Genomic DNA, 246,161 nt, shown 5'->3' with positions numbered 1-246,161 from the left:
GAACTGATTTATACAGTAGTTAGCAATATCACTATCAGCATTTAGGTTCCAGTGCTCTGTAATTAGTGACAGTTTTAATAAGCTGGACACTAATACATTTGGATATAAAGGTGGTTATAAAACTTTGGGCTTCTCTGAACCTGAAAAACCATTTGGCAGCTGATATAGAAGATTATTACATATAAATAATCGTGAACAGATTTCTCTGTTCACAGAGGAGACTCTTAGGTGTAGATGGATTATGGATATTTTGTTTTGTTTGCTATGGTAGTTTTTTTGCAGGTTGATAAAAGATGTAGAATACAGAAATCCTTATGAGAAGAGTGTATCCCAAAAATTGCTCTTAAAAAACATATTCCACCATCATGTATTAAACTGTGTAAGAAGTGTCCTATAATATATATATGTAATTTCATCCTCAGCCTGGGATCAAGCAAAAATTGAACTATGATGGCGCACATTCTTAACAAGTGTCCACTCTTTTACAAAGTGACAGAGCTTTGATCGGTAAAATTACATACCAGTCACAACACATCGGTTTATAACAATAAAAATTAAGACTTTATTTTATATTTACATGATTAATGAGTACACAACCTTCATAAATACTTTGACACAAAGTCATTATTACTTGGTCTTATAAAAAGATATTAATTGCAGACTAGAAAGTATGTGTCTGCTGTTACAATTTGTTTGCTTTCTTATGGTACACATCACTGTATAGAGTCAAGCGTAGTGAGGTCTATGAATAAAGATTAAATGTTTGTCAGATAAATGCAAAATACAGACTGGCTTAACAGTATAAGTGTAATAATACTTACATTTTATTTTTTATACTTTTGGTGTCCTCAATTAAAACCAACTGATACATCTTTGTTCCAGATTTTTTCATTTTATTAAATTAACTCAAACATTCTGTTCTATGAAGCTCACAGATTAAACATTGAATGCACGTTTAGTGTCTCCATAGCTATATATTCAAAAATGGAGTCCATTTCAGAGCCCTACCATATCAGTAACTAACAAAAGGAAAATAAGCAGCTGTCATTTAAATAAATGACTATGTTTTGAAAATATTCAAATATAGACTTCAATATACTGTAGAGACTGAGTTGATGTCTACTTTAGAGAAGGAAACTGTAAAAGCTGATAGAATGCCCATAGGTGTAGATTTTGCACATTTAAAGTCAGAAAAATACAATTAAAATTAATTATTTTTGCTGTTGTGTCTCAGCCTTAATTTTACATTCAAGTATAATAGTGATATAAATCTTAATGAAACTACTAGGCCACAACTCGCAGCTTTGGGTAACTTTTTTCACTCAGATACTTCACACAAAGGTACTGCTTAGTCCAGTCTAGTATAGAAGCACAGATCATCCTGGTCTCAGTAAACTCAGAAGTGCTCCTGAGAGGGACAGAAGTACCCACTCATAAAAACTGAGACCTGGGAATTTTCAGACTTCTCTCTTCTGCTGAGCTATTAATAGATCAACGTATTTAAATAGGCTTAACGTCAACAATGAAGAGTCTCTGGAAGCTGTCCTAGGCTTGTCTGGACATATTGAGATTGTATGTTTAGCAACAATCTTTTTTTAACTTCCCTCTAGCAATGTGATTGTACGCCTGCAGCTGATAAAGAGACAGCAGGAAGATGATTGTCACATGGACCATTAGTAACTGACTACCCACAATCAAAAACAGAAGTTGTTTAAAATACATTGATACTTTAAAATAAGCATCCTTGAGCCCACCACTATTGGCCAGTTTTCATTGTACTCTTGATGCACCTGCAAGATGTGTACTATCATCTGAGAGTCTGAGTCAGGCCCTGTATGATGTGTAGGGCCTGACACAGATGGTTAAGATACAAAATCCTGCTGTTTTGTATGAATCTTCTCAGTTTTCTATTAGGGGATATTTGTGTAGGATTTATATTTAGATCATGAAGCTTTTTGTAATACGACACAAAAAAGAAACTATTAGGAAGAGGAGTCCAGGACAATTACATTATTCAGCAACAAAATTAGTTAAATGTTGTATTAAGCTCCAGATGAATCTCTAATGCAAATTTAAATTTTGCAGCTGAGCATTTCAGTTGAGACTGAAATAGATTTCTAAGAATAATCACCTCACTGTATATAACTGCTTTAATCATTTAGTCTGGGACACATTTTTTGCTTATTGGGGTCCTGTTGAAAAAGGAAAAATACATAACATATCGTTTTGAGCCTTTTTAAGATCACATTATATCAAACCTTTGTTTTAACAAGTTTTAGTCACTTACAATAATATCAGGATATACCTTTTACATCTGTGCTTCCAACAGTGAATGACATCAATGCCACAGCGGTTTGTAAATATGCACACAAACACCTATCAGAAACTCTTATTTCTGGTGAAGGTCACAGGTATTTGTGACCCAAACAAATACTGTAGGGTGCAAGGCAAAACGCCATCCCCAGGCGGGACTTGAGTGATCACATAGTACACACACATTAACAAATTGGAGACAGCAATTCATCACACCAGTATCCCCCTGGAAGCTGGGTGGGACCCAGAACAGTTGAAGAAAATCATCCAGATACAGTGGAATATGCAAACTCCAAACTTTTGTAGTTTTGTCGCATTTATGTCTACTTGGATTCTTTAAAGAGCCAGTAAAAAGTAAACAGGTGTTTTTAGATTATCATTTTGGGCTGTCAGTAGTACATAACTACAACCTAAAGATGAACCTTTCTTCTGTCTCGCAGGAATGTAATTTATAAAAAAGATGAACAAATTCCATTTACCCAGTGTAAAAGAACACAATCAAATGCCACAAATAAAATCATGATACAGTAAGATGAAATTGTGTTTGCCACTTGTTTAGCAGGCAGTTAAAGGGTTAAGCTACAATTATGACTTAAAAATAACGTGCTTTACATAATTCATTGACAGATAACTCTTTCCTGGCACTGTGGCAGAGAGCTCTGTCCAAATTGTCTAAGGAAGAAGGTCTTACAGTACAAAAGGAAAAAGAATCTCCTTTGAAAGAGAACAGACCCCCTGGCATTGCTGTGATTTTCAATTTAAAGCCGGTTTCTTGTTTCATTTTATTTTATTAGTTCAGTTTTGTAGCAAATTCAGTAATGATATGGTATAAAGAGACTGAATGGGTTCATTTGCCGCTGCTCGGACTGTCACAGCGAAGTCTATTACAATGATTTAAAGGTGGTGTATGCCAAAAACATTTTATTACCTGCACTCAGCAAGCTGAAAACCCTTTGTAACTGATTTCTAAACTGTAAATATTTAAAATACAACAGAATGATTTCTTTGTTCATTAACTCTTAACTAATAAATATTAACTGTTTATTGACTGATAAGTGTGTAATGAAGTAGAGGGATCAGAATATTTAAATATAAATCTTTGCTTCTTAAATGTGCTCATTTCCCGAAATGTGTGCCTGCTGTCAGGTTTAATTTTTTTATGAGATGGTATTTGGTATTGTTTTTTTAATAATACTTTATTTTTATTACATGCAGTACACTACCTACTGTATATGTCTAAACAGTAGATACACTGTACAGTATATTTACACATAAATACACATTTATGTATCTATTTATATAAATTTATATACAGTATGTCTTGAAACCTGCATTTGGCAAGCTCTAGTCATTCATTTTGTCTTTTTGAATTTAGTTTGTTGCTTCTGCAGGGCATTCTAACCAGCTTATTTTTGTAAAACTGAAAAACTTCACTAATTATTGTAGTATTAGTGAAGTATTATTGTATCAAAATCCATGTTATCTATATAAATAGGAAGAACAGCAGGCCTAATACCAATCACTTTGGTTGCCCCAATTCCACCCCAATTTCTGTATTCAACACCTTTCTGTACTCATTTTATTTTCTAGCCAGTTGTCAGTCCACATACTGTACTTGCATGACCTTGGATTACCCCTTTCAGTTTGGGAAATAATCTTTTTGTGGAACAGTCATACAGTAAGTGATGGTTTTACTAACAGTTCAGAAATAACATCTCTCATTTTCTTTGGTGGCATTGGTAGCATACCATCTTGCTCTGGTGATTTAAATACATTGTGTACCTGTAACACTTATGCACCTTCACTGCTAATATTATTTAATATAGAACTTCATCTTTCCTCCACTAGCCCCACATTGTTGGCATTTTCCTTGGTGAACATTTTTCTTGGATGGACATTTACAGTTTTCCAGTGAATGTATATTACCCATTTCTATTGAGAACTTTATTTCGTAAACACCTGAGTGAACCTTAATTTAAGAAATTAATCATTTCCCCTTCACCTTCTGTAAGTTTTCCATTCTGAGACAATTTATGATTTTGTTATCCTTCAAAACCTTTTGCTTCAGTAGTTACATTGTCTTTAATTGTGATATACAGTATTTTTATCTCTGCCTTTCTAGGGCCTGATTTGACCTGTGCTTGCAATTCCTTGCCCATTAATAATGGGAAATAAGTCTTCTCTTTCATACATCTGCTTTAGGAATGGATGACATGGATGTCTCCTGTCTAGCATCCTAAATAAATTCCCAAATGGATAATTATATCTGCAGAACAAGATTGTGGGAGTTGATTGAAAACATGAACTTCATACACATGCTCCAAATTCAGGCAAAACCCGAACATCCTGTTCCATCACCCTAGATTCCATTGCACATACCCACATTAAAAAAAATACTGGCACCCTGATGGAGCCTCCTCTCACCTAGTCAGGAAAACACTTAAGCAGATAATGTAAACCCCATCTGCTGAATGAGGCCTTACTCACGACTTCTCACCATCTGAAGTCTTGGGAGGTCAAGTGCAAGGTCTTAACTGGAAAAACTGAAGAATGAAAAGGTACCATCCTGAGTATTTGCCTTATTCTGACCCTCTGCTCCACAACTGGCTCAGAAACTTCATGTCCCACTATTTAGCTATAGCAAAAAAAAACCCACCTTTGGAAGAGAACCAATATTGCAGAAAATAATAATAACATCACTTTATTAACCCTTTACAATTTTCTTGCATTAGGAATTATCTTTTTGCATACCCCAGCTTGCTCTCCATGAGACACACAGACAGGGAGAGAGTCTGGGGTCAGAGCACAGGGTCCACCATTGTACGGCACCCCTGGAGCAGTTGGGGTTAAGGGCCTTGCTCAGGGGCCCAACAGAGTAGGATTCCTCTGCCGGCTGCGGGATTTGAACCAGCAACCTTCCAACCACAGGCGCAGATCCTTAGCCACAGAGCCACCGCTCCACCATTTTTTTTTTTATATTTAAATCATAAATCTCAAAAACCTAATAACAGATCCCAAGAGCTTCTGCTACCACCCCTTAGTCTGTTTCAAACTGTCCCATCACCTCATACTGAACAGAATTGAGCCACTCCTGGAGCAACTCCCTTATGAACAAGCAGGTCAAAAGCAACACTGCAGCAAGCACAAGTTGCCACTGACTACTGGCCACATTGAGGCAGGTTTTGAAGCCATTCATAAGTGTGGTGCACTCTTTATTGACCTGGCCACAGCCAGTGATAAAGTCTGAAAGCTACACAACACTCTCTGCAGTATGGCTGATCACCATTTGTGATAATGATGAGCTGTGTGCATCTAGTGGAGACAAGTCCAGTAATGTTAACACGGTGTGTACAGTATGTATGGTGTGTATTGCTGTTGTCCATCGGAACATGTTCTCCACAGTTTCATGTGTATGTGTATTAATTTTCATTGCTCTGTACTGTGCAGTTTCTAGGAAACAGTTGTTTAAACAACAAGCTAACTTTGCAAGCATCCCCTGCTTCCTCTGTAATATCATGGTGGTGAAGTTGTTTTCTTGTTTTTAATCACTTTGAATGAAACGAAGCAAACAGTCTGGGAACGCTCATAAATGCTCACTTTGCACAGCCTAATTATAACTGACCACATGTTGTAGGTAACATATTTAACACACTGTGCTAAAGTGTGCTCCAAACAGAAATATGAGAACTGTAAGAAGACTTACTTGGCATTGAAACACGTCCAAAACATTAGAGAAGCACTTTCGGTCCAGTCAAAGACAATATGACAAAAATGCTTTGGCACTGGACTGTTTTCCTTTTTTTGTTTTGCATTTTACCCAATTTCTATGATTGTAGTCTAAGTAACTAAACCTTTTTTTCTGAAGTCATAGTCCCTCTCAATGTGCATATAGTGTACATTTTTGCTCATAGGATGATGTGTTATAACTTCCTAAAATGATTTAAAACTACCAATAACTGTTTTTTTGGACTTTTTAATCTGAAAGTACAAATTAAGGATAAAATAATACTCCCCTAAAAAGCAGCCTTTAAATAGTTTCAGCATCGTCAAAACCAGTTTTTACACTGTGAATTTCAGATAAATGACTGGTATGTACACATGTATGGATATGGAGCATTTATAAATTTAGCTCTCAACCAAGGGTTCAGGGAGGTGGGTCCTCTTTTTTTTTTTACTTTCCTTTCCTGTCTCTCCTCAATGCTTTCCTTCTTTCTCCAGTGAAATGACGGAATCCCCCAGTCTGTTTCCTGGTGTTTGAGGTTGTTGCCTGGACACGCTGGCATGCTTCCAGCTCTGAGGGAGTTTTCTAAAGGAAGAAATTCCCAAAGGCCACATTGCACCGGCCGCCGCACATTCTCTCTGCCGCGCAGGCCCAGATGTTGTTATTTAGGCCAATAGCTTCTGACACGCCAATTAGCTCTTTTTTCAATTTTTCTTTCTTTTTCCTCACCGATGACACTGCACCTTCTGGAGAATTTGCTTCACAGTTCAGTGTGGACATATATCAAAGACATTGAAAGATATGAGTACAGGTACAATGAAGTATCACAAGAAATAAAGTAAAATGCTAACAACTTCACTTTAGGAACTGCCACATTTTTGCAGGGAAACTGTTCTGTCTGTCTGTTTTTCCGAAGAAAACAGCACCAACATTTTGTCAGTGATGAGGTCTTGAGGTTTCGAATCTGTGCAGGTCCACAGACACAATCTCTAGGCTGCTGCCTCTGGGTTTTTCACACACCACTGCTTACGCTGGGTCCTAGGAGAACACTCACCGCAGCTGCCTTTCCCTAGGCCTGAGCTACTGCTGCTGCTCCAGTGATGCAAATGCTTGTTTGTTTCTTTTCTACACAGACCTCCAGATGCTGACCTTTCTCCCCCTTTCACAAGTGTCATTCTCTTCCCTCCAGGCAAATCTCCCTTTCCAGGACAGCGATAACACCAGGTTTTTGATTTTACCTATCTTCCAGATTCCATCTTCCAAATCCCTTTTTGAAGTGAAAGAACATGAACTCAGTTTTTCTTTTCCACTATTCACAATAGTCTTTTTCCAGATTTGCACCTTTTAAATCTGTCAGATAATGGAATCTTTTACTCTAGAGCCTAAAGTATTGAAAATCTATGAGATTTTTCCTTTTGTAAGCCATACGGAAATGTGTGTTATGTTCAGTGTCCATGTCTTTTACTATTTCACGGTCGATGCTCAATCACTTTCTTGTAAAGGAAATACAGTTAGTGTATTGTTTTAAGTCTCATTATATTTACTTTTAGGTGTTTAACTTGTATGCTACTGTACTTCTATTCTCTTTCCTTGAATATCCTGAATGTGAATTTCTTGAATGCAAGGGTCTTGAAGGGAATTGTATATCTATAGCAGGTGCAGGCCTTCACTTGAAAAGCTTTGCAGCAGTTTCCTGGAATGTCTGAATTGTCACTTGCAAGGAAAAGAGCCATGGCAGAGTCAAATAAGCAACCTTCAAAGATTCAGCATGTCTCAGCAGGGAGCAGGCTCAAACACCTCAGTATCTTTTATCTTGGCTTTTTGCAACAGTTACTCAGGCTGAAGGATGATGTTTGTTCCTCAGGTGCAGAAATGATGAGGGACTACTCAACAGTTCCATTGTGGCTGATGGTTTACAGTATGTATCAAATTCCGATGAAATAAAAGGCTGTGTAATGATTCACCTTACTTTTTTACGATATTCTGTAAAAAAATGAGCATCAGCTCCACTGTACAATCTGTCATCTCTATGGCGAGCAACCAGTTAATAGAATTTGTCTTGATGACCAATGCCTTTGACTTGAAAAATAATATGAAATACAACATTTTTGAGAATTGCTGTCTCGTGATATCTTAATATATCATTACCTCATCCTGGTGGACAATTTGAAAGAGCCCATTTAGAGACTGAAATGTTTAGTAAGAATGCTTGCAAACCACTCACTACTTTCCTAATTTTGTCTTTTTTTCAAATCTAAGTAATTCAAATGTGCCAAATTATTGAGGCGAGGATGCGGCTGAACTCAAACATTCTCGGGCTGGTTTTACATGTGAGCTGAAGTCACAGCGGCAAAATGGGATAGCCTGGCTCAAACCATCTAACCTTCCTAGACTTCCTAGAACAAACCACAGTGCAAATGTAGTGAAACTATGACTAACTGTAATTTTCAGCCTTTTTTTCAGTCTATATTCTGTACTGTAGGTGAGTAAGTTGTAACTGGAAAACTACTGTGGATATCCAGCAGTTTCCTCATAAAAAAGTATTATAGATTTATTATTAAGAGGATTCCTTCCTAACCTGTTCAAACTTCAAAACCAAGGATGGTTTGATTTTACCTTAACATTTTACTCTCTCTTTTGGTTGGCAAAGTCATTTAAAGGCAAGTGCAAGAGCCATTGAATGTCCCTTTTGGCATATCTCACACTGGATGGCCGAATGGCAAAAGAAATCTGTTTCAAGGGGTTCTCATGTTACTGTTCCTGCATCTAGAAAGGAAGTAAATCCGACCACCAATTTCTGGACCCTCTATCCTTTTTATTTGACCATTTTTCATTTCTGATGAAACATGGTGAAATGAAAAGCGTAGACATCCCTTAAAGATGCCACAGTGGCTACATTTTTCAGACTCCACCTGAAATGTGGCAATTGGTTAAACCCCTACAATTGTGGTGAAAGAAAGGGAACAAATAAGCACTTGTGTATAACATTTGGCAAAATTCAAAATGAAACCTGCACTTGCTTTTTAATTCACTAGACAAGCAGCTTGGCAGATTTCTTAGCTCATAGAGGTATTATCATCAGAAGCTGAAAGATATCGTCTGAATATAGCCTGAAACATAAGAAAAACACAATTAAATTCTCTTTCAATGCTGCCAAAATCTAGACTATAATTGCTGGTAATTCCATCGGGCTGTTTCACTTTAATTTAAGAAGGGTGCACTCAAATTCAACAGCAAACCTAATCAGGGAGAATAGCACTACACCAGCACTTTACTTCTCATTGAAACAAAATAGCATAATAACATAATTGTCCTCTCTTCTCCAACTAAGTTAAATACTTCAACAAAACAGGAAGAAGACGGTTATCTGAATAAGACATGAACCAGTTTTGTCTTCTGTAAAGGAAAGAATGGGATCAGTATACACTGTACTTTCTTGAAGTTCTTCTGCAGCTGCAGCTGTTACAAAAGTCCCAAAGTGTGTTCACCGAAAATAAGTTTTTATATACACTTTATTAAGTCAATTGTAAAGAGCTAATAACAAATAGTCTTTTGCAATATCCACACATTGTTCTTAAATTAGAATATTGATCTGTACATTTAATAACAGCTATTTCATTAAATGTACAGTACATGAAATAAATGTTATTTTTGAATAACATATATGAATAAGACAAGTGACACAAATTTGTCCTTAGTCATGTTAGAATATATTGGACATGAATTAGACATCTCAGTAATCTTCATACTGTATAATAAGTTCTGTAATATTATTTATGGTAGCAAGTACACAATCTTACAAAGCACAAGAATCATATGGAACTGACCAGATTTCTAAGGAAATGCACACAATGACAAAAAGATTCTTTCTGCCTAAACTGCTAGTGTAAAAAAAGGATTGAACAGTGAAGGTTAAACAGAAACACAGCATAATCAATTACTGAAATGTACAATGGATAAACAAAAGGCAATTTGTTTGAGAGAGAAAAATAATTGTTTGAGAGGAAAGTGCTAGACTAATGGTGAGGAAAAGTACAGAATGTTTGGTAGAATCCGGAACATCACTTAATGAAAGAGCAGCACTATGATTTTCAAAGAAGTAGAAAATCCATGGATGTACAGTTGACTAGCTGAGACCATCTGTCAATCTGAAGGTTATGAAGGTTTTCTAGCAATGTTTCTCCTCAGTTCTTTTGGACCAATAAATAAAAAAACAAAGGCATATGTACTTGTTTATGCATTGTATTTGTTATGATTTTAAGAAGATACTTTTTTTTTGCAAGTTTTATCTTTCATTCCATTGAAGACCACATCCACCTCCTCGTAAGACTGACTTGTCAGAGTAACAGTTTCACATGAGTTTAGATGCTTTGTTAACAGATTGTTCACTGTTCACTGTTAACTGAAGCAGTTCACTAATTAAACGTGTATAATGTCTTCACGAACAGATTTATAGCCCATTATGAATATCTGTTACAGTGACTTTTCTGTTGCATGACATGACTTCATGCAAGACTTCATGGTTGAATGCTGCACTAATCTAGAACAATCTAATGTAAGGCACTGCAAGCTTTTTGACTCTGCAAGCTTAGATCTTCTTTTGAACCCCACCAGAATTTAAGTACTCAGATTTCAACCCCAAATATATCCATTGCATCTGCAATCAGAAAATTACCATGACTCACATCGATATTCTTCCTGCCCTTATTCTTCCATATTACACGAATTCCAACCACAGGCATGGATGATCCTGAGTGGTGGTAGCAGTCAAGATCCAGAGCTCAACAGGGATATTTGGCAGCTACTTGATCTTTGGATACAGTATGCATGTATCACTGCCCTGTAGAACAAAGCAAAAGAGCAATACCACTTCCTTATCAGATTGCTAAGGATGCAGCACTAATCTAGATACCAGCAGGGACTTTCCACTGGCTAGTGTTTACTCAAAGATAGCAATCGGAATTGTTCTGCTCACCTGCTCTACTGTACTATTGGCATGGCTAATGTCAGACTAACATTGCATACACAAATAATTCTGCATGTGCAGAATGTTCTTTTGTACCTTAGGGATTAGTAGTTGCCTTTGCTCAGCCGATCACTGGTTAGGCAATCTTGACATCGATATAATAGGAGCTGCTCATAGGGAAGACCAAAATGTAAGCTAATTCACATTAATTGTGTAATGGAAAGAATGGAGTGTAGTATTAGTTGCATTATCTAATCCAATGTTACCACCTTGTAACCTGATCTTGTCAGATCTCAGAAGTCAAGCCAGAATTGAAGACCAAGGAGGCCAGGGTACTGTATATCAGGTTGCTGCTGTGTCCCTCTTCCCTTTGGACCAGAATTTCCAGTCCAAAGTCCCAGTATGGTGACCAGGGATGCTGTCTTTCAGATGAGATGTTATACCAAAGTCCTGACCACTTATGGGATGCTATGGTACTGTTTATAAAAGTAGGGGTGTTGACATTGGTGTCCTGGCTACATTTCACCCTGGGTTTGTGTAATCTGCTTTTTCTAAATTTCTTACCTAATTGGTGAAGTAATTTTTATCTCCTTCACCCAATCCAAATTAATACAGTAGGTCTGCCTATTTTCTTTTGCAGAATTCTTGCAGAATGAAATTGATATTCCACTGTTCCATTATTTGACAAAGCTTTGGTTTTAGAAGTAGTCCTTGAGAAAAACAGAGCACCACTTGTCAGTCAGAGACAATTTCATATCAAAGTTTCCTCTTAAAGGATACTGTATGTTTGAAATTAAGTTCTAAGGACTAGTAAGCTTAAAGAAGAAGTGCTGTAATGTGGGGTTAAGGGAATCTTGAAATGCACAGACCACCCTGGAAAAATTCCTAAAATGTCTTATTGCTATGATTATTTAGCAAATTCTCCAATTCAAAGCATAAAATAGTAAAATCTGAAACAGAAACGTGAATGTTGCTTATTACAATGAAACTGTGAGACACGGAGATGTGTTTCTCTGAAAATGAAAAATCCTGGATGTAAATTAGAGACAATACTTCAGAATGCATCCTTGTTTGTTTGTTGATGATTCTGAAGTATAATTTTAGACCCAAGAAAGAAAACTGAGAACAAAACCAGTAAATAAAACTCTAAAAAAAGCCACAAAAAACTGGTAGAAAATAGATGTGAGTTTGCCACCTCTGTACTAGGTCTGAGCTGTGCTACAGGAGGTGCCTTTAAGTTACTTTAATTTTAATTTATTACAAATTAATAATTCTGATAGCTCGGCTTTTATTTATGGTTTCAATGTACTTTAGGAATCGTACAGATTAAACGTAAGTAGAACTGCAGATATGCAAAAGCCACAGAGCTTTTAAAGGTCGCAGGAGTTCAAGACCCGTTTCAGCAAAAGTAAACAGGATATGCTGTCTTTCCCTACAACGTCAAACAGCTTACAGACAGGTTTAACACAACTTGAATTTGTTGTGTTTGAGAATGAATAGGTCGGTCAGAGATGGGTGGATTTATTTAATGGACTAGAGAGAGCTGTATATTTAACTGAAGGAACTCTATATTTAGGCAAACAAAAAAGGAACCTCAGTGTTTGATGGTATTGAAAAGGATCTATGGTTGAAGCAGCTATATTTTTCATACTTTAAAACTCCTACAAACCAAAGAGGAACTCTAAAAAAAGAATTAACTCACAGAGCAGTAGTGAATATAATTGTCTTTCTGTGTAAGAGAAAACATAAAGTGAGGCACATGTACTGTACCTCCAACAGCTGGCAGAGCAGAGGCATTTCTGTAGTGTAGAAACTCCTGAGAATTCTGGTTCAAATCTGGCTTGAAGAATGATTTTTTGGGAGAGTGGAATAAGCTACAAAGCCGTGTTGCCGAAGAGGATACCCAGGTTTCTTTCAAGAAACTGCTGGATGAGATCCTTGGATCAATTAACTACTAACTTGGACTAGATGGGCTGAATGGCCTCCTTTCATTTAACCTAACCTAACCTTCCTTACAGTATGTTCTTACAAGCTTTATATCTCACCAGACTCTCCTGCTGCAAAATACATCTTCTAGTTTCCAGATGGGCTCTTTTCTAGGACCAGAGATTCAAGTGTTTGTATTGGCAATATATACAAAGAGTCTGTGTTTGCATTGTGTAAAAAATATTTTTTTTTTGTGTTAGCATTCATTCATTCAAAAGTCTTAATGTTACAGATCTTTACTCTCAACATGGAATCTATGCAGACATAACACACAATTCTGCCTCTGATTCTTGACTTCTTGTGAGGTATAAAACCATATGTTTTTGAAAGAAAGGGTATGTTTGAAAAAGTGGAATGCCCACTATACTGACCCATTTTATTGCTAGAATTTGAGGAGTCGGACCTGGTGGAGACAAGGGGAGGAAAGGAAAAAAACAGAATCCACAAATAATGGAAGTATGTTCAAAACTGTGAAAAATGCCAAGCGTGGTTTAAAATGTCATTTCTTGCCCTATTCCACCTTAAATAATTTCTGAAAAATTACAGTATGTTCTTTTTCCCCGGGGTCTGGCACTGCATGCCTCTTACTCAGACATGGGATGTGTCATGAATGTGGTCTGTAAACTATTGAGCTTCTGGGAAACGTTCTGACCTCTGACCCCTCCTCATCAGCCTACTGCGCAAGCAGCACGGTGGGTCTGTCTGCCCACCTGGCAGCAGCCTGCAGGGAACCCTCTGCACTCCCCTCTGACTGTCTAGTGCAGTCCGCAGTCTGCCTGTGATCTGCCACAGCTGGCCCGCCGCCACCTCTCGTGATTGGACAGGACCAGACTCCCAATCAGGGAAACTGGAGAACGGGCTCCCTCACATGGTTTTACTTAAGGAGAGCTCGAAAAAGTAAACCGCAAGCAGCCTTCCCCCCAACTCCTCCCCCCTCCACATCAGCTGGGCTTACGTCCTGTCAGAAGGAATCGTCTGAGCGGGGCTGAAGATAGACACTCCGCCATGTGTCGCGTTTAGTGTGGTTTGGGCGGATGAGTCGACCCGTGCATGAAAAGTGGTGATTCAGGTTCCACAGTTCCAGGAAATAAATGTGATTTTCTCAAGTGAAGAGGCACTGAAGAAATATGTGTTTTTCATATATATGTAGCTAAAGATAGAAGTTTTTTACTTTACACGATAAAGCTGAACAAAGAATATACATTGCAATGAAATAAAAAATGTCAGATTTAAGGTTCAACTTTCATATTCATACAACTTTCATATTCATACATCCATATAACAAATCAATTGTGATACTTTCTATATGATCCTTTGATAAGACATCGAGTTTAGGGGCTGATGTAAATATATGTACAGTATACACCATTTATACCATGTGATGCATGAAGAGAATATTAATTAATTGTCAATTGCCTGGGTTTGAGTTAGCCTTACTAATGATTTGGGGCAGGGGCAATAACATGGTTAAGGCTCTGGCCTTTGGAATGGAGAGCTGTGGGCCCCAGAGCCTTTGTGGGATGCTACAGTACCATTATAGCCATGAGCAAAGCACTTCACTCAGTCACTCCAGAGAAAAAGCTGTTGTATGGTATAAATTATAGGGGTACAATCTGGCTCATCATTGCAAGCGAGAATCTGTCCAGAATTCTCTTCTGTTTAAAAAGTGAAGTTGACCATTTCATACTTTTTAATACTTTAAGTGGCATGTTAGTGACAGTGGAGCAAAGAGGAAATGTCAGAATCTGAGATGGGTGTCAGAATCAGATTAGGAGGGAGATCTGTGAGAAAACCAGAGAGATGAAGGAAATAGTGAAGAATGAGAAGGCTCAGTGTAGGAGGTGGTGGGTGAAGGTGAAGATGAAGTGTTGAAACTCTTGCAGATTTTGGAGATTTTAGATGACATGATACAATCAAGGCCTTATTTTTCCATCAGAACTATGCTTTTAGGGTGGCACAGTGGTGAGCATTGCTGCCTGGCAGTGCTGTGTCTCTGGGTTCTGGTCCTTGGGTGCTATCTCTGTGGAGTTTGTATGTTCTTCATGTGGGTTTTTCTCTGTGTACTGTGTGTTTCCTTTCACATTTCAAAGGCATAATGGTAAATTAATGGACATCTGGGAAAACTGGCTGTTGTCTGCCCTATGATGGACTGGTGTCCTCCAGGGTGTATATATCTTTGTACAGGCTCCAGCTCCAATGCGACCGTCTATTGGATAAAGCACTTAGAAAATGGATGGATGGAACTGTGCTTTTGTAAGCAACCTAAACAGGTAAATAAGAGGAAAGTGATGTGTTCTCCATAGTTTTAATGAAGTTCCAAAACTTCTTAAGATTTCATTGTTATAATATCTCACCTTGGAGTTGCTTAGAATTTTGTTGCTTGTATGAAAATACTTTTAACTTGTCTGAAGGACAGCCAATCATTGTGATCCTTAGAGGCCCTTGCCTTTTACCAAACAAGAATCTGTTGGCATGCAGTATAAACGGGTACATGTTTGTTAACAATATTGCAAAACTAACACAAGATCTATGCAACTTCCACTCATGAAATTAGAGTAAATGTTGCTCCAATTTATTCATGTTAAATTATATTAATCATGTGAGATCATGATTATTAAAATATCTTCTAGATAGAAGATGAAGCTTCTCTTATGAACCCGTCTAATACATACTAGTAAACAAGTACCACAAAGAGCTCCACAGAAGACTGGGGACTTGTATTTAACAAGTGTGTTTGCAACCCTCATAAGAACAGCAGTGTGGAGCAGTGGCTACTGTTCTGGATTTGTAACTGAAGAATGATGGGTTCAAGCCCTGTGTAGGGACACTTCATTTGTTTCAAGCAACCACACTCCTGTTACGTTAGCAAAATGCCTAGCCGTATTAATGAGCACAGCTGTAAGATGATCTGAATAAAAGCATAAGCCAAATAAAATAGCAATACTAATGTCAAGAAAGCTGACTTATTAGGTGGCACAGAATAGTTGCAGCAGGTTTGATTATAGTTTGAAAATGAGTCCGATTGTCCTTAAATTATGTTATGAGGATAAATTCTCTCATTAAAATAAACCCAGTACTTATATAATGAGAAAGAATTTCACTAAATGATGCTGCTCACTGCAGAACAAAAGATGTCTATAGCTTACAGCAACCACCACATATATTTAATAATAACTGGCTTCAAATTCCAAATAAATCAAGTTATAGATTAGTTTAAAAGAACAAGTCAACACTGTAAATGATGTATAACATAAATTAACTCCACTTTTCCTTTAGATGAACAATCCAAACAGAACACAGATTTTTATCCATTTAAAGAAACAGATTTTCAATCAAATCACCAAAATTTTAGGTAAAAAAAATCAAGCCTTAAATGGATCAATGCTATAAAGCAAATTGCATATATTAAGGTGAATAAATCTGACTTTTCTGAGATTACAAAAATTGTGAAATACATCAATGTACAGTATTAGTAGTAACTGCAAATAAAAGGCTCCGCTTAGGAAGAATATTAACAAGATAAACTTCAGGAAAAAAAATATACTGAAGGTGTCAGTGCATTTCTTTGTATTATTATCCATTTTTAACATCTGAAGGCATTATAATGATCACCCAAAAATGTGTAAGTGAAAAAAAAACTTGTAAGAATGGTAAAATAATTCTAACTGAACAAAAAGTAACTAGTATGCCATAAAATGAAGTAGGAGTCAGCAGCCAGAGAAACTTGGAATGAGTCAGCAACAGCTTTGGAAGCATTGCAAGTCTAACATGGTGAGATTATAACTGAATCAAGATCAAGACCAAAATTAAAAAATATATATTTTAACAAAAATAATCAAAAAAGAGAAATGTGTTGCTGCAACTTGAAAGATAATAGTTAAATCCTGGCTTCAAAGATGCATACTTAATTCCAGATTTCATTTGCTTCTTAAAACAGGTTGCTAAAGTGAATTTACATCTTCAACATTCCCTTTGTCCAATTGTGACCTTGCATCTCAGATTTCATTATCTCAGCATTGTCATGCTTTACTGTAGCTCCTGCCTCACTTAATAATCTTTTCACTGTAGCTCCTGCCTCACTTAAATAATCTCTTCACTGCATCTCCTGCTTCACTTAAATAATCTCTTCACAGTAGCTCCTGCCTCACCTAAATAATCTCTTCACTGTAGCTCCTGCCTCACTTAAATAGTCTCTTCACTGTAGCTCCTGACTCACCTCAATAATCTCTTCACTGTAGCTCCTGCCTCATTTAAATAGTCTCTTCACTGTAGCTCCTGACTCACTTAATAATCTCTTCACTGTAGCTCCTGCCTCATTTAAATAATCTCTTCACTGTAGCTCCTGCCTCACCTCAATAATCTCTTCACTGTAGCTCCTGCATCACCTCAATAATCTCTCCACTGTAGCTCCTGCCTCACTTAGTCTCTTCACTGTAGCTCCTGCCTCACTTAAATAATCTCTTCACTGCAGCTCCTGCCTCACCTCAATAATCTCTCCACTGTAGCTCCTGCCTCGCTTAGTCTCTTCACTGTAGCTCCTGCCTCACTTAAATAATCTCTTCACTGCAGCTCCTGCCTCACCTCAATAATCTCTCCACTGTAGCTCCTGCCTCACTTAATAATCTCTTCGCTGTAGCTCCTGCCTCACTTAAATAGTCTCTTCACTGTAGCTCCTGCCTCACCTCAATAATCTCTTCTCCACAGCTCCTGCCTCACCTCAATAATCTCTTTTCTGCAACTCCTGCTTTACCTCAATAATCTCTTCACTATAGCTTCTTCCTCACAAATAAATCTCATGAAAAATATTTTTTCTGTTTTGACCTTCCCTGTCTCTGAACCAAAGCAAAATCCATAGTCTGGAGCTAGACCAAGCCCTAAAATATAGGTCAGAGGATTTAACACAGAGTAACGAAGATAAACTACTGACACATTGATTTGGTATGGAACTAATTTAATATTTTGGGATTACATCCAAAACCAAATTAAAATCTATGGTTTTATTAAAAGAAATGCAAAAGGGTTGTCCTTTCTCTACATATTATGGGTAACACCAGATTTGAAATACTGCATGTGTTTATATGTAGACAAAGAATATGCTCAGGAAGATTCAAATCAGTGATTAAATATGGGCTATCCTGAAAATATTAAGTCAAATGTAAATAAGTAATGAACCTATTGTACATCATACTCTTTGTGTGCTAAAGGCAAATACAGTTTTTGAGGTCTGTAAAAGCACAAACAGGAAAAACAGGCACAGCTATTGAAACAGGATGTTGGTGCTGCATGGGCAGCTAGTGCAGAACTCTGGGAAAGCAGATTTGCCAGTCAAAATTCTACCGATTTACTAAGCAAACAACAAACTGGGCAGGAAAAGGGCAAGGAGAAGGAACATTGTATAAACTTTACTTTTAACATTCTTTAAGAACCTGGGTCAATGATATAATAAGAAAATCTAGGTGCTTGTCAAGTCGTTGTGTAAAAGCAACCCAAAAAGTTATCTGCTGCACAGCAGCTTAATTTATTAAATGTTTAAAGCTACACAAGGACTCCACCAACTGTTTTGTATATTCAAAAATGTCTCTTACACACTTTGAAATTGTAATTTCCCACATGAGTTATGAAGATCTGTATGACAGTATTAGCAACACTTGTAGTTCCTTCCTTTCTAACTTGCCACATTTTTTGTGAAACCAAGTAAGCAACACTGAAAACTAAAGCAATCTTGAACTTAGATATACAACAAGAACATTTCAGAGGTTTTTTGAATATTAAACCTTTTTCCTTTCATAAAACACAAAGGCATGAAAATGAACTGTATTCTCAATCACAAAAAATTCTATTAAGATTGTACAATCACTTCTGAGAAACACTGTATTCTATTTTAATCGACAGAAACCATGAAACACAAATAGAACATGCTACATGGATTCTGTTCTGGTAGCAATTATGTATGCCACTGACAGTAAAATATACTGAAGTATTCTTTTGAATGCAAAAAAAAAAGAATATACAATGTGTGAATTCAAGGAACACATTGCTGCTGGATCTTAATCAATAACAAGTCATTTTATCTATTCAGCTCTGATGAAGGTGATGTCAGCAAAGGTCATGTCTGAGCTGCATTGCGATGGCTACAGTGAAGTACACAGATTGTTGGAGATTTGTACATTTTTGTAAGTGAACTGCTATAAATTTCACTGGCAATCTGTGGTTACTCAGGAAATATACTGCTAATATAAGACTGTTAAGAAAATTATCCAGTTTTAATAACAGTGTTTTGATAATGGATCAGTAATCTGTGCTCAGTACTGCTAACCTCAACATTTTAGATTTGAGGTTAGTTTACAGTCTGGTATGGCAATTGCTCAGCTCATGAACATAAAAAAATACAGAAGGTGGTGGAGACAGCTGAGACCATCACTGGTACAGAACTCCCTTCCATCCAGACCGTCTTCACCACACGCTGCCTCAGAATGGAGGATGATATAATCAAAGACCAAAACCACCCTGGGAATAGCCTTTTCTCTCTTCTTCTTTCTGGCAGAAGATATAGGAGTATAAAAGCCCAGACCTCTAGATTCAAAGAAAGCTTCTACCCCACAGTCATAAGACTCCTAAACTCCACCTCTTAAATCCTCCTACCCTCCACTCCTACCCCTCTTACACCCCTCTGCTTTGCACTGAACTCAAAATCCTGTCACTGCTTGTATTTTCCACTGAACCGAAAACACTACCACTGCTGAATTTTGCACACAGTTGCTAAATGCTGGTTTAATTATTGCCGCTACCCCGTTCCTGTCTCCAACAATTTTGATGTCATTTGCTATGTTATTTTCTGTCATCTTTTATGTCATCTGTTATTTCATTTGTCATGTGAGGCAAACACACAAGTTAATATTTCATTATACTCCAGTACATACTGTACAGTATGAAAATAAACTTGAACTTGAACTAAATTATCTTTGAGGCTGGTCATGCTGAAACTTTATTTGGGACAAAGGACTAAATGCATTGCAGTTCTAATCAAATTTAAGTCATGTTTTATAAAAAAGGGGTGTACGATGTGCATCATTTACTATTCCTTTTGTATCCTCAACATTAGACCATCACAAATGCATTGGAGTTTGTGTGCTCAGCATGAGGCAGCACCCATGGCACAGGAAGGAATCTGGCAGGAGTATTTTCTGGAAAGTGTGTTACCCTGAGATGGATAGAATAGGGCGATAAATGTCAGCTCAATAAACACACACCGATCTATACATTAGTACAGTGCCTTGCAAAAACATTCATCGCCCTGCAAAGTTTCCACATTTTGCTGCTGAGTGAGCTTGGTATTTTCAAAAGGGTCAATATTTAGAATCTACATATCCCATGCCAAACTTATATACCTGACAGTATGCAAATAAATTTGATTTTTTAAAAACATTAGAAGATTCTCAACTGCGTAAGTACATGTTCCGTGTATCATGGCTGATTTTCAGAAACAGAAAAAAAAAAACATTCTACCAAGCTATTACTGTGGTTGAAATGGAAAAGCCTGCGATAGAGGCAAAGTGGTTTTTCAGAACAGCAAAAGTAAAGGAACGTTGTGTGCTTAAAAGTGCAATAGAACATTACAAAATAATAGAGGATTGATAATACAGTACACAATCATAAAGATAAGAAAAGATACATCCATAAACTAAGATCACATCATCCACCAGCTCTCAATGGTAGAGTAATTTCTGCTTTCTTTACAGGCTTCAACTTCTCACAGCTCTCCAGATTTCCATGTTTTTGGAGGGTCTTTCTCACTCATCACACCTAGTGTATACTCACTTTGTTCTTTCGTTCATCCTGAGCCACCCCTTTTCTTCAAATTCCTGTTCACTCTTTCTCCTTCACACCTAAAGAAGACTCCAGACTGAAGAAGACTCCAGATGAAGCTCTGCATTTTTACTTCTATTTTTCAGAGAGGAATGTACCTAAACTGAAGGAATACTTAGAAAACAATGGAGGTTTAAGAGAGAGCCAACATAGATTAAGAAAAGGAAGGTGTTGTTAAATGAACTTGCTAGATTTCTTCAGACAAGCAACAAGGACAATCAGTAGCATGAGAGCATATTCATGAAGCTGATTCTCAAATTAAAATCCATAGGAATCCAAGGTAAAGCCTGCATATGGGTCAAAACCTACTGTAGTGAAGCAGAACGCTATACAACATCATTGCCTTTAACTGGGCCGATGTTTAGGCCTGTTCTATGTAAATGATTTTATATTCTGATACTGTATAGGTAAACTAATTACACTTTACATGATACAAAATAGTGGAAGAGAGAAACACAGAAACATCCGCAAGGGACTTTCCAAAAATAATTAAACAAAATCATGGTTTCAGCTGACACATGAGAGATGATATTCCACACTGATTAGGGGAAACCGTCCACATCCACATAGGCAGCAGAAAAACACACGAGACACACTGCTAGGGTGACTCTGAATTGCAAGAAGCCATGCATGAAATGGATCTGGGAATTAATATAGTTTCTACTATGACCTCATCAAGGCAATATGGGGAAGCAATGGGAATGCTTGTCTACAGTATACAGCAAAAGTTGTGGATTTTAAATAGAAAGTTATTCTCAAGCTTTTAAAAAATACTAATAAAACCTCATTTACAATAGTGTGTTCAGTTTTGGTCACCGCAACACAAAAAGGGTGTTATCCCCTTAAAAATAGCTAAAAAAAAGAGCAAAAGAAAAAAATATCCTGTTCTCGGGGGCTTGCAATGTATGAATATATTAAGTGATTCAAAATCCTTAAGGAGATCAAGAGGAGATTTGATTCACATATGCAAAACTCCTAAGGGTACAGATAGGGTCAACAAATGGGTTCATTTCTCACTCACAGAAGTGAAACAAGGACACAGAGTGACATTTGGAAACTAAAATTGAAAACAATTCCAGGTGGAGAATAGGAAATTGGTTCTTTACACGAAGCATTGTGGGTGTCTGGAAGAGGCTTATCTGTTAGGTGGCACAGGCCAAGTCTCTGGATTCTTTTAACAACTGGCCGGATGAAATTTTAACTCTTAATCTACCAAATGAGCAAGACTGCCCAAATGGACCTTTCATACGTTCTTGCCTGATTCTAGCTTTAATAACAAGGTTTGAGGTGACAGCAAGGTTTGCTGAGGTACAAAGAAGAGCATGACACTCACCACAGCACTGCTTAAAATGGAACATCTCATTTGCAGACAGCCCACTCAACTACCCATCACGGGAGAATGTCAGTGGTGCCACAGTGAGTCAGTACTTCACACACTGACAGCTGCTCGTCTATTGGCACCTACCATTCACGGTAGCACCAGGCTGCTGGCCAGGAAAAAAATGACTTCCCCATTATAAAGTCCTTATAAATAAATGATTAATAATAACCTTAAACTGCTCATTTGGTCTTATGAGATGGCAATTGCTTTACAGTTTTACAGTTCTATTTCTTCAGTTTACTGAGCTACAGTATCTGATAAATTCGCATTGACATGAGGTTAACAGCAAAAGGAGGTGCTGGCTTAAAGTTCTTGGTTCCCAAGTTCAGCCGATGCTTTTTTCTGTGGTTCTGTGTTGCAGGCCTGGTACTCTCAAGTAGTTTTTTGTCTGATAAAAAAACAACAGCTTAGTATTGAATAGGAGACACAGGCACAGTGTGTGTTAGTTATGTATGAATGATAAACCTAGCACTTAACAAGTGAAGAAATCAACACATAGTTCGAGGTATCTATTACCTTATGTTAGTAATAACAAATACATACCATTCCCTTTATGTATCACTTACAAGGTACGCACTAGGCATTTTTCCACCTTTTATCAGTAATACAGTAGTACTAACACTATTCTGAAATGGTTTCAAAAACTTAAACTGCAGGAGGAGGAGATAGGATGATGATGTTCTAATTCATGATGGGCCCCAACATCATTTGTGGCACCAATACTAAGTGGCCCAGTATATCTGAGTCTACTGAAGGATTTGGCATTGGACCCTAAAACTAGCCTGGGTGTTATTCAGAACTGAACCTGAGCGCTTTCTGTAGTCAGAGTCCCTGAGCCAGCAATGACTGTACAGTATGTGTCATCAGCAGCACAAACCTGGCCTCTCACCACCGGAGCTGGGTGGGGTAGAGTCAGCCAACGTTTCCTCTGCTGATTAATTGCCAGAGCTTCCTGTGACTGGCTGGGCAGTTACAGTTGTGTCCCTTCTCCAGTGGGCACCCTTCTGTTGAATGTTTCCAATTTTATTTTTGTTGCAGTTATGTGGACAGTATGCATTTGGGAAGATGCCCTCATGTGCATTTTGATTGTCTCTTGGCCATAACAGGCATGCAGTGACAGGCCAAGCCAAATGTGAAATGGTGCTTCATAGCAGAGTTACCAAATGCATATGAGTGTGTGTGTGTGTGTGTTTTGGAGGGGGGGGTAGTTGATTATATATTAATAATAACTGCTCAATCTTAATCCTCTGTTTTAAACACAAGATGTAAGCCCAGGAACTCCAATGCTGAAGCAACTTACCATTTTAACCACATCATAGACAATGTTTCTCAGGTAACATTCAACACAGCTTATCGCTGAAGATTTTCTTAAAGCTTCATAGCCCTAGGAAAATACAGTGAGCATCAGAAGGAACATATCACATTATGCTCCTACAGTATGTTTTGGGTTAATAAAGTATATGATTTGGTATTTTTATTACATTTTTATTGACAGGCAATGATATGCTCGAGGGACATTAACTATTACTTAGGCCCTAGATCACCTCTTTAGTGCTAGACTGGGATGAGACAGTAAAACCAGTTGGATGTCTTGTACACGTAAAAAGTAAGAAAAACATCAAATGAAACCCATATGACTTGCTTATCAAGAGAGCATCACCCTCATGCCATTTGTACTGTATGTTGGAGGCTGAAAAGCATTGTTGTTTCAAAGGCCTCTTTAGTGGCTTCAAACCTTGGCTGTTACTAAAGTCATTTTAAGGACTGACCTGCCACAACTGTGATCTGGCAGATCATGAGTCACAACTCATCACTAAAATTGACACATCGTTATGCATCGTTTTCCAATGCATCAGAAGCACCAATCCGTAACAACTTGTGCATCACATCAGCAGTTCAGCTAGACAGTCACCGTTTGCAGGCCAGCCAGCAACACAGGAGCCAGTGCTCATCGATGTTAATCAAAACAACCACATGAGGTGGAGTGAGCTACAGTTCAGGTGGACTCGCCAGCATTGGAGCCAAATCTTATTTAGCAATAAATCAAACTTTTCTGTAGACCACACTGTCAGATGCTAACAAATGTAGGGCAGACAGGCGCAATGATACTTGCTGAACGATAATTGCTGTGTTCAACAGACCAATCTCTTTGGAGGCCCACGAGTGTTGAGTTGCTACAGACCTCCACTTGTAGTGACTGATGACAACTTGCGGATGCTGTGGATCCTCTACTCAGCAGAGCTGAGACTCATTGCTCACTCATTGAACTACAGTATGATGGTGTGTTACATCTTGGGTTCAGTGGCCAGTGAACAGGTATTTGCCCAAACATAATGAATGGAATGAGACAATCCAAGACAGGTGGTGCAACCTACAGTAGTGCAAAGCATGAGCATTGCTTCTAGTGATAGCTTTCACTGTAGCCTCCTAACATGTCTCATTTTCCTTATGATAACATTGCAATTTGTTACATTTTAAAGTAACAACCTTTTTTTCTTAGTATATTGGAAAACGGCATACCCTGTACAAATAGCTCATGTGAGAATAACCTAACCTAGTCCTTTTCTTCACTGTGATACTGTATGATAAAGAACGAGGGCTGAGATAATTGATCTTACAAGACGCAACCTTACTGTAACATTAAAGGCATGTCAGGTCTCACACCCTCTATGATAATAAGGTATAGGCTGGCAACTATGAAAATAAAGGAGGCAATTTTAGGATAAAAAAGCGACATTGCTACCCAAATCTTATGCAGAGCAGAGCTGAATGCTGTTTGGTGACTTGCCCTTGAACAGCAATGCATATTCTAGCTAGTATCAGTGATGGAGGTAGACTAGATCTCCATTTAGGGAGCAAGTAAATGACGATCATATGAAAAAAATGAAATTTTCAAGTCTTAATACGATTATGAAAAGGCATAACGTACTGTAGATTTGCCTTTAAGATTGACATTGCACATTCATGATTCATGCTCACACAAGCAGGTGCTGATTTCTCACGTTAAGAAGTGCGATTTTCAGATTTACATGTGGGGTAGATCAAGGCAAGAGACTGAAAATTGAATGCTTCTCAGTTCAATGTTATAAACCCCAAAACAAAACCTAGATCAAATACAGCACTTACACAGTCTACATTAATTAAGGTTTTGTCTTGAATTATCCTTGACTGTAGACCTAGGCTCACTTGGCTTTACATTAAAAAAAGTAACAATTCTGAATTTCCAGTGCTCATTTAAAACAAAAATGGCAGGAAATATTATGAACCTGGATGCATGTACAGTATGTGCAAATCATACAACCAGAAATAATGTATTCTTTTTGCCTTTGAGAACTGCGAAGCCTTATGAAGGTAGGCTACCAAAGGTTTCTAATAAATCTTATGCTTGAATAAAATCTTGCAGTGAACTGAATCATAAAATATTTCTGCAAAGGACAAGGACTTTTGGGGTCTTCAGCTGTTATTTAGAATTAGCTGCTTCTAGCTGCTTGCCCACCTTCTTGACCTGTGTAGCTCCCTTTGTAATACTGAGCATTGTGTGTGCTCATGTGTGTGTCTGTTTTTAAGAAAGCTGATGAAGGTGTATATCATGGCATTTTCATGCTTTATGTGATATTATGTGGTTTTCATGCACCTTCACTGTGATCCGCAATCCTGGATCATGGGCATACTGTCAAATAATGTTTCCAGGGAGCACTAACGATCATGTGCCATGACTCCTTCACAGTCATAGCGAAGCACAGAGAAGGGGAGTGAAAACTAAAATAAACACCATAAAGGTTCCCCTTTAGCAGCTTGACAACTGTCCCCCAGAGAGTTTTTGGTGGGCATGGTGCCAATGTTTTATGATTTTTGCAACAGACATTTTTCTACCTGCCTAGTTCTTTTTAAGTCAATGAGAAAAAGCAGGATTCCCATAGACCTCTGATTTGGGGTTATAAAGTGGGTGGGGTTAAAATCTGCTTCTTATTTCAAACACCCAGGGGGCAGTTGACAATAGGACTGCACAATGTAGAAGATTTACAGAAATGTATTTTAGCATAAAATACAAACAATTCAGTTCATGTTTTAGGCAGCAATTCATTCACCTGCACCTACAATATCTACAATTTATTGTCCACCTGCATTTTAGGTTCTGTTCAAAGAACGGTGAGATGGATGCGTTGCCATTTCATGCTTTACAAAAGTTACCATCACTCACATGGAGAAATAATTCTACTTTTTCCATACAGCTGGGATTCATAGCATGCGAGCAGACTGTGAAGCTAGTATTTCCACAGCACTGGTATATCTTGGATAGACAGTTAATTAGTTCTGTTTTCCTTGCTTTCTTTTGTTCCTGAATAGTTAGAAAAATCTAAAAAAAAAAAGAAAATGAAATGAAACTATCCAGACCAGAACTCCTAAAGACCAGCCTTGACATTTGACTGCCTTAACCTTTTTTGGAAATGTAAGTCTGTGGTGCCACCTGCTGGCCAAATAAAGCATCGTTTGAGAGAAAAAAGATTTTTGTCATTGGGAAAGCATTTATAATCTAGCAATGCAACACCATAATGTGTGGTCATTAAGAATTTAAAAGCAGAAAAAGTCTATGGCACAATAGTGGCAGAGACTCCAAAAAACATCTCAATAAACATTATACCAAATGGGCACAAAGATATTACTACCCTGGGTTTAAAATGATGTTTGAGATGGTATATTGCTCACAACAGTGTTTTTCATCTCAAATGATCCTTTATACAGCGTAGAACCAATTTACACTTCTAAACCAATTCAATTCAAATTTAAATCAAAATTAACATTCAATTAAAAAAAAGTAAAATTCATTAAAATAAGAGCAAGTACCACCAACCACCCAATCTAGGGAGCCTTTTTGTCATCCATAGCCCACAGCACCATCTGTTGTAACAGAACTTTATCATCACCTGCAAAGAAATATTCACATACATGGCCCTTTCAAGATCACCAGAGAGCATCGGGTTCATCCAGCAATTCTTAACAATAATAACATTTATGGCATCTCTTACAGAAAGTGCTTTTTCCATTGGGAAACCAGGAAGGAGACTGGCCAACCACTTCAGGGAACACATCGGAGTGGTGAGAATCAGAGACCTCTCTCCTGTCCGATTGCTCCCCCATCACACGGACATCGTTACACAGACCATCTCTGACTGCGTCCTTTTACAGGGTTTCCAGGACTCTTATTCCAAAAAGACATGATAATCTTAAAACTCGCATCCCACTTGCACCAGCTTTCAGTGACTAATTCCTTTCTAAAACCTCTCAGTTTTTAAATTTCAGCTTTTCACATTCCTACCATAGTTTGTCTCCCAAATTTCCATTAGTTTGCTATTCCCATTCTCACATTTGTTCTCCGTTGCTTTAGATCTTCCTATTTCTCTAACCCTCACGCATGAACAAAGCTTAACAGCAGAAACGCTACTTTTTGGTGTTTAATTTACCTGTTTGTTCCTTTGCAGTCAATGCACGCTGACACAGCTCCCCACCCAAACTTCTTAACCTAGAACTTAGTGTGAGCACTTGTAAACAAAATTAGCTATCAAAACAGACCCAGCATTACTAAACTGAGACATACTTTAGTATTCATTCTGGCTTTCGTAATGTCTAAGAACAGTTACAAAAGAGGCTGTTTGGCAAACTCAGAGCCAAACAGTTATAGACATCTTTCTTTTTTTCTTTCTGTAAAAGACTACATAATGAAACCTGGGCAATACTAATATACTTTTATAGATCAAAATAAAACAGCTTTTCAAGCAAACTGTGGAAGAATATGTAGTTTTGAAAGTGATTTTAACTCAAACTGGAAATAACAAATACAAATGGTGTATTAACAAAGAATACAAAAGGAGATAGTTCCCAATCCTACTCACTACTGCACAGGTAACTTCACAAAGTATTTTAGAGAATATGTTCCATGAGATTCTATAAAGTGTATTAATTTTACACATGGGGATGTTCGTTCCTCAACAAACTGTAACATTTGCCAATACCCAGGAGGAATAAATTACAAAGTAATGAGTGTTTAACAAAACCAATGCCCAGTGGTCTAACAGCTTCAGTGGTGTTTAATCTTCTCTTCTGGTTGCTCGAGTTTTCTCCCACAGTCCAAAAACACGCCGATAGGTTAACTGACTTCTTGGAAAATTGACCTTTATGATCCTGAACTGGAAGAAAGCATTATTAAATGGAAGGATGAATAATTTGATTCAGGTGTTAAATTATGAGAATTATACCATTTGGAAAGTGTGTTAATGTATGTTTCAGTGTCTGTGCTCAACATCAGGGAGACTACAGATATTAGCCTTATACTGCAAACTGGGTAAGCCTTTCATGATTATACTGAATTACCCATAACAATTATTTAATCTTTATCTAATAAGCAAGCTTTTTTCTAAAAAAATAAACATTATGCATATGAGCACTGAGCTCGCGCTTTATGCAAGATTAAGAACATGTTTGGAGATAGTATATTTTTTATATTGCAGACCCAGCATGTCAAAACTCTAGAGATGTCTAAGGAGCTGCAGCCTTCATTTCTAGCATCATGTATTTTTAAACAGTTGATGAAGTAAAAGATATCTGAAGAGAGAAGAAAGAAAACACAACGTAGAAGGCTCCATGGCCAAAACGTTGTGTTTTCTTTCTTCTCTTGTGCTTACAACATGGAATAAACCTATTACTTATTCCTTTGCAGCCTATGCATGCTGACGCAGCTACCCACCTAAAAGATATCAATACTTCAGAAGATGCTCAATGCTCAATTTGCTCAACAAGTCTTTAATTTTGTATTAAAATGTTTGCAATTCAATAATTTGCTAACCTTTTTCAAATACAAGTATGCAGACTGTACATTAAGGGTTTCTCTCATGAGTGATGCCCGAGTAAAAAAAACACTGAAAGTTGTTAGAGGAAAAAAATATGAACAATGTGAAACTTCACCACCTTGTGGGGAAAAATTGGAATTGAATTCATTCATTGCATTCAAGAAAATGCAGCAGATACACGGACCTACTGTAACTGGCAGCACAGGAATAACAAAACACTTGTGTCAGAGTTTTGTAAAAAAATCAATTTATTGCTCAATATTCAATTTATTACCAAGAATAACTGTTAGAAATCTGGAGCCAACTACATGGAAAGCATATTGAATTACAGTGTACCAAACCAAAATATAGTAGCTATAATGCAACACAAAGGTTTAAACATCTTTGTACATTAACTGGAGTGTTCAGAGGTACTGTTGGAGGAAGGATTTACTACTGTCTAGTTTACTGTATGAAGTAGACAAGAGATAAATGGCATTGAATGGAACTGTAGCCAGTTAATCCATTCCAAATGATGGTTTATTTCAGAAGTCACATGAAAAACTCATTTGCAGACCTTAAAAGATGACAAGTATTACAGAGCACATCCTTGTGCCTTAAAATGTTGGTTACATTGATGAAATGGTTTGATGAAACAGTTTTGAATGAACTTCCGAATGTGAATATACTGAACGAGGTTCCCGCTCTGTATGCTAAAAATTGAAAGCAGTTTTAGGCTGAATAATTCACCTGAGCAAAATTAAGATGGAATTTCAAGGCATTTTAATTATATACTGTATATTTGTTTTATATATTATATTTTTATTCACACAGGTTTTCACACAGAAACGTTGGTAAACTAAAACTTAGGGCTGACAACTTTTCATTTTCATGCCTTTCATCGCTATCTGCGATGAAGATAGGATTTGCACTCGCAAACACCAGACAACACTGGAATGAGCGCGGATATTTCTCTGCCAAAACATTCCTTAAAAAAGGCTGGGTGTTTTGCTCTTAGTACTAATTAAAGGGGTAGTCACTATTCTACCCACTATACACTTGCCAAAGGAACAACACACTTCTTGTTAAATTTAGATGACAATAACAATGCAGTATTAACAAAACCAGCTGGTGGGGGTGAGCAATTGCAACATATTTTGCATTATTCCTGCTTCAACCGCAGTCAGAAGAAGCAAGAGAACTAACGTGACTAAGTGAAAAGAGTGAAGTTGGTCTTCTTAGGGGATTTGTGTTGCTGGTGCATACAGTAGTTAAAGACAAGCTGTTTTGATAGGAATAAATGGAAAGATGGCAGCTCTGCAAATGTTACAGAGACTGTGGGTAAGATCATGAAAGCCAAGGTATTCTCAATCTTCTTGTCTTACTGTACATACACTAGTTTTCATGATCAAATAACGCCAAACCAGCCTCTTTAAAATACACTTAAACGAATGGGGAAAGCATTTGAGTACAATGGCAGCCTGAGATAATGAGAGCAATACAATTTGGGAGGGTAGATGTTTCATATGATAAATCAAATTCCAGCGAATGCAAATCTGCTTTGTTAGTGTGTCTGAAAAAACATGTACTTTTTTTAATCCTTTCAATGAACAGTCTTTGCCATGAACGTGGCACTACCACAAATGTGCTGAATGGGTGATCAGTGCAGAACTGCCATAAAAACAGTTTTGCTGTTGCTTTGCCTGGGAAAAATTGTGCAAACTGAAAACACTGAATTCACTCAATTCGCGCACTGTGATAAAAGGAAAAGCATTTTTGGCATCATACAGTATTTGAGGTACTGCTGCAATTATGTAGATTGAAATCTATGTAAAGCAAATGATAAGATGTTTTATCTCTTCAATGAAATATTTGCTAGCTCCACAAGATGATTTATCTGAAAACACATAGCCTCCCAAAAAAGGCAAAAAGACTCATATGGATGTTTATCAGACTTCTCATTAGCTTTCATTTCTACGAATATATTCTATTTTCTACACCCCATTTAGAATTTGCTTGGCTCACTGCTCACAAACTCACAAGCTCACAGTCTTAATACCAGCATATGAGGGATTTGAGATACAAATGGCATGTCATCCAAAGAGACACTGCTTGTGAAACCTTGCCTGTGAAAACAGGTCAGCCATTTGCTGTGCACAGTAAGGCCCAAACAGCAAGACTTGACTCAACTCTTGTTTGAAGACAAGATCAGCACGGTCTTGCCCAACCACAGGGATCATTGTGGCATGGATCGACCTGGACAACTTTCTGTCTCTGGTGGCCAGTTGTGTACTGCCCTGTGAGAGCTCACTGTCAAAATGGGCGACTTTTACAGCCCAGTGATCTCTGCTCTGTACAGGGCTGGGAATGCACTTTGAGTGAAGCCTTTACCAGCTTTGCCATACCAAAGAGCAGACTTTTCTCTGTGCAGACCAGCTGCTGCTTTTGGCTTCCAGTATCTCACAGTGGTACGGAGAAACCTCATACTGAACCAAATCAATGAAAAAAGAGCAGATTCATGACTGGATTCATATGGAGAATCGCGAACGACTGGTATACGATTTTCACTGCTTGAGTGTCTGATAGGAATTTACAAACAAATAATAATCCTTACAAAACATGATTATTTTTTTTCTAAGCGGCACATCTTGCTTTGACAGCAGGGTTTCAGGCATTGATCTGCTCCATATGAAACAAAATTCTCCAGGCCTGGTACAAATCTCTGCTGGTTTAACTTGGGAAGGCAGAAATACATACACACCACCTGTTACAAGTAATATTACATACAGTGCTCTAATGTTTTCCTGGAACACTGCTAACCACTGTATTCACAAGAGAGCAACTGCATATAAATCTACACATAACTAAATTCCGACATGAAGAAAAACTTCTATGATTTAGAAGTAAATTGATTGTAATAAAGAAAATGCATGTGATTTGGCTTCATTTGATGTTTATAATAGTACTGAAAAAAAGTTAATTGGGAAAAGCAATCTAGGTAATTGTTCCCGGAACAAATACTGTGCTACAAAAGCGGCTGCACTTAATTCTATTAGTGCTTCATTATTAATACTCGCTGTATTACAAATAGAACCATGTCAGCAGCAGGAACTGTACAGGGGATGCAGTCTGAGGACATTAAAAAGCTGCACATATCAGCTCTTATTTACAGTGGGAGTTCCCAGATGAGAACAGGAACAAAACCACAACCTGGAAACTCCTGAAAGAAACTCAGAGGTAATTCTAATGCAGATTTAGGACAAAACAATTAGATGGTCTTTAATGAAAGCAGTAGAGAAAGGTAAAAAAAAAACATCTTTAAAAAGAAACAAACCACAAGAAAAGTAGTAAACAAGAGGAATGACAGAGAAGCTGAGAAAAAACTAGAACTGTGGCGTTAAGTGAGACATCTGAAAACATAAGTCTGTATAGCCTTCATGTCCCTGAACACAGAAGGGACGGTATGCCTTTCTCACAGCCTCTCTCCACACTTCCAGTCCCGCTCACTTCTGTCTCCTTAATCCACTTTAAAAGCTCCAGCCGTTCTAACGTCCTGATCCACCGACCACCACCTCTCCTGCAGTGTCCAAGTGAGGGGAGGGGGCACGATTCCACCACCGCGGTAGAAGGAGGGAACGAAAATCCAAGACAAAGCTCATGAGGTAAGCTTGGAGTAACTGGGAGGGGAGAACTTGCGTTTCAAGTATTTGATAATGTACAGTGGAAGACAGCTCACAACAGTTATGGCTAACACTTTCCATAGGAAGGCCAGGGTTGTAATAAAGGCAAGGTCTGAGGAGAGATATAAAGAGAACAAAACACAGAAACAAGTGTGAGTTAAGGCACAGTCCAATCATCACAGAAGCATAATCACCAAATTTGTCTTTTCACCTTTTCCCGTTGCTACATATAAAGAAGGTATATCGAGCAATTAATGAAATCAGCAGACACAGCTTCACAATCTGAGGAATACTGAGAACGTAAGACTATCAAGAAATAGCTCCTTAAGTTGTGCCATATATTTCCAGGTTTACTAAGACAGCCTAACATTGAACACACGTCTTAAGTGTACATTCATTGTGTAATGAATTACTACTTGAAACAGTTAAGTTCTAATACATATTCTACTAATACACATTAAATTACACACTCTTTCTGCAATCAGCTACTGTATTAAATTCACTGATTTTTTAAACGAGCACCACTAGGGGTCTGGACTGATATTCTTCTCTCATCTAAAACCAGTCTCCTCCACAGTTACTTACACATTATGGGTGTAACACAAAACTGATGGTTCCAGATGAAGATTGCTCCTGACCTTATCGGTCACAGAGGCACTCAAGGTGTACCTAATACATGCTTACATGTTTTACAGGTGGTTTGTAATGGGGTTTCTTTTGAGTGTATGAACCTTCATGGGGAACTGGTGGGACTGTGCTGATGAGCCCATGATTGCTCCATCTGAATGATGTCTCTCAGGTTCCTATTAATCTTAAGGCATTTTACTGGAATAGTCTAACTGCAGACAAAAAATCTTGGGAGGTTGGATTATTGCACTTGGTTGCACTAATTTGCAGAAATTGCTTTGATACAGAAATAAGTCAATGTAGAACTATGACAGCACAGTTGCATGCCTTTTCTTTTCATCAGAATGTCTTCAATTAGCCCCCTGTGCTTGTGAGCTCCTTTCTCTTCATGTTTTTCACATCAAATTTTGTTTTCATCAACTAGGTTTAAAAAAATAATTTGTCAGAAAATAAACTTAGCTGAGATATCCCTAACAACAAAGTATAGCTTCAGAAGTGATATTTATTATGCTATTATGCTAAACAAAGTACTGAATACCATTGTTGGGGATAGAGGGTATGTATCTGACTGTATTTGAGTTGTAAAAATCCTTTGAGGAAGAAGAAGAGAGAAGTACTCTCATTTACAGTACATAAGCACCTACCTAGGAAAGCTCCAAATGACACTCTGCCTATACCTGTTCAATGGAAAAATGGCAGGGACAGCATGGAAGAGAAAGGCAGAGTTTAAAAGTCACCACAGAAGGCAATACAGCACAAAGTCATAAAAGCAGCACCCGACACAGAACACTGAATCTAGGAGAACAGTGACCTCTCATTTGTTATGTTTAAAAAGGAAGAAATTCATGCAGTCCTAAAAGCGACCATGGATTACAACACCACATTTCCGACTGCATGACTGTTTGGTCTCATTACGCACAAGGAGGCAGTCTTGTAAGCAAACATTTATAGCAACTTGCCTGGAGGAACATTTATCAAGTCATTTTCTCCATTGCCAAAGTAAAAATATACAAAGTAGATTTAATCAAACCGTAACACTCTATGACCCACAGACTTTTTTTTTATTATTGCCATGACTAATCAAAGATTATAATATTTCACTGGTGCACTAATGACTGGCTTTATACAGTTGAAACTGAACCACACAGTTTCAAAAAGTAATGTACTAATGGAATGAAAAGGGGTTCATTTTCATCAAATACATTTACTTGAATGAGACTACAAACTCTGTCATAACCGCTTCATGAACACTTCATGAACAAAATGCATAAAAACCATACAGCAAAATTCACATAAATGTACAGTAACAGGGGCTCTGTTGCTAAGCTGCATTTAAAGATAGTCCTTGTCAGCTCTCAAGTCTTTCTTGATGTCTTTATTTTCAGCTGACACTTCTCTATCTGGAGTTCTACTTCTAACTTCTGTCTGAAAATGCGTCTCATTCTAAACAGTTATGAATAATCATGTGCCATCAAAAGTCATTTTCACAAGGACATTAAAAGTACATAAAAACCAAACTAATAATAATAGATAAAGTATATTTCACATTCTTATAATGTTTTGTAGTGTTAATGAAAGAGTTATGACTACATTTTTCAGCCTCATTTAAGGCAAACACCTACTGTATGACCTAAGACAAACAGAAGATAAAAAACCAGAAAACTACTGTTCAGATTCTAAGCCTGCATGATCTGCACCACAACGCGTCACAACAATGTTACAAGCCACTGTAACAGTGCTTGTCTGAAAATGCTACAGCTTGTTAAGGTCCTTCAAATGCTTTGCTTTTTGTTTTGTTCTGCCATTGCTTGTTGTCTGGCATGACAGTTTTTGGTTTCGGAAGCTGCCCATTTGTCATTGAGTGCTCAGAGGTCCTATGCAAATAGAAAACATGAATTGTTTAATGTAGCTGGTAGTGGGATTTGGAAACATACAGATCTGCACATGAACAATGAGTCTGCTATATTAAAATTTATTTTCATTGTTCACATCTTTGCAATTTATTTGAACATCCTGCATTTGTGACACACAGGGGTGTCCTGTTGGTCTGACATCACTTAAAGATGCTAAAGTAAAGCCCTTCCCTTAGCCTTGATGAAATGGAACTGCATGTAGTTTTATTTTTAAAATAAAACAATCTGTGACAACAGGCAACAGAACACAACCCCAGCAGCAATCTATAACGTTAGGGCTCTAAAATTAAATATACAGGTATATATGGACATGCTACTTAAACAGTTACAGTAATGTGGTGATGTACAACACTATATCTGGAAGTCTTCTGATTGCTCTTCAATTTTTACTTCATTATCTGAAGTACACTTAGTTAACATTCTGGATACTGCTATTAAAAGAAAACTGATGTATTCTTTGAGCAAGCACAGTCAAGGCAATGTGACATATCACACAAAGCCCAGTCACCCTCTCTTGAGTGGTAAGAAAAAGGACAAAGATTAAAAGCTCTAGTCCACAGAACTGTAAGCAGTGTCTCAAAGGGGATTATTACTGTTACTAGTGTTTTATCTATTTTGAAAGTGGATTAAAGCAGAATCTCATCATAACCTGACAATGGCCTTTTTTACAAAGTCAACTGCAGAATTATTTTTTCAGCACATCTTTCACCAATTAATTCTTTCATGTTCATCTCACAGCTATTGCAACACTTCTTTCGTCTTCTTTAGGACTTCACCATAACTAAATCAAGTGGGGACCTCTAGTGGAGAAATCTCAACACCACACACAAATATAAAGCAAGAAAGCAAGAAAAGAGAAGACAGAACAGCAGGTATTAAATACAGAAAATCAGAAAAATGATTGGCCGTGCCTACTTTTAAATTAATTATTTATATCAGATGAGATTGTGTTCCTTAGATTTTTATCAGCTGCACTTATTTGATACAATCCCTTTTTGTATGATGTGGAAGTACACATTTCATAAAGGTATCAGGTAAAAGGTCAAGTAATGAAGACGCCGCTCAGAAAGTAGCCACACTTACCAAAATACTCATTAAGAAAGGCAAGGGAGGCCACATAGCAGCCAAGACTGAGGAATTCGCCCACAATCATCAACCAGTGCCACGTCCTGATTGTGAGAGCGACCATCAGAAGCTCTGTCAAGATGAGTGCTGTGAAGGAGATGGCCACCACATGCACAAACTCTGACTCAAACAGCACCAGGGCTCCATACATTAGAATACCTCCTGGAAGACAAAGAGACATTCCCAACAGCTCCTTTAAAAAAAGAAATAATTCTTGCTCCTTTTAAATCATGGCTGTTTCCATTGTTGATTCCGAAGATGTCCATAGGGATAGTCAATACTGGGACCTGATCCAATAATGTCATCAAAGGCATTGACAAAGTCAATTCAGATGACTTCTACTAAATCAACATGGAAACACATATAGCAAAATAGGAAAAAACAAACAATTGCAGAATTTATGCTATTTGTACAAATGCCACATGAGCTAAATTACTTTCAGAATCAAGAAAACAGAATGAGGCTTACTTTGGTCTTGGGACCAAGTTAGTGACTACCTTAGCTTCTGTACTGTGTATTTTCTCCCTATTTTACTGTAACAGGACAAGCATTACTGGCTTTATTAAGTTCTAACTCCTTGGTCCTGTTCAATCTATTGTGACATTGATGATTACAGCTGGGTTTTATACAAGTTTAAGAGCTGCTGTCTCCTTGCCTCCTTGTTTAGCTTCATTTGGAGTGTCAGTACTTCAGGTCAGATTCCTATCCAGAGAATGCCCCACTTAGTTTATATACAAAACATTTGTTTATTTCTCAATAACAAAAGCTTTGGTTAGATATTTTTTTCTAATAAAAATAAATATATTTATAAACAGCGATAATTCTAAACATATTATAACAGAAGACACTTGGAAGGGATGATGATTTTTAGGACTGAGCATTTGAAATTTGTACGAAATTGAATGCAGAGGATTGGCCAACTCTGAGAATATTAATCAGCACTTGACAGCTGTCAAAAAGGAATGTGCATATTTCAGTACATTGCATGCACAATATACAGTACAAACCCTTTTTGAAGTAACGAAAAGCTCACTTAAACTAACTAGTGACTAAGATTTCTTCCGTTGATGTCAGAAGGCATTGCTGTTCTAAACAGTCTTCATAGTGTTAATCAACCAGTGACCATAACTAATTTTCGGGTACATTATTACAAACATATCTTCCGATAGAGAACACAAAATGTCTAAAAACATGGGACTTCAGTTGCTTAAAACTGCAGGCACACAGATTCTTAAACAGTATGCATCTGAGTGTTTGTATTGAGTAATAATATATTTTTATTCAGAGAGGCATGGTCCAATGTTTTGACAAGTCTTGTAAAGGGTGGTACTGGTGATCAAAGTAATGTGTTATCAATACAAAAATTATATTTTATCATGGAAAACAATTAATTTGGCTTTTTGCAGAGAGGGTATAAGAAACACTGGGCTTTAGCTGTGTAGAGAGGAAATCTGGGATTTGGAGGAGGATGTGACTTGATTGAAAAGTAATAGTATTCTGATCGCGCAACTAACACTTCCTGCTGTGACTCACTCCACTGTCTGCTTACAGAAAACTGGTAATTCTATATTTGTAAGTACCGAGAGATACCTGGGATACTTGCTAATTCTAACTGTAATAGGCCTACAGTATTTTATTGTACCATGACAAAAGCATTTCCGTAATCATATGCTTCCTAAATGTCAACATTACAAAGTTTTGTCAAACCCTTATGGTATGATTTCTGAATCACAGGGCTCCAAGGAGCTGAGATCGTAAACAGGTTTAAAACCTCCCAGCAGACTGCAGCCTTTTATCTCCAAGCTCATTCCTTCACAGTAGGATCTACTGTGTATACAGTATGCATGTGGTGGTAACAGCTCTAATATACTTGCTTACATTGGCTGCCTTCAGAGCTGGGTAACAGACACGGGAAACTGGGGAAATGTGATACTGGCAATTAAGTGTTTTAAAGAAAAAATTGCATCGCCTAGAGCTTTTTCACTGAACGGATCTGTATGATGTTTACTGTATTTTGATCGTCTTTCATTTATTTATAACATTGCATAAATTGTGCTTAATAGCCTCTAACCGATCACATAATTGCGTTTCCTTACATTGTGCACATTCCACAGAGGCAAACTCTGTGTAATGAAATGTGATAGATGAGCAGTCAAAATTTTTGCTTTTTTTTTAGTATTAGCCTTTAATTAAAAACAGAACTGTTGAGATGTCATGCATCAATAAAAATACCAATCCTTATAGCACAGAGCACAGCTTGGCTGGCGCTTACTGAAATATCGATTTACCAGATAGACCAAAGGCAGCATGTAACTGCTGATGACATTCGGAAACCTAAGCTACTGGGAAACACACTGTAGAAAAGAAATAAAACTCTACAGGGAATTAACCATCAAATAATCATCAAAACATTGAAATTATTTTACCTTGATACACGCTTATCAAAACCCAAATGAGAAAAGTCTTAAAGGACAGCGAACGACCCTAGAAGAAAAACAAATGTGTTAAAAATGAATATGCAATTGTAGCAATGAAGTATGCTCTTAATGGGTTTAAATACTGTATGGGGGGCAAAACTGTGATAGACCACTGCCCCCTCCCAGACCCACTGCACATTCAGGAGAAGTCCTGTGCTCTCTGTTTCTTCACTCTTCAGGAAACAGTATGAACGCCTATCTTATGAGGCACTTGGATATATTATTGCCTTTAGCCATGTAGATTCAGAACCAATCAGAGAAATTCAACACCTGTAGAAGTCCTTTGCTGAACAATGCAAATTTTCTTCTTCAGAGGTGTGAGTTACAGGCTCACTGGGTATTTCATAATTTATTGCCAGTGCACTTGTGCAACCACAAAATACTAAAATGTTTAACAACATGACAGGCTTTTATGACAAACTCTGTTACACCTAAGATAAAGTAGTACAGTGGCAGGGTCTACAAGTCCAACTTCTGTGTAAATGTTAATGAAAAAATTAAATATTAATTATTATAAATAAATGCATCAGAAAACACTGACATTTTTTCAATATTTTTTCAATTATAACAAATACAAGCAGACACAGGATGATCCCAGCCAGCTCACACTGAGGTTTCCATTTTCAGCTGGGAATCTCCTGATCATTGCAAAGCTGGAGTTCGTTACCTTTGTGAGGTCCTTGTAAAGTTCTGGGTACAGGAGTGCAGTCTCTGGTTTCACATCCTGGTCTAAAACCAAGGAGAAGACTGGAAACATTGTGTATATCGTTGCATACCTAGGTAAGCCGAAACAACGACAAGTCAGTGGCACAGTTCACTTCAGGGGTAAAGTTAATCTAGCCCTAAAATTAGGTGATCTGCTCAATTAAATGTATGGCGACAACTGCCATCTGTTGTTGCTGGAACCTGGACCACACATATGGGAATAACTTTACAGCAATACACAATGGAGGGCACTGCATTGGTTCAATGTGAACATCAATTATGCCAATTACAATAAGAATAATTACAATGTGTGGAAGGACATGGGGCACTGCACTGGTTGGGGTAATCAGCTGGTTGAAGCTGATTATCATGGTTCGATGTGGATGCTCGCAGGTTAAATATCTGCTACAAGCAAGAAAAAAAATAAAGTGGGATGAGTTTTAATGAGATTCAGAAATATTTGTAGCTCAGTCTCATCCCATTCCTCTATCAGAATGACTTTCAGCTGACAACGTGCTAAGAGTGAAAGTGTATGGTAAGAAACTAAAGTACAAGTTCCTTGATTCCATTGGCTTTCAGCAGGATTGAGATCTGATAATTGTTCTGGCCAAAGATCATTCTCATCAAGCCAAGTATTTTCAGTGACTTTGTCTGTCACTGAAAGCATATTAATTTGAATATGAACTCCTAATATTTCAGAACTCCTAATGCTCCCCAATGTACAGTTTTCCTAATACAGCTGCCTGAATAGGCCAGATAACTTTCTAAACACCCTGTACATCAATGAGCTGAATCTGGGTGTCACACTTACAAAAATGTTTGTTTAAGGAATACACAACTACACAAAATATAATCCACTTAGATAAATTGTTTTATCTGTTTATTCATCCAAAGTGCCCATACTAATTGAAATAATTAAACTGACAAGTCACAATCAAAGACACCCAGTAGAATCCTGAAGAAAAATCATACATACTCATGCGCAAACTATTTGGCTCTGAGTGGAGGGCTTTATTGGCTGAGGCACTTAGGAGTCTTTGTAAAACCTTTATGAAGTATGAACTGGCCTGGGAGACAGTAAAATGACTCCCTTATTACAGCAGGTTAGAGAGGCACATACCCAACCATGAGGAATCCTTGGTACAAGGGGACTGAGGCAAAATAGAAAACAGAAGAAAACACTGCCTGGAATGAAACACACGTTAAAAACAACAGTTTAAAAGTGGAGCAGCGATCCTGAGTTGTGTCAATTGTTGACTGGGTCTGCCAGTGTCTGGCAGGAGTGGTGTGGAATTAACTGAGCACACTGCTAAACCTCTGGTAGGGGGCTGTGTTGTGTAAAAAGATGAATGGCTGGAAGGTGGGAAGATCGGAGGAGTCTGTCTACCCCTCCTCTTTCTTCCTCATGTGCAACTGAGGAGTTTGGAGTTACAAGTCGAGAAGTGAACAACACAGTAAGCAGTTTCAAATTGGGCGGGTATAACAAAAAATAATTCAAATTATTAAAAGCATAAAGAAGTAGAGTGTTTACTTTCTAGAACCCAACGCAAAACAACACTAGGACCTTAAACCCAGCATAAAGAAACAAAGGGTGACACTTTACTGCACATTTCATATAGCTGTCTTACATCAGTGCTTTACATTCACAATTTAATTTCTAGGCATTTGGGACCCTGCTAAACAGACTGAGACATTATTAGTCTTTTTTGACAACATAGTTAAACAATACCATAGTGTGTAGAAAAATGAACCAACTGGTATAAAAAACATCTACCTTTCTTGTCATTTTCCTTTAAGTTACACATTTTGAGAAGTAGTACAAACTTTCTAATTACAAAAGATTTGACTGGGCAATCTGACGACTGCTGTCTTCAATTCCCCTAAATTCTCTGACAGACAGTGGTAGAATTACCTGCATTGTGGAAATAATAAGGCCCCTGTGCATAACAAACTGCCCGAGAGCAGCTGAGCGCTTGTAGCTGTTGCGTCCGTGAACCATCAGCAACCTGCCAATGTGCTTGAACTGTGTGATGGAGAAATCAGCAGCCAGAGAAGCTTGCTTCCCTTCCTATGCAAAAATAAAGTCCCACAACACAAACTTCACTCTTGCAATTCATAAAAATGCTGTTAAGTAAAGGTGGCTAAAAGCAGAAAAGTTAGTTTAATTTATTTTTAAAAAGAACAAAACAAAACAGTATTTAATAAGCACAGCTGAAAATAGGTTAAGGAGGGGAAGAATGGCTGTTCTAGGGAAGCCAGTGTTTTTTTGTTCTTAGTCACAGACTTCAATAAAAATGTTTTCAACTCTTCCAAGAGTCATGGTATGTAATGATTACTTCTTTAGACACAAAAAGCTGTTCTACACCCTGGCAGGTGACGTTTAACCTAAAGGGATACGATTGCAGAATAAAATGTGAAAACCGAAGGAATCAGAAAATGAACACAGATAATTTGAGATTATGTCAATAAAACTCTGCTGTCATAATAATCAAAGTACATCTTTGTCTGAGTGATTATTCTAACAGTGCTCAGACTGGGTTTCCTGTAGCAGTGCTAACAGATAATAAGCAACTGCTTCCATCAAACCCACAGTGTCACTGGCAGGTGGAACCATGACTAATAAAGGCAAGGACTCCAGAAGGCAGTTATTTTAGGGGCCCAAATTAAAGCATTTTGAACATGTTTCAGTTTTCCCTGTGTCTTTACCTTTCCTTCGATACCAATCCCACAGTCGGCTGCCTGGATCATACTGACGTCATTTCCTCCATCACCTGTAAGGCATGAAGACATCTTTGTCACATGTAGTACAGGTGGCAGGCTTGGGAAAAAAAGAGTGAAATGGAAGCTGCTGTGCTTTAGGAAGCTGTTACTAAAAGGATGAAAGTAAGCAAACTGCTATGTTCTTAGGATAATACAAATAAGACCGGAGGCTCCTTTTTGCTGTATACGACTTTATTAGAGTACGTACTCCCAAAAAGGAAAACTGCAGTGACAAACTCATTTGAAATCCATTCAGCTCAAGACAGAAGACTTCTACAGTTCTGCACAGGATGGAAGACCAACTTCTAAGCCACAATAAGGAGAAATGACAACTAGCAACACCTCATGGAAAATGGGCCTGGTAATTTTAGAAAACGACTGTTTGCCTATAACGTGCATTTATCGGATCTCAGTGAGATATTGTACTAGTCAAGCTCTTAAAGAAATAATGACAAAACACATTGACAACCGACACAGCATAGGATCTGGATACTCCAGATAGAACAGAGAGTATTTAGGAGAAGAGGAAGCTTTTTTCAGATGATTCAATACTGTCTTTAGCTGCCTCAGTCTTCATTATTTGTCTATGAATAAAACTAAACTAACCTTGAGAGTGATATTTTGTTCCTTTTTAGTCACAATGAACTCCATACTGTTCCAATTTAGTCAGGTTTATGTATTCAGACACAAACAGTGTAATTCAATTACAAATCCTACAGTGGCAGTGCACTGTGAGGACTAACCTGCAGACTTCAACAATGTAATTACATGCTTAATTTTGGCCAACTGTATACTTTTTATTTCTATTTATCAGTATTTTTTTAATTTAATATTCAATTTAATTTACTTAATTTTATTTTATTTAAGGCTCAGGTCCTGTGTAGTAAGATGCTTCATATGATCTATCAGTCAGTTTTAGAGAGTGCCATTTTCTATGCAGTGGTGTGCTGGGGCTCTGGGATTAGAGCAGGGATTGCTGGCTGAACAAGCTCACCAGAAGAGCAAGTTCTGTCATTGGGTCTGATCTGGACCCCTTAGAGGTAATGGCTGAGAGGAGAATGGTGTCCAAATTGATGGCCATCATGGACAACGTCTCCCATCCCCTCTATGACTTGCTTGTGAGAATGAAGAGCACGTTCAGCAATAGGCTGATCCAACCACAGTGCAACGGGGAGCACTGCAGGGGGTCATTCTTGCCTTCTGCCATAAGTCTTTACAACTCATCCACTGTGTGTCTGGTCAGGGACAACATTGACCTGTTTTTGGACTAAACATGAATTCTCTGTTCACAGCTGGTTTTTCTGTTTACAACTGATGTGCAATATATGCTGGGGATCTGTGCAATATATTTATAATGTGCGATACATCTTCTTGTGTACTGTACATTCTGGTTTGTTTTGTATCTTCTGTACTGTGTGCAATTCTCTATACTCCATTTTTTACTGCACTTCTCACTGACTGCACTTACTGTATTGTATTGTTGTATTATTGTATCATTTCTTTACACTGTGCTATGTTGACTGTGCCAGGCTGCTGTTGCACTGCAATTTCCTTTATGGGATTAATAAAGTATCTATCTTAAATTCCTTAAAAATGAAGTTTAAGAAAAAAAAGATTTGTAAAAATCTTTATGTTTTCTGTGGTTTTCTGGGATTTGTACATGCCAGCATTGGAGAATAGGAATATCATGATAAAGCCAACTACAGTGGACAGCTACGTCAGTTTGCATTTGTTGTGAAGGTACAAGCAGAGGTTAATTCCTCCTGCAGAAGTAAAAACCCCTTCTTCAAATGGCATACCTGAAGAAAAGATCAGCAGACAAAATGTGTTTTTTTACTTGTCAGTCTGGACTTAACCTCTACGTGTCTCTGAAGAGTGTTCACTATTATACATTATATCATGATATTCCTATGGAACAACACAATGAGGGCATGTTGAGATTATATCAAACCACAAAACGACTAAATGCATACAACTGTAAAAACTGGTACATTTGTGGTAAAGTACAAAACAGGAGCCTCTTGAGGGTCTCAACCAGTAAAGATGCTCACCCAAGTGCAGGTTGAGCTTGGTGATCTTGGGTTCAAGCTTGGGCCTTGGCACTAGCCAAGGTGGCCACAAATTGCCAAGAGGTGGTGGCCAATTGGCTGAACACCCATGAAGGTAGGGTGGAACTGGTCAGCCAAAGGTCACTCTTAGTGACCCAGTGACCCCCGCAACCTCAAGGACACTGGGCCCCTCTTCCAATCGGTGCTGAACTTCCAGTTTGGGTTGGGATATTCAGACACTGCCTGTGAAGTGTTGGAAGGGGGGCAGCTTGAAGGTGGGCGGGCTGTACTTTCTGTTCTTCCCGTGTGCGGTTGCCGGGTTTGACAGCTGCAAGCTGCGAGACACAGAGAACACCAAACTGGCACCTCCAAATTGGGCGTGGCGAACAAACGATAAAAAGGGGCCCAAACGACGCAACAGTCGGAACAGACAAGAAGGCTAGGTTTAACCAGGGCTGTTGCGGAGGTCCATCTCTCTGCTCACCTATGGCACAGGTGCGTTTGCCGGTGTGCTGTTGCAGCAGCTTCACGATCTGCGCTTTCTGTGTTGGGGAGCAGCGGCAGCACACGACCGCAGGGCACTGGCACGCCAACTCCACAAACTCATGATCGTAGTACTTCAGGCAAACCTAGGAGCACATGTGACAAAGCCCATTAAGATACCAGAGGCAGCAAAGAACCAGATCTGGATTGGCTGGCTGGTCATTTCCAGACAACACAGGTTAAAAGGAACATTTCTGTTTGGATACAATGTCCAACAACACTTAAGGCATGTGATATTATGTCTCTTCAAAGATACCCCTTTTCCTAAGAAAGAAAGGAAATATGACTTACATGCCTTTTTTAGTTTTTAATTTCAAACAGGTAAATACACAATTTTTTTGGTCCCTCTGTTATTGTTTGCCTTGCTATTAGAAAAAAAATAATTTCTCTGGATATGCACTGATGAGTTCTATGCATTGATGGGTAAATCAAAGAAACAAAAACTCTGCAAAATGCAGCTAAATGATGAACACTGATATCAGAAACAAAAATCCATAATTTGCATCATTCCTCTCCAAAAATCAATACTGCATATCCAGAGATTTTGACATTTCAATTCTCTTAAAGCGTGAATGTAGTGATTAATGTCAGACTGAACTGCATTGAAGATAAAGAGATTTTTAGAGCCAGTTTTAGAGTACAATCCATGTAACACAACAGAAGTAATATAGAGGTGAACAAAAGTATTTCATCCAATGTTTGCTTTCATGACTGAAGAAAACCACAATCAGGTTTTACCTCAAGAGAGTCCCCTGAAATGACAAGTGCACAATCATGTTTCCTCCTGAAAGCATTCAGTTCCAAATGGGCCTCACCTCTGTTATTTACCTGCAGCACGGCAAAACAGCAACGTTATCCATAGATCCACATAATGCTTCAACTGAGCACATTTTTAAATGTTTTAGAATTTAGTAATACAGCCACTTATACATTCTATAGAGTTTTAAAGGACTTATATATATACGACTATAGAATTTACACATTTGAGATGGAGAAAATGTAATACATACAGTAGGGATTAAAACACAAAAACTGAAATAAGTGCCACAGATTTGCACAGAATTCTGTGACAATTATATTGAGCATACTATAAAAACCTTCTTAAAATATCCATGCACGTTTGAAGAAATTATGGGTATTTTTCATTTCATGCAACATAATGTATACAGTGAGAACAAACTGTTCCACTTGATGGCTGTTGTCAAACTTTCTAAAAGCGGTTGGTAATTAAATTCCGTAACCATTTCAATATTTTACTTGAAGTAACTTTTTGTACTAAACTTAATGAAAAAATGCTTTACGGCAGAAAACTGCTCATTGTAATTTTTGTAATGTAATTTGCCTCCTTATTGGATGATGCAGAAATCTGAAAATATATGAGAAAAATTGGCAGGCACTAAGAAATTAGTTTTGTTCTCATGTTCCAAACAGACTGTGTCAAGATTAGCATTCACTGCAGTAAATTGGTCACATCATTGTTAAGAAGCCTCATACCGTGAAAAAAGCTACATGAAAGCATGTATTGTATTATTATTCAGAGACTAATGATCAGTCAACAATAATCAAAATTCTGCTTTATATTGAGTACAAAAATCTCTACTATTAATGCACATTGGAAGACATTATGATTAATTTTCATTTCATGCAACATAAAAATTTTAAAAAGACAAATTAATTTGCTACATTGATAACATTTGTCAGGGCTTTTATATTATATAAATTCAGATGATACATTTTATTTTACAGCCTTTCAATGCCCAGAAAGGTGACATATATTAATTTACTGATAAAAAGTTAGAACTTCCAGAGATAAAGAGCAAGAAAAGACTATTCAGATATTTTGAAATCAAAATAAACTGTGCACTGATCACGCAAAAGATAAATGAATGCACCACATTTTTTCTTTTGTTTTTAGACATATTATTTTAGAAATTTAAATGTTACAAGGCAACACCACTCGAAAATCTCTGTTGCGTCTTTCAAATCAGATCCTCAGTCTTTCTTCTCAGAAGTGGTGCTGGAAAGTGCAAAGTGAGGAGCTCTAAATAATAGACTTGAATAGTGAACAATAAATTAGCATCACTTTGCTCTCCTTGTCAAATCCCTTCATACAAAAGGGTCTGTTTCATTTCTAGTCACACTAAATACTCACAGCCTAATTATAATATCACTCACATGATGGATCAGTAGAAAAGTTATGACAGAGAATAACATTAAACAAGCTATTACAATGAAATATCACCTAACGTAATTATGAAAGAATTTATTGTAGCTCGTACCGCCTGACCTTGCAGTTGTTTTTTTCCACTAGATGGCAATGTTATAATTATTTTAATGATGAGTGCCAGCATTGTTTCATATAAATTGTGGGTATAAACAGGATTCGATATGACAAGTTATTTTGTGTTGACACCAAACATCAAAAAGAACAGGATTTTTCCATTTTTGCTTCTTAAATTATGCAAGACAAGGACCACAAACATATTCGACAGCAGAGTTTTGGCACTTCCTTGTTCAAAAAAGTCATTCAAAAAACTAATTATCAGTTTTATACCAACTTGTATCTACATTATCAAAACTAATAAGCATGGATATAGTCAGAAGTCTACAAACAACTGATTTAGGTCATTAGTGACAGTCTACTTATTAGTAATAAATTAAAGGCTATTAATTAATTAGAGCAAAATGCATTTTTTTTACAAACCTAAGAAAATGAAGATTCACCGATTCACTTATACTGCTTCCTTGTAGGAGAATGATTTAATAAGGTGACTTGTTCAAATCAAGTCACTTTGAAAGATTGTATTTTTCTCTTTAATTCAGGAAAGAATTTTGGACATTTTTGGTAATGTTAGCAGTAAAGTTTAAAAATGTAAAGACATTATACCTAATAATATTGGGACAGGTCACAAACATAAGAGTAATTATTTATTTTTCTTCTGTACCTTCATATTCAGGATTCCTCCTTTATAAACCAAATGAAAATAACATAAAAACTATTTTCAATAAAAAACAATAGGTCAAAAAAAGATTTCAGATGTATTTTTTTCATTTATTTTAATCTATTTTCAATAATTAATGCATGAAAGGGCTTATTTTTAATTTCTCATTCCTGAAGCCCAAAAGGTCATGATGAAATTCAATGCCACCAAACACTTTAACGTTCTAATAGTAAATTGCAGTCTGGAGGGTGTCATTTAGTATTCTGGTTTATTTTATATATTTATTTTATTTATTTATTTTACGAAAAACCACATTTATATGTAAATTATATCTAAATAATTACGTCTGCAAATTAATTAGGTTTGTATAATACATGCCGAGTTAAGGCTGGTTTTAACACTTGCTGCCTCCACATCCTGAGGAATTTGTAAAGGCAAAATGTCAAGTTTGTTTAGAACTTGATAACAATTTTCATTTGTGGAATAGTTTACTGGAACACTGGAAGTCATTTAACATATATATAATAAAGTAACTTCCTACCGGTCTGAAGATATGAATATCCTGGCTTCTGGCTACCAAATGGGAACTTTTTGCAATGCAAGTGGCCGTTTCTAGTTTATCTCCTGTCAGCATCCATATCTGAAACACAAAACAACTGTTACATATGTGAAGTCATGCAGCAAAATAACTGAAAGCATTGGAATAGTACACTTGCTGGAGTGCTTGCATCTGTTGGTCCCATGTCTACATTGTGCATTTTTCACAGAGTGACAGATTTAAAAAACAGGACAGACAGGAGTTCAAGGACAGAAATAACACTTTTAACTAGATAACTGGCATAATGGGAGATGTACATTAAAATCTAAAATTCCTCAAAAGGAATCCACAAATATGGTGGAATCTCAAGCCATCAATGGCAGAGCTAAGAGAGAAAGACAATGAGATTCTACTGGAAAGAGACTGAGAATATGGCGAGTGGGAATTCACAATGACATAAACCAGACCCCACATAACATCCTGACTTAACAGTACTGCACTTACTGTGAATGCTTTATGAAGAGCGTTTTATCTCCTTTACCTCGTAATTTAAGATCTCTGGAGAAAAGCTTTGCGAAAAGCTGACTAACCAAAATCAAGCTCACTGACATATGAGGTAAACAGGACACAGGATATGTGTTAGAAAATCCTGCATATCAGGTCAAATCCATGACCTGTAACTACTTAAAGACATGAGGTAGAAAGTACCACGTAGGAGTTTTGTTTCTGTGCGATCTCTAGAGATGAGTAGCTTGGTTTCTGCTTAGAGTTAGAGTTTAACATCTGTTTGACAGACAGTGGTAGACGTGTTCTTTTTCAATGTAATAAAGAAGAGCAGAAAACAAATACAACTAATGTACTAATCCAGTAGTTAGAAGTAAAAATGTGACTAAATTTGGACAAGCAAAAAAGAAGGGAAAAATATAATGGTTTAGGGCTGTAGCTCCTCGTATAGGCTCAGATTAGGGGCAATGACACTGCCCCCCCCCCCCATTCACACACACTTTCAAAGTAATTCTGTGGTGCTCTGATGTCCACTGGAATGACAGTCCGCCTCTTTGAACATGGCTATGACAGTGGTTCAGTAAAAATGCTTTTTGGCTTCCCAAAACCCAATGTCCAACTGAGGTCATGCAGTGACATCTTAGAAATAACCAAAGTGTTGTGAACAAGCTTGATGTTTCTCTGTAAAGCATTTATTATCATACTGGTTTAGCCTGAACCATTTTACTAGCAGTGGACTCTAAAACCTGATCAATGTATGTAGTAATGTCATTATGCTCCTTCTTTCTTCTATAAAATTTGTACAGTATATGTGGTGATGAGTATTTGACTTTGATTGGAAGTGCTCAAAAAGACCTTTCAGACAAAGACATTGGAATAGGCATAAAACAAAGTTGCTTGTAGAAGTGAAACATATATTAGTTATCTCAATAACTATCTTCACCACCAAATATGAAAACAAAAAAGATGCTCTAATGAATTCATTGAAAGTGATGGTAACTTCTGTCATATAATAGTGTAAATCATTATTAAAATATTGTGCAAATGTAAGATAATGTCGAATGATGCCTTATCAATCTTCAATAAACGAATACATGACAAAAGAAATAAGAAATCCTGAAAGAAAAAAAACATTGTTATATTTCTACACAACAGTGGAAATAGAAATATAATTTGTGAAAGAGGAAGCTCACTTGAAGATTGAAGAGACTCCATATTAAAGATAATTCAAATAAACTGGGTTAACAAATATTCCTCTACTGTTTATCTTCGCTTATTGATAACAGCAGTCATTCTAGATAAACACTACTTGAAAAGTAATAATGCTTCATTTAATGTACATTAAACCTACAAATGCATACTAATTTATTGTTGGTTTATGGTATGCAAAAGAAAGCTTTAATGCAATGCTAACAAGGCATTTTTTGGACCTTTATTCCAGCGTTTCTCAGCATCTCCAATGTAGGCCTGACGTCTGCCTGCAGCTGGTCTTCCACTCCAGTGACGCACAAAAGCTCCATCTCTCTCTCCAGGCTCTCCACCACAGCAGCTACCTTCAAACTGCGGTCGTGTATACTCAGCTTGGCCTGGTTGTATCGATTCTGCAGCAGATGAAATAAGACAAAAAACACAACTTACTGCTGTTAGTTTAAAGAAACTATTCATATCAAAGATTTGGGTATTTATGGTGACCCCTTAGAGCCCTCCTCCGGATGATAAGGGGAAACAATAAATAAAAATGCATCTGTTTAACTGATGTTATTTTTTTAAAATTGTACAATGTATCTGCAAGACCAGATTTTTAATACTACATACATACAGAAAAAAAAAAACGTCCTACAGTGATGGGTACAATAAAATGTCTAAATATTTTTAGTGCTGCTTTGAGAAAACACTGAAGGCAAGTATTCGAATCCTGAAAGGTACTGCTGCAGTTGAACCAATGGATGTCTCCAACACTGCATGGACAGCAGAAAGCTCAAATTTAAGATGGAGAGTATTTCTGCACACATTGGCCACTGGAGTCTGAAATTATGCAGCTATGTTATTAGTATTACAATAACAGTGGAGTTATTTTTTTCAATACACTACTGAGTTTAACATTGCATATTTACTGTTATTTTAAATACAGGATGATATTAAATTTATAAAAGTAAATCCTATCTTACATAATTACAGAAGGTGTTACAATATAATGCAATTAAATTAAGCTGAGCACACTGATTATACGCATACGTATACGTTGTTTTCTTGCAAATTTAGTCTTCTAATTGCTTTTTAAAAAATACAACTTATTATTATTAGTATTAAATAATAATATTATTTAATACTAAGTTCTGACAGGCCTTCAAATTAGGCAACAGTTTCTTACATATTTGTTTCCTCTACTGGACTCGATCCAGGATGACAATGTATGATGACAATGGGACGAATTCTACCTTGTATTTTTTGAGAGCAACAGAAATGCAAAAGAGAGAACTGAGCCCTCAATTGTACGAGATGAAGACATGTATAGTACAATCCGTAAATTACAAACTGAAGACATCTAGGAACCATGTCTGAGTTCGAACTGGTAACCTCACATGGCTGTAAAGCCTGTCTATCATTTGGTGATGAGACTTTACTGAATAAATGACTTGGAAGCCCATTTGTCAACATCTTACAAACAGCTCTCCCTTTTTTGCAGCTAATATGTACATGAAATTAGTCCATCTACAAAACATAAAGGGTGATTGTGCTTACCTCAAAGTCTTGGTACTGCTCTTCTGATAAAGACTTTTTTGCCACCACAAGAGTTCTCAGGCCTTCTCTCGCCATGTTCCCACACTTGAAAAGACATGATAAAAAATGACACACAAGAATAACCCAACAACATAGTTATCTGAGATTCCATCTCATAATCATTAAGACAGTCAAGGTATTCAACTGAAAAGCTCCAACAGTTGAACACCTCTTTTATACTTTGTGTTATACCTGTGTCCTACAGTAGCTTCAGGTTTTAGTGATTCACTGTACTTAGTGGGACAGAGAATAAAGGAAATTCACATTTCTGTAACAAATTATGGGCAACGGGAGATCAGACTTTAAAATCAACGATTAAAACTCTCTCAACACGTCACATATCAGCTGTTACCTCTGCAAACGTGACTCTCTGTTTAGGATTAAAATAGTACAGTATGTCTGCATAAAGCATCCAAAACAGAACTGAGGACCAAAATGTTGTCCAGAATACTCCCAGAACCCATATTAACAGCTGCCTCAGATATTTAAATAGTACAATACTGTAAAACAATCAATGACTAAAATATAGCTGTAGGGTAATTTTAAAGGACACAATAAAAGGTGATCTGCAGTTTATGTTTTATATAAAAATCAGATCCACAGAAACTGCTGTACCAAGTCTACTGTATATTGACATGTCCTTATATCCCTGTTGAATTGAAATGGGATTATTACAGTTAATCGTACATCATTAACACCATAGCTATGCTTATGACATTTTATGTCGCCTCATGGGAGAGAAGTTTATTCAGGTCACTAATTAAATAAAATTGCCTTCCAGCAGATATTGACTTGGAAATATTGCCAATACAATCATGAACATATGCACATGAATCTTTCGATAATCCTTGGCTTCCATAGTCAGTGTGTAGATGATTGCCTTTGCTTATTAAGTGTTCATTATGTATAAAAGGCATGGGCAGTAATAAACCATTGAAAAAATCATTGCACAATACAAGCAGATACAAAATGGGCCATACACCACATTGTGAAGCATGCACTCATACAGTGCGATGGGATCTACTCTGGAATATGATTTTTTGTTGCCCTCTGTTAGAATCATCATTATAAATGTTGGTCCCTGACATGGAAAAGAAATGTGTTCATTCGTATGTAAAGTACGTAATTTTATCAAAGACTGTTTCTGTACCAATTGCAGTAATGTTGAGACAATTAATTTCAACTACATAATAGCTATGCACCCATATAATTATGTGATACTTGCATCATATTACTGGTCTTATTATTGATGTTTTTTTTCCCAGGCAACACACAATTAGCTGAGTGGATAAATTGAAAGCTTTACAATTTCCTTACCTCTTCCTCAAGCCAGTCGTTGTACTGTACAATGCTTGACATGGCAACATCAGCCCCCTTCATGTAAAATGTTATATCTCCCGTAGCTTCCTCCTGAAGAGCAAGTCAAGACCAAAAGAAAGTTGACTTTTACAAAACAAAACTCTTAAAAACCATATACTCTAAAAACAAAAAAGGCGTCATCAAAGCACGGCACTGGTTTGTACATATCCTGTCAGGTATGTCTTCATTTTGGCTTCCCTCAAGGATCAGTAGGAATGAAACAAAAAACAAAATCACACTAAGGATGTTCCTAGGTATAGCTCTTTGATTGGTTTCATGTTATAGAGATAATCTTTGATTAGTTATGTACACTTTTTTTAAGTAAGACTATAACAATAACATTAACAAACATTTCAGGAAAACTGATTTTTTAAAAGAACAAATTAAAAATATAAAGACAACAACATTTATCATTTGTTTTCCAGTACAGTCTTTCTGAATTGCACCATTGGGCTTAAACAATCACATTAAATTTAACCCAAAAAACAGAAAAGCATAAACATCTTACTTTCTTACCACTTAAGTACTGTAACTGCCTGCAATGTATCTTGCACTGTGTATTTCACTGAATTATAATATCACAGAAACCACAGGATTTTTTAGCAATTATGTATGACTTTATAATGTAATTGTTTAATTAAACTGTAGTATTGTATTTATTAAATTGTATTATTAAAATGTGACATGGGTAAAGAAATTACCAAATAAATTAAAAATAATACAACAGCAAGAACTGCAGTTTTCTGTCCAGAGGTCATTTAACATAAATTGCAGGAAAAACACACATAAACCTACTGAATTATGTACTGCCTACAAACTGACAATGGCTTTTTTATTGAGAGATGAATAACATAAATAAAACAGGAAGAGATTTGCTAGATTTCTGAAAAGATTATAAAACCCCTTACCCTAACAATGATCCCCATTCTTTTGCTCTCTGATGTAAATGGGAAAATCTGCAGGATGTAAAATGTGAGGATTTGTCCACCAGGGGTCTTCAGCTGCATGGAGGTCAGATCTCTGTTGACCAGTATGAGGCCTACGCTCTCTGTCCACTGCACCAGAGCCACCTGAAGAACATCAGATTTCACAGGGTCAGGGGTCAAGCACACACCCTTCAAAAACAGCCAGCCGGCCACGCAGTTCAAGGGGGCCAAAGGGGCACCTGGTTTCTCAAAAGCTTGGCCCATCACACACAGCCATGCGAAGCATCTCCAGATTTCATTCACCAGCAATGCAAAAGCACCGAGTCAAAAGGGGCTCCCCATGCAGTGACTCCCTTCAGCCAGGACAACGAAGGACCTGGCGCCTATTTAGTTAAGAATGAGAAGGTTTCAGTTTTATTCATTTTTGTGGAAAAACAAAACACTTAAAAGTCTTTGCATTCACAAGTATTAATATTAAAAGCAGTATAGTCTGGATATTTTTCTGTGAAACATTAGTCTGAAAGCCTTACGTATATGTCTGCTTTCTGATACAGTGCAAATGATACTAAATACTCATCACAGTTGTACAATAATATTAATCTGTTCATTTTCTAACTGTTTGGTCAAAAACAGGGTCGTGGGAGAGTGAGAGGCTATCCCAGCTAGCAATGGGTGCAAAACAGGATACACCCTGAATGGGATGCCAGTCAATCGCAAGGCACACACAGATACAAAAGTGCACAGACACATACCAGAGCTAATTTTCCCAGAAGCCAATTAACCTAACAGTTTGTCTTTGGAAGGAAATTGGAGCACCCGGAGGAAACCCACATGAACAAAAACTCCACACAGACAGCACGCCAGGAACTGAACCCAGGGCCCCAGCACTGCAAAGCAGCAATGCTAACCACTGTGCCTCCCTACTACGATATATATAAGTTCACTACAAAGTCTCCTTTAATTCCTTTAATGGGGGGTCTATGATAATTTATCTGTAACCCAGCCATCTGATGCTCTGTCTGACTCCAATATAACCAGCAACTAAAAAAGAATAAAATAGCTTGAAAATTAATCATTATTTTAATAAGTACAATTATCATGAATTAACTACTACTATGAGGGGGCTTAAAAAAGGATAAAGACTTTGATGAGATTTATGAGACTACAGAAAGCTAACATGTACACAGTCCTGGACAATGATACAAAATACCCATGCTATCGACAAACACAGGTCTGAAGGGTAAGATTGGGGTCAAATGACAAGCTGCAATTTATGTCATGTCTGCATTAATATCCTTAAAATGCAAGATTAGTTAAATATGTACCTTTAGATAATGTGTTTGCCTCATAATCTATTTAAACGCTCAGTGTTGCACTCAGGTTTCTAATGTACTAAAACGTATTTATGGTCAATAATTAAAACGGAAAAGCATGCATTAAACTGCTCTCTACTTAACAGATCTTAACTAATGAGATTAGCATAATGAATGGGGCACTTTATGAGTCTCCCCTCATAAAGTAGCATTTTTGCTGACAGCAGCTAAATATGACAAGGTTAGAATTATAAGCCTTTCTTGCTGAGAATTTAATCATTCATTAATCCCCGGTAGGTCCAAGCTAACATTTCTAGACCTCTATCTATCAAGGAAAAAGGTAAATATTTTATTTTGTGCACATAATAAGTCTATGAACTAATGGTCTTTTGGCTGTGGCTACATTTAACTAAAACAACCATTTTAGAATTTTAAAAATATTTGAAAACACTTCAAGTCAATGGCCACATTATTTATGCTATGAAAACCGTCATGGCTTATGTTGCTTATCGTATAATAAACCACTGTACTGTAAACTCACACGGTAGGGAACTAAAAACAATAACTAAGACTCAGAATCTTCCACTCTCTCTCAAGTTTAATTTTACTATTAGATTTTTTTTTAGTTGTCAAATTAATTTTGAAGTTTGCATACAATAGACACACAGAGCAATAAATATTACCCAAGTTCATCATTAGAGATGATCTTTTTTCCCCCATTTTCTGCTCAAGAGAAATTTCCGCCCAGTATGCAGTATCAGCTGCAAATGATTCAATACTCCAAAGGTTAATTTTCAATTTGCACAGTGAAAGGTTACTATTACATTTTGACCTGCAAATTGTATCTTCCTGCTAATACCCTATCATTTCATTTTGTGTCCCTTTGTAGTTTGGACTTAAGCATGCTATATTTGGTGACTCACATCTGTTTATTATTTAGCTCATGCTTGGTTACACAGCCTGTCTGAATTAGAGGCTTGCAGCCTTGAATTTTCAAGCTACAATACCTGGCCCCAGAATCTTTTTATCAGTCTCTCTGGACCTATTAAAGTCATGTTAACTTTAATAATAACTGCACACGAAGAAGAACTAAAAAAGAAGTTCTAATGGTGACCATTTTAATAGTAAACAATCCACTAACTTAAGTGATCAAACGTGAAAAAAAGTACTTTCTTGTTCACAAGAGACCAGTATCTGCACAGAATGGCTATCTTTCACATTTTTTTGGTTCTTAAAATTTGATTTTTTATGAACTGTATGTTGAAATCTTGAACATTTACCTCAGAAGGGTATAGAGAAAAAACAAAAGCATACTGTAGCCTTCCTACAGCTCAAAATCAAATTGAAGCAACATACTATATTAATATTTGAGTACAGTTCTGAAGCATGGAATTTCTCTTTTGGACTGTAAATGCAACAGACTTTATCAATGCACCTGCAAAACAACACGATGGTTGATGGTGCAATCTTCTGTACCACCCTAGTGCTCAGTTTTAAAATTGCTTCAGATCCTAGCCCTAGCCCTAACTCCAGAGCTCCTTAGCAACAAGGAAGCAGACAATTTCACAGACTGGAAGGAGACTTTGTTAAAGTATTGTTGCTTTATGATCTTTTTTCATATCACTAGTCTAAAAACTGTTTCTTGGCATTTTCTTTTATGAAAATGTAGTTTGAAAAAAAAGCATATTTATACAGTTTGAAACCAAGGAAATAAATGTGTAGAAAGTAAACCGGATAATACAAGGATTCGAGTTTTTGAATGAACGTTCTGGTTTAAATGCCAGTGAACAGATTTTGGTGTTCACTTTATGGTCCACTGAAATTCACGGTACTCTTTAACCTCACAAGTAATTTGTAAACCACCAGTCTGAGCAAGACACAGACTCAACAATAAACGGAGTAAGCATTACATATAATGTTTATCAGTGCTAAGACTTCCAGAAAAGAGCCCAATGGACCAATTTTCTAAAATAATCTTGCGAGAAAATGTTGATCTCAGTTTGCTCTTTTTCTATTAACTGAAATTGCATGATTTTTTATTCTCACATATTAAAACTCTGGATACAGTCTTCTACCTCACATTGAATCGTATGAATTAGGATAAATATAGCACCGTTTTTCTCTCGCTGACATATTCTACACAATTTAAGCTTTTGTTAGAGATGGGATTTCTTCAGGTAAAAAAAAGTCTAGATGAATGCACTCATTAGGCCAAACGTATTGACAGCATTATTAAAGGATGCCATCTAATTATCACTTAGTCACCCTGACTACCCACATATATATATATAACATCTATAATGAAACAGAGCATAAATTGGAAAACCATGAAATGGAATTTCTGTATATATGCACATAATTTACTTAATGAAAAATCATGCTGTGAAGGTGACATATTAAGATTTAAGATTTCATTTTGGGAAAATGTTCCAATTTAAAACAAAATCCATTGTGATGACAACATCTCCTGACAAGAAACTGTTCAGCGCGTGACACACAGGCTTGCCCATTTCTGTGATGTGTGATCTACAGTAAATTCAGCATTACAGGGGTAATGCTCCTCAAAGAACTGTCGCGCGTGAACTTGGGAGTCAGCCAAAGTGCACTGCAGAAGCATTTCCAAGACACAGCAGAGAGGATTACAGCTTTCGAGGACAAGGTGGCCCATTCCATTGAGAAGTATGCAATCTATATAGTGATACAAAACCATTGAGGCACTGTGGAGTTATCACTAGACATTCAAGCTGAAAAGGTTAAAGGAGCCAGGGCTCTGTGACAGAGAGCTGCTTGTTGGTGTCTCTGGCTTGTATTGTCCCTGGAGTTGGGGTCCTGAGAAGACTATTCCATAAAACATTTCTGGAACTGGCAAATATACTAATTAAGGACAGAACATTATGCAATAATGTATCCTATTACTAGGTGAAACCCTTGGTCATCTATGTTACTGCTTACAATGGGACAAGGTGTGTTCCCAGGCTTTTAGTTGGAGAGAAATCATCAGTTCTCTTTACTTTGTATAAGAAGGCATTTTACCACTAAAGAAAATTCAGCTTCTTAAACAAATTTCATTCCCTTTTAAATATGATGCAGCTCTAACTGGTTACAATGCAAGCTCACATGTACAAACTCTGAGGATATTCTGGCCACTGGTGGCACTAGCCGTCACAACACATTAACAATACCACCCAGAATCAAACACATGGTAGGACTCAGTGATCTGAATGAGTGCCTTGCTGGTTGGGACTGACTTAAGAGCCTTTGCACTTTCACCTGTTGCACTTAGTATGTATACACAAACAAGAAAACAATATTGTGCTTTATGAAAGTAACATTATGTCTAAGGATACCAAATTGTCCCATTACACTGCAGAGAGGCTGATAGAACCCTGTTTTAAGGTTGTTTCAAAATGAAAAAAATGTCAAATATAAATAAGAAACAATTGCATAAACAGTCTTGCTCTTCTGATATTCCTGTTTTGAAACAAAATACATTGTATAAATACAATGCCAATAATAAATATTGCAAAATGTTAAACCTTCATATCTTTGAGCACACTTTTTTCCCCAATATTAAATAATAGTCATTACGTTTTTGTAGGCATATCTTAAACATGGTATTTACTGTATTAATAATCTGCTGTCTTGTTTACACCACAGATAAAGTAACACTTTTATTAACAAAGACGAGTTATATTGTGATGCTGGTAATTCAGAGATAATATCAATTCAGGAAATTAATAAATTACTCTCAGTTTAGTCAGTTGACATGATAAAATAAGAATAATCCTCTAGCTGCTTGTCCTTTTTTAGCAACACTATTATACTCGTCGAACGTTCATATTAGGAATACATAAAGTCATACATTTTTATTTTGGCAAAAACAGAAACAAGTGGATGAAGTGTTATTTACAACAGCCACACTCAACAGTTGTTTTTATTTATACCTATGCAAGACAAAATCCATCACAAGAAACACAATTATTAAGGAACCAGTCAATTCTTAGACATCTTCAATTAATTACTAATAAAAATATGTAGCGTATGAACTTTTAGCCTTTTGAAAATCCCCTTAAACAAAATCCTTGATTGTATGGAAAAAGCACTTGTCAATTTTAAGGAAAATCTATGGGTTATTCATTCTCCTTAGGTCTCCCGAGGTCGTGGCTGTGATGGTTTATGTCATTGACAATGATTCCCCCTTCTCAAATACATTGACAAAAGCCCATGATTAGTTGTGCCTGACTAAGCAGTTGCTTCTGCATTTGTCAACCATCCAAGCCCACCTTGAGCACCTTAGGCTTGAATCGTTGTGTTTCTTTGGCAGGATGTGTGTGTGATGTACACCTGAAAGGCTATATTAATCAGAAAGTGCAGTAGCAGTCTGTCTAAAAAACGACTATCTTGTCAGAATTACTGTATGAACCACTTGCTCTGTTGTCTTCTTTTTTTTAAGTCTCCCACAATTATTCAGATAATCTCAAACTGTAAAGAGCCATTACATCCTTGAGATAATAAATAGCTAGTTCGCAAGACTACGCAGTCATTAAAGGGCATGACCGATCATTCCCCCTTGACCATACAGGGCCAAAGGTCCTCTAAGGGCCCTGTTCACAGCATGCCTCCAGATCACCAGGTCCTGCGACCTTTGCACTTGAGTGCCCTGCCCACTTAATCTCCTTTTATGATCCTTCATTATATTAGGTCAGCATTGTCTTTCCGCAGTTGAAAAATTGATGATTTTTTTACTCAATGCTCATACACTTATGACAATTGAGCGCTGACACAGTTATGATTCTGTCGATGAGCCCAGCTGTCCCAGAGGCCATGTGCCTGCAAGGTCGCACAGCTGCCGCTGAAAGGTCTACTCCTGCTGGATGCTCCCAGAGACAGAAAGACAAAAAATATCCTACAAAGAAAGAAACCCCCTAAAACAAAAAAAAGAGAATGGAGGACCCTTAAAATTATCAATAGGTTAATGAAGGTTTCTTTTCGTACTCGTCTTTTTCAGTTTTTTTTGTGAATGGCACAAGAGTTAGGTGTTTCTGGGATTTGCTTTCAAAACACTAGCAGAAAATTTCAGAACAGATGAAGAGAGAAAAAGCTTGTCGTTTCTCACATTGTGTATTTTTATTCTTTAAAAAGTTAAATACAATGTGTAAATGTGGATAAGCTACACATCTTGCTTTTCTATCAAATTTGAATGCATTTAAATTGTTTAACACAATATCCAGCTTCAAGAACCTTCTCTGCATGTGGTTATGGGTGCTCATCACTGTGTAGCAAGAAACAATTTACAGTGTAAGAACAAAAGAAAAGGGTAAACAAGAGGAAGCTATCTGACCATTCTGGCTCGTTTAGCAGTTTGTAACTAGGCAAATCAAAAATGTTGTCCAGCTGTTTCTTAGAAGTCCAAAGTTTGAGCCTCAGGGACCTGGCTGTGAAGGCTGTTCCTGCTACCCACAACTCTTAGTGAAAAGTAGCATTTTATATTTTCTGTCTCAAATCAATTCCCTTTAAGATCCCAACTATGACACTATGTTTGTTTCACTAAGTGTGAACCAACTCTCTGTATTCATCCTATGTAAACCTTTCAGGATTTTAAACACTTGGATTAAGTCTCTTATCAATCTCCTTTGTTGAGAGATTTAGTTCTGTTAATTTGTCTGTGTATGGAAATTCTGCTGAGACCAGAAATCATACCTGCTGCTTTTTTTAAACTCCTTAGGTTACAATGTCCTTTTTGTGGCATACTAAATGGAGTTTTTGATATTGCATTGCAAAACATGGCAAAATATGACTTCCCTTGAGTTATCCACACAACCTACTGTATACCCAAATATTTATTATTTTTGATGGGGATATAGAAAAAAAAAGATGTAAACACTCAGATTCCTTTAATGTACAGTATAGCTTAGCTACCTGCAGTATGCAATATGCATGTTACTACTTCTTGGGTGAACCACATTTAATATTATCACCGCAGTGCAGGACTGCTTGCATCTGCCCAATTTGAGGTAACACCACTTAAGGTGACGTGCTGCTCCCTATTCATTTTTGGAAACAATGGTATGTGCATACAGTAGCGTAGATTCCTAAAGGCTTTAATGAGAGATTGAACCTTTTACAAGTGACGCTATCAGGAGCTTTCTGGAAATCCAAAAAACACGAAGAATTTTTGTTCAACAAGGTCTTCGCTTTCTATACTCATGATGGTTATCTAGACATATCTAGGCTATGATTTTGTATATTTCATCTACGAGCGTCCTTCTGGTTTAGCTTTCGCTATAATTTCCATGACTTTACCACTAACAGAAGCAAAACTGATAGGTCTATATTTTCCTCGTTCAGTTTTGTACCATTTTTAACACTTTTAAAACACCATTTTTTCTAAAGAACTGGTTCTTCCACATCTCTGAACTTTATTGTCATCACATCTTTAAAACTCTTTGGTTTGCCTAAAACATTAGGACTGGTAATCTCCCTGTCTAAGTGAAGTGTACTCTATACATTTGAACAGTCTTGTGCATTTTCCAATTGTGTCTACAGGGGAGGTCCTTGATTACAGAAGCTTAATATTAAGTGCATCTTGAACATTATCAACAACATGCCAGTTACGATAAAGTTTACAGGTTGTTTAGTTAAGTTTAATAAATGTATGTGCATCAACATTAGATAGATAGATACTAGATAGATTATAAAAGCAATTTGGTATTCTGAAACATCTGTATATTACTGAACCGTAAAGTGTCTTATTTATGTGAGCAGAACTCTCTTTTTAAACCTCAGACACATCATTATTTATTATGCAACACATTTTTATTTAGTATATGCTAGCCTATTAGGAACTGGTTTGTTGGTCTGTATTGTGAAGTCTGTGCAGCAGAACTTCTCAGTGAAGAAGTAGAGAAAAAAATGAAAAACATTTACAAAAACATAATAAACATGCCAAAATGACAAGAAAACCAAGAATATCACGGCACTCAAGTTATGTTGAATAAAAGATAATGCTGCTTATTAACCAAACCGTGTTATATCACTGATAAAGGTTAACTGAAAAAAAATATAATTTGAACGATCTTCCTAAATAAAGCCCCAGGGTACAATTTTCAGAGCACTTTGTTCAATAAAAAATGCTTTCAAAACAGTGCTCTGGTGATTGGGAAAGCTGGCCACATCTGTCAATGTAAATGCAGCAAATTTCATTGAGGTAAATAATGAGCCATTTGCATTATTTTCCTTAGGCATCAGTGATCCACAAATATCTACTGAAAATAGCTCTTTAAACAAATTATGACAGGGACCTTCAATGGTGCTGACCTTTCTTGACCCCTATATCTTTGATATTTATAGCACTCTTTCTAAGACTTTACCTGATAGCAAAATTGGCTGTAAATTGTGGGATGTAGAATCACAGTCCTGGTCATAAAAGCCACAAGTATGGGATTAAACATAAAGTTAAACAGGCATCAAGTTTTCTTTTTTACCTCCCCATGATCCATGGTGATGTTATCTCACCACTTAAGAAAGGAAAAAATAAGATTATACTATAAGTTATCCTCAATTAGAGCTATAAATCTAGTAAAAAAGAAATGATATAATAAACAAGTTTGACCTTTTTTCTGAAAAATACTTTTAGGCTATAACAAAAGAATGTCTTTGATACATGATTCACTAGCAGCATGCACTGTTTAAAATATGGAAGAATAAACTTAATATTAACTTCATATCATAAGTAAATGGCTCAGCTACAGTGTTTTCTATAGGTATACATAAAATGATCGAACTTTGAAATAATTCCAAACATAATCAGAATAACACAATTGAGAAATTGATAATCACACCGTACCTTCTTCACACAAAATATTGAAGAATTATTTAGGTCAGAATGTCGTGACCAACTCTGTTTAGTTATACAGTATGTCATGGCCGGAACACACATAAAAACAGCTCAATCTTCTGAGTGTGTAACAGGTTCCCCAATGACACTTTCAACAGGCTACAGTATATTTAAATATTGGATTTTATAACACACGTTTTTCAAAAACAATTGTTTTAACAAAGACCGGAAAGTACACTGACTTTATGACACATCCGTATATGAATCAGAAAATGCAATAAAGAACAGTAAGCTTTTCAAGCAATGTAAAAAACAAAATCTTTGTAAACGTTGTAAAGTTGAACATTTACTTAAAATGTGCCTTAAAGAATTTACATTTGTGTGACACTATTCAGGCCTTAAGAGAACTGTTCAAGCGTTCTTAACCAGAGGCTGCAATCTGATTCATCCAAAAATTCACAAACAGCTCACTTGTCTAAATCTCATAAAGCTAGTTTACAATCCTGGTGTCAAAATCTCATTGATTCGGCGCCAACTGCTGAAGACTTGTGTTCTATGTCATCAGTTTAAATCCATAAACTGTCAACTTGGGCAGAATTTGAATGGAAGAAAGAAGAAGAAGAATTATTTAAAGGGAAATTATAACTAAAGGAAAATTAAACAGATCAGGGTCATAATGAAGGCTAACAAATTAAGACACATTATGAAAAAACTAAACAGAACACGGAAAAAGGAAGGTTTAGGCAGGTAAAACGATTTCACTGAACCTTTACAATAAACCCTGGTAAGCTACTCTGCCATAAAGGAAAATAAACTCTTCCTCATCTTCACATGATATATGATTCCTCTTGGGTGCTATTTCATTTTTTTCTCATTGGATATGAGTAGATAAAAGATACTTTTATTTACAGTATGTGTTTCATTAGGTGCTTTTAAAGTGTTTGCAGCATTGACGCACAGACCTGAGCAATTTCTGGACAATATTCCACCACTCTTCCTGAGAAACTGTAGTTGCCTGGTAAAGCCTCACCAGTTATGGTTGTCCCCTGTTAATAACACTGGTGACTTTCAAGGACCTTGGACCATTAGGTTGCCTTCAATTTGTACCAAACACAATTTTGTGTTAAAGGTGATTTCTCCCCATATTATCTTTTGCCCCTCACTTCCACCGCCCCATCAGTTAACGTGAACAAACTAGCACCATAATGTTCACCAAAGACATCTCCACATTGTCTCCCACCAGGCCTATCAACAGCAAAAAAAACATTCACAGGTGATTAAAACACTCCACCAATGTCTAGTGCCAACTTAGACATTCTTTGACCCAAAGAATATGGTAATTTAGGTTTTCAGCTGTCAACATTACTTCCGAGCAGCCTCTGAGGAATGATATCATTTTCATGCAGATGATACTGCCATTATACTTAATTTCTTGCTGGAATTACTTGTTCTATTGTCATTGCAGTTTGAAAGTGGTCATACAGATGGATCAGAGAGATGTGAAGGTTCTGGGTGAGTGTGGAGACTCTCTGCCTTAAAAGGTCTGGTCTGGTAACTACAGAGCTAGTTTCCTTTCGACAAGTCCTATACATGCTGGAGTAAAACATTTCAGTCTCCAAGCAATGTATCTCACAGACAGGCTACCTTCAATCATGCAGATAGCAGCTACTGTAGGCAATCTTTAATATGGACATGGTGTAAAGTAATTTTAAATAATCAACTAATAAACTAATTTTGTCTATTTTAACTCAACACACATACAAAATACTAAGTATTTTATAATTCGTTTATGAAATCACATGACTTGAACTCAGTATTGTGGTATCACTAAGAACATTATTATTGCATCTTCCTTCAATCTTATTCTGCCAGTACACAGTCACATTCTGCAACATACTGAAGTTCAGGTGAAACTGAATAAATCTGTTGTTCAATTACTACCATTTTTACTACTGTTTCCTGAAGGCTTTCATATTGCCATGAATTCTAGCAGCACAGCCATGAAAACAAGGCATTCAGTCCAGTGTGCTTGTAGGCTTGTTGCTGCTAGGCAATCCTAGGATCTCACTCAGATTTCAGTGTGCAGACATAAGAGATTCAGCTCCCCTAACCCATCTATTTTTTTTAGTTAATTAGGATGTTTTTCTTTAAAGTGTTTTCAGGGGAATGATTTCCTTCTTTTTATACCATGTTAATCAATATTATATGCTATCCTAAATGAAATACTTCATGATTTTATTAAATTATTTGATTTAGGCTGTTATCCCTTCTGTACAATTTATCAGCTACTGACCTCGTCTGGGCTGGAGGCCTGGTAGGTGCGGTTCTCGTCGCTGAAGTCCTGGTCTGCTTCGGCATACTCCGGCTCGCCGCTGACTCCTGTTCGAGACTCATACACCGGGGTAACATTGTGGCAAAGGGCAATGGCCTTCACTGCCTCGTGAATCCGGCTGCTCACGCTCTTCCGTACTTTCGGTGCTGACTGCTGGACTTTACGGGATGGCGTGGAAGTGTTACTGCTTCCATTGGACTGACCGCTTACCTAAAACACAAGAAGCAGAAGCCAATAATAACCATCATCATTATCGGCATCGTCATCATCGTCAGCCAAAGCATCTCAAAGATCTTTACGCATAGAAAGGGACTCTGACTACCAAGAAATTATAACCCCCACCTGGGTGACACATGGCAGCCATGTTTCAACCAGCAAGCCCACTACACAGCAGATTAGATGCAAGAGTGTGAAAAGACTTTACCAATTCAATTAAGGGAGGCTACTTTGAGGAAGCTTGAAGTGGAGTGTAGCCCAGGCAAAAAAAAAAAACATCCCTACTGCTTTGAAAAGTCCCTTGGGACTGTTTAACATCCATTTAACTGGGTGGCACCCCCTGCTGCCTCAGTCACCTCGATAGCCATACTGAGGCAGTGGTTTTGTAATTCTGGTCCAGAGGGAAAAGTGTCACCTACTGGTCCACCAGCACCCTTGGCATAAGCTACTGTATATAGGCTCCTTCCATTCTCAGTGCCCAGGCTCAGACTTGCATAGCTTCTGAGATCTCGTTAACTCATGTTACCAGGTGGTAATGGTAATGGGTATGAATGGGTAATGGTAATGGGTAAGAATGATATAACACTGGGAATCTATTTTTACACTACTGTTTAAATGAAATCACGGTTTCAAGAATTTTGTTCTTTTAGTGCCTTGATTAAAAACAATCCTTTTATGCCACTTCATGAAGATTTACAAACAAAATCTTGAGTTACATCTTGGCATCAAACTGACCTCTTATTTAACTGCCTGAAATTAAATTTAACAAGCAAAAATCCTCCAATAACAATTATATACCCTGCCACCAGTCAAAACCCTGACATAATTGTTTTTTTTTATTTTATGTTCCATTTGGATTATGCTCTAATTCCTAAAGTCATGGCACACATTCAGAAAAGAAAGCACAGCTGACAGCTCTTTCTTTGAGGTGGAGAGCTTCTATGCCATTGTAGACCTAAGTGAATTTTATTTGCATGCGATTCATAACAAAATGGTATACTAGAAGAAAAAAGACGACACCTAGTCTTTTCATGTCATACAGTTGTTTGAGGCCTTTTTTTTCTCTTTTCCTCCCGCAACAACCATCAATTTAGCCCTGTGGTGTCTGGTAGGCACCATACTGACCCAGCTGTATTTGACAGAGTTTATCTGCTCTACTGAAGCAAATCATTTTTGATGATTAACCTCCTACTCGAGGAGAAGTCCTGTAAGGTTAAGATGTGAAATGACAACCTTTCCTGATCCCACCAGAGCTATCAGACACTTTACTGTTGGCTCCAGACTACCGCAATCCTCCTTTTGAAAGCTTGGCTTTCTCATTCAGCCCCCCCCCCCCTTCTTTTGCCTGTCTGGGTGTGCGGCCCTCTGAACCGTGAACATTCTGCCCATCAAATTACAGTGTTGTCTAATAAAAGGTTTAACTTTTCTACTCATCTGCTTCAGCCTTTCAGCTACTGCTTTAAGCCTTCTGCATTTGCATTCTACAAACACCGATGCCATTACGCCGTCAAATAAATTAAGCCGATTTACTCTTCTGAATTATGTTATGTTTATTGATGCTTGTATAATTTAATTTCACACAAATTCCATTAAAGATTATGCCCTCTGTCACAAAATGCTTCCAGTGGGGAAATATAATCAGGTTATAATAGATTTGTGTGTTGCATTACAGTGGACCTACTAGACTATTGTCATCTTAATAATAAAAGAGCACACAAACAAGGGGATAAAAATCAATGGTACCAAAGCACTACCGTCACACTGTACTAAGTGACTGGCAGTTTTCATTACCAGAGATTAAAGACAAGACACCAGCAGATGTGTTTTAGTTTCGAACAACTGCTGGATGTTTGCTGAGTCTGTACAATACCCATTTCTTAATCTCGGTCTCCTTTTAACAAAACTACATAGCCAAGGTTTAGCTATCATAATTGGACCCAAGCACACAAAAAAGAAAGCAAATTATCTACAGAGTTCTAACCCAAAGCTCCTTGTGGTTACAAAATCTGATTAAGAAAAAATAAGTCTGATTCTTGTTTTTTCTTTTTAATACGCACTCTAATACAAAAATACTGCAAATGGAGTTTAAAATGATTGTATCAACAAGTGAATGTATAAAATTCATTCAGAAATACTGTACCTCAGATGACTTTCTTTGGAAAAAAAAATGTAATTTCTCCCCCTACATACTTTCACTACCTATTGTGGACCCCTATATTCTGTATGTTAACTTTTTAATGTTTTTTTTTACTTTGCCGTTCAATCTTGGTAAAAAAATAAATAAATTATTTTAAAAAAACATCTCAAATTCTATATAATCAATGTGCTGTACAGTGAACTTATTATGATGAGTTTTATTTTCAGCAGTATTATTTTCATGTGCAATGATCCGCTATTAAAGAACTGAGTACAGTAATACTGTATATATATTCTTTAAAATAAGCCATTTCAAATTTTGTCCATCTTTTTTAGTACTTCTATCAGGATTGAACAAAACAACACATTTAATCTGTCCAGAAGTTTGAATGTTTTTCTTTTAAAGCTTTCTGGTAATGCAATTCTGAATGAGAATGAAGATACAGTAGGTGCAAATGAGTTGCAGAACTCCAGCTGAGCCTTACTGCGACAGTGTTCGACTCTCAAGAACTGCTACATGCAGTCAATAGCATCTTTTATCACAACGGCATATTAGAGCATCTATACAGCACGTAAACTATTTCTTAGGTATTTATTTTCTTCTGGAGTCTGTCACAATGCACAGAAGGAGACACTGTAGCTGGCAAGAGTGTGTTACCTGGGCGTATGACTGTATGACATGACTCTGAATTTCATCCATTGTGTCTGTTCCATAGGATACTGTGCCCAGGTGGAGACGCTTGAATATCATCTCATTCTGTGTCAATGTCCCTGCAATTCACAAAAGAATAAGTTAGTAGGCAAGTTAGGTCAGATCCAATGTCTCTTTGAAGATACTTTGTTGTTACCTGTACTTTACTAACTGTGCCACAACATAGTTCAATGTAAGGTATACTGTATTTGAAAATTATGTTCTCTCCATAAACAAAAGGAAAAAAAACTGAATAATTGAGCACTGTGCAGTTTTGGAAAAGGGAAATTCGTTTTAAGAAAAAAAAGCCTAAAAGTCTATTCCCTGAGTGATAGCAGCTGTTACTAACAGCAGACCTCCAAAATTGTGAGCAGAGGATGTCTGGGGTTTTGTGGGGCAGAGTGAAAGGCAGCACACTTGTTATAGAAGACTAGGATGTCTTTCTTCTTTATACTGAACAACTCCACTCTAGCAAGCAAGAAAATCCCACACCCTTAGGATAACATGTAATCACATCTTTTAGTGCTGTTCAAAACATCTGTTAAAAAAGGTTAAGGGAGATCCCTTTCTGTTAAACCATTAAACCAAAAAATATTCAACTACAGAAATTCTACATTTAACACATTTAAAAATAATGTTTATATAAAAGTAAAATAAAAAAAACAGTCTATCATCATAAGAAGCTGCATGCAAAGGTCTTTGATTTCAATACATTTTCTGTAGTCAATTATATGTAAAGAAGGTGTCCATGAAAAATGACTTTTTTAGAAGCTACAAAGCAAATCCTTCAAAACTTAAGACAAAAGGTTAAATAATACAGTTTGTGAAAAACTTTTAGCCTTTTCAAAAATTTGACAACTTTGCAATTTAAATAACATTGAACAAATTCAGTATTGAGTACATGAAACTACAGTACAGTATGTTCTTAAAACACAGGCATTGTGGTTCTTGTTATGTTAGTCTCTTTCTGAGCTTTCATTCTGCCCTTGTGTAGTTTGAGATCAGTGGGAAAATACACTATATAAATTGTGTTATAAAACAGAATATGACGACTGACACAAATCAAAGCAAACTACTGTAGCTTATTAAACTAAATGGACAAGATTTTCATGATCAGCAAAGGGACAAGCTTTTCAAATTTTTCCAATATTATTTTCCAGCTGTTTACTTCTATACTCATTCTATTTGGAAATGCCAGCCCCATTAACAAACACCAAGAGAATTTGTAGCTGAGATTTCTCACTGACATCAGTATAATCTCTCAGTCAGCAGCAGGTTGCAGGAAGCAAAGCTATGCCAAAAATTGAGGGGACCCTGATGTACTAAAGCCCACCCAATCCCAGTGCTGTAATACTTAATAAAACTGGGTGGAATGGTTGTCCGAATACATATTCAGTGTCACACCGAAGGAAATTCTCAATGGTGCAAAAGACCTGGCTTTTGACTAAAGTCTTTGCAAAGCACAGTTCCAATGAAGGCACTACAACACCAACAACACCACCAAAAACAAAACTTAACATTCTTCTTTTGTTAGAAGAAAACACCAAGCCTAGAAAAACATAAATGAATATCACAAGAAAAGAACATTTAATTACTGTGTGGGTTTCATGAGGGTGGGTTAACACTTGACAATTATAACTAGTAACAGCTATTCCTATTACTAGTAGTACTGGATTCATTGGCCAAAATATATTTTACAAAATAATAAAAAATAAAATATAAAATCTTCGTCCAGAATGCGAGAACAGATTGTACAGGACACAGGATGTATTCCATAAATTTTAAAAATGTCTGCGCCCCAGTCTCTTCCCACTCTTCTGGTGGGATTACTTTCAGCTGAAGTTGTACTGAGAGTAATGGCGCATGAGGAGTAAAATATGTGTTGCAATGGCTCCACCAGTTGTCAAGAGGAGTTCTCTGGGAATATTTTTGGACAGGAGTAGTCATGAAATGCCATGAATGCCATTAAGTTGTGAGAGCAATATTACTATCAAGGAACAAATCGAAAACCCACAATACGAAAACTGGCACAGTAACTGGCAACACGTTCTGATTACATATCTTGCCAAATGTAAAACCACTTTTGGAATTTATTAGCAATTTTTTTTAAAATAAAACTACAGCAAAAGGGCTTTAAGTGATTATTATTTGATATGCTCATTAAAAAGGAAATACTGCCAGCCTTTGAAGTCCAGAACAAGATTTGTAAGATAATGGAAGACTTTTCAAGGCACATTTCACTGTATCAAATTCAAGTGTAATATTATATCCATGCTTGGCAGGACTTGCTGGGATCATTTATTAAACTACACAGAAAAAAATAGTCAGGGAAATGCATTGAATTAGGGGACACTGATTTTCCCTTAGACACATTCCAACTTTATTGTCTTGCAAATGTAGTTGCTTGGCACAATGACAGCTTTATTGAGACTAAGTCAGTCCCCTCCGCTCTGAAGGAGCCATTCATTACCTTCTATATAGTGTTGAACAAGTTTCTTAAATGAGCTGCATACCTTTGTATTATGTTTTGACTTTGTCTTTATTTACCTGTTGTGTCTGTTTATTACACGAGATTAATAGGCCATTTTAATATCTTAAAGGGTATACAATTTTCGTTACAGTGCCTTTCACCCTAAATTGGTTTTTAAAGGGAGTTTTTTTCTTAATTGTAGCACTTAGGTTTATTGCACATTTTCCAACTATTCCATCTAAAGGAAGTACCCGTCCGCATGAAGTCCAATTGTTTTAAAACAAATTTTAATTATCCCATTACAATTATCTCTGTGGATTTCCTGAAGCATTTTTCAAGTAATATTAGTAAAAGTACTTCTTCCCCCTGTAAGAAAAGCGTCTCATCACGTCTCTAGACTTCCTGTTTCCCTATGTACCCCTGTGTCTACAGCAATAACACAATGATACATATTTACAGATATCTGAACATTGTCTTCAAATGATTTTTCCTCCTTAACAGTGGAATATTTCCATCTGCCTACAATTTTAATTATAGTGTATGTTTTAATTTTTAACAGCGCTGTGAAGAGTTGTTACAGTCCAGTATTACAATGTGACTTATTGGAATGATATTGGATATTCAGTATTGTATATTGAGCAAATAGATCTCAAGTGAATTGAAGTGTGGTCTAACATATTCCAATCCGTAAAGCTTGCACCCTTCTTACAGATGCATCGATCAGACCTGCTGTTTTGAGCTATGAGGAGACAGTACACCTGACTGAACATGTAAAAGTCATAGGCACTGAACAAAATGTGTCTACTTAGTTTAACTTCTCTTTTACCATGTTCACTTGATATTGAGGAAAAATGTCCCTTTCATCATTAAAGAACACAGGACATTTTAATGTTAACTCTGAAATTGAAATTACTTCTGAAATTAATTATAACAGCAGTAAAACATTCCACTTGCTTTACTATAAATCAGAGAAACCTCATGTTTTAAGTAAATAACACCTTGGCACAAAACTTACTAGAGAACTGTTAACAGTTCAAACTAAAAAAATATGTTAAAGGTATAATCTGTGCTTTAAGTCTGCAAATTACCTCTGTTCAGTGATAGTTCTGAAATACAGGTCTGCTCATGAAATCTGAATGCTACACTTGACAAAGACACAATTATGGTCTAGCAGGAACCAAATATGAAGTTCTCTTTGGAAAACATTTGTGTTTCCCGACTGGAGTGCTAGTTCATATGATGAAAAGAACACAAAAATACTAAAAATTCTGAGTTTCATATTAGGACAAAATTCAAAAGAAATTTTATATCTGATTTTGATTTCCACATCATAACTAAGAAATCCACATTAAGATTTAAACAAGCTCTTGTTACAGTAATTGCTAATGTTCTCAAAGCTCACTCAGAGAGTACACAAGCTAATAAAAACAATAATATTGTCAAGAACAGCTTTTACAATAAGATGGATCTGAGTTGAAAAACAGAAATATAATCCAAATAGGAGGTCATGTGAATGAAATGAAAACAATAAATCATTATATACTTGTTTTATGTTGCAGTTTTTTACAATATTGAAATACTCCTCGGTCTTTCTTTTCATTATCACATAGCTTATTTAATATGTAAGCACATGGACATTCAAGCTGTATTTAGTACGCATGAAAAACTTAAAGATTTGACAAAACAAGTAAACAAGTAAATGAGTACATGGAAAGAAAATAATAGCACAAATTGTGACTCAAACGTACCATAAACACATTAAGATACCCACTCTAACTTTGAAGCTTAGAAATTTAAGGACCACACACATGCAAACAGCACCTGGTGGGAAATAGAATCTTCCCCCACTCATGGAAAATCAAGTTTTGAAATGGCCAAAGTAATTCAAAGTGGGGTCAAACAGCCCTATTCACGCAATGCATCTGTCATCTTCAGCTGTTGCAATTTTTTTCCCCCAAAGAGTTTAATTGGCATGCTTTGTACACAGCAAAGTGTGCTCAACTTCATTTTCACAGCATCTTTCAACCTATCTACTGGCTAATCAAAAAAAGAGATCATAGGTATTATTTATCTACAATGACACTAAATCATTATGACTGTTATTAAACAGACAAAAATGCTAAGCCTCTGTTCCCTTTCAGTGGGGACATCACGGTTCCTAGATTTCACAGAGATGTTTTCAACAGGCAAATATTACCCTTGTTTCTAGCTCTTCTGGCTCACTGGAGTTCCTCATTCTGTCTCTACTCTGAACTGCGGCATCTAACACTCTTTTAGTATTACAGAAACATCTCTGTGAACTATTAAAGTAGCTGATCTATTGAATTTAATCATACCAGCTTAAACACTGAACCTTCTGGCAGTTTCTGCCGAGAATACTTATTATGAGCAGACAGTGACATAAATATGGATGTGCTCTATTTTAAACAAAATAATTAAGTTAAAGAATGTTACTGAAGGTGGGTAGCAGTGTGGGGTGGTGTAATACATTATTCTGTGCCCTTTCTATACACACCAGGTAGCTAACACCTCCTTAAAAAATCTGTTTCTCTCCAAGACAAAAGTATCTATCTTAAACATTTAAAACATTTATCTGAAACACTCAACAAGTTCCATTCTCATTAAGATTCTTTCTCTCTCTTTTCCTTAGGATGCAGAGAAAACCAGGGGATCCAATGTCTTTCTAAAGACATCAGATGTAGAAAGATATCTGAAAGCCTCCACTTCCTGGTTTTTAAAAGTCACAAACCAATTGTTTTCTCTCAACTGGTCAGGGTACTGAGGTTGGCAGGTCATTCCCCATAGCTTAATGTGGAATATACAGTAATTCAGACAAGAGCTGCTCTTTTCTGAACCTGGCTTCCATCATTTGGAAGAGACATTATTGTGAAGTTAGTATCACCTGCCAATATTTCTTACACTTAACAAACTGGTGAATTACGCTGTTGGAGGTGGAGTGGGCTAATATTTATGTCTCTGACTGCACTGAGTCACTAGGAATGCACTTTCTTAGTTCCCGAGAAAGTTCCAATGCCATCCAATGCAGTGCCATGCACTTTCCATAACCACTTAATTTCTAATATGAATACGAATACTTGTACGCAATGTGATGTACCTGACACCAAATGAGCAGTATAAAATTGTGGGCCACATTACATGTGTATCCCTTTTTACCCTCTTATGGTCTAAAGTTACTGGCAGTCACAATTATGTGGACGCCTGGGCAATTTTATATAAAATTATATAAAAGCATGCATTCTTACAGCATATTACCTACTTGAATAAATACTATAAGCTTATATAAAAAAAGCCTGGAAGGGAGGCACCCATGGGGCCATGGTCCCCCACAGATTTATTCTCTCCCTTTGGCAGCTTTTGTTTTCCTCTTCACCATGCCCTGTACTCTACTACGCTTGTATGTGAACCTTGTTGCAAAGAGTACTATAAAAAATAAAAACCAATCGATCGACAGGGAGAATGAAGACATTGCATCCCTTCCTCTGATAAGTGCACTAGTTAGTGCCATTCACCATTCACCACTCAGATTTGTGCAATGTATGAAGGAGATTTTGTGACTTACCGACAGGATTTGCTGTTGCACAGCATGCCAAGTATAACTTGGCAGGCTCAAGTTTACCCAGCAATGGTTGGTAAGTTGCTTGGCAGCAACTGAAAGCCTGGTTACGGTCAACTAATGACAAAGCTCAGACCTGAATAGTGCGTGGACTAAAGGGTCTGACCTATATCCCTATCAAACAGATAATTTTCCTGTAATTGTGCAGCAATTTTGTCACATAAAAATATATATTAATAGCAAATTCTACTTTGGTCATTGTCTGTAAAGAAAAATAGCGGCACGTCTGGGTTCTCTACCTAATCATGAGAAACAGAAAAAAAACAGCTCAAAATAGCCTCTAGAAATAAAAAAAGAGGATCCTGAGTTGTTGCTGTTGCATGGCCTTACATGGGAGGTATAGAAAGATTGCAGGCAGATACGCTTCACTGTAGTGATACTGTTTACTGATCTGATTCTTGTATGTTGAAGGACACACTGGTGATCACTGTTCACTTGCATAGTGGGAAAACACTGTTACTTTCCAAGTAAAGATTAGAAAAGGAACACATTTCATTTACTTCAAAATTATTCACTTAAGCTATTGTATCACCAAAATCCTGAATTCTTCCACATCCTATGAATTTTGTATTTAGTGACATCTTAACTATGCAAAATCCACTGTTTTGAAAATGCTGTTTTGGTTAATATTTGCCTTGTAATTAGATACAGCTAGATTCTGTGAACTCACTATTAGATTAGTAACCTACCCCCATTCCTCATCTCAAGGCCTATCTTGGCGTAAGACATGCTTCAGACACCGTTTTGTGCAAACTGAAAAAAGGACCTTGTCCCAAGCACGATGCATGTCAAGAATCATGGCTTCTCCGACACCTCTGATGGACAGATTTTTAAAGCATTGTCTGAAATAAAGATTCTCTGCTAACAGTGTGACATTCCAAACCGATAAAAGCATCCAAGCTCAAAATAAATCTCTGCCTTAAAAGGATGAACCCAGGGCTAAACCTTGAATTTTGTGTGTTCTCAGTGGAATTCCTCCCTTTAACAATGGCATTTTCAGACGCAACCAGTGAGAAGATTAAAATCCTCCCTGCAGATTAAGTACAAATTATCTGTCTCTCTGTTTCAGCACCATTTGTTCATTTATCACAGAACGTCTAGTATTTCTGGTCAGTGTCAATATGCTCCGCATCCTTGCAGTTAACAGATGTCTTCTCTTGTCGAATGAATTACTTTATGTTTCATGCACCGGTGGCCACAGATGTGTCACTATAGCAACATCATTAATTTCAGATCTTACCGGAAACATGCTCTCCAATCAAACCTAATTATACCATATTGCTTTCTTGTCCAACAATAAGGAAACTATAATGTAATTATTGGGACACTTCATTTTCTATTCTGCCGTGGCAAATGCAAGAGCCACAGTGATGGACGCTTCTTGTCAAAATGCGTATTGATGAAGCGCAAACCCAATTTGCAGTCATAAGGCAACTACCTTCCAATTATGTTAGTGACACGGCATTCCTCAGACCCAACAACTCCAATTCTTTTTCACTTTCTGTGTGGTTAACCTACTACACTTGACAAACAGGTAATAACAGACTTGTCTCTGTGTCCTTTCCAATTGTTCCCCACATGAAACCACTACTGCAGGCTCTTTTCAGAAAGGCACTTACTATAATCATTTTTTGGCATATATTTGATCATATATAAGGTCATACATGTGCATCAGGAACTCATTGGATCTTGGTTGCTGCCCTCTTTGCTGTGCCAGAGGGCTTACAAGCTTGTGAAACTCTGAAGCCTGTGTATGCAGCCTTCCTATCCTTTTCATTGTGTAGCTATGAGAATGCATACTAGCATCCAGGAGACCTGATTTCTAGTTCCAATCAAGACATCTGAACAGACTGCACCCTGCTTGTTGACAGAGGATCTGCAGCAAGTTGCTAAATGCTCTGCCTGTACCCACTCTCCAGCAGGAGTGGGCTGTGTGGGTGCTGTGTCTCAAAAGTAAAGAACACAGCCCCCTTTAAATTGGCATGCTCTTTCATCTCAACGTGTTCTATGAGTGTACTTGAAGCCAGGAGACACAGGGCTATCAGCAGCTGTACATCTGCAAATACACAAGGGTAGGCTTTGTGTAAAGCAGTTTCTTGTTTTTTACTAAAATATCTAACTTTTATGATAAAGCAAACCTTAAAAAGTAAATAAAAAAACGGATATACAACTAAACAATTAATTTAAGATAATCACTCTCTCTCATTGTATTTTTACATTCATACAGGGGTACAGTGAAATTAGAAATGGACATTTGTTTTTTTCTTGAGATAGGAATAAACTGCATTAAATGGATTCCTAACCTGATTTCTCAATAATTCTGATAAGTCAATTTTTTAACACTGCATTCGGATTTTCCATCCAAAAAAAAACTAACATTTCTTCTGAAACAAAACAATCATCAGTAAAACCAACGACAGGTATGGGTGTTGACCCACATTCACGCTTCCCACCTGTTTTGTCGGTCAACATATACACCAATCGTCCCAGCTCTTCGGGAATGGTGCTTGTTCGCACCACGGTGCCTGGAATATTTTCATCCTTCATGATCATCCAGCCGTATGCTGCTTTCCCCATGTCCAGGTTAACTCGCAGGCTGTAAGGAGTGACAGACACAAAGGACCGAAAGAAAGATTTAGTTTCAAAAAGGCTATTTGTTCAAATGTAAAAAAATAAAGTTAAAATATTAACTCAAATATTAATGTGAATGAAACCTGATATGTCTAGAAATGACCATTGATATGAGTGGTTGGAGTAGGCAATAACTATGGCCGTATATATTTTGTGGGGATGAAGATTATACAGTAGGATGCAAGACAGACTTTCACAATAATAAGAAGAAGAGTGCAATTTTGTTCCACAACACCTGGGTTTTATCAGCTCGGTGTCAGAGCAGATCATAGACATATGAAACTTTGAAAAATTGCGGGATCTTTGTCTTTAGCAATAACAGCAATGTAACATGTCTTTAAATGGAGTCTTTTTGAACGGCAGTATATATCATTTCAAGCAGAAGGGGATCTAACTGTGGCCAAAAGGTCAGATAAAACTCAGGAAGGATATCATCAATGACAAGGGATTTATCTTCTGTCATGTACTGCTGCCCTTTAACTCAGACAGGGGTGCATCTCCAGTACTGCTACCTCTTCAAGAGAAAGACTAGGTAGAAACGTCATGTACCTTCTGATCATACTGAGTGCTCAAACTACTGTACATAATTTAGAATAAAAAAGGTGGGGTTTATCTGAATTAGATCTAACATCAATACCATGTGCTGATCTGGCAAAAGAAGTTGCCAAAAATTGTTTTTTTAGGCCAATTACAATTAAATGAATAATTCTGATAAGATATACATAAAGATAATTTGGTACACCTTGGATATTTAATTATTTCCCAAAAGGCTGAGTTCCAATGCAGTGAGTTGTTGATCATATTCCAGAAACGCCAACTTGGTTTCCAATTGACACATTTTATTAAGATGAGATTTATTTGGTTGTGAGGCCAACACTGCAATTATTTTTAGTAAAGATTTTAACCGCATCTTGGGACAATGATCATGTGACAATTAAAATCCAGACCTGTCTCATTTTGTAACAGTATTGTATTAAAATGCTAGCAAGCAGCCAGTGAAGATTTTTGTGTTCATATAAACCTGATAGCTACATGGGTTAAATCTCATCATTATATATCGCGTTAAGAAAGCTTCAGAAGCACAATAACAGTCAAGTTCTTGAGTAATTTTTATGTTGAGTAAAAAAAAGTAAGTTCTTTGATGATTGGGTACATGTCTTATACCTACTACACCTACTGTACTGTAGTTAAGACATACAATGCCTTAATGCTTTAATGCCAAAGAGTGCGTGTTCATCTCCTTAAATTCTGACCTGTCAAGAATATGATTCATGACACACGCCAGAATCACATTAGCCTCACTGAGCTCATGCAGGGACTTTGTCAAGTGATTAAAAGAATCTGGTTTATACACCATTAGAGAAATATGCTGAAAAAATGAAAAACAAATACCTGAAATATTTAGCACCAAATGTTTTCATTTTCATTACTTTATCATGCCCTGACCAATACAGACATTTGAAAAGTTGTTCACAATATAATTAACATACCTTTTGTTTATTTCTCTGGATGACTGTTTTCCAGTCTGCCAGCTAGTAATACTTATTAGAAAACAGTACAGCCAGGCCTTGACCATGTTCCTGTTGCTATTCTTTTAGACTATTTGCTAGCCATTAAGTTGCAATTTAAATTGTGCATACACATATTTATCTGTGCTGCTGCAGTACGCTTTTCTTTCTCAAAGTCACTTGCATGTCCACAATACAAACCCTATACCCGGGGGATGATTGCATATATACTTTTTGAAAAAGAGAGACATGCTGTACCCAACCTTACTTATTTACAAAGAGAAAAGGAAGATCAATATCCTTGTACAGAATACAAAATATCAACATTTTACCATTTCTCTTCATTTCATACATATATGGGCATACACAGTGGTTACCAAAAGTATTCACCCCCTCTTGAACTTTGCAACATTTTATTGTGTTACACTATGGAAATATATTCTACCGATCATTCTAAATTTACTAAAAATATAAATTTATAATTATGTGTGCAATTAAGTTGTTTCATGTGAGTTTAGGTTAAATACTCCTATCTCTAGGAGGTCCCAAAGTTGATAAGTACAGCTCCCAGCAAAAAAAATAATGAAAGGAAGATGAAAAGCAAATCCATGATAGGGTTATTGAAAAGCACCAATGACCGAAAGGGTATAAGAGAATTTCAAAGGCACTGAATATCCCGCAAAGCACAGCAAAGTCCATTATAAAGAAATTGAGAAAATATGGCACAACTCTGATACAGGGCATCCTCAAAAACAGTTTTTGTATGAGAAGAACACTAGTCAAGGAGGTTACAAAGGGCTTAGAAACTAAAAATTACAGTCTTCCATGGATTAGATGTGAGAAACTGTGCATAAGACAACAACTGCCTGGGTGCTTCACAAATCTGGGATTCATGGGAGAGTGGCAAAAAGAAAGCCATTGTTGAAAAAAATCTCAACAACACTTTGTCAGAAGGCATGTGGGAGAGTGAAAGAATATTTTATTGTTGGATGACTCCAAATTTACCTTTTTGGCCTCAATGCTAAGCACCATACGGTCCCCATCCAACTTGAGTTAACTTAAGCAATTTTGCAAAGAATAATGGTTAAAAATTGCAGTGTTCAGATAATATTAATGTACAAGCAGGTAGAGACTTATCTTAAAGGACTCATGGCTAGACTAAAAGGTGCCTCTACCAAATGGATTTGACTTAAGGGGGGTGAACACTTAGGCAATCAGTTATTTTTTTGTTTTATACTTATAATTTATTTTTTATATTTATAATTACCTTAGGAGAATCTGTAGAAATTGTTTTCACTTTGAAATTATAAAGTGTTTTGTGTTAATCAATGGCAAAAAAAAATACCAAATAAATACAATATGATTCTATATTGTAACACAGTCCTGTTCTTTATATTTTCTCATCGTTCTCACTCATGTTCTTGGGTTTGCGTTTCAGTGCTCATCCTGGACCCACAATCCACTGGGTTGTCATTATCAGTGGATTTTGAGTACCTGAATGTGACAAGCACCTGACCTGATGAACAATGAAAAACCAACAGTACTGTGTGATCCAAGGTAATGTGGGTCTGGAAGTGCTGGTGGCTTCAACCTCACATTACCTTGGATCACACAGTACTGTTGGTTTTTCATGCCATGCATGCGAGTGAATAGCGTGTGCATGTAATTGATACCTGAGGATATGTGATGTACACCAATTTTAGTTGGTAAACACAAACTTTTTTGCTGTTAAAGAAGCTTCAAAGCCATAAAATGGCCAGACGGTTAGATATGGGATTGTGCCAAGTCCAACAAAAGTGATTAATGACAGATACAGTAAGTTCTTCAAAAATCAATTAAAACTTGCTATCTCCAAATTTTTTTCAAGAAAGAAACTTGCATACAGTTACAGCAATCTTTAGAAACATAACCTGTGTTTAATAACCCTGTCACCTTTGATCAGGTCTATTACTTTGGTTGAATCTCATTTCTAACACTGGAGGTTTGTATATTGGTAACTTTCTTTTTGGTTTGAATAGAATGATTATATTTATGATTGAGGGTGACAGCGCATAGCTGCTGGAATTCTGTCTGGAACTGGGAACTCCAGCTCTTACACATAAACAGCCCTGAATCATACAGGCATACCCTGGTCATAGACGTATAGATTAATTGTATTAGTGCCACTAGTAGTCACATAGCACCAGTGTGGTTCATATTCATCCAAGAAGTTTGAAACCAGTCACATTCCTGAGTTCAGGTTATCTTTTTACATAGTTAAGTGGCCATGCTTTGTGACTATGTTGCCTCCTTGGAGAAAAAAAATTAGGAGAATGGCAAAAAGAGAGAATAAAGGAGCAAAAAAAATAATGAAAGGAAGTTACAACCTTTCCATAAATCTTTCAATTTACCAGATGTACTTAAGGTTTTATTTACCATTCCCTTTGCAAATGCTTTTGTCCCTAAAACATTAAACTACCTGGCAGTATTTGGACCAAACAGGTCTCTAACTTGAGGGCTAAAGTCACTGCAGGGCCTTTAGACTTGTTTAGGTAAGTATGGAGTTGTTATGTTCTCTAAACTATACCACAGGCCACCTCTGGAGCTGCATTACCTTTCCACCTGTGCATTAATGTTATAAGCACATATATTGACTTAACTGGCTGCTCCTGTATGGATATGTTGGTAATTATATTTCTGTATGTATAGATGTAATAATAGAGCTGTACACCTGTGTGTAGACTGATGCCAGTACCTGATAGGGATGATATAGGAGAAGAGCAGGATGAAGCGGAACAGGTTCCGGTACCAGGGCCCAACAAAGCCTTGCAGAGCCACCATGACCACGGACAGGACCACCTGTGCCACAAACAGGGCCTTGGTCAGGCTGTTCAGTTCCAGGTCTAACAGGCCCACCTGGAAGAATTACAAAACAAAATATCAGGAGAAGAACAGACTTCAGTTCTCACCGCACCTGGTTAAAAATAAGGGTGTCTGGTCTTCTAGTATTTTTTGCACTAATACCTCTCCACTAGCCCCTTCACTACCAGTAATGGAGCAGCTCCCTGGTTTTGGGCTTTCTGATGGTCTTCCCTTGGCCAGGTGGGAAAAGTCAAAGTTCTGAAAATACTGACCAACTCAAACTGTTGTGTTTCATGTTCACTTCAAAGATTCTCCCTGTGCTGGCATGGGCTTTCTCTGGGTGTTCCAGTTCCTTCCCAAAGAGTGTGTGATGGATTTGCATTCTATACAGGGTACAATCCCACCTTGCATCCTCTTTTTAACAGGACAGTCTCTAGGTAGCCATGAACCTTAACTTGGTTCTCTTTGTCTGATAATGGATGGAAGAATGTATGAATATTAGCACTCCCAAGACAAAAGTATAGGCAACTTCATCATAAAGAAAAGATCCTCATATGACTGAAGCTGTTCTGAATTTTGGTATTAGTTAATCTTTTTTTTTTAAGAAAGTCATTTTTTCCCACATGAAGTGACAGAGTTGCTTGCCAGTGGCTATTTTTTTCACCTGAAAGAGTGGATGGCAAATTCAGTTGAAGTACAGAAGCGGAGGATTATCTCTACAGTGTATACACATATTGTAGCATATTTTGTTGCTTTTAAGTTGAGCAGGAATCCTTTTAATATTAATGGACATCTGTTACTGTAGTGATTGGATTTCAACTTCCACCATCCTTCTTATGTACTGTATCTATTGAAGATGAGTAGAACAATAGCAATCAAAATGCTTTACATTGGATAAAACTGTGGATGATATAGTATTTTTATTTTAGTTTGTTTGGGGTATCAAAACAGCGGATGAGACCTCCATACAAACTGGACAAAGCTCCTTTATTTTATAAGTATAATCATACTAGTGTGGGAGGTTGAAATCCAAATTATTGCACTAGAGTGCTCTTTTTTAACGCTACCAGATTTATATTTCATGAGCAAGACATAACCAGCTATAAAAGGCTGTAACTGCTGCGGTACTCTCACTTTCCTATGTAATTAATTTCACAAGATTTACTTTTCTTGAAAAATCCCTTTCAGTGTTTCATTTAACAATAATCTAAAGCAAAATAAAAAATCAAAGATGTTATTTTGTAGGTATACTAATACACTAAGCTAGTGTGGAAAATTCTTTCAATATTCAGATTGTTTGTGGTACTAGCCCATAACCATAAAATGCATTATTGTAGAAATCTCTGAATGTAAAGGCACACTGAAAAGTTCCCATATCCAAATGCTTTCTTTCTCTGGTCTAACTTTTCTTTTATTTTTCAAGTGTGTGTCTCAGCCAATGAAACATGTGGGAAAATTGTCAAAAAGGATTTCTTTTTCCCTGCCAAAGCAACCAGCAAACCTCCATCACAGTGGGCCTTTTATCTCCGGACTGCGTTCGCAAAAACAGTAAAACATAACATTTCCCTAAATAAAGAAACAGTCTGAAAAGAAGACTATATTTAAATAGTTCAGAAAAAAATCAACATTCCTGAGCATGGTCTGCTCCTTCCCTTGAGAACTGAGGGACACAGCAACGAGATTTGCTGATTTATCAGCTGTGTTTAAAAAGTAGCACAGCGAAGACAAATATCTTCCAATTTCTGTCGCCTCAACTACTACACAGTTTATGCTTGAATTATTGAGAAAAATAGGTTTGGGGGGATTAAAATGAAGAAAAATTAAGCTAAAAGACATAGAACATGTTTGAAAGCCCAGATCTCTTTGCGTTGACAAAGGCAGCCTAACTTTTCAGGCCTCACTGAGGATCAGATGAAGTCATTATTCATTCAGTCAGGAGGGAAAAAAAAGACTCAATTACCTCAACCTAAAGATGCTATCAATGAATGCAAAGTGCATATTTTACTCTATTCATCCAAATCCCATTAAAAGTGAAAGGAATGATTTAATCTGGCTTTCTAGAGTTGGTCTTTTTTGTAATAAAATAAAGAATGGCTGTCTTGCAATATGCATAACCACTAACTCAAACTGCTCCTCTGTATCGTACCATAGAAAAGCTGTGAAATTTTAGACAAAATATTCAGGAACGGCAGACATGGATTTGCCTGACGATGTCAATAGCTCAAGGGTAAAAATAATTTGTCACAAGGGTGAAATCACTCTTAACGTATACAATTTATTATTGTTCCTTTTACGGACTGAAAAGCTGCTATGAATGTAGCAATCCCCTGCATTTTCAAATATTTTAGCTGAGACGAAAGTGAAAATCAGAAACAGAATGGACCATGATATGAACAACTTTTGCTTTACCTAAGAAACGATGGCAAATTGAGTCCTTGTGTTTGTTTCTAAATTAGCAATATTGTTTGTTTCTAAATTAGCAATATATGTATATGTTTAACATTTGACCTTAAATGGATTTAAATCACATTCTATTTTAACATTTTAATTTTTGTAGCACTTTTTCCCACAGAATCATTGTGAGAAATACAACAGTTGTGAAAGACAGCTAATTCATGTGGAATTCCAACTCAGTAACTGGCCTTTTGGGGAATGTATGTACTGTATGTGCTGTATATATAAACATGCTATATTACCACATGGATTGAGCCAGCAAACAAAATAGCAAAGAAAGGCTGCTAAGAATGTACCAAATAAGATTCATTTGGATCTTAATGACAGCTGCAATACAAGCAGTGCAAATTGTCACCTTTTTGAGAGCTGGAGTAGACATACTCACGAGACAAGTGTGAAGTTAGCAGTGATTAATTGTGGGACTTCTGACAAAGCTCTTGCTACTTATGTGCAAGTGCACTGGTATGTCAAAGTCCACTGCTATAACATTAAACAGGATACTGCAAGGCCAGATGGTGGAGTTCCACATTAAGGTTTGTGAACCATCTTCAGAAAAGTTTGCTCCTAAAAGGTCAGGCTAGATCACATTGGGATACACTAGGATGGAGGCTAAAAAATGTTGCAGTGTCTGTGGGCACCCACTTTAGAGGAGTTAACCAAGAGAAAGAGAAATACATCAAACCCATTTTAGTGTGCTTTATACACATTACAAAAAATTGTGCATGATATTGACCTTTGTGTTACAACACAGTTTGCTTTATAGTCCTGGATTAATATTTAGGCTAATTAGTGCACACTAATTACCGTGGTAATAGGATAACAGTGCCAGTTGAGGAAGGTGCAAAACAGTAAGCTCCAGCTGATTTTCCTGACTCTTGGATCCAGATTGCTGTGAGACTGTTGCCTCTCAAAATCGTTTTGCTTCCAGTAGGAAAATGCACTACAAATTATTATGACATCAAATATATTGACATCAATACAAACCATATCTTGCTAAGATAGGAATGGTACTATGTTCTTACAAATTGATAACAGCATCAAAATTTTACAGTTTCAGATAAAAATATTTTTTTTTTTACTTAATCCAATTGAATTTTAAGTGCTTATTGATTGTTATTGAAGATTTACTACTGCCCATATCTTTTCTTCTACAAATGCGTTTGCCTTTGAGAAGGATTAAGTGCAATTTCAAAATTAAAAAAACAAACACCTTTGTGCTCTGTGGTTGCTGCATCTTACATGTCAGATTTTTTTCATAATTATAAGAACAATATAAGACTTTCAGTTACTTAATGAATTCTGATATATGCATTATGGTAAATGTGACTGACCTGTCATTTGTAAGCTGTGGCAGGTACATTTTTTTTTATCCTCAACACAAAGTCTGAGTTTATGGTGCATTTAATGCCTTTTCCTACAGCTCTATTAAGGAAATAACATAGCATCTTAACCTACAGATTTAATGTGGGAAAAAATGAAAACATTACCCCATGAGAGCAATTTGACAATTGGATGAGGATATCAGTCCGAATCACGCATATTTATGTAACACTGTCAAAACCAGATAAGAAGACTCAACTGAACATGACTTTACAGACATTTTTATTGTTCCCACCATTATAGAAATCTTTTCCTGCCCAAGAGCAATGTACTCCAGATCTGAACTCCCACAGCTGAACGGCTCTATTAAAGTCAAGCAGAAGCATGTAAACCTTGGTACTGAAAAGGTTAATTGTCCCTTAAACGTCAGACATCCCCGCTATGAATATTTCTTTCAGCATAGGAAGCTATCAATTGTAAACACTATTTTTTATTCACCAGACCACCCAGGTATTCAGAATAATTACTTCAATAACTTGAGCTATCCGATGACAGAAGGAACATCAACATGCTGAGACATTCAAACAGTAAAATCTTTAAAGAACAGCTCCAATATTAAGGTTTAAGTTTCAAGTGGTAAGCCCCCCCCCCCCACCATTGTAATTTTATAACTGCGTGCCTGTACACTCAGAATTACAATAAGTTGGTTTCCATCAGTAATCCACTAACTAAAGGCAACACTGTTTTCACCTTCATTGAAGCTGAGAACAGTGCTAATCCTTTATAAAGTCATTTCATTTCTGATACACTTTTCTAAGCGTAGAGCAAGAGCTGAATTGCTGAATCCAAAATACACATTTGCCTTAACTTTCATTTGCAATTTTTATGGCAGTTATAATGACATAATAATCTATTAAGCATTTTGTTAAGGACTCCACAATGTACTGCACTGTGCTACAAACTAATATACATTTTTGCATTTATTGACAATTATATGAAAAAAGTTGCAATGCTTTGGAATAAAAGAAAAGAACAGTGACTATCTTACTTAACTGTGCAATAATAATAACTAGGTCTAGCAATTTAGATTTATTCTTACATTTAAGTATTGTTTTCACTGGGCGTTATCATTATTCTTAATTACATACACTATATAAACACACAATGCTGTGATTTTACTAAGCAATATGCTGTTGTTACCATATAGTAAATACAATAAATTAACTACATATAAAATTAAATAAATTCACTCACCATGCTTTGATACGAAAAATGTTTTCTAATTTAGTTGCAAAAACAAAACTGAGGGAGAACAGCAATGTTCACATTTTTTACAAAGGTTTGGAATTTACTGAGCTTTGCACAGAGAGGAATATGCATTTGCTAAGACAAATTATACTTGCGCAAGGCTTATTCAAAACAAAGACGTGTATCTGCTCGGGTATAATAGCAAGGCTGACTAAAACACTGAACATCAAATTCCACCTATTTTGTGAAAGAACTCAACAGTAAACTTCTAGAGTGTGTAAGGGAATTGACTGTTTTGTTTCTTGGTGCTTTCTATTCTAAACTAAGGGCATTTATAAGATAAGTTCACTTTATTAGCCATTTACAGTTTCTTGCATTAGGAATTCATCAATGGTGTGTAAACTTCATCAAAAAGATTACAAAAATAGCCTGTATTGTCTATTTTCCAGTACTTAAAGTTACAGAGATTTGATTTTGTATGCACACCAAAGCAAAGTCAACAGAAGTCATGGGTGTTGTAAAAACGTGCATGGCACCATTTCACAATGAAATACAATTTTCTAAATAGCTTACACATTAGCAATCACTAGATATAACACAGCATGTAGAAATGCTCTTTAAAATCCCCTCTACTTCACAACCAGCAAACATAAGAAATGAGAAATCTCTTCATAAGAAATCCCTTTTAGCACTCTGAATATTGTCTAGCAGTATGACAAAGACCAGATAAAACTATCTAAGAGGCAGTACTATCACGGTTTTCAATTATTTATAAATTAAAAGAAAAAAAACATTTTTCACCAGTTATTTCAAATAGGCACTTTAAATTTATAGCATTTATAGGCATTTTAAATGACCCCTTGTCGTGATTTGGAAGCTCCTGTATCAGTATTCAAGAAAGGGAATTTCTATCCAAGAGAAAAATGAAGTCTTTCCTCCTCTGTCACTGCTATACATGTATAAAGGCTACAAGCATAGGGTGGGCATTCAACTCATTTTTCTCATTTGGTTGTTAGTAGATAATTAATCTCATAGCAATTTCTTGGAGGAAGAAAGGGTATCGGCTTCAACAACAAGGTTTGGTAGTTTGTTCCATACTCCCACAAACCTTTGTGTAAAATGTGCTTCCATTTCTTAGTTTTAAAAGCATTTCCCCACTTGGCTTCACTAATTCAATGGGTTGAATACTTGAATCAGTTCCTCTCACAGCCTTTGATAAAGACTAAAAAGGCTCTGACTTTTCAAGATATTATTTTAAGCACAGGAATGTATTTGGTAACTTTTCTAAGGATAGATTACAGCACACTGTATTTTTTGTACTATGATGACATTACAAAAATGTCATACAGAATATTCTAAATGAGGTCTTACTAGTGCATTATTCAATATTAACATAGAACTGGGACTAGATTTTAAGATCTATCTGATGCATAATGGATTGTAAAAAATCCAAAGAGTTAGGGGGTGTGGGAAAAGGTACTCAGATCGACAGATAAACTACAAAGAACAGAGAAAAGAAACAGAATGATGGGGATGTCTGCTGTAATCTCCAGATAAAGAAAAGCAGCGCATGGAATTTCACAATGATTAGACTCTAAAGTACCAATTACAACGCATCAGAAACTAGAGCAAGTTGACACTCTACAATAAAGCAAATAATTTCCAGTTGGAGGGACAGAAAATGTTAATATGAGGCGTTCAAGACTACAACAATCTCTGTAAAAGGAAGTAGCTAATAAGGTTTAATGATGCATGTCAGGAAGCCACAGTATGTAGGGAAACACAGCTGGCTTCATTTTGTAAACTATTTGATATACACATCTTTCCAGTTCACAACCGTCAGCTGCGCTGGTGCCACTGGGGACAGTTTAGCCCTTAGATCAGGATATTTCTCTTATTCTCGAAATTACAAGCAAAATACATTAATATAATACTCCTGGTGCAGGCTTGTGAAGTAGTGCAAGTGCTGCAAGTTGGTTAGAGGAAGCTGTGAGGTTTTATGGATCAGAATGCTCTGCTCAAGACAAGAGCTGTTAAGTACCAACCTTAACTATAACAAGTTGTGGACAAAAAAAGACAAGACTATTATATCACTGAGCTCTAATCTGCAAATCAGCAGCAGCCCCATACACTTTACTTTTCATTTCAACCGAAACATTTCATTTCCAACTCGATGATTTACCTATGCCTTAGGTTTACCTCATAATCAACACCCAGTCACAGCATACATATTTCTGAAAGTCAAACACAAACTGCACAAAAGGGATGTGTGATTTATATACTAACTTAATAAAAAGGAAACATGTAGTTAACCTGCAAAGAAAATAAGCAGGGAAGGATACAAAATTAAAATATTTCCGATGTGTACTGACACCAAATTGGCTTGAGATTATGTTTAAATGAATAATTTTCCTATTGTTTCCCTACTTCACAGCATCCTAATAAAACTTATTAAAATTAACCTTCAAACTCTAAATCTGAGGCACAGTAAGACAGATACAATATTCCAAGGAATTCACTGGAGTGCAGATCATACGCATTTCTGTAAAGAGAGGCTAATGCTAACCAAATAACATGAAAGAACACCTGCATGCCAGGAAAGAACTGGCGATACAAGTTGTTTTTTTTGCTTTCCCAGGGCACAGTGATAAGCACACTTGGACATGACATTAATGAGACTAGAAATTCTGGTACATAAATCTGGGAACAGATTTGTTGGTCAGAGCTTGGTTTGATGAATCGCAGAGGTCTGGTGAGGTCAGCCCACACGTGAACAATGGAAAGCATTTCTTGTATATGGCCAGGCTACAATGCTGTAGGGAAAGATTTTGGCCACTGGACACCTTTAGCTGGTACTATTGAAAAGGAATACTAACTTCTGCCCAGAACATAATTGTATTTTAGAAGTAAGTCATAGATGCCCATATCAATACCCATATTTTCATATAGTCCAAGCGGTTACAATAGGGTGCTATGCTTCCATGAACCAACACAAAGATGTAAACAGAACCATAGCATTACACTTCTATGGTTTGGTACTCACCCTTCACAGGTGTACTAAATGCAAAATATGAATGAAAGTTGTGGCTACAAGGTACATATGATTCCAGAAAACATCCAGATCTGTAGATGTTAAAGGTAACATGAATCCAAGTTTTTTTTCTGAAAGGTATTTTTACTTTACTATAAAATAATAGAATTTAACTCTAATACTGCAATAAAAAGTGAAATACTGTATTAAAACTGACATGTTAAAAATCTCACAAAAGAACTCAGCTCAATGTATTTCAATAACTTGCAAAGAATGGGTAATTTAAGGACTTTAAAGACACTTGTTTCTGTCCTGTGGTGGACATAAGATTTTAAAAATAATTCATCAAGTAATTAAGAGATTTTCTTCTTAAAATTTTCATCAATAGCAATTTGTTAAGGCCTTTTTTGTTCCTAAATAATTTGCCTGTTTAAAAATAAAGACTGTAACATATGACATAAAATATTCAATATGATTTGCGTGCAAGACTAACATTTTGATTCTGCTAGGTCTGTTTTATTTACTCAATGTTTACTTAGAAAACCAAGCTAAAACTGAGAAATTGTTTCTAGAGAGGCCCTGGATTCATAAACTCATGAATGAATGTTTATTTTCCTTGGTTTAAATAGACAAATGTCCTTAAAATTGTGTCTATGAAATTGAAGGCCCTGGATTCCAAAGGAAAATTCAGGACACAGAACTGCCACAATACTGTAATTTACACCCCTGCTCTTGTCAAAAAGTACCATGTGTTCTTTTAATGTCCTCGGTATGGAGAGAAACTAACATTAACGTCTCATCTGAGAGGCAGCTCAGCACAGTTGGGATTCCATGTGGAATTTGTGGTCTACAGCAAAGAGTCACCAACATCTTTTCAGACAGTAACCTGATTTTCCTTCCTTATATCTGTGTTCATTCTTTACATCTGAGATCTGATGAGATCAGACATCACAGCTACTGTTACAGCCACTGACTTACAGATTTCTTTCAAAATAGCTTTGAGAAATCTTTCAAAAGCTTGTTTAATGAAACATAATGTTTTTTTCACTAGATAAATGGGATTCAGAGAAAAGAGGGCAACAGAGGATTACAAAAATCAACGAGAATTTATATAAAGTGTAAAGTACAGTTTAACACTGCCTCAGTAATTGACCCTACCAAAAACATTTAAAACAGAAAACATGAATAAATGCATATTTTATAAAAATAAATCAACTCTCTTTCAAGAGTCTCATAGTCGCCTCCAACAAAAAAACCCATAAAGCTTTCAGATAATCCGTGGTAACCTCACAGATCAGGATGCTCTCTTTATGCTTCAAAAAAACAGGTTACCAAGTGGAAACAGAACAGCAGGAACTGCTGGTACTTTTGTTTACTTCAGCAAGTCTTTCTAACTAAATATGTTCAAACCGGATGGGGTAGTAAAGAAACGGTATGAAACTTCAATACCCTCAGACAGTATGTAGGCACATCTATGGTTTCATCGGTCCATTGTAAAATGTTGGCAACCACATAGTGTAAACTGCATAATGACTGTGAAGCAATTCTTAATAAGCTGTCAACAAGTAAAAGCACAAGCTCTGAGCGTATTATGTCACAATAAATCACATAACGCAAACCCCACTCATGACTTCAGCTGTGCAGTATTGACTTTCTCCCATACTCCATTTCAATATTGGCACTTCTGCCACCATCTCCTTGAAATATTGAACTCCTCTCAGCTGCAAAGCTAATACAAAACAGTGGTACCCCGGTCAACAGTGTCAGTCCTCTAATTAATGGAATTCCTGTCCAAAAATGAAAACAAAATGTGAAAGAGCTTATGGAGGAAACAAGCCCTGGTTACAATAAAGGTTGTGACCCACCCATGCACAAGATGACATGTGAGGGAATACAGAGTTCTGATACTGTCACAATTACATTATTGAACATGACAGTCATTTGTCAGCAGTAGCAAGGAGACAGAACTAAAATGTATATATAACATGATGGAGAAACTGAATTAAAACATACTTTCAATATAAAGCTGATATGTAGCAGTTAAGACCATGCACTGCACCTCTTTACTCAGGTCTTTCTCTGTTGTAATAGCCACAAAAATAAAAACGATGAAGGTCTTCTTGGCAAACAATAGAAAATATAGTTATCAACAACAATGCTTTCTAATCACAAGGAATGCCTATATAATTCAGCCCTGATTTCAATAGTTTTTAAAAAGTAAGGGGAAGAGCTTGTAGGTCTTGATAAATAACTGGAGGAAGTATTCAGAGATGAAATTGTGCCCCTGATAAAGTAAATCTCAACTGTGTTGTTAGAAGATATCCCAACTGGCTGTGTCCTGTCACGATCAGGTAGGCTTATGCTTGTGTGAGCTAGAGGTGTGGTCAGTGAGAGCTACTGTACATCCACTACAGTTCTCGCTAACTCTACTGTAGGCACCTCACTCTTAAAAAAATGACAGATGGGTCTGAGAAGCTCACATTTCAGGAGAATGTGCACATATTCCTTGTTCCTCCCACACTGGTTACAAGGTGACTGCAGCTGTATAGTCAAGTCAAAGAAAAACTTGACTTGATGGGGTTGAAGAAAAGTGGCAAAGGCAGCTTCCCTGACAGTCCATGAGATACTGCAAGCAACAAAAGCTCAATAGGGCTTTAGGTTATTGAGAAAACACTTTTGGATGGTGATATTAAACCAGCACTACATTCAAGCAGATATACATATTTCCTGGGTGCAAGCAGGAAATTCATCAGAGCAGGAGTAGCCAACTACGAATACTCATTTCCCTATTTATGTGGCAGTTTCAGTCTGGACACTTCTGATACTGCAACCAACACTGATCAAATAAGTAATACTAAATAGATTTCTTGACTTCAATCAGGAAGAAAAAATTAAAATTTTCAACTCTAATAATACTGGAGTAATTCAAATGGTGTCTGTCAAATTCAAAATAATAATTAGGACAACCGTAATGCAAAGCACATTGAATATTTGTACAAAACACAGCTGATTTTCTCCACACCCACTATGTCCGTGGTTCATTGAAGATCAAAGTACCCTGTAGTGGTGGTAATCCGGGGAATCTCATATTCCGAAGGGAAGCTTATTGGATACTTAAATCACCAACACTGAAACCACGTGGACTTAAGGACACTTAAATCTTTGTCTTTTAATATATATGGTATGGGGACATTTACATTGTTAAAAGACACTGCTTTGTTTTAATGCATATTTATTATTTGATCCCTTGGTCATTCACTTCGCGTTACTGTTAAAATATGTTCAATAAATGACTGCTGCTATCTGTATTAGTGATCATGTGATGATCTGAAATGTGTTCTAATGATCACCTGTAAGCAATAGTAGTTCAGGTGGGGAGCTGCGTCAGCATGCGTAGGCTGCAAAGGAACAAGTAATAGGTTTATTCCATGCTGAAAAAAAGAAGAAAGAGAACACAACGTTTCGGCCGTGGAGCCTTCTTCAGGCTTCTTCCACACCTGAAGAAGGCTCCACGGCCGAAACGTTGTGTTCTCTTTCTTCTTTTTTTCAGCATGGAATAAACCTATTACTTGTACCTGTAAGCAATAATTTCCTCCTTAACTATGTGTTCTTTTTCCTCTATTGCTCTTTACTCCTGCTGTGAAGAACACCTACTAGTTAAAAACAACAGTGGTCTTTGCCCTGATATTAATCATGACAATTAAGTTTATTAGCTTTATGATCAGGTGTCTGAAAATATGGACTTGACCTGAACAGAACTTGTGCTCTTCTTCCACCACATTGGAAGAAACTTTTTGCATCCAGGTTTCACTAGATTTCAGGACATTTTCTTGAGGTGCCTCTGAATCCCTGTACTTGCAATGCTGGAGAAACTTTCGAAACAGAGTTTAGGTGAATCACACTGGATACATTCCACACTTGCAATGAAGTGCAGTTGTGGGCCTGAGGTTGGTATTTGCTTATCAGGTAGAGGGAACTGACTGTGAGGCAACCACTCAACTGGTAGGCAGTCAGTATTAGCACATTCTTGGATGAATACTTAGACACTCTCTGTCTCACTAATCAAACTTGCCTTACTGTCTTACTTGCCTCACACAAGTGACTGTCACATTGTTTAATGTCAAATACATTCATGAACATAGCTTTAGATTGAAGTAGTTCAGGTGGGTAGCTGTGTCAGCATGCGTAGTCTGCAAAGAAACAAGTTATAGGTTTATTCCATGCTGAAAAGAGAAGAGAGAAAATGCAATGTTTCAGCCGAAATGTTGCATTTTCTCTCTTCTCTTTTCAGCATGGAATAAACCTATTGCTTGTTCCTTTGAATAGCTATAGATTTCCACCCCACTCAACACATACCGTATATCATACTCCTCGGCTCTGTGGTTCCCTGTGTGCATGTAAGGCATTGTTTCTGTAGCACATGTTAAAAAAAACAGAATTCTCTAAAATGAAAGACTCAGAGGGATACAGAGGCTGATAAATGTGTGGAAAAAAGACGTTTTACTCCTTCTAAAAAAAACAACAACTTTGAAGTGTTTTTAAGATTCACAGGAGAACTACCCAGCTGAAGCGATGTGTGTAAGAAAGTACTCATGAGATCTTCATCCATGATGGATTTTCTTCCAGATATTCTTCTGTAGCAATAAAGTAGACTGGGGAAGGAGAATTAGGTAAAAAAACACAGTTATATTAAATTAACTTTAAACACTGGTTTATAATAGCATTTAAAGCAGTGTTAAACATAGTATATTTTAAACAATATTTAAGCTCTGAAGCTTTCAGATGCAAAAAAAATATTGCATTGATGAATCAAAACTGATGGTTTTGATGTTAACATTTGGTTTACATTTTAATTATAAAGCATAACAAGACGCATACATCTATATTGTTAGATTAGACTATTAAATAAATTAAATAATACTGTGATGTACAAAGGTAACATTACATATCTGGTGTGTACCTGCTGATGTGAAAAAAGACCAGACCATCAAGATGAGATTGCCTGAACCTCAAGGATCACAGTGGGAACTCTACACCTTCTATGGACAACGATAAGCTTGTCTGAGAGGCCTGTATGAAGAGTTAGATAGTGGGTATTTATACAAAGCGGGTAGTTCATTGCAGTGATTGAAGATTGTCCACTCTCCCAAAAAATGTCTAATTTCCATTTGGTTTTATTTCTTCCATTTTAATATGATCTGCATATGAGAGTTTAAGAAAACAGAAATGCATAACAAACAGAAAACTCAGGGAATGCTTACCTGCATAGTTATTTGTTATTGAACACCTCTCTTCTTGATAGGAAAAGTTGAGGGTTTTAAGGCCACGAAAGGACTATACTGAAAATAAAGCTTACAGTAAACTTCCTTGCTGTTTGTGACCACATTTGTTAATTGTGCACTTATTCAAAACACGTGTATAAATGCACACTGCTAATGTGCCAAATAAGCACCATCCGTGCAATATCCTTAAGCTTCAGGCACACTTTTACTGAGCCTCAAAACATACTGACGCAAACTGATGTGGACTGACCCGGGCATACATACACTATAAAATCCCTGTGCAAACAACAACACAACCCACCAGTGCTGTGCTAGAAGCTGCAGGTAAGAAAATTGAAGAAAGAATAAAACTCCTTTCATTTCTAAAAATCGACTTAAAGTTGCCATGTGAAAAGTTTGTTTGAGACTCAGCTTTTTATGCGTAAAATCAGTATAAAAAATATAGTACATACTGATCATTTTGAAAGGAAAAATCGTCACAGCAGATCACGCTGTGTATGTTGTACTGTATATATAAAATGTATACAACACTTACCTATTTATTGAGATTTCACTAATTAGTATTTAGCTATTTAAGGAAATCTATTTACTGTATTCACATTTTATTTACATGACACTCATGAAATATAGGGACTCATCTATTAAAATTTATTTCTTAGGTAATCTAAATTGAAGCTGAAGAAAACAGACTTTAGCTCCACGATCCAGCTATGGCTGTCTGCATCCCCAGCAACTAAAATAAATAAAATGTGACCATGACAGCAGCAGTACGTCAGCAACACATGAACTAATACAGAATTAGTTAGAATAACAGTTAGTTGGATAATTGAGGACATTTTTATTCTTTAAATTACTGCCCATGCAACAGCTAGTCCTCGCATTACTGAATAATTGTTTCACTAAATTAACATTAATGCATTATGTTTGTTATATTTAATTTAATTTGGTTATAACTAAATGCATGGTTTGTATTCTTCTAGCCTACAAGATAATATTCACCCTGTTGTACTATAGTCTTTTATTGCTATAAACACAGTTTCACACATAAACATAATTAATTAATAATACAAGTTTGAGCAAGGAGTTACTACATCAGTGTGCTTTTGGCTGCAAAGCAAACATTCTATAAATATTTGGGAATATACACAATGCTGATCTGTTTTGGAAGACACATGTTAACTTTATTTCTAATAAAGTACAACAGCAAAATTACTTTCTTTTTTTGGAGGCAGTAGTCAGAATTTGTCCATGTTATTCAGCTTAGTGTTACAGAATGTCATGTAGTATGGTATAACCGAATGGTGTAATAGCCTTTCTGTGCAACAAAAGGCCAAGATGTCCAGACTCTTAAGGATGTGCTCTAAGATAGCGGCATAGGCACTTGAGGAGAGCTTTCAAACTGCTTACATTAAAAGTGTGTTGAAACTAGCTGTTAGTCCGCCCTCCGATCCCTCACATGTTCTGCATGAATTTAAAGTTTCAATTCAATTTCAATTCAAGTCCGACTGGGGAAATTCAATTTACAGTACACTCCCGACATAACACCACGAGAACACCAAGTGACACCAGGAACATGACAACACAAGAACACCAAGTGATGGCTTCAAACAGATGTTTTAGAGTTCTTCAATGAGGATGTAACAAAATGAAGAATTTCTTTATCCCACATTCAATCAAACTACTCAATAATAGTTCACAATAAAGTAGTACTGGTTTATGGGCAAGTGCAATTAGTGGTTATATGCAAAAATGAAGGGGTATTGTGCAATTATAGGAGCTTAGGGTGATTGCGGGGAAGTAAACTTACAGGTTATGTGGATTCCTGTAGGAGTGGTGTGTAATGACTATGTATAGGTCGATGCATTTGTGTAATTTTATATTTTTTTAATGTAATGTTACATATTTTTTGTAAGACTCTCTGTATAAAACAAAATCCTGAGAAATCAGACAATAAAGTATTATCGTATCACATTGTAGCTTTGGTTCCCTTCATATTTTCTCATGATGGGAAACTACCATAGCTCCCTCATGCAATGCTTCGGTGAGTTGACTCCAGGTCTCTCTTCCAGTTAATCTCTGAGCTGATAATTAATCTGTCTGTGCTGCTCTGAAGACCATCTTGTCTTCATAAGTCACAGTTGTTGTAACTGGATTGCAGTTGTTGTTTTCTGCCAACACATGAACTAAGCAGGTAGACATCCTGCAGGCAGCACAGCTCCAGAGGCATGACGACATTAAGTGTTGAGTTGGACAATGAAATACCGCCTCTTATATCCTATCTACAGGAGAAAAATCACCTGTATACACTCAGTCAAAGAGCACTGAGGAAGACGATCCTCATTCTATTAATTTTTTCAAAGCTTTGTACTAAAATGGACATAAAGTATGATGGTTCTGTCTCTCAAAGAGACAGACCTCATACAATTGCCTTTAAACTTTTTTACTATTTTTTACTTTTTTACTAACTTAAGATACACCACCCCAGTATGACAAAGACTCAAGCCTTTGTTCCACTGTCGCACTACAAGGCAGAGAATAGTTTGCAGTAATGAATGTCCTTCTCCGGCTTGTAGTGTGGGATGTCCTGCCTTACCTATCCAAGCTGAAGAAGCTAAAGATCATCCATGACAGCCAATTTAAACCAGTCTGTTGACTTGGTGTACGAAGCAGAAACATTATCCTGGAGCTGCTTATTGTTAAACGATTGATTTTTGTTGATTTTTCTTTTGGTTTGTCTGTTATTTCTCTCTTAAACAATTAATGTGTTGTAGTTTACTGATGGTGGGAAAGTGGGGAGGTACTTCTTTTTGTACTGAATTGTGTTTATTTCTGGGGTTTTCCCCATATTATGCATTATAACTTCATATTGTTTAGGGTCAGCCCACTTGAAATGCATTACATTAAACTTGTGTTTGTGTGTTTACATTTTGATTCAAATTAAAAGAAGATGATGTTCTGTTGTTCTGTCTGTCACTGAGGGCACTCACAGAGTTGTGTTTGTTCATGTTTCTCAGACTGAACTTGGTGTTTAAGCATTTGGGATCTCACCATTCATATACTGGGAAATTTATATACTTTCTGTCTGTCACAAAGACGATAGATTGCTCAAGGCTGAATTTTAGACTGAAAAAATATTTTAAAAATGGGCACTGGGCTGGTGAAGTAAGGGCAAGTCAGGAGCTACCCAGGAATCATGTCCCCTCATAGTCTTTTCTGTTTAAGACTAAAATGATTCAGATTTTAGCTTGTCAGTGTAGGATATTCCTTTCAGCCCAGGAAAGCACCTGTTTGGGCTTATCTGGACTGATTCAAGACAAGCAATATATTTTCGCATCATGGCAACCAAAAACTGAACACAATTCTCTAAAGAGTTCTTACTAATATGTTGAATCAACTTTGCATAGCTGCAGAGAAATTGAAAAAAGAAATAAAACATGACCGAAAACATTATATACCAAATAAAGAAACCTTTAAAGCCAATGCAAAATAAGCCCCCAAGTTATTTTTCTGACATTCTTGATGGAATAACTGTTGAGCCAGTGACATAAACTTCTTGAACCGCCCAAGTCAACATCATTTGGTGAAAAGGGGATTCAAAAGTATAGCCTGCTGAGATGTTCCTTTTGATTTCAGTCCCTGGGACGTGCTGTGTGAGCAGTCTAATTACTAATCTCAGTGACTGCATCACCCTTCCATTACATCCAGCTACTGCATCTTTTCTTTCCAAACGGCAGGAATGTCTAAACAAGCACATGCATATCTTGCTTTAGTAATACCAAAGTGTTTATCACTGAACGCAATGTGCAGGTGACAGTAATTAGCAACAGATGACAGAAGCCCTCACAATGTGTACCAGATGGTGGCTAAGGGTCACTGCAAACTACCAAACCCTCCACAAGGGAAGGGTTGTGCTCTATAACATCTATCTAGCTCACTTGCACTCCAAACAAATTACTTACTCAACCAAAGGAAGAACAGAGTGCAGCCAAAACATTACATATCTATACCAATGGAAAACCACTAATTGCAGACCTTCAGCTGATTTTCAGTAAATGAAAAGTCATAAAGAGGAAAAAAACAAGAAATGCACCATATCTTGGCATAAATCGGAGCCAGACAGTTATTAAAGTCAGCAAAAGAAATTGGCAGTTTCCTTCATTAGTACACCCATCAGCACTGTGCATCACGCCCATAACATTCATCTACAAGCTGCGCAGGTACGTAACCTCAAATCTAGAATAACTACCGGACATATCTGTATAATGCTCAGACAAAAAAAATGTGTTCATAATGGTTTGTGACAAGCTTTGCTGAACTGCATAATTCCACTTATTTTCACCTTTTTTTTAGGTATTAACATTTGCTGATTCCATTCATTTTTCTCATGTAACAAAATCACAGTAGTAAAGCAAAAGAAGATGTGATGCAGTTAATCACTGTCAGCTTCCTTCTCACAAAACAAAACGAAGCTAAAAATACAATTTCGATAATATTATCATTTGACATGCATGAATAAAGATGTAGTTATGTTTTATCCAGTTCTGACACTATTCCAAGGACAAAAAGGATATCACATTGCCCCTTGACTAATCAGTGTATGGAATTTAATACTTTTAAGAGCCAAAATAGTCCAAATCTATCTTTTTTCACATGCTAACTACCACCATGAACAGAAAATGTAAGCAACAGGCACTGCCTTGTCAAAGCAGTGTGCCCTATTGCTCAAATAACTGGAGAAAACGTTAGGGAAAAGAAGAGGAAACTTGAAAGTAGTCAGTAAATATGATTCATATCCTTTTTCAGAAATCATATTCCGTCTCATCCCCAACCCCATTTAGTTGTCCCGAACTAAACTCCTTTTCTAAAAGAAAGTATTCAAAGGAGCACATGCTGCCTGGTATGAAAAGGGATGTACAGCTCTGACAGCAAAGCCTTGGAAGTGTCCTTTTTCAAATGCATTGCTCTCCTGTAAATATCAAAACTGCTGAACAAAAGACAACATTCATCCCCAGAGGTCTGTTTTTTTCTACACTTCACATTACAACACAACAATATAATTATGGAGGCTACATACTGCCGACCAGTAAAGCAGCATGAGGCAGTGGCGATGTGTCTGAATGACATTCCCCACAGGGGTCTCCTTCTCAGTGTGAAGGGTGATTTATTTAGAGATGTATACAGGCAGAGAGGCTGCACATCTAGGCTTTGGATTCAGATAATCAGAATTAGGAGAGGGCAGCATGGTAAGAAAAACAATGAGCTTAAAAACATCACTCCAGAAGGACTTTCAGGGAAAGCAACTATCCTGTATGTCCAGATTTCACAAATACTGAATGTCTCAAAATAGTGAGCTCAGCTCAACACTAGATAGGTCATTTAAGTTATGGTTTTACAATATACTGTTTTGCACAAGAAGCCTTAATTGCTACCTATATGTAGCCGAATATTAATTAAGTTTTGCCAAAGATTACAGTGAAGTAGTGTACAGGGATTTCATGAGTAGTTCGGCTTTAAATAGACCTCATTACTGATCAAAGAGGTTTGCAAGATTTTGAGTGAAAAGGGTTACAGTGGAATTAAGTTCTACATTTTTTTGTTTCAGTATTCTCTCTGCAAAAATCCAGATCACTAAGTTTTTTTCTGCATTGTTTTTTAAATTGCATTTATGTTTTTAATCAATACAAAAAAAGCAGATTGACAGAATATCAAGATTATCAGATGCAGATAACAGTTAAAAGTCTAAGTTATACAATTACCAACACACAGGCATACAATTTTGTTCACAATTTTGTAGTACAAAATCTATCTTTCATTGTGTTTTTGTAAGATAGATACTTTATTGACCCCATGAGAGAACCTGCAGTGCAACAGCAGCTTAACACAAGATAACTAAGTTATTATTTGCAGTACATTTTTAATTATTATCATGTACATAAAATAATGCACTTTTCATTACATGACTTTCAGATGGAATTGCCTGGTAATGTTTGTACTTCCCCTGGCTAGAATCTCTTCTATTCTTCTCTGATCCCAAAAGCTGAGTCATAGTTTCAGACATTTTCCAAAGCATCTCTGTTTTTCACAGCTGACTACAGAAGTTCTGGATTACTTTCTCCGCCTCTTCTCTGATCAAACTGGCAGATCCTACATTTGACAACGTCATATTTCTGGACCATAATACTGGATTAAAGTGCTTCAATGTCCATTTTTTTGCAATCTTATTTGGAGATCTCTCTGTAAATCATTTTTTTGGCAACGATTCCCCCAGCTTTACCCGTGACAAGTGGTCTTCAGCAGTAGATCATTCACATTCCCTTTTCCTGCATCTGCAGCTGACCTAAGCTTGTTGGACTGCAGCTTGTCCTGCAAACTCACTACCATTTAGTGCTGGCCTTGTTCTGAGCCATTCCATGCCTTTATGGTCACTGAATGGTGCAGTTTCTTTGAAACATAATATTATAATTCTTATTGTATTACAAGAAATCCTCATCCCCCCTGTTATTTTTACAGTTTTGCAACTGTCTTCTATAAATGAATTTGCTTTTATTGTTTTGGCACCATTTTTATTGTGGCTTGTTGTTTTATATTGATTATCTTCAAGCATCACCATTTTAAATCATTTTTAGGACATGTTTAATAGTTAAGAATTTTCAAATTGGGCAAGACAGGGCATGTACCACAAATGTTAAAATTGCAGGTTATGACTATATTGATACTTTTTCTTTCCTTTGTATCTGAGTAATATTAACCTCATCAGCATCCATTCACAATTAAGGAATCAATAATTTAATAATTAAAACTCTTTTCTTTTTCTTCTGAATATTCCACTGTAAAATTAATATTCAGTATTGTTCCCAATTGATACATTATTTTTTAAAATAATAACCTCTGATGATTTCACAACAGATTTTTGGGAGGCAGCATTTAGGGTTCTAAATATAAGATCTATTAATCTTGTTCTTTCTGAGGAAACAGCACACTCGGTCTTCTGCAGGATTAACTTTCTGCACAAAATGTCACACTTAAACTCTTCGTTGGTTAATTTCCCTCTTGGTTAATTAACATCGAGGAGTGACCTTTAGCATTGACAGGTCCAACTTTATCTTGAAAGTCAAGGTTAAAAAACTATCTATTCAACAGGATTGATTACTGATTAAAAAGACTACAATGGGCACAAAGCAGGCACTGGTATTTTTAAGTCGAAGAGGTTCACAGAAAATGATTGAGTCTTTTTCTGACTGACAATACGATGGCTACAGTATGCAGTTTTTAAAAGGCAAAAACAATCTCAAAGTTGGGGTACAAAACTAAGAACTTCCTAACACGAAAACACCCTAGTACTCTTTAGTGTTCTGCCACTTCCTCCAAACACAACACACACTGCTCATTACGCAAATGGGTTCAACCGCCCTGGTCTATGGGAAAGTCCTGGGAATTAGGTTAACTGGGATGATATTGAATGGAATACAGCTCAGGAGGAGTCAGTGATGCTCTAATTTTCATCTTTTTATCTTAGCAAAAACCCAACCTTCTAGAGAAACACTTTGCTTAGACTCATGACTGACCACTCTAGATACAGTGACCCTCCATAAAAAGTTGATGGCACTCCTGATATAGGGAAATACAGAGACTCTGTGTAGCCCTTTTCAGAAGCTTGAGGTGACGAACCAGCTCAAAAGATACTACAAATCAAAGGGCACCAGAACTCTGCCATAGACTAACCAAACTATTGACATTCACACCATAGAACTTATCCTACTTCTCTGCTGTTCAGACTATTAAGAAAGGAAGGCCTTTTTCCCATTGAAGCATAAATTGAATACAACTGGCTTTACTCCGGAACGCAGCAATCCCAAACCTGTTTAATACAGGTTAAAAATCAATGTGGGGCACTGGTACATTGCTTTGCTGCTGTGCACATAAGCATTAAGACAGCATACATGTTTTTCGACCAATTTATTTCAAACATTGGGCTCGAAGTGTCATTTTGATACTGCACCAGATGTCCAAATCAAGCTTGTTTTTCCAGCATTTAACTTATTCCCTTCTTAAAGCAGCAGAAATTCTACGTTTATTTACGTTGGAGTTTCAGGCTATGGAGTACTATTTTTAATTGTTAGCAGCTGTAATATCAAAGCGTGCTCATTAAGGGAGCAATAGCATTGTGTACACATCCATAATCCTGAAGAATAAATTGTGGCAGGTCCATGTGCTACTGAATTACTAGATTGTTAGACTGGCCTCATTTTTATTCTTTGTTTATGAAAGCCTAAACTGCTCTGCATGATTAGCGCTCATAAAAAAGCTGATTTTTAATGCCCCCCTTCATGGGAGCGGAAGGGGAGGTTTTCAGCCCTCAAGGCAGGAGATCTTGTCCTTTCAGAAGAGATGCTCAAGCTGATATTTTGACAGACTCTCTGCACTGACAGCAGAGGTATTTCCCATATGCTTTTACATGAGTCATCTCCAGGAAACTGCCTTTATATGTCTTTATAGCAACTGAATCAATGACTTTATTATTGTGGTGTAGCTATGTTTGTTTAGTGACATCTTACTCAGACTGACAGCAAAGCCTTTTGTGTTGTGGAAAAATTCAGGTTTGCCTGACTTTAAGGTATCATAGCACCTGAAAGGGACAGCATTTATTCTTTTTCCATAGTCTTTGCGTTTGGTCACATCTATATATAAATAATGGCAATGTGGTAAATATTCCTAGTAAATAGTTTCAGCCCATTAAAAAAAAAACAGGACTAGAAACTTTCAAACTAGTGGCATCACAGACTTAAAAACACTGAATATTTGTTTTTGTAAATGGTCATTAACCTTTTTTTTCTAAAGCTGGTCACATGGAAACATTATTTTAAAATGTGAGAGATTAAAGCAGAATTACATGATATAAAAGGGTCCAATGTCTGAACTACATTTTTTGCAAATTATAAGTTTTATAAAGATGAGAGTTAGTGTTAACAGCTGCCAGAAAAAGCTCCTAATTAAAACAACACTAATGTTTTTCACTTAGAAGAGTTTTGATAACTGTACGTGCAGCCCATTAAAATTTTATAACCAAAGTTTAATATGAACAAAATATAAGGAAGAGAAAGATTAGTATGTAAGAATAAGTGTGAGAAGTCTGTTCTCCTTACCTCTATTTAAAAAGCAGTTATACAAACTCTAATAAAAAGAACATAATGATTCACATATAGATGGAGATCACCTTTCTCTTTGTCATGGAGACGTTTGAAAGCATCTTTTTATTAGAAACACAAATCAATATGCCCAAGGGCTTACAATAACTGCTGTGGGCAATTTGTATTATCGCTTCTATCACTAAGATCCCACTCTCTGAATAACATATGACAATGAGTGGCAGGAAAATGGCAACCTGTCACGCTTGATTTCTGTAGTTCTTCAGTTTCCCCTTCATCCCCCCGGCCTTTGTAATCACGCACATGACTATACAGCAGCAGTACTTGGTCTAGAGAACTGCAGGTATAATTTCTCATCAAAGGAATATTTAAACTGTCCTTTGGAAATAATAGACTACTGTACTTTCTCTACTTTTTTTCTTTCACTTTGAGCAGAGATGTTTGGTTGTAATGAAAAAAATGTTCTGTATTAATTCTTGAACAGGACTGTTTTTTTCCCCAAAACTATCCTCAATATACTGATGAGCAAGATTACTGCTATTTTGAACACAACAGCTTTGCATGTTTGTAAATTTTTCTTTGATACAGCCTTGTCTCCTCACTTGTCTCCAATAAGTAATGGCATGAAGTCTAGCCCCTACAAATAGTGCAGGTCCTCCATTCTGAAGCATCACAAGCAACTGCAAACCTTGATTTTTCTACAGTGTTTCTTCTAATTAAGGACAAACTGATAAATCTCTGTGAGGTAAGCTTATTCATTGTGCTGGATCTCGTTTTGTACAATGCACTTCCTACACTGTATGTTTCCCACATAATGCAACACGTCAGCTGCAGTTCATGTTACTATAAAAAAGACCAATATGAAAAAGACTTTCAGGGTATTTAGCCTTTGCATGATTAAAATAGCAGTTATTTGTTGTGTCAAAATATATGAAATACACAACAATTTGTCCATTGTCCTCCATATGTAGGGGTATGGCTATAAAAAAAATCACAAAAAGCTGAATCCACCACTTTTTACTCTAGTGTTAATTAATAAGACACTTAAGGCTATGGGTATTGTGGCTTTATAGTGGCCCCTGCAAGGAAGAGAATGCCAGTGTATCTTTCCACCAATGGCTGTGAGACACATGGTTTGTCAGGCACCTGTAAATCCAAGGGCAACAGCTGGCATCTTCAGGATACAGTGTCAAAAACTACTATTCGTAGCACCATGCATGAATATGGCCTTCATGGCTGTGTTGCCTTTTTCTAGACACCTCTCTTTTGATGAATCCTCTTTTGTCATCTGAATGACAATTGCAACCATCAGGGTACACTGGTGATGATTAAATAATTGATAAAAGCTTTAAAGGTCACATTCTCACATGGGAAGGGAAGAATGGCATGTTTTGTAAATAAAGGGCCTCACAGTGTTACTCGGTGGTGGGTACTCCCTACAAAAAAATACATAGTAAAAAGTGTCCAAGTAGGAATAACTATCCTTAAAAAATAATCATTTATTAAACATAGTAATTTTACATTTTAGGAATTGTTGTTATGTGTTATTTTTGGTTATATTATTTGGAAGCACTGAAAATATTTTCTAAGCTTTCCCACCCAACATCACAAATCTGGAACTGGTATGAACATACACTTTGGATCCTGCAGAGCTACTTAAGATTTAGTATATATAAAGAATCTTTCCCATGACCAATTATCCTGGGTACTTTAATAACTATTTGTACTCCTCCTTCTGTAATTAACAGGCATTTGAAACAATAGCTACAGAAATCTGAAGATGATCTGACTCTTTGATATGAGTCCTTCCATAGACAAAAAACAACACAGTAGATGGAGCAGAAACCCCTTGAAAAGGAATTAATACAGGATGATTAAAACTCTTGTAAACAAAGAGTTTTGAAAACCAAAGAAAAAGAAACCTCACTTATGCTGCACCAAACATCTCAGAATTTAGTCCTTCTATAGATTAAAATGGTCAAATTCCAGTCTGGACCTCTGTTATAATAATCTATTAACATGCTACTAATGGTGTAATGGTTATTAAAAATCACGTTACGGTTAGGATTGATTGTTACTGACAACAATAATTCTGTGTTTCAAAAATAAAATGTCTGTGTTTCTGGTATTTACCTTATTCTTGGCATGGGATGTGTTCAGCACACTTCTAGTCTCCTTTCCAGTGTAAATCACCACTCCTATCACAGTTCCTGTCAAAACAGCACACAGCAATGGAGAGGTTTAGGAACTGAAGATCACAACTGTTGAAAGACAGCATTAAATTTCACTTGTGCATACATTTGCATTATACACTGTATGGAAACCCTAACTGAGGTTTAGCACACCAAACCACACAAGTTGGGTCTTCAGTGGTACAATCTTGATCAATGTTTTGTCTTTTTGTTTCATTTTATTAGTTTTAAATGATTTGCTATGATTTCTGTTCTATTAGGGATTCACTATGTACTGTATTCCACTGCAGTATTTTATGTGAATCAGAAAATTATGACACCATTATTTGTGCAGGGTTTGCCACGTTTAATCCAAAAGCTGATATTTTAATATCTGCTACATTTCCCATTGAACATTACTAGCATATAAGCTTCCTATACACATTTACGATATTCTAAAAGCTTTGTAATGCTCTCTGAAGCTCGGTTTTGCATAATTTACAAATATGAAATATTCAAGGGCATTCAAGCAAATAAGGTTACAAGAGCTATCCCTTTATTTGCACACAGCTACAAGCAAAACCAATAATAAGGTCATCAGACTCATTATTTCTCCACATGTCTCTAGGGTTGGAGATTTGTGTCTTATGTGTCCCACCACAAGAAATCCATGGCAAGCTCTTGAATCCAAGGCTTAACTATCTGTATCATTTCCCCATTGGCTGAAAATTAACTGCTTCTTTAAGGGAAATCACTGAGAGCCAGGTCAAGACAGTGAGGTAAAGGAAAAATTATTATGGCAATGAATTTTCAGCCGATATTCTGCCCTTTCCATAACACTGTGCACCATAATGCCCGACTATGTGTGCACAAGTCCCAACCATCTTTAAGGTGATAGCTGGTGTCAACAAGAACTAGTGGTACACTCCCACAAGCTCATGATGAAGCAGATGGTGGCATAACAGAACCTAGTCAACCCTGCCAGCGTAACTCATTTTTAACTGCAAGGAACCTTGTTACTTGATTATAGAAACACTCACGTATGAGAATCTCTTCAGGACTATCTGCAAAATAACTTGCAGTGTGAGTCGGAAAATGCCACCAACTCCAGTCCTCTAAGCCCACCAAATGACTTAAAGAACCGGGGGCTTTTGTGTCAGAAATGCAAATCACTTGCAAGAGCCAAGAGCTGGAGAAGAGAAATTTGAGTCAAACTTACTGTTTATTTTGTTTTTCATTAGGAGGTTGCGTGTTACAAGGTGTAAATAAAGGTAAAATAAATTCTGATTTAATGTATCTTGACTTCAGGCTGTTAGGTCACAAAATATGTTACTTTAGATAGGGTGTTTAGACTTTCTAAATGCTCTGTACATCCAATAAAATAATGTTTTTCCCTTCTCCTAGTGCAGGAATATATTACAATCATAACTGCTTACTAAAAACACGTGTCATTCCCTAAAATTAGTTCTACACTTTAAAAAATGGATACCAGCAGCATCCACTCCAGAACTCACAGTGATCAGCAGAAATGAAAGAACAGACCACACACAGTGCTGCCAAAACTTTGTGCAACTGTGATATTAAAACTACAAAATGACCAAACAAAGCTTGTGGTCCTCACTTTTCAGTTTTTTCAGCCAATTTGTCGTAACCGTTTGTTGCTTTTATATGGAGAAGTGAGTGATTGCCGTTTAACATACAGGAACATGTTGAATTTATGGCTGATAAATTCTGGATAATGCATATCCATGTACCACTTGTATCCAGATTGGGAGTATCAATTTAGGTCATCTATGTATTTTTGTACATGCGGCATTTATTGTGAAGCTTTTGAGCCAAGTAAGAGAAACTGCACGCTATACAGATGCTTAAATGGAGTGCCGCACAATTTCTAATTGAGTCAAACAAAGAAGAAAAGTAGTCTATCGGAATGAGGATACTTATGGCTGAAACCTTGCATTACACTTAATAAGAAAAAAGCAAATGTGGTTTTCATTATAGTACACCTCATTCCTATTACTGACATGCAGGCTTGGCCTCTGCTGACTTTCTGCATGCACACATCTTTATTTTGCACAATTAGCAGCAAACCACCTGACTATAAAGAGCTTCTTTGCCTTTCACTCAGAATAGCTAACAATTGTCATTTGTACAATCCCTAATATTTATTTTAAGTACTAAAACCCATTAACAGCTTGCACGTTTTATTCTGAATCTTAAAAAGCAAGAGTACTGGGGTTAAACATTTTTATCATGAAACACTTGCAGACACGTAGACGTGCACACACAGAGAAAACTGAAGACACTGAGCTCTCAGAGTCTCCACCATCCTCATAGAACAATATAAATTCTGATCAATATTCCCATCTTAATTTGCCAATTCATTATCACGCCCTCGTTCTGAAGACGAATGTGCTATTAATATTAAATGAACATGATGGGAAAGCAAGGCCACTTATAAACTTAAATACATCCTAAACACTTCTAGAGTCATCAGGACCCAGAGAAAAAAAATTAGAAGCAATGAATCATGTCTGGCAAGCTGTCTTGGAGGCGACGAAAAAAAAATTAGTGTGCAACTTATTATCAGTGCTAAATTACAGTAGATACAGATCGGCATTACAATGAACATCGTTAATAGCAGGCATGTCAAACCCCTAACATGATCCATAACCTTCAGATGCCCTTTTAGAGTCCTGCACCTGGGTGAGGCTTTTGATGGAAAGGTTCTACAGAGACTCTAATGCACAGCAAAGAGATTTCAGGGGATAGGTGGCAAGACAATAGGCTGAAGTAAAGAACCATGAGCTGTGGCAACAAATTGTGAAGCTGTGCACCTGTGGAGGCCTGGGATCACCTACTGAAAGCTAAAAGAGCCAGCCAATGTCCCAGCTTCCTGTATCCCCTAATACAGAGACACAGAAAGCTGGACAGTTCTGCAGTCAGAAGCAATATTAAAGAAAAGTATTACTGTTGTTCAGATTTCTGGCGACACCTTCCTCAGTAATAAAAGTATTACCACACTGAATGTTTCAGTCATTCAACTCTAAATTGATTCAACTCAATTTTTTCAAAAGGAATGAGGAAAATATTCCAAGAAATTAACTTAAACCTTGTTTCGGTGACAAAAGTTATTTTACTTACAATATCAAAGCTTGGGATAAGAAGAGAGTAAATCCTGTCATCCTACAGAACCAGGGCCTCATTTTAAGGAAATCAATCGCAATTAATGATATCGATACTGTACACTGTAAACTCTAATCAATTTACTGCCATAACAACATAGCTTCAGTCATTACAAGCTCAGTGTATAGCAAGGTTCTGGGATGGCCTCGGAATAATAAGAAAAGAAAAGATAAATAAAGATCAATCGACAATCTCAATCTAAAGCTCGTGGAAGAGCGATCTCCTTCATAAGCATTGTAAGCTTGGTCCTCTCCAAATTTTTTAAACTTCACTTTAAAAGCTATGGCTTTAACAGACAACTTTGTAGAGCATCACCCTTTCTTTGACTCATCTTTTGTTTCATTATTAATATTGAGAAATTCTTTATGCCCATATAAAAATGTGTCAAATGTGTAATCTGCTTCTACATTGTTGTTATTTTTATTACCATGTGTAATGTGCAAAAATATAGCATGTGTATGTTTTTGTCTTAACACCACACCGAAAACGTATTCATCCTCCAATGGATATATGTAGTGTCATGTTCAATTTTCTTAAATCTCTTTCATACTGATATTGTCAGTACTGGCACTTACATCTCTCCAGAGAGGATTTAAGTCACTGTAGTGCGGAAGATAACCTTTCTATCCAAAGGGCTGCACATGAAGAGGCCTTATGCTTATCATAAATAAGCCTCCTCATCCCTACTTATCTGCCATACATGTGTAGAAGTAGCTCAAAGTTCTTTTATCAAACATTAATATTTGCCATTTATATGCTGGTTTGCATTTTTAGTGGATATCTATTATGTTCTTCATGTATTAATTTTAAATAATAAAATAATGGATTAAATGTGTTTAATGTTAATTTAAACAATTCAAAATAATTCTAAAATATAAAGGGGTGTGTCTCCGAGATAAGATATGTATATGTATTATTAAGTATGTATGCTGGCTCCAGTGCCATTTCTGTTCATCAAGATGATTACATCCTTTTCCCAAGGCCACAACTGCTCCAGTTGCCCCAGCACTTTTACACCATGTTTGTATGGGGCATAAGGCTTGACCCCAGCACACTGGACAACAACTAGGCTGAACAGCAAAACATGATGTGGAGAGAGGGAAATGTGATGGGGAAATTGATGTCACTACAGATTAGTCATGACCATGGCCTCTTCAAAATCCCATCATAAAGTGTTTATAGGTCAAAGGGATACAGTGAATAAAGATGTTCCCTATGGCACAATGTTTCTTTCAAACCTTACTGCACAGCTGGTGATCTATCAACTCCTGGTTCCCCATCATTAGTTCCTACAGAGTCTGGTTTTCTGTTACTGTCTCCTACCTTCCCTGGTGCCTACCACCTACACCTCAGTCCCTCACCCAGGGAGGTCAAGCTTTGCTGTGCTATGGCTGCAAGCAGACCATTATGCGTCTAGACCCATGGGGAAAACTTTAATGTTATAGGCCGGGGAAGATATGGGTACGAACTTTCTCAGGCTGACAAAAGCTGCCACGATGTAAGGATCTGATGAACAGAACACACCTCTTGCTAAAGTGTGCCGAGTGCCCTGTCAAGGAATGAGGTTCCTCTGCGGGTCAAGGTCAGGCCGAGGGAGCAATGATCGGGGAACACCTCAGAACCCTCTGGCTCCAATTGCCACTGCACTGGCAATTCCAGAGAAGACAGACCACAGATCGATGGGCTGGAAGATCACTAACAGCACACTGAAGCAAGTGTATGAGGGACAAGGTGCACATCGGAAAAATAAATGACATCAACCCAGACAGCTTAGAATCTCATTAGCATTTTTTCTTCTTTTTTCTGTGACGTTTCTAAGAGGTATATTTGTACAGGACTTTTCAGGACTGGGTCTATATTCTGTAGAAGATATGAAAGGTCATAAGAATGTTCTACTTGTGTTACAGATGAAAGTATACATACATACATAACTAAATGCATAAATGCAATTATTGAAAGAGCCATATCTGCTTTAATATAAACTGCACTACCCTAAAGATGCATTTGTCTAATACACAAAATAATTTGTAAAAAATCATTTTTTAAGAAATCTGTAGTTTTACTGAAAAAAGTCCTCTTGTAAACAGTATTCTTATACAAATACACTCTGTAGGTGGAGTGGCAGCAAGGCCTAACTAAACTGTACTTGTTTTTTTAGCGCACTAGAAAAAAACACATTTTTTTAAGAAATCAGCACATTCAAGAAGAAAAACATCTCTTCGTAAATGAACTTTATCAAATTTTTTATAACCTCAAGACAGTGAAGTGGCTGAATGAAATCGTTACATCCCAGGCCAAATTCCAGATATTGACAATGTTTCAGTTAAAATAAGCGCCTTCTCACTTCATGCATTATTCACACATGCAGTGGCACACAGCTGCCATAGAAGGGCCAGACAGGAGGCAGACTACAGGGAAATGAAAACGAAGAGGGTGGGAGTGAGTTGCTTTACTTTCAAACGGATTGTAAAAACAACACGTTGTCGCGATAAATACCATAACTAACTGAAAACAAAGGCGGGCGATTCTCACCGGATGCCACGACTGTACTGGCCCACAGTGTGTTCTCGATGCTCAGGCTTTCGTGGATGGGAGGATCGCTGTCTTCCTGCAATGAAAACAACAGTAGCATCACTTCTGCACCGCAGAGGGAGTCTTCCGACAGGGCTGCTTTCCCACAATATGCCACACTAAGAGGATGAACAAGCACATCCATTCAAATTTACAAAGGTGTGTTTTAGCAGGATAACCATGAATAGCCGACTTCCACTTAAAGTATGGCTGTCACATTTGTCATTTATTCTTAAAACAGCTTTCTCAGGTTAGGTGACCATGTTTCTCCAGTATTCTGACTCAAATCTAATCTCTCCGGCAAGCTGTACTTTACCAAGAGTAGTGAGAAAATATCATTTACTAGAGAAAAGCATTTCTATAAACAGAGTTGGCGGTTAACACACGTTACAGAGGTTTTGCAACGCAGCGACCTTGCAATCCCAGAAAATAGGACAATTCTTCAGCCAATCAGGTGAAGGGTACGAGACAGCAGATTTTGAAAAAAGTGAGATTTATTTTAGATACACATTCAAAAAATTGAAAACTGTGTCTGGTTTTCTTCATTACACCAAATGTTAAACAATGATTTGTAAAGGAGAGGCTTTTTTTTTGCTTATTTCAGTGCATTTGTAGAAATAATCAAGCTTGTTATTAACTCACTACTTGTCGCGATTCACTACAAATGTTAGCTGCCTGAACCTGCAGAGTAATTGCCTTTGAATTGACTGGAAAGATAAAGTATTTCCAAAGTTTGGTGATGTAATTTTTTGCAATTACTAATAATTAGAACCTAAAGCACCAAGCAGTCAAGAAAAAAAATGAATGCTTGAATTTGTTCTAGGCACTCGCCGACAATCAATAGACTTTTACTATAAATTCCCGTTGAAATGAAAGGGATATTGAAGGAGTGCTTGATTTGCATTACTCCATTGTAATTAAAAAGAAATGCCAATAAGGTTCAAAAACTAAAATTGATTCTCGTTAATGCAAATCCCTAATTTACAATGGAAATATTAATTTAAGTAGACGTACATCATAAATTATAGTCACACAAAGAAAAAAACAATCCCATCTCATTTGCAGTGTAAACAGAATCCCACAGGAATGATTTAGCAGCTAGGACTGGAGTGTGCTGAGTGTTGAGCAGGGTTTTTACTGTACAAGAAATCGAGTTGTGTTTTTTTTCATGCAACTTTCCAGACAGCATGCTGTGGTTAGTTTGTTACAGATGATGCCTAAACACAAATTTCAGAGGAAAAATAATTACAAACAAGGCCCACACACAGAGAGTCTGCTGCAAAGTAGGGGATCCAAATATAGAACATTAGCATTGAAAACAGATATGGTTTGCACATGCTATTGTATGAATTTATTCACAATAATGGGAGCTCATTGTGTCATTCAAATAGTCTGCTTTTTCCGAAAACATACTGTACAAAATGCTTAGGGGTTAATCTGAATTAAGGTTAAATCATGAAAATATATTTCTGTTGTATAAAGCCAACGAGAAATTAAGTTTGTTTTTTACGCATTAAATTTAAGTCATTGACAGTTAAGTTGACTATTTTATCCCTTATAAGAAACGTGGCTTTATACTTTCACGGCTAAAATGTACGGGATAAAACAATCACTGCACCTTAATACTGTAGTTTAATCAGCTACTACAACATGTGTATCCATTTCTCTTGAATCTGATTTATGCTCAGAGGCCACACAATCAGTATTCTGCCCCCCCCCCCCTTCTTAATATGATGCAAATGGACAAGGTTTAACTTTCATTATAGCAACTGGTTATTACTTTAAACTCTGCTAAGATCAAACTACAACATTAAGTGAAAGGATTCTTTATGTCAGTTATCTGACTAAATTTGGCCACTTGAACCCCTCTAGAAGGAGATTGAGGATGACATCAGATGAGATTTCAACTACGCTGAGTCTGTTCTAATGACTTGCTGTTTTACAGTTTATGATATACACTCCAACTCCCACCCCACTCCCCTGGCACCTCCCTCCCCACCCCAGGCCATTCTCTTAATTAAAGATGTCTGCTTAAAATGGGTAAAGTCAGGAGGGGAAACGGGGATTGTGTTCCTTCTCAAATTGCCTGCCTGATATGATGAATATGATAACTTTGTGCTTACTCAAGTAAGCAAGAGGTACAGTAACATTATTCTAAAAAATAGTTCAACCTAACTTCACTGCTTCAACAGTGAAGTTAAAAGTTCATCAGGACAGTTTAAACAAATTGCTGTTTCTATTGCTAGCTATAGTGTTGCTCACAGTGTATTACGAAAGGTGAAAGCTCAGAATTTACGCAATAAAGGCCCTTTTAACTATGGGGCTAGTTACAGAGGTCTGTGAGAAAAAGGCTTCTAATAAAAAAAAGTGAATCGAAAAGCTAGAGGACAAGTTACGCAAAGACAGAAGAGAATGAATCAGAACAGGAAATGCTCTCTTGCTTAGCCTTGTGTGTGGCCAAGAATGAAAGCAATAAACAAAGATGCTCTTTGTGGCCGTATGCACAGCGTAGGCCCCTTTTTCAGGCAGTTAAAGCTAATCTGCTATTAATAAAATCACTGCAGAAACTGTGACCTGAAAGGAGAAAAACCTGCATCTAAAGTCGAAGTCACTGGATGCACACTGCTTAAGGTTGCTTGCATTTAGTGTGGCAAAGTGCTTTCTCATTTATCTGGGTCACTGCACTGGAGATTCAAAGTGTACATCATTTAAAAACTAATAAGACCCAAGAACTGCAATGCTGAATGATTTATACGACCTGCACCCATGCAATAGGATTATAGTGTATCCCAATGAAATAAGATGCAGTGTTTCTCAATTTACACAACACGCCATAAAATGAACAACATGTTTACAAGAGTTGTTCAGTGTCTGAAAAAAAGCATTTCATAGTATCCAATAAACATCTGTGCTGTGATAGCCACTTCAGCATCTCTGAATCTTATGTTTTCTAATTCACTAATCTTTTTTTCTAATTTTCTAATCTTATTGCAAAATTATTCAAAATTAAGAATAATTTAATGTACCATGTCCTATCCTTAATAAACCTATCTTGTTTCTGATACTAGGTGATAATGCTTAATGTAGATACAGTCCTGGCCAAAAATATTGGCACCCTGGCACTTTTTGCAAATAACTCACAATTTCCACTAAAATAAGTTGAAATTGACCAAAGTATTTGGTCTCCACAATTCTTTATTTCAGTTAATATTACAGAACCTTTGTTTTAGATTCAGAACTTAATATATCCTTTTAAATCAGAAAATAAAAAGAGATGGCACTGACAAAATTACTGACAATTAATGACATTGCGCTCCAAAATGCCTTGGTATTCTCCTGATTTCATGAAGCCATGCACACGTCCAAGGCACCCAGTGCCAGTGGCAGTAAGGCAACCCCAAAACATCACTGAACCTCCACCGTGTTTCACTGTAGGGAAGGTGTTCTTTTCTTTGAAGGCTTCATTTTGTTTTCTGTAAACACAGAGATGGTGTGCTTTACCAAAAAGCTCTAATTTGGTCTCATCTGTCAACAGGACATTCGCCCAGAAGGATTCTTGCATGTTCAGGTGTGTTCTGGCAAATTGTAGTGGGGCTTTCTTATGTCTCTCTCTCAGCAGTGGGGTCCTATTGGGTCTCCTACCATATAACCCAGTTTCAGTGAGTTGGCAATGGATGGTGTGAGTTGAAACTGTCGTACCTTGTGTCTGAAGGCCAGCTTGAATCTGTGTGGCAGTTGGTGTTTTCTTCACCATTCGAACAATCCTTCACTGCAATCTTTGATCAAGTTTTCTCTTTCGGCCACATCCAGGGAGGTTGGCTACAGTGCCATGGGCCTTAAACTTCTTCATAACATTATGTACGGTGGAAACAGGAACATCAAGGTCTCAAGGTCTCTAGAGATGGACTTGTAGTCTGAGATTGTCTATGCTTAGCTACAATCTCTGTGTCTGTGTCTTGTGTCTGACAATTCTTTGGTTTTCTTTCTTTTCTCCATGCTCATTATGGTACACACAGTGACACAAAACAGGAGAATGAGTCCTTTTCCCTATTCAAACTGGTTGAATGAGTGATTTTTATATTGCAGGCACCTGGAATTCACCACAGGTGAGTTCAATTCCAAAGTAAAGGAGAATCACCTGCTTGAAATCTAATTATTTCTAACTACTTGTAGAAGGTGCCAATAATATTGTCCGGGCTATATTAGGATTTCCTGTGGAATAAACTAAGATTTAGTAAATTATTCAGCTTTTTTTGTTTTGTTTCACTGCAAACCCAAGAAAAACATATGTGGATACCCAACGATTTTTAATTTCAACAGTTTTCTGGTAGAAATGTTGCATTATTTGAAACATGTGCACGGGTGCCAATATTTTTGGCCATGACTGTTTATAACACAATATAGCATTTTTAATTTTAAAGGTTCATGGAAGGAATCCAAACTTTAGCCATGTATGGCAAAACTTAAGGGCATTCTTCAATGAATCAAGACGTTGAGATTCTGATAGTTCATGACAAGCATATAACATCACATGGATGTCTGTACTTTTGACTGCAAATCAATATGGTGGTCTTTAACCCTCCCTCTCTTCAAAGTGTAGGCTATTTTTCTTATAAAACATGTTAGCCATAAAGGAACTCAAAGAGGATTAACTGAACAAAAATTTTCAAAGTCCTCTTTGAATCCATGTTCGCTTTTTGTTGGTAACTTACCCGCGTGAAGGTGCCTTCAAAGCTGTGAATATCTAGTTGTGGCTTTTGAGCATAAACATAGGCATTGATTGAGAACAGATCCTGTGTGCATACAAAACAAACAAAGACAAAAGAGCAAATATTAAAAACTGATTCCAAACCGCAAGCAAACATCAAAAATAGTCCAAACGGTTTGATCAGAAAGCAGATGTTCAGGAAGCAAATTGACCTTTTGTCTGCTAGGTTTTCATATGAATCTGATGAGAATCATACCACTGAACAGCAGGCTACTTTCCGAATACATGCACCGAATTCTGAACTGACACACTGGAAAAAAAACATTTGCAGCTTTATGAAATCCTGTATCTGACACTAGATTAAGCATTATTTTTTATCATCATTTAGTGGAAAAGTCATCAAAAGCTGCATGAGGAAATGTTGATTTTCCATTTAAAATTCACAGCATACAAAATGCATCTAGTACAGTAGTTAACTACAATCTGTTTGTTATCCACAAAAACAGCAGTCGTTTTCCTTATGAATTCTAGAATCGGTATAAATTCTGATGCAGGAACATACAGTATAGTAGTAGCCATTATTTTCTGGTCCAAGAGAAATAAGTTTACAATGGAAAAAAAAATGTGAGAATTTTCTGTTAAGAGAGTACTTGCACCAGAACACTAAAGTCCCAACAACACACTAATCACATGTATTCTGAGGATTGTACACATAATAATTGTAAAGGAACAAGTAATCGGTTTATTCCACGCTGAAAAGAGAAGAAAGAAAACACAATGTTTTGGCCATGGAGCCTTCTTCAGGTGTGAGCATAATAATTGTAAGAACATAAGGACAGTTACAAACAAGAGGAAGACTTAAGGAACATTTAGTTTGGTTGTAGTCACTGTTTCTTGAAGGAAGCAAGGGTTTCAGCTTCCACAGCTTGGCTGAGTAGCTTGTTTAACACTCCCACAATCCTGTGGGTAAAGAAGTGCCTGCTGTTTTCAGTTTTAAATGCATTTTTGTAGTACATTTATGTAGCTTCCACTTGTGTCCACATTCAGTTAAATACTCGAGGAAAACCGGTTTCAGCCCGCTAAGGACATAAAACTACGGTGAAAATCCTTTCAGTAGAACAATGGTCCAAAGATCAAAGCTAAAGCTACACTGGAGTTTTTCGTTTAAAGAATTAGGAAGTGAATGACCTTGAGTGGCCCAGTCACAGTCCTGAACTGAATATTTTTTCAGAATCTGTAGAGAGACCGGTGTCCATTAGCGATCCCCAAACCACTTGAGAGAACCTGAGCAAATCTGCATAGAAGAAAGGGCAAATACTGCAGCAAGCCAGTGTGCAAAGTTGGCTGAGATTTACCCAAAAAGACTTGTGGCTGTAATTGCTGGCAAAGGTGCTTCCACAAAATATTGAGGTCATGGGTCTGACTACATATACTGCATAATAAATCAGTTTTTCAGTTGTGAATTTCAGTTTTTCCTCTTTAGGTTTTGCTGAGATTAGCTATAACGTATGTTACCCTTTGTAGATTGAGCTTTCAGGTTTTGATTATTAATGTGAAAAATGCATGGCTTTGTAATTTCACTAAATCGGATACTATTGGGTCTGAATATTTTTGTAAGGCACTTCATTCGATGTCCCTCATTTAATCAGGTGTTTCCATTTTTTGGCCTCTACCTGTATCTAGTTGATCTTCTCTTGGAAGTAGTTCCAGAGCAGCAATATGTTTTCTATAATGTGGTGACCAAAATTGCACATAGTTTTTTAATAGGGGCCTTGCTAAGGGATTGTACAATTTTAGCATAGCATTCTCTGATTTAAATTCTATGCATGTAACTATATACCCTACTATTTTCTTTGCCTTTTCTATTGTTTCCCTATGTCTATGGTAAATTCAGTAATTGTACAAGTACCAAGCATAGTCATACATGGGTGAGCGGCAGGAAATTAGACGGTATCGGAAGCACTCATATGACCTTGGGAACAACACCTGGGCAGCTTGTTTTCTCATTATTGTTGACACAGTTAATGGAAACTTTATATTTGGGGGTGAAGAATACCTGCTAGTAGTACTGAATGCATAAATCAATTTTTCTTAAGTTTAACAGTAAACTGATGAAAAGTTACTAGTTTCTAATTCAGTACAATAACAGCACATACATTTTGCAGCAAATGTGCAGCAAATTTGTTTATATCTCTCAAGTGACCATTATCTAATGCCTTACAGTAAATAATAATACAGGGCACTGTTATTTTATAGTTAAATACAAAGGCATCTTATATGTATTAAAATAATTTATGAAATCCCTTTAATTTTTAAATATTATCATGTGTATAATACCTAGGTTTCCATCATACTGTATTATACAAAAAACATACTTCAGCCAACATATTTTAGTTATCTGAAACATATTCTTCAGTATATGCTCTTTGTTGCTACAAATGTCAGGGACATATATAAGGTCTTAACCAATTTCATGACTTACCACACATATAAGTAAACATTTACAACAAACATGAACATGTAGTCAATAAGAATGTTATATGAATACTTGCGTTCATAATTAATGTAATACTGAAATAAATTTCAAATGTGATTTCTGAGCATGCTATCCATACATCAGTGGAGGTTTTATGATAAAAACAAGTTTACTTGACTTCAACTTTCCACTCAGGTGGGTCACAGGGGGGCGGGCAGGCAGAAAGAAACTTTGATGTGGCCACTTGAGCAACACTTCATATGCAGTCAGTACAAACCAAAGTGCATCTTTCGTGTAACACAATTTCGCTCCATAATATCAATAAATACCTAAAGGGAAGGAATGTGCAGGTTCTCACAAAAAGCTTTCAAACCAATACTGTAAGCTAAATGCCAAAACATGTTAGTTTTCCAGTACCTAACCTTTATTTGTAACATTTGCAAAAACAGCAGTAAATGCACAAATTCATCAACATCTAAAACTACAAAAGATATCATAAACTGACAACATTCCATTACACTTATCATACATTACAAAAACACTTTAAAAAATAACTGTATTGAAAACCATACAGTAACTAAGAAGCACAGAACACGGTCAATATTATACAGCAAATGTCAAATCTATAGCCAACAGCATACCAAGACCTAAAATTTAATTCTTTCCTCCTTATTGACTTTCTAAAAACACCTTTAAGTCTAAACGTAAGCAGTTCTTTTTTGTCCTTCTACGCTCCTCCACATTTTACTTGATACAGTTACCATTAAGAGGAATTAAGAATTCACATCTTTAGAAGAAAAAGAGAAAGTAAAAAAAGTGATAAAAAAGTAAATCAAGTGATTTTCAATCTTAGAAAAGCAGCGAGAGCTCGTATCCATTTCCCTCTCCAGCTCCCTGCCAACTATTGTAAATCATTCACACGCTGGCCACTCACAGCTCCTGTTCATCCCCTTCCAACACTCAACGGGTTTACAAGAAATAATTCATATGATCCCGGAACACAAGTAGTGTCCTATATCTTCATCATTCACTCTTCTCCCCATCTGTTATCACCCACAATTGAGATAATCTAGGCTATTATATAAAGGTTATTGTACAGAGGAATATAACAGTCTCTCAGAGCTGGATCCCTGCTATGGAAAACCAACACCACACACAGACTCTAAGAAAAAAAGGAGACAGTTATTGAAGTACGTCAGGTAAAACACCTCTCTTTTTTTAATCAAATCAGTAGACTGTAACATGCTTTCGAATTTTTGCAGTGAATTGAGTCTTAGTGTCTGTGAGACGGGCTACATACAAGCATTGGAAAGAGAAAGCAGACAACAGCTGCTGCCTCTGTTTTAAGGACCAGAGCAGGTTATGTTGCTACTTTGCCGGCTCTTTTTCTTGAGAAGGAAAAGGAGAGCTTCTATTGACTGTCTCCTCTGTGAAAGAGCTAAGCTTTAAATTAACAAGTCCCTATTAAAAAGGATGTTGAAGGAGATACAGAACCATGTGCTGTCTCCCTCACTAGTAGGAGGCTCAATCCCTTCCTAAACTCAGGGGATCATCATCACAAACCAGTCAGCATATATTTCGTTGAAGCTCCTCTTTAGGGCGAGCAGAGTCTCAGATCACTTTCCAGTCATGCAACACCACGTAAAAGCCATGTAAAGAAACTTGGGAAAATGTGAGAAGCAAGCGAGCTTCTTAAGAAAAGGAAACCTTTGCTATACAAGACTAAAAAGTGTTTTTAATTGTTTACAAATTTTGTAACGATATGAAAATCTAGAAAAGATGGTGAGGTGGGATTTTTAATATGGTTACAATTTAAAAAAAGTTTCAGTCTCACTAAGTCAGGGCTAAAGCTGTAGTAGCGCTTTCATTGAAGAAACGTTTTACTATTCAACTATTACAGACTTTTTAACAAAAAAAAGATGTCTCACCCAGACATCTCCCAAATCCTTGAAATGAGTATTCTTCTTAGTTGTTTTTCTGGAAAGTAGGTCATTTCAAGAGAAAAAATACAAAAAGATAGCATCCAGTTGTGTTATGTGTGGTGTGTGTTGTAACTGGGACCTTCCTGGTCAAGGCACTACGAAACACATTTCCTCCTGAGTACTCTGTTAACTTAGTGTTTCATGGAATAAGTTTAAGAAATACAAAATTTCTAAAACTATGTAATCTGAATTTAACATTTAAAAAACACAACTCACACAAACATGTCTTCATGAACTAAAATGAAAAAAGTGTGCATGCATAAAAATGAAAAAAGAACTAAAACCTCAAGAAGTGAGATATTAAATTAACTAGACAAGACACAATGTTTACACCTGAAGATGATATGGAAGGATTTGTTTACACACTTCACAAAGAAACCAAATACCCCTTCTTTACAAAAGCACAGAGAAAACATAAAAAAGACCACTGTTTCAAACAACTATAATTCAAAATACTGCATTTGCAAGGACAGCAGTTAGGTGCAGGGTGTGGGAGGAGCCCTGTTCTTTTACACACACACTCTTGTGTCAAATTTCACTTTAGTTTAGTGGGAGCACATTCTTTCTAAAAGTTAGACAACTGTTTAGTACAAATTACACATCATTTATTATTTTTGTACATTAATGTTTTATTCTGGAAATGTGCTCAAAGGCATTGGGTAAATTTCAGCTTCTTCTCCTTTTCCTAGTTAGCTTTAGATGTGGCTGTACAGTATATTGGTTACTGTTAAGTGTAATTTGAACAGAACTTAACTTTCTGTTTTACTAATAGGTTCACCCCAAACTAACTTCATTTTTTGTTTCCAATTTACAGTTTTCTGATATTCAATGAGAAAATGAGAAATGTTTAAGAAATGTATTTTTTTGTTGCATTGCAAGGTTTTCTCCACTGCCTTGCTTTCCAAATAATGTTATAAATCTGCATCTATCCAATAAAAAATCTCCATTATACCCATCTTACTTTGCAAATAAGCCAAGTGACCAAGCCCCATGTGACAACTTCTAGACTGTTATATGTATGTTCCATAGCAGCTCAGATTCAGTACTGATTCAGTAAATCATGGAAGGTGACAGACAAGGGACAGAATCTCTGTGTCACAGCTGTGTCAGACAATTCAAAGTCAAGACAATTCTAACTTGGCTAAAGCATCAGCCTTTGCACAACCAAAATGTCTGGAAGAAAACTACACAATCACGAATGATCAGTGTTTGACACACACACATTGCCGAAGAAATACCCAAAATATTTTAATGAAAATGGGAAGACAAATACTACTGTATATGAAGTGAAAAGAGTGTATGAGCTGCGAATGAACAGAGATTAATTTTATGCTGCCGACTGAAAAGGTAAGGTGAAACAACAAAAAAACTGTTTGTGGTGTGTTATTCAGGTGTGTTCATATGCAAATGATTATCTGTATTATGTGAAAGAATATAAACCCGGCTCAAACGTGAGCCAAGACTCCAGTTTGAAGACCACAGGATCGCACTTGGAAAACAAACTACACATAACAGTAAATGCAAATGAGAAAGTTTTAAAGCAAACCTTTGCTTTTGGTTTATTTGACTTTATGCAAATGTCAGACTGAAATGAAAAGTGAAAGCGTCAAGTGAAAACAACCAATCAGCCCCCCTCATCTGTGGAACGCGTGGCAGTAAGGAGCCGGATCATGTTCTGCTGTGACCCGTCAACATTCCTGTGGTCTGACTGGGACCCCAGCTGAGGGGGTTAAAATTGATTGTAAATGCTGAATAATTCAGCCAGGATACCGTTGTAAAGATGCGTTTCTTCAGTTACGTTCAGGAGCGCTTTCAAAGCAAAAACGTCTGAAGGTTGTCTTCTCAAGGCCCATTTAGAAATCCAGGTCTGCCCAATCATGGACCACATCTTTTTTTCCCCAGTGTAGCACAGTGACATCACCATTGCTTGTACCATGTCTGAACAAACATTTAAATATTCAGCTAAATTCATTCAACTTAAAACATTGTCCCAAAATGACTGAACAAGCTGTAATAACTTTCCTTTTTACAGATAAAAAGGTTTCTGTAAATACTCACAACTTTTCTGCCAATAATATACAGTATAGTAAAAAGGAACTAAAGAGGTGGGCACATTTTACAATTCTCATTACTCAGAAGCAAATGAAAAACATCTTCTAAGAAGAGTGATATCACATCCAGAACAAGCCAGCTATTCCTAAAACGTAAGATGCTAAAACTGCTAAATAATGCCATTATAATGGCTCTCTCTTCCGTTTCTTCCACAAAAAGAATTTTCAAGTATTCTCTCTTGCCATTTATAATGGAAGGGGAAAAAATGCCCTCTACCAGGTCAAGGGCAACATTTGTTAACCTCACTTAAAGATCATTAAAATATGTCCTTAATCATAACACGAGGTTCATTACAAATAAAACAGCCGACAGCTCAATAAAACTAATTAAATGTAAATGGTACAGTTTACTACTTTATGGATCTTTTAATATAAATCAGCAAGCCTCCAATTATTGAAAATCACAGTGACCTCATAGCCTGTAATAAATTCACCTGATCACATAAAGTAGAAGAGAATGTCCTAGGAACTGGAGTGAGTCCAGTAAAAAAAAAAACAAAAGGAAAAAAAAAACCTGCCTTAGATATTACTGCAATACCGCAGGAAACCTGACCTGGGTGTTACAGATCTTGCTGCACAGCTATCATTAAATGACTTGTTGAAATTTTAATTCTCTGATCACATTAAGTGGTTTAGGAAGACAACAAAATCTGAACTGATCATCTTCGGCGGTGTCATCTCTTCTTAAAGAAAAGGCTGGAAACCCTGCAGGCTTATTTATTCTCAGTGTCACAGTGGATAAGGTTACAATGCTGAGCAGATGATGGGACTGACAGCTCGTGTCAACACAAGACACCCACAGTCCATTACACCAGATAGATGTGGAAATCAAACAGATGACTGACAGGTATGAGCAGCATTATGCTGGTGCATGTATGATTGAATTACTGCGTCAGCTTCCATAATCAAATTGCTGAACTCTGTGTCAAACAGAGAGGTACAGTACAGTGCAAAAAGCGGTTAAACATAAAATTCTAGACTCTGTGCATTTCCCTATGTTTGCAGGAACATTGAGGAAAATAAAACTAACGTGAAAAATATACATTAATACATTTGCACATCCCCAAAATGCAGAATAATAGAAGCATCTGAATAGAAACACAAAAACATGTGCATCTTGAAAAATAACTTTGGTACTTCGGAAGGGCTACCATATGCAAATTAGCCAAGAAGCTAAAAAAAACTACAAGGCAGAAATGTGTTCTCTGTTTTCATATTTTCCTGTTTCTGAAGAGCTGCACCTGTGCAGCATCCCTGCTAACCACAGCTGTTGTAATACAGGCCCAGTAGGTGGCATTCATGAATAGCACTAAGCTTGATAATACATCTATTGAAACAGATTCCTCCACACAAACCAAAGTCGTCTGTAATCTTGTCACTGAAGTGCCTCACTAAAATAACCTAATGAATAATGATCTCCATATGAAAGTCAGAGAAAGAGTGGGCATTGCTGTTCAAATATCACGGCTTTACAGACACAGATTTTTACTAAAAGTCAAAAAGACATTTATCTTTAAAAAATAGAAGACGATGTTTACAAATATGCTCTATTGTATATAGTGAGGGACAAAAAAAGAATTAACCGAAACCAATCGTACCTCCTGCTCAATGATCATGTATTCTACTGACCCAGAATCTGACGAAAAGCATACTTCAAAAAGTCTTAATTTCTTAATTTTTATCGTCATTGTCAACTGACATAAGTTCAGGATAAATGTTGTATAAGACAATTAAGACTGGCATTCTTTTACAATAACTGAATAGCCTCTTACCACATCAGCTGTATTAACATTGTATACAATCATTAAAAAAAACTAAATTACTGCACTGTGTAATAATGTTTACTACTGTATGTTTTTTATTTTATTATATATAATTCTGTACAATGTTTTTACCTTTTTAAAAGGCATGAAAACACCATAGTCTAAAAGGCAGAATTCAGTCAATTTAAAAATTAACAGTCACTTCATTAGGTATATATTGGGGATAGTTGTATTGTATGAGTTTTGCCCAATTTTTCACTCATTTTAATACTAAAACATGTCAGAATTACTTACACCTCTAAAACTCAGGAGAACAAATATCACAAAATATTCACACAATTCACAAAATTCTCTTGCTGATCAAGTAATTTATTGAAAAAATACATTCCTGAAAAAATAATAAAATGTATTGAAAAAATAATAAGAAATAAAAATAAGACAAAAAAACATCTACTCACCCCTAATGCAGGCAGTCGCTGGGTGCAGGCAACAGCCACTTTCAGCTTCCAGTCAGTTTCACCATCTAGTTGATCCGTACGGATAAAACATGCACCTGAGAACAATTTAAAAAATGTGACTCTCAGTATCACACATTTCTCCCATCATGGATCATTTTAAACATTTCTTGTGCCACTGCACTGACAGTATCACACAGAGCAAAGAAACTTGTTCATTTTCAGAAATTTTCCTAAATATTGTGACTTATTAATAATGGGTGAGAAACAGACACCTAGGCAGTGCTGTTTCGGTCTTGGAAATAAAATGCATTGAAAACACTGACAGGACACAATCTTTGAATAATTTTAATGGAAAAAAGAATATAACTTAAATATAACTACAGCTTAAAATCACTAGCATTCTAGCTCGTCTTCAAATACCAGGGGCTTAAAGGGGCCAGATGGTTACATTTAAATTTCATTTTATGGCATAAGTGAAAATGAACAAAGAACCATTTTCTGAGACCAAAAACATCTCCAACAAAATTAAATTCCAGCAAAATCCAAAGTGATAACAGCCCAACAAGCTCAACTAAGTGCATGTACGGTACTAACTTTTATTTAAAAAGTCAGCGATATTCAGTTTTTGGGAGAAGTTGCCAAACAAAACAAAGAAAAAAAAACATTAACAATCTCTGGGAAGGCAATGACAGAGAAATGACTAAAGGCTTTGGTTTGATTGTATCATCTGCTGAAATATTTTTAATGCCTAATTGATCCTTGTTTAAACTTCAGTGTTAAAGGTTGCCTTTTTTTAGGGAGCTAATATAAATAACACACAACATTTTCAGTCTGCATAAAAGAAGTACAATACAGTGCAGTATGTAGTACAGTTCTGGAGGGTCTGTGGTCTGGACGAAGCCCACACATGAAGGGGATAATTTTTTTAAGGTCACGATCAAGATACGCTTTCAGGAATAAACAAGGATAACTGTTTTTAACTTTTCTGGCTGGGTATGTGCCTGTCACCAGCTTCACTGATCAGGATTTTCCACAATTCCTAAGAGTGAAGTGAAGACACCACTGCTATTCTGTTAAGTAACATGACTAAAGCTGTGCAACACTTGCAGGAGAGTTAGGTAAAAAGAATGAATAAAAGCCATAAGACACATGTAGTTGTCTTAAATCATTAATACACCATAAATCATTATTTCTGGATTTTACACGCTGCTAGATGCCTCCACACACACGCCAAATAAAAGGTCTGTCTGTGTCACATCCTGCAAATGTAACTGTTAGCGATTAGTCTTGATCATAAAAACCACATTTAGACAGCAAGAGCACGGAGGTTTACTTTTAGAAAAAAAATGTTCTCACCTAAAGGCTAAGGGAGGTTTACAATAAATCATTTTGAGGTGTCTTTTATAATATAAGCGATTTCATCTTGTCATTTTATTACAATAAGACCTATTCATTAATAAAGTAAGTGTCAAAAAGTCCCAGGAATCTTTATAAATCATTAGGAAACCCTACTGATTACATATGAACTTCTGAACGAGTGTGGAGCTGATTTGTTACAGTACTCTGGAGTACTATAATACAACATGTTTCCAGGCCCAAAAGTCAGACTGGTGCAAGACAACTCAGACTGGATGAGGAGGAATTGCTGGTTTCAGCAGTTGTCTCCATTGCTGTTGTTCATGATCCCTTCTGTTTTTGTCTTTCTTTCTTTTCTTCCTGGACATCTTTGTATTTTCTATGTCAACGTCAAATAATGCATTTCTCGTGACATCTTATTTGCAATAATAGGACCTTTGCTACTCCAAAAGGAAAATAATGGGGCGGAGCATAGGCTCTGTGGCTAAGGATCTGCGCCTGTGGCTGGAAGGTTGCCGGTTCAAATCCTGCAGCCGGCAGAGGAATCCTACTCTGCTGGGCTCCTGAACAAGGCCCTTAACCCCAACTGCTCCAGGGGCGCCGTACAATGGCAGACCCTGCGCTCTGACCCCAGGCTCTCTCCCTATCTGTGTGTCTGTGTGTCTCATGGAAAGCAAGCTGGGGTATGCGAAAAGATAATTCCTAATGCAAGAAATTGTAAAGGGTTAATAAAGTGATGTTATAATCCTGCAAAATCATAATTTTTGTTTCTCAACTTCAAGTGGACAATTTCTTAAAGCGACAATCGAGCATATGTGCATCTCAATACCATTGTTATGCCTGTGAGTATGCACTGTATAAAAAAGGGTATGGATCTCTTTTTATTTATTAATTTTCAGATATCTGAGAGTCAATCACTCCATTCTTCAGTTCAGAACCAAAGATGGATTTAATTTATTACAGTGCGCTGGCAGCATATTTACAGCTTTATGTTTTTTTTTTTAATATTTACCATGCTACTAGCACATACAGTATGGTGCTGACCCTTCAGGAAATAACCTTAATATTGACTAGGTCAGCCATAACACTGGGTTCAACAAAGCTGCAAATGTCTCTACAAACTGCAGTTTATTATATTCAATACTGGCATACTAATAAACAGAAAAACTTTAAAAAAAAGAATCAAAGGAACATGAATTGTCCACAGCCTCTCTCTCACCAGGGAAGGCTTGCAGATTACCGCTTTACTGACACTCATCTTCCTTTGACAGGCCTCATTCTCAACAAGGTCAAATGCAATTTCCCTGGGTCGCTTGAGAGAAAACAAGAAAAACAACAAACAAATAATAAAAAAGGCTTTACGAAAAGGCTTCTACCAGCTTTCTTGCATTTATGTTGCGTATGGATTCCAAAATGCTATTAGTGTCTTGGTGACACAATGTTATTTAATTTCCAGTCAAAACATTTTCACAGCTTCCTCGCCTGGGCTTTGCATGTGTGTTAGAACAGCTATTCTGTCTCTTTCATTTTCACAGTCCTTCAGCGCTACCACTCATTCCGCACCATTTCAGCTAGGTAACAGGTATGAATTAGGGATATCATACAATATACAGTACAACTGCTGATCTGATGTGCCAAGGAAGTTTTAAGGGTCTTGAAGAAAACAGGGAGATGGAATAGACCTTCTAGTGCAAAGGTGGTCAAGCCTTTTACTAAGGGTTCAGCATCAAGGAACCAAACAAGTTCATCTGAGTTTATACAGCTTAGTTAAATGATGCGTGCAAGAGGGCCTCATGGAAAGAGTTACTGACTCTGCCATTATTCACTGATGGCCACTTGACTCATGGCTATACCAGGGTCAGTGCACAGGCTGGAAAAGCAAAAGGTGTGCTGTAGTTTCAACCACTGTATTACACAGAATTCTCTGCATTATTTTTCTTATTGTCTTCCAACCCTAAGATTCTATCTAAAAATTCACTTTGTTAAATTACATACAGTATGGTGTACAGCTACTTCAAAGCCCTGTAATGGCTACTCATTAAGCCTGTAAATGTTTCCTCATTTTTCTCAAACAAAACTCTTTGCAAACATGTCACTATACAATTCTCTTCAAAACCCATGTGTTTCTTGAAAAGCTTTTCAAAATCTCTCCATTTTCTGCGAAATTGTCGCAAAAAGTAAATTGATAAACAAAATATTTTAGTTATTTTAAGACATGGGTTGTGGCAAATAAAGAAAAGCTTTGCTTTTGTGGTATACGAATAACAACCGAAAATTAGGGCATATAATAAAGTCTGTGAAAATATATGTATATATCATATTTTTAAATATTTAAAATATACATTTTTTTCTATAAAGATATTAATCAAGTTCTACAAATTGCCTTTATTCTTCGATTCATAGTGATTTCCCCTGTCCTTTCATAGGATGCCTGAGGAAGAGAAGATAAGGTTCATGAACCCGCCCACACCCTGAGTCCTTCATGAGATTTAGGCTCTGCAGTAGGATTAGCACCAGATAGGGGAGTCCACTGATGTCAACGCAAGCTTGCTGGATTCCAGGAGGTCACAGGGATCACTGTTTCGTTGGGACCCGAGACAGCTCTGGCCAACGAATCACAGCTCGCCTCCCTGTACTGCTGAAGCCAGGGCATGCCAGTGCTCCGAGAATCCTGATCCGAGTCAGGAAGAGACATGACCATGTCTTGAGCCAGCGACATCACGTTCTTTAACTTATACGATTATCCAACATAAGAAAACAATGGATACGACAAAATTAGAATACAAGTATTGTTAGATATTGCAACATTTCAATCAGAGAGTCTTGACAGATTTCAAGTAACAAAAACAACTGGGTTTGCTAGCAAACTGGCACATGTCCAAAAGGTGTACATGAAAAACAGAAAGTATATAGAAACAAATCATAATCCTGGAGTCGTTTAATGTAAAGTTTATCTTTACTGCTTATTGTTCAATAATAACATATATCTGTGTGATATTGGCCACTGCACCCAAAAACTGGCATAACACAGAGGGTGTCTGACTTCAGCTGGCTTTAATGTAGGTCCATAGACCATGAGTGTTACTGTTACTCTCAATAAACATGACCATTTCAAACTTAAATCTTGTGCAAACTGTATAATGCAAATATTACATTCAGAGCAACTTTAAACTTCATATAGTTTCATTGCAGCTGGCCTTGGCAGAAAATGAACTTCAGAGAAGTATGTTCTCTTTCCATTTACTGCTCATGTCCAAACAAATGCTGAAAAAAATACTGTTTTGTTTATTTAAACAAAAATAGCATGAAGAACTTTAACAAAAACATTTTACTTTGTGAACCCCATGCAGTGCTTTTAGTGCAGATTAGTGCCTACGTTTTTGTTTGTAAAGGGTGGCAAAACACTGAAGCTGAAACCTGCAGCATACCTGCAGTTTCACCCCGTTATCAGATCATGTCATCCTTTATTAAAATATACGACACCCTCAGTGCGTAAGTGTTGCCCACTGACAAGTCATTTACACTGGAGACCGATACAATCCATTCTTTCATCAAATAAAAAACACTCTTAATTGTAACACAAAACACAATATGATAAGTGGAGATGAGCAGATGTTAGAAAATTTTGTATTATGATTGGAGTACAATGTTTACTCAGTATATTTCTGGCAGGTGTACCAGTCTTAAAACATGTAATCAGTTTAAAAATGTAATCACAGTTGTTAAGCTCTCTCTTAATTAAAGCATAGAAGTCTGTTAATTGCGAAGGATTTCTGCTTAGCATCTTTTTTTTCTTTGGCTCTTGTCCTGGTCCTGAAGCAGTTATTTCATGTAATGACGTAACTGTTTAGAAAGACTTTCTCTGGCCTTGTCCTTGCTCTTTATATGTATATATGGCTTTTCTTAACTATGTGTTTACATGATTTGGGAAAAAAATCTCAGCCATAAAAAAGCACTGCAGACGCACTGCAGAATGTTTAAAATAGGATTAGGGGAAACTGATGAATATGTTAAAGTATCAAGTGATCATGCACATTCGCCATCTTGGACACCATTTACTTCAGCATGATTGATAGCTAGTTCGAGAAATGTTTAAAAAAAACATAACATAGAACATAATATTATTCATGTATGCTCAATGTTCCATATACTTAAAGGTATTACTTGGGTAAAAATAATGTCCTTTTTCCACAACCCATTTCCAAATTAAAATACCTCTTATTAGGCATGACAATTTTTTTACATCTAAAAGTGAAGTGGTAAAGCAGGAAAAACACAGTAGCATTTAGTGTAAAAGTGTCCGATTAATAAAAGTGGAAACAGATTAATGTTGAAAACCATATCACATCTAAAATCAAACATATTATGAACTCATAATGTTCAGTATTTAAGCACAAACTGCACTGCGATGTACAGTAAAAGAAAGATGATAGAGAAATATCACTGAGACTCAGCTTGCTTGGCTACTGTTTTAACAATGCAAATCAGACCTTTTCTTTGCCCTAATTACCAAAGCCTTCATGATCTGGTATAACATGTTGCCATTTTTTTCAACAAAGGTTAACAGAAATATTTAAAACAAAAAGGACCTCATAATAAGCCATTTTAACCACCCAGGTATACAGAAGTTACTTAAACCTAAAGCAGAATGTTAAACACATAAAATGTTTTACTGAAGAAAACACTCCCAAAAGCATGAGCTAATTATGTATTCCGAGACTGAATGTTTGATTTCAGATTTTTTAAGGAGATTCGTTTTGAATACTGGAAATTGGTTTAGAACACTTTCCATTTGTAAAACTGAAACTTTCAGCCTGACAATCTGCAGTTAGATTATGTAAATACCACTGACAAACAAGAGTGTGAAAGGTTGGATAATCATGTCATGCACAAAGAGAGAGGCCGGACCACTTTAGCACCCAACACACATACATTCCCTCATTATACAGCTTCTCTAGAAAAAAAGGCAATGATGAGCAGTCATAATGCTTTATGAGATAACCTTCTGATGAGTATCATTAGAATATATTTATAGAGGAGATGGTCATCTACGCACAGAATGAACTCCCCTAGAGTTCTCCCACAGACAGTGTAGTGTGTTTCCTTCTTTTAAAGTTTCACCTGGTTTTAAAACTCTACTCTCTAAAACTATTTTACAACCAGGAAATCCAAAACTCAAGCCAGTAGCAGCAAGGTCTGAAAGGACATGATTTAAGAGAGCCGTGCTGTACACATGGTACTGCACATTATATAGAGAAGTGTAACACTGCTTTAATAAAGTTTTCTTGCATTTTACTTTTTCATCAGCAGGAACACCTCAAGCATTTAGAGGTTTCAGAATTACTTAGTAAGCAAAGTATTTAATCTTTCTTTTTGTGTGATAAAGCACAATTAAAATTTATTTAAGGTGAGTGAATGGAACCTTAAAAAGCAAGCATTTGCGATTGTGTTTACAAAGTACAAATTCCGATCAATGTTTGAAATTTCATGCTTGAAAGCCTAACTGCGATGCAAACAGAGAACTAATTGCAAGAGATGAATTCTTGACAGAACCTCATCAGGAACGCAGTGCACTTTTTTCCCCCCAAAGTCAAGAGTTTATACCAGATAGGAAAAGAGACAGTCAACAGAAGATTGTAGAATAGAATAACAATGTCCAGGGAGAAGCACCTTTTATCCCTAAACAGCAGGTTTCTTTTCCTGGTTATCTTTATCTCACCCAAAAAAAGTTTAGACTGTGATTTTGGACTCCTGGGGCAAAGTGAAAGAACAATAGTAGTAATAATAATAATATAGAGATGATCCCAAGTTAACAATGACAAATAGTAAAAAATTATTCAGTCATCAAATACATTGCTAAACCTGAAAGATCACCATTTTAAAAATTTAAAGATTAAAAGATTTAGTTTTTAACCAAATGCATATTTAAAAAATCCTTCAAAGTCTACAGAATAAATGCTTTAGAAAAGTACAAGTAACAAAATAGAAACTCTAAACTGTATCTAAATATCACTGCTTTATAGCTATCTGTAGTTAGCTGAGGAGTTGTGGATTTCTGAAATAAAGATACAGTATCTTTGACTACCTTTGAAAGAAAACCGTAAATATACTGTGGTTATGGAACTACCAGAGAGAATATTCTTATTTTTAAATATATAAATCTTTGTTCCAAATACAACAGTTTGTGTGTGTCTTTTGCATCTATTCTTATTCAATCAAGTGGGGTCAGAGTATGAGTGCAGTAAGAGTTTAGCACAGCACATTAATTTCAAATTCCCTACAATGCAATTTGAGTAAAATTAAGTTTCTTACCAGTCAAAAAGAAACTATTTTAAAGGATTTCATACAATGTTTACAAAATGACATCATTATCCACTTCATTCCACTGTTTATTATTACTATTAACATTATTTCTGAAATTCATCACTGTAAAGACCACAGACAGTGACTTCAACCGAGCACCCAGACATCTCCCCTGTAATTCAGACAAATCAAGGACTGTTGCCTTCTCATTCTTATTCATGCTAATGTCTGCACAGGATAAATCTTAGCCAGTAATTAAGAACCATTTATTTAAGCTTGCTTGTTAAATTAAGAGCCTGTCGTTAAAGCTTTAAGAACCAATTTGATTAAAGCCATCCCCCAATATTACTGTTGGAAATCTGAACCAAACCAAAAACCCATAGTTTATGTTCAGATAATAAAAACTGTCTAAAATAATCCACAAGATTAGTTTTAATATTCAAAAAAAGGGTGGCATTTTTTAATACTTAATAAAATAATTAGAATTAAATCACAAGGAACACTAAAAAATATTCTAAAAAGTATTTAGTATTAAGTATTAAATGTAATTTAATAGCAGAACTTATTTTAAACAATGCCATAGATTAAGCCATTTAAAATTCTTCAATTTAGAGAACTGTTTATCTCAATACACCAATATCACTGGTCTACATGCAGTAAACTGTGTGAGACATTTTAATGTTATTGTTTTATTTGGCTTACTACATCTGAAGTTGATGCTTGATACTCCAATATCATGTAAACTAAATCAAAATCAAATATAAAAGAAAATGCAACACACACACAACTGTTGAAATAAAAAATTATACAAATACAATTCATTACGCATCTGCATCTCAGTCTTCAGGTACTATTTTTAGAGACTGCATATCTTTTAATTTTCATAAAACAAATAACTGCATGTTACATCTTTTTTAAACCACTGAGAAAAGGTGAGTACAAAATGATTCTTCTTAGTGTGTTCATAATCCAAGTTGAAGTTTAAGCTCAGATTGTTAATTGTCACTTTGATTACCTACTGACAACTGTGCGTTATTAGACATCTAAATGTTGATTACAAAGATGGTAGGTGAGGAAACAAATCAAAGTTGCACAACGCTCTGAAGACAATAGGGAAAATGTGATCTACAAAGTTAGCACTACTGCACTTCTCTGCCTCTTTTCCTGATCTTATGCACTGGTTTTAAAATTCGATTTGCACGACAAGAGAAAGTAAAGGAAAAAAATCATCAAGATTGCTCACAAAAGAGAAGAAAATGTAAAACAAAAAATAAGCAGATCACCCCTTTGACATAACAGAAATTATAATTGAGAAGATTGTAAAATAAAATGAAAAAAAAATGCAGCAAGCACTAAACAAGAAGAAAATACTTCTCTACTGCAGAGACTTTGAGAAGGAGGAGAAAATTAAGAAGAGGATTGGATGTCAAGAGGAAGGCTGACAAGCTGCCAGCAAGTACATTTTGTTTGGGTGCCCAAGTCTGGATGAATTTGGTGTCACAATCAAAGTACCTGGACCCTGGTGTAAGTAAAGTCTAGCAGAACCCCATATTTTATTCATTAATGCCTGTATATTTAGCAGCTTGCAGAGCTAACAACCTGAAAGGACATGGTTGAGAGAGAAGCACCTGAAACCATATCTGACCTGAAGGCAGCATTTTCACACTGTGCTCCTTGCAGCGAGCCCGTGCCTGCACCCACTCCCTTGCCCAGTAATTGTGTTTCCATCGAGTGCATTCTAAATTAATGACGCTTTCATCTGCAGTGTTTCGAAATCACATGTCACTGCCATAAGAGAAGAGTTCCCATTAAAGCAAATTTGACCCCCACCATTATACAGACTTGCTATTGGATATCCTGGCCACAGAGCCCAAAATGTGTTTGTGTTAAGATTGTGTGTAGATTTTGTTGAACCCACAGTTATGCCACACCACCAACTTGGCATCATTCTTTTTTCCTGGAAATAACAGTACTTGCTTTTCATTCAAAAACCATCCAAAACAAGGACAAATCCTTAAAGAAAACACCTTTAGCATTTTCAGTAACATGCACTGCAATCCTTTTGGATAATATAATTACATGTATTCTAATATTAGCAAAAGAATACATTTAAAAATACAGTTTTTACATTAAATGAATCTCATCATATATAACTGTCACAAGCCTTTTCTTGTGTAAAAAGGTGGAATCTCTTTTTTTTGTCATTTACAAAACATATTACTCTACTTTTAAGCTTTCTTATGTGTGCATTCCTCCAGACATCACTGGAATGAATTAACTATTAGAATCATATGCAGAGAATGTTAAAACTGTTGTATTGAAGATTTATTCAATACCATATTTTTTTTGTTACTAGATAAAAATATGTAATACTTTATTATTGAAGCCTGCTTAAAATCTATGAGCATGAATTAGAATCTGAATGTCCTGGTGTAAAAAAACACAGGTTAAGAAAAAATGAGTGTCACATGCTGAATAGGTAGGACACAGACACAGGTCTTCTCTGTGACAGAAAGCGGAGAGAGAAATACATAAATCTTCTTTAACAATCTATTTTCCATCATACTTATTCACTGGGGGCACCTCAAAGTGGTCTTTACCCTTTCTGTCAATGGGTGCCCTCATCCATCAATTTCATAGAGAATTATACCAGGGATCAATGTAGTTCAAGACCAGAAAGCATTCAGAGGGCTCTTGTAAACGCTTCACTAGGTTCTCCTATCATTCACTTCATACAGAGCTCACATCAGGAGAGGCGTTTGTTAGACGCCTGTCCTCGTAATACAGCCGTCTGCTCACACACACACCTCCCTCAGTTCAAAAAGCATTTACCATTTACCACAATGTTTTATTATTCTTTAACATGGAAAATTCTGAGTGGTTTACTGAATCCGAAATTCCAATAGCGCATTTTAAGGCACTGCGGCAACGTAATGCTTAACGAGAGCAACTTGTAATTAATTTACGCAGAGTAATGAAATCCTGTGCACGAATGGAATACAAAGAAAGTCGTGTCCACAGGTTCTGGCTTCAGCTTGTTTGTCAGAACTTAGCAAATAAAGTGTCTCTCTGTTCTGAGCGAACGGGCACAACCAGCAACATTCACATACCGACAATTAGACTATTTTATAGAAAAAAATGTAAATACATTATATTTAGGGAGTGCTGAAAAAAACTGTTCAACAGTTAAGATCACAACATCTTTCACATATAACAGCAAATTACATCACAAGTTGCCAAAAGCATTACTTTACCACCAAAGAAAAAAAATATTTTTAAGCAGAGACAAAAACATTTAAAAAAACATAAAAACATACACTATTCAAATAAACAGCAACATTGGTTCCAGATTGCATAAACCGAAGTCAATGAGGTCTCACTGTAGGAATTAAGAATACAAAAGGAAATATTTCTTATTAATCATTTTTAAAATTCCTGTTTTTATTTTTAATATTTCCAGTTTCTACAAAACAACAGCCAAAGCCCACACCATCCCAAAGAAACCAATTCTGAATGCAAAACTAATGACCAAAGTAAGAAAAGGTACATATCTTTGTTTCTGAAGCCAGTTTCCTTTTCAAAATAGATCTTGGGTGATTTAAAAAAAACAATCGAACATCCCACTTCACAGGCTTTTTGCAGACTTTTTGAGCTGTGGGAAAAATGCTTGTGTGCTTTCCGCCAATTGGTGAAGAAATACTCAAATACACTGTGGTAGCCCAAGTCTCAAGAAAGCATTTATTCCAAAAACTGCAATAATATAATGGCCAAATACACACGTGTGTTTGTAAAAATATGTAAATTGAGATAGTGTGGTCAGAGTTTAAATTCAAGCATCATGTATGCTTAAAGGCCATAATACAAGCTACATTGATATAAATACTACACACAGAAAACAAACTCAGGATTTAGTCACTTCTGAAATTGTACAGCAAACAGAGTATCAACTTATAAATATCTCATTGGAATAATTGTGCAGACAATTGTGCTGATGTGAACATACAGGTATTTCCCTTAAACAACTGTATGCATGTGAAGACTATAAGTCCAACAGTTAAGCTTTTGCCTGGAGGTTTCAAGTTCAAGTCCTGTTTCTGCCACACACCCGTTATGTTAAGGGATAAGCAAGTTACTTTAAGCTCGTTAAGCTTCATCCCACAAAAATACATTAACAGAAAACCTAAGGAATAAAACTATAATTTCTGCATACAGTAAATACAATGTTAACATACAATACATTAACCTAAAAACTGGTGCTAAAAATTAAGCAAAGATTCAAATACAAAACAGAAACTATACTTTACGTAAGCCACTGGTTTCATACTAATATTTCTGTTCCAGCTTAAAATGTAACAGAGGATGTATTTAACCTCCATTTCATTTCAGTAACATCCAAGAAACACTGTCTCTATGCACAGCACTTAGAATCTAACATAAACACTATGAGAGAGTACATAAAAAAATTGAGCGCAACAAGCTACAGTCAATCAGCAGCTGGTTTCTTTCAAACGAGGAGCAGAGTAGTGCATAGTATGTGGGTTACAATGGCTTCAAGAGAGGGATGTAAAAATCATGTCAACTATTCATCCATAATTACATTTCACATGGAAGAACACTGCAGAAAAGGTTACCATTCTACACAGAGACTGTGATTAGCAGATACTGATATAACAGTAGCTCATCAGCTTTAGGATGCCATGGTAGAAGGACAACAACCAAAAGGAGTGCAGTGATAAGAGGTCCGAAGATGACTTCTCTTAACCAGCTTACATCATTCCAGATCACATTAAAGTATCAGGTACAGCACAGTCAAAACTGTTATTTTTGTTTTATATTCAATCAATTTGTATTTGATATCAAAGATTAATATGAAAGAAAAAGTACAATATGTTGTTTTTGGATAATTCCATGCATGCTTTTGATCATATTGGAACAAAAACATACTTTGTGTTAAACCCAGTGAATTCAAGTGACTACCACATTAACTTACTAAATACAGTGTAACACAGTATCACAGTCACAGTGTAAAAGTCAGTATCTGGTAGCATACCCTAATGAAGCAATTATTGCATGAAGTCTGCTACCCATGAAGCTCATCTAACTGTTTGAGTTTTGAGATGCTTTGCTGCAGCCACTGAGTTCTTGCCTATTCTTTGGAAGTTCTGATTTTATTTTTTTCGTCATCATGCAAAATGCTTACAGAATTGGATTTAAATCGGACTTGGCCAGTCTAAGATTATCCACTCTTTCTTCCTGATGAACTCCATTTTCCACTGCCTAAACAGGATATTTCCAGATGCTCCAGAAAATGGTTCCTACTTCAGAAACATACAATATAGCAATTGCTGGCAATTTATAATTCATAAAACTGAGTGAGTTGGTTCTAAAGGGTGTCATGCATGTCCAGGTCATGGCATTACCACTCCATGCCTCAGAAGTTACTCGATAAAAAATGAGTCAGGATCGTTTTCATTTTTCAATATTCAATTTGATATAATATCAATATTATATAAATATTATGTTATATCACTCAAGTATTGTTCAAAGTTACATTTTTACATTGTTTTTAAGTAGGTTCATTTTCAATTAATTTATTATTAGGTCTTCTGTACTTAAATATAATTTTAGAAAGACAATGCATCTGGACAAATCAAGAGTTTATCAGCCTAATCACAACCACTACTTTAGTCCATGCATGTAATCAATCTTTCCAACATAGAAAATACCTTCTATCAAAAACCGTCTTTCATGGAATGGGTTGTGCACATTACAGGGCACATACCCTTAAGAACACAAGAATAATTCGAGACATCCATTAACTTAGCCAGCATGTCTTGGAAAGGTGGAAGGAAACTAAAGTACCTGGATAAAACCTACAAGCACACAGGGAGAACAGACAAACTCAACACAGAAAGTACTCCACTCTGGAATCAAACACTTGCACATGGAGCTCCTGTGAGGAAGCAACTCTAACTGAAAGGTCACTGTAATATCCCTAAAACACCACGTTGAATTTTTAAATTTAAAATTTAAAATGTGAATTATTTAAAAAAACATTTTTGTTACATCAATTCATTTTTATTTCAAGGGGATTCTGTTCTGTTTTCTTTTTTACATTTAAGCTTTTAAGCTATTTTTTATAGCTCAGTTCATGGAGCAGCGTCAAAACTTCATACATAATGTACACGCACACAAACAAATAAGTCTGCAAAATAATCATAAAAATAAAATAATTTAATTACAACTATTAAGGGTCCAGTAATACAACATTACTGATTTCAAAAACTTAAAGTATGATTAATGTAAAGGTTACACTATCTTAGCTTCAATACATGGTCAGATGCATTCCTTAAAGTCAGCATTTAATTTGCAGCTGCCTAATGTAAATTAAGTACGCATAATTATGCCCATCTTCTCGCTCAAGCATTGTTTCCAATGAATTTTTTACTAAGGCGACCATTAGCTACAACTAATGCCAGTTAAGCCTCAGCAAAACTGAATTATTAAATCTGTCTGCCTATATCCTGTTACAGCCTACTTATGAATACTTGATTTTATTTTGTATAATTGACAAGGGGTGTCAGGAGCGGATCGCTTTGATGGCAATAGACTTTAAGATCAGCTGACATATTTGTCACAAAAGACAAGCCATGCCAAGTGAATTAATTGAAGGGTCATTGTCAGAAGGTTCACGTGAACCTATCATAAACTGTTAATAAAGTACTGTGTAATATTAGTAGCCAGCATGCTAGGTATAACAACACTGAAATATTAGTATACACATCAACAAAAGACAGAATACATTGACTTTGGAGACATAATACCAGATCATTTACCAGCATCTTAATTTTTTAAGCCTTTATATAAGAGCCGAAATGACAGTGATGTGTGCAGTTTTCATGGTGAGCGCAAGATAAAATGGTTGTAGTGTGAAAGGCTACATCTGCATCACAGCCAGGTTTAGGCTCTGCACCAGGACAACTTCTTAAACAAACAAATAATACAATGCAAACATTTCGGGCATAAAGACATCAACCAGAATCCTGCTAGAAGGCATATTGGCATTTATAAGAGATTGATGAAAATTACTTCCAAAGCATTTATTTCTCCTAATACCACTGAAAGAAGAGTGTGCACTCAAGAGATATTTGATCTGAATTAGGAAACTGATGAAGCAATTGATTAATTGGAATTTAAGCCATCAGTCACCAGAGCCATCAGCAGCATCATTTACATTCTAAACAATCAGCTGATGGGCCAATAGGACACCAAGTATTAATACACAGTCAATATGATACCACTGAACTCATCACAATTCCTTATTGACAAGCACAATGACGCTTTTAATCCAGGCTTGATCAAATTGCATATATTTCGGGATTTCCACACTGATTCAATACGTCTTATGAATTTTTAATCTTGGGGAATGCATTACAGATTTCTCCCTTTATTTCTTTTTAACAAGGCGTAACAAAGGCCAGACCATTTCAGCTTGTACGATATGAACAATGCTGGTCATGCAAAACAACTGCCTTTGCTTTCAACTAGTTTTCTTGGATATATAATGTTTTTCCAGTTCTATGCATCTCAAATACCGAAGTATGTTTTTTTTATTCTATACATATTATTTTTATTATTTCCAAACACACTCAGATGCTTCAAAGTGCAGACAGTAGTTAGCCTTATTAGAAAACTGACTTTGGGACTAAGGACCCAAATCCCTACTTGCTGTGGGTCAGGCAGGCTTTGCTGCATCGGGTTAAACTAGGACATTTAACCCTTTCAGAACAAAGCCTTACACATGATCCAAGAAAAAAGGCAAATGTAAGCAGGGAAGCAGTATAAAGTAATCAAACTGTGAATTATCCACAGGTCTGGAGACCTGATCTGTGATATATCAATTTTTCATGTTTTATAGCCTCAGATTCGCTCCATGTAGCGTATCTTACAAGTTGACAATATGCCAATAGTGCACTCTCTCAGCTGACATGACGAGAAGTCAGTCTCCATTTCTATGCTGTAAATGCTGCATAAGGTGATTAATCTCATATTACCTTCATCTCCTCAGGCTTTGGCAATATGGCACCCACACACAGACCGCCTGGGAGGAAGGGGTACCCAAAAGAGCCACAGAAGTGACAAGCTGAAGATAATGACCATCCAAAGCCGTAAGTAGTAAAAAGTAAATATATATAAAGGATATTAACAAACATTGACACAGATCATGATGGTAATAGTGCCATATAAGCACTATATGTCTGCACTCCATGTCAATTCCAAAATCTGGAATTAAAATGACAACAGACTGTGAATCTTTTTATGAAACCTCAGATAACGGCACCTTCCAGGTAATGATAATACAACTGTGCTTAATTATGATTCATAATAGCTAGTCACTATTTTTCTAAGATTCTCATTGCATAATCCCTTATGTCTCAGCACACTCTCACCAACACAAGATTTGCTTGATGAGGAGCCCAGTCATTGAAAGAATTCCACCTCTTTATAATTGCATGACAAAGTGTAATGTAGTTTGTCTGCTTTAACATATAGGAGGAAAAACTTTTAGGAATGAAAAACTTTTAGGAAAAACATATAGGAATGAAACTTTTGACTACAGTTACAAGACAGACGTTATTACTGCATCAAGCAGATCACATTATCCGTGGCATTTCATAACCTCCTTATTATGTACCCTAAAGTTAATAATTCATTACCTTTGTCAAATCAAACAGATGGATAATTTTCAATACAGTGGTGCCCTTCTCCCCAATTCTCCTTTGTAAAGTTTAAATTAGACATTGTGATATTTCCTGAAGTACTCTGTTAATTCAATATCTATCGTGCGGTTTTCAGTTCACAGCAACATCCGTAATATACCGAAGCAATACAATTCTGTGGCTTGAGATGGGTGTCAAAACATTTCTAGCCCGAGTTAAATCAAACTCTGAAACCAGAATAGAAAACTGGTTTGGGGAAAAAAAGATTAAGGCAGTTTGAACACATTGTTGGCAGTCATACAAACCCTAAAGATAAACTTTATCCGGTTGTACGTGCAAAACGTCACTCAAGCCATTTGTTATTCTCTTAAGTATTACATTTTCAAAGTGTCTTAGTTTCCAGACAGGTAGGTTTGAGAGTAAGATTTTCCTTGTGTAGATAATGGCTGTGGGAAAGAGGAAAGTTGAATGCGGTTTTAAAGTTTTGTGAAAGACGGGACTGCTGGTAAATCTTTTTTTATAAGCAGTTTTGTTGTGGTACAAGGCAGTTAAGAGAGTACTTATGGAAAATTCTAATATATCTAATAGGTTTTAGAAACATTGATCTTGGGGTCTTTCTCCAACCAAGGGGAAAAAGAAAGAATGCAAGTGATAGAATGGTGTTTTCATGATTATCTTTAAGCTTGCACTTTTCTCACACTGATAAAAAAGTGTTTCTTCTGTTAGAAACAGCTGCTGCCAAAACACACAGGATTCCTGTGCATAGGCTTCTTATTTATTGTGACCTGAGAGTTACATCACTGCTAACAGTGGCATTCTCTGGAACCAGCTTGTAATAAAGTATTTTTTTTCCTATGGATTCATAATTGGGATCATCACATTTATACAAGCAAAAAACGTTGCATCCACATATGTTGTACATCAGGTAGGGCTGAGAGTAAAGGAACATTTGTAGGGGTTTAGTTTTAAATCATAAGGATAACTAATCCTCCTGAAGCTGGTCTTGTGGACTATACTGTAAGTGAACATAACCCTCCCAGAAAAAGTAGAGACACTTCTCAGTGTGTACTTTTTACAAATTTTAGATTGAACATAAAACTGGGAGACTGAAACTTCCTGATTTCTAAGTGAAAAGGAAAACATCAGGAACAAACTTTGGCACTGTGTGTCTGGAGAATGACTCCCACTGGCTTAGACACAGCTCTATATATTCAGAGAAACACATCCCAGCTTCCATACAATTACACTAATTAATTGTCATTAACATGGTGGACTATTTACAAGTTAATGCGTTTTGGACTCCAAACCTGTTTGTGATTTTCTTTAACGGGAAAACAAAATACAGCAGAGGTATTTAAAGTATCCGGGTCCAGGGGTTGGAGAGAAAACACTGAGCAGTAATGGCTGAGAAACCCAATGAATTTCAGTAGTATAACAAGAGGTTAGAAATAAAAAAACATTTATGAGAAATGCTTAAACTGCCGTGCATGTTTTAGCAATTTCTTGTTAATTCTGTTACTGAGAGTGTAACTGACGTTGCCCACCACTGGTCTGTAATGAGGTGTCTTCATAGACGACAAGTAAGTGCACTGGGCCTTACCATTTCTCTCTGATGTCCTCAGGAAAATCATGTCAGCTGGAATCCTCTGGTTCTGAAATGAAATGAGAGTTTTGAAAAATTGTAACACAAATTTACGAAACAGCTGCCACCACAACATCTGAATGTTCAGTTGACGCACACAAAAGCCCAAATCTGTGACTTCTGGTAACAGACTACTTTAGAGGAGCTATCAGAAACTAGATAACTACCACTATGCAAGTGGATCATCGGCTTTAAACAACTAAGTCTGGTATAAATCCATTACACTGGAGTCTCAGGTTACTTGTATCATGCCAACAAACTTGCTTTAGTACAACATCACCAAGTGACAGAAACCAGAAGGAAGAAAAAAAGAACTTGCTTCAAATGAAAGACAAAATCATTCGATCAAAATAAAAATGTTTATTAATATATGGTTGTAGTCTTTACATCCAGTCTAAGAGTGAGATTATCACTTTCATCGTGCTATATGTTCTGTATGTTCTACATTATGAAAAACTTTATCTAGACTATTACTTTATATAGATGATTACTTTCAGTTTTAACTGGGCACTTCAAGGACAAAGCAATTAATTCACCACAATACTTGAAAGTCTGCTTCAGATTGGCACTCCATATGACACAAATTACACATTTTGACTTACAGTTTTTATTGGATTACACTGCAATAACATCACAAATCAGAAGCTTAATTAAAAAACAATTTATATTTTTCTATTTTTATTTAATTTAGAATTTCAGTGTAGGCAGGAGGCATATTACTTATAACAAGCCTCTTGATATTTAAGCACCATTAAGAGAAACCTGAGATAATGAAGTGGCTGTTCTGGGAGGGACAGATAATCGGCAGTTTTCGGGTGAGAACTATCATAATGGTTGGGATCGTGAGCCTAAGACATTGTCTATATATAGAAGAGATCACAGAAGCTACCTATGGGAAGGTCCCAAACATAATCAAAATGTTTAAATCTCCGAGTCATTCAGGTAAAATGTGGGACAATGCAGGGAAGGAAAACATCACAACAGGTGGAAAAGTGAAACAAATAATTAAAAATATACTATCTAAAGCAATCAAAATCATTGTGAATGCAACTGACAATAAGACAAGCAACTGCATTTAAAACCAAGAACAGGAGGCACTTCTTTACCCAAAAGATGAGATACTCAGATCAAAAAGGTACTAACTACCAAACAGTCTGGATGGGGGCAGGAGGCAACTTCACATTTGTTACCTGTCTTACATTCTTATGTGAGTAGAAAATCAACACCAGTGTTGTGCTGGGCCTAAGATTTTCAAAACAAGAACTCATTATTCTTCTTATTATTAATAAGAATAAGAATTTTATAATACCTCAAAAAATATCTTTGAGCGCCCACACTTTTACTTATCCTGGTCAGTTTCATGGAGTTCACACAGTTCAGCAACAACCTTTGTTTCCTACAATTATCTTCCCTTATTTTTCTTATTGGGATCTTTGAAGCCTAAATTATTTAAGCTATTCCAAAAGATAATGAAGACTCATGTAAAGAACAACAACATACAAGGCACATTGGAGTAAACCAGATATGAAGCCGACATGTTATTCGATTTACTCAAAAACTACGACAAAAGACTGAAAACTTGCTTATAGCTCTTAACTCTGATGATTTCTGTCAGAATTGACAGATGATTCCAACTGGTCACCATCGTCTTGTGGCGACTGCAGTGACTGTTTGCAATTGCTGACTGATCCCCTCTAGAATGGCAGGTATGTTTTTAACTGACCCAGTCAACATAACTGGCTTGATGGCAAATAACAAGCACCACCTTTACAATAATTAAGCCCAAACAAGAGAGAGAAAAAACGTAATTACCTTTTCAACGATTATGAGGTCTCCGACTTGTATGTCAGAGCTCTTCACTTGAACTTTACCTAGAAGACATCAATACTGACACCAGTGACATTTTCAATGACAAATGATAAAAGAATCTCACAGTTTTAAATATTGCACCTGTAGTTTAAAATTCCATGCAAAGAAAATTCATCAAAAGCATAAATATCTTCGTTTTTGAGTTTCATCGTTCAAAAAAGTGAAAACAAAATGTTTGATTATGGTCTTTAGTTTGTGAAAATGACCCTAAAGCCCACACAACAGTCCTATGCTTTTTCTTTCACCTCATCTTTCTCTCAGAGATTGATTGCATTCTCCCATGCAAATGTAATACTCCTCCATTATGATCCCTGGTCTGGGACCCAGAACAAATCAGAGACACACCAGGTCACTGTCAATTATATCCATTTAATACCCACTTATGTGTGCTACAAATCAGTTCCCAGTGAAGATTAAATCTTGCTTTTGGGGTCAGAGATATCACACTGGAGACCCAGAGAATGCTTTCCTCAGTAATCTCAGGAATATAGGTTGGAAAAATGTGAAGTTCAATCCTACTAACACACATTGTAGGCTGCATTTCTTTCCAGGTTTTCGGATGTCTCTCTCTAAAGCTGGCCAGTTAAAGTTTATTTTAACAAATAACAAACAGTTCAGATTTTTTTTTACGATGGAGAACATTAAGTTTATACTGTGGTCATTGCTCTGTGAATCAATGTTGTTCAGTTGCACAAAGAAAAGAAAGACCAGCCTGCAGGGGGAAAAATACTCTCACATGAGTGTTTTTTTTTGACGTTGCACATACACTGTAAGGCCAATGTGCAGCACGCCTTCAGTTTACGTCATGTTCACCCTTTTTAAAATGAAATGCAGATGCTGTCAAATTTAAGACAACTAGTCTAGCAGTACAGTATTTGTAAGTTCCCTGCCCAACAGAATGTGCTGATGAACAGAAGTAGCAACATACTACTACTTCTACTATTAACTCTGGCTTACAGGTGGACCAAAGGAAATGTTTATCCTCATCGAAGTAAAACAAGTGAAATGTTTTGGTCACTGTCACACTGCAAACATGGTCTTCTTACCAAATCGACTGACAGTATTTACGTTAAAAGGGAAAAGATAATAAAAAGCCTCCTGACTTGTTTTAATGTAACACTGATGGATTGTGCACTCCACTGTAACACAACTGTTGAACATGATTTCTTTATTTCTTATTCCAACAAGTGTACTGAGTGCATGTGTGTTCATTTAAATCCCTAAGAGACCTTTCTAAACTATTTTAAAAATTATTTATTTTTTATTTTTTGTGGGGTTTTGACACAAGGACATAGAATATACAGCAGGGATATATACTGATGCTTCAGAAAATTCCACAAACATCCTTTAACATGAAGCTGAATATCACGTCGTGTTTTTAACTGCTGTAGATCTGAGATTATCCTTATGAGTGTATACCTTTGCTGCGAAAGTGACACTCTACCAGTTATCTACTTTATAATCACAAGGCAAACAAGAGGATATGGGAGAAAGAGTCCTGTTACTAAACAAGGTGGTGCTGAGATTTTCCGTTTTATACTTTATTCTATGACAAATTAAAAAATGCTAATCAACGTTTATAAATGTATGCAATCAAACAGAATAACTCAGAGACACATATACACATATATAAAAAAATAGAAAGACAATGTTTACCACAATTTTCTTTCTATACAGATGAAGATGGACTTTGATATGAAACACCCTGCAACACCATTTAAACATTGTGCACATCACAAAATCCGTTGCATCTTTTTCCATCTTACAGGTACATTGGCAATACTAAGGTAAGAACTGCATTTTATGCTGTTCCTGTTTAATCATATAGAACATTATCTAAGAAATATTAAGTGGTCTTCATTTTAGAAAAAATTATTATGCAGAAGGATCCCAACAAATATCAGCTTTTATTTTTTACCTTTCAATTATTTTTTTTACAATTATTTTACTTTTCTCACAAGTTTGTCTTCAGTCCTGCTCTTTGTCTTTGCCCTAGAATTTTGGTTTGTGGGCTTAACATATTTAATCACAGTGTAACAAAATCTAGTTTTTAAAATCTCTTGTGCATAAGGCACTTTTGTGCTATACAGATCAAATATATTTGAGGTCAATATAGTTCTGACATTTAAGGTGCTTGCTGATTTAGGAAAATAATAAAATGTAATTTATAATTTTCCAAAACCTATTATTTTTATTACATCCACATACAAATATAGCCAAGTGATTTAAAATTATTTAGGCTCATCAGTTTTATTCTTATTACAGATGAAAAGCAATAAAAACTTCATTGAAAAACTTCAAAAACTTCTCTGCAGCCTTGTAAAACTATGTTAACAAAGTTGTGACAAGTACAGGCAATATGACTGAGAGTAATTTCTACTAGTTGTATTGAATTGCACGTCTCTGAAACATTAAACCATTTTGTAACAGGGTACTGCCACTTAAGATAGCCAGATAGACATGCTGATAGACAGTTTAATATATATATTGCTGAGATATCCAGGCCACTCACCGGAAAATAAAGAAAAACTCAATCTCATTGATGTAAGAGCTTCCCTGGTGTATTTTTAAATGTGCACAAACTCATTCAGACAAAACATGACTTTGAGTGTCATTATTTTTTTGTTTTCTATTTTTAGACCCGATCAGATAGCACCAGATAAAAGTGTAAGCATTACGTTTTCCAACCTCGTACTGTGAGCTTGCTGTACAACTGGGAGTTCATCTCCTTGTCCCTCCGACAGCGGCGTACCTCGTCCACAGCCTCACGCACCATAGTGACTGCCAGGACGAAGCCCTGCAGGACAGAGCACCACAAGGATGCACAGCAAAGTGTATTAAAAAGTTATAAACATTGTAATTTTTTGTGTTTCAGATTTGCTATACAAGAACCTGTTAAAGTCAGCACGTTGTTTTAAATTCTGGATGACATCATATAAGACCATGCCTGAGGAGGCCAAATGTTTTATAGATATCTTTAAAAAATGCATACACAATTGGGTAGCAAAGGTTGACCATAATTAACCTGTTTTAGCAAGAAAGTAATTGCTAGAGGCAATTCTTAATAAGTCCTAAAACCCATATTAATTCATTGTTGACTGATGTCTCTTCACTTCATCTACAATAACTCTTGTTAGCAGGTATCGCAGGTGCTTTAAAAAAACGTATATTACAGAACTCTCTCGCATCTGGCTTACCAACGGCCCAGCTGTGGTTAAAGTCTTTTTAGGGATGTTGAACGTTTGGAAGAAACCACATTCAAATGCAACAGAGCTTGCACAGAGATAATCCAGTGGTATCAACAGCACAGGCGCTTTCTGTGGCCATAAAAATACATTCCTGTTGCATCTTTGTGAGAGATGTGTCATTATAAATAGTTCTGAAGAATAAAACATGCCTTTTCCAAAACTGTAAATTAAAGCAAGATGTAAGGCTACTGCTGTGCTCAGGGAATGACTATTTTATTGCTTTTGCTTCATTTTAAAGGTTTAAAATGGGTAGTCTGCAAATGCATAGTTTTCTTAATAGAGAATCTTATACTCCAGAAACTAGCACACAAATTACACATACAGCCATTAAAAAAGGAAGGAAAACAATATAACTACTTTCTTAAAAGGCTTCCAATCATGTGTTTCTTGGCTGGTGTCAAGGGACATGCTCATGTAATGTTGTTTTTACTGATGCAGGAGCAGAAAAAACACCTCTTTTCTTGTTTCTTTATATTTCTGCGTCACTTTGATCTGTGAGCAAAGTTCGAAGAGTGGTACTTTCAGAACTTCACAGCTCAAAATGACATTAAACACACATGCTAGTAAGATAAATATTTGCAAGCCATGAGAACAAAATTTTAGATGTACTTAATAGAATCTCAAAAAGCCTTACTGCACAACAGAAACTAAACTCAAAAAATAAATATCGATTACTTCATTCCAAACACAACTAAAGGCTGAGGAAATGAGCCATAAAAATATTTAAACTGTCAAAGTTGGAAGTATTTGTTCATCAAGAAAAGTGTTTGTTTTTTTAAGAAAATATTTCACCATAAGCCTTCTTCCTCTGTTATGGCAGTAGTGCATATGGCAGCAGGACAAAATATGGGTTGTTACATTTACACATCTAATTAAACAAGGGCCCAACAATTTTTAAATCAAAAAGATGAAATGTAATTGAAAACTTCAACATAATTAATACTTGTAAGCCAAGGCCTTGGAAAATTACACATCTGAAAACTCTTCCCAGCAGGGTACATGAGATTTATAAATCCTACTGTTTTAATAACGGTAATTATATTTAAAGAATTTTTACATGGACCTGAAAAGGTTTATGAATGTTTTATGTACACTGACAACCTTATTTTCTATGGTGTTACCCTTTTTTTGTAAACGGATCTGAAACTTTTTTGCAACAGTATGAAATTTCTACATAAACAAATCAATACGGATACAAAAAAATATCACAGGCACAATTAAGGAATAATTAAATACAATAGTAATGACAGACTATAAAATACCCATCTATAGTCAAATGTAAAATATCAACCGCCTTTTCTACATACCAATTATTACACAAGGTCAGCAACAGCTAGGCAAAGTTAATAGTGTTTGTCAGTGGACTGAGGTGTGCTGTCTAATCCCAAATGAAAAAGGTCAGTGAAATATGTATTCCCAATGATTTATTTATGACACTGAAATGTGATCACTTTCTTAACAAAAAAGCCTGACTGATTAGCCATTTTCATCTCTGAAAAACTAAAATATATATTTTTTAATTTGGTTAACTTCAAAGTCAGCAGTGTTCAAAATTAACAACTTAGTACAGATTCTATCAAAAATAAAGATTTTATCTTGCGTCAAATGGACTGACACAAGACAACTGTTATGTAATTGATACCCCAGCTGTCATGGGAATTATGGATTTTCTTGGGTGATGTCTAAGATAAAAACACAGTTGACATTCAGGAAAGGGGGATGTCGAGCAACCGAAACAGAAAGATTAAAAGGGATGCAAAACACGAATGAATGAATGCTCCGAGTACACGGAGTGATTCACACAGCCGCCTCTATGAACAGGACTGGTATCCAATGTGTCTGTCTAGAGAAAGAGCAAATTGCCAACGCACACAAACATAGCATATCTAAAGCAATCTGATGTGCATTTACCAAAGGTGCCCAATAAGTGTAAAGGTATCCGATTTTCAGCGATGGCACAAACTGTGAACAGGACACCACCAGGAAATACAGATTCAGGAATAGCTTGAACTGCTGGTACAATACCTAAATGAAAAAAAGACATAGAAAAACAATTAATTGATACAGTGAACATGTACACAGATACAGCATCCTTCTAGAGTAACATGAACAGTTCCAAACCAGACAGCTGACATATATCTAGTTGTGATTAAGCAGAAGCATGTTACACATTAAAGTGGAAAAAGATCCATTAGTGTTTGTTACTTCCTGCGTGAGCAGCAGGTAATGCATTAACCTGATTAGGACAGAACCAGTTTTTAAATTACAGCCTCATCCAACCTCTCATTGAGAGTGGGCTGTAGAAGTGAGAATTACAGGTGCTGATCATGGAGTTTAATCCTTTATTTAACCAGATATGTCAATTGAGAACAATTTCTCATTTACAATTAATTTGGGAACTTGATGAACTTTAATTTGCAATTACATTCCCACAGATGTTCCACAGAGTGTGTGTGCAAATGCTACAAGACCCCCAAGAAAAGAATAAATATATGCAATACCGTTATATTTTTAAAGTCTGGAACTGGAAGCTAAACACTGAAGATAAAAGAAGATAAGATAAAGAAGAAAAGATAAGAAGATAAGAAAAGAAGATAAGTTAAAACTGGAAGATAAACCTTGATATCACGTAGGCTTCTCAAAAATGTGGATTATTCCCTAATTCTGAGCAGATTATTCAGTGTTGTTCAGCATTCATTTCTTGCTCTTTATTTAGAGAAAAACGAAAATCTGAATGCTTCTGGAACAGCAAGTCACAATTGTGCTGGACCTTTTTCTTACTCTTTAAAAAAACACTGCTTTTCCTTTACAGAGTATCTTTTTCTGCTAAAGTACGAAATGATTCAGTTTGAAATAAATCCAAAAGTTTGCACTAGCCCCTATGAAGCAGACAATGCAGACTATTTGATTGCTTATGACTTCATCATTAGTCACTATGGAAGTGCTGACAAGTGCTGCTATCTGCCTGGATTTTTCTGCATTTAAGTCACTTTGTGCGTGTCACTTGCAATCTGCATTCTGAAACACAGAGTCTTTAGTGCTTTAATGTTAAGTGATTGATCAGCCTTTGCTCATCTTTCCTTCTTCTCTTCTGAAACATCTCACTATATTGAAGTGTCTGTGTTGTTGGTATCCATAATGTTGTTTCTTTTCAAACGTCCATAGTGATCAGTTTCCCCGTTGAAGATAGCTCAACCTTCTATCAGGTGATCGATTGTAGACACCAGTTTGATACACACAATGTCAGCGTGGGAGGAAACTGAAAGCTCACCGAGGTCACTTTTCCACATCTTGCATTTAACAAAGTACCAGGCACAACTGCATTTTTTCTGTTTCATTTCTTAGCAACAAATTCAATTCACATTAGACCTTTTCATAATGTTAGATATTTTAACACTTTTCTTTCAGTCAATCTAATTTGATTAAAAAAAAAGATCTGCTGGATTAGTAAGTGAATAAACCATACATCCAGCCTACATATTCATTGCAAAAACCCCTTTGATAACTTTACTAGAACAATAGAGCTCAGTTAAGGATCACTGACACTGTGACCTTTCACTTTGATGTGTGGCAGTCTAACAGCAGCTCACCAAAGGTTAAAGATTTTCCCTGGCTGGAGATAATAGTGTTCAACAGAAATAAAATAAAACAGCATAATGCAAAGAAAATGTGACTTCTATTAAAAAAGTAAAGTCCTCAACCAGCGACACAGCAAAGGAGTGGTAACTGACCAAGCAGGAATTCTGTAAAATATCTTACACCTTTCTTGGAAGGAGAAAGCACAGGATAATGAATACCTGTTGCGTCCTTATATTTTTGCAGTGCTTTTCTAACACATTATGAACAGATCCTAAACCAATATTTACAAAACAGGAAAAAACTGTGTTGTTTTAATTTTGTTTCATTGTTACATTCAGACCTATGACTTCACAAAAGGCAAGGACTATGGTATAAAATGAAGCCTTGCTGGTATGTATTGTATTACAGCTGCAGCTTGCTAGTATGTATACTGTATAAATAAACTACAAACTTTCAACTTGTAAGACTTGCTAGAATGAGTAAATAATAAAAAAAAAGAGGGGAAGCCTATCAAATACGTACATTTAAAACAATTCGTAACATTTAACAAATTAGGTATTGAATGTGTTTTTTGGTAACATGGTACATCTTTTTTGTGACAGTGTGCCCTACAGCAGTGATATCTGTTGGAAAATAGTAGATGTTTTCTCCCCTGAGGCTAGTTTAAGTATCAGGAAGAAGTATATATTACTCCTTATATATATATCAGAAATATATATATTATATATATTCCTAACACAAGAAATCGTATATGGGTAATAAAGTGATAATATAACAAATAAGTAAGAGGTACAAAGCATACATTAAAGGCCTTTTCACACAATAAGAAAAATCACAATGTCTGTGTGACTACAAACAAATGATATTGATAACAATATAAATAAAATATTCTGAAAAGAACACTGGCATTTTTTAACAATATAGCCACAATAACACAATATCAAAGCAGTAGGAACACGCAATACAATTCAATGTATTAATGTCCAATGGCAAAAGAAACACAACTGAACAGTAAGAAAAGTATGTTGTATTGGAACAAACACATCAGGATGTCTATGAAGTACTGGGATGCACTAAAGTTACGTTATACAACCACAAAAGCAATAAGCAACAGGCTTTCTTTCATGACAGGTCTAGATTGAGTACTGCAGTTATATCAATTATAATCTGAGTAGAAAGCCTATACCACAGCAGTGATGTTAAGGGGCTGCAATCAATGACACTGTATAGTTAATGAACTTTGTGACCTTTAGGAAAATGTACACTACTTAACCAATCTCTGTGTGTTTAATAATTTAAACTAAGGGAGAAAACACAGGCTTGGTTCAATAAAGATGAGAATATTTATCTGTCTGAATGACAGTTGACATTTTATTGCACTGACAAAAGATCAGTCTCTTAATTATGCAGCCATTAGTTTTTGTGCGTTTTAATAAAGAGGCATAATAGATCTCAAGCATTTGCCCGGTATTAGACTAATGGGGAAAATCAATGCCCAATATGAAGTCAGCATGATTCGTTAAATTAAAACCTGAAGGGAAGAGTGCCAACAGCACGGCATAATTCTGCAGTTATGATGAGCTATTTGGCTACAAAAGAACAGAGTAGAGTGTAAAAACAGCTTGGTGATGATAATACAGAATGAAAAAGAAATACTCAATCAGATCATAAATACATATTTCACCCAGATAAACACATCAGGCATTACAAAACATGTCAATTTCTTATCTAGTTTGGAAATAACCTCCACTGATCAAGTACTGTTGCTAGAGGTATTGTGCAGACACAAATAGTTGTGAGCAAAATTATAGGCTCAGCTCACCACTTCATCCATGTCTTAATTTCAGTACAGAAAGCACATCCAGATTCATCATTAACTGTGTTTTACATAGTTAATTGCAGCATTACATGAAATAAAACAGTTTAAAAGGTGTCTTAGAGAAAAACCAATCTATATTTTTTAAAATTTTCAAGAATAACTTATCAAGTCCGTGGTGTTGTATCTTTATAAACAGATACTTGTGTAAAAATAGTAACGCCCGTCCATTACAGTATATTTTTAAACACAATGTGGAATTATAACAAAGCAGAACATTGTTTTTTGATATTTTGATATTACCCTATACTATACAAGAATGATTTATCAAAAATATCACTGCATTATTTCCTGCAAAACGACAATTTTAAAGCCAATATAATTGTAAAACAGAATGGAAAATAATGAGAGGGCCTTTTGTACACTATGGTAAACTTATCAGCAGCCTAAAGTATTCACAACTATTAACACTTCACATTTTACAGAGTAAACAAAGCAGCAAAAGTCACAGTCACAATGTTACTCTAAATGTACAGAGAAAAAATTCTATAAATTTACAGAATAGCAATAACACAGCATAATACATTTTTACCTCTACAAACAACCATTGTGGGGAATCAGTGACACAAAGCAGTATCTCGGAGATGAACCTGTGGGAGCTGTGGGACATGCTGCCCAGCCATGCTGTCGAAGCCAATACCATCACCTGCTTCGAGAAACAGGCCCCCTTTATTTTGCGCACTTTGTGTTTTGAAGTTATCTTTAAAAAAACATGCCTATGAAATGACTATTAAATGAAGTGTGCAATTTTTTCTTAATATTCTTTTAGTTGAGATCTAGATGCATTGCATCTGCTGGAAAGCTTCCAAGGTGTTGAAAACACTTTGGACTAAAAGCACGGTGTCCTATAATGGCATCTGGTGTGCAATAAAAATACAAATGTCAAAATCAAGCAGGCCCAGCTGTGACCATTTAAATTTGAGCACCACGTTCTAATATTGTCAGATAAGTGGTCAGCTACTGTACTGGTCTATATGAATTCCACAGCACGGAGTATTTCTTAGCGAGACAAAAATAAACCCACAGTACAGCTCTCAGCTTTTATCTCAAGAAGCAATACCTCTATTTCTGTCTAGTTTGTTTTGTATTTATCCATCTAAATAATTGTATTTAGAGCTGATGTCCAAGCTGTGAAGATATAATTATTATTTATTTCAAAAGGCAAGACTGACAAGGGTGACACAAACATCAAGATGTAAACTTGCTGTACACAAAGGAAGCCAAATACATATAACCACAGCAAAAACCTCCAGTGCACTAAGACAAATTACTGAGTACCAAAGTACAGGAACAAATTTAACTATACCTACATCTGTTTGATTAAGTAAAAATCTGTTAAAGCAGGAAAATTAATTCTTCAGAACTGGAAAAACTTGAATCTTAGAAGTCGGGGACTCTCAGAACAGTCTGGAAAAATGTACAGCAGAAGATTGCCTCTTGTTCTAGTGTCTTTTTAGAATTTACATTTTATAGTTTAAATGATTTTGGTTATTTCCATTCCAAAATAATAAATTAATTTTCCTTTCAAATGGGTACAAATAATGGTGATATGTTACACTTAACATACTCTATTATACCTTGTATCAGTCCATAATACTCCTATTTCCTAACTGATTAAAAATAATAGGGAGCACGATGGACAAAACCCACAGCTGAGCTGAAGAAAACACAAATGTTATCTTCTTCTGGCTGGTGCAGACGCCTGCTGGACTGTCGGTCTCAGTCCTCAGTGCTACACAGGAAGGCTTAGTTAACCACCTATCATTTAATACACGTCAGCTGTTATCTCAGGTGACAGTCTGTGGTTTTCACCACAGTATGAAAGGGTGACAGGACAGGTTTGCTAATATAATTGTCTGCCTGTCGAGTAATAAAAATACATATTGAGAACCTCCGGGGAACAGGATTAACTGAAAAGTCTATAACCAATGATTTTCAGTCATTAGTAGATGAAATTATTACAGGCCCCATACATTACTAAATAACACAAACCCAATGAAAGAAGACACTTTATTATTTTTCCATTATAAAACACTCTTTAATAGCATGTGAAGTCCTTTGTATTTAAAAGGAAAGAAAAAAAGCAAGTCCCAGGCTTCTAAAACTACACTTTCATCAAAAAAAGAGTAAAAACTAAAGGACTTCTTTGTACTTCAGAAAAGAAATTGAAATTTTATATTCCTTTTTTAAAAACATTACAGAAAAAAAAAACAGAGGGTGGCATTTTGTTCAACTTACCCCAGGAACAAATGTAAAGACATTGTACTTCTGATTCTTGATGGCATTCCTTGGATATTTTTCTTCGCATTTCTCAGGACAGCCCAGCCACACCGTTCGTGCTTTGAACTCTTTCTTCCGTCGGCATGTGTGCACAAGCCAGTCACAGCAGCTGTCCAGAAAAAAAAAGACAAATTTGCAACAAAATCCAGATGTGCACGTACCCTACAGCCAGAATTAACTCAAATCTTAAACCCACTTTCTGTCACAACCCCATACTTGGTACAAGCTTCCCACAGGGTTTCAATAAAGACCATGAGGGAAAAAACTGACTTCAAATACTGGGCTTGTGCTATGGATTCCCAATCCACCCAAATCACGGCTAGGTCTAATCTGGTGTAATTGATAACTAATCAAATCTTAACTAGACAACTGTGGACTTCCTTGTAATTTTATAGTTTGCACCCACCTGAACTACTTTATAGTTTGTTTCGTTTCAATAGATACATGCAAGTTATAAACCCAGTTTTCCTTCCCAATATGAAGGAACCTCCTAGTCTTAGTTTTAAATTGAAAGGTAAAGATTCAGTGACACCTTAAACTGCAGAAAATCTATAAGGTTCTGCCATCAGAGTCGGGCCTTTTCACAAGCATCTCCACAGACATAAAAATATACAACATATGCATATTGGGGCAGAGCGGTAGCTCTGTGGCTAAGGATCTGCGCCTGTGGCTGGAAGGTTGCCGGTTCAAATCCCGCAGCCGGCAGAGGAATCCTACTCCGTTGGGCCCCTGAGCAAGGCCCTTAACCCCAACTGCTCCAGGGGCGCCGTACAATGGCTGACCCTGCGCTCTGACCCCAAGCTTCTCTCCCTGTCTGTGTGTCTGTGTCTCATGGAGAAAAGCTGGGGTATGCGAAAAGATGAATTCCTAATGCGAGAAATTGTATAGGGCTAATAAAGAAACATTATCATTATCATATAAACTATGTATATACGTGTATATATACAGTATATACATGTAATTTAGGATATAAACATTTTGAACTAGAAGAAGCAGCATGTAACACTGCTTTATATGAAGGTTGCAAACTATGTGCACATAAGCCCTATAAAATATATTTAATATTGTTTTTTACATAGCATTTGTCATCCCAAAGGATCCTAAGGCTACACAAATAGGAGGGGACACACATCCAAATAAGACTGCAAAAAGGTCACATTCTCATTAAATAAAATTTAAATGTAGTAATATTATGTTCAAAACTTTGAAGTAGGCACGCAAGATTGTGCACAATAGCCCTTAACATTTCAAACAGATATTGTTGTCTCAGCCTTTAGAATTACAAGGCAAAAACAACTGATTACAAAAATCTAACATGCAGAGTATTATACAGATACCTTAAACAACAGGTGCTGTGTATAATTATTAAAGGCAATAATCCATTGCTAAATAATTAAAAAGAATTATGTGTTTTTATCCAGATGGTCCCTTTCAAGATTTATTAAAAATAATTAGAAAAGCACAAACACTGGGAGAATAACTTATAAAAAGCCTTTGAGCTATAAGCCTGTTACTGTTAAAGTTCGTTTGTGTAAGGATCCGCATTACAGGAGCTATTTACACATTCTTCATCTCTCAGAAAAGGCAATAAACCTATGCACCTTCAGTTTGTCAGCTGAGTCCCTGTGGCTCTATGTAATGTTTAGCTAACACGCCTTAGCATTGTACCGTGCTAACAATATGCTGAGGATGTTTGTAAAAACTAAAATTAATATATTTGAAAGAAGAAGAAATGCCACAGAACGCTGGTCTTTTAATGTTCTTTAAATGCTTGTTTTTAACTCCTTATATGTTTCTTTTGTCACCTAGATTGCATTCATTCTACTAATTAAATGCAGAAACAAATTAGACTGAAAATCTTTCATCAAGACAATTCTATAAAAATGGCATTAAATGACCCACTAGGGGTTAATGGGAGAGCAGAGTAGTACAGAGCCTAGCCTTTTGTGCACTGAAGTGTAGAACTCTGAAGAGTCTGAAATACACATACTTTCATTGTGTAAAATATACTGTAATAATTGTGCTCTACAGGTATCCTAAGTAATGAGGCCAAGCACAGCTCTCTAGTCCCGTCAACCCTCAAAGATCAGCATTTTCCCATGCTTCGGCACAGACAATGGGCTACAGATTAATTGAAAGTGTTTTAGACCATCTTGCAGAGCAGATTAATCCCAGCATTTGATATGCCCTGCACTTCACATGGAAATGCCATTCAGTCACACAATTTTCATACTGATAAACTGTTTCTGAAAGAACCAGGGATGAAAATCTCATGAGAAAAAAAATCAATTCAGCCCAAAAAGACCTTGGAGTATTGATCTGCCTGCATTATGTATCACTAATTTTCCCAAGCTTAACACATTTATTTTGGGGGTGGAGGGTGGCATGTAAATACAAACTCTTATAGAATAAGGTATGCAGCCCTGTGCATTAACAATGCAAAACAAGCACTGCACCACTTGACATAGGTCACAATTATATTCTTGTATTAAATGTTGATCGTGATGAAAAACCTAAAACGAAAACTACATGTTGAGCAACATCATTGCCGACAGACATTGACTGCACAGAATCAACAGTGCCTACCCAGGAAGTTAATCAAAAATGATGTCTTAACTCGGCATAAAATTTTACATAGATCCAGATCTTCTGAATACATTGCACTTTGCAAAAATCAACATGGGTTATGAAAGAAGTGTAAATTGAAGCTCAGCCAGGTTAATTCCTATAACAAATCTATATACACAGTACATTTGAAGATTGTATGAAGACTTTCACTGACTCGTGCACAAGAATAACAGAAAGTAAAACTATATAGGCTTAACCAAAAACATTCAGATGAAAGTCAATTTTTTTTTTAATACTGTGCATTTTTTTAATCTGAAGTCCATACCAAGTAACCATGATGATTTGTAATATACAGTATAGTGATAAAACTACTTTTGTGGATTTACTTTAAGAATCAGACTTTTTTATTGGTTTAATCGTCACAATCAACACTACAGTGCAGTGAATTTCAAATAAAAGTGTGGTAAAAATCTTGGTCTTTTTAATGTTTTTTTAGATGTTATAAGTATAGTCCTTCTTCACTGCTGTGCTATCACTTGATGTAATGATCTGAATGTCTTAGTAAATGACTTCAATGTTAATTTTAGGTAAATGGTGGGACTCTGTATAGTGTTTTATATTGTATATTATAGTGTATATTACATGTGCTTGCACACCATTTTTTTTACATCTAACACAAGTTCCACGTTCAAAGTGTAACATAAATGAAATCCACAAAATCAAAAGTATGGAACCAGTATTTCAACAGGAAACTTTTAAGAGTTTATGTTAGATATTAATACATTTTCTTATCTTGGTTTTCACCATAACCAATGCAAACAGACTGTGGTGCATAATAGAAATGGGACCAAACCAGCCAGCAGTTTGTTATACAAATAACTACTTGCACAAAACGATACATACAGTACACAACATACCTAGAAGCAGGAGGAAGAAGTTACGTTTTTTTGAGTAATGTCATCTGACATGTTGATTAATTTAACTTTTCCAACTTTTAAACACATTATAAAACTGAAAGAATGATGTTTGTATTGGCCTTCCTGCTGCTGCTCTCCATGTGCCAAAATTTGATTAATTCCTTGCTCATATGAAAGATTATTTGCACAAATGATAGTTGTTTAAATACAGAAAATTGGGTTCATCCGAGTTATTCTGCTTGAATTATTTTTATGTTATAATCCCAACTATAAGCACACTAACTACTGGAAAGCATCAAATTTGTCAACTGTGAAAAATCCAATTTGTTCACACAAAAAAAAAATCAATTTGAACTCAGAATAGAGATGCATCAGTGATAATCACACTGCAGGTGAAACCTGTGATTGCTTTTTTAAAAAATATCCTTTAAAAACATTCTTAAAACCCAAAACTAACAATGCATTACTGTTTATCAGAATATGGATATGCTTTGTATTTTTACAAAAAAAAAACAGTTAAATGATCGTTTGAGTCACCAGTTTTGCATATTCTGGAAGGTTTCAACCCCCCCCCCCCCAAAGAACTGTGGCTTCTAAATAGCATAAATCTGGAAATATGAGTCGCATAAGAAAGCTAGATAAAAGCTGCTCTCAGTTTATTGAAGCACAATTTGTCTGATAATAATGAAATGTAATAACTTAAAAAGGTGACTGCAGGTCATCTTTCCATCATTTTAACCTAGCACAAAACAAAAGGCTGTCTAACAGGTTATATTATTCAGTAGCTAAACTGCTGGTGTTTTTTTTTTCCTTTAACCCCAAAGCCCTTTTTGGACCAATAGCGCGGATTGAGTAAGTCAACCAAAAACTTGTCCTCTGTGTAGCGTGCTCTTCACGCACAGTCACCAGTGCGTTCACAATCCGGCCTGAGCTACTCTGACATGTGCAGCCACTACTGACAAACATGCTGAGGGCACACAAGTTTACCAACACAGTACATCTATGACAATGAAGATGACATCCCAGTGGCTTCCACTGTTTCTGAAATTTATGGCACTGTGTTCTATAATGTTTCGGACAGAGGCAGAGCTGATGCTGTTAAAACAAATCTACAGTATGTGTCACATACACAGAAGAATGCAGGTTTGAACCCTTGTTGTGCCACAGTTTCAATGTTACCATGAAACACTCATGTAAATGCTGGGGTTTACAAATCAAGATTTGTAATTGTTTCGTTAAACCAGAGAGGTTGAGTGGAGGCAGTACTGTATCTGTCCTTGTACTAAACCTGCAATGGCTGCTATCTGCTGTTACACATTTATGATGTATAACAGTGCTTTGGCATGCTTTCTTTGTTTCTCTAGATTGGTGCTAGCAAGATGTAACTGGGCTTAAAAGACTGATTAGTTAATTACCAGGTAAGCGTGATATACAGACTTATTTTTTCCCCTTTTCTTTTACTTCAGTGGACATCAAACTGTCATATAGAGTTGCCAGAGAAAGTATTAGATTACTGTTGAGTGAATATTTTGAATGTTAAACATTCATTTTTAAACCATCGCACACAATGTTATGGGATAATACATTGCATTATAAAATTGGATAAGCCATAATCATTTAACACCTGTAATTTGCCTATGGTTACAATAAAAACTAGAAATCCCTTTCAGCGTTTTCTGAATTTATTTAATGGAAAAAAGTGGACTATACTCTCATAAATGACTGATTTAAAGGTTCAATTTAAAATAAAGTTTAATATAACTATTATTAGCACTACACTGCATGACAGTGCACTGAGCGTCACAGATACTGTAAGTGGCAACTGTGAATACAAGCAACTCAAATAAACCTACATTCATTAAAGCGCTGTTCAAAGATGCTTTGGAAACAATTCAACACCAATATTAAAAATAGTCACAACAGTTTTACGCTGTTTGACACATCCACAAATAAGAACCAATGAGGAATGAGAGCCAATTTAATAACTTAAAATGCTTGCAGAAAAACAGTAACAGTATTTCGACAGAAGAAAACAAGCAGTTTGCTTTTATTTTTTTTAAAAAGAGCCACAACCTATCACATACACCACCTAAGAAAGAAACTGGAATGTAGTGGGAAAGAACTAGAATGAGAAAATGGTGTTTTGATGATGTATAAGATGTGAAATACCTAAACCTGTGATGGAGAATCCTCTCTTAAAATATGGTATATTCCTCAATCACCAAGTCTTCAAGTTCTAAATCTTGGTCCCCTTAGAAGTAATCTTATATTGCCATCCCTAGACTGTTGGACACAAGGCATCTGTGCTTCACAGAGGAGACCATCAGTCTGATGTGAAATGTTGTTCCAAATGCTGACCAGATCCCTGCCTAGGTTCCGAAGTGGCTGGTTCAACACGGGGGTTAAAGACAGAGATCTACCTCATCCCACACATTTTGATTTGGCTCACATGAAGTGGAATCGTTTGATGTTGCAAAAGCTGCCTGGACAAAGTACTTGTTCGAGGAGAGCAGCAGCTGGGCTCTGAATGCTGTCCCCGGACTCTCTCAATGAGGGCAACCATCAACAATCGAGATGGTGGTTGCTATTCTTCCCCATAGCACAACACTGACTCTGGCCCTCTCCACAACGCAGAACTGGGCACAACATGTGAAAGTCCTTAACATGACCATTCACTTACATTGCAATAAGCAATGTAACATCATGCATGTGCACTCATGGTGTTTCTGAGAGATTTGAAGAGGATTGCAGCAGCTTTTTGCAATAAAAAGAAAAAAAACAGAATCAATAGTACTTCTCTTGCTGTAAAACACCAAAATAATGAAGTTAATACTTAATTCCTTACTTATAGAGCACTTTTGTGGACACAGCCATTGGGGACTCCCTTCCACCAGCACCAATGTGCAGCACCCACCTGGATGAGATGGCAGCCATAGTGCACCATTACAGTGGGGAGGAGAACAGATTATTAGGGGTTTATAAGAGGCCATGATTGGTAAAGGCCAATGGGAAATTTGGCCAGGACGCAGGGGTAACACTCCGACTCGTTTCGAGAAACGTCCTGGGATTTTTAATGACCACAGAGAGTCAGGACCTCAGATTTACGTCTCATTCAAAGGATGGCACTTTTTTACAGTACAGTGTCCCTTTCACTATACTGAGGCATTAGGACCCACACAGACAGCGGGGTGAGCGCCCCCTACTGGCCCCACTAACACTTCTTCTAGCAGCAACCTTAGTTTTTCCCAGGAGGTCACCCATCCAGGTACTGACCAGGCTCACACCTGCCGAGCTTCAGTGGGCTGCCAGTTGTTGCAGGGTGATGTGATCCATTGTTATATCAGCTGAAGCTTGGGCAAATCAAAAGTGTTTTTCTACATTGCACCCCACCCACCAATATACCTTACAATCTCAGTTTAATAAAGACATAAAAAAGGAATGAATTTTGAAACTAAAAAAATCTCATACTAAGCAAAGCAATGGTACATGCTCTCAATTTGAACTAAAAGAGGAAAATAAAATGGCCTACAGAAAAATTTAAAACAACACCCTTAAAAAAGAGCTCTTGCTCCTCATGAGCAACATGTTTTTTTCAAGTGAACACATTGCAGAAGAGCTGAATGAACAACAGGAAATATGATGTTCATGTGTTGCTGTACCCCAGACAGCTTCTTAAAACACTGATACTCAAGATGCCTCCCACAAAAGGTTAGCATTACTGTACAAAAGAAAAATGTATCCATTGCCCATTAAAAGTGCCATGAGACCGTGAGGATTCTGATAATCAAGATCCTAGAGCAAACCGTTATTGTGTATTGTGTACCAGACTATGCTTAAAACACTGGATGCATTCTTCACACAGACATTGTTAACTAATATGCTTCAACCTGAGACACAAATTCCATGTAAATCTATACAGGTTATCTGGAAAAGCTTTCTTTACTCAAATGAACTTATCCTACAGGTTTCAAGGTTTTTACCTTCAAGTTACATATTTTATGTAATGTGGAACCCATAAAGAAATTGCTCCTGTTAAGAGCACAAATATGATAGCCAGCTTTGTCAATACCTTTTTTTTCCCCAGAATGGTCAGGCCAGCACAAGGGAATGAAATCAGGCCTTTGTGAGAAGTTAATTAGAGTAAAGATATGTGTTGTCCCACTGACAGACGATCTACAGTGTATTCTTTACTTTGATATGCACTGTATTTTTGGGTGCACTATATAAGTAATGATAAAATTGTGTTATTACTGTAAATACACTTAAAGTCTTTACCTGTATTGTTTTAATTGTTTTAAGCTAAAGAAAGAGCACAACGACTGATATTACTGTGAACTAATTACATTAAACATAACCTTTATGTTGCTGAAAGGGGACACAACATTCATACAATCTTATTTTTAGATCTCCACGCCTTTAACTCTCACTTGCTGTGTCACTGAAACTAAGCCCAATTCAAATGCCACTGTTAGTCTGTCAAATCCTGAAAGAATCAAGCAGACATATCCAAAAAGCTCTAGATTACACATCTGTTCCCTGGTTTGACCTCCAAATGCAGTGGTTTTTATTCCTATGTTTTAGAATAAAAAGAGGATGGAATCTCTAGTACTCTATATTCAAAACCCTTATGGTTACCCAGCACAAAAACTTAACTCTGTTAGCCAAAATGTGGTTTCTTCATCTGTGTGTATGTTCTGCAATGCCTGTGTAAGTTACTGCATTTTATTGCACTTCAACTGCGTCCATCCGGAAGATGACACATTGGGAAACATGAGTCAATGATTAGCAAATAATCAAAACTGCACCCATAAACACAACTACATGCAAAAGAGGGTCAGATATGCAGTAAAACAAAAAATGGAAATTGAGACTGAAGTAAGAGATAGCAATGTGTTAGGAGGTTGGAAGAAAAGCATTTATAACGCATCTGGAATGGATGCTATATGATATGATGAAGTCTTTCTGCATTGACAGATAGGTAGACAGATTAATTTTCAGAATGGGTAGTGGGAACAAAACTGGGTACAATTTTCTAACGTAAAACTGGACTAAAAAACATGAGAGAACACTGTTCATTCATGAACTTATTTTCTTATCAAATTTCTCCTCCCTAATGTTCTATGATAAGAACGTCACTACTGACAGGAAGCTGAGCCTAATGACTTTTACAGGACATTTAGTTGTTTTGCTTAGAGATCACACTAAGGTATAACACCTTTTATTTTCCAAGTCGACCAGATGTGCTCTTTATGGGGAATTCAGATGTATAACTACATGACAAATGAGAGCAACTGTATCATTTTATTCAATAGATATGTTACTATTCCCTTCAGAGCTTACTTTCCTGTCAGGCATTTGTCTACTGATGATATTTCTATGACAGATAGGCATCTCAAAGAATTGCATGACACTACCAATGCAGTGCAGTCTGTTACACCAGTTAAATCTCAGATATCTGAACATAGTTTCAGGATGCATGATTTCCAGTGGACTGCTACTGCTCTATTAACCCAGCAACTAATTCCAAAAAAATGCCTGAAATTTGCAGCATGAATGAAGAAAAATATGAAACATACATTTTAATGCACATCTTCCCATTGGTTTTGCTGAGCACACAAAAAGCACCCACAAACATGGAGCCAACATAAAAGCACATTACTGTACCTGGTACACAGTACTTTCCACCCGCCCAGCAAGAACCACCCCAAGCTGTGTTTCCTCTGAGTGACCCTGGCTCTCGGCAAGGTTTGGTAGTCGCTCTCGTCATTCTCAAAACCTTCTTCGGACATCATCAGGGGCATCTCATCCAAGTGGGAGGACTCATCTTCCACCTGATACCTGTTGTCAGAATTGAATTGCGCGCGTCAGACATAACACAAATAACCCACCACCAAACCCTTCACCAGCAAAGCTCAGCACATACAGCTGCCACCAAGACACATAGAGAACACATACATGTCCTACCAGTGCGGTGAGATTAACATGATATGATATGTTAGCAACTCTACTGCCTTTGAAGAAATATTTATTTTCTCATTTACTATTGGAATCATCAAATATCTAGAATGTAATTTTAGACTAAATGGAACAGAACTTAAATTAAAAAGTTTAGCTCTTCCAAGTTTTTTTTCTAGATTATTAAGTTAGAAAACCATAAAACACAATCCCTCAGATCTTGCGTATATCTTAAATCAGAAATGTGTAAAGACCAGGAACCCATGAGTTTTGAAAAATGTTGTGAATTCATCGATTCACTTAATTCCAGAATAGACCAGTTGGGAGCTACAAGGTGTTGATATTTTCATTTCAGAAGATCACTGTATTACCTGACTGAACAGATGACCTACTTAAAAATCAGTTGTCTAGAAACTGATTATTTAAGGGGGACCAATAAAAACTACCAAGTTGTGCATCTACAGGAACAAGTGTGGATATTCCTGTCCTAAGGTTTCATTAATTTCAAGGAGGAAGTGGTGGACATCTTCATTAAATTTCAGTTCTATTCCACCATTCATAAACTCACATAATTTAGTGGAAGATCATGTCTAAATTCCTGAGGAATGTAGAGGTTGTAAATGATTGGTGACAGACCTTTCTTGTCCGGATAATAAATTTTAGTTTAAAAACCCATGCCACATTTGAAGACTTTACTCATTCTTATGAGATTACTGCAACAAATGAAAGTATCTCACAAAAATGAAATATAAGTGAAATTCCCATTACAACTGCTACAGTTATATGTTTTGTACCTTATACAGAAACTTTAAAACCTTTGGCACAATTCAATGTAGTGATCAACTTCTGTGCAGCAGATGAAGCACAAATAGCCTTTGTATGCATAGAAAATAACAAGAGAAATCTTTAGAACAAAAATATTCATCATTCAAAGAAAAACAGGTAAAGCACAGCAGATGACAGAAGGAAAATGTGAGCACGTTCACAAATCAGATACAAAAATAAGAATGTCCACAGCCTCGTCCTAAAGCAAAACCCTTGTTTTTGTCACAACCATTACAGAGGCTTTTGCTGGCATTTTGCATACAGATTAACAGGTCTTACTTTACAAACAGAAGCATTTCTTTAGCTGGAGAAATCATCTTAGCCAGTTAATGAAACCACTTGATTTGGATTTTTCTTTCCATAGAGTGAAACCCTTTGAATTGTTAAAACAAAAAGAAACTAGTACAGTTCGGGGCCTTAAAACAACTTTGCTGATAAAAAACTAACCTCCTAGAATTCACAGCTAAAAAATAGTATAAGACTTGAGAGAGCTAGAAAGATAAAGGCACATCAGAATGATGATCTCTATCGATCCGCAAGCCCTGGTACAGCAAAAGGCTAACATTTGTCACAGCCTTGCTAAGCCCAATACCTGATCTTAGCTGGGTCTGATAAACTTCAAGAAAAGCTCAATTCATTTAATTGATGATATGTTCTTTCAATACATACTAAGCTGTACTTTACTGCATGCATTGATTTTCCAAAACAACCCTTTCTCATGACAAACAAAACAACAAAAATAGTCTGATTCAGACTTATATGTGCACATATCAATTTTGATAAGCAGTCTGCAATGCAGTAAATCTTAAGGTGCATCCAATACATGAAGACACTGCTCTTTATTAAGATAACAGTCCCTTTACAAAAAGAGCACTACAGAGGGCAAAGAAACACACTCACTGTTCAATTCCACACACAAAGACAGCAGTGCAATAAGGTCTCCAAAATTTTGCATAAACATTTTTACTCAAACATTTATGACGTTTGCAAAAGACTTTGGTACAGGTAAGAGCCAACAATTAATATGTATTATAAATGATCCAACGGTTGCAGTACTTTAATGATTTGCACAGTGGTATTTTAGTTACCACTGCTAACTCACAGATTTTGAGTCCTGATTTCGATTCTGGTTTCAGGATTGCATGTGCATCCCTATGTTTCTCCTGGGTTTTCTCCATGAGGCTCTGATTATCTTCCACCTTCCAAAGATGTACCAGTTAGGTTTTTCTGGCTATCCTACACTGGCCCCCCAGTGGAAACTGTGCTATTCAACACCGACGGACGTTGAAGCCAGTGACTGAGGTTCTGAGGCAGTTGATTGAGGATGAATGAAAGGTCAGGGATATTCAGAAAAAAAGCACTAAAATGGCTAAATATATGAGTAGAGACTGCTTTGCGCAACAAAACTTTAAAGCATAAAAATGACGATGGGGGGCAGAGTTTGCTTTATGCAAGCTTTTCTTGAAGCAACATTTCATTATGTATACTGATTGAAAGTCATTAATTTTTCAAATCTACTATGTTAATATAAAATAACTGCTATCATTCTGAAGTAATCAATCAATTTCTGTGAATCTATAGGTTTATTAAATGATTTGTTCTACTTAGTTATTATCCAAGGATCCACTTATTTCTTGAAAAAAGCCAAGGTGGTCTCAAACTATAATAAATTAATTTGCAGAATACCAAATAACCTCAAGTAAACAATAAACAGGCTAGCAAAACTTGTATCAATTCTATTGAAAAGAATAAAATAACTCCGATAAAGACACAAGCGTTCAACAAAGAGGATCTCTCAGACAATTAAGAGGGAGGGGGGTGTCACTAACATTACTGCTGGAGAGGCTAATATGGTATTTTCACACTTCATGTGTTCACATACATTTCCACTGTGGATTAAAAATGGATCAGATTAAAACACAACAGTGGAAACTCTCTACAATTCAGGTATATTTAATTACTTAGGTTTGATTGAATGCAGCTTCCTTTTAAATATTTTATTTAAAAGACTTTGGTGGCCACAGTGACCACACAATATAGAGCCTGTATCCAAGGTACTAGATATCAAATACTCTCATCCTGCTTGTTGCAAGCTGTAACCAAGTCTCTTTTTTGGTGCCTTTATTTTAGTTTGCCTTTTCTTGTCAATGAAGTTGCATACAGGTGTAATTAAATACCATGCATCAATGCAATAATGCTGGTTTCGTGAAGGTTTTGAAAGCTCAAGAATTATCTTGGAGTAGGTAAAAAGGTAAAGGTATTTCTAAATTGATTAATTAAACAATGAATAGACAAAAAAAAACAATATTGTACCTTCCTGGATAAAAACAAAAATGCTTCAAAATGGAAAAATGTAAATAAATTGTATACAGGTGTAAGTCCTGGGATCTGCTTTAAAACAGGAAAGTGTGAACTCAGAAAGTTTACATCAGTGAAAAAAATAAAACAAAAAGAAAATGTAAAAAAGGTTTAAACCTCCTCGACTTCACTTTACTATACCCTATTAATAAACACCAAATTACCTCTAGCACTTAACTGTTCTCTCTTTCTAATCAACAATTAACACCTTGCTGAAAAAAGTATATTTCATATGCAGCAAACTATCCTCCAGAAGTAAGATATTGTATGTGGTTAGTGCACCACTTATTAAATCAGATACTTTTTTATACATTTTTCAGATACACTGTAAATAGAAAATATTTATAGGTTACAGTTGTCTTTATGTTTAAATGTACTAAAATATACTTGCTAATTTATCTAGTCTCATTCTCAAACCACTCAAAAAGGCTCTGAAATAATGTATACATAACCCATTTCCACATTGTCTCTGACAATATGCAAATCCAAATGTCACACAACACTTGGTACCTTCGGTAATTCACCTAAAACATCTATACAAAGTCCAAAATCCAGACAGCTGAATTAATGTTTTGAATGTCTGTCATCTGTGCTTTGGAAATAGTAGAAATCTACATCATGAAAACTTCCTCAGGACTGAATGTCCAGAGTGAAAACAGGTGTCTCAAACATGCCATATCTGACAGAGCAACTGTTGCTATTGACACCATGCTGTATTTGCATTTTGTTGTCTTTGGGCTGAAAATAAAGACCCTGCACAAATAGGGCTATGTATGACCTATTGTGCCTTAAGGTAGAGTATTTGGTCCAAACTGATTAAAACTTCAACTTCAAGGAACACTACCTCATGTAGTGAAATGGGATTCAGTTGTTATTCGATTCCACAGTTATGTTATCAATAATTAAATTATTAATTATCTTCAAAATCAATTTGCTTTGACATATATTTCTCAACTCTCTCTTGAATTAACTGTTTAAAATAAATTTTGCTACAAACAATATGTACACTTAACAGGTCAATCATATTGCAAGTCTATTGTGTCAGCTATTCCTGTCCTTGAGTGCCATGTTCTTGTATGTTTTCATACAGACCTACATTTGGAACTGGAAACCACAGCTGGTTTGTCTTCTTATCTGCTTAATTAGCTGATTTTAAATCATTAAGGTCTGAGAAACTAAATACAAACACATCAATGGATACTACCTTGATCACTAGAAACAAATGCATTACTGGATGTCTGGAGGTGTGTTGTGTTTGTAAGTAAAATGTCTTTTTACTTACCATTAGAACTAATGTGGAACTTTATGTTAATGTTTCAGAGCAAAGTTAAACTATGAGAACTCTGATATGACGGATATTAGATATGATTATGTTTGGCGTATCCACTCTCTCATGGTTAGTTTTTTTTCCATTTGACTGGGTTTTAATTTCCATATATATGTATAGTACAAATCGTAGTGCTGTTACCTGTTTTTTTGTGTTCAGATGCTGAACAAAAAAAAATTGGGGATTTCATTGACTTTCCAAAAATCTCTAGTGGCGAGTAGCAAGTAGTTCTATCAGCTGGAACTATATTTAATATTTAGAATATTTAGCTTGAGTATCTGAATATTCCACATGAGTATCCCAGAACTTGTAAATATTAATGTTTTGTATTTTTGGTACCTATATGACATTAATACTTAGTCTCTTGTAAAAGAGGTTGCTTTTCTTCAGTCTAGCATGAATCCAAAACTCTCAAACCTGCCTACTGCTGTTAACACAGTTCTGTGCAACAAGTGTTTAAGACAGACACTTCAAACACAAGCACTTCTCTGTGTATTCTGTTCACCCCCTCTCTGAATAGATATAGAATGCTAAAATGCTGCAAAGCAGAGTGTTACTGTAATACACAAGGAGCAGCACAGTCTCTATAGTATATCAAATTCTATTCCCACCCCCAGTAGCCCACCAAGCACAGAGTGCCAATTATATGAACTTCTTCCCAGCTTGCAGAGAAACCCACGCTAATTTGTTCCATTAAAGTTCAAAAGTATTTTATTTCTGAAATTAGATCATTTCCAACAGCATGTACTGCTTTTCATGAAAAAAGAAGCCTTTATTTAAGTGTACTACCCTGTCATTTTTTATAGAAAAAGAGTGAGTAGCAAATGGCATTTCTCCTCGAGTCTTCTGACAATTAAATGGGTATCCGAGCAGATCACTGTACGCCATTTACTTAAAAAGTCACAGGTCTCCGGTGGCAATTTTCTGGAGAAACAACCTTATAGACATATTTGCATTTCCTAAGAACTTAACAAAACCATTTACAAACTGCAAAAATAAAACCACTGATTTTTTTTAAAATGAAACCATTCATGTGCTCACTTTTCTCCTTCCATTCCACTTTGACTTCAGAAGCACTTCACTGTGCATAAGAGCTTCAGTCAAGAAACTGTTAAAGAAACAGGACAACACCTGTTCATTATGTTTCCGGAGAAGCCTGCTGAGGTAAAGCTACTGTATGAGGTGTTTGTGAAGGGAAACACATTAATCCGTCCATCAGCAGAAAGCTGCTTATTCCTGTCAAGGTCTGTGGAAATTAGGAGCCCACCCAGGAAGTACAGCAAGCCATAGTCAGTATGTCCTTGGAACATGGGAGGAAACCAGAGCACCCAGAGAAGACGCAGGCTCACACAGAAGACCAAGATGTAATCTAAATTATTTTTGGAGAGGCTTCGCCACCATTGGCTGCACTTTCCCTTAGACATTAAAACAAACACGTTTTCCCATTTTTCTTTCCTTTCTTAAGGCTTTTCCACCTGTTTTACTATGTCAAGCAGAGTAAGATTTTTGTGAAAGTTGCGTGGAATATTTTTCTACCTATTTCCCAATGAATACAGTCAATAAAAGCTCTCCAAATACTGTGTGCATTTCTTATCCCCCCATCAGCATAATATCTGGCATCCAGAATTCAATGGATTAAGACAAGCACAACATCCCACTAGCTTTACAAAGGTATATTCACATTGCAATAAATATACATTTGTTTGTTTGGCTTTTTTGGTGCTGTTGCGGTCTATTTAAAAAGCACCTCAAAAAGGCATGAATGCTAAACAGCCATCCACTACCCATAGTTCAGGTTGGTAGCTGCGTCAGCATGCGTAGTCTGCAAAGGAACAAGTAATAGGTTTCTTCCATGCTGAAAAGGGAAGAGAGAAAATACAACGTTTCAGCTGTGAAGCCTTCTTCAGGTGCTCACACCTGAAGAAGGCTCCACAGACTAAACGCTGTGTTTTCTCTCTTCTCTTTTCAGCATGCAATAAGCCTATTACTATCTACTACCCATAGATTGCTGAAGTTGTATACAGACCACCTGACCAAAATTCGGCACTGCCTGGGCAAACAAATGTACTGTATGAACGCCAACAAAATGTACCGAATAATCCATACTGAAATACCGTTTCGTAGTAATACATTGCAAGGTTATTTGCCAGCCAGCAAACACAATGCAACATAATCACGTTGCTCTCAAGTCTCACATCTTGGTCTGAAAATCTCACGTATTTGCATCAAGTCTAGGTTAATTTAAAAACAAATGAAGCAATGAACATAAAATTTTGAATTTTTTGTAGAGACTCCTTTAATTAACCAATGTGTTTTTTGTAGATGAATAAAAGAAATCATCAATACAAATAGCATGCAATCACTATTTGTGACAGAAAAGCTCACACATTAGGGATTTGGAGCTTTAAGAGCTATGTTAGTAGGGTGTAGAACAAAATGTTGTTTCCTCCACTGTCTCTTTGTTACTTGTCACTTAGTTTTCAAAGTGAAAAAAAGATTTAATGCTCCAATGAGCACAAAATAATAAATAATAAAATAACAGCTCCTCAAAAGCAAAAAGAACACAATGTTGGCTCGACGCATAGAGCTTTAAGCACAAAGGTCTTCTCTGGGCAGCATGGTAGCCTACAACTTTGATGAACCCTATATGCTGTTAACTGCATATATTATGCTGTTAACTAGTTGTTGTCAAATAACATCTTGTTCAAGATAATATTGTTTGGTTACATTAATAAGATAGCTAGAATTTGGAAGCTAGCACAGTAATTTAGCTGTTGGATAGCTAGGTGGGAGGGGTGAGGGTTACCACCTGGCCTAAACTCTGCTATCCAAAATCTATGTGAATCCTGTTCCTCCCAAAAAATGCCTACATTATGAACTAAAACTTATCATGTATTTCTCTGCGCCAAAGTTGATTGGTGATTAAAAGATCACTCTTCTGTAAAGAACAAAATAGAGTAATTACTGGATCCACCACAGGTGTTTTCCTGGAAACAAAAGAGTCCTGAAAGCTGTCCTGAAGGAGTCCTACGTCAGCCAACTATCAGGCTCTACCAATGTTGTTTCTCACCAATGATCAATTCTTTCCAGAAATTTCTGCAGCTGGGTGGAAAAGCAAAGACAATGACACAAATGAAAGGAAGTGGAGAAAACACTAACAAAAAAGTATACTGCTCTTAGCAAACTCCCTGAATGTTTGACAGGTAAAGAAATACTTGCACACTAGGGTCAGGTGGAGAAATAGATGGGCCCTCCACCATTTATTTTTATGTCCAGAGTTTTTTTTTTTATTTTTAGAGACAACCTTTAACAGACAAAGAGAACACCTGATTATCTGAAGCATCACACTGGCCTACGGAAATCGGATTTCTTACAATGGTTTTCCACCTGAAGAACACAAACCATACAGACTACATGCTAACGATTTAAACTTAGAAAGAGGAGCAAAATAACTCATTTGTAAGAAGCACTGAATTATCATTATTTTAGAAAAGGTTGTTAGCTTCTACTACATTTGCCTGAAGTCAATATTCAAGAGGACATTTCCAAGTCCATGCTGTAGTCTCATTCTAGCACAGAAGTTGAAAACCATATTTCTGACCATCAGGCTTTTGGAAAGATTAAGTATTTAGGAAACCTTACTTGGATCTTTTGCTGTTGCATCTGAGTGTTTTGGGAAAGGTGATTGGTACAGTATGTGGGATAACAATGGCTATGGCTAGAAGGAGCACTTCCTGGAGCAGAGATTACCATGGCCCCATGTCAGTTCAAAGGCAAAGCGGATAACCCACTCCAGTCAAGGCATAAAGTAAAAGCATTGCCAGACAACAATGTGGCAGCTAAAGAGGATATTTTCAGAGCTAAAGCTAAAGCTTCAAAATTAATTAAGAATACAGTAAATCTTAATAAAAAGATGGAAAGCATTACTCTGCAGGCTGGTTCTCAATACTTTTTCTTTCACCACATAGACCATGAGGGCTAAAGGCCACTACCAGTGGAGTTGAAACCCAGGAATCCTACAAGCCTGTCCCAACATAGACCTATTGATGGTTCACGATTAATTTGAAAGTGCAAACAATTTATACACATATTTTTAAACATTGAATATTTTAAAATATTAAATTTTTCATCTAAATGCTTAATAGAAATATTTAAATGTAAGCACAAAATTTGTATCATTAATTAATTATCTCCTGGTATTCAAAGCACATCACTCCCTGTCCTTGTTACTGATAAAAGACTCAAAACACTTGTGTCTGCTCAACTAGTTTTAGTAAAGTTTTGGAAAACAGTTCAAGTACCAATAAATATATACATAAACACTACTGGAAGGAAAAGGAAAAGGAAAATTTCCCCATTGAAATAATAGTCCATTAAAGGGAATGCTCTTCATTTGTACCTTTGCGATGGACACTGAATATTGTTGTCTACTGTGAGCACCCTGTCACTTGACAAGTAGCAGTGTTTCCTAGCAGAAATGCTGAATCTGGGTGGGTTTACACCAGAGTTAGGCAACACATGCTGAGCTTCTGGATCGTCATTACCCTGAATCCTAGTGGCTTAATCTTCTTGGCTGCCTGTCAGTCCTCCATGTGTCACCTAAGACCTACTATTTGCAATGTAGGATTGCTGTGGCAAAAAAGGCAGGTGGCTTGACTGCACATGTCACAGGGGAGCAAAGAACTGTCTTTATTCATCTTTGCTTGTGTGGATCTTGCAAGTTACTTCTAACACTTGGTGTCAAATGGGAACAAATGGTGAAAAAAACAAAAACAGAAGATGTAACTCAGCTTCTCTAGAATAGTTATCAGTCTTATTTTGTGATATTTTTTAGCAAGCAGAAGAAAAAAAGCACCACAGACACCCCAGGGGCCCATCCCAGTTCACTCAGGAAAAGAGCTTAAATGGGTAAATTTTGCAATCCAATTGGAGCTGATCTGGAGAATGTAACTTATCTCAAGGCTCAATGAGAAACATGATTTCAACAAAAACCAAAGACTGATTTTGCCCATTTTAACAGATTCTGTTCCATCACAGCTTCCAGGAACAACAGGACTATGCTGAAAAAATAACTTTTACCTACAGTATAACAGTATGGTTAATAAAATGTTATTTTAAAAAGCAGCTGGCCAGAACACAGCATGACTAAGGCCTGGATAATATCCAAACTTCCACATAGTTGCCAATCACAAGCTGTAAATTCAGAAACTGAAGACAAGTTTCAATACGTGTGAACCAAAGTAAACAAAAGGTCTCCATCAGATAGGTTTGTAATATTCACTTGGTTTACAGGTCAAAGTCAACAACGTACATATCATATTGATTCAGGGGAAAGACACAGAGAAAATTAAATTCTGCAAACAGAAGTGCAGAAAAGAGAAACATGATTTAAGCCCAAGAAGATATTTTCTGGTATAATGTATATCACAGAAAAGATATTAATAGATTTAAATTCTGGTTTCATATATTAAATTTATTCTTAAATGTGAATGCAGGCTAGTAGTGAATAAAGTATTCAGTGCTACTCCGGGATACTCATGTGTATGGTACCTTCCAGTGTCTGTATGTATTTTTGTTGTCTTTAATCTCTGTGATGTTTTGCACATGGTGTATATATGCAAAACATACTCATACACACAGATATATACACATTTAAAACAAATTAATTATACATAACACTGGCATAGTGAGTACAAGAGAAACTAATTTTTCCACGCATTGTGGGTTCTCCCTACAAGGCGGTAATAATATAAATTTATGGTGCTTTAGTGAAAGAGACCATGTAATTGCTCTTTTTTAATGCAACCAAGATTAATATTGATTACTACTGAGTACAACAATGTACTGTAGTTAAAATTGTAAAACTAAGACAGCAGAAAAAATATGGCACTCAGAACCATGTCACCTTGCAACTGTGAGTGCCCAGAAATCAGGTTTAACACAATAACAACTGAATGTTAATTAAACAATCAGTATAAATTAAACATTAAAAAATGTCACACATCATCTTAACTGCTTATACTGCATACAGGATTCAGACCTGTTCTATTCCAAAACTAGGTCATTCAAATTTCAAAATTACATGATGAGAATGAGTCTAACTAGCATGAGTGAGACAGTATACAACATATTTTTCAGGAGTCAGTCAGCAAGAACAGTTCTTTTTGATGAACTGTAAATGAGTATAAACAGTATTGAAAATAAATTATTCAACTCAAGGAGCCTGGGGTTTTACATACATGCTACACTAAAATCAAACTAAAGAAAAAAAATGAAACAGATCTATTCTATTTTTTTTTCACGTCTGAACAACAAGAGGCAATTATAGATCAAGGATCAACACTTCCAGGCTGAATTCCTGAAACGTATTTCTAATTTGGGGTTCTTCAGATCACAGTTGGAAGTTTCCAACATGCATTTATACTCTGAAGAGTTGATCAGATTTTAAAAAAATACTGGCAAAGGAAAATAGCTGGTCTTTGCTGTAAAAAACCTATTTCCAAAATTATCTTGGAGGTAAGGATTCTGCTAGATCAGCAGAAGCTCAGTCAACAAATCTCAATATGCAAAACAATCTTTTAATTACCCAATTATATCATCGAAGTTACCTTAAGTGCCAATGATAATTGTTACAGCAATAGTATTACAACATTAGTACAACTATAAAGCAAACTAATTTTCTACTTATTCACTGATTCACTTCCCATCAGTGCAGAAATACCTTAGATGGATATTTAATAGTGCATTATTTAAAAAAAAAAGTTTTAGGTTTAAAGCACCAATTTAAAACCCACAAAAACTGAAAACCACGATTGAGTTACTATCCTGACAGGGTTACTGCTGCAGGGCTTCTTCACTATATCATCTATGGGCCTATAAAAATGTGTGAAATCCATGAAAAAAACATTAAGCAAACACTTTTAATGTTTGTACTCTTTGTAATGTAACAGAAACAGAACCCTGTCTGACTGCTCTTTTGGGGCAAATGTTACTAAACTCCAAGGTTGAAGACACAGAACAGCCTACACAATCAATAAAAAGATTGGACAGGGGAAGGGAGTACATTTAGCAGGCAGCAAATATTGTATTTACACCAGATGACACACTATCGTCCCATGGCTGTCAACAAGATAAAGGTCTCTAATCCTATTAAAGTACTGTATGAGAACCAGCTATTGTATATTTTGCAAGTCAAACCAGGCATGTGAATATATTTCTTTTCAAACCTCCACTCTATCTCTAGTTTTCTTGATTCTGGGGAGTAAAAATTAGGACACTTGTGACTTCCATTACTTGAAAATCTGGTGAAGTATGCACTTTTCTCTGATAGAGCTCTTAGCCGGAGTTTACAGGAAACCAACATAATGACAAGCAATCCACAGTCTCTACTTAATTCTGCACCTTTCAGTAACTGAGAGGATTAAAAGACAGCATCAGGAAGTCCCAAAAATAAGACGACAAATCCTTTTTTGTCCCACTGGTACTTGAAGCACCCCTTCTTACCGTAAACATATACCGCTTCAATCTCTAGTGCTACATCTCAACATTCAAAACCAAAACTCGTCTCATCTTTTATTGAAAACTAACACATGTGGTTAAATTACTATATTGACTTTTTTGGCGTTTGTAATAATAAACAGTGCAAACGTACTGTAGACACCTCATTCCAATGACATAACTTTTGCTGAATTATAAATGTTGTCTGCAATTATTACAAATAATTTTAAAGTAAATTTTTAATACAAACTACAATATGTTAACTGCGTAAGTATGCTCCCAACTGAGTCAATGCTTGGTAGTTTGGCAGCAATTACAGCTGTGAGTCTTTTTGGGTAAGTCTCTATAGAGCCTCCACATACTGTAGCATTCTATTTATCATACATATGTCATGTAAATCCGTCTTCAATTTCAACTGGGCAATAGGAGAGAAGCCATTTACTCCCTTTGTCTGACAAGGCCAGAACAACTGCATTGCTTCAAGTGTTTATTAATTCCATGTCTGGATGCTCAAAGCCGTTATTGTCAGGCCTCTTTGCCTGTATTGATATGCTACTAATTCCAGAGGAAACTACGGGAACTTCAGTCACTGCTCTGTCATGTTACCACACATGTTTTCCTCATCACTTTACTAAACACGCCTGCACTTAACTAAAGACTTACTTTCACTTACTCCTTGTACACTTCTTAAAATCAGAACATGGACCAATTCCACAGCGCGAACTCCACGCTCCATCCACGTGCCTGGAGGGCAGGAGAAGACAGCAAGTTACCATCCTGGCCAGCTGGCTGCCAGGAGCTATACATCAGCAGTGTAAACCTGCCTTAGCACTTTGAGAATGAGAGCTGGATGGGAAGTCACTGATTTCATCTGTAACAATAACCTTTCACTGGAAAGGCTCGTGCCAGAGTGGGTCAAGTCAATGTCAGCCTGTCTGCCCCGTCCCATGGACACTTAAGTCAATCCATTTGTATTTTGAATCCCAGTGCACGATGGCGACCTGGGTCTTGATGACCCAAGCGTGTTATTTCAGGCATTTTCCTGGACAAGAAGAGACAGAGTGAACTTTCAAATCTTAAGCAAGTAGTCTGCTGAATGAGAAAGAGCCACCTGGCCCACTGGCGCTGGTTCATTGTTTACTACAAAAATTAAGAATAAAAACACTACACTTCAGTACCCCCATAACACACCTCAACACATACCACACGATCTTGCTAACACCAACTGGAAATACAGCTGGCTCAGTGATTTTCTCTGTGGAAGCCCATTAGCACCAACAAGAAATATAAAGAGCTATTCATTATATTATTAAATAATAATCTTGTATGATTTTAAATTATAACACTGCTGAAGGAAAATGTGTAAGATGATCATGTGATGATTCATATGAGTCCAAGATGATGCCAGATATAGTCCTAAAGCTCTTAACATTTTGAAAATCTAGTGAAACCAAACATCTATTAGAGTATAACCACAATTTTTAAAACATCATATCACTCATAAGATTAGAAAAAAGGCTATAGGTGAATAATTCTGTTATGGATTAAAAATCTTTGTTTTACATCATAACAAGGTAACAATCAATATCAGAGGTGTCGATATTTCACATCAAGATGTGTATATATATTATATTAAACGGAGTTGAAGATTAACTGCTTTTGTACCATTATCATACTGTTAATTTTGCGTTAACATTATCTAAACTCTGAAATGCACTGTCAGAAGGCCCTGTAATCTAATTATTTTTAGCATAAAATAAGTATCACACCCAAAGAAGGCTCCACAGCCGAAAAGTTGCGTTTCTTTTATTCTCTTTTCAGCATGGGATAAAACTTTAACTTGTTCCTTTGCAGCCTACGCATGCTGATGCAGCTACCTACTGGACCTAAGATAACTATCTACAATTTGAATAATGCTGTTTTTGCCTTTTAACAATATACGTATTTTATAAAATAAGCTAATGGCACATGGCAAATCAAATTCCACTTATCACACTCATATGTTTCTTTACTACATTCCAGGTATTCAAATGTTATTCAGCTGACACACAGAAAGGATAAGGTTAAAAACAGTGAAAATTAAAGTCTAAAGCACAAAGTGAGTCCCCACAAATTGATTACCCCCTACTTGCGATCAGAAATGTAAATTCCAATGGTGAAATGTATATTTTTGTTTTCCCTGCTTCAAAAATAGACTGCTTTTCAGGCTGGACATTTCACATCTTCATATGCCTGTTACTTAAGGGTAACTATTAAATTAATTTGTATATGCAAAATCTAATCTAATTTACATGTTCCTGGACATTTACTGCTACATATTCTACAAACCTCTCTTGCACTATTTACTCACTGATGCTGGCTGTGCCTTTTACATCATTCAAATGTTGAATATTGGTTAAATTAAAAGAAGAAACGTAAAAAGCTCACTTTTACAGTACAGGTTCTGTAAGGGGGTCAATGCTTGAGAAAGTCCTGCTGGTATAAAAGAACTCAGGAGATTTGAATTTGTAGTGGATAAAGTCCCAGCTGTGAAATGTTTCTAACGGTACGTCACACAGTATAACCTTTTAACTCAATGCTGGCTGTGAAAATCACTAACATTGTGGATGTAATGAACATCTATTAAACTTTTATCTTATTTAAACTTATTAGTTTGTTTGCATAAGGTGTTCCCAAAAATGGCTACCAGAGACTATACTTGGATTGCAATATTTTGGTTGCAATATTAACAGTAACACTATTCATCTGCAACTAAATTAAACAGCACATAAACTGGAAAGATATAATACCCAATTAAAACGAGTACATGGGGCACAGACCTTTGCTCAATGTAAATACTTTTGAGCTACACCTTTCCAAAATATAATGTGTAACTGATAGGTGTTGTCTATTTGTCACACACTGTTGTACTGGTGCATGAGTCTATGCCTTGGACTGTACCTTAGTTTTAACCAGAGGATTTCCTGCAGCTGAGTGTTGCAGTTAAGTTAAATGACTCACATGGCACTAGCTAGCAAAGTCATGTGCTTCCTCCACTTCCTAGTATGTGATTTGTCAACAGAGTATCGTGAATAAAACCCCTTTTCATTTGCGATTTGCTAAAACTTCACGGGCAATACTGTACGCATTTTGCACAGGATCCTGGACTCGTTTTTGTCAATGTTTAAGCCAACACCAACGCGAGGAAATCATCCTTCTGTCTCTGGACGGGTGATTTGGTGCGCGTGTAAGCGAGCTGCGCCTGCAATGTTTACAAAACAAGCCCTCATGTTTAACGGAATTTTGCTACAGTAACACACGCGTTTGTGCCTTTGGAGTTAGGCCTCGTATTCCGGTTTTTCTTGCGATGGCTGGCACTGCGCACCCCTCTCCAGAGACATCATCACTGGACTGTGCCACAAGCTAGTCTCGCTTCTACAGCCCCCTTGCCTCAGCTTTCCGGTATCCACAGCTTTGGCAGTGCAATCAGCAGCCCTGGTATTTCATCCTTGTGCAGTCCCGTAGCGAAGAAAAACGCTTGTGTCCTTTACCTGGCATGTCTCCCGGCGTTGTAGTAAGAGGTTTTTTTCGAGTTGTTCCGCACCGGGTGCAGCGGGATGCTGTCAGCCATCTTGGCCAGACTGTATACAGAATGACGTCAGAGTGTGTCCCGGAGCGGTGACGTCGCCATCAGCTGATGGGGAGCCCAGAGCTGGGAAGGGAGGGGGAGACGGCGGAACACCTGGATTAACAGCAGGTGAATTGAGAGAACAAGCGCTGGGTGACAGCTGCTGTTGTCGCTCCCCTCCTAAATCAAAAGCATGATTCAGAAAATGGTTCAGTATCGGGGAGGAACGTAAAAGAAACCGACTTGAGGTTAAAGCTGAAAATAAAAAAAAAATAAAAGTTGAAAATAAAGCTGCTTGCCACTCTCTGTCCCTTTACCGTGCTTAAAATTTCACAAATAATACATTTTGATCTTTCGTAAAAATTAATGGAGAACGTATCCCTTGGAACACTAAATTCTTCCCACTCAGATGACATAACCTGAAGGAATAAAATAGTGTATTACTAAAGCTGACTCATTATTCCATTTGTTAAACAAAGGATACATGCATTTTTTTAGTTCCTGTTATTATGGTTTTGTCGGGATTTTTTTGGCTACTGTTTTTAAATGGTGGCACTTATAATAATAATAATAATAATTATAATACATTTAATAACAATTCCATACAATGAAAACAGATGCTGCCTTTCATGTGAAAAGGAAATCCCAGCTCCAGAAGGCATGAGATGTTCTGCATAATCATATATGCATTGGAAATTACCAGCATGGGGACAATATTCAAAAGTTTCCAAATCACAATTTAGACACAATCAATCGTAACAAATTTATTTCTGTTTTGTTCCCAGTTTACTACAAAAGTTCCCAAACAAGTGTCTCACGTCGCCCTCATCAATGCACAGCTGGTGACATTCTTTCCTTTGAAGCCTATCCCATAACATTTCAATGTCAAATAGCTGAAGACAACCTCACACTGAAGCCCAAATCAGTGTTGTGCTAGATGAGGTTTTTTAGGTTTCATTCTGGATTTGCGTTCAGGAATACTGCCATGCTGAAAGTGGCCTCTGTTAAAAGGAAAATTATATTACTATTTAACAGGTAGGCCTTTATTTGTATTAAATCTTTGTGCAATGACAAAGGCAACCTAAACCTTGATGCTACTGCTTCAAGTTTAAATGTCAGCTCTACAGATACTGCCCTTTTACTGTCGCTCATCTGTTTTCGTCTCATATCCTGTCACTACTAGCAGCAGCAAAGTTCATGCAAGAGTTATCTTGTCTCCATTTCTCCTTAGACCAACATTCATGACTCAGTGACAATATTAGGCATTTCCAGAGCTATTCTGGTCTGGACCAAAGTTGATTTTAATACATAATACATATTTAAACCAAGATTCTAAACCAGATCTGCAGAAGCAGAGAAGTGCTTCAGACATCGAGAAGATGTTTACAGATGAACAGGAGACATCAGCACAAAACACAGCCCAGTTTTGATTGATAAACACTGGGTGTTTCAAAAGCAGTCACTTCCCATGGATCAACAAACCCTTATTTGAGGAGCCAATCTGATTCTGGCGCACCACCCACTATGGAGGTAAGAGCAGCTTGATCAAAAGAAGAATGTCAAATGAGGAAGGAGACAGGAAATGACATGGATACATTAGATAAGCTTATTTTTTTAAAAAGATTGCCCATGACTCTCCTTCTGTTGCAAAAGGTACCATAGAATCTTTAAACCTTGATTTACATCTCATCTAAATGACAGTGCCGCGGCGCAGTATCAAACATCTTGGGATGCTGGTGTCAGGTTTTTGGTAATTAGATGATTTATTATGCTCTACTTACAGTCCCACAGATTTTTATTGACTCAGAGCACTAGAACTGTTTTGGACCAGAGTTCTGAGTCAACAGACATGTTTTTGAATCCTTGTTAAACCTTGTCATTGTGTGATGGTATGTTAGGCTGATACTTCTAAAACAAAATCACATGTAGAAAAATCACACTTCCAACAAAGTGCTTTTATGATGATTAAAATTCAGCATATTAAGTTATGGAATGCCATAAAAAAAATTAAATTGAGTGACTCCAAGACTGAAAGAAATGTCTTTACACTAATACGGGCACTCAGAAGAAATGGAAGATTTTCATCTGATAATTAGTGATAAACAGCATAAATATGTTTGGAATGCTGCATTTAAAAATAAGTATGAATCAGATGCTGCAGATATAGATAATTTAGGCCCACTCATTAGTATAAATTTAGCACAAATTTAATGGAATAACCAACTGTGAGCACAATGACTGGCAGCTAGAAGCCACTTGTATACTGTATGTGTGTATGTGTTATGTAGTGAAGGAAATTGAAAGTACCGTGTTTCAGGGATTATAAGCCGTTTTTTTTAAGTTGCGTGGATAACACTGTTATTCTTTCTTAAATATATGAAAGCTAATGTGCTGATACTGTGTTACTCAAACCTTTTCTCTTTACCTTTTTACTGCTTTCACATTTAGTCAGAGAAGAATTCCTTGAAGTATAACCTAACATGTTTCAGCTATGTCTTTTAATTTCATTTTTAGAATAGCATTGTGCTTTTTTTCAAATAAAATCCAACCATTGTGACCACATATGCACAAAAGTATGCACAGACACATTTGCTTGTGCAAGGCAACAACAATGGTGAACTATTATATCTCTCTCACAAGCAAGAGTGATTGTCTTCTATGAACCTGAAGGGGACTGATCCACATGGTCTGTAGCAGGTAGAGCGGGTGTTGTTCCGTGACCTCTTGTAACACATGCGTCTACACCTGATGATGACTACAATCTTCCAGACTTCGCTATCCTTCTCCTGTTACAATGAGCTGGAGGCCGCAGCACTTGGAGATCATGCTGGGGGTTGAATATACCCTTGAATGACTGCTTTTTACACCAACATCCACACAAGTCTACCACAAGTCACAAAGCAGAACACCTATCGAAATAGTGAGTTGGTTCATCTTCTTCTGCTTGTTCTGCTGTTGAGGACGTGATTGTTTAGAGCCCTGTTTGTCAAGTATGGAGGATGGAGGAATCTTAACAGGCCTTCAGAATAACTGAAGCAGCACCCGGACTAAAAGTGTCAATGCTGAATCTACATTACTCATTGCCAAGGACAAGGGGATGAACTTTGGAATCCAGTAGTGAACTAATGTGACAGGAGATGAGAGCTGGAAGATGTATTTAAGACATGTGTACAGCACATACAGTACTGCTGGGATTCAATATTCAGGGCAAGTGGTTAATACACACTGAATGACTTCATTGAGCAGCAGGGATTTTTTTTTAAATGAAGATATAGAAAAAACAAATACTTTTGCAAAAGAAAATATCCCAGTCTAGCACATCTGGCTACCCAGGCATCTGCTGCTGGGAGTTCAGGTTCATCATCTTATAGTCTTTTCTCTGTGAGGTCAACATTACATTCATTTTGCTTCAGCTGTATATTGCACTGAGCAGTATCCTGTAATAAATCAGCTCTACAGAGGGAGATGTTCATGTACAGTGAGCTGTTTGCTAATACAAATGGGATTGATCCATCATCTATAAATATTAAGGAAGGAAGTCAGCTTGGATCAGTATGGTTTTTATTCTCAAAGCAAACAGATATTGAATCTGAACATGAATGTGGACATTTAACAAAAAGTATTGTGAGTTTATTTTCATGCACTTAGAATAGTTTATCAGGACGACAATGTTGTTTATGTTTTTGCATTTGGTTCTCCAGTCCAAGCCAATCAATTCATTTATTTTCTGTGTGAATACATAGAACAAGAGAATACCTGTTGTAGTTTTGAATACTAGTTTTCACTGCACTATTTTAAGGACATATGCATTCACGTGGATCAACTAAAAAATTAGTCCTCTGCATGTCTCTGCAAAACATGTTTTGATATTATGTTTTTTGTTAACTTGTTGCTTCGAAAATAATTATGTATCTGGGAAAGATTTAAATCAGCAATTTTCAAATGGAGATGGAAGTATAAAACATCTGTAAATCATTCCTACAAGTTGTACAATTGTTCAATGTTGTTTATGCAGTGTGCAGTTTTCTAGTGAGCTGCCTAATAAGCAGTTGAATCAGAGTACTGTAAGTGGCACGTTTATACACTAGAAAAAAATATTTTTCACACAAAATATACTAACTTATGTATACACTTAATTGATGGATATAATTAATTGATGTACCGTCTTGATTTGCATTATAGTCAAACTATCTCCTTAATTTTTGAAATTATTTCTAATGCTCTGGAATACTTTCTAGTTTTTTTTCACCTTTTCAGAAATAATGGAGAAATGTATTTTCAGAAACCCATGTAATGTGGTTGAGACAGAGCAAAGTCCTTTTCATTTAGACTGAGGACCAAACCCTCAGCACTATTAAACTTCAGTGAACCATTTGTTCACTTGAACTTTAATAACAACTCTTAAAATCACATCATATATTAAAAACAAAATAATTGGAAGTGATTAAGTTATATCAGTTTTTAGGCACAGATTAAATTAAAACTTTAACCCACCTACCAATTGCCAAATTCCACATATGTCACTTGGTGGATAGATTCTGTTTGCCAGATGCTTTTGGCTTCTACACAATGGAAAAGCTCCATGAAGTAGTGAGTTTCAAAACTGGGGGATGGGTCACCATTTCTATTCAATCAGAAGTTTTGGCTGAAAATCAGAATGTTTCAGTAGTATAGTATGAAAGTATGAAAGTACTAATATACTATTAATATATTTTATACCAACTACATAGAATTACTGTTTTATAATGAGCTCTGTGCATAACTGTGTGTATCTCACTATTACTTGTATCTTTGTAAGAGTATGTTTTAGGCCATGACTAAATTCCATTATCTGTATCCAGACACAAGTGGCAAAATTCAGAAAAAACATTGATTAAACCCAAACAATTCACTTAGATATTAAATAACTAACACATCTACAGTATGTATAATTGGATCTTAGAGGACAACAATTAATCTTATCAATGAATATGTTAAATCTTGGAAGGTTTCCAATATTTAAATAGATCCATGCTGTTATCTGACCAGTTTCTAAAACTATACTCAGAGAAAAGAAGCAGTTTTGACTGAATAAAATAAAGATTCTGGATGTTGTATTAACCTCTTATTTGATTTTTGAAGAATCGCCCAAATTCATTTACATTCCATAAATGTACTTCAAGGTCAGCTTCTACCAGTAGGTTGAGAGTACTCATTTGTCTATTTGGGCAAAATTACTCCATGTTTTTGTGTATAACTCCTTGGAAAACAATGGAACCCTGCTTTCTTATGGAAAATTCCAGTGACTTTTCTGGATTTATATATAACCTGTTTTACTGCATTTCCTGTTTCACTCAGCATTTCAGCACAATAATCCATTTGGTGCTGTGATGCTGTACTGTTCAATCATGGTTTCTGAGGGAAAATAAAATCTCAGAAGAATCTCTGTCAAATCACTTTAATTTTTACATAAATGAGGCCACCCTTCTCAAGTTCTCAAAGCTCTGCTGATGCCTGGTGCCACTGTAAATATTACCAGTAAGCCTTTAAATCCTGTTTGCTAAACAAGACATTTGAGCCCAAAGTGATTCTAGCTGGGAGCTGCATCAGTCTGCCGCAAAGGAGTACATAGAGGTTGATTTCACACTGAAATTAAAGAAAGAAACACAACTTTTCCTTTGTTGTGCCTCCACACCTTTCCAATACAGAATTAACCTCTGTTTGTTCATAAAGACTACTTACACACATTTCCTGATGTGTAAACCCTGTAGGTATTGAATATTTTGCATGTTTGTACTGAACGTGGTATTTTAAATGACAAAATTATGAAAAAATTGAGATGAGTAGAAGTTTGTTTTTATTGTTTTGGTGACAAGCCAATATTTTTCAAAGAAAAATGAACAGGGTAATTAGTAAATGTTAGCTTGTTTCAAATGTCTTCCATTGTACTGTGAAACAAGGCTTTATCGCCTCTAAATTTGCATTTTTTCTATTTTATCTGCAAGAATGCTGTAACCCTTAGCAAAATACACAAAGATGTTAAAGTGTTATTTCTTTGTAATATTTTAACTTAATTGAAGCCGTGTCTGTTTACATTTGTGCTGAAACTGCAGCTCTTTCTAAGATTTCTTAAAAGGCACACATCTAACCTACACAGTGTATTTTCCATGAAATACCAGCAGTGCTTTAATCTCTCATTGAAATATGTGACATAAAACTAGCTGATAGTCAATGTTACACAGTGAAAAACCTTTGAGATTAAGAAAAATAGGCATTCTCTACAATACAACTTCTCCATCAGTGAGAGTTCAGGTCAGCCTCTTTTTGCTGTATGAGCTCGGAGTTTGAGCACCTGCGTATGCTGGGTCACCAGCCTCCACCTCTACCACTCAAACTTAGCAGCACTTGTCCAGGAAGGCTCCACCCGTTGGCTGCTCTCAGTTTACGCAAGGCTTTGAATGGTGACCTCCTTCCTACAGGGCAAGCTGAATGGAGGCTTTTTTTTTAATGAAGGTGAGTCTTTAAGGCTCCCAAATGGATGTCAGTGTTAAGAATCTTGCAACTGCAAAAGTATCTTAGAAACATTCATGTGTAATGTGCCCACATGCCACTCAATTAATTATGACATGGCATTCAGTGGAAAGACTCACAAAGTCCCGTGTGACATGTCCTGACGCGGGGTGTCTTAAGGGAAACTACACCCCCGATTTCTCGAACCAGTTATTAAGTTTCGCTAATAAAATAAATTCATTGATGGTATAGATAATCTTTACAAATTTCGAATAAAACACAAAACTTCATGAACTTTGTGAAAAGTACTGTAAATTGCCATGTTGTCGCAAACCCCTGGTCTCACCATGGGTGAGACTTTCCATTAATTGTGATGTGATGCCCTTCCTGCTCACTAGTCACTGTAATGATGCGATGTATGAGCAAATAAGTACAGGTTTGGCAGCAGGTATTTCAGCGCAGAAAGTTTCCAATGTGATTTGCAGAGTTAAAAAGTAAGTTCATTTTTTTTACAAAACTATCTCGAATTTGAGAACAATATTCTATTGGATTAAAAAAGATGTATTCATAAGTATGCTTGTTTACAGTGTAATAGTGCTGTTTCACTGTACTGCAAATTTTGTTGCCTCATTTTGAATCGCAGAATATGGTGCTGCATATGCCTGGAAATGTTTACTGTGTACACTTTACTTATTATGGTTTAAAATGCACTTATCAATGTTAATTTTTTCTATCCCTGACATATAAAAATAGTGTTGCAGTTGCCCTTTAAAATAGGGATTTTGACTGGAGAGTCATGGTAAAACAAACGGCAGCCATGAAGAACCAACCAAGTGCAGTTTTATTTACATTGTGTGAAACAAAGCAGCCATCAAAAACAAAACAAAACCAGTCTGTTCTTCAAAATCCTGACTGACTTATTAAATCCTTAAATATCACACTGGGCAGCTAAGCTGTTTACCATACTTCCACAACAGTCTCTCTGTCTGAGTCTCTTCTCAAAACTCCACAAATCTCAAAAGTCAGAGTTTGTCAGTCCTATTCATTAATAATAATAAGCTGGACTTCAGGAGGCACAACAATGGAGTGGGCATGCTCTATCAATGTTTTCATATTACTCACTTCATACAACTACTACTATCTGTTACTATTTGAAACAGATACCTGAACTCTACAGATTTTATTGGGCAACATTCGAGACAATAAAGTACAGCTTACAAAAATCCCGATCAAACAATTCAGGATTTTCTATTTCAACATATGAAGTTAATCCCTTTTCCCTTGTGTGTGCATCATCCATGTGGTACGTGGCTTTTTCTTATAGGTTATTTGGTCCGTCTAGCTATGATTCTTAGTAGCTCATAGATCCAACTACCTTCCCAGTCATTTTTTGAAAGCACGGGGATCTGTTTCAACAAAATGGTTGGACAGCATGTTCCAAATTCCCACAACCCTTTGATATATATAATATTTTGACTAGTGTAAGCAAGTTTTTTTTCCCCTCTAGTAACAGTATTGATAAAAGACTAGGGATTTAACTATTATAATAGATCACCTGTGTATCATTCAATGGATGGTGATAATAAAAGTGTAGGTATAAACATTTTTGATCGACCTGAATTTTAAGGTAGATCTCTAAAAGAGGAAGTGTTGCCATGTTTTTACACCCTGGAAAATATGACACATTACATATTATATTAAAAGTATAAGAAATATTACAAATGTGAGGAGTTCGTTTAGCCTATCTCGCTCATTTGGATGCTAGTAGTTAATTTGTCCAAGGATGTTATCCAGTCGTGTCTTGAAAGAAGCCATGGTATCAATTTTGACAACATGACTGGGTAGCTTTTTTCAGACTCCCACAACACTAGTCACGTCAGTTAAAAAAGATGCATTTAAGCACTAAAATTGAGATAATTTGTAGCTTCTGAAGACAAGGGGTGGAATTAACTACCAGCAGGACCCAAAATGTCTTGAGATTCTCTATCAAGACTTAAAGGTTTTGCAATACTTGCTGCTCAGAAATGTTGTTTTTTCATTTTAGTTATTCCTGTCTCCAGTTACTTTTTTAGATCTGATTACATGAAGTTATTTTCAGGTTCTAGTTCTAACACAGACATTATCTGCTTTATATGGATTGTTAAATGGGAGAAAAAATGGTTTGGAAGACATGCAAATATTACAGCTGCTGTGCTAATTTAATTCTACAGACACTGTAGCTTATAGTACGAGTTACAACAGACCACAATTGACAAAATTCTATTTGTCATTTGGAAGACTTTCAGTTCTCATATGCTTCATCCAATAAACAACTCTTTTAAAGTTTAATTTTAGGCATTTTTATCGCAATTTCAAATTTCTTTAATATTGGATTGAAAAATTAAAAACAGTTTCTACAGTATCTAAGATCCCAGTGGGGAGTGTTAGGAAGTAAATGTGTCCAACAGGGACACATTTGTTTCTTGAAAAAGAAATTCAGCTTTTCATTTTTTTTTTGCTATATCAATTTCTGTAGAGGTATGGAGTAAAATGTATTATGTCATTTAAGAAAGATTTTTTCATGTGTACTAGAGCAAAACTATGGGATTATTATTATTATTTTGGCACAACAATTTAATGAACTATATTTCCTATTTGTTTCTGAAGTCAAATCTAGAATTGAGAAGACAATGGTACATACACAGCTCCTTCCATTCCAAAAATGGATTTGGCCTTATCATTTTAATTTCCTTACAGAAACAATATGTAGTATCATAGATAGAAGACAAACAACAGTTGTTATCTGCACATAGGGCCTTGTTATGTCCTCCCTGCTGTACAGCAGGCTGTGTCACAACCACAGTGGGCACACCTCTGCCCTTCCCTGATCACCATGGAGACAGCTAATGCAAAGCACCAGGCTGTAATGAGAACTCACACAGCAGCAGGTGCTCTGGGGTATTTAAACCCTGCTCAGTCTGTCCTTGGAGATCCAGCATTGACATTCTCTCCAGTTCAGTCCTGAGCCACCTTCCAGTATCCCAGCAGAGCCCTTCCTGTATCTGGCTGACAGTTGTCTTACTCTCTGCCACAGATCTCTGCCCATGCCTGTGCAGTCCAGAGCTTCTCCGGGCTGCTGAGAGTGGACTGGAGTGCCTGTTCTATAGCGAGTCTCTCTAGTCCACTCTGAGGAGGAGCACTGGCCTGGTCTCTAGAGAAGACTCCCAGATGAGTGCTTGCTCTGTTCAACCCAACAGCTGTTTTCCCTGCACTCCTTCCCTGCATTCCAGTTCAAGTCCCAGTCCACCTGCATCCCGGGAGATTCCAACAGACTGTCTGCTACCCAGTGTGGCCCTTTCTCCAGGAGCTCAGTCGCTAGAAATCCGGACCTGTGGAGTCCAACATCCCATCCAGCCTTAGCTCCTGGAGTCTGGCCACAGACTTCTCTGGACAGTATCACCTCAAGCTGGCTTTGTGCCAGCCTGTCAGACACTGGAGGTGCGGTGAGCCAGTCTTTCTCCCTGGACTGTGACACCCTTGCTCTTGGGTCTGTAACAGCACCTCAGCATCCGCCCCTGTTCCCTGGGGGGTGGCGCTTGATGATAACAGCTGTACATTTTATATATAGAGAGATAGGGGGTTAGACTCTTCACCCTCAGCAGTCTGATATAGAATATTTATACTACTGTATATTTATGTTATACCTTTATTTTTAAAAAAGACTTGGGTGTTTATGTTGACACATTGTTTACATCTTCCAGACAATTTGTGGAATGAACAACAATCATTTAGAATTTGTGAACTGTGTGTTGTATTGTGTACAACTTTGGTTGTCATTTAACAAAATAGTGCTGCTCTGAAATCAGCCCAGAGAATCGCAACCAGATGCATTCTGAGATATAAAGGAACATATTACACTGATAGGCTGAAAGAACTGAACCTGAAAAATATTTAAAGGTATTGCCAAAATTAAACCATGAACCAGAAATGACCAGAGGAAACTATGTGGAAGTGCTTTTTTAACCAATGGGTCATGGGAATATGGAACAACCTACCCAGCCATGTGTTTCAAGCCAATACCTTGGCTTCCTCAAGAAACAGAAGGATGATATCTTTGGATCAAAAAGCTACAACCTACTAAACAGGTCAGATGGGTGACTGGAAGGCCTCCTCTCATTTGTAACTGTTCTTATGTTTTCATTTTTTTAACCACAGTTCCTGGAAAATATCGACAAAGCATTGGGTCTTCAAAGCTCAGCGGTCTTGACTGTTGGCTTTCATTTGCTGAAAGTTGTGTTGTCTTGGAAACAGTTGTGTTTTATGAATAATAAAAAAATAAAGAAGGGGGATGCCACTTTTTTGTGCTGTTGCCCCATCAGTATTTGAACTCCCACTTCTGCTGTAATAATATTTCCCAGCTGGGCCTGTGGTAGTCTGCACTTCTGGCTTCTGCTCTCAGGCAGCGGCAGTGGAAGACCACCAGGACTCCATCGCATTTGGCTTCAAGTCACTGCAGCCAGAGTCACGTAGGAAACTGGATTCCATGTGTCGCGCCAGCCACATCCCACGGGTACATCTCAGCCTATCTCATCTGCATTTCTTATGTAACTTCCATTCATAAAAATGGGGAAATGTCACTAAATAGAGAAATCCAGCAAGGCCTAAATTATCTCATCGCAAACTTCACACAGAACTATATCTAATGTGTGTGTAGAGCATAACAAACTTTGCTGGAATAGAAGGGAATTTGGGAATTTAATGAATTGAATACAATTTTCCTTAGTTTCCTGTCATTTCCCATGTGAATGTGAAACTTGGTCATTTCATTCAAGATCTGAAGCATTAGGCATTTTTAAGTGAGACATTGATTTCAGACTTCTGGGAAAACTGACCCTGGTGTGAGTGTGCCCTGCGATGGACTGGCGTCTCATCCATGGTGTGTCTGTTGCTTTCCGAGACAGTCTCCTACTATCCCCATTCCCTGTATTGGATAAAGTGATTAGAAAATGGAATTGATTTTCATTTCAAAATCTCTAACTGATGCAAAATACCTGAAAGCCTGCTTAGACATCCTTTGAGTTTATTGAATAGCAATCATAAATTAAATTCTGTTCTTCTTCTGCCACTATTTTTTCAATTCCTAGCATCCCATTCCATTCTTGTAGAGTTTCTGTTATGTATACATGAACTCTGTAAGCATTCACAACATTCTTTTTATGTGTAAGTGACCAACAGCAAAAGCTACTTAAAGAACCACAAAGTTTTATATGTACTGAATGTAGAAATCTAAATGGCAATCAAGAAAATGCCCATTAAAAAAGAAATGAGTGTCTCTGCTTCAATTATCAATTCAATTCAATGTATTTTTATATAGCACCTTTCACAAACAAGGTTGCCGCAAGGCGCTTAATTATGTGTTTTGATATCATATTCCATTCATTAATTATGCTGTCAAAAGATTTTTCTATTCTTGTTACAAAATTGGCATTTAGAACATTTCAGATTATATATTTGCATTCTGTTCACTGGTCCTGAAATAAATTGTAAGAATATACCTTGTTGATACTCTTTAAAAGTTAGAAGAATGCAATCAGATCCCATCTTTGACATCTTACTGTATGAAACTATTAAAGTTCCTCCAACCTGTCCTGAAAAGGAATCTTGTTAAACCCTTCTATCATTGTTGTTGCATTGGATTTACCCAGATATTTCCTAATCCCTGTGGTGAAGTGGTCACTAGAACCATCTTTGGTATGTCAGACTAATCTAACTAATGCAATGTTCCAACATCTTTTGGTTTGTTTCTTACACTCTTAGTACTTCTTATACTGTATCTTCCATGCATTGCCTACACTCTATGAAAAATTAATACATTTCATCCTGTAGTCCTGTCAACACTGTGCACTTTTAAATAACTTGCATCCCATGGTGTAATTATATACTATATTTTGCCTATATGCAAAATTTAACATTTACTATCATTGAACTTAGTTTGCCATTGTCACGCTCGTAAACCCCTCCTCTTAAGGACGCTCCAGCCCTTCCTAGTTTAGTGTTTATCTCCTGCACCTGCCTCCGGTTCCTGCCCCCCGTCCTATAAAAGCCTGGTGTTCCTGCCTATCGGGGCTCAGCTTTGGAAGATGGACGCCTGAAAACCCGCCTACCCGCAAGTCCAGGAGCGACTCGACGGCACAGGCTTCCAACGGCGTCCTTGCCGGATCCCGCTCCAGCTTTTAACTCTGTTTGTCTGTGTCTGGATGGATCTCCAGGTTTTGGACATTGGATCGTTCTTGGATTTGCTACGGACTCCCTTGGACTTGTTTGCCTCGGACACACCCCCCTTAACACCAGCGGACCTTGGACACGCCCCCTGTTTTCCTTCAAGGCCCTTTCCATGCTTTTTTCCCCGTGTTTTCTTCACTCCTCCCCGGATTGTGCTGTTTGCATAGGGTCCTGAAAGAACGCTTCGTGACATACATGCTCATATCTGAATTCTAATCGAATCTTCCTCATTGATTTAACTGTCTCTTTGTTGTTGCATATTGTTGTCACAAGCTTTGTTTGTTCAGCAGGTGTTAAGAGTTGACTATTAACGCCTTGTTGTATACCATTAATTTTTATAAGGAAGAGCAGCTGTCTTTTTGCACATTATTCAAAAATGTGCTTTCATGCAAGCACTGAATGCATCTATACAGTGCACCCTTAACTCCCACAGCTTTAAAGTTTGAAGAATGAGATTGAGACGTTTTTCTGAAATCCAGAACTAAAATATCATAGCACTGTCCATACTGTCTGTGGCTTCTTTGTAGAAATTTAGATGCTTTGCAAACTAGATAAATGTCACTTGTCAACTGTAAATTTGTAAGTGGCAGCGCATATTTAGTAAAATTCAGCCAGGGGAATAGTAAGTATTATTTAGCTCAGTTTATAAGCTTTCTTGGTGCAATAGCATATTCTGTGACCTTCTTGATGACTGCATCTCTGCACATCTCTCCATCTCTCCATCAATCTTGTGTTTGCCATTGTGGAGCTTATGGAATCTGATCAGGAAGGTAGTGTGTTTACCCTTCCTCTGTGATACTGTGCAGAGCAGGAGATAGATGATGAAAGAAACAATTCACAACCAGGTCCTGAGTTCAAAGCCCATGTGGGATGTTGCTGTTGTATCCTTGGGAAAGACACTTCACCCAAACTGGTCAATTGGCTTATCTGGTTTGATAAAGGATAGAATAATAATATTAAAGTGTTCTGCATCCAGGATTCCAGCTACTCAGCTACAAGATACAAATTAGTATTTGTCATGTCTCTCCTTTCTGCCCACTGTCTATCAATAAAGAGAAGGATAAATAGCAAAATCTTAACTTTGACAAGAGTTCGTGTTCATTAACTTTGGTATATAAAAACAAGGAAACAAATAAACTTAAAATAAACAGAGCATTTATCAAAGAGATCAAACTCAAGTGTAACAGTAAAATTGACTAACTACAGGGTACATGTGCTTTCAACAGATGCTCACTCTTGCTTCCTGGGCTCTAACTTTATTTCAATGGTCTCCAATAAACCAAAGCTATTATTTTCACTAGAACATGATTTCAGTTAAATATGAGGTCCCAGTTTTTTTAAATCTTTGCCAAAATATTTGTGGAGTGCAAATGCTGTAGTATTACTTGGCCAAGTTTAATTGCCCACTAAGCAGCAACTTAAAATTAATTTAAAGAACTTGGTCTTGTGCAGACGAGGTTATATATTCCCAATGATTCCCATGATGCTCAGAGGCAAAGAGACACCCGGAAAGAATTAGGCAGTTATTAAAGTTACTTAAGTGTGATTTACTGTATGTGGAAAACAATTCTGTTTGTTATGGATATATCTGAGATTGACATCATAGTTTTTATTGAGAGAGAACTCCTCTGTAAAAATTGAAGTGATCCACTTTTCATGGATCTGGGGATGTGCAGTTCATGGAAAATTTAACCCGGATTTTACATGTACTTCTAAAAATGTAGCAGCCTTTGACAAAATAAACTTCTGTATAAGAGCAATATTTGTTTAATGAAAGTGGAGAAATGTTGGAAAAATTACAGATTAGTATGGGAAGGATTGATCACAAAGAAGTCTAATTAATCTGAAATCTCCAATAAATGGCTCCAATAAATGGGAAGCTTGATTTTCAGATCTGCCAAATGTTTCTTAAATCAAATAATAGGTCACTGAATACAGGAGTGTGGATGGCAGCCATAGAAATTGAATTTTAATAGATCATTATCTCTGGGGTCTATCAGTCATTAAAATACAGCTAAAAGTGTTTCATGTGGAAATCAAATCTCTTCCAAATTTATTATGTGCAGTTGTTTTAAAAGTTAAAGATGCAAACAAACTGATCTCATTTCATGACATACCAGGGGCATCTTTTTTATGAGATACTGATAAATTGAAACATGATAAATTAGGGTTAGAATTTTCATTTTCTTTGCAATAAGAATAAGAAGACCCAAGGCTTCTTTGTGGATAGTTTATTAGTTCTTTGTTTACCTGTACTTAATTCATACTTCCAGGAGATGTCAGTTTAGTTTCCGCTATAAACAAGTCAATTAGCAGTCATTTAACAAATATTCAGTATTAAATTTCCAGTTTAGTGAACAGATAATCCCATTAACAAAAAATGACAATTTTAATAGAGGCTATAATTTATTTAACTCTTAAACATCCTTTATTTAACATTGAATATCTAATTTTATTTCAGGTGAATGTGTAAAAACAAAAAATTGATTTGAAAACATTCTATATTACTCTCTCCAAGCGCAAAGATATGGACTGGCTAAAAGCATGGTGACCTGGAAGAGACTTTGGAAGGTGGCCAAAACCTTTGGGCTGTAACAAACTGTGTAGAAAAGCCTAAATGTATTCCAGAATTTTACGCCAACTGCAAACCGGTACTCCATTGGACATGATCCAATTGCTGGAAGAGCATGGGACAAGCTGAAGAAACTGGAATCAGAATATAATTATTTCAAATCAACAGTCCAAAAGATAGTGATAAAACCTACTCAGCAGTTCGAACCTACAGTAAAAGCCATCACATACTGAACAGAAATCCAGGTGCCCTGGGAATTACTGTAAATATCAAGATGACTCTCTTCGAGGTCTGGAAAGGAGTACTCAGAATTGAATAATCCCAACACTACTGTCAACAGAAACTTTTGTCTGTGCAAATTTTGTGTCTCAAGGTGTCTTCAGCATTTTCTTTGATTGACCTGAACATCGGTGTGTAATAACGGATATGCAACACCCACAGCAACAAAACAAAAAGGGGGTTAAGAGTACTAATCTGCATACTTTTTTAGCAAATTGTGTGTCTATTTGTTACTGTTATGGCCTTCAAATTATTGAATGCAATCCACAAGTTATTTGCAGTGAGGCAGAACTAAGTTCTTAAACATTATGCATCATTCGTAATTTTTGTTTACTTTACTATCTACTTACTACTTTTAACATTTAATATTAAGGACACTTTATCCATAAAACATATCCATAAAAACAGGTCCGTATCCATAAAAACAGGTTTAAAGAAACATTAAATTAACATAAAATTACAAACATGATATCAACTGCACCATTTTGTTCTTCAAGGGGCAACAGTATTGTAGGAGTAATGTCTTTTCTTTGAGATGGTCTGCTTTTTTAGCTCACATTGAAATATGTTTTTTATCATTGTGATGAGCTCAATCTTCCTCTGGGAAGTACCTTTTTCAAGATGTTACAAAAATATTTAAGAAAATATTATGACAAGTCAAATGCTAACATCACCAGACAAACATTGAAGCATACAGTATGTCATTGTAAGCTTGGTTCATGTAACTTGCATCATCAGACATGAGCCAAGTGTTATTTTCAAATTGGATGTGAAGTGCCTCTAAGCATTTCCAGACATTGTCTTGAGCAGTTGAGTAATTAAAACAGGAATAGTACACTGTAGCCAGATATCAATATTTACTTCCTTCAATTCAGGGTCACGAGCGAGCTGTGGCCTATCTCATCAAGCAATGGGCGCAAAGTCAGGGTACACCCTGGACTTGTTGCTGGTCCATCACAGGGCACACCGACACACACACTCACCATGGCACCAAGGAAACTGGAGCACCCTGACAATACCCATGTGAACATGGGGTGTACATACAAGAACCAAACAATTAGCACCCCACATCCAGAACTGGCCCCATGGTTCCAGCGCTACACGGCAGCAATGCTAACCACAGCACCACATGCCGCCGATATAAATACATAAAGGTGTGTCACCAGGGGAATCATATCAATCTCCTGGAAAAAATAAATTTACCATATTGTGCTTTAGGTACACAGGCCAAGTTATTTGAATAATTTTTAATAGTTATTAGTTATTTTTTATTTAATTTTGGCCAACATATTGATCTCAGTATAGAATAATGTTAGATAGCTTTAGCAGTTTTGGGATTTTGTCATTAAACAGACAAGTAGCTCTGAAAAAACTTCTTCCATCTTAAATGGTTTGTGCTCTCTACCCTCCTCCTCCTTCCATTTGTCATTCCAGTTGACCACATTTTGTATTTTCTGAGCTATTCATGGTTCTTAGGCCTAAGGGTACTGTATCTAAGTTTCCTAGGAGATATGAGTTCTTATCTCATGGTTCAAATTGTAAATAATCACATTTCAGACTTTCTAAACGTATTAAGTTTAATACATTATTGCACTTCTTATAATAGCTCAGGTTGTAAATTTGAATTGCTTTTTACATTTAATTTTGTGAACCAGCAGGAAATATGCTTTTACACTGTGGAAGTTGAGATGTATGATTTGATGTTCATTTATTTTAATGAACCTTACAGAGATCTTGAAAGTTTAATTTAATGTCGTACTGCATTGTAATTTTCATTAATAGCAAACTATTGCAGTTAAAACAATACTTTGTACAGAACACTCTACATACAGTAATAGTTAAAACTCTCTATAAAGATTTAGAATCCAGAAGCTCTTGCAATAAGCAATTTTCTTTCAAGTTTCCCAAAATAGAATACCTCTTGTTTTTTGACAAAGAAAATGTTGATGTTGTAAAACCTAGGCATATCATAAATAGTTTTAGATGTATGTGATTCTAGATGTCTTAAAGTTAGAAATATGTATTCACACTCTTTATGCTAAATACTACAGTATGTACTGGCAAAAGCCTGTATGCAGTCATAATAGATATGAGTAGTATAAAACAGAACACAGTTAAACTCTGTGTAGTATTTACTTACATGCTGCCTACCTCCTGTAAATGTCTAATTGGTTTTCTGTAATATTATTTGCAGAATCTCATGTCTGAAATGCATTCCTTGTTTGTTAAATGATTGCCCTAAGTGGAGATAATATCAGCACAGTGGCTTAATTGTTCTTTTACATGAAACGTTCCATTAAAACTAAGCTGGAGAACAGATGCTTCCTAAATTCTTTTGCTGTATTTGATGAAAACAATATATTTCACAGCTGAATACCAAGTGTAGATCCCTGTTCTATGAATTGTTCTTTACTATTATGATGATGATGAGCAGCAGCAGAAACATTTTCTAACATGAAGCTGCGAATCTGAGAATTTACTGTTTGTTCAAATAATTCCTGGTGTTTATTTTATGTTCCTATAACAGATCATTTTGTCTCATCAGCAGCTTGTAATAGAAAGGTAAGATATAAAATTCAGTCAATATGGGTTTACCTCTGTTAAATGGGCCTATTCTCTGTTCAATGGCAAAAAGGCTTGTTAATCACATAGTTTCTTTCCTGTGGGGACTAGGGCCTGCAGAGAAGGAATCTTAACACACGTTTTTGTGTAGTATCAGAACTGTGTGGAGATTTCTACCTTCTGGGTTTTTAACAATGAATTCCGTCAGATCACTGGACACTGATTTTGGCTGATGGGTAGAAAACATGACTGTGAGGAAAAAAATGCCAAACTAAAAAATTGCAGAAAACTGGATTTCGTCTGCTGAGTTTTGAGGAGAATGTAAGCGGGCTTATTGAAAAATTGTAATTGTTTCAGATTTGGCTTTCCTGAAGGTGAAGGAGGGGCACAAAATGCAGTTACAGTCATGAACACAATTGTCAGGAACACAAAAAGTTTCTAATTATTTAATGAATGCTTTATATATTATTACATCTTCAGATTTTTTCTATATACCAAAGTTCTACCTTTCTGTTATTATAGCAAGCATATACTGTATTACAAGAGATCAAAAAACAAACGTTTTCAGTAATGATACTATTGTAAATGCTCATTCTTATTGTACCAATACTCATCCTGATAGCTATGTTTATGTATACATAACTAATAGCTTTATTTATTAACGGCAAAACCCTCATTAAAAATAATGTAAGTCTGCTAATTGAATGGAATGTGTTTTTTTGACTTGTGCACAAATTCATGAAATTTTTTTAAAAAATGATTCTGCACAATTACAATGCTAAAGATCTTCAAAAGCTGAGGAATTATAATTAGACATATGTACTCTTTTTAATAACTAATGTTTTGTTACAATAATTATAAAAAGCAATGCATCATTGCAGGGAAATATGTTTGAAAATATTATACTTTTCACTTACTAGCAAACATACAAGTTTCAGATATTTCATTTTTATTTTATGGGTTTATTATTATATAATATATTATATAATTATATAATAATCTAGACATGCTTCATCTTCAAAAGTTCAGTAGTAAGACAATCTTACTGACTAGCTCAAGCTGACATTTTAATACATTTTACACACAATTTCTCCACTGCATTTTGAGTGCTATGTGATTATTATTAGTGCAAAAAAATACTTATGGAGTAACATATCTGTAAATGCAGTACCAAAACAGAAAACAAATTAATATAAAATACCAAAGCAGCAGTTTCTATCTGCAGGGTATGTTAATTGATCTTTTAGGACTCCAGGATGCTAAATAAATGTGGCGTTAAGCTTAAAATTAAACAAATTAGTTTTAAGATGGCACATTTTACATTGATTTGACATCATACTTTCTGTATGCATTGCATTATGGGTTGCTTTAGTGATCAATTCTTTAGATTCCTGCTTAGAATCCTATATGCTCCTGCATACTTTGTCCAGAAAAAAACGCCTTCTAGCAATGTTGAGTATGAGAACATTAGTTAACGATACATCGGTGGTCCTCAGCATTGCGTTCTGCCACAGAGAGCTACAGAGAGAAGAACTTTGCAGTAGGTTGATTCAAATTTCAAAGTTCTCTGTTGAAACTGGGCTGGCACATTCCTTTTTGTTCTTTGTTATTCCATCGGGTGCCTTTGTGCAGTTGTTGTAAGACAAACATACAGGGTTATCAAATCTTGATAGTGTATTTGTGCAGGTTATATTTTAGGCACACATAATTATCACTTTTATGTTACTGATTTCTCCTCATTCATCTTGTCAAAATGTGATTTTTTTTAAATACGTGAGAAAATGTCATAAACGGATGTTTTTTTTAAAAAAAAGCATTCATTGTGTAGGTACAAACACTCTAAGGAAAACAGTGGATTTTAAAATTGTCTGGAGCTAAATTTGGAAGCAATTACTGCAGTGGCAGCTGTGGTTGTTTTGAATTAAGAGTTTCAGTTATGATCAAGCAGGAACAACACGGGCCACTTGCAAAATATACTTTTACTAATGTAGTCCAGGGTTTTACTGCTTATAGATTCAAGCTGATGTGAGATAAACATGTAAGGAACTGAGTCCCAGGTATTTTCTGTGAGTATCTGAAATGCTCCCGTGTAACAAATGCTGTTTGTTTCTGGATAATTTAAGAAAACTGCAGCCATTTTCAGGGAGCTGAGGAAGATATTGTATCGTTTTCTGGGGAAGCTGAAATTGACTTATTTACTGCATGCTTACACTGAAGACAGAATTCTTCCACATATTGCCAAGTGCTTTGTGCATTGTTAGAAACCATCTTCAGACATTTCTTCCAGTCCATGTCTACCAACCTAAGCTTGTGGAAGAATGAATAATTGGGAATACATCTAAACTTCAGAAATAATCACATAGAACTGTTAACTACATACTAATTTGACATGCACCAAGCTATTAGATATTTATTTTGATTAAAAGATGCACTTTAACTTCCTGGTATCTCATGTGAAGTTCACAGTTACGTAAAAAAATACCTTATTTTTTGCTTGTACGCATTCCTTTCTCTGATGTGTAGCAGTGTGAAGATCTCAAAGCAGATAGATGTTAAACAGGCTCCTTCTACACCTGAAACAAGAGGCCTCTCTCTTTTATTGTACTGTAGTTCTCAGCAAACAAACCTATTGAAAAAGTCCAAACCCTCTGGCATAATATTACATCCTGGATTTTATTCAATTCCATATGACAAAAAAATAGTAACCTAAGACTAAGACATCCATTTCAATCAGTAGATGTGTCAAGCCAACAAGGTATACTAATAAAAAATATTTTATCTAGGTATCAATTCCCAGCTGGTCCGAGGTGGCTGTCCAGCCCTCCATGGTATCACAGTATAAAAATAGTGTCTCTCTTCACCATGCAGAGAGGAAAAGCCAAGTCCCCGAATACAAAATGGGTTCAGTCTTTACTGCACCTCCAGCAACCATCCTATTTACAGTACTTTTACAGCTCTTTTAACTTAATATTCCAGAGGAGCAGAAATAACACTACATGGTACCAAATACTAATAGAACCAACAAAAATAAAAGCACGAGGGAAAAAAATGACAGATAAATAAAAAGAAACAACATTCATCTGCTGAACACACAGCAACATTGAGCCACCTTGATTAGTTTCCTTCTTAAGTGAGCAATCCTTCCCACACCTGGTGCTGATAAAGAAGTAAAAGTACACAGGGATGACATGTAGCATCGCTGACAAGTCTGTTTCAAGTTGTTCTCTCCCAGTAGGAATATACAGCTGTTAAAAGTCTCCAACAGTTTTGTTCTCTTTTTATATATACTTTTTAAATTAAATTACACGATGGCTGAAGGGAGTTATCTCCTTACAATAAGAAGGTGGGATTTGTAAGAATGATTGTCCAGGACCAGTTCACTTTTTTTTCAATGCCCACGGGGGAAAAAGGGGTCTCTCCTGTTTTCTTCATTTTTTCAAATGGACAAGGGGGGCACAACTGCTCGGTAATGTTGCACAACATAATGATTCACTGGAACAGTTTGTGTTACACAGGAGGTTTTCACAATCTTCAAATCCCACCATGCCTTAATGCAAAAAAAAAATGAGGTAGTACACAAAACACACACTGTTAGTTCACGTTTTACATATGCCCCACCCTCCCTAGCATCATAGCTCTGAGTGAAAACTGTCAATATGAGCGCGATTACTTTTTTTTAATACAAGAACCACACTCAAGGTGATGTCCTGATGATCAAAGAGCACTGTGCTTTGCAGCAATCCGGGGTTAAAAAGCAGCAATGAGCAGAGGGTGATTTTTTAAAAAAAAATTTAATTAATCCATATAATAACCATTGTTTTTCTGTGCATTTCCGTCACAAGCAGCACCCACGTAATTGAAAAAAACATCCCTTTTTATGTCTAGAAATCAAAATCCAGCCTGCACAACACCCTTCTCCTAGACAGAAAGAGACAAATTTACAACAGATGTCAAACGTTGTTTGTAGAGGACAAAAAACGTCTTCTGATGAGGTGCGCGGTTGTCACGTTGTAACTGACAAGAAAGTCTGTTCTTGAAGGATCGACTGACTCGATGAAACTGAATTTTGTTACAAAAGCACAAACTATGAAGTGATTAAAATAATGTTTGATAGTTAAGGATAAACACAAATTGCAGACAAACCTTTTCTATTAAAAAGTGCAGACGAAACAGTTGGACTTTTATGTTAAACTCTATATTTAATAAAAATACGCATACATTATACGCTTCTTTAAGATTTGTCTGTAATTTTTTTATTCTTCTTTAAGACAACAGTTGAACTCCAAAAAGGTTGTCTAGGAATAGCACAACTTTCAAAATAGCAGCTAAAGGTATTTGAACTTCTAGTACATGTACCATAAATGGCACACAATTCTCATGCTAGACTTCCAAATAAAACTTAACAATGATTTTGTTTTGTTAAGCTAAAATGACATTGGTTTTGTCTTTATTGAAAAGAAAATCTATTTGTAGTCTGCAGTTTAGAAAAAGGATCAATAAAACCGTTGGGGTTATTAAATATAACTTCATTTACCCGCATTTCTTTCAATTTTATAAATACTAAAGACACTGGACATTTATATAAGACAATATTGGGGCACCTAAATGTAAAGATTAAAATATGTCAAACATTGTTCAAGTTTCTACTTCATGTGAAGAAAAAAATATTAGACAAGCACTAAAACAATGCAGTTTAATCTTACAAACTCAAGGCCCTTTGTTGTAGAGCACACAGTCACTGCAAAGTCACTAGATCATGGCTAGTCTCTTCAAATGCACACAAAGAACAAACTGGTGCATGTCTGTGTAACAGAATATATCTGAGAGTTTCTCCTCTCCATTGTGAAAATCTTTTAAGCATTTTAAATTTTTGTCCCCCTCGAAAAGTGTCAAACATACTGGTAGAAACCAAAGTTAAGTACCATGCAAATTTTGCAAGACAACTGAATCTCAAACAAGAAACAAAGTTTTCTTGGTGTGAGCGACATAGCAAGGAAACAAAAGCAAGGTAAGGTCGACCAGTTTTCTAACAAATACCAAACACTATAGTTCCCCCAAAAAAGGAATCTGTACATAATATAGTACATAAAGGTAAAGTTCGAACTGATCACTCAGTTCCTTTTGCATTCAAGGCAAGTCTTTCAATTGATACCAATCTCTTTGTTATCTTCAATAAACCTAGAAAAGGGGCGATTCGCTCCAACATCCATGCTTGTCTTCTCCAGACCAGTCATGGGGGGGCTGCTGCCAGCATGGGCCCTGTCCATTCCACCTGACAAGTTGTTTAACGACGGAATACCACTTCCTCCCAAACTGACTGGTAGCTGGGGGATCCCTCCATTTTGTATGACCGAGATTTCATTGTTCTTCATGGCAAGCCCGTTAGTGATAGCTGCGGCGTACTGGTTCCAGAAACTGGGGTCGACGTTCATGGCCCGGGCAGCCAGATCCTTCTGAAACATCTCTGTGAACTTCATGGCATCGCCCCCAAGCAAGGCCATGGGGTTCTCCACCGACAGCCTGCGCCCCCGTCTGGCTGGAGCGTTGTTCCACATGTGGGTCCCCATGTGAACCTGGGACAGGAAAAAGAGAAGAACGGTGTTTATTGGACAGAAGATCAGGACGAGATCAAATTCTAATCTCTCTCTTCTGCTCTCCTGAAGGCATAAAGGCTCACTGGGCTGCACCCATTCCTCTACCCCCAACTGGTCTGCTGCGCAATTTTCTTCCTTGTTAGTGAGGGGGTATGGTTAGAAATTAGCACTATTATTTCCTCCTGGCATGTTAACACCAAAGTATTAAGGATACAATTGTTTTAGATTCGCCGGTTTGTTTTGTTATTATTAGAATTTGATCAAACAAGTGAAGAGAAGGATAATAACACAGCTGGACAATTACCTCACTTATTGAAATTAACCTGAACAAATTTTGACACACACATGGCAGGAAGAAAATTGCCTACTCCTAAAAGGACATTAACTCCTCTGTATCAAAAAATGCACATTCAAGTTCCACAATTTCCAAAGGAAAAAACAACAGTAGTGTTTTTAGCTTTCAGATGGCCTCATCTTTATTTTCCTGAGAATCAAGACTGCAGTTTATTTAGTCCTCCTTATGGAGAGGGCTCTCATACTAGAGGTTCCTGATAAACATGTAATATTTATGTTTTAACTCTATATATGGGAGGAGTTAATTGAAATGTATTCATACTAAGTACTACTGAGAAACTGTTTGTGCCTTACTGGTTTGGCAGCTTGATCTTATTCACCACTAAAAATAAATTCCTTACTTGACATTTTAATATAATTCTTGTCATATAAAATTATCAGTAGACATTTTGGTATCACAAGTGCAGATTTTTAGATTTCTGAAGCAAAATAATTTCCAGGGCCTCAATTGTACCACATTTGTACTGACATTTTAAAAAATAAAATAAAATAAAATGATAAACAGCTTAAAATATATTTTTTATGTTAATAGAAAAATAATGTGTTTTACAATCATTAAACTAACATGATAGAATTTTGCTCCATTTTGTTGTGTAATGGAAAAAGGTAATGATAAAGATACATGTAAAATACAAAATAAATTGGAGGACATAAATATATATTTTTTAATAAACCAATTATAAGAGTGTATTGTTTTAATATAGAGCATCATAATTCAGGTAATAACACTGCCTGAACCTTAAAAAAATGAATACCCAATATTAATTATGTTTTATTTTGTACTTAAATATATCATCTGAAGATTCAACATCTTCGTGCACAAACGCAGCACTTAAACATTTTGTTTTTCATAAGAAACATTATGAGTGGTTGTGTTAGCAAAACGTTAGCATATAAAATATATTTATAAACAGTAATAACAAAGTAATCCCAATAGATTTGCACAAGTGTTCAAGTATAATAGATTAAATAGATAAGTGTAGATTATTTTAACTCTCACTCAAAGGCATCTACATGAGATTATTTTTCTTATTGGCTATTTAACCTTAACTCTTTAAAAATTTGAAATCACCATCGATTTCACTGACACACCATTAAAAACATAAACAGATGTGTTTTAAGGTCCTGTACCAGTCTGAACCAATTTGTAAAAATGATTCAAATTTGAAATATGAAATATTTACCATTATAAAGTTAATATATTCTGACACTTCCAATACATATGATTACTGTGATTATTTTGACAATGAAATGGCTTGAAAGTCTTAATCTCTTGTTATATCTATCTTTTCAAAGACAAAGAAAAACTTTTTTGATATTGTGTGTTTCACACACATTGTAGTTATCCTCAAAACTGAGAACAGCAAAACACTGCCAGGTAAATTCTTACACAGGTCTGTTGTTACCACTGAAAGTACATTTTAAAAGAATAAACAGTTACTGGTATGATATATGCTCTTAAAGGAAGTATACAGTTTAACATGGTCACAGAATTGTTTTTGCTTTATGTGAATTAGCCATTCTACAGTATTTATAATTTGGACGTTTTTTCCTTTGATTTTCTTCTAAAAATCTTTGCCTCCCCCCACTCCAAAAAAAAATGAAAATACCATGTATCTTTATGGAAATTCAGTAAATTAAATGTAGTAAAAATTAAAAGCTATAATTTATCAGATTATGCAAAATAAACCAGTTACTAGCATTAACAAAAAACACACAGACGTATTTACAGTTTAAGAGCTTTTAGCAAAACTAATGTGATATACCTAAACCCAGAAAACTACATTTACAGCTGCTTTTCACAATCTTAGATTTTACAAAAGAGATTCATTTGCAGAATTTGCTGAGAAGTAATTCGAATATCCTATCCTTCCATAGCAACCAAAGAAATGCAGACGAGACAAAATTGAAGGAACTGATTCTTGGCAAAATTCACTCCAGCTGTAATCCCATCTCTTCAATAGCACCATTTTAAAGTCTCACCTTGATAAGTAAAAATATGGCATCGTCTACAATATTGAACATCCCAAGAATTGCATTTACTTTACATCAGACTAAACAGTGCAGCAATGACAACTACACTTCACAAAACAAGAAACAAGTACCTTAATATGAATATAATTTATAATATGAAGGACTGTAACATTTATGTATATAGGTTAGAATTTTACAAGAAGCACAAAATCTAGATGAAATTCAGCAGATGGTGAAAATCCTTAATTATTTTGTATATACCTATATAAGCACAATGGATCAGTTTATTCAAGCACAATGGATTTCTGTTCAATGTCTTGAAAAGCCTCAAATATCTGTATTTCATATTTCAGGTTATGCAGAACATTGAGCTTTCACAGGTAAATATCCTTAGATTAACATAGAACATTTTTCTCTTTTTTCGTTCACTTATATACACTTTATATAACATTTTACATGACGTTTGTAAATTGTATGCATGTAGCTATTTTATTTAATCTAAAGGATTTGGTAATTCTGTAGTAATTCTTGTTAGTAATATTTCACCTCTTGTAACAGTGGTCTGTTAGTACAATTTACTTGAAATTCACTAGGAAGTACACCCAAGAATTAAATTAATACATTGATTTATTATGGAGTTTTTAGCGAAACTTTAGTTTAACCTGCTTGGCTGAGGGCTAACCTCCTGGCCATAAGATGAGGAGTCTAGGACCCCCATGCAGAGTGAGGAGTGACCAAGGGGCAGCTGCAGAAGTGGAGATGGGGTGGAGGTGAGATGCAAAAAGACGTATGTGAGGGAGAGAAGGGCATGACGTACAGTATTCATAGTTTTTGAAGAGGAAATGATGTAAGGAGTGATTTCAAATTATAGATAGCCAAGTCTAATTGAACTTGCCTGTTGTCATCCTTCCCGAACTTTCGTTACAAACTCCATTAAATCTAAATAAGAATCTGTTTCTGAACCCAACTTGTGTTCACTAGTTTCCTTAACAGTAAAACCAGTCTCAAAATTCAGTCATAATATTGTAGAAAAACAATAGTGTAAAAGATCAGAATGCTTCCACTCTGAATTGAATCATAACAGTATACCCAAGAAAACCTGTGCTAAGGTTACTTGTTGGTGTGTTTTCATTTAAATATAATATTTTTTTCTCAGTTACATTTGACCTGAAAACTTTAATTCTACAGTTAATTATATTGTAAAATTACACTTCTTATATATCTTCAATACTATACCAGTCTTAAAGCTGCAAGTTAAAAACACAACAATGCCATTTTAATTTGGAGGTTGTGCTTGGCTAGAAAAGGGTATATTATAAATTTGCTTTTATTAGAAAATGCTCCTGTCACCACATAAAGAACTTCTCTCCCAGTTTAGGAACGTTTAAGAATTCGCCTTTCATTCATAGGCACACAGGCAGTAAATTCCAGACTACAACGCCTCTTTAAAAAAAATACACATTGATCCAGTTCTAATTTATGACCACGAGATTATTAAGTCTTTGAAAGAACAGCTTCATACCTTGAGATTTCCTTTAGTGGTAAAAGCTCTACCACAGATTGTGCAACCAAAGGGTTTTTCACCCGTGTGGGTGCGCTCATGGATCTGCAGGGCGCTGGCTGAGGAGAAGTTCTTCCCGCAGGAGTGGCAGTTGTGCTGCTTGGGGGTCCGGCGTGGGGGAGGCGGTGCCAGCATGGGGTTGATCCCAGGACTCATCGCCGTCTGAGGCGCTGCAGGGACCTGGATACCAACCGGAAGGTGCGGGCCCTCACTTATGGAGATCGGCTTGCTGTGCCCGTTCACTTCAATTTTGATCATGCTGGGCGCTGTGCTGGTAACCAGGCTAGGGGTACTTTGGCTTGGACCTAGAGTAGAGTTGGTTCAAATATCTCAGAAGGTAGTTCTTTCAATTTTTGTGTCAGTAAGTGTTGCTTTAAATTACCCACAGTGCAACACCCCTGGTTGCAGACCGTGCAAACAGCAGGGCGCTCTTTAGTATGGCTGCGGTAGTGAATCTCCAATGCACTCTTACAGGTAAAAGATTTGCCACAGATATTACAAACAATGCTTTTAAACTTACCGCGTTCTCTGCTCAGGAACAGCATGCTAAATGGAGTCTCCTCTTTGATGATGGGCCTGCAAGGTTGGGTGGCAGTCAGATCCAATGCCCCTCCATTCTCAGGTGCGGGTGATGGAGTATCTGATTTTTCCGACTTCACCGTTGCTACTACCTCATGCAGCTCTTCTGGATTGTTGATGCCTGGGGACTTGGAGCGATGGCTTTCTGTGTTGCTGTGAGCAGGGGACAGGGCTTGCATGGAGTTGGATGATTCAGACATTGCTGGGCTCCCTGCACTCTGGCTCTCGAGGTCCCCTATAGCTGACGAAGAGTCATTAGTCAGGTGATCGCTCTCTGTGCACCCATTCTCGACTGGCTTCAGTCCAAAGGAATGGTGCATGCTTAAGGAGGAGTCAATCATTTTCATTTGGTTTTCCAGTGCGGCGATGCTGGAAATCACAGATGGAGGTGAGTTAGGGGACAAGCCAGAGTAAGAGATCAATGGTTTGGAAGGGTCAATCTCTCCTTCCTTGAGCTCTCCTTCTTCTTCCAAGGAGTTTTCATCCATAAGATCATCATCATAGCTGCTCATGGCATCAATGCTCTTTTCGTCAAACGAGAGGTCAGTGTCCATGCTGTCCTGGAAGCCCTCGGGCAAAGGTGTGTTTGGGATCTGCCCCCCCATGTGCATACGGATGTGCTGCTGCAGGACAACAGCGTTGGTGAATTTCTTCTGGCAGATGGGACACGAGTGCTGCACCCGAAGAGGAGGCTTGGCTCTGTGGACTCCAAAGTGTGTCTTCAGGTTGCCTTTTGTGGTGAATGCCCTGCCACAGATCTTGCATTTAAAGGGCCTCTCTCCTGTGTGTATACGGTAGTGCATCTTCAGAGCACTCTGACAGCTGAGCACTCGGTGACAAATGACACACTGGTTGGGGTCCGTCATTTTTTTGTCAATATTCTCCACCAGTTGCTGCAGCTTAGAAGTCTCTGAAGTTTGCATAGAGTCTAGCAGGCCGCCAAATGGAAACTTTGCTTTGAACTGATCTGAAATCATTGGAAGTAAGGGGTTGGAGAAGGTGGAGGTGGGTGTGCCAGGCTCCATGACCAGTGCTGTGGTAGCAGCGGTTGTAGTAGTGATGGAAGCTGAAGAGATGGATTGACTCACAGTGGTGGAGCTGTCACCTGGTCTTATAGAACAGTTTGGGGGCAGGTGAATCCCCTCTGGTTTCAAGACAGGTGGTGCGTCACTGCCAATGTTGGGCTGCGGAGACTCTGAAGACACTGGAACACTGGCTTCGCTATTATTAAGATTGGGAGATAAAGATGCACATTCACTGGAAGCAGGAGAGGGCCTTTGTGGTGACCTGCTTAAGGGAGTAATACTTGGAGAATCACTGTAAGTGCCCATACTAGGGAGTGTAGGGGGAAGCTGGAGCCCAACAGAAGTGGACACTGTTGGTAACACGGGCTTGCTGTCGAGCCACGTTGTCACTGGCTTTTCAGGAGGAAGAGACATCCCGTAAGGGATGCCCGAGCTTGTGGGTACATTATCGAGGTATTCTGGGACTGGATAAGGGTTCATTTGGATGTGAGGGTACTTTTCCTTATGCCTCTGGAAGTGAACCTTCAAATTTCCTTTTGTTGAAAAGCGGTTTCCACAGATGTTACATTTGAAGGGCCTTTCTCCAGTGTGAGAGCGTAGGTGAATCTGCAGAGCACTGTCACTCCCAAAGACCTTGGCGCAGAACCTGCACTTATGCTTAAAAAAAGGGTCTTCTGAGCTGGGCTTTGTGTCAAACACTGACACGTTGGGCGGCTTCCCCTTGCGGTGCTTCATTAGGGCAGAGAGCGGATCCAGGGCATTTGCGGTTGCTGCAATGCTTACGAGGGGGTTGGGAAAGATGACACTACTTGAAGAGCTTTGAGGTAGTAGTGGCAGGTTTGAAGACGGACTGAGGAGGCTTGCGTGTCCTACTGATGTAGACGCTGAAGTGTTTTGTGGCTGGGTGCAGCTGTTGCTCGTGTTAGCAATAGTGCAGTGAGGCATTAAAGATGACACCACATTGCAGCTTGATGTGGGAAGGCTGGACTCAGCTGGGACAGGAGCGGTGCTGGGTATTCCTGGATTGGCTGGCCCACAGACAGGCTGTGAAACGTGTTGCTGAGGTCCCTCCAATGTAGATGGCAGCGAGCTCGAGGCTTGTCCATTTACTGCGGAAGGTACCGCAGCTGGTAGCTGATGAACCTGCGGTGCAATGAATCCCTGGAGCTGGAGCTGGTTGGTGGCTGCACCCGAAGGTGGCACCTGGGAAGCTGCAGCTGGGTTCAGAGCTGGCTGCATGGGTTGTCGATTCATCATGGCCACCTGACTGCGGATCTGCTCGATCAGCTGCAGCTGGTGAATCTGCTGCTGCTGAAGGGCCATCAGCTGGTCCAGGATCATTGGGATAGCCATAGTGGTCATTCCAGGGCTGGTGCCAGTACGGGAGCTTTGCGAGAACTGTGCCACTGCTACCCTCGTGCTGTGTAAAGTCTCTAAAGTTACGTTAGTGTTTGGCATGTTATAGTTTGTCATGGAAGATTGATTGGGGATCTGAGGTAGAGAAACGGTGGGATCTGATGCAGCTGGCTCGGGTTCAACTGCTTTATCAGGAGATTGTTCTACCTCCATGGGCTCGTCCTCCTTCTCCGTGCCTGTCTTTGCTACCTCTGAGCTCTCATTGCCTTCTGTCGGCACGTTGCTCTCCTCAGCGTCCTCACTTTCAGCTGGGTCACTGGGGCAGCTGGGGGCTGGTGAAGGTTCGGTGGGGTATTCTTGGGTATCAGGTGCTGTTTCGTCCTCGTTCACGATAAGCACCAGAGGGTTCTTGGTGCAGTTCTTCTGGTGCTCCAGGAAGTCCGTCCACTTGAAAAATTCAGCGCAGCACTTTTCACAGACGTGAGTCTCTTCGCTGCCACTTCGGCTTTCATTCCCGCTGTCAGCATCATCCACTCCTTCTCCTGGAGCTACAGGAAAATCAAGAGGAATGTCATCAGACAATGAATGAAATCCACACACACAATGTCCCCTCTGATTTATACTCTGAAGTTGTTTTGGCACATCACTAAAATCAATATTTTTTTAACTCTGTACAAATTGCCCTATTTCAAGAATTCTCAGGACCTAGTTTGTGTATGCTATCATTCTCCCCATACCAAGCTAATAATTTTCTTTGCACAATCCATCAAATTATGAGGGCCTACCAATTGTGGATACTGCTTCTTAATGAAATTCCATAGAAGCTATTGATTTCCAATATTTTCATACAATTCACAGCTGCCTTGTCTGTTGGGTACAAATCAAGTCTTTGATGGACTCATTAGGATTCCCCTTCACTATCAACTTTCCTCATTTCCACTGGAATTTGAAATGCCTTTGCCAGTTCACTTAACATTGCTAAACTATATGTAACCCTATTTGTCTTAAACCAACGCTTGATTAGATAAACTGGCCATTGGTAACTTAATTCAGTTTGAGAACTTGACGGTATGATTGTCCTTCAGAAAATGCCTAGACAGGGTTTGCATCAGGTTTTCTGTTTATTGTGTTGGCCTCTATTTTAAAAAGAAGTGATCTAGCATCACTATTTATTTAAAGAAAGTTCTGTACAGAATAACAAATACAGTTATGTATTTGAATAATACAGAACTTACAAAAAATAAATTAATCTGTTTATAAATACAATTTGCATAATAAACCATTTTGTAAGGCATGCAAGATGTCAGTCTTTAGGTAGATCCTGTTTTTAACTTAAAATTCAGTATAAAAATAAAATGATTTTAATTTCTTCTTCCTCATCACTTAGGTTTTCTCTTTAAACCAGTAGCATTCAGTTACTTATTTTATACCTATTTTCTTCTTTTTTTCTTTCAAAAAGGACTCAACAAATTACATGCTAGTGCCATAGCAGAAAACCCACTAATTGGTTACACATGTTTAATTACTGTTGTAGGCAGTCACTTCCTCTGACTAGTGTTACCATCATGTGCCAAATAACAAGCATGTTTAATGAACAGAATTCTAATTCACACCTGATCAAATATGCAGCTGCAAAGGAATGAGACAACCAGCTACAGTAACGTTTACTTTTCATAAATTCTTATAAATATGAGGCAGGATGGAATGATTCAGTAATTATTCCACAGCTCATGCCTGCTACTTTGAACATGGCAAGCTACATCACTGCGTTATTTCAACTGTTATGTGATACCAAAGATGAGTGGCATCAACCCATTTAGTCACACCGACAAGAAAACTTCTGCTTAGGCAACTGAGGTCAATATAGATTTACAGGTTGAGAGAAAGATGTACATATAGATACAGGCAGACAGATAGCCTGGACAAATTAAAATGTATAATACATGGAAGGGATTGATATCTTGTCAACTTAATATCTTCAGTAAAAGAAAAAGTATACTTATATTCTACATACAGTACATATAACTACCAATATGAATGATAATACAGATTACAATCATAAGTGTATTGAGACAGAAATGTTGAGAAAGCTAGCTTCGATAGTGTTTCATGGTGTCATTAATGATTTTTTTTCTTTCTGGAATTCTGTAAACTACCAGTACCTTTACAGTCTTAGAAAATGTTTTGCTTGTGCTAAAACTGTTATGGGTAAAACTCTTCCCCTGTTCGCATCCTTTAAGAACTACTTCTTTTCATAATGATGAATGATGACATTTCACTTAAGCTATTTAGTAATATAAAAATGAAAAATATATATTTAGAAACATGTAGGGGTTAATTCCACACTGAAAAATGGGGGGAAAATCAACTGTGAAGCCTTTTCAGGTGCACATATATGTCTGTGAAAGACCTGCATAAACATATTTTAACAATATTTGAAAGAAAACAATGTAAAATATACAACGAATATAGAAAAAGGTAAGCATTGCATTCCCAATTAGAATATCTCATGAAAAAAAATAATCTATATGAAAATTAAAAATATGACAGTACAAATTAGGAATCTGCAACTTGAACAAAAAAAACAAACTGTTTTACAAAGAACAGCATTTTCTTTCCAGAGGCAATATTTGGAAGAAAATAAAATCTTCTTCTGTTTTTTTTCTTGGCCCACCAATGTCATCTCCTTACAGAGTTTCTGCACAGTGTGTGGGCTTTGTAATTCTTCTACATTAAAGATGGGGATAACAGCTCAAAGGAAAAGTTCGGCCTATTCTTGTTGCTCCATTGTCATTTGTAGATAAGGCTAGAAGACACATTTCATTGCTGTGGCTCAGTCTTCTTAAATGATTCATTAGTACTGGAATTCATCAGCCCTGTTGTAATTTCTCGCCAAAGGGTCATGTCTGCCACCAGGGTCCAGTTTCTTTAACACAATTAATAATCAGCAAAAGGATTTGGAAGAACCAAGCTAATTTCAGCCGCTTCCCTCTCAAACACCGTGGGCAAAATTCAGCCCTGTATCTAAAATTTTATTATTTTGCTGTGTAATATGAAAGTAAGTGGATTAAAGAGAGAAAGAAAACAGAATTGTATAAAAGAAGACATCAGCCTGGTAAAAACAAAACAATTGCTCAAATCCTAAACTTGTCTTGTGCTTTCACACTTTACATCCAATTATCCCAGAACAGATTGCTTTGCTTTCCTGCTGAATCCACAGCTTCACATGTAATTTATATTTCTAGAACATTCACAGCAAACAAAGCCAAACAGCGTATTGAAAATAGCACAACACCCGCGCATAAACACAATCTCCTTAAGTGATCAACAGACAGAACTGCAAATTTGCATAATTGAGGGTTGAAAGGTCAGGGAAAATTAGTAGGAATGGTTAGGGGTAGATTAATTATTAACGCACACATTTCTTTCCGGCATATTTTTTTTTCTTTGCGTGACTGTGTCAAAACAGCAGAAGTCATGCTGGGGTGCTTGAGTTTCTGTGCTGTCATTACACAACATAATAATCCTCCCCGCAAAATCCCTGATCTTCTGTCACCATATCTGTGGAATAAAATGACTTAAGACTTTCCAAAATTGTCTTTAAAAATTGTTTTAGAATAAATAAATTGTGAAAAATGTATTAATGTGGGTTATGTGGTTGTCTTAAAATACATAGCAGTGACACAATTTATATTTGTTGTGATTAAAAGTAATATATCTTTCATATATACTATTATAAACCACATATGTATCCTATCTAGAGGCTGTACTGTGAAATTACCTTTTACTGAGAAAATAGATAGGTTTTATTTGTAGGTTCCTTTGCATCTTTTCATGAGGTTCCCTAATTTAATGCAAGATCCACGAGATTCTATTATTTTCTGTGATTAGCCTTGTTAGCTTTTTTAATCTCTAAGTTAAGCAAAGCTAAAAATGAAAGTTGTGTTGATTGCAACATCTCATAAAATATTGCAATATTCTGGAAAAAAAATGCTGCTAGCAAACTGAAATGACAAAAGTTTGAAAATATTGTTTTTCATTTTGAAAGTGCAGATAACATCCATGCATTTTAAAACATGTCTCACTATTAATATAAATACAAATGATCACACAATCTTTTTATTATTATTTAAATTAATTTGTTATCTAATATTATAATTCCCCATGTTTAAAAACAAATTTTAATTTATAAGTCAAGTGGAATAACACACAGGTGTCTTATCAGCAACAAAAAAATGTTATTAAAAAATGTAATTTTATTATTACTGATCATCACTTTGTTCAGATTGTTCTCTTTTTAAAAATATATATTCATCCTTAGAAGGTTACCACCAAATCTCAGTTTCCTTTTACAAAAACTATGGTTTCACCAGTACTCTTTCTCCGGTTTAGATTTTAAAACATTTCACTGAAAGATAAAGAAAGGAAAATATTTTTTTTCAAAAGGGATTCACACAATATAGATCTTGCATTCCGATTATAAATGGCTTGGTCTATGGTGACGAAAATCCACAGACAAAAAGCTGTCAATAAAATAGTTCTTAATAAATTGAAAGAAAAAAAAGCGCTTTCTTTTAATGGGGTATTTTACTTTCTCAGGAGATTATAGAGGGAGTGAGGTACAAAGGTTGGGTTAACTGGAGCAGCAAGGGCACTTTTTACAAAGCGATTTGCAAGCCGAATTAGAGCATTTTTTTCTCATTATCAGTGTAATGTCGTTGTGTTATTTTCTACATCACCGTTTGTCATAAAAGGCTTGCCAAAAGCACATAAAAATAAAGACTATAGCAGTTTTATCCATATTGCCAAAGTATAGTGTTGTTTTTCCTTTCAATTATTACCTGTACTTATTGTTTAAACTAAAGAATAATGAACATACAGTTTCTTTCATTTTTTCTTTTGCAACCATTGCATAATGCAGCAATTCTTGAGCATTGTTAAGGATCTTCAGCGATTAATATAAATTATGAGAAAAGTATAATTCAAAAACCTGTGTTTTCTTTTTTTTAAACTAAATGGATTGTTATTATACATCTTCAGAACAAAATGAAGCAGCTTGTTGATGGGGTATTTAAACACAAATATAAAACTCATAAAATGTAAAGGAGTAACAAAAAACATTATCCACCATCTGTGAAAAAACAACGTTCACAAGTCTTATACAAGTCTAAAATATCAACATAACACACTGGACAGATAAAGTATCCTTGCAGAATTTCTGAATACAGATGAGCAAAACAATGTATTAAGAAGAACCCAAAAAACTCTGGTTTTCACATTAATTTAAAAATAAACAACTGGTTTAAAGTTCCGTGATTTGTCAAATTACAGACAGAAAAATACACAAAAATTATTTTTCCTTTAAATATAAACTTCCCTTGGTTTTTACATTTTAACCTTTGAAAATAATTTTTCTAGTGTGAAAAAACTTTTTTATAGATTCTTCTCAAATTCTCTTTGAACAAAAATAAAAATACTGTAGAAGAGAGAATTTCAAGACTTTGTAGTGCTCAACAGGATGAGCGCTTTGATGTCATAAATCCTCCTAATTTAAACACCACTGTTTTGTCTTATAAAATCACTGTCCTGTGGCATCACGTGCTTATGTGATTTCCTTGGTTACGTGCCCCAAGATAACAGACCAGAGGCTTTTCAGAAGTGCTATAAATTAGGCAAGGTGATTGGCAACACCCCCCTTCAAATTCATTCTTTTAAGTATTTGAGAAAAGCACTGAATCCTTTAAAAAAAAACAGAAGGAAAAAAATGAATCGACAGGGACCAAACCCAAGCTGTGAGACAGAAGGAGGCAAATAAGGGAGCCTGCTGAGTTTAACAATGTAGAGAAATTCTTGTTTGAATGACACTTTTTTTCCATTGCTTCCCTGTTTGCGAAGTCTGCCAGTTAAGAGGATGAACAGTGGAGGGCACTCTTGATATACTGACAATATCCTTGTCTCAGCACGCTTATTATGATGTATGTGGTGGTCCAGATCTCAGCGTTTGTTTCGTAGCTAACACCTGTGGTAGAGTCACCAAGAGAGCTCTATTTCACAGCCATGGCCTTTTTAATGGGTACAGTATAACTCTCTTTGGTCACACACAGTGCTGCCTTTGTGCTTGTATGCAGATGCCAAGCAGCTAAAACATTAACGATTTGTTTATGTATGCTTATGATACAGTATTCCATAATGAAACTTTTGTTTTGGGGCTTGCATTACATCATGTTGATTAGTGTTCTCAATTGGGCCTCGTATTTATGTGCGCTTTTAGGCTCTGGGTTGTAATTAAAAGAGCCATCTTTGTGAGCTGAGAGCCAACTCCTTCCAAGCATCTTTGGCACATCCAAGTGGGTGGTCCTAAGATCTCCACCAAATGGTGAAGCGTGATGAAAAAAAGCCAAATAAAACTGCACAAAGGAAGTAACAAGCAGCCATGTTGTCACTGCCCTTTCTAGAAGTTACCAAGTTGTGTTTTGTTTAGCAGAAAACCAAAAAAAGAAACTCTCTATGAAGCACTCCACTAAATTAAATTACCCATTATCATACCAGACCTGTCTCTGTTAAAACTATTAGGAACGCTTCTAGACTTTTAATTACTTTTTTAAAACAATACATGCTACTCAAAAGAACTGATGCAATTTATGCAGCTGAATATTGAAACTAGAGGAAAATGTTTCTACTGTTCATTTTTTGTTTAAACCCATGAGTCTTGATCCACTTCTGGAACTACCCATTCTCTTATCGTCCCAATTTAAAATAATGCAAGAAGGACTGCTCTGCCATAAAATGTATATTGGCGAAAGAAAAAGAAAGGTTTTCCCTAATGGCCACACTGTCTCGGGAGACCCACAGCCACCACAGTCAGTACACAAGTGCTTGCTCACAGCGATCTGGAGTTAACACTCAAAAATCAGTGTTAACACTTTACAGAACACTGGTAGGCTATGCTGCCAAGGTCAATGGCACAGATGTACTAATTGTATTATGAGCTTGACATCTAGCGTCCACCCCTGGCAGGGCATGGCAGGCAAAGGTTAAGTCAGCAGGCTCTATCAAAGCACTTCTAACTACCCACCCTGAGGGGGAGGCCATCAGAAGCTTGTTGGCACTCCATGCGATCCTACCTTTTCAGGGACATCACACAAAAGGACCCTAATGTGCTACATTTGACAACAATGCAGGCCTAATACAAAAGAGACACACAAAAAGGTCAAATCAACTCTAGGGTTTAAATAATGAATAAATCCTAATTAAACACTGGTTGAGAAGTGAAAAGAACAGCTGTAGGCTCCTGTTTAATTCTACCCGAGAAAAAGAGCTCTTTACACTTTTTTTAAAAAAAAACCCAACAACCCATAACTTCACCTTTCAGCCTGTACAGAAAAGGGTTTGTTGTTATTTTTTGGTTTGTTGTCATTTTTCTTGGAGACAAAATGGTGTCCGGACTAGGTGTTGTATAACATTTAAAGTAGGCTTTACACAGCATGCACAGCGCTGAGGGGAACAGAGATTTTGGGAGTGATTGTGTACAGAAAAGATTTGCACAATCTGAATAGATTTGACACAATGAAACAAATGCTCCAGGTTCGCTGGAGAAATTCTGCGGTGTGATACAATTAGCTGCATAGACACCCGTTATCCATTTTCTGCTTGTGAAACAGAAACACAAAAATTTTTGGAATTTAGCTACAATTATGAAAGAGTTAAAAATGTTATTTTATAACTACAGATTTAAAGCATATATGGCAAACTACTATTTTGATATATATTCCACGTCTTTCCTATTTTTAAATGCTGTTTTTCTTACCAACTGAATTTCATTACATTTTTTAAGAACAATATCTGTTACAAATGATGGTTGGGCAACAATTTTAAATACTATGAGAAGAACGCTCATTGTTCTGAAGATCTCTGTTTTTGAATTCACAATGACTTCTAATGATTCTTCATTACGAGAAAGTGACTGAAAAATAAATGTGGCAAGGTCCCACAGACCATGTTTTAAAGGGGTGAAAAAGAAAGTGATCAGTCCAGCCACCCGAGTTCCTGATGCCAGCTTTCTCAGCCCTTCTCAAAAACAGAAGACTAAATTGAAGTCCTTCAGCAAAGTAAAGTACTGTTGTGCTCCAGCAGCAAATAAAACAGAACAAGAGACTGCAATACTTACAACCTGCGCCAACCTCAAGCCCACAATTCAACTACCTAACATGTGAGTTTAAGTCTCCAGGAATCAGATACTGCATGAAAGGTGCTGAAGTTTTTAAAATGGAATCTGTGGTGAACTGTTTGACATTCCCAGCAGATGAACTGCTAACACAAGCCTTGTCGGTGTGAAAAAAAATCTTCTATTTCTGGATAGTCTGCAATTTTTTCCCTGAGTTTGGGAGGCCTCCAGGTCTAATAGAGTTAACAACCCCATGCTCTTTTTAAGAGTTTGTTCTTGGATGGAGAGTGCTCTCTCTGTATTTCAACAATGGTGTTCCCTTATGAACAACGGTACATTACTTTAAATAAAAAAATGCACTCAATTAAATTATAAGAGTATTGGAAGACTATCTTTGAAATCACGTTTAATTCCATAATATAAAATAAACAGGTTCTTTTCAGGTAAACAAATCATACACACATTTTATATCAGTAGTTATTTGTTATGCATAAGGGAATCACATTACTTTACCGCGGGTCTTAATCAAGAAAGAATAAAGCTAAATCTATTTTACATAAGGCAAGATCCAAATTTCAGAATTCATGTTTTAAAACAAATGGCCTGAATTGTTTGTAATAACCTGTGTAACAATATATTTGGTGAAACAATCTAAAAGTTGAACACCTGCACTGTTATCAAGCACATGAGTAGAATACAAGCATTGTTTAGCATATACATGACCTGAAAACCCCTTTCTGCAATGGCAAAGGGACAAAATGATTTCTCTTTCGGTGGAATTGCTTCAGTCCAACACACAAGAACCCACAAGTAATCATAGATGAAGTGAAACCCTTGTCAATATATATACAGTTTGCTGGGCTTGATGCACTATGGAATGTTACAACACAGTTTCAAACTCTTCTGTATGTTAGAAGTGTAAAATAGTGTTGGATAACTTCAGAAAGGCAGAAAATGAAACTGCAGTGATTTGTTAGGCATACCAAAACAGCACTTAATGTCATCAATAAGAAATGCTGACCATAGTATTCCTCTCTGTAGACTACTATGTAAAATAGAATGGTGTTGAGCTGAACTATGTCAGCACATTACAATGTAAACTGCAGGAAATCCAATCTAAGGATGATCTACCACTTTTCCATGACCTGAGACAACATTACATGCAGGGAAAGGCTTTACAATTTGCTTTGAAGCATTAAATACATCTGTCTCTGGCATATTTGAGCCTATTTATTTAATAGCTTAGGGAAACAAACAGGTTTGCAAGCAATGCTTTAAATACATTCACTTAAATGATTGTTGTTATCTCTCCAAAGACGAAATACACCATTCTTAAAATGGAAATAAAAATAAAAGGGCAATAACTAGGACATTTACATTCTTATTCTATTTTTCATAGTTTATGTTTTTGGTTGTAATAAATATCTGGAAAGTAATTCTCTTGCACTACTGTTACAAAACAAGTGGAAAATGTAACTGTGCATTTAACCAAAAATACAACTAATTTAGTTTTTTGCATTTTTGCAAAACATTTCTTTGATATGAAACACTTTGATACAAAATTCTTATATATATATGTATCTTAGCGTGTGCTGCGTTCAATTACAATTGTTTGAAATCACATTTAATTACTTTGTAATACAACATGCAATTTCCGTTACAATTGTATACGACCTTAACCTTTCAGCTCTTAAAAGCTCAGCGTAAGTACAAACGGCACAGACATGAAAATAGGATCATTTTAACAAAATGTATATTAAGCGGAAGAAATGCGTTTTATAAATTAAAATTATTCCATAAAATAAAAGTTCTTCAGTGCAGATTTCTTTGTTTCGTTTTTAATTTTTATGTTGTGTTTATGCATGCAAGGGTTGTTGTAGTGTGTTTGTGTGTGGGTATATTATTCACATAGTTTCATAATAACGTTTTCAAAATTCCAAACTGTGATGCGGTGTAGTTCTTTAAGTGAAAGATCGTTCTTTCATTCTGAAAATAATACTTTACCAACTCATCTCACAGTAATTGAGAGGCGATACAAAACAAACCAAGTGTGAGAAATTCTACGTGATGAAGTAAACAAAAAACATTTCCATCACAAAGAGACTTTGCACTTAATCTACCCCAGTATATGCAAGCATTTTACCCACAGTCTCAATTCAAATCAGATGGGAAGACGCAAAAGATTAGAAAAGTTTTCTGTTGTCTTCCGTTCTCCTTACAACTGTGCGTTGCTTTAAATTAGGTTAATATTTTGTGCTTTGTTTTTAGAACACATTAGAAGATTAACGACGAAATTTTCCCCTTCCCGGTTTATTTTCCAAAATGCGTTTTTACACAGCTAATATTAAAGCACGAAGGTTATTGACAAAGGTTGCTGTCCAGAATGCATTCGTAATTTGTCATTTATTTTATGGCATTCTGCTTTACCTAACTGAAACAGCAATAAATCCCACTGATAAAGTGTTAATACTATTATTATTAATATTGATAATTAATATTTGCATTAGTGAAAAAACACATTTTAAGGTCCTGAATTTGGAATTTTTCTTTGGCAAATTATAAAAGTGTTTTCTTTCATGTAAACTAATAATATATAACCACCATATTACAATAGGGGACACACTCCAGAGCTTTATTTAGCATTTTCTTCTGAATCAACTGTACGACTTCCTCTCAAGCAAAACTGATAACGCAAAGTACACATGCCTATATAATCGTTAAACATCTTTATAATACCCGTGCCCTATGTATTGCTACCCAAATTGCCGCACTTATCTGTTTAAACTATTTTATCTTCGGGTGTACATTATCCATTAAACTAGTCAAAACAGCATCAGTCAAGTAGAGTATAGGCTATACTGACAACTTTAAAAAAGCAACAATCCGCAAGTAAAAAATATGCCTTTTCAAAGGTAATAATAAGGTCATTCGCTATAATAATACCAGAAAAAAGGAAAAAAAGGGAAATCAGAATGAACAATAACTGCTTTAGGTGGCATCTAGAACAACTGTAAGGTAGGAAACTAAGTATATGTTTCATGAACATTGAATTAGTCCTTGTTCTCCAACTACCGTGTGTATCTGTATATATACTTACGAACGCGTATATGTCTGTTTATATAAAAACATAATGTCAAAAAGTGGAGAATAATGTACAACCTAACTGCCGTGAAAACATAAGACATTACAAAACGTGTTTTTAAAATTAATAAAAAAAAACTTTTACCTCTTCAACCCACCAAATCCTTCCAAAACTACCAGGTCAAATTAGATCACTGCTTCTCTCAGTACGAAGTCCATATCTAATCAGTAAAATTACAACGGATGTCAAAGGCTACGTTTGCATACAGTGATCTTGATCTGAAAAAAGTGGCTGCACGTTTTGAGAAATTGTGCAACTTCTGCTGACCTGTTTATTCACAAAAAAATCTCCCACCCCCCTCTTTTCCGCCTTACTACAACACCTAAACAGACTTACCATTTTCAGAAACTACCTCAGCTAGTGTTGGCTCTTCGTCCGATTTGAGATGCTGTGGCTTCGCTTGCTTGCGGCGCGACATGCTGTTGGTAAGCTGCGAGTTGTTTCTGCTTTTGCAGATACATCAGCAGCGAGCAAATAAAAAAAAATGTTCACAAATAGTCGAGTTGCAAAATTACGGAAATTAGCTGGTGTTGCTGTTGTGTGGATTGCGCATGTCGGTATATAATTATGATAGTGAATAATGCATTGCGATTAATGGTGGTGTGAGTGGGGGATTGGCTGAGGTCCAGCGGACACACACAGGATATGGAAATGAGGGATGGACTCAGCAATTAGCTGCTTCACTCTCAAACTATCTGTCTCTGCTTCACTGTCCACCTCCTCCAACAACACTGCAAATAGCGCCGCTTATTACACCCTGCAGTTAGGGTCTTCACTTGAGGAAGGTCAGGTTCTTTCCTTCTTTCCGCGGGGCTACGTCTTCTAAGTTGTGAAAATTCATTTCTGCTTGGGTTGGCTTTCTTACATCCCATGCTTCAACCATTTTCATTTTAGATTCTCCCTTTGGCTTCTGAATATTTTACAGAAGACGAACGTAACGCTCGTTCACGTTTTCCATCCCCTCTTTTGTTTTTCTTCTTTTTAACTTGTTTTTTTTCCGTACATGTTACATGTTTGCCTTCTTTTTCAAGTGCTTCCCAAAATCCCCTTGTTTTTTTTCTTCCTCGCAGCTTTAAATCTTAATTGACTCGCGTACGTGGTACTGTATGTTTCTTTTACAGAATTTCATTAAAGAAACTCCTGTCCGATGGATTTCAGTTCCTTCTGACCACCGAGAGACAGGCAGAAAAGAAAAAAAAGTTTTGAAGACGGTTGCAGATACTTTTTCTTCTTTTTGTGTTTCTAGACAGCAGCTGGGAGCTCTTGTTTAAATGTTTGCTTTCAGGTGCGCTTTCTGTTTCCTCAAGTCCGTCGGTCAAAAATAAACTCCTAAGGGGTTCTTACTTTTAGTTTGTTCGAACAGTGTCGGAGCTTTTGAAATTTGTTTTTAGTACTGAAAACGGCATGCAAATGTGTGATGCGACGATCCTTCCGTTTCTTCTCTTTAAAAAAGTAAATGAAAAGAGAGAAAGTAACACCCTTAGGTTACAAGCGGTGCGGGTCAGGTTCTCTCCCCCTCTTCCCACTGCTATACCGTCGGCTGCGCGATAACCTCGAGTCGCTGTCCAAATTCTCTGGTCCTTTCGTTCGGATTGAGACGTTATTTAGGTTAACGTGTAATTTTTTCAGTTGTTCGGATTCCCTGCGCGCAGGAGACGGTCATAAAAGTTTGACGAGGGTTTGTGATGGATCTTTACAAGATGACCGCTCAGTAAAAAAGAGGTCTGACGTTACCGTTGTTACCCATGTCTATTGCTCCCAGCGTGGAGACAGCCGAGTGTTGCGTGTGAGAACGAGTCTTGAGCTGCAAGTTTTAGATCAGCCTCTACATTGCGTCGTGCCACCGCTAGGATGTACCACAGTTACAATTTGAGCGATTCCACGTCCCCTATCCGGACCATGAGAGTCTATAATGATACATCTTCACCATTTCAAACATGTTTTATATCATACCGCAGTTTTTTTCCAAGAGGTTTTAATATCATTTTAAAGCCTGTTAAAAAACAAATGTCGCCATTTATTTATATTGCCAAACCTGATTGTGCACTGTCAAATTCTATTCCGTATTTGATTTTTTTAATTAACGATTTGATGTGATATAAATTATTATTCATTAAGCTTGTTCCCCTAAAAGTGTGACAATATAAAATCAAATCAACTTGAAAATGTGAGCTACATTTAATATTGCAAATATAGCGAATCTATACAAAGTTTATATACATTGCATATACAGTACGTGTTTTATTTCTTTTGAAAACAAAATTTGTTAAAACGAAATACACCATGCTGCATTTCAATACCAACGGTTCGCAAAAGTTACTAAACATGTAGCAATATTTTATACATACGAAATAAATCTCTCTTCGTATACTTTGTCTTCCTCACATATTTATATAAATGTGCGACCAATTAGTACATTTCTGCAGTTGCATTTTTAAAATTAATGAAAACGGAAAGGAAAATTAACAAGTAGTAATGACATTTAATCTGAAACGCGTAAACGAATGACTTTGGTTCCTTTCCATTAACTAATCCGACTTAAGACTGATAGCCGCAGACATAATTACTTTGAGCATCCTGTGTTCCTGTTTCTGTACTTTCTAGAGAAAAGATAAAAAAGATAGATAATAGCAAACTTTTACCTCTAAATTAAACGAATAATCACATCACCCATTCATACATAAATTACCGACTAAATATTTTGATTAATAGATTAATCATATATAGAAATGCAGAAATCTAAATGAGGCTCTAATAATGAAGTTCCGTGTTTGTCAGGTTATTGTTTGAATTTTGTTGCATTTCTTTTTGTGTGTGACGACAAAATCTGACATTTTTTAAACTGAAGTCTCTGTAAACATGACATTGAGCAGAATTAGTATTTCATGATTTTTCTGTGCAAATCTTTTAAAACGAATGAATGTTGCTTCGGTCACAAATTACAGTGATGATCAAATCGTATGGTGAACGGATTTAAATTATTTCTATGAAAACAAATCTGTTTTTAAAACGAGGGGTCACAATTAAATTGTATTGTCAGCACAACGTGCATCTACTTGTCTGCCCAGCAAAGTTCATTATATTGAACACCACAGATTGACGCCTTTTCCTGTAACCCCTTGTTTATATAGTACGTTAAAGTGTCCTGTAGTTTAGTACAAGTATTTGAAAGGAAATGTGGATTCTTTCTACTTTTGCCTTCTCTGAAGTTTAAAATACTGACATCATTTAGTTTGAGGGAGTGTGGGGGCGGGAGTGAGGTGTGTGTCTGCCGGTGGTGTCCCTGAATATTAATTTGATGAAGTGTGTGAAGCTTAGGCAGGGCTTAAGACAGAGTCTCATTTACTCATTAATTTTCATTTTGTTAAGATAACATTTTGAACTCTGAAGTAGTTGATCCATTTTGGCCAATGATATGAAAATAATTCTGAAGTGTTTCTGAACTTTAAAATGTATTATTTTACATATTGGCTTTAGTATGTGAATGGGAAAAATATCAATAGCTGTTCGACAGCATACACAACGTTTTGCAGATATATTTTTTCTTTGCGTTTGTACTTATTTTACGGATTGTTTGTCATTTGTCAGTAATTGAAATTATCATTATCAGGGACGTTTTGGGGTGTTAATCGAAGATGTCACAAATATTTAACACATAAACAGAGAATAAATTAAAACAACATACCACCCAACAATCGTGACTGATATTCAGCAAATACATTTTATAGTACTTGAGATGGTATATCAATTTATTTATTTTCAATTGATAAATGTATATCCTTCAGTTGTATTGTGCCAAGCGAGACAATTTCTGTGACAGGAAGGTCGTCCTACGAACAAACTTTTTTTTTTCACTCATCCCTTCGGGTTGCAGTTATGTCCAAAAGGCTGTTATTAGGTGGTATTAATAGATGCAGCTCTGGGAAGACAAAATCAGCTATTGATAATTGCAAGAAGTATACAGCAGCTACTGTATCGATCGGCTTGTCCCTTATTCCCCTGGTATATAGAGATAAGAAGACACACTCTTTAGTGCAATATAATTTCGTTTGACCTATCTGCTTGCTACAGACTTATGATGAATAGCCAGAGTGGCTGAAGTCCTTTATCACGAAACTTACCCCTTGATATAATATTGATTCTTTATAACTAGCTCGGCACACAAAAATCAAACTGTCCACTTGGCCATCATCATCATCAATATCATCACAAAGGCGCTGAAATAAAGATCTGGTGGTGCTCCAGAGTGCTTGTTTTACAATCTCCACCCTAATCTTTATTTTGCTGATGATGAAGAGAAAAGCCCTTCTATTTAAACCAATACATACAGTAGCCTGCATTTCTCAAAATACGCAATTCATCTGCTCAAGGCAAAATGAAACGTTTATCAAAATATTGATCAGTTCCGAAAATCTATTAGGAACGAGAACAGTAGGTAGAAAAGCGATGAATTGGTTTATTTTCTCAGCCCCTGCTCTGTAGTAAAAAAAAAACATGAACTGCTTTTCAAACTTTTAAAAAATATTATTACATACTGTGTTCTCGCCTTCTTTATCTTAAAAGTTTCTTAAAATATCTAAAATCTGAAAATACTCGCTCAAATTATTGAGATATATCTGAGTTCATCGTTCAGATACTGTATGTATACACACATAATTGAAAATCTTATTGCCCTTTATTTCTGAGGATCTCTTTAATTTTCAAATATCTTTAAACACTTAAATGCACAAGTAACGTTTTCCTAAGGATTGCCTACGACGAGAAAAAAAAACTAAAAATCTCTGCTACGCAGAACTAGAATGAAGTATTTACAGTAGGATGTTGCAAAGGTGGTCGAAAGAAACTGAATCCCTTTGGAGCAATCATGAATAGGAAAGGTTTATTTCCAGTGTGCACGCTATGTTGATCATATTTAATGGCTAGTTAACTTTACAATAATCTGGGAGGTAATTTAAAGGAACGGTTTCTGAGCCTTCAATATTAAAGGGAACATCCGCAGAGTGAGGGGGAGCGAGGAAAGAAAACAGAATACGAAATTACAACACCGTCCGCCCTTCAACCCCGGTTTGGTTTTGCTTGTTTGTGTTGACGTAGACCTTACTCCTTGCGATGCAGAAGTAACATTTAAAACAAACAGAACACTTTTTAAAACTTCACCTGGTTCCGTTTTTTTATACCACCAGCTTTTACATTAAATCGCGAAGATTCGTTGGAGGCCAAGGAGAAGATCCTTTAACGGGACGCTAAGGTAGAGTGATGCTTATTTAACCTTATGACAGAGAATGAAATCTTGTGGTATTTAGCTGTAGTGTGGATGAGGTGGTCTGCTATTACATCGCCGTCGTACGTGAAAGCGTTAATAAGATTTAATTTAGCCTTTTGGCGTACCGAGTAGTCTGTACCTCAGGTACATAATACAGTGTTATGCATACATCTTACAGACCAAGCGGAACCACGTGGTATAATGTATTCTTTTCATTCATAGAGTAAACCGAGACTTGTTTTCTACAAATAGACCGTTTTTAATAATAATAATAATAAACTTTAGTTTGCTATACTGTTTATACCTATAACTATACGTAACATATACATATTTCAAAGTAATTAGTTTTAAAAATAAACAAAAAGATAACAATAAAACCTTAGAACACATAATCCAGATACATTTTAAAATCTCCTACCTATAAAAGAAACAAGTCGCCTGTAACTGTACAGAGTTTGGATAAGAGTTTTTTTTTTAATGCGCTCAAAGTTTCTGGCTTGTAAATTGCAGACTCGGTACCGTAAATTCTGCTAATATGCAGACATACAGCGTATTTACAGGAGCAACTTCACTTTATTTCTTAGAACTGTGCGAGCTGCACCAGTTCACCAGATGATGACGTAAGTTCAGTAAATTGTGAAGCTATCCGACTGTGGTGGACCTCACTACTAACTACAGTACAGTATCCACACTGTGACGCAGTGGTGTATTTCTGTTGAGATCAGCAACCATATTCCCTCAAGATACGACGTTGCACAGGAAGAAATATAACGAATCCAGCATACACGACAAATTGGGAACTGACAGGAAAAATGATAGACGTAGTGTGTGTGTGTGTGTGTGTCAGAATGTGTGATTTGCCATGTTATATACTGTATTTACTCCCACAATGTTTTTTTCCCCATCTTTTGTAGGTACTAATGTATTACCCTTATACATTAAATAAAAATTAAGGTGGGCATAAAGAGCAAAGGTCGACTCCTATATACTTTTGTGCATATACTGTAAACCTTAAATCACAAAGAGTTCTTTCAGAATCTCTCTCCACCATCACGGTAAGAGGTATAACTCTAAATCTGACACTGAAATTATACACAGCCAAGTGGGATGAAGGACACACTGTGTTTTTGTACAATTTGCAACCTTGTATTTTTAAGTCTCAACACCTTTTAAAATTGCACACTGGCTCTGATTTTGCCATGACAGAGTTCTTTGGATGGTGGAAACATCAGTGGAATTTAAAATGTGTTAATTGTTGATGCCCCTTGGACCTGTCCCATATGTTCCTACAGGATTGGTCTCTGAGCCCCAAGGCACCCGTGGAAGAAGTTGAATACCTTTTGTGTGACTGTAAAGCAGTTAATTTGTAGAGATATCACAGGAAGCACAGTGTTCATGCTATTTATATTGGAACATGAAAAATGAATCTTTCAAGTCCAGTGTGTTTTCTCGCTTGATTGCTTTCTGCTAATTGATCAGAGAGATTCTAGATTCTAGAGTATTCTTCAGCTTCCTGTCTGGGGAGTTTGTTCCATATTGCCCACAATTCATCGTGTAAGGTTGTGCCTTCTGTTGTGCATTCTCTTTTGACCATTCAAAAAAAGTCTAGATGAAACAATTGGAACAGATAACTTTCAAATACAATTGCAACAGTTGTTTCAAATATACCCAGTACAATAATTTGAAATATACAATGTAAATCATTGTTTTTGGCTAACATTTGTTTTTTTTTTCTAATGAGAGCCAATAAGATTAGTTTTCAGAAGTAAAACAAGAAAGGTAAAAAGTCTTTTTTTTCATGAAATGAAGTTGCCCAATTTAATAGGAATTGTTAACGCCTGCAAAAAATAACAAACTTTGAAGACCATGGGCAGACATTTTCTTTTGCTCTCTGAAATTTTTTTATTGAATTATTTGCTCTTCTGTACTCTAAATAAAAGCATCTGTGATTGTGTCTTTCAAACCTGCATAGAAAGGATGTGCTTGTTGATAAAAATTTGCACTGTAGTCACCTGTTTGGTTTTATGCTAGAAGCTTACAGTAAAGCAGCAGATTTACGTAACAGGTGGATGGTTGGCATAGTACTCTCTGATCACACAGCTAGTCTACAGAGGAGCTTGGCATGTGCTGAACTTGCATGTGCTGACTTACAAGCAACTTAACTCTGGCAGCCTCAGACAAATGTGTCTCGCAACTTGGGGAACATTAGACACAGCTACTGACAAAGCTGGAGCCAAGATTCTCTGAACTACAAGACGTAGCCTTTTACCTGTTGAATCTCTCATTGATTCTGGAGAAGGTTCATTTAAGAAATTTGCTTCATAAAGTAAAGGAGAAAGTACAACGAGAAACTCTGAAAGATGCCCTTCACCTTTTACACTAACGTCAGCAAGTCCACAAAGTGACATCACTCAAAAACTACTGTTAAACGCCTGACACAGTTTTTAAAAACAGAACGTTCAGCTCAGAAAGATATTAGCACTTTTAGAGGAGGAGCTGCCTTATGTCACATCTGTTGAAAAATAAAGTGGAAGTGTCAGATCCAAACACCTAAGACAGAGAGGATATTGTATGGGGGGACTGCTGTCAGATGTATTTGTATGCAGTTCAGAATGTATGAATCTCTGAATTCATCTTGTTCAAACAAGAACCCATTTTATCAAAGACAGAGCCCAGAACTACCATCTGCGTCTGAAAAACACAAGCAAAGCCCAGATTTTAGATTGGATTCCTTAAAATAAAAAAAAGGTTAAAGATATGTCAAATGTCTGAACTCACATCTTTCTTTTAGAATTATGCGCAGTAGTCAAATCTGAATGCTGTTTATATCTGAGGAGACAGCCTTGTTACTAGTGTAAAGGAGCATTGTCTGGATGAGATTAACAATCCTAGTCCGTGGGATTGTGGCCCATTCCTGGTACAAAATCTTTGTGAGGGAGTTCTCGGAAGTGGGTTAGCTGGGAACAATTTCACAGGGATTGGTTGAAATTAGCCCACAGATGGTTAATGGGGCTCATGCCTGGTGACCGGCCAGGCCACAGTAGACTCAGTTGCTTTGAATCTCTTTGGCGTGAGTATAGTCTGGACCACTGGACAGTCACAGCTGGAGGTCTGCAAAGCATCTCTTTCTTCAGCCTGGTACAACAAGACACTCCGGGCACTCCAAAGGATTTGTTGTTTTGTCCACATAATATGTTAATATTCTGTTGAAACTGTTAGCTCAAATGTCAGGACCTTTTGTGTTTTGCCAATACTGTTAGCGGTTCCAGAATAACCAGGTGTTGTTTGAAATCTGGGTGTAATTTTTTCTTAAATCTAGTTGAAATAGAGGAATCTGTAGATTAAAACCTTTGAAACACATATCATAATTAAAGCTGAGCACACTGTATCAGAAAATAGAATGTTACGCTAACACATGGAGTGACAAAAGGCGTCAGAAGGAGGGATGGTTGTTTGTCTTAAGACAAAACCTTTATTTGTACAGACTGGAAAAATTAAATTTATAACTAGAGAGCATTTTGACAGTTTAATATTAAGCCTACAAGGAAACACCCTTTGAAGAAACATATTTGTTTCACAAAATTTATTATGCCATAAAGTAAACCAGCTTCATCCATCTGAGGAATTTTTCTGCAAAGTGGCCAAAAAAATAATCATTTTAATTTTTCTGTTAAACATTACATTCAACGTGTCTTTCTTTGATTCCTCAAGGCATTAGTTTCCATCAGATGACAGCATCATATGATAGTATTTGACTGTCACATATATTTTATTTACAGTATATTATATATTGTTGTAACCCTTACTAAGAATAAGCAGCTTTCTGATAATGGATATATACAGTATTTAAACAGAGATATAATCAACCACTTAGTGTGAGATTTAGCCACTTTTATTATATGGTAAAAGAAAAAAGCATATTTTATTACATTAACTGGGGTTTTAAAAGAGCTACTTTCTCATTCATATTTAGTGTTATTATGAAGTCTACCTTTTCTTAAATAAAAAGCATCCCAACTAATGCTCTGCTAACACTTTGAGCATTCCAAATACAACAGCAGGAATGATTATGGAAGCAGATCCACATTTTCTTGTTCAATGTGAGATTTGAAGGTTGTGGAGATTAAGCTAATTATGTGTGTTGTTATCTTTTCACAGTGTTTGTTAAAAAAACCCCAGACATATATATTGGCATTCTATGTTAACACAGTTTATTCACTAGATTGCTTCATCAACCACAGGGTCTTCAAGAATCTTAGAAGAGGTGACATAATGAAGAATATTTATTTCATGTGATAAATCAGTTAATATGCCTGTTTCTGGTGCGAGGTGATAATAGTAACTGCAGTGGAAGGGGTATTTGAGTGGTGAGTTTTGACACTCAGAAGATATCTTAACCTAGAGGGGGTAGAACTGGCAGATGCCTATCAGTTTATTGTTTAGTCAGTTTAGTCTTTAATATTTATGCAACAGGTGTGAGCTTTAAAATCCTCAGTGCAGATGGGAAAGGCGGTATATTGTAATTCAGCCATGAAAAATGTTATGTCTGAGCTTATGTAGCTACTGCTGAATTTGTTCTTTTTCCACATTGCTGCTCTGGAACTGTGGTCTTGGTTTTGGACCGCTTGTAGCAAGACAAAGTGTGAGTAGTGTGTCCCCCTGTACAGACTTCATTGAACACAATTCATCACCTGTACTGCATCCTGGGCATAACTGTCATTGGATCAGGAACTATCTGACCAGCATCATTCTGATCACAAGTTTCCACTTGATATCTGGTGTGCAGTATACAGTATGTGTAGAGCTGTATTTAGAATATTGCTTCATGGGAAGCTGTAGTTTGACAGTTATGTCTTACAGATTTTTATTTTTTTATTGTGCTATTATTGAACCTCATAAGGTTTGCAAAAAACAAAAGGGTTATGAGTTGAACTGACATGAGCTGTGGAGTACAAGTGGAGGTGTCAGCCCTTCCCAGCATTCCCTGCCTTGTCTTCCCTATACCCCCTGCCTCTTAGTGGTCCCCAGGTCTTACTGTGGGTGCTCTCACTGCAAAAGGGATTTGAATTACATATTAGCTGTAATCTCTTTGTATGCTTATAAGCCCTAAACACTGAATTCAGGTGATTTTATCTGTAGATGCTATTTTTCAGCCCTATATTGCTTATGGCAATGCAAAAAAAATCACAGTGACTTAATGCACCAAAATACAATCTAATTTTGAGTGGTTATAGATAATGCCTGAATAATTTGCTTCAAAGTGATAATGTTAGAATGTGTTTGCTCGTTATTTTAAGTTTTAAACATATATTTAAGTATTATTTTTCATTGTTGGTGTCTGTGGGGTTAAATCCATGTAAAAGCCATAATGAGTAATACCTGAGAAGAATAAGTCTGCTAATTCACCTTCCAGGCTATAAATAAAAATTAATTAGAGTAAAATAATCACCTTAATATTTGAACTCTTCATGATTATGTTCTTTGTTACATTTGGCATCCCACCGAAGCTAAGCAGGTGTGAGCCTGGTCAGTACCTGGATGGGAGACCTCCTGGGAAAAACAAAGGTTGCTGCTGGAAGAGGTGTTAGTGGGGCCAGCAGGGGGTGCTCACCCTGTGGTCCACGTGAGTCCTAATGCCCCAGTATAGTGACGGGGACACTATACTGTAAACAGGCGCCGTTCTTTGGATGAGACGTAAAACCGATATCCGGACTCTCTAAAATCCCAGGGCATTTCTCGAAAAGAGTAGGGGTGTAACCCTGGCGTCCTGGACAAATTTTCCATTGGCCCTTACCAATAATGGCCTCCTAATAATCCCCATCTATGAATTGGCTTCATTACTCTGCTCTCCTCCCCACCGAGAGCTGATGTGTGGTGAGGGTTCTGGTGCACTATGGCTGCCATCTCATCATCCAGGTGGATGCTGCACATTGGTGGTGGTGGAAGGGAGTCCCCATTACCTGTAAAGCACTTTAAGTGGAGTGTCTAGAAAAGTGCTATATAAGTGTAAGCAATTAATTTGTATCCTGCTACTGTGACATGGTGCATATTGTAATTAGAGGACTTTTTAATTAATTCAGTATGAAACTTTCACCAGAAGCCAAAGGAATCCTGCACCTAACATATTTTCTTATTGAAGTAATGATTTCATCACATCTTAATATGTCAAGAGGTGGCATTTGCCCTGTAATGAAGCGAGGGTCTTGGAATTGATTTGTTTATTTTCATGGAAATCAAAACTGGGATCTTTTTTCCCTGTGTGTTGCTAACAAACAGATCTCCAGCTACAAGTGATTAAATTAAAAGGCGGTTTTGTTAAAAAAAATGATGGAGCTGCAGTTGTAACCTCAGCCATGTATGTAAAAAAAATGTAAAGCCAGGAATTAGCAAATATACTGTACATTTTTCCTTCTTCCAAGTTGTCTTTTATTTCCCCAAAGCTTGAGATGCTCTCAGGATGTATCTTTGGGAGAGCCGATTGCATATGAAATGATGCTGGGAGGCCCCACTGGCAGGAAATTAGGAACGACACTTTCAAGATAAAGGGAGTGCAGCCACCGAAACAGTCTCTGCTCAAGATTTAGAGTGATAGCTGCACCACACGGATGGTTTATCCACGCTGCCAGATCAAGTACTGTGAGCCAAGACTGGTGAAATAATTTATCTGAAAAAACACAGTTTAGTACAGTGAGAAAAGACTAGAATGCCAGAGCCCTGACAGCGAGACAAGATAGGTATGAATAAAAGAATCAGATCTGTTTTGTGATGCAGACAAAGAAATAGTCATACTGAACATGACTGCAGAGCACAGAAATAGTGCTCTGACTGAAGAAACTGAAAGTACAGTCAGTTTTGTAAGTGGATTACTTGTGTAGGTGTCATCAGTGTTTGAAAAACACACACACACACACAAAGCCAATGTGACAAATATAAACTATCAAATTCTAAAATGTTAAAAACATTTCTGAGTCTGTGGCAGTATCACTGTCAGTCCTGAATTTTTCAATAATTATTTCACCCTGCATTGTATTCAATGGGATTATTATGCATTATTATTAATCATAAACATTGAGAATTTTTCCACACAAATTTTATATTTATTGGAATTTTAAACTGGATTTTTATCTTTAGTCTTTATTGTTTCTTGATTTTCAGATGTTTTTCAAACTTTTTTATGCTCATTACAAAAAAGATAGTAAAACATCCTGTGGCTTTTATTTTATACAATTTCAGGGAATGTTTGTAGTGTATTTTGCTATTCTGCGCTTCTTTTTAATTGATCAAAATTACAAAACCTCTAATTTCACTGTTCATACCTTTATAGGTAAATAAATAAGATAAAAGTAATTCATTTGCATAAGACATTTGCTAAACACCTAAGATCTAACACATGTAAAAGAAAATTGCTTTGTTAGAAAAAGATTCAATTAGAAGCAAGTACATTGCAACCATTGTTAACAGGCATGTAAAATGTTTAGATTTTCTTAAGTTAATGTATTCTCCTTTCATTTACAAGCTACAGACTTTCTTTGTAGCTTAGCCAGGTTGTTGTTTGCCCAGAGTATATCCAAACTGTTGGGTTTCATGATAGCTCAGGACAAGATTGTTTGTTAGGTTCAGGAAAAGCTTGTTTGATATTTACTTCAGCAGTTTGATCCTTTACCTCCTTAGATATACAATGTCTTGTCATAGCAGTATCCGAAGAATCACCCATCATTAGGTATCAGTTCTGTGAATCGGTGCATTTTGCTGTATTTAGGTTTTCCTAAGTCTGGGAAAAGGCTTTCATCTGCTCTATAAACTTCAAACTGATACCCTCTTTTTTGTGTTTACATCTGAATCCAGTTTTGGAAATGCCTCCAAGACTGAATTCATTGGACTGTATATGATTTCAAAGCTAGCCTTTGTCCATTTCAATCAATGATTTGTGTTTTTTATTTTTATTTTATTTTTTATGTCATTTAGTGCAGTACAGTTATCCACTGTTCTCTGGATACTGCTCAAAATATCTGCCAAGATCCTAGTTGCTGTTGAGGGTCAGTCACCTTAGCATAACCTACTGTGACATCTAATGAATGTTATTGTGCTGTTCACAGAATCTCTATGTTTAAAAGTAGTCACTATTTACCTTAAAAAATGCTGGATTAATCAGTGATTTGTGTCGACAATGATGAGGTGAGTAAAAATGTTGCCTTCCACTAGACAAAAATGTTTTAAAAAGATCAACAGTAGTATACCATTTTTTACATAAATATCATTCGATTTCTCAGAAATGAATAAGAGAAGTCCAGTCACACACATAGAATAAGAGTGAAAAAACAGGAATTAATGTGAAAAGGCTAAAATAGGAGAAAATTCTTCTGGGGTTCTTTGGAATGCAGCTGGTAGTAGATTAAGAACTGAGGTTTAACCAGGGAGCTTGGTCAGTGTGGTAAGACTATTTGACCACTTCAGAACCATGAGCAGAAAGGACTAAAACCCCAGTGATGAGACTTAATCTCATTAGAATTCCTTGTCAGGGCTGACCTTGGGAACATTCTCACCACAACAAGTGACATTGCTCGCTGGAACCAGACTGCTCAGGGACCTGTTCATTCAGTATGATAGCAATACCAAACCAGATTGGGCAATAGCCACTTTGCCTTCTCAGATAGTTCTAACACTCTTAACTGTAGTAGTGGCAAAAGTGAAATAACATAACGACATAAAAACAAATAATATTGATTGAATTAAGAAAGAATAAGAGAGCAAAAATCACTGCTATATGAAAGCAAGAATGAAGAACAGCACAGAAAGCATGCTTTTACAATAAAATCTACATTATTTAAAACCTTTGCTCTGATCTTGCAACGAGAACACATTCATTATGTTTACATACTTGTATAAACATGCAGAGAGAGAGAATCTCTGTTGTATTATTACATTTAAATATCATTATCAAACTTAATCTCTTTACTATCTAAACTCTACACCCACATTTACTGTATGCAAACACTGATAGTGTATTTAATAACTTGACCTCGTTCTTATTTTGATATGGGACACCCTATTGTATACACATTCAGTAGATTGCTCATCATTTTGCAAAATTCAGCCTTTCCCCTGCATCTTTATGGCTGATATAGCTGAGCTTATCAACACCTTATGTGGGGAAACACAAAAGTAAGTTTATTGCTTTGCTGTTTTCTAAAGTGGAGGTGACCAGAAATATGTAATTATTATCCATCCTTCATATTTATTTGAACTTTGCCTTTTCCATAAAACAGGGCAATATAATTTGCACAAAAGGACACTTTTAAAACAGTGCCTTACAGGCACAGATAACCTTGGCTGGGCACTTTAAATAGTCAAGTTTTGAATTCAAAGTAGCAGGTATGAACTACAGCACAAAATAATGTGTACACAGTATTTAGAAATACAGGGTGATGACAAGAATTTAAAATAAATATTTGTAACCTGTCAGCAGACAATGCATGTTTTATTGAGCAATAATAATCTGTAAATGCCAACTCGAGTGAAAGATGTAGTGCATGGTATTTTCAAAACACTTCAAATCTAGCAAAGCATTAGTAATAATACTTTCCTGTAGTGGGGCCAATTGAATATCATGTTAAATCTGAATTGTTTCCAGTTGTAATCTTCAATATTGCATGCAGGGAAGGCTAGATCTCTCCTTGTCACCAAGGATGGCACCATCACAGCTGCTAGATCCTGAGATGAAATCCACCATCCAGTAGTGTGACATTATGTTGGTGTCCACATTTTGTTTGACAGTGACCACCCATGTTGACTAAGGATTATGAGAGCTTATCTTGCACTGGAGGTGTTTGGGAAGACTGGTGACCAATGAGATCTGATTACTCTGTCTGAATGGATCATAGTCAAAGAGGGCAATACCAAAACACCTGGTGCAATCCAGATGTTTTCAGGAGATCTTGGTTGGATTTGTCCAAGACATTTTAATAGTAATATACAGTACTGTACAACTATGGAGTAATGGGATATACAGGCTCTGTCAAAGTGTCAATGTGTCACTACAAAGAAGACAGTAATAATAATTGCTAATGCACTACTGGGATTCAAATTGTACTGAATTTTGTATGTTCAAAATACATCCATGGCATTCAATTTTCACCAAGGTATGGAGGCTTCACATCCAGTAGGAAAAACAAAATACTTTCTTTTCCAAGGATTTCCTCTTAAAGGAAACATTACCACAAGCATCGATTAAATCAATAACATTTATATTATGGCATAAAATAATTTGCAAAGGATTGTTGAAAAATCAAATCTACATTAAAAGTGGCCTGTGACTAACCCTCACTTACTGACTATGCTCTTATGTTAGTACTTTCTGCCTGTCAAGCAACACTGAAGTTCCTTAGAACTGGGCAACATCCTAGCAATTCATTAATGCCATGTTCACTGATTTTTTACGCTATTTTTATTTGGACCCTTAGCATCTTGACCGGATGCGATTGTAAGTCACTTTAGATAAAAGTGCCTGCCAGATGAATACATGTAAATGTAAAACCTAACTACCTTATGTGTAATTTACCCATATGAAGCCTTTTTTTATATTTATGAGGGTCTAGCACCAGAATTAGTTCCTGTTTGCCTTCTCAGTGTTTGGACTGATGCCAAAGTACAGATTTAACACCAGTTTCAGCAAAAGGTAATTGTTACATAGTACTTTCTGATTGCAAGGAACCTTCAAAAAGAACTGCCTCGACCCCTCTATAACAGACAGCCTGATTACGAATCATGTTATTGATGTGATGAATGTAAGATGTTTGCTAATAACTGCTCTCATACCATCTGTTAATCTTTGTTGTGATTAAGGAGGTAATCCTAATACCTATTATTCCTAATGACATGGCCAGGATCTTTTGCTTATACAAGCTTAACGTATTAGCCTTCAGAGGCAGCTGAGATGAAGCACTGGAAGATATCAGCAATCTTGGCTACAATTGAGAAATTGGCCCGTCCTCCACACAACAAAAGTGATACAAAAGAATTACACCTTCACTAAAGTCTATTTCCTCGTATAATCACACAAAATGATTTTTCTTAAATATGATAATAAATCACAGCAAAAATCAATGTGGCAGAGCCCAACTGCTATGGCCTGATAACGCATCAATCAATATTTAGTATTTAGATTTTAATTAATATGTGGCAGAGTGGGAACCCTTTAAGAGAGAAATATTATCTGAGATAAAAAATCCTGCACTGTTAGCATGCAAAAGTTGTTTCTCATATCTGTCATTGATCAGTCAGCTGTCGCTGTGATTAAAAACCCAAGGAAATTTCAGAGGGGAGCAGAAGTGGCCTGAGTCGATGTGTGTGTCTGTGCTCGCGTGTGTGTCTCCAGCATTTCTGTCGGCTCTGTCCCTTGAATGGGATCTTGAGTAAAACGAGAAACTGGAGGAGCCATTCAGTGTCTGCACACTAATGTCCATATGACTGTCTCATGATTTCTTTGTCACCTGAAACACGAGAAACAGGGATTGTGTTTCCAGTGTGTAAATGAAGTTTTCAACTTCTGTGAAATGCAGAGGTTTCAAGACTTCTATATTGGCAATAAAACCAAACAAAACTACACTGGGTTTTCTGGGTTTTCCAAATTAGAATACACTGTTTGTGAAAATATATTTAATTATGTAAGATTATTGAATAATCAATCATCATATTTCCATATTTCAACTGTTTGCTAATCTTTACATTCGTTTTTTTCATACATGTATCCTTTTATTAAGCTTTGATTTAATTAGAATGTCATTTAACCTTAACAATGTCTTGAGACAGAAGCATTGCAATGAATAGCAAGTACAATGAAGTTCATATTTTTTCAATGAGAATATTCATTCATTGGATGTTTACCTATGTGACACATTTATAACAGATATGTAGTTTTCAAATTACTATTTAACAGTAAGGAAGGAAATGAATTAGGCAGCTGATATTCCTTTGTGATATAAAACCTGTTAAAAAGAGTTTATTAGGAAAACATATGGTTATTTCATCCAAAGAATGCATCACATACTGTTTACAGTAGGTGCATAATCTTTTCTTAAGGTTTTAACTGTTAAACCACTACTTAAACATGTGAGTACCAACTGTTATACAGTTGAGTTGCCAAGAGTGACATTTGCTATTGCAATCCTTTTGCTTAATAAAGAGATTAAAATAGATATATATAGAACGGCATTTTGTGTTGTCAAATGGGAGGGGAGAAAGATACATTAAGCTGTTCGGTAGAAGAGACTTCCTTGTTTAGATTTCTAGATAATTTCTGAATTAATTATTGTCCAAAGAAAAGATGTGTAGCATGATACTCCTTAAGGTTTTTTCATGCTATATTATATATTATGCTGCTAATTTAAAAATAATTTGGTAAATATTCTGCCAACTTTCCTTTTGAAAAAATCTGTTACATTATTGTTAAATAAATTACACATATTCATAATTTCCTTAAAAAAGCACAAGTACAAATTAAATGAACTATTCTTTCATTAGTTGTACCTGTAATTGTCAGATCAGTTGTATTTTGGGGTGCTTTTACCCTTCTGACCTAAAAGGTCTGCTTTGTTTCTTACAAATTAATGTAATTATTTTTTTTTTGTTAAGCCAGCCTATTTTTTAGCTGGAAATATTTTCAACATTGTATTATTTAGCTAATGGTCTGCAAATAACATTGAAATATTAAATGGTCTGCAAATAGCATTGAAATATTATTTTCATTGTTATAGTTAAATATAGTCAAATATTTATAAGCACATCAAAATGAAAGATGAAGAAAAAACATGAGAAAAATATGCTAACTGTTCGACACAATAAAAAAACAGACTGACTTACAAAGATATGGGATATACAATATGCGTCTAACTGAGCTGTCATCATCATACAGAAGGCTATTGATTTGCAATTAAAATATTATCGATTACATATACTATAACATCCCTGGGAATTCTTGCGTAATCAATTCAAACCATTTAAGTCAAAAATATGAAGTGATTTTTTTAAAACTTAGCTTTATCGTCATACTCGCTGTGTGTGCTAGATAGTGAGACCGTGGGTGAAAAATCAATTGCTGGTTTTGTGTATTAGTAACACAGTAACACCAAAGCCATCATCACTCTCAAAGAAAACTGAAGCTGATCTGTGAAGCAGGACGATAACAGGGCACTCTGGGTTACTCCAGTTTTAAGCGTCTCAAGATTGTCTGCCTGCCGTCTGACCTTTTGTAGGTCAGCTGGTTATTAGGTCATGGCTGGCTCAAAGTGTAGCAAACACGTAGCAAACTCTGAGGTATCTTCAATAAATAGGGTGGTACATGATCCCCTGCAAAAATGATCAGCAGTTGAACTAGCCTGCATAATTATTCAAGAGATGGAGCTTTTGTTTACAGCAGAGAATGTCACTGCATCAGTGGAAGAATTTCATTCAGTGTTTTATTTCAGGTGCAGTGTTGTCTCTTTATATACAGTAGGTCTAAATATAAGGAGTAGAAGATTGTGATGAAGATTGATGCAGACTGTATGCTGTCAGTTGTGAAAAAAATATATATACTCATGTGAAAACCATGGTAGTAATTTATGATTAACTTGATTATGTTTACTAAGTATTTATAATTAATGTTATTTTACCATTCCATTTTTTATAGTCTACTTTGTGCAAGTCCTACAGTGATTGTCCTTGATAAACCACTGATCTGTAACACTAATAGTGTCCTATGATTTTGTAGCACAGATGATGGTACTGTATATCATAATAATTTAGAGAGGATAACTGCCTTGGTATATATGAGCTACAAACGAAAACGCAGAGGTTAAATTTATGCTGAAAAGTAAAAAGAAAGAAAAACAAAGCTTCACATGTGAGGAAAGCTGAAACATTTCAACATACTTTTTTGCAAGAAATTAACCTCTACTTGTACCTTAATTTAGCATGGGTTCATATAATTGTTTAGAGAATACCATGATAATCACCTACCCTTGAACCTCTTCAACAGTGAGCGTGCTGACACCACATGGTATTTCGGATAGCATTTATATGTAATGGAAAAAGCAAACAGTTTGTTTAAAAACTGAATGGCTGAATTTGTTTTAAAATTGGATATTCATATGCTTTTCTACAGTAAACTTATTAATATTCAGAAGTTTGAAGTATACTATGATTCTGTCATTTTAAAACATGTACAGTATGTGTACATAAACTGGTTTAAACCCATTTAGTTTTTATGGAAATACAAATAAGTGTGCTTCTTTAAATAAATTATGATTTTACCAACACAACTTAATAAAAATAAATGTCTAAATTACACGACACTCATAGGAGTACAAATGTTGGCCCACAACAACAATAAAACCTATAAACAGTTTTAAATCTAAAAACGTATAACTAAAACATCAGTTCACATTTGGTGGCTTGATGCCTTTCTGTTTCACAAAAATATCTGCTTTTGTAATTCAAATTGACAGAGGTGCAATAAAACGGAATGCATAATTTGTTTATTCTGTATGATAATGTACTGTTGTTCTATTGCTAATATTTAATTTCTTCCCTAGAACTGGATTGTCCTGTTTCATCACCAATTCTTTTAAAACATTGCTGGCAGAAAAGTGTCTATGGGAAAATAATTTTTACTCTTAATGACTAATTAACAATGGAGATTTAAATGCTATTTTTTGGAGAAGTATTCACAAGATGTCAAGTTTTTTCCATACTTACAGCTTACATTTCAAATTGTTCTCATTTTATATATTATTTCTACCATTTGGTGCAGTGGTGAGCATTACTGCCTCACATTGCTGGGGTCCTGGGTTCACTTCCAGTCCTGGAGTGCTATCTGTGTGGAGTTCTCGCATGGGTGTTCACCTCTGGAAGCTACGGTTTTCTCCAACAGTCCAAAAACATACTGGTAAGATAATTGGAAAATTGTCCCTAGCTGTGAGTGGAGGCTTGTCTGGGTCTGTGTGCCTGCCCTGCAATGGACTGGCATCTCATCCAGGGTGTACCCTGACTTGCACCCACTGGTTGCCAGGATAGGACAGATGAATTGGAAGAAGGAATAAGAAAATGGATGGATGCATGGATTTCCACTATTAGCAAATTCTCATTAAAAATAAGTATTTCACTACATATACTGTATAAAGATAATGAATCTATGTGGGTATCAAGGGGCCTTCTGTTAGAAAGTATCTATATTTTTAAGAAGGATGTGTCTCTTTTCTCTTCCTTTCAGCATGGAATAAACCTTTACTTGCTCCTTGGCAGTCTACGCATGCCGATGCAGCTACTATTTTTACTTTATTATCTGCTGCATATACAGTTTATACTGCATATTCGTCTTAACTGTGTTTATGCCACCAAGCTTTAGTTTTACATTAAGTAGGCATCATCAATAGTGATTATGTATTTCTCCAAAGATGTATTGCTTTACAAAACACGTCCTGTGGGTGATTTAGTAATCATCATAAGTATTACAGACATAATTTTGTGTTGAAAGAAAAGTTCCTTATTGAATTAGTCTTTTCCCACAATATAAGTCTCATTCTGTTCAATATGTGAAAACTCCTGGCCAAAAAGTGATGAAATCTAGCCGGCATTATGAACATGGCAGTCTCTGGTATTACACCAGATGTAGGCCCTCTCTCATCAGAGGAAAATATTATTTTGCTGCCGGGCTACAGCTGGTGGCAACTGAGGTGTTGGTATGAAGTGCTTACAGCAAACAGTAGTCTTTTTTTACACCACAACCAGAGTGAAATGAAACAAAATAAAGTTCACCCTCTCACACTGTTTTTTCCATAACACATACAGTATGTACAAGAAAACACAAGACTATACGATGTGTATATCTAAGAGCTGAGGAACATTCAACAGTAAGTAAAAGACGTTAATGGACTTATTTGAATAAAGTGTTGATGTCTAAAGGCATTAGACCATGTGGTTTGTCCACAAATTCAGCCTTTGCTGGTTTATGACCAGACTCCAGGTCTCCAGCTGCTGGGCTTAGGCAGCTCCTAGGGGGCTGTGTACACCTGACTGAGCTCCATTGAGCTGGAGCAGGTGGAAGTCAGCAGAGGAATCCTGGGTCAGCTGCATGAGAGAATGTGATTGTTAGTGGGAGCCGTGAAAGTCCTCTTAGGTGCTCTAGGCTTGGAGTGCAAGACATGAAGCGCCACAAGAAATGCCTGGCAAAATCTTACCCTTTGAAGACAAACAACTTCAGACCTGGCAGGTGGGACTCTAGTGTTGAGCTGGATTGAATGAATGGTCATCTTTTGTATATGTTTGTATATAGGCTTTAGAGTACATCTTCTTTTATGTTTGTTAAAGTTTAAAATAGAAATTCTGAAAAAGAAATATTTTCCTTTTTTTAACTAGGGTAATTACATGATAAATCTGAAAAATGTGAATCATTAAGCTTTATGAGCATTAAGCAGAAGGAGTATATTTCATTTGAATAGCTGATGAGACTTTCTTTAGTTTTCTTTAGTATCCATGGATAATCTGGAAAATTTGGACAGAAATCTTCTACTAAGGATATTTAATTTTAATATTAACAATTTTTAATTGTGAATATTCATCCTTTGTATATTTTGGGATATTCTGGGATATTGTAATTTGTAAAAAATTGTAATATTTGTCTGACAGACATCTGTTCAAATTACTGCTAAGCTTCTCAGGAGAATAATATCCACAAACCATGGCATGAGTAGTTGTACATTATTCCATTTAAAGTATATTACTAAGATAAGTGTAAATGTCCAGCTAACTGAAGACGAAAGAATTCAGATAAAACTCCCTTTCCCAGGGGGTCTCCATAGAAGCACTGCAAAGCAGATGAAATGCGCCAGATGTGTAGACTGCTGTACAAAGATGGACAACCAAACTCCTCAACAGCTTTCACAAAGACTGGAATGCAGCACCTCTCTGTATAAAAAATCTCTGGAGTTCCTCAGTGGGCCTGACTTCAACATTTCAGACCACTCTTAAAAGATGACTCAATGAAAGTGGCTTTAAGGGATGTAAAACAGGGGGGTAAAAAGCTTGTTTTGTTGGAGATAAACTTAAAAAATATGTTAACATTTGTCAAAGGAGCATAACACGTGGACTGCCGATGACTGAACAAAGGTGCTTTTGGTTAGATACAAGCAATTTATAGGATCAGGGAACACAACCTCCATATTGAACGGGTTTTCCTAACTATCATATTTGGCGAGTGGAAGTATCAGATCCTTCTTCAATCCAGTGTTTGTGTGTGAGTTGTTTGAATTCTGAAACCCACACAAACATATTAGAAAAGCTGTCTGCAGCCGTGCTTTTGGTAATTGCTTCTAAATTCCAAGAAGGTCTACTTTAATGCTCAGTGTAATACTGGATATAACATGCTAGCAGGGGGTAGTTTCCTCAAAATAAATATCTCTCGGCAATCTGAAGGCATAATATTAGCCAGTACTACAACTCTTTGAAGGTAGAACAACAGGGACACTAGAAAGCAGGAACATGCGAAACATTTTACCTTTCATTAGCCAATCTGAAAATATCCA

General features: G+C 36.5%; 2 protein-coding genes across 4 annotated transcripts; both read right to left on the bottom strand.

Annotated features, from left to right (window-relative positions):
* Positions 1-29,308: 29,308 nt before the first annotated feature.
* On the bottom strand, positions 29,309-181,472 carry atp9b (ATPase phospholipid transporting 9B). 2 transcript variants are annotated; one of them, XM_088928992.1, is made up of 30 exons: positions 181,352-181,472; positions 165,524-165,697; positions 156,333-156,483; positions 150,551-150,664; positions 148,080-148,188; positions 145,335-145,393; positions 143,481-143,532; positions 125,502-125,596; positions 116,716-116,796; positions 111,965-112,040; positions 106,209-106,285; positions 81,488-81,648; positions 77,068-77,210; positions 68,478-68,590; positions 65,429-65,677; positions 53,968-54,129; positions 53,018-53,110; positions 51,662-51,745; positions 50,350-50,520; positions 48,419-48,517; positions 45,674-45,763; positions 44,877-45,021; positions 42,291-42,355; positions 41,497-41,652; positions 40,705-40,769; positions 39,547-39,655; positions 38,829-38,886; positions 36,361-36,564; positions 34,009-34,041; positions 29,309-32,849 (listed from the first exon to the last, which is right to left on the bottom strand). In XM_088928992.1, exons 1-30 carry the CDS (start codon positions 181,429-181,431, stop codon positions 32,713-32,715), a joined length of 3,405 nt encoding a protein of 1,134 aa, XP_088785118.1. In that variant the 5' UTR covers positions 181,432-181,472; the 3' UTR covers positions 29,309-32,712. The 2 variants fall into 2 exon arrangements, with proteins under 2 accessions (XP_088785118.1, XP_088785119.1); XM_088928993.1 differs by lacking the exon at positions 34,009-34,041.
* Positions 181,473-203,767: 22,295 nt separating this feature from the next.
* On the bottom strand, positions 203,768-223,758 carry sall3b (spalt-like transcription factor 3b). Of its 2 annotated transcripts, XM_088928989.1 has the most exons (4): positions 223,677-223,758; positions 209,595-212,582; positions 209,036-209,379; positions 203,768-205,164 (listed from the first exon to the last, which is right to left on the bottom strand). In XM_088928989.1, the coding sequence occupies exons 1-4, from the start codon at positions 223,756-223,758 to the stop codon at positions 204,733-204,735; spliced, it is 3,846 nt and encodes a 1,281-aa protein (XP_088785115.1). In that variant the 3' UTR covers positions 203,768-204,732. The 2 variants fall into 2 exon arrangements, with proteins under 2 accessions (XP_088785115.1, XP_088785116.1); XM_088928990.1 differs by lacking the exon at positions 209,036-209,379 and having other exon boundaries at positions 204,924-205,164.
* Between the last annotated feature and the right edge of the window lie 22,403 nt (positions 223,759-246,161).

Source organism: Atractosteus spatula, chromosome 12 (assembly GCF_055471065.1).
Source record: "Atractosteus spatula isolate fAtrSpa1 chromosome 12, fAtrSpa1.hap1, whole genome shotgun sequence".
Classification (NCBI taxonomy): Eukaryota; Metazoa; Chordata; class Actinopteri; order Semionotiformes; family Lepisosteidae; genus Atractosteus; species Atractosteus spatula.
The sequence above is the reverse complement of the archived record's forward strand: the minus strand, read 5'-3'. Positions and strand labels throughout refer to the sequence as shown.

Excerpts from the sequence above, each read along its gene's own strand:
- sall3b (XM_088928989.1), bottom strand. The coding sequence starts at position 223,758 with ATGTCGCGCCGCAAGCAAGCGAAGCCACAGCATCTCAAATCGGACGAA. Across the intron at positions 209,380-209,594 it reads GTTCCTGAGCAGAGAACGCG|GTCCAAGCCAAAGTACCCCT; the intron begins GTAAGTTTAAAA and ends ACTCTACTCTAG. Across the intron at positions 205,165-209,035 it reads CCACTAAAGGAAATCTCAAG|GTTCACATGGGGACCCACAT; the intron begins GTATGAAGCTGT and ends TTCCTGTCCCAG.
- atp9b (XM_088928992.1), bottom strand. The coding sequence starts at position 181,431 with ATGGCTGACAGCATCCCGCTGCACCCGGTGCGGAACAACTCGAAAAAA. Across the intron at positions 112,041-116,715 it reads TTGAAGGCACCTTCACGCGG|GAAGACAGCGATCCTCCCAT; the intron begins GTAAGTTACCAA and ends TTTTCATTGCAG. Across the intron at positions 36,565-38,828 it reads TTTGATAAGCGTGTATCAAG|GAGGTATTCTAATGTATGGA; the intron begins GTAAAATAATTT and ends TTTGTCTTCCAG.